Source organism: Schistocerca piceifrons, chromosome 6 (genome assembly GCF_021461385.2).
Source record: "Schistocerca piceifrons isolate TAMUIC-IGC-003096 chromosome 6, iqSchPice1.1, whole genome shotgun sequence".
NCBI lineage: Eukaryota > Metazoa > Arthropoda > Insecta > Orthoptera > Acrididae > Schistocerca > Schistocerca piceifrons.
In genome coordinates this window covers 25,166,531-25,454,888 of record NC_060143.1, presented here as the reverse complement: position 1 = coordinate 25,454,888, position 288,358 = coordinate 25,166,531, and the positions used below count along the sequence as shown (strand labels likewise).

Sequence of the window (288,358 nt, the reverse complement as noted above, 5' to 3'; positions counted from 1 at the left end):
AGTCAACACATGGGGACGTTTGCAAGACAACAACCATCTGCACGAACAGTTCAACGACGTTTACAGCAGCATGGACTATCAGCTCGGAGACCATGGGTGCGCTTACCCTTGAAGCTGCATCACAGACAGGAGCCCCTGCGATGGTGTAGTCATAGACGAACCCGGGTGTACGAATGGCAAAACGTCATTTTTTCGGATGATTCCAGCTTCTGTTTACAGCATCATGATGGTCGCATCCGTGTTTGGCGACATCGCGGTGAACGCACATTGGAAATGTGTATTCGCCATCGCCTGGCGTATCACCCGGCGTGATGGTATGGGTTGCTATTGGTAACACGCCTCGAGGCGTATCAAGGCCGTTATTACGGCCAGAGGTGGTTGTTCTGGGTACTGATTTCTCGGGATCTATGCACCCAAATTGCGTGAAAATGTAATCACATGTCAGTTCTAATATAATATATTTGTCCAATGACTACCCGTTTAACATCTCCATTTCTTCTTGGTGTAGCAATTTTAATGGCCAGTAGTGTATTTGTAACCGAGAAGTCAAATACCAGTGTTCATAGATGTAGTTTTAAAAATACTTTAATAGTTATTTAATAAAGATATACACTCCTGGAAATGGAAAAAAGAACACATTGACATCGGTGTGTCAGACCCACCATACTTGCTCCGGACACTGCGAGAGGGCTGTACAAGCAATGATCACACGCACGGCACAGCGGACACACCAGGAACCGCGGTGTTGGCCGTCGAATGGCGCTAGCTGCGCAGCATTTGTGCACCGCCGCCGTCAGTGTCAGCCAGTTTGCCGTGGCATACGGAGCTCCATCGCAGTCTTTAACACTGGTAGCATGCTGCGACAGCGTGGACGTGAACCGTATGTGCAGTTGACGGACTTTGAGCGAGGGCGTATAGTGGGCATGCGGGAGGCCGGGTGGACGTACCGCCGAATTGCTCAACACGTGGGGCGTGAGGTCTCCACAGTACATCGATGTTGTCGCCAGTGGTCGGCGGAAGGTGCACGTGCCCGTCGACCTGGGACCGGACCGCAGCGACGCACGGATGCACGCCAAGACCGTAGGATCCTACGCAGTGCCGTAGGGGACCGCACCGCCACTTCCCAGCAAATTAGGGACACTGTTGCTCCTGGGGTATCGGCGAGGACCATTCGCAACCGTCTCCATGAAGCTGGGCTACGGTCCCGCACACCGTTAGGCCGTCTTCCGCTCACGCCCCAACATCGTGCAGCCCGCCTCCAGTGGTGTCGCGACAGGCGTGAATGGAGGGACGAATGGAGACGTGTCGTCTTCAGCGATGAGAGTCGCTTCTGCCTTGGTGCCAATGACGGTCGTATGCGTGTTTGGCGCCGTGCAGGTGAGCGCCACAATCAGGATTGCATACGATCGAGGCACACAGGGCCAACACCCGGCATCATGGTGTGGGGAGCGATCTCCTACACTGGCCGTACACCACTGGTGATCGTCGAGGGGACACTGAATAGTGCACGGTACATCCAAACCGTCATCGAACCCATCGTTCTACCATTCCTAGACCGGCAAGGGAACTTGCTGTTCCAACAGGACAATGCACGTCCGCATGTATCCCGTGCCACCCAACGTGCTCTAGAAGGTGTAAGTCAACTACCCTGGCCAGCAAGATCTCCGGATCTGTCCCCCATTGAGCATGTTTGGGACTGGATGAAGCGTCGTCTCACGCGGTCTGCACGTCCAGCACGAACGCTGGTCCAACTGAGGCGCCAGGTGGAAATGGCATAGCAAGCCGTTCCACAGGACTACATCCAGCATCTCTACGATCGTCTCCATGGGAGAATAGCAGCCTGCATTGCTGCGAAAAGTGGATATACACTGTACTAGTGCCGACATTGTGCATGCTCTGTTGACTGTGTCTATGTGCCTGTGGTTCTGTCAGTGTGATCATGTGATGTATCTGACCCCAGGAATGTGTCAATAAAGTTTTCCCTTCCTGGGACAATGAATTCACGGTGTTCTTATTTCAATTTCCAGGAGTGTATTTTCAAAAGAAGCTTTCACCAACGTTTTCACTCCAATAGGGTTAAATTTCCAATATGCTGAAACACGCATTTCTTTATTTCTGAGCGAGAAACCAAATACCAATTTTTGTAGGTCTAGCTTCAAAATTGCCTTTATAGTGACATTTTTCAAAAAACGCTCCATCCCTATTTCACCCTCTTTAGATTGGAATGTCGAAAGATCCCTCCTTAAACGACGCCTACAGTATGAGAAGTACACCTTTACACTAAATTTTAAGTTTCTATACTTAGCGGTCTGAGCTGGGCGATGATCAATAAGTCAGCCAGTCAGGACATCGCCTTTTATCTGTAAATGTAATTTACCTTTCCGATAGTTAAATCTGAAGAAAATTTGCCATTTGTGTCGAACATCTCAGAATTTTCTGTTTCATAAACAGTAAAGAGTTTTCACAATTTAAATAATCTTTACTTTCGTATATTTTGGTGATAGCCACTTTTTTTGCGAACAGTTGACAAAAATGGCCCATTTATGAAGGAATTCTGCCAACGCTGTCTACAGTTTTTTTCTGAATTTCTCAAGTTTTGTAATTGGAATTTATTCGTTTGTTGCCCCAATTCACATTGTCTCTGTGAAAATACCTCCACGACATTGAGAAAGCGTATAATATGTGCTCACCAAAACGTGAAACACAAAAAACAGAGCAATGCAACAAGCATTAGATGAAAAATTACTGTGATGTGGTTGCTATAGTTCCGAGAGAAGTTCCGTGTCGTTGTGTCGCATTTAGTGAACCACATATCGACCAATTCTTCATCAGTAAACCTATCCATATTGCTTGTATCATTGTTAATGTACAACTAACACTACTTGAAAAAGAAACTGACATACATTCACTGGCAATACTTCAATTTCTAAAAAAAATATTTTAATTTGTTATTTTAAATTCCAGTAACTTTTATGGCTCTAATATACTGTTTTATGACAAAGAGTTTCATGAAGATTTTGAAAATTAGGTGCAGTGATAAGGTAATGAATGAGGAGGTTCGCCAGAGAATCGCCGAGGAAAGGAGATGACAAGAAGAAGGGACAAGATGATAGAAGAAGGGACAGGATAATAGGACATCTGTTTAGACGTCACTGAGTAAGTTTCGTGGTACTAGAGGAAACTAAAGAGGGTAAAAACTGTAGAAGAATACAGAGATTGGAATACATCCAGCAAATAATTGATGACGTAGGTCACAAGTGCTGCTCTGACACGATGGGAGGAATTCGTGGCGGGCCGCATCAAAGCAAAGACTGATGACTCAAAAAAAAATGATAAAGATTGTGGTATGTTCCCTTCTACCACTCAACCACGATATTGTTGCGCTTGGCCTCCATCAGCAACACGCGTGACACGCATGGCGGTTATCGCTGAAACAACCGTTTTTCGATTATATCGGTTTTTTTTTCGACGCCAGTTTTACCTGAGTGTTAACACCGCTCAAAATAACCAGTTTCTGGAAAAAACAATTTTCGGTTTTTTATTTCTATTATTTCCTTTAATAAATGTAAAAATCAAACAAACACTGGAAAATTTTGACTCCCTCAGATTCAAGACACATAGAATCAAAATATTAAATTAAAAAGACAAATAATCCGTCAACTATTCGCTGCTTTTCTCAAAAAGTTATAAGTGATTAAATGCTAGAAAAAATTAAAATCGCTATTATGTTCCTACTGGTTCTAATTTATTGAAACTCTGCTCAAAAATCATGTTGTAAGCGAGGATCATGTCACTATTAGGGCGTTACGAACAGTCACTGCTATAGGGTGAAAATTGAGGCTGAAGAACTTTATTTTAATGTTAATTTGTCCGTTTTCAAACGCCGGTAAAGGCATGTTATGTTGACGCAGGGCAACAGATCAGCTTTTCTGTATCTCAATTGCACCATTGGGAATTTGGTTGTAATAATTACACACCTGTTGTTTGAAACTGATAAACAATTTTTTATTCAAAATAATCTCCGTTGCTTTGCTATTTGTACATTTCTCCCACCTCTCCCGTAAGCTATGAATGCAATGCAAAAAAAAAAAGGTTCTTCTTTTGAAGCGAACCATTCAACTATCCATTTTCGTACATTTTCATACGACTTGAAGCGTTCTTCAGCGAAAGCGTGTCTCGGTGATGCAAATACACTCCTGGAAATGGAAAAAAGAACACATTGACACCGGTGTGTCAGACCCACCATACTTGCTCCGGACACTGCGAGAGGGCTGTACAAGCAATGATCACACGCACGGCACAGCGGACACACCACGAACCGCGGTGTTGGCCGTCGGATGGCGCTAGCTGCGCAGCATTTGTGCACCGCCACCGTCAGTGTCAGCCAGTTTGCCGTGGCATACGGAGCTCCATCGCAGTCTTTAACACTGGTAGCATGCCGCGACAGCGTGGACGTCAACCGTATGTGCAGTTGACGGACTTTGAGCGAGGGCGTATAGTGGGCATGCGGGAGGCCGGGTGGACGTACCGCCGAATTGCTCAACACGTGGGGCGTGAGGTCTCCACAGTACATCGATGTTGTCGCCAGTGGTCGGCGGAAGGTGCACGTGCCCGTCGACCTGGGACCGGACCGCAGCGACGCACGGATGCACGCCAAGACCGTAGGATCCTACGCAGTGCCGTAGGGGACCGCACCGCCACTTCCCAGCAAATTAGGGACACTGTTGCTCCTGGGGTATCGGCGAGGACCATTCGCAACCGTCTCCATGAAGCTGGGCTACGGTCCCGCACACCGTTAGGCCGTCTTCCACTCACGCCCCAACATCGTGCAGCCCGCCTCCAGTGGTGTCGCGACAGGCGTGAATGGAGGGACGAATGGAGACGTGTCGTCTTCAGCGATGAGAGTCGCTTCTGCCTTGGTGCCAATGATGGTCTTATGCGTGTTTGGCGCCGTGCAGGTGAGCGCCACAATCAGGACTGCATACGACCGAGGCACACAGGGCCAACACCCGGCATCATGGTGTGGGGAGCGATCTCCTACACTGGCCGTACACCACTGGTGATCGTCGAGGGGACACTGAATAGTGCACGGTACATCCAAACCGTCATCGAACCCATCGTTCTACCATTCCTAGACCGGCAAGGGAACTTGCTGTTCCAACAGGACAATGCACGTCCGCATGTATCCCGTGCCACCCAACGTGCTCTAGAAGGTGTAAGTCAACTACCCTAGCCAGCAAGATCTCCGGATCTGTCCCCCATTGAGCATGTTTGGGACTGGATGAAGCGTCGTCTCACGCGGTCTGCACGTCCAGCACGAACGCTGGTCCAACTGAGGCGCCAGGTGGAAATGGCATGGCAAGCCGTTCCACAGGACTACATGCAGCATCTCTACGATCGTCTCCATGGGAGAATAGCAGCCTGCATTGCTGCGAAAGGTGGATATCCACTGTACTAGTGCCGACATTGTGCATGCTCTGTTGCCTGTGTCTATGTGCCTGCGGTTCTGTCAGTGTGATCATGTGATGTATCTGACCCCAGGAATGTGTCAATAAAGTTTCCCCTTCCTGAGACAATGAATTCACGGTGTTCTTATTTCAATTTCCAGGAGTGTAGATGATAATCGGAAGCAGCAAAGTCTGGAGAATAAGCCGCAGACCCTAGTATTTCCCAGCTAAACGCCTCGAGCGTTTCTCTGATTCGTTTTGGAACAAAACGACATTGTGTTGCCTTTTACCGTATTCCGGTCGTTTTTCACGTTATGCTCAATTTAAATGGATCATCTGCTGTTGGTAGCGACCAGTGTTAACGGTTTCACCAGGCTTTAGCAACCCGTAATAGATGACACCCTTTTGATCCCACCAAACACAGAGCATTGTCTTCTTTCCAAAGCGACTTGGTCTTACACTGGATGTTGATGATTTTCCTGGATTCACCCATCATTACGACGCTTGGGATTCTCAAAGTATATCCATTTTTCATCACCTGTCACTATTTGATGGAGAAACGGCTTTGTTTTGTACCTGGCGACCAGCATTTCGCAAGTGGTCTTTCGAATTCCTTGCTGTCTTTCGTTCCGTTCATGCGGAACCCATTTTCCCACCTTCTGCACCTTTCCCGTAGCTTTCAACAGAAGAGAAACGGTTTTCTGCGTCACGTTCAATTGTTCCGCGATTTCCTATTGAGTCTGTGTACCATCTTCATCCAATAACGCCTGCAATTCGTTGTTTGCGAAGTTTTCGGTGGTTCCCCGCGCTCGTCGTTTCTCACTTCAAAATCACCACTTTTGAATTTTTTGAAGCACTCGAAACACTGAGTTTTCTTCAAATGGTAACAGGAAACCAATGCTGTCGGCAAGTCGTAGTTCGTAGGCACATAACTCGACGTGTTTACGGGTTTGAAACAGATGCCGATGTATGGAACTTGGGTTACTGTGTGCTGACATTCTTCGTCAGCCGTTACAGGAAACATTGCGCTGCAGACTTGGTCTCGCGGGGGCCATACACTGACGGCTAGCACCATTTACGAAAAAATGGTTCAAATGGCTCTGAGCACTATGGGACTCAACTTCTGAGGTCATTAGTCCCCTAGAACTTAGAACTACGTAAACCTAACTAACCTAAGGACATCACAAACATCCATGCCCGAGGCGGGATTCGAACCTGCGACCGTAGCGGCCTTGCGGTTCCAGACTGCAGCGCTTTTAACCGCACGGCCACTTCGGCCGGCGCACCATTTACAGGGAAATTCCGTTTTCATACTTCTACACATGGTACATTATCAACGAATTGCTAAGTTTTAAGTTTTCTCCGTACCCAAAGAGATTCGAGTCGTATTGTAAAGTACACCAGTGGCAAAAAACTGCCAATACCGTCACTGCGCGATAGCGTTGGAAATGTTACCGATGATGGTGTTACTGAAGTGGAATTACTAAATACAGTTTTCATACAGTTTTCCGTAATTCCTTCACGAAAGAATACGAAGTAAATGTTCCAGAATTCGAAACCAGAACAGCTGTTAGCATGAGTGACATAAAAGTAGATATCTTAGGTGTTGTGAAACAACTCAAATCCCTTAAGAAAGGCAAGTCTTCCAATCCAGATGGTATATCAATCAGGTTCCTTTCAGAATACGCAGACACAATAGAACCTTTCTTAGCAATCATATACAACCGCTCACTTGACGAAAGGTCTCTTTCTAAAGACTGGAAAGTAGCACAGGTCACACCAATATTCGAGAAAGGAAATAGGAGTAACCCATTGAATTACAGACCCATATCACTGACCTCAATTTTCAGTAGGATTTTGCAGCATATACTGTACTCGAACATTATGAATCACCTTGAAGAAAATGACTTATTGATACATAACCAACACGGATCCAGAAAATATCGTTCTTGTGCAACACAGCTAGCTCTTTATTCCAATGAAGTAATGAGTGCTGTCGACAAGGGATCTCAGATCGATTCCGTATTCCGAGATTTCCAGAAGGCTTTTGATACCGTTTCTCACAAGCGACTGTTAATCAAATTGCGTGCGTATGGAGTATCGTCTCAGTTGTGTGGCGGGATTCGTGATTTCCTCTTAGAGAGGTCACAGTTCGTAGCGATAGACTGTAAATCATCGAGTAGAACAAAAGTGATATCTGGCGTTCCGCAAGGTAGTGTCATAGGCCCTCTGCTGTTCCAGTTTTACATAAATGATCTAGGTGATAATCTGAGCAGCCTCCTTAGATTGTTTGAAGATGACGCTATATTTTACCGTCTAGTAAAATCATTAGACGATCAATTTCAATTACAAAATGATCTAGAGAGAACTTCTGTATGGTACGAAAAGTGGCAATTGGCACTAAACAAAAAGTGCGAGGTCATCCACATGGGTACTAAAAGAAATCCGATAAATTTTGGGTATACGATAAATCGCACAAATCTACGGGCTGTCAGTTCGACTAAATACCTAGGAATTACAATTACGAGCAACTTAAATTGGAAAGACCACATAGATAATATTGTGGGGAACGCGAAACAAAGACTGTACTTTGTTGGCAGAACACTTAGAAGATGCGAAAAACCCACTTACTTAGAAGATGCGAAAAACCCACTAAAGAGACAGCCTACATTACACTTGTCCGTCCTCTGCTGGAACATTGCTGCGCGGTGTGCGATCCTTATCAGGCAGGATTGACGGAGGACATCGAAAAAGTGCAAAGAAGGGCAGCTCGTTTCGTGTTATCGCGCAATGGGGGTGAGAGTGTCAGTGATATGATACGCGAATTCGGGTGGCAGTCACTGAAACAAAGGCGGTTTCTTTGCGGCGAGATCTATTTACGAAATTTCAATCACCATCATTCTTTTCCGAAGGCGAAAATATTTTGTTGACACCCACCTGCGTAGGGAGAAATGATCATCATAATAAAATAGGGAAATCAGAGATCTAACGGAAAGATTTAGATGTTCCTTTTTCCCACTCGCCATTCGAGAGTGCAATGGTAGAGAAGTAGTATGAAAAATGGTTCGATGAACCCTCTGCCAGGCACTTAAGTGTGAATTAGGCACTTAAGTGATGTGTCGACAGAAGTGCCGACACAGTGTGATTTGAGGGGACCGCAATGCACGCTATAAACACACGAAGGATGGCGTGAGGTCTGAAACAGGATCAGTAATGAATGCTATAAAGAAAAGTACGTAGCTTTTGGAATACTTAACTTTAATCCATCCTTGTTGTATACATCGTTCTTGATGCGACATGCTTTATACGATAAGTATCAATTGCTATGTAAGGTTAATGGCGCCTTGCTAGGTCGTAGCCATGGACTTAGCTGAAGGCTATTCTAACTATCTGCTCGGCAAAGGAGCGAGGCTTCGTCAGTGTAGTCGCTAGCTACGTCGTCCGTACAACTGGGGCGAGTGCTCGTCCGTATCTCGAGACCTGCCTTGTGGTGGCGCTCGGTCTGCAATCACTGACAGTGGCGACACGCGGGTCCGACATGTACTAATGGACCGCGGCCGATTTAAAACTACCACCTAGCAAGTGTGGTGTCTGGCGGTGACACCACATTAAGTGTGAGTTGCAGAGTAACCATGTAGATGTAGATGTAGACATGATGTCAAAAGTTTGTTGTGCCTCCCGCCATTCTTAATCTTTTAAAGCAAATGGGGCATTGCGCTTTACCGATACCGCATTTCATCAAGTACGAGTACTTCCACTACTCTGTATGTTCGACGACACCAGCGAGAAGGTACCATGTAGACCAGATGAGACAAGTCTCGCACACTGCATGTAGGCTCCGAGTAGGATACGGTGCTCGATGAACAGTGACCAATCTTCGTCCAAAGTTCTGGGCGAGTTCGTTCGTTCGTTTAGAAGGGGAGGGTGACAGTATTTGCCACCCTTCGGCCGATGGGCGATGATAAGATCGAGGCACACGCTCTGCAATCTATCTCAAACAATTTTACGGAAACTATTCGGTAAAAAAAATTCATTTTTGCTTTACTTTAGCTCTGTGTGTCAGGTTCATGATGATGCGCCCATCATTTCGTTAACGATCATAGTCGCTATGATTTTGCGTTTTGTGCATATCTCATAATATGCTGCTGCGTATGAAATTTAACTGACAGTCAATTTTTCTTTAGACTTGAGCGCTGGTCTCTGTCTGTCACCAGTGTCGAGATAATTGATTTGACGCAGCATTCTCATTTGCGATCGCGCCGCGCCAGCGATAAAGCCAGAGTGAAACATCCACAAAATCCCTCATATTTCATAAACGGTTTCAGATAATGAAATGAGATTTTGGTAAATGATAGCACACAAAGATAAGAGTATTTTCCCATATGATTATTAGCCTAACTTCATTATCTACCGTGTTATCCACTAACTACAGACTTTTTAGATGAAAAAAGGCAATTTTTAAGAGCCATGGATAGCTGGTGAAACGAGAAATGCTGTGGATTTCGAAACAACGTAAGTGAAGACACTACACGTTTATTTTGTACCGAGGATGTGCTTTTTCATAAGCTACTGACCGTAATTTTCCTCTGTTCCTCACTTAATAAACACTGTTTCAGGATTCTCTCGCAATTGGGGGCTGCACAACATGTTAGTGAGGTGACACTGCCTAAACTCCGCTATATTTTGGCGAAAGAAGCGAATTTTAAGATGGCAACAGGGGAAAAGTGTAAGTTTTGCTCAAAATCCGCTACTCATGTCGCTTGTCTGAAAGTTACAAATGGTTAGCAAGCCAGGCAAAAATAAATCACCGCATTTTCAGCAGATTTTTTTTTTTTTTAGGTACTAGCCAAAGCAGAGGCGACAGATCTTTTTGAATGATCATCGTGCAAGTGTGGCCGTGGAGGGACTCCACTTAATATTTACAAAAAAATGTGCGTGTACGCTTCAGTTTAGAACGGCACTTTCCCTCCAATGTTCGGCATTTCCCTTACAGCTCTCGCCTGTAACCCCCACCACTATTGCTCTCCCCACACATACCCTGCCGACTGCGCGTCTATCGGCCACGTTATTCTGCAAGCGTACCACCCAACAAGCCACACCACATGGTAACATGTACGTTACTGACTCAGCAATCATGTATCAGTTCTTATGCTATTTGTTTGTTGCTCGTTTCTGTCGGTATTGTTATTAAAATAGCACTGGTCGCTTTTCTCATCCCCTATAACAACGTAATTTTTCAAAGCAATTAAAACGTAAAATCTTAAGACGTTTGTTCCATCTGTGGTTTATTATTGCGGGTATCCATACGCCAAAATGTTTGCTCCTCGTTAAAACAGTACAATACAACAACAAAACTACGTGTAATGAGCCTGCACCTAAGCACAGTAAAAGAAGCATCACTACAGTATATGGTCACGAGACTGAGGCTTTCAGCATATTATATAAAATATTTATTTATCGTAAAAGGATAATGGGTCTTGGATCACTGATCGGTACATTGAACGTTGCATTTTTTTTTCCTTTTTGTATTAAGGAAAAACATGTCATAATTACAAAAGGACTTGTTTTGATTTACCAGTGCACTTTCTGACTACGTGTTAAACGTGGAAACCGAAGACATTTTCCTACTGAACCAGTAATGAACCTAACTAAGGTGGTATTCACTAACCACTGTAGGGCACCAAAAAATAGTGAAGGAAAGACGGTTGTCTACACTCCTGGAAATTGAAATAAGAACACCGTGAATTCATTGTCCCAGGAAGGGGAAACTTTATTGACACATTCCTGGGGTCAGATACATCACATGATCACACTGACAGAACCACAGGCACATAGACACAGGCAACAGAGCATGCACAATGTCGGCACTAGTACAGTGTATATCCACCTTTCGCAGCAATGCAGGCTGCTATTCTCCCATGGAGACGATCGTAGAGATGCTGGATGTAGTCCTGTGGAACGGCTTGCCATGCCATTTCCACCTGGCGCCTCAGTTGGACCAGCGTTCGTGCTGGGCGTGCAGACCGCGTGAGACGACGCTTCATCCAGTCCCAAACATGCTCAATGGGGGACAGATCCGGAGATCTTGCTGGCCAGGGTAGTTGACTTACACCTTCTAGAGCACGTTGGGTGGCACGGGATACATGCGGACGTGCATTGTCCTGTTGGAACAGCAAGTTCCCTTGCCGGTCTAGGAATGGTAGAACGATGGGTTCGATGACGGTTTGGATGTACCGTGCACTATTCAGTGCCCCCTTGACGATCACCAGTGGTGTACGGCCAGTGTAGGAGATCGCTCCCCACACCATGGTGCCGGGTGTTGGCCCTGTGTGCCTCGGTCGTATGCAGTCCTGATTGTGGCGCTCACCTGCACGGCGCCAAACACGCATACGACCATCATTGGCACCAAGGCAGAAGCGACTCTCATCGCTGAAGACGACACGTCTCCATTCGTCCCTCCATTCACGCCTGTCGCGACACCACTGGAGGCGGGCTGCACGATGTTGGGGCGTGAGCGGAAGAAGGCCTAACGGTGTGCGGGACCGTAGCCCAGCTTCATGGAGACGGTTGCGAATGGTCCTCGCCGATACCCCAGGAGCAACAGTGTCCCTAATTTGCTGGGAAGTGGCGGTGCGGTCCCCTACGGCACTGCGTAGGATCCTACGGTCTTGGCGTGCATCCGTGCGTCGCTGCGGTCCGGTCCCAGGTCGACGGGCACGTGCACCTTCCGCCGACCACTGGCGACAACATCGATGTACTGTGGAGACCTCACGCCCCACGTGTTGAGCAATTCGGCGGTACGTCCACCCGACCTCCCGCATGCCCACTATACGCCCTCGCTCAAAGTCCGTCAACTGCACATACGGTTCACGTCCACGCTGTCGCGGCATGCTACCAGTATCAAAGACTGCGATGGAGCTCCGTATGCCACGGTAAACTGGCTGACACTGACGGCGGCGGTGCACAAATGCTGCGCAGCTAGCGCCATTCGACGGCCAACACCGCGGTTCCTGGTGTGTCCGCTGTGCCGTGCGTGTGATCATTGCTTGTACAGCCCTCTCGCAGTGTCCGGAGCAAGTATGGTGGGTCTGACACACCGGTGTCAATGTGTTCTTTTTTCCATTTCCAGGAGTGTATATACTCAACTTCAGAAAAGTGCTTACGAAAGGTGTGGTGTCACCGCCAGACACCACACTTGCTAGGTGGTAGCCTTTAAATCGGCCGCGGTCCGTTAGTATACGTCGGACCCGCGTGTCGCCACTATCAGTGATTGCAGACCGAGCGCCGCCACACGGTAGGTCTAGAGACACTTCCTAGCACTCGCCCCAGTTGTACAACCGACTTTGCTAGCGATGGTTCACTGACAAAATACGCTCTCATTTGCCGAGACGATAGTCAGCATAGCCTTCAGCTACGCCATTTGCTACGACCTAGCAAGGCGCCATGTTCAGTTACTATTGACATTGTAAATAATGTACAGACAAGAGCTACGCTCAACATTGATGGATTAAAGTTAAGTACTCCGCCAGTTACATCCTTTTTTTCTAGTCTAACTACCTTGTCCTGTTCCAGACCCCACTCCAGCCTGCGTGAGCTTAAACGCGTGCCTTTCGGCTTCCTCCAAACCCCGTGGGTTGGCTCCGGCCAATCCACAACAAAAGGTCCATAGTTTTTACGTGCCCCTCACAACAAATCACCAAAAAGACTAAAAAACCGCTTCCTGCCACTACTGATTTGCTCGTTGATTAGCAGTTCTGGAGCCACTTAACCGAATGCATGTGTTGCCGTGCTACTTTCTAATTCTGCCAGCGTACGGCTTTTATCTTTTAAATGGAAACCTAATGCGCTACTGTTGCTCGCATACCCACGTTCTTTAAACCTCTTTTGAACTCTCGCCCTGTTTGTCCCACGTAAAGACATTCACATGGTCCTTATATACTACCATCTTACAAAATTTATTTTGCATGCGTTCCAGACTGTGCCTCTACAGGTTCTCCAAATTGTTAACTGTCTAGAATTCTACCTCAACGTTAAACTTTTTGTACAAGTTTGTTTTACTTCTTATTCAGAAGTTTTCTAGCCATCCAAAGTCTCGAAAGTGTTGGAGTGCACTAATATTTCGCCAGTAATCACTTAGATTTTTTCCACAATTCGCACGATCTTGGTGGGTGAAATAAAACAGTTTCGTGCGTATTCATTCGCGTGGTTTTTTTAACAGTCTTCTCCACTCTCCTCCTTTCGCTAGTATCCATGTGGATATTATTTCCAAAAAATTATAACTCTGAAACAAGTAGAGACAGAGAATCGTGGCTTGTTGTAAAACTTTAAGTAGCTCTCAAAGTTTTTTTTTCTTTGTCGTTTGTTGCGGATTTGACTTGGAATGTATTAAAACGGCGGCAGACCAGGAGAAGGCGCAGTGTGTCATCTGGTGTCCGGAACTCAAATCTGTGACAATGATACTGCATAATTATCGAAGCCAGCAAAAACAAGCACAACGTGATGGTTCAAATACTTTAAAGAGTCACGCAGTCTCAAAAACTTTCCTCTAAATGGGGACCCCTCTGTGTCTGAAGCATGTGTTAACAGAGTGCGAGTTGCATTTCAGCACACCCCCAGACGTCAATTTCTCATGTCACATTCCCTGAGAGTTGGATGAGCTGTCATGATTCCACCAAATGGCCCATGCGCTCTCCCATGCCATTACACTTCGTTTTCTGCGGTTAAGTCAATGATCGCGTGCACACAACACCAGTTAATGACATTGGTACCCTTCGTGCATGAAACAGTTGGACTGTCGAGCTGCAATGCTGACTAGTACACGGACGGAACTCGAATATTGCCTTGATGTTCTAAAAGTGACGAATGGGTCAAGCATTGAAATTCTGGCTTAATAGAAAAAAATAAGCTTTTAGCGCTACTAAACGTTTTAGAGCAAACTACAATGTTCTATCTCTAATAGTTTTCGAGCTAGGGTTCTTTGAAATCGTAGTTGGAGTTTATGGATAGCCTGTATTACTCGGCACATTTCGCGGGAAACGTTGTGAGCCTTGCAATGCTATTGCCGCCTAGCACATTGGTTGCAGCAGGGTTGGTAGAGGTATGGAGGGGAGACATGAATGCTGCACACTCCTAGCAGGGTTATTAATACTGCATTCACAATGGGCACTACAGTGCTAGTATAATAATTATTTATACGGCGCACTGTATTGCTTCCTGCTGGTCAAGGTTGGCACCGCTTCCAGAAAAGTGCTAAATTATGATGTGCATATAGTACTTCCTCAGTATTAAGACATAAGAAGGCACTGAAAAACTTACTTTACTGTGCTCACTAAATCGGAATAGGTCATTTACAGATACTATTAGTGTAAAACGACTGATGCTCGGTAGACCAATACACAATGAGTTGAAAAAAGTCATGGGAAACCCCCTAGTATGGTGTCGGACCTCCTGTTGTCCGGCATAGTGCATCATCTCGATGTGGCGTGGACCCACCACGTCGTTGGTAGTCCCCTGCTGAAAACAGTGAGCCCACCTGCCTCTATAGCTGTCCATAATTGCGAAAGTGTTGCCGGTGCAGGTTTTTGTGCACAAAGAGACCTTGAGAGGTGGCATGAGCCCCCTCTCATATTTCTATCTTACGATTATCCTCTCTAATTGCATGCATTGAAAAGTCGCTATTCCTTCACACGCGGACTTCCCACGCAGCGTCTCTCGTCACCCGGGTGGTCCGGTGACAGGCGGGCTCTGCTGATTTTGAAAGGGTAAGCCGACGGGTGTCAGGAAGTCGAGTGAATGCTTTGCAGACGCCGACATTGTCAAAAGACACGCCCGGAGGGGTCTGAAGTAGCGACTCGGCTAGACGTTCCGTTACTTCGCAGAATCTTAGCGAAAACACTTTCTGGCGGGCTACCAGCGAGGCGTGGGAATGACTTGTGTACCCAGGCAGTTGTGGCGGGAAAACTCCCACGCTTTCTGCAAAATAGTAACTGTGATTGGCTGGCTCAGGGCATCGCTCCGTGACGTAGCAAAATCAGCGCAGAAATTGGCGCCAAGAATCTCCATTGGTGGAATTGGTAGTGCTCCGGCAATGGAGTGGAATTTTCCGCCGGTTTTCGAGTTGCTGATTGGAACGTTTAACCACGGCCACTGTCGTGGGGGCGGGAATGTTGTGTGTTCAGCCTGTACGGGTGCTCTAGGTAGTCGGCTCTCGCCTTTCGGTCGAGGACGTCGAAGCAACCAGCCATCGCCTCCGGTACGCCAGATCGTGTTCTAGCAGTTAAGAAGACAGTTTGGTAATGTATGTCCGCAGCACCGGCAGATAGGGATTTTCCTAGGTGATAATCAGAGCTCAGCAGAGTGCGCCTGCTCGTCTTTTTCTAACTTTGTTCTGTCTTGAGTAGCAGCAATTAATGTTGGGTTAGCTGTGTGTCTCTCTTAAGATTTGAGTGGCAAGGAATTGGCTCCACATACCACTTCGTCATAAACCTCACAATCTAGTTTAGGGACAACTTCACCTTCACAGTGTTTGTTTGTGTATCCAATTTGAGCCAATTTGATGTATTATAAATGTTTCATGTGTTTTTGTTTATTATTTTGTGTTTAGTCTTAATAAATCATATTGTTATTTTGGACAGAACTTTCATTCTGTTAATCGGTAGAGCAACCCATCATTTCTCACTACGTTAATGAAACCTTCCTTTATTTAACTTATTTATCAAATTAAATTATTGCAGGTGCCAAACTCTTTTCTACTCCACTTGCAGGGTTGATTACAGTCAGTTCGCGTATATTTTTTAATCCTTGTGCAACAGCAAAAGTCGGAGTTAGAATAGGGGGGGCTTAGATTATCATTTACATGTGTAGATTCTAGAATTTAGTGTTAAATACACTGCTAGCTCCGGCACCTCGCAACCTCTCGATTATGTCCCATAAATGTTCGCAGGGAGTCATGTCGGTCGATCTGGGTGGCCAAATCATTCACTCGAATTGTCCAGAATGTTCTGCAAACCAATTGCTCAGTCGCAGGGTACGTTTTCATCCATAAAAATTTCTTCATTGTTTTTTAATATGAATTCGACGAATGTCTGCAAATGGTCTCCAAGTAGCCGAACATAACCATTTCCCGTCAGCGATCGGTTCAGTTGGACCACTCCATGTAAACGCCGCCCACACCGCTATGGGGCCACCACCAGCTTGCACAGCGCGTTGTTGACAACTTGGGTCCATGGCTTCGTGGATTCAGTGCCACACTCGAACCCTGCCATCAGCTCGTATCAACAGAAATCGACACTCATCTGACCTGGCCACGGTTTTCCAGGCACCCAACTGATATGGTCATGAGCCCAGGAGACGCGCTGCAGCCGATGTGCTGAGAGCAAAGGCACTCGTGTCGGTTGTCTGCTGCCGTGGCCCATTAACGCCAGAATTCGCCACACTGTCCTAAAGGACGCGTCCGTCGTACGTCCCACATTGATTTGTGTGGTTATTTCATGCACTGTTGCCTGTCAGCAATGACAACTCTATTGAAACACAGCTGCTTTCGGTTGTTAAGTGAAAGCCCTCGGCAACTGCGTTGTCCGTGGTGAAAGGTAATGCCTGAAATTATTCTCGGCACACTCTTGACACTGTGGCTCTCGGAATATTTAAGGGGGGTTTACCATCTTTTGGTTCAAAAAATCTATTTTTTTGAATTGCATTTTTGGATCCACAAAAGTGTTAAGAATCCACCCCTGAAACGGTTTTTCCCGATATGGAACGGAAATGTTTGTTATTCGCGGTTGAACAAAAAAATGCACCTGCCTGAAATCGGGCATTTTCACGCACCAGTTTTTTTTCTTTCGGAGGACGGGTTATTGTACTGGTGCTTGGGAGGAAACAAAAGGCAAATTAAAGTTTGAACGCGTGTGTTTGGAAGTTAGCCCCCAAGCATTTGCATTCTGGTGCGAAGACTGGAGATTGCGACTTCCCTGGCAGTGAGCAGCTTCAACTAAGGGTATTCAGCAATTCTGAATGACGATGGACGTCACCCTTGGACTCTATTCGACGGAGTTCGCCAAGCATTCGGACGACCACCGGATTTAAGCGGCCGAAAACAGGTTGTAACCGGCCGTACGAGCGGCTCTGGAGCAGCGCAGGGTGGCCCAGATCGAGCAGAGCGCCCTCTACGAGGAAGAGGAAGGACTAGTTTATGGACCCGGAATGTGAGATTGAGCGTAAGTTGCATAATATTGCATTTGTATGCAGTCGAAACTTCAACGCGTTTTTCTCGAGATGACTTTTTTTTATCGCGCGGTATGATAACTTCAAATCTACTGAATCGATTGGCATAATTATTTGTTTCCGACGAAGCTAACTAAATTATCTGGGAGTTGTCCCACTTTTATTCCGATCCATCAACTACAAATATTTTTACTTGGCCGACGAAGTCGAAAAATCGATGAAAAAAACGATGTTTTCAAATGGCCGCCATTTTGTTTCCTACGGTCCAAATAACTTAAGTGAGGTACAACTCCTAAACAATCTTCTGTACTTCGCTGACGTCAACTCAATTTTGATTTCTATACTTCGCTGACGTCAACTCAATTTTGATTTCAGACGAGCCAGCTGACCTGTGGAGGTCTACATCGAAATTTTGTTTCGTTCCGACTGTACTTCCACCTTTTCTCTTCGACATTTCTGGTCGAAAAAATTCCAGTTTGTAGAGGAAATATCAAATACATTTTGACTAAATTTGACATTGATATCTATAGCACATCCGGAGAAAAGAATTCTCAAAGAACATGCTTTTTTCGGCCCAGAGATAGTAGACCTCCCCTTAATTCCCTAAAGATTTCCGAAAGGAACGTCCCACGCTTCTAGCTCCAACTACCATTCCGAGTTCAGAGTCTGTTAATTCCCGTTTTGCAGCCATAATTACATCGGACACCTTTACACGTGAATTACCTGAGTTCACGTAACAGCTCCGATGATGTACTGAGCTTTTATATCTCGTGTACGCGATACTACCACCATATGTATATGTAAGTATGGCTATCCCATGACTTTAGTCACTTCAGTGTATATTAGGGTAGCTAGATTCATTTTATATTTAGAACCCCATGAAAGAAATATGTCAGCTGTGAATCTTTTCATGGGTGCTTTACCATACTCAACCAAAAAAGTGTTCAAATGTGTTTGAAATCTTATGGGACTTAACTGCTAAAGTCATCAGTCCCTAAGCTTACACACTGCTTAACCTAAATTAGCGTAAGGACAAAGACACACACACCCATGCCCGACGGAGGACTCGAACCTCCGCCGGTACCAGCCACACAGTCCACGACTGTAGCGCCTGAGACCGCTCGGCTAATCCCGCGCGGCTATTCAACTATTCTGGAGTTCGTTCATAGGACCGCTGGAATATATGGAGACCATCAAGGCCGGTCACAACCACGCACTATGTAAGGAAGCGGAGGTGGGGGGGGGGGGGGGTTGGAGATGGACCCCTCCCCCCCACCCCACCCACCTCAAACAAAAGACCTAATATTAGTCGAATACCCACTTTTTAAAACTGTCGCCACAAAATAGTAGACAAGCATCGCGCCTGATTGACATAGCAACAAATCAAACCAATCATGCAAGTATAATGTAATAAACGATAGCTATCCCTTGTATCAACCCCCCATCCGCTTCCTCCTTCTCACTATGTGTGCAATGATCCCACACCAGTCTGATCCGTCGCTTCGCTTTGGGCAGTCAACAATTGTAAGTGAAAGTTCCGAGCGTCGTGTGTCATTTGCTACACAAGAAAATGGCATTGTACCCGTTTGGTGCGGAATCCCATCATGGAGAAGCAGCGGGAGAGAACCTGCCCAGAAAAAAAACTCAGGATGAAGCAAAAAAGTGTATGTCCCTTATTTACCATTGGAAAAAGGGTTATTTGATTTTGAACTGTAATTTTGAGCAAAATATGGCTCTGTAAATGTCACAATATGCACACCAGCAGACGAGCGGCGCACGACTGTTCCTCAGTTTGTGTCCGAGACGACCAACAGGACTGTCTCCATGAAGGATCGCGCGCTTTTACAAGAACGGTGACTGTCTGCCAATGGCCCTGCAGAACTTCTGAACACTTAAGAGTATGGAAAACGGCATTGGTCTGATGTCTGCGCCTGGAGAAAATGATTGCGAAATTCTAAAAGACAGAGTTTGTGAAGTGCAATGTGGCAGAGGGAGGAAAGCAGTTGATCTGACGTCTGCCAAAGATGTGGCCACAGCATTGCAATGGTCGAGCGGTAGCATGCAAACATGCAGTCCATGGGTAATTGCCCGAATACTGGACATGCGTGTGAGCACAGTGTATAAAATCCTACAGAACACACTGTATTGCTATCGATACAAAATCACCCGTGTTCATGAGTTGCTTGCTGCTGAACTTCCAACAAGATAAACGTTCTGTCTGGAATTTCTTGCTTGCATGGAAGTGGACAATGAATGGCTGTAGAACATTTTGTGAACAAACGAAGCCCTTTTCCATCTTCATGGACATATCAAACATACGCTACGGAAAATGCGCACACACATCAGCCGGTACCACTTCATTCTGCAAAGGTGACTGTGTGGTATGGGTTGACGGCATCGTTTATCGTAGGGCCGTATTTTTTCGAAGAGATAAGCTCTGTGGGTCCTGTTACTGTATCATCACTGGTAAACGCTAAGACAGTCTTTCACGCACCAACGTCATTCCAGTTCTTCAACACCGTGGGTGTGTGGGTAGGATCATTTTTTTGCCTGATGGCGCTCCACCACACATTGCACAGCCAGCGAAGCAGCTGCTGCAGAGGCATTTCGGAAATGTTAGAATTATCAGTCAGAATTCCCTACAGCCTGGCCATCCAGACTGTAGTATCCTCATCGCCATAAGGAAGCATTTCTGGAAACGCAGAATCTACTCTGTAGGAATCAACATGGATTCCGGAAACAGCGATCGTGTGAGACCCAACTCGCTTTATTTGTTCATGAGACCCAGAAAATATTAGATACAGGCTCCCAGGTAGATGCCATTTTCCTTTACTTCCGGAAGGCGTTCGATACAGTTTCGCACTGTCGCCTGATAAAGTAAGAGCCTACGGAATATCAGACCAGCTGTGTGGCTGGATTGAAGAGTTTTTAGCAAACAAAACACAGCATGTTGTTCTCAATGAAGAGACGTCTACAGACGTTAAAGTAACCTCTGGCGTGCCACAGGGGAGTGTTATGGGACCATTGCTTTTCACAATATATATAAATGACCTAGTAGATAGTGTCGGAAGTTCCATGCGGCTTTTCGCGGATGATGCTGTAGTATACAGAGAAGTTGCAGCATTAGAAAATTGTAGCGAAATGCAGGAAGATCTGCAGCGGATAGGCACTTGGTGCAGGGAGTGGCAACTGACCCTTAACATAGACAAATGTAATGTATTGCGAATACATAGAAAGAAGGATCCTTTATTGTACGATTATATGACAGCGGAACAAACACTGGTAGCAGTTACTTCTGTAAAATATCTGGGAGTATGTGTACGGAACGATTTGAACTGGAATGATCATATAAAATTCATTGTTGGTAAGGCGGGTACCAGGTTGAGATTCATTGGGAGAGTCCTTAGAAAATGTAGTCCATCAACAAAGGACGTGGCTTACAAAACACTCGTTCGACGTATACTTGAGTATTGCTCATCAGTGTGGGATCCATACCAGGTCGGGTTGACAGAGGAGATAGAGAAGATCCAAAGAAGAGCGGCGCGTTTCGTCACAGGGTTATTTGGTAAGCGTGATGGCGTTACGGAGATGTTTAACAAACTCAAGTGGCAGACTCTGCAAGAGAGGCGCTCTGTATCGCGGTGTAGCTTGCTGTCCAGGTTTCGAGAGGGTGCGTTTCTGGATGAGGTATCGAATATATTGCTTCCCCCTACTTATACCTCCCGAGGAGATCATGAATGTAAAATTAGAGAGATTCAAGCGCGCACGGAGGATTTCCGGCAGTCGTTTTTCCCGCGAACCACATGCGACTAGAACAGGAAAGGGAAATAATGACAGTGGCCAGTGGCACGTAAAGTGCCCTCCGCCACACACCGTTGGGCGGCTTGCGGAGTATAAATGTAGATGTAGAAGGGAGAGGATATTGTTATGGGTGGTTGGTATCCTCTTTCTACAATACAAATGCACACATTGATTATTACAGTTCTCTACTTACATGGACTGGGGATATGTACTTAACTGGAATAGAGTCCATGTTCTACAGTACAAGCTCATCACTAATAGTCCTCTTGCAGACAGTATCGGTAATCTAGCTATTACGAATTTTAGTCTTTCTGCTGGTCCTGCTATAGTCACTAATCTGGTCGCCATGTACTTTCGTGACATGCGACATGAACTGAACCCGCTCTGTGATGAACTGAGAGACGCCAAACCGGAAGTGTGAGTCAGTTCAAGCGACTGACTGAGACTCTACGGTCAGCGGCGGCGGCCTTAATACTTTCTCCCGAGAGGGTGTTGGCGGTCTGTTGCTTGTCGGTGCATCTCTGCCCTCTCTCGTGATAGGCGCACGTGATCTAGCGCCTACTTTAGATCTTTGCGCTACCTCTTTACCGACTTGTGTGCTGGCGACAGCTTACGCCAGCACATAGATCACCTGATCTTAATCTGTGTGACTTCTGGCTGTGGGATTATCTCAAAGATGTGTTCAGGGCTCCAGCTACGAACGTAACTGAATTGAAGGCACCTATTGCGCAACGAATTCTGGATGTGACCCACGAGACACTCCAATCTGTTATGAAACATACTGAATTTCCGGTTGCGACAAGAAACAGTCAACAGGATATTGAACATGTCTTGTGCCAGTCTCACGAAAATTAGAAAATCATGTCATTCTGCTTTGTGTGCGGTTTTTGGCCTGAGGACAATTAAAAACCGATTTTTTTCCATGCAGTGTGGTACAACCTTGCCATGGTGGGTGGACTTATATAACTAACAGTGTCACAACTTCTGACTGCCGAACTTATGCAGTCTTGTACATTTAACAGTACAGATGGTGTAATGTACAACTCAAACCATAGCCGTCGTATTGCGATTCATCTATTTTTTCTCACTGGCAGCATTTACGTTAAGACGCATGTATCGCCATCAGTTGATAAAATTTTCTTTAATGTTTTTGTCCGCAACGTTTTCCCATGCGTCAATGAAATGCTGTTCAAATTTGGCGCCATTCTGAGCAGTGGTTCTCTTTGTACAGAGTTTTGAAACTAGAATTTGCCACTTGTGATAAATAATTTTTAAAAATATTGTGCAGAATCGTAACAGTTTCATTTGTTTCAAGTTTGTACTTTCGCTGCGGAAAGGTGGCAGTTTGCCATCTACGGTCAGATTTTTCTATTAGGCCTACGGGTATGGGCACTCGAACGGTTTCAATTAAAGGCGAAGTAGCGAACCAATAGGCCTATCGCAAAATGAGCAACATCAATATTTTTCTTGTGATCTCTCAGCTTTTATCGGCGCTATTGATTAATAGTGTGGTTCCGGGTCGTCTGTCGAGTTGTTGTTTCCATTTTATGCACAATATTTCCGACGATCGACCCAGGCGTCTGATGGCTGGTTGGAGACTAGGCAGCGGAGTGTTGGCAGCAAAACTAACAGCGCGTGAAGAAGACGGTTCGGTCGGTCGTCGAAAAATTGTGCGCAAAATGCAATCAACAATTAGACAGAACACCCGGAAGCACACTATTGTTATTTTTCTTGTTTATTTCTGCGTTGGACTGTATGAGACAATTTGTTTTTAGTGTTAATAACTATTTTTTATTTATGATTATAGTAAGAATTGTCTGGTTTTCGGGTTTCTAGGAACTGCTCTCTTTAAAACGCTTGAAACGTAATAATCCGATGTTAGTGACATTTTAATAGATTATAAACACATGTATTTTTAGCTTCATCCCAACTTACAAAATTTTTCAGTCACCCAAAAAAAGTCTAAACTTTTTCAGTCTGTATAAATGTATAACACAAAGGGTGGGTTTGTTTTGAAGCTCTCATTCATGATAATTTGACCCTACAACTGCTCAGACTGTACAGTGTGATACTGATTTTATGAAGAGTAGTATTGAAAAGTGTGTGCGAACGATGGCACGGGCGTCCATACGATAGTTTGTAGAGGTAGGAGGACGATATTTGGTATTTTTGATATTTGAGAAGACGAATGGCGACTTGTATCGAGCCAAACAAAAGTTCCAGTTCCGTCAACTGTTAAAAACTCGAGTAATCCCTATGCTGGGTGGAAGGGGGGGGGGGGGGTGACCGCCCTTGCCCCTAAATATGGGCAGCCCTGAGTTGGGCCATTTTTAAGTAGATTCGTTTTTTTTTGACAGAAAGGCGCTGCACCAAAATGCCGACTGTCTATTGGCTAAAAAGTATCTGTGACAAAGAGGTAAGGTAAGCTATTGTTAGTCCAGCATTTCTTGAGTCATGAGCTGCACAGTATGCGGAGAGGGAAGGGGTGAGCAGTTTGAAGTCGTGACTTGGCTAATGTTGTGATGAAGGTGGGAACATCTCCTTCAAGTAACTGGTGATGCATTCTGATCACATGCTATGATCGAAATGATGCACGGAAATAAGAAGCTTTCGTGGCAGTGCATTACGACGACATGCATGTTCACACGCCGTGCTAATTTCAGTGAAAATGAAATATAATTAAATTGAGGCCATAACTTAAGTTCAAACAATAAGCAGTTTCTGCGTAATGGATACTGGAGCGCCACTAATTATAAACTGGCAGCAGTGGAACTAGTCACAAAAACTCTTGAATTCTATCGACGAGTTCCAGGCATGCTAGGGGGATCAGCTTCAAGAACAGTTGGGCAGACTGTATGGTCGGCCATACTGCTTGTAGACAACACCACCGTATTTAACGTAATTTAATCTTAAGCAGTATAGAAAGAAATCTTATCTATTTCAAGTCATTTCTCCAACCACCTCTCTAAAGCGTGTGTGTTGAGGTATAGGACTTACAGCTGTGGTAGAACGTAGCTGCAGAAATTAAAATATATTTTAAACAAACAGTTCGGAAACCTGATTTCGATTCAGTTCAGACTATGTTGTATTGCCCTTTCACATAGTCTTGTTGAAATCCTTATGCGTAAGAAAGAAAGAAGACTTTCTTTATGTTGAACAGAGAATTATAAACAATTCCTAACACTCGTTTAAACAAACTGCTTAAATTCTTTTACAGAAAAATGACTGCAAATTACGTAAAAACAAGTCATGTAATACCTACTTTTATTATAGTACCGCCGTCGCTATTTCTTGAAGAAGAACTATTCATCTGTTTGTATTATCAGTTTTGTGAGGTTGTTTTGGGCGATCTTCTCAGTAAAACAGAAATTGCACTAATGATGGATGTTAATGGAGGACCTGTATGATTGCCACATTTACAGTCTGTCTCAGCTCAGTCACGGCCGTTATTTTTGACACAGGTCACTGCGTAACAGGTATGCACTATCGTGTGCAAATGTCACAGGTATTTCAGAAGTGCTCCACAGGCAACTGGAACAGAAAAATATTTATTATAAAGTAGCAGGCTGTGATTTATCGACCATCCCTGTAGCTAGTTGTACACCAGAGAAAATGGATGCGTGTTGTTGAACTGTTTAGTTTTAATTCTTTCCTTTCTGTTACAGCCAGGGCCGATCTGTCACCGGCTATGTTCGTGGATTGTGATATTTGTGGACATGTAGGTCATCTTCCAACCAATGACAAGGAAAGGCTAAGAGCGTTAAAAATGTCTTGGATATCATCGGATACTTTCAAGTTTCCAGTCACTGACAAGAAGAACCTTTCTTTTCAACATTATTGGATTCCGGGGACTCATGGCCTATGCTCTCAAACGTCACGCATGTAGAATTTTGCAAAGTATGTGTATTACTTAGAAAAACTTGGAACATTTGTTAGTAAGCCATTTACTAATTGGACCATTTACTAATTGGAAGAATGCCTTAGGGAGCTTTGATCACCACACAGATAAGAAATATAAATTCGCTGCCGTGCAGGCAGAAAATTATGTAAAGATTGTGGAAGGCAAAGCGCTTGATGTTAAGGAGCCCATTGATGCAGCAAATAGTGAAATTGCTGAAAAGAAAAGAAAAAAATTAAAAGCTATTGCGGAAACCGTTCTTCTGTGTGGAAGACAGGAAATTGCACCAAGAGGATGCCGCGATTCTCGTAATTTTAGAGCACTACTTCATTTTTATGCTCGACACAGGAATCACTGGCACAAAACATCCACAGTAGAACCATGTATACCTCTTAAGGAATTCAGAAAGAAATTATTCAACGATGAGGTAATGTTATTCAAGTGCATGTACTCAAAAGGTTCAAAGAGGCAGGTTGTTTTACTGTATTCACTTACAAAAAAAGAAGACATGCACAGCAATAACAACTAGCATTATGAAAGTTCCTCATAAATTAAAACTGTTTGCCAGACCGAGACTCATATTCGGGACCTTAGCCTTTCGCAGGCAGTGCTCTACCGGCTGAGCTAACCAAATGCAACTCACAATCTGTCCTCACAGCTTTACTTCCGCCAATATCTCATTCCTACCTTCGTAACCTCGAGAAGTTTCATATCAGCGCATACTCCGCTGCAGAGTGAAGAATTCATTCTGAAAATATTCCCTAGGAACCCTGTCTCTGCAATATCCTTTCTTACAGGAGTGCTGGTTCTCCAAGGTCCACACGAGAGCTTCTGAGAAGTTAGGAAGGTAGGAGATGAGGTATTGGAGGAAGTAAAGCTTTGAGGATGAATCGTAAGTCGCGCTTGGGTTGCTCAGTTGGTAGATCATTTGTGTCAAAAAGGCAAACGTCCCGAATTTGAGACTCTGTGAGGCTCACTGTTTTAATATAGCATGAAGTTTCTTATGAGCGCACACTCTGCTGCAGAGAGAAATGTACATTCTTGAACCAGCGTTATGTTTACGATATGCAGATTGCTCATCTCGAATATCGATTAACAGGGAGAACTTGTTGAATTTAACTATGTAGAAGATGTTTGAGCTCAAGCAACGACACATGTAACACATCTCTTATCTTGTAACCTGCATATGGGTAAACTGATTTGGAAAGGCTTTGATGGCACTGCAGTGATAAGCTGCCCGATACGAGGCGGTGGTTCCTAATTTAGTTCCTGTGCATTCATGTGAGATATCTATGACAGACAGACTGTTTTCATTCTCATCATTCCATTCTACAGCTGATGGTAATCAAAAACCTCCTCAGATCGCACGTGTCGTATACGACACACCGAGATAAATACTGGAAAATTCATCCTTTGCTAAACACCGTCAGAGCAGGCTGTTTACAAAATCCTAGGACACAGAAGGTGTCCACTGATGAACAGATGATTCCTTTCTGGGGCAAGACAATGATGCGGCAATACATTCGTGGAAAGCCTAATCCGTGTGGCATCCAGAATTTCGTTTCCACATCTCCAGATGGATTACCACTTGACTTTTTCATGTATGAAGGGAAAGGTGACAGTATACTGGAAGGCTACCATTACTTGAACATCGGTGGAAAGGTAGTAATGAGATTGGCAACTACACTATCTGAAGGGTCTATAATTTATATGGACCAATACTTTACGTCAGTTGAGCTCCTAGACTGTCTACACTCAGACAGAGGCTGTCAGGCTACAGGGACAATACAGTCTTGTAAAGTTCCAAGTGCGAGCGATCTTCACTCGGATGCAGAAATGAAAAAGGCAGGTCGGGGTGCAGTTGATCAGTCTGTTCGTGGTGATGGACAAGTTGCCATTATTAAATGATATGACAACAAATCTGTAATTGTTGCCTCATCTGTAGAAGGAAAATTGCCTCTAGGACGGTGCAGACGTTGGTCAAAGCAAGACAAACAATATGTAAATATCATCAGGCCTCTTGCTATCGAAAAATATAATGAAAATATGGGTGGGGCCGACATCCTGGATCGTATCATTGCTATTTACAGACAAAGTGCAAGAACAAGAAAATGGACAGTGTGAATGATCCTGCATCTCTTTGATTTTGCTTGTGCTGCAGCATGGATGGAGTACAGGAGAGACAGTAATGCAATGAAGAAAAGAAGGAAAAATACGATGGACTACCTACAATTTAAAATTGAGGTATCAGAGTGGCTTATCCATTCAGGAAATGATACATCTGATATTAACGACGAATCTACAGATGAAGATAAAGAAGTGGATACTGCTTCGAGCTCCTAAAGACTCCTCGTTGTAGACGACCAGGATGTAAAAGTGTAAAAGCACAAGTTTTCTGCACAGAATGAAAAGATTCATTTGTGCCTCGTGAAGGGCAGAAATTGTTTTCGAGATTTTCACACAAACTGAACTCACCGAGAAAAATCAGCATATGTTAAAATAATGCAATTTAAAAATTTAAAAACTTTGATATTGTACAATGGCATTTGTTCCTGTATTAAACTTGCCAAATAAATCGATATTATAACTTATGGAGTCACATACATTCATTCCACAATTGTCTGCCTTCAGTACCAGTGTGTCATATATGACACATCAGATATAAAAAAAAAAACAATCAAAAAATTTTTTATAGAACAATGTTTCCTTACTAATGTTGACCATAACATCAAATGAAACCCAAATTTGTAGTAAAATTAAATTTAGAGGGTAGAGGATCTGCGGAGGTTATTCACAATTGCAAATTCATGTTATGTATTTCATAACGGCTGTGGTCGCCGCAGTGGATTGTCATCACAATAACACAGGCACTGCAATATTGTATTTATCTGCCCACATGAGGCGTATGACTTTCAAGTTCAACGTCTGATCTGTACGGGAATACACATAGGCTAATGGATGTGAGAGTACAGATCGTAGACGTATGGTGTACGACATATGGAAGTTCGGGTCTAGCCATGAGCGCTGCACGGATAGCCAAATGGTAGCTGACTGCTCACGATAAGTGGGAAATACTGGTTCATGCCCTGGTCGGTCACAAATTTTCATTGTCGTCATTCCATTCTACAGCTGATAGTAATCAGTATTCGCAATTGTGACTTCATCTGAAATCATTTTGTGTTTTATTGTGTGCAAGGACTCAGTCTGCTGTTATAGTGCAACACATTTCATATTAAGTTAAATTGTAATCCTCCAAGTGATAATAACATACATAGCAGGTATCATTAGTAGAAGGCACTGGCTGTCTTTGCAAAGCGAAGAGTATGGGACGATAAACAGTGAACGAAGAACGTGTTGAATGAGTGAGAGTTTTTCACACTTAGCCCCAAGAAGTCAGTTCAGAAGGCTAGTTGTGAACTAGATGTTCCATTGACGTTGGTGTGGAGACTTTTAAGATAAAATCTTTACCATTTGCAGTCGTTACAAGCTCTAAAGCCCACAGACTACAGTTTATGTGCCAAATTTTCAAGTGAAGTGTACCTGCATGACAATGAAGACTTTCCAGATCATGTGGTCTTCAGTGATCAATTGACATTTCACCTATGTGGAAATGTGAAATCATGTATCTGGGGGTCAGAAAATCCTCACAAGATGGTACAGTTGCAACGAGACTCCCCGAAACTGAATGTCTTTTGTGCCATAGCTGGAGAGTTTATGGGCCTTCCTTTTTCAGTAAAGCAACTATAACTGGTGTTTCCCATATTAATGGACCAGAATTGTGACACTTACCTTAACGAGAAGAAGCTGAACCACAGGACTTTATTTGGCAGTGGGATGGTGTGCCATCTCAGTTGCATAGCTCACTAGATGGCTGGTTAACCAATGTTGTACCTGACTGGACTGGCCACAAGGTGCCAGATGGCAAATCTTTTTTCACATGATCCTATTCGCCTCACCTGATGCTATGTGATTTTTACCTTAGTGGGTTCATAAAGGTTCACGTGAATTTCCCTCCACTACCAGCTGATCTACCTGACTTAAGAAACAGGACTGAAGCAATTGCAACAATTACTCCAGGCACACTGATCAATGTTTGGGAGGAAATCACCTGTTTACGTGATGTGAGCCATGTGACGAATGGTGCCCACATTAAACACTTGTAAGAAAAATTGTTTGAGATCTTCTTTAATTTGATGTATTTACAATAGTAACTTTAATGTCATAAATGCTACAAAGCCTTAAAAGCCCCAGTATTCGATTTGAAATACCCGGTGCTTTAGCCACATTCCCAGGTCTGCTGCAACCCTTCAAACATGTTTCTTGACTCTAAAGAGGCTATAAACTTACATTATAAATACAATGGGAGATGAAAAACTTTTTGGTCTTGCTCTAATGAGTGTTCATTGTGATCTGGTGCAACTATATTCCTAAGAAATTATAAATAAGTTAACAAAAAGTTGAACGTAATAATACAAATTAAAATCATTACTGATATTCATTAAATTACTTTAACTTATGACATAAAGTTACAACTAAATGCATTGCAAACGTAAATATAAACATAGAATAATATAATAGTACTATAATATTGTATTATACAATATAATTAATTTTATAATTTAGTAATATGTAGTTACCTGCCATTTTATCTTTGTTACTTTCATCATAAATAAACAACTAAAAACCTACATTAGTGTTTCCCTGCAGCTTTACTTCTATATGTTATGGATTCTAACATGTTTGTGAGATTTATAATTTTCAGATTTTACTTGGCTTAACAATAATGTCGTTTATGACATTAATGAAGTTACAGACAAAATCTAGTTTACATTTGTAAAAGGGCAGTGTCAAACACTCCCTATGTAAAAGCTATAGGTAGATCAGTAGTCACAACAAAACATTTACAAATAGTTAGAGCAATGAAATGAGTAACAAACAGTTGAGAAGAAAATGGAAATAGAACTACAAAATGAAATTTATTTAATGGTTTCCTTGTACAACCTGCAAATTGTATTTCGTAAAATTTTAACACACTTATGTATGCTTCTGTTGTTATACACTAGCTGATAAAAAGTATCCAGACACCTATTAGTGGATATTAATGATGTGGTGTGTTCCCCCTTTGACTTTATGATGGCTTTGACTCTGTTGGAGACACTTTCAGTGAGGTGTCTGAAAGCTGTGGAGGAATGACAGCCCATTATTCTTCAAGACCTGAAACCAGAGATGGCAGTGAAAATGAAAACACTTTATATGCTGTGATCATAGTGTAGACACTTTTATTGTTCCAAGATCACCGGTTTCAACAGTCTTATGCTGCCATCATCTAATCTTATGGAACTTGTTATAAAACTGACATGTTACATTACACGAAGTCAAAACATAAAACTGCTTTTAATGCTTTGATTTCATGTAATGTAACATGACAATTTTATAACAAGTTCCATAAGATCAGTTGATGGTAGCAAAAGACTGTTGAAACTGCTCATCTTGGAACAATGTTTTTGCCATACAAAGTGTGTTCATTTTCAACCGTACTGATTGCCCCATAGCACAGCATGTGTACCTTACAAGGTAGTGATGTTGGGCACTGGCTTCTGGAGCAAATTCAATGTTCTAACTCATCCCACAAGTGTTCCGTTGTGTTCAGGTCAGCATTCTGGCCAGGCTCTTCCATTTCAGTGCTGTTATTGTCCATGAACCATGCCCCACAGAGGCATCTTTATGGTAGGCTGCCTTATTATACTGATACAAACAATCATCATCTCCAAACTATTCCTCTTCTGTACAGGATGCTGTAAAATGTGTTCTTGGCCTTCTGCATTTTGTGTCTTCTTAAGCACAATAAGGAGAACACACCCTACCAATGAAACTCCTTCATATCATAACACCACTTCCCCCTTACTTCTCTATTGGCGCTGCACATGATGTTAGGCAATGTTCTCAAAGTATTCATCAAACCCACTCTCTTCCACTGGACTGTCCCTGATTATAGCATGATTCATCACTCCAAACCATTTACTGTCCAGTGGCATTGCTCTTTACAGTGGCTCAAACATCGCTTAGTGTTTGACTTATGAGGGTTTGCTCAGCCATTGTACATCATTATTTTTAACTTCCTATGCACATAGTGCTAACTTCTGGTAGCACTTTATCATTAGTGATTTCTTCCACTGATTTCATGTGATTTCTTACAATCACCCTCCATTTCATGTGGTTTCTTACAACTTTCCTCCACAATGCTTGTTAGTTTCTACTTGTCAGTACATGAGGTCTGTCTTCTCTTGATTTGGATGTTGTGTGTTTATTATACTGGTGAAACAACATTGGTGTTCCCTGGTCATAGAAGTCTATGACCCATGTCCGAAGCCATGAAGTCCTTGCTGTGTGTACCTCAGTATCATTGTGGAAACATTTTCCTGTCAGAAAGTGATGCAGCAGATGTATGAATCACTTGATGTGAGATTGGGGCTGTAGGTACGATGGTCAAGGAACTCCTACCCATACTGAAGCATGTGACTTCACATGGGGGCATGCATTGTTTTGCAAAAGTTTTATGCATCCACTCAGCATTCCATGTCACTCTTTCTGGATCACCACCCTTCACAGATTTCATATTGTCTGACAGTACTGATCAGCACTTATGCTCTAACCTCACAATACTAACTCTACAAGGAGAACACCATGGTCATGCCAGAAGGCACTTATATATATTATTTTACAGTGTGTGTCTACTTCAATTTGGTACTCACAAGCAAACCACTATGCCATCAATCGTAGAAGTAATAGCAGTGGTCTTTTATTTTGTTGCTGATATTGGGAGGAATGGTCAACTTCTAAGGTCTTTGTCTTGACTGTAGGTTTGGCCTTCAGTGAATTGCCTCCTCAGTCATAATATGTATATGCTTGGAAAAATTGGCAGTGAGTTATTGCTGGTGTGCAAAAATCTTATAAGTGTACAAAGCTTGTGGTTCTTAGGATTTGATATTAGTGCTATCATTTTTCCTAACAGTTGAAGTAACAAAAATCAGCCTGATTATACAGTAAAACTATCACTGAGATCTACAAAATTAAATTAACAAAGCTATGTGCATGTAAACAGGAACATAGTACAAGACAACTAAACGAACTCCAGAAAATAGAACTTGTTAATGTATTTATTATTTCGAAGATGATTGATTTAGCACAAATTCTTCAAATCCCTCAAAAAATAGCCGAAAGAAATTGGCTGTGCTATGCACTTTCATAAGTCAAGGTTATATATTTAAAATCATTTTTCCTAACAGTTGAAGTAACAAAAATCAGCCTGATTATACAGTAAAACTATCACTGAGATCTACAAAATTAAATTAACAAAGCTATGTGCATGTAAACAGGAACATAGTACAAGACAACTAAACGAACTCCAGAAAATAGAACTTGTTAACGTATTTATTATTTTGAAGATGATTGATTTAGCACAAATTCTTCAAGTCCCTCAAAAAATAGCCGAAAGAAATTGGCTGTGCTATGCACTTTCATAAGTCGAGGTTATATATTTAAAATCAAGGATGACACACTGACACTTGGAAAATAGTGGACTCAATCTTGTGGATGTCATTAGTAAACCATTATCAGAATCTGCCAGGAAGTTTCAGTAAACCATTATCGTTATATCTGATCATCATGTACAACATTTGAAAGAAACTCGCTGATAGTTTAACGTCATACCCTTTAAATGAAATTGCCCTCATGTGTCTGAAACCAACAATGAACATCCAATGTATCCCCAGTCTACCAACAAGAGCATTTTTATTAGAATATAATTACATTAAAATAAATATACCTGAAAAGGAGATGATGGAAGTGAGAGAGGTATGTCACAAGCTAATGACACAAAAAGACAGAAATATTACTGATCTAAAATACCAAAATAATGACTGGCAAAAGATATGCTTATACATTCACAGCCAATATTTTCCATCAACACAATAAAATATCTTGCAAAGATACCAATACATGTGAAGTGCCATTTAGTAGCTACCAAAGAACACATGTTCGTGTGTGGAAACATTAAGTAAATATTGAAACTTCCTGGCAGATTAAAACTGTGTGCCGGACCGAGACTCGAACTCCCGAGTTCGAGTCTCGGTCCAGCACACAGTATTAATCTGCCAGGAAGTTTCATATCAGCACACACTCCGCTGTAGAGTGAAAATTTTATTCTATTAAGTAAATATTATTTGTTGTATGACAAAAGTTAGCACACATTACTGGAACTTCATCAAATGTGAAAATGCTGGCATACTTCTTACACCCAGACTCCAAAAATTATCCTAAAGTGAAAAGAAAAGCCTTAAACTGGCTAAAATGCTATACAATACATTATATTCAAACAGTAGGAAATAAAAGTAGAGAAGACTTCTGCTTGTACTCACAAATGCACCATGACAAGTTATTGCAGACAAAAAATTACAAGGAAAGCTTCAACAACTTATAAAAAAAACAATTATGTAAAATTTAGTGTGAAAGCGAATGCAGGTTTAAAACAGATACTACCTTCAAAAACACGTCAGATTGCTAGAACAAGCAATGCAAAAGAAAAAGCTGAAGACCTCCGGACAACAATGGCTGACTACATGCAGTGTGGAGCAGGTGCCAGACATAATGTTATCAGAGCCAAGTGCCTCACTGCTGGACATTTTCTTTGCTGAAACTAAGTGTTCTACTACAAATGTGGTAGAAGAAGTGATTATGTGCAGATTCTTTGTTAATTAACAGTTTGCTAACGATTTCTTGATATCGTGAAAAGATTCAGTTCATTGTTAGAGTTTGTTATGAAAGTTCACCCTCATGTACTGAGATACAATCTTGTGTTTGTGTGGTTATGTCAATAAATGTACTGAAGGGAGAAAGAAATTGTTAGCATCACTGCCTTTGGTGCGGAAGTACCTGGGTTCGATTCTCACTTGCTCCTAAGATTTTTTTTCTGAGGAAGAAAGATCTAGAACAGAGTTCATTCAACCTTGTGAGGCCAAGTGAGAAGCTACTTGAATAAAGAAGCAGAGGCAGCATCACGCTCCACCAACTGATAGCAATCCCAGATCGCTCCTTGTATTGTGCAGCAGCCGACCAGTCAGAACAGGCTTAAGGCCTAATCTGTGGGTGGTGTTTATATTATGATTCCAAAAGCATCTTACCTTACATTATCATGTGCATTTTTAAAATTCCACAGAACAAAATGCACTTGTTTATAGCTGGAATTTATATATAGTTAATCCTTTTGTACTCCTTGCCCCATACAGGCAGGAAGTGGGCTGCCACAGAGATTTAAACTGTATGAAAGTGATTTAAAATATTAAAATATTGTTGATTTATATGATGTGTAATAAAAAATAAATGGATTTTTTTTATTTCATGGGTTTTATTCATCAGAGTTCAATTTTTTTTAAAATTTATGTATATATATAAAAACAAAGATGATGTGACTTACCAAATGAAAGTGCTGGCAGGTCGACAGACACACAAACATACACACAAAATTCAAGCTTTCGCAACCAACGGTTACCTCATCAGGAAAGAGGGAAGGAGAGGGAAAGACGAAAGGATTTGGGTTTTAAGGGAGAGGGTAAGGAGTCATTCCAATCCCGGGAGCGGAAAGACTTACCTTAGGGGGAAAAAAGGACAGGTATACACTCGCACACACACACATATCCATCCACACATACACAGACACAAGCAGACATATTCCTACGTGGAATGTTGGTCTGCTTGTGTCTGTGTATGTGTGGTTGGATATGTGTGTGTGTGCGAGTGTATACCTGTCCTTTTTTCCCCCTAAGGTAAGTCTTTCCGCTCCCGGGATTGGAATGACTCCTTACCCTCTCCCTTAAAACCCATATCCTTTTGTCTTTCCTTCTCCTTCCCTCTTTCCTGACGAGGCAACCATTGGTTGCGAAAGCTAGAATTTTGTGTGTATGTTTGTGTTTGTTTGTGTGTCTATCGACCTGCCAGCGCTTTTGTTTGGTAAGTTTCATCATCTTTCTTTTTAGATATATTTTTCCCACGTGGAATGTTTCCCTCTATTATATATATATATATATATATATATATATATATATATATATATATATATATATATATATATATATATATATATATATATATACACAACTCATAAACTCTTGTCTTACTCATAGTAGATTCACCAACAGCCACTGTCAACATTTCAAATCTGGTTCTGAACTTTGTTGCAATTTTCAAGCAAATTCTTTGTTCTATTTTTTTCTAAAGTAAAAAATTGCTGAGCTTTCGAAAACACACATATTGTTATTAACTGTCAAGGACAAACTAAATATTCAACACAGCTGAAATTGTAAATACACATCAGGAATATATATATATATATATATATATATATATATATATATATATATATATATAAAAACAAAGATGATGTGACTTACCAAATGAAAGTGCTGGCAGGTCGACAGACACACAAACAAACACAAACATACACACAAAATTCTAGCTTTCGCAACCAACGGTTGCCTCGTCAGGAAAGAGGGAAGGAGAGGGAAAGATGAAAGGATTTGGGTTTTAAGGGAGAGGGTAAGGAGTCATTCCCATGCCACTTTCCTTGATGTTGACCTCCACCTGTCCAATGGCCAACTTCACACGTCCGTCCACATCAAACCCACCAACAAGCAACAGTACCTCCATTACGACAGCTGCCACCCATTCCACATCAAACGGTCCCTTCCCTACAGCCTAGGTCTTCGTGGCAAACGAATCTGCTCCAGTCCGGAATCCCTGAAGCATTACACCAACAACCTGACAACAGCTTTCGCATCCCGCAACTACCCTCCCGACCTGGTACAGAAGCAAATAACCAGAGCAACTTCCTCATCCTCTCAAACCCAGAACCTCCCACAGAAGAACCACAAAAGTGCCCCACTTGTGACAGGATACTTTCCGGGACTGGATCAGATTCTGAATGTGGCTCTCCAGCAGGGATACGACTTCCTAAAATCCTGCCCAGAAATGAGATCCATCCTTCATGAAATCCTCCCCACTCCACCAAGAGTGTCTTTCCGCCGTCCACCTAACCTTCGTAACCTCTTAGTTCATCCCTATGAAATCCCCAAACCACCTTCCCTACCCTCTGGCTCCTACCCTTGTAACCGCCCCCGGTGTAAAACCTGTCCCATGCACCCTCCCACCACCACCTACTCCAGTCCTGTAACCCGGAAGGTGTACACGATCAAAGGCAGAGCCACGTGTGAAAGCACCCACGTGATCTACCAACTGACCTGCCTACACTGTGACGCATTCTATGTGGGAATGACCAGCAACAAACTGTCCATTCGCATGAATGGACACAGGCAGACATTGTTTGTTGGTAATGAGGATCACCCTGTGGCTAAACATGCCTTGGTGCACGGCCAGCACATCTTGGCACAGTGTTACACCGTCCGGGTTATCTGGATACTTCCCACTAACACCTACCTATCCGAACTCCGGAGATGGGAACTTGCTCTTCAATATATCCTCTCTTCCCGTTATCCACCAGGCCTCAATCTCCGCTAATTTCAAGTTGCCGCCTGTCATTCAACAACATCTTTGCCTCTGCACTTCTGCCTCGACTGACATCATGATGTCTGCTTGTGTCTGTATATGTGTGGATGGATATGTGTGTGTGTGCGAGTGTATACCCGTCCTTTTTTCCCCCTAAGGTAAGTCTTTCCGCTCCCGGGATTGGAATGACTCCTTACCCTCTCCCTTAAAACCCAAATCCTTTCATCTTTCCCTCTCCTTCCCTCTTTCCTGACGAGGCAACCGTTGGTTGCGAAAGCTAGAATTTTGTGTGTATGTTTGTGTTTGTTTGTGTGTCTGTCGACCTGCCAGCACTTTCATTTGGTAAGTCACATCATCTTTGTTTTTAGATATATATTTCCTACGTGGAATGTTTCCCTCTATTATAACTATATATATATATATATAAGATGATGTGACTTACCAAACGAAAGCGCTGGCAGGTCGAAAGACACACAAACAAACGCAAACATACACACAAAATTCAAGCTTTCGCAACAAACTGTTGCCTCATCAGGAAAGAGGGAAGGAGAGGGAAAGACGAAAGGATGTGGGTTTTAAGGGAGAGGGTAAGGAGTCATTCCAATCCCGGGAGCGGAAAGACTTACCTTAGGGGGAAAAAAGGACGGGTATACACTCGCACACACACACATATCCATCCACACATATACAGACACAAGCAGACATATTTAAAGACAAAGAGTTTGGGCAAAGATGTCAGTCGAGGTGGAAGTGCAGAGGCAAAGATGTTGTTGAATTACAGGTGAGGTATGAGTGGCGGCAACTTGAAATTAGCGGAGATTGAGGCCTGGTGGGTGGAATGTGGAATGTTTCCCTCTATTATATATATATATATATATATATATATATATATATATAATAGAGGGAAACATTCCACGTGGGAAAAATTATATATAAAAACAAAGATGAGGTGACTTACCAAACGAAAGCGCTGGCAGGTCGATAGACACACAAGCAAACGAATTACCCGAAACCTTTGACAACGTGTCTGCTGGAATGGCTTCACATGCAGATGAGATGTACTGCTTCAGCTGTTCAATTGTTTCTGGATTCTGGCGGTACACCTGGTCTTTCAAGTGTCCCCACAGAAAGAAGTCACAGGGGTTCATGTCTGGCGAATAGGGAGGCCAATCCACGCCGCCTCCTGTATGTTTCGCATAGCCCAAAGCAATCACACGATCATCGAAATATTCATTCAGGAAATTAAAGACATCGGATGTGCGATGTGGCCGGGCACCATTTTGCATAAACCACAAGGTGTTCGCAGTGTCATCTAAGGCAGTTTGTACCGCCACAAATTCACGAAGAATGTCCAGATAGCGTGATGCAGTAATCGTTTCGGATCTGAAAAATGGGCCAATGATTCCTTTGGAAGAAATGGCGGCCCAGACCAGTACTTTTTGAGGATGCAGGGATGATGGGACTGCAACATGGGGCTTTTCGGTTCCCCATATGCGCCAGTTCTGTTTATTGACAAAGCCGTCTAGGTAAAAATAAACTTCGTCAGTAAACCAAATGCTGCCCACATGCATATCGCCGTCATCAATCCTGTGCACTATATCATTAGCGAATGTCTCTCATGCAGCAATGGTAGTGGCACTGAGGGGTTGCCGCGTTTGAATTTTGTACGGATAGAGGTGTAAACTCTGGCGCATGAGACGATACGTGGACGTTGGTGTCATTTGGACCGCAGCTGCAACACAGCGAACGGAAACCCGAGGCCGCTGTTGGATTACCTGCTGCACTAGCTACGCGTTGCCCTCTGTGGTTGCCGTATGCGGTTGCCCTACCTTTCCAGCACGTTCATCCGTCACATTCCCAGTCCGTTGAAATTTTTCAAACAGATCTTTTATTGTATCGCTTTTCGGTCCTTTGGTTACATTAAACCTCCGTTGAAAACTTTGTCTTGTTGCAAGAACACTGTGTTCTAGGCGGTGGAATTCCAACACCAGAAAGATCCTCTGTTCTAAGGAATAAACCATGTTGTCTACAGCACACTTGCACGTTGTGAACAGCACACGCTTACAGCAGAAAGACGACGTACAGAATGGCGCACCCACAGACTGCGTTGTCTTCTATATCTTTCACATCACTTGCAGCGCCATCTGTTGTTGAAAATTGTAACTACTGTAATTTCGAAAGTTTGTCTGCCTGAAAATGTACTGTTGTCCCAAGCATATTGCAACAAACGGTGTATTTCTGTCGCTGCTCATTTAGTTTTTATTGCCGTTTCAAATATACCGGTCATTTTTGAAACACCCTGTATATTCCTGATGTGTATTTACATTTTCAGCTGTGTTGAATATTTAGTTTGTCCTTGACAGTTAATAACAATATATGTGTTTTCGAAAGCTCAGCAATTTTTTACTTTAGAAAAAAATAGAACAAAGAATTTGCTTTAAATTTTGCTTGAAAATTGCAACAAAGTTCAGAACCAGATTTGAAATGTTGACAGTGGCTGTTGGTGAATCTACTATGAGTAAGACAAGAGTTTATGAGTTGTATAAATGTTTGAAAGAGGGTAGAGATGGTGCTGATGAGGACGACTGCCCTGGATGGCCTAGCACATCAATTACTGATGACAACGTGGAATAATCAAAGAAAATGATTCTAGAAGATTGCCAAATCACCATCAGAGAAAATGCTGATGATGTTGGCATATTGTTTGGCTCATGCCAAGCAATTTTTTTGTGTTTTCGGGATGAAACATGTAGCAGCAGCAAAGTTTGTTCCAAAATTGTTGAATTTTGACCAATAATGACGTCACATAAACGTTGCTCAGGACTTGCTGAATGAAGTCAACAATGATCAAGAACTTCTAAATAAGGTTAAAACAGGTGACAAAACATGGGTATACCGATATGACATTGAAACCAATGCCCAATCATCCCAATTGGGAAAAAAAAAAAAAAAAAAAAAAAAACCTGAAGTTCGATAACATGTGAAGGTTCTTCTCATTGTTTTCTTCAATTCAATTGCAATGGTATAGTGCATCATGAGTTTCTGCCTTTTGGTCATATGGTCAACAAGGAATACTACTTGAAAGTTATGTGGTGTTTCCGTGGAGCAATGTGAAGAAAAGACCAGAATTTTGGCAAAACCATTTGTGGAAATTGCATCACAATAATGCTCACACTCACACTTCAAACCTTGTTAATGATTTTTTGGCAAAAAACAAAACTGTTATGTTGCCTCAGCCACCATATTTGCCAGACATGGCCCCCTGTGACTTCTTTCTATATCTGAGGCTGAAGAGAGTATGAAAGAATGTCATTTTGCCACTATTTATGAGATAAAAATAGAGTCACTGAAGAAGCTGAGCACCATAATGAAAAGTTAGTTCCAGAAGGGCTTCCAAGACTGAAAAAAGTGCTAGAAAAGTGTATTAACTTAAAAGGGGCGTTCAAAAAGCAATGAGCCAGAGTCTGGAATGTGCAAACTGGTAACAGGAGGGTAATATTGTGGCATGTGTAACGAGGTGTGGTTCCGACCAGAGCATGGAAGTTCACAGCCCATCACTAGAGGGCATGCACACACGTAAGTGACTATACAGAGCTAGCAGCAGCATGCATCAATCGTCCATTGCTGCCAGTCGCATTGCAAACAGTGACATGGAGGCAAAAAAAAGAGCAAAGAGGTGTTGTTTGTTTTCTGACAGCAGAAGGAGTAGGAGGAATGGACATTCATCGACAAATGTCACAATTGTACGGCGAACACTGCATGTTCCTTGCTAGCGTCAAGGTGTGTCACAAGCTCTTCAGGGAAGGACGGTTGTCGTTAGCAGATGATGCACGGTCTGGAGCACCAGACTGCATTACCGATGACATCATCCAGCTTGTGGATGCACTCATTACCCGGGACCACTGAGTGACAGTGAAAGCCATAGCCACCTTGGGCAGGTAGATTGTTGGAAATGTTCACACCATCACAAAGGAACTACTGCACATGCACATAAGTGTATACCCAATGGGTGCCCCACAGTCTTCAGCCCCACCAAGAAGGATGTCGAATGGCCCACGGTCTTGCTCATCTGCAGCACTATGCTTGAGAAGGTAATGTGTTCCTGGCACGAGTGGTGGCTAGAGATGAATCACGGTGTCATCGCTTCGCACCAGAATCAAAACGACAAAGTCTCCAGTGGAAGCATCCAGGGTCACCACCACCAAAACAAGCCAAGGTCATACACATTAGTGCAGGAAAGATTATGCTGATGTTCTTGTTTGACCAAGATGGCCCCTTCTGATTCACTTCCTGCTACATGGGACAACAGTGAATACCCAGCATTATTCGCTACCCTTGACCACCCTTTGCCAAGCTATCAAATCAAAACAACCAGGCAATCTCACCCATGGGGTCATTCTGCTCCACAACAATGCAAAGCCTCGTACGGCCAACACAGTCATGGCACTCCTCCAGAAACGCAAATGGGGGGGGGGGGGAGGGGGGGGGGGAGCGGGCGAGTTCTTGGCCACCCTCCATACAGTCTGGGCCTCTCTCCCTGTGATTATGCCATTTTTGGTCCCCTTAAAAAGGCCTTGAGGGGCAAACGATGTCCAGATGCGGAACTGGTTAGCTTTGCAGCCCTGGGAATTTTATGAGACAGCCATTCACAGCCTTGTGTCACAGTGGGACAAATGTCTCAACAGCCAGGGTCAACACTTCTAACATACAGGTACTGGTTTCTGTAATAACGCCTCTGGTTCGTTTCTTTTTGAACACTCCTTATATACATCTGAGGAAGGATTACTTTGAATGGGACAAAGTTGATGTTGATGAATAAATAACGATTTTTTAAAGAAAATCAAGCATTACTTTTTGATCACACCTCACATGTGGTGTACAAAAATTGCAGTACATACTACTTACTATAATTTTAGAAGGCAAAAGGACAATTTCCTTGATGGATAAAAAAGTGACAGCTTCTTCTGATTTTTTGGCATTGCTAGTGATGCTGGTGATGAGTGGTTTTGTTATTATCAGAGAGTAGGAATGGGAAAATGCTAGGATTTTTTGATGATAAGGATGAAGTGCACTTTCTTGCTGTTTTCATCAGTGGCCACAGTTATGGGACAGCATTCAAGTGGATAATCTTCATAAGAAATAGTGCTTTATTTAAATTCAGCTAGCATTTATTACCTATTGAAAATGAACAAATGTCCATCATCTAAGTCCTCAGCAAACTTGTGTGCATTTCTATCAGTGAAAGGTGAAGCAAACTTAAGAATCTTATGGTAGCATAGTATTTCTGTTATCCATTAAATGAAAGGCACAAAACATGACAGTTGTAAAAGCCTTTTGGACCCCATGACAAATGAAATTGTTTCCAAAAGAATAAGCTGAATTCAGATTTGCAACTCTGCAGCAAAAAAATTATCATTAGCATATATGATGAAAAGTGCTGCCTTTACCCAGAAGATACAGGTCACAGGCTGGTGGCTGGTATTAAGCACAACTGAGTTACTCAGAGCTGCCAGACTGAATGCATTGAAGTTACACATTGAAGATGCTGGATTGCACTATGGCATCAAACACAGTCAGCTATCACAACCTTCTCACGTTGCCTTAATAATCATTGAATTAATTTTCAGTTTTATCATTACATATTATTAACTTTTCTTTGATACTTGTACCCGTTTACTTCAACAAAATGAAAACTACAATGATTTTTGCTACGAAAAGAAGTAAGCCAAATTCAGATTTAGTAACTCTGCCCCATAAACATAATTTAAGAAGGTACTCTGCATCACTGCAATTCCAAGGGAATGTTATACCTGAAGGGTAACAAGGCAAACATTCGCTACTTATCATTACACACTTTGATGAAGCAGTGGATTAGAAAGCACTTAACTCAGAGTGAAGGTAGATGCTTGGTGCAAAGCACAGAGGAAATACAGAATTTCAGCAGAGGTGTGGTCTGTTCCCACTGCACTGCTCCACTCTCCATAGTAGTCTACCTACTGGTTAGAGCATGTTTTCATTCTCCGCTCTAATACCACCCCAGAAAAGTTTACTGACTATACACACAATCATCGGCATGAATGTGAGCATTGCTGTATGACAAATTACAAGTAATCTAATAACTATGTAACTACAGTGCAATGCAACTACTGTTGTAACTGCGACCGGGATGGTCGCGGGGTTGAAATGATGGAAAGCGCGGCGGGACCTGCGGAGAGGCCTGCGAACAACAACACGAGAGAGGATGGACATGACCAACAAAGGACAGAACGAACAACAACAAGGTCGAACAACGGAGTCACAAGGAAACCTAACAAACACATCCACTCATACACAGAACAAGTAAGTAAGATGTCTAATGCGAGGCGATGTGTCCACAAACGTACACGAGATTAGGCTGGCTGGCTGAGTGAGAGGCAGGCACTTAAGTTCTCTATCGGGGGCGCTGCTATTGGCCGCTGGAACCATGTGTTCCACTGTGGCGCCCTCACACTAAATGCAGGCCACGAGGCGCGCACCACCACAGCTCACGGCGCGATGGTGCAGAGACCTCAAGAGGTCTTCGACGTCCACGACGTCTGGCACGGATTCAAACACTGCGGCGCGTGGTACCAGAACTACGTAATATAAAAATTGCATTAACAATTTTGATATGAACTGGTCAGTCATAACCAGTGCTTGATTTGTAAAAAAAGAAAAAAAGGGGGTTCCAGTACTGTGACCATCCAGTGAATGTCATGGAAATTTAAACTTCTTAAAATGTTATTTTAATGCTTTTCTGAGCATTTTAAAAATGTGAGTACAACATTTGTGTTACACTGCTTCAACTGCACCAAAAGTGTTATTGTAACATATTTCAAAATCTGCAGTTCTGCTTTTTTCTCATAGATGTACTGGTACGGCATGCTGGTGCATACCATCACAAATCCAGCACTGGTCATAACTATTAATTAAAACATTGACTGATTCATTATCATCTTTTTTGGTAAAGACATTGTCTTCCACCTGTATTTATGTCTACATTAGGTGAATACTGAGCCTCAATATGGTATTGAACTAGCTATATCAGTTCCTCCATACAAATGGTTTCAGTAATTGGCAAAAGGACAATTTCCTTGATGGATAAAAAAGTGACAGCTTCTTCTGATTTTTTGGCATTGTTAGTGATGCTGGTGATGAGTGGTTTTGTTATTATCAGAGAGTAGGAATGGGAAAATGCTAGGATTTTTTGATGATAAGGATGAAGTGCACTTTCTTGCTGTTTTCATCAGTGGCCACAGTTATGGGACAGCATTCAAGTGGATAATCTTCATAAGAAATAGTGCTTTATTTAAATTCAGCTAGCATTTATTACCTATTGAAAATGAACAAATGTCCATCATCTAAGTCCTCAGCAAACTTGTGTGCATTTCTATCAGTGAAAGGTGAAGCAAACTTAAGAATCTTATGGTAGCATAGTATTTCTGTTATCCATTAAATGAAAGGCACAAAACATGACAGTTGTAAAAGCCTTTTGGACCCCATGACAAATGAAATTGTTTCCAAAAGAATAAGCTGAATTCAGATTTGCAACTCTGCAGCAAAAAAATTATCATTAGCATATATGATGAAAAGTGCTGCCTTTACCCAGAAGATACAGGTCACAGGCTGGTGGCTGGTATTAAGCACAACTGAGTTACTCAGAGCTGCCAGACTGAATGCATTGAAGTTACACATTGAAGATGCTGGATTGCACTATGGCATCAAACACAGTCAGCTATCACAACCTTCTCACGTTGCCTTAATAATCATTGAATTAATTTTCAGTTTTATCATTACATATTATTAACTTTTCTTTGATACTTGTACCCGTTTACTTCAACAAAATGAAAACTACAATGATTTTTGCTACGAAAAGAAGTAAGCCAAATTCAGATTTAGTAACTCTGCCCCATAAACATAATTTAAGAAGGTACTCTGCATCACTGCAATTCCAAGGGAATGTTATACCTGAAGGGTAACAAGGCAAACATTCGCTACTTATCATTACACACTTTGATGAAGCAGTGGATTAGAAAGCACTTAACTCAGAGTGAAGGTAGATGCTTGGTGCAAAGCACAGAGGAAATACAGAATTTCAGCAGAGGTGTGGTCTGTTCCCACTGCACTGCTCCACTCTCCATAGTATGCCAGTTTTACTATGCCAGCACAGTCCATTTGTTATATCTATTATTTTTGACAGGTGTCTGTGTACTAATTCATTAAAAGAAAGAAGAAAGCCAGTTCCTGGCAAATTCTCTTCAAGGTTCTATAAAATTTGCGGAAATCTCCAGAGTATAGCATTTGTCCTTTGGGGATGTAAGAGCACACAGGACACACACATCTGTGAATAGAGGAGCTGAATTGATCCATATAACTAGTACCTGTTTCACTCCCCTCTGTAAGTAGCACTATTTCAGATCCTTTACAGGCAGTAGCACTATTCCAGATAGAGGGAACAAAATGACTTTCTCCATGGTAACCAGCATGGATTTCTAATACACAGTCATATTGATTCTAACTTATTGACTCCATACATTATTATCTAAGAGCTATAGATTGTTATAACCAGTAAAATTCAATATTTCATCCATGTAGCTTTTGGTTCAACATATGAATAGAAAATGAGTTGGATACTAAAACAATTTTGTATATATTCTTAACAGTCTGTCTCAGTTTCTGACAACAAGATTGAAATGCAGAAGGGTCAGCTAAGAACATTCAAGGACCAGGATCCACTTCTATGGTCAATGTTTGCTGTTATCCAATCAGAAGAACAAGACTGCAGCCTCTCCCAGCTATGATTTGTTCTTGCTGCAGCCAGTAAAAGGATGACATCATCATGTAATTTATGCAGAAGGATTCATGAAGATGGTATGTATGCAAGGTTACCAGACTTACTTGCAGCACTTACATGAGGCAGCATTTACAGTGTACATGCCAATATTTACATTTGTCTATAGATTAACTGACCAGACAGTTTAAGTTCATCTTGCATGATGAGAGCAGACCTGTTTCGAATTTTTGAGAAACCAGGATCCTTATTATTCATTAGGTGATGGTTGAAGGAATTCCTTTGGGCAAAGCATTTAAATTCAACCCCACCGGACACTGCACAGATAATAACTGAGTGTTTAGAAATGGTTCATAAGCAACAGTTTAAAAGGTAGTTATCTGTAGACATCATATTATCACTGCAATAATAATGTGGAACAATGATCCATGATTAAGTGGGAGCAACTTCAGTGACACACACTTTACTAATTTACCAAAAGATTACACACAATGGAGGATACATGTAGAGCAGAGCTTCTGGACTGAAAGGATATTTACGCAATGTGATTCTGCCAGCGGATGTAAAACTGGAGAAATGGAGTGAGTATCCTGTGAGGATTAGTATAGCAACAGTGTAGCCTTGTTAGTAGTTACATCTGTCAATACAGGCAGCAGATGAATGGACTCGTCTGGCAATGGTATAGACTGGTTGGTCACTATGTAATGCAGGCACTGGGTGACAATATTGGGACCAAAACACAGAATCATCGGCCTGAAACTGAAAGGCTTGCTTGACGTGTTCAATGGAAATGTTGGTAGGTTTGTCGTTAACCAACATTATCACTGTGTGGGCACTGCATCCCAATACCAGATATGGACGTGTATAAGGTATTTGCAAAGGGGCTTACATAGTGTAACATGGGAGCATGTACTGAGATCTTTGTGAATGAATATGGGGATGTCTGCATAGTGGGATACTGTGGATGAGTGGCAACTGGAGATGCAGTTCTTAATTTGCTGTATTAAAAAGGAAGGATCTTGTGTGCTTAGCCCTGCTGTTGGCTGAAGAACTCTGAAGGAAGCCTGATGGTCTTGCTGTAGTCAAACTCTGCTGCTGATGCACAAATATTGGGTTTGAATGCTGCATGAAAACAAAGCAACACTGGAAATATTTTTTTAAGGTCAACAAACCAGAAGAGTCATGATGTGTCAGAGCCAACTTTAAAATTTTGTGCCAACATGTCACCATACCATTACTGGATGTGTAGTAGCTGGTGGTACGATGATGTATACAACCACATGAATCCACCAGTTCACAAAACAAAGTGGTATGAAGTTAATTTTCCTGGTCCATTGTGAAATACATTGGACAACTGAGCTGCGAGTTCCACATGTTGATACAGGTTTATGTGGCTGTTTCTGCCAAAATGTCCAGGATGGGCACTGCTTCCACCAGTGGGTGAAACTACCAGTTGCAGAAAAAATATACTTAAAGCCTTGTACAGTAGTGAGCAGTCCGACCGATAAGAAAATTGGTGTGCAGGGACCTTGAAGAAACCAATTGGTTTGTGGACATAGCATCCCACTTTAGCATATTTACATGCCAAACAAGTGTTTACCCACAACCTGCAGTCATTCTTCATACTTGACCACACAAATCTGTCCATCATCATCCATCCATTGCAGCTGTCTCCAGAATGAGCAAGTCCATGAACGGCATTAAAGATTTGTTTCCTAAAACACAGCAAAATGAAAGGTCATGGAACACCTTGAGAAATATTACACCCCACAAGGAAATTGGCTATTGGTAACTTCTGTAGACACTCTACTGTCAGTGGTTTCTTGATAAATGCCTGCAGCTCCACATCAGTGTGTTGTGCTATAGCCAGTTCATTTAATTAATGCTTGCAGACACCAAGAAATAATCAGCCATAATATTATCTGCACCCCATAAATGATGAATAACAAGAGTAAACTGACTGATCAGTTTCAAATGGTGGAACTGTCTTGGCAAGAAAGTCATGAAGCGTGTGGAAAGTCATGGAAACTGGTTTGTGGTTGGTAAAAACTGTGAAGTGGTGAGCTTCTCTGTTCAGTCTAAAATGCTTAATGGCTTCATAGACTGCTGAAAATTCTCTATTGTAAACTCTCCATCTTGTTTGTGACTCCAACACTGCAGTCAAATAATCTGAGTGGCTGCAACATACCACTTACTTCCTGTTGCTGTTTGGTTAGAACGAACTACAGTAGCTAGGGGACAGACAAATACCATGTGCTAAAAGCACTGCACCCCTCTAGCTGGAATTGACCATGATGAGTGCTGATGACATTTCTGGAGTTTGTGTGATGGGGTATTATTCTCTGGCAAGCTGGGCCTGACAGTACAGCTGTGAGGGGCACTTGTAAGGTCACGGTATAGGGCAGATGGCACCTGTAAAAGTTCACCATATGTTACCAAAAAAGAAAAAACATGGTATAACTGTTGGAATTTTTCTGGATGAGGCACAGACTGAAACAAATTAACCTCATTTTTTTGGAAGTTTATCAAAAATAATCTGTGTTATTTGTCATGGCCCACACCACAATTTGAGAAAACTAACATATAATCCAGAAGACATAGAAGGGTAGGAGGCCACAAAGCACTTCATTGACAAAACACTGCCATGTTGAGATGTGTTCATAAGGCCAAATGGTACTGTGATGTTTTGGTAGAGGCTGAAATGAGCAGTCACTACCATCTTGATATATCTGTGGGTGCCACTGGAGTCTGGTGGTATGCTTTTTGGAAATTAGTAAAGCTGAACAACTGAGCACCTGCTAATATAGCTCTAAAATCCTTGAGGTGTGGAACAGGGTAACAGTCAGGAATTGTCTGCACATTCAAAGTTCAGTGGTCCCTGCAAAGATGTCAGCGACTGTCTTTTTTCTTTACTAAATGGAAGGGCAACACCCATGGGCTGCTTGAACATCAAATAATCCTTGTGACCAATAAGTCTTCAATTTTTTTTTCAGTGCAGGATACTTTTCAGGTGACAACCTCCACACTTTGAATGCAACCAGTGGTCATGTCATAGTAGGAATGTGATGGTTAGTGTTATGCAGTATCCCAGTGAGGTGCATAGGCAGCTGTTTTGCATCATTCGAGGTCATCTGGGGAATGATGTCATCTTGTAATATCCGTAATTTAGTCTGAGACATCCAGAGAGCAGTAGCTCATTTTTTAATTTGAGCATCAAATGCACCATTGTCAGCATTAATGCATGTTTTCTCTTACTTCAAGCTCACTGCTTTACAAAGTAGTCACTAATACTGTTAACTGTGAGGTGAAAAGTTCTTTTAACAATGATGCTTCTGTGTTGATAGGTTGCTTCTGTGTACTCCAGGCACTGCTGTACCTGAAACTGCTGTGTTTATCAGTTCATGAGCAGTATAGGGACATTTAGTATGTCCATAAACTGTCTTAGCATTCATATGGAGTTGGAATTTCTGTATGGAGAAATCAGTATGAAACTGGTGTAGAAAATCCACCACAAGAGTTCTGTGACACCGGCAATCCTGAACATCCACTACAAGCTCTTTATGAAACCCAAACTCACCATCTCGCTGCATTGTCCAGAAATAGGTATTTTTGAGTTATTCACAGTGATGGGCCAGGATGCAATGGAAGATTGGTCTTCCAGTTTCACCGGAACAATACAGAGATCTGATCCTGAGTTGACCAAATAATTCTGAGCACTGTAGTGTCCTGGACATCAAGTGGTGTGACGTAATAAAACCGTTAACAGTGGAATGTTAGCTAGACTTCCCTGGTAGTCATTTGTGATACTAGGGAGAAATCCACATTTTTGTGACAGTGTCTACAGCTGACATCGGCACACATGAAATGGAAATTCCTGTAGTGGTGGGGTATAAGCCCTTTACATCAGAGCAGTTGGTTGTGCCTATTTCCAATTGCTGACCTCATTTGGATAGTTGCACAGAGGGGTGCATTTTCTAGTCATCTGTCCAAAGTGGGAATCATATCAACCACAGCAAGTGGTGCATTGCCTGGCAGGCTGAGGGCTGCTTGGACTCACTTGAGTTTGCTGGAACTGCCATGAGAAAGTGCTGTAATGAGCTAACTAGTTCTGCTAGTGGAAGCTGCTCCCCTCTAGTGGCGTCCATTGTAACTATACTCAGGACACCATTTTCCATTTGTGTTGCATTATCATGTATCTATATCTACATCTACATACTTTCGCTGCAAGCCACTGTACAGTGCATGGCAGAAGGTACCTGTACCACTTCTAGTCATTTCCTTTCCTGCTTCACTTACAAATATAGCAAGGGAAAAACAACTGTCTGTGTGCCTCCATATGAGCCTTAATTTTTTGTACCTTATCTTTGTGGTCCTTATGTGAAATGCATATTGGTAGCAGCAGAAGTGTTCTGCAGTCAACTTCAAATGCCAGTTCTCTAAATTTTCTCAGTAGGTTTCCTTGAAAAGAACATCACTTTCCCTCCAGGGATTCCCATTTCAGCTCCCAAAGCATCCACATTATAATTGCGCGCTGTTTGAACCTACCAGTAAAAAACCTAGCAGCCAGCCTCTGAATTACTTCGATGTCTTCCTTTAGTCTGACCTGGTGTAGATCCCAAATACCCAAGCAGTTCTACGGAATAGGTCACACTAGCATCCTATATGCAGTCTCCTTTACAGACGAGCCATGCTTTCCTAAAATTCTTCCAGTGAACCAAAGTATACCATTAACCTTCGCTATGCAGTACTCACAATGTAATATACACTACTGGCCATTAAAATTGCTACACCAAGAAGTAATGCAGATGATTAATGGGTATTCATTGGACAAATATATTATACTAAAACTGGCATGTGATTACATTTTCACGCAATTTGGCTGCATAGATCCTGAAAAATCAGTACCCATAACAACCACCTCTGGCCGTAATAACAGCCTTGATATGCCTGGGTATTGAGCCAAACAGAGCTTGGATGGCGTGTACAGGTACAGCTGCCCATGCAGCTTCAACACGATACCACAGTTCATCAAGAGTAGTGACTGGCGTATTGTGACGAGCCAGTTGCTCGGCCACCATTGACCAGACGTTTTCAATTGGTGAGAGATCTGGAGAATGTGCTGGCCAGGGCAGCAGTCGAACATTTTCTGTATCCAGAAAGGCCCGTACAGGACCTGCAACATGTGGTCGTGCATTATCCTGCTGAAATGCAGGGTTTCGCAGGGATCGAATGAAGGGTAGAGCCACGGGTCATAACACATCTGAAATGTGACGTCCACTGTTCAAAGTGCCGTCAATGTTAACAAGAGATGACCGAGACGTGTAGCCAATGGCACCCCATACCATCATGCCGGGTGATACACCAGTATGGTGATGCCGAGTACACGCTTCCAATGTGCGTTCACTGCGATATTGCCAAACATGGATGCAACCATCATGATGCTGTAAACAGAATCTGGAGTCATCCGAAAAAATGTTTTGCCGTTCGTACACCCAGGTTCATTGTTGAGTACACCATCTCAGGCACTCCTGTCTGTGATCCAACGTCAAGGGTAACCACAGCCATGGTCTCCGAGCTGACAGTTCATGCTGCTGCAAACGTCATCAAACTGTTTGTGCAGATGGTTGTTGTCTTGCAAATGTCCCCATCTGTTGACTCAGGGATCGAGACGTTGCTACAGGATCCGTTAGAGCCATGCGGATAAGATGCCTGTCATCTCGACTGCTAGTGATACCAGGCTGTTGGGATCCAGCACGGCATTCTGTATTACCCTTGTGAACTCACCGATTCCATATTCTGCTAACAGTCATTGGATCTCAACCAAAACAAGCAGCAATGTCACAATACGATAAACCGCAATCGCGATAGGCTACAATCCGACCTTTATCAAAGTCGGAAACATGATGGTACGCATTTCTCCTCCATACACGAGGCATCACAACAACGTTCCACCAGGCAACGCCAGTCAACTGCTGTTTGTGTATGAGAAATCGGTAGGAAACTTTCCTCATGTCAGCACGTTGTAGGTGTCGCCACCGGCGCCAACCTTGTGTGAATGCTCTGAAAAGCTAATCATTTGCATATCACAACATCTTCTTCCTGTCGGTTAAATTTTGTGTCTGTAGCATGTCATCTTCGTGGTGTAGCAATTTTAATGGCCAGTATTGTATATTTGGTCAGCAATGAGTAACCAAATCTAAATTTGAGGTGTTACTTGAAACCACAGCATTTTTGACTGCAAAAGGCAACTGTCTAACCTCAGTGTTGCCTCAGGCACTTTGGTTTCAGATGCTAGTGACCAGATATGATGCCGGAATGCAGAGATAATTTGTCATCAATAATTTCACTTGTCAAGACTTGTTCAATTTGAAGATCTGTTGGTTTATGCACCCGGCAAAGCACATTGTCCTCAAGGTGTACCTATTTTTCTGCATGTGACATGTTTTGCATGATATCAGATAATAACAACAAGGTTTAAGAACCTAACTAGCAAATTTTGAGAATGAATTGAAGGTTGTCATAAGGGATAATGTAGGTCGCAAATGGAAGTTGTAGGAGCCAGAACTATAGATCCTGTTGTTGTACTGTGTACAGCAGGACAATGCATTTTCCTTGTGGTGCAGAAGACACGACACAGCCTATTAGCGAATTGCCTGCAAGTTGCAATTCTTGAGAAGTGTCCAGTAGTTGTCCAAAATTTATTGCCGCTGATAGAAAGGTGGTTACTTCCTCTGAGGTAAAAAACAACTGTCCTGATGAGGTGGCATCCATAGTAGCCAGCAGTGTGTCCTCACTTTTGATGTGTTTGTTGTCTGCCATGGCACTACTTGGAGTCACCGATTACACAATACAGAACAGGGCAATGAGACAGTGGCAGTAAAAAGAAAGGAAAGTGAGGCTTGAGCAGCCGCTGGCGAAGTATCAGTGCAGCGGTAGTGCAGCAGCAGTGCAGTAGCGAGTTGCAAATTTAGCTTTCATATTTGTTTTGTAGTTTGATTCTTAATTTCTTTCCGAGTGTTTGTGCACTTGTATATTTAATTACATAAAATCCTTGTGTATTCTCATATTTGAGAGGAGTAATATTGCTTATTGATAGCTGTAAAGTATAAATTCGTGGAGTCGTTAGATATTAGCAGTAGGATGGGTAGGGTGTGTGCGTGCTGCGTGCGGGCGCAGGAGGAGCTGGCCATGGTTCCCAAGCAGCTGAGCATGCTGTTGGCCATGGTCAGCCGCCTTCAGGCTACTGCCTTGAGGTGCAGCGACGGCGGAGGGTCTGGCGCGTCGCTTGAGACACCCCAGGTGTCACTTGCTGCGTCCGCTGACTCAGCCGCTGAGACACCTTCTAGTGTACCTGGCACGTTGGGGCCGCCCTCACCTCAGGGTGAGTGGCGGACTGCAACGCATTCGCGTCGCTTGAGGCGGAGGATCAATGTGGAGGCTGGCCGGCTGGCCTCGCCCATTCATCCTGTCAGTGGGCAGGTGGCCGCTCCTTCAGCAGGGCCCGAGCAGGCACACAGGGGCAAAGGCTTGCTGGTTATTGGGAGCTCCGATGTTTGGCAGCTGATGGAGCCCCTTAGGGAAATAGCGTACAGGGCTGGAAATAAATCCAACGTGCACTCGGTTTGTCTGCCGGGGGGCCTCATCCGAGATGTGGAGGAGGCCTTGCCTGCGGCTGTCGAGCATACGGTGTGCAGTCATCTGCAAGTATTTGCTCACGTCGGCACCAATGATGCCTGTCACTTGGGTTCTGAGGTGATCCTCAGTTCATACAGGCGGCTGGCGGATTTGGTGAAGACCGCTGGCCTTGCAAGCGGGGTGCAAGCAGAGCTCTCTATTTGCAGCATTGTTCCCAGAATGGATCAGGGTCCTTTGGTTTGGAGCCAAGTGGAGGGTCTCAACCAGAGGCTTCATCGACTCTGTGATGGTCTTGGCTGCAGATTTCTAGACTTGCGCTATTGGGTGGTGAATTTTCGGACGCCCCTAGATAGGTCAGGGGTGCACTACACAAAGGAAGCGGCTTCTCGGGTAGCAGAGTACTTGTGGCGTGCACATGGGGGTTTTTTAGGCTAGGCAGTAGTGCGAGGTGTCCTGATGAACACTCACCAGTCGACGGGCAGGCAGGGAAATCAGGACACGCTCAGTGTAAAGACTCTTCAGCTATAAAGATATTAGCAGTAAATTTTCAGAGTGTTCGGAATAAAGTTCCTGAATTTACTGCCCTCCAGGAAGCGTGTGGTGCACAAATTATTCTCGGGACTGAGACCTGGCTGAGCCCTGAGATAGGAAGTTCAGAAATATTTAGTGAAGGTTGGAACATGTATCAGAAAGACAGATTAGATACTGTAGGAGGTGGTGTCTTCTTTGCAGTTGACAAAAATATTGTGTCTACTGAGGTCGAAGTAGAGTGTGATTGTGAAGTTATCTGGACACGTTTAACAGGGCTAGGAGAAATAAAGTTAATTGTTGGGTGTTATTACCGGCCACCAGGTTCCACCATGAGAGTTCTAGAATTATTCCATGACAGTTCTAGAATTATTCAAAGGGAGTCTACATTCTGTATCGCAAAAGTACCCGGATCATGCTATATTAGTCGGAGGCGACTTCAGCCTACCTAGTATAGACTGGGATGTCAATTGATTCATTACAGGTGGTACAGACAAGCCGTCGTGTGAATTACTTTTGAACACATTATCCGAAAACTGTCTTGAGCAGCTAAATTGACAGCCAACATGTAATGGAAATATTTTAGATCTGGTAGCCATGAACAGACCAGACCTCATCGACGGTGTCAGTGTTGAGACAGGGATTAGTGATCATGATGTTGTCATTACGACTATGGTTATGAAAGTTAAAAAGTCGGTCAAGAAGGCTAGGAGAGTATTCTTACTAGAAAGAGCAGATAAGCAGTTGTTAGCATCCCACTTAGTAAATGAATTGACTTCAATTACTTCCGGTACGATGGACGTGGAAGAATTATTGGCACATTTTAAACACATTGTAAATCACGAATTGGAGAAGTATGTGCCAAAAAAGTGGGTTACAGGCGGAAAAGACCCACCGTGGCTTAACAGCACAATTTGGAGAATGCTCAGGAAGCAAAGACAGTTGCACTCGCGGTACAAGAAAGATCGGGAGAATGAGGACAGGCAAAAGTTAGTAGAGATTCGTGCTGCTGTGAAAAGAGCAATGTGGGAGGCATACAACCACTACCACCATCATACCTTACCAAAAGATCTTGCTGAAAACCCAAGGAAATTCTGGTCTTACGCAAAATTGGTAAGTGGGTTGAAGGCTTCCAACCAGTCACTCACTGATCAGTCTGGCCTGGCAACGGAAGACAGCAAAACGAAAGTGTTGTTGTTGTGGTCTTCAGTCCTGAGACTGGTTTGATGCAGCTCTCCATGCTACTCTATCCTGTGCAAGCTTCTTCATCTCCCAGTACCTACTGCAGCCTACATCCTTCTGAATCTGCTTAGTGTATTCATGTCTTGGTCTCCCTCTATGATTTTCACCCTCCACGCTGCCCTCCAGCACTAAATTGGTGATCCCTTCATGCCTCAGAACATGTCCTACCAACTGATCCCTTCTTCTAGTCAAGTTGTACCACAAACTCCTCTTCTCCCCAATTCTATTCATTAGTTATGTGATCTACCCATCTAATCTTCAGCATTCTTCTGTAGCACCACATTTTGAAAGCTTCTATTCTCTTCTTGTCTAAACTGTTTATCGTCCATGTTTCACTTCCATACATGTCTACACTCCATACAAATACTTTCAGAAACGACTTCCTGACACTTAAATCAATACTCGATGTTAACAAATTTCTCTTCTTCAGGAACGCTTTCCTTGCCATTGCCAGTCTACATTTTATATCCTCTCTACTTCGACCATCATCAGTTATTTTGCTCCCCAAATAGCAAAACTCCTTTACTACTTTAAGTGTCTCATTTCCTAATCTAATTCCCTCAGCATCACCTGACTTAATTCGACTACATTCCATTATCCTCCTTTTGCTTTTGTTGATGTTCATCTTATACCATCCCTTCAAGACACTGTCCATTCCATTCAACTGCTCTTCCAAGTCCTTTATTGTCCCTGACAGGATTACAATGTCACTGGCGAACCTCAAAGTTTTTATTTCTTCTCCATGGATTTTAATACCTACTCCGAACTGTTCTTTAGTTTCCTTTACTGCTTGCTCAATATACAGATTGAATAACATCGGGGAGAGGCTACAACCCTGTCTCACTCCCTTCCCAACCACTGCTTCCCTTTCATGCCCCTTGACTCTTATAACTGCCATCTGCTTTCTGTACAAATTGTAAATAGCCTTTCACTCCATGTATTTTACCCCTGCCACCTTTAGAATTTGAAAGAGAGTACTCCAGTCAACATTGTCAAAAGCTTTCTCTAAGTCTACAAATGCTAGAAATGTAGGTTTGCCTTGCCTTAATCTTTCTTCTAAGATAAGTCGTAGGGTCAGTATTGCCTCATGTGTTCCAACATTTCTACAGAATCCAAACTGATCTTCCCCGAGGTCGGCTTCTACCAGATTTTCCATTCATCTGTAAAGATTTCGCTTTAGTATTTTGCAGCTGTGACTTATTAAACTGATAGTTCGGTAATTTTCACATCTGTCAACACCTGCTTTCTTTGGGATTGGAATTATTATATTCTTCTTAAAGTCTTAGGGAATTTCACCTGTCTCATACATCTTGCTCACCAGATGGTAGAGTTTTGTCAGGACTGGCTCTCCCAAGGCTGTCAGTAGTTCTAATGGAATGTTGTCTACTTCCGGGGCCTTGTTTCAACTTAGGTCTTTCAGTGCTCTGTCAAACTCTTCATGCAGTATCGTATCTCCCATTTTATCTTCATCTACCTCCTCTTCCATTTCCATAATATTGCCCTCAAGAACATCACTCCTGTATAGACCCTCTATATACTCCCTCCACCTTTCTGCTTTCCCTTCTTTGCTTAGAACTGGGTTTCCATCTGAGCTCTTGATATTCATGCAAGTGGTTCTCTTCTCTCCAAAGGTCTCTTTAATTTTCCTGTAGGCAGTATCTATCTTACCCCTCATGAGATAAGCCTCTACATCCTCACATTTGTCCTCTAGCCATCCCTGCTTAGCCATTTTGCACTTCTTGTCAATCTCATTTTTGAGACATTTTGTCTGCTTCATTTACTGAATGTTTATATTTTCTCCTTTCATCAATTAAATTCAATATTTCTTCTGTTACCCAAGGATTTCTACTAGCCCTCGTCTTTTTACCTACTTGATCCTCTGCTGCCTTCACTACTTCATCCCTCAGAGCTACCCATTCTTCTTCTACTGTATTTCTTTCCCCCATTCCTGTCAATTGTTCCCTTATGCTCTCCCTGAAACTCTGTACAACCTCTGGTTCTTTCAGTTTATCCAGGTCCCATCTCCTTAAATTCCCACGTTTTTACAGTTTCATCAGTTTTAATCTACAGTTCATAACCAATAGATTGTGGTCAGAGTCCATATCTGCCCCTGGAAATGTCTTACAATTTAAAATCTGGTTCCTAAATCTCTGTCTTACCATTATATAATCTATCTGAAACCTTTTAGTTTCTCTAGGGTTTTTCCGTGTATACAACCTTCTTTCATGATTCTTGAACCAAGTATTAGCTATGATTAAGTTGTGCTCTGTGCAAAATTCTACCAGGGGGCTTCCTCTTTCATTTCTTAGCCCCAATCCATATTCACCTATTATGTTTCCTTCTCTTCCTTTTCCTACTTTGAAATTCCAGTCACCCATGACTATTAAATTTTCGTCTCCCTTCACTACCTGAATAATTTCTTTTGTCTCATCATACATTTCATCAATTTCTTCATCAACTGCAGAGCTAGTTGGCATATAAACTTGTACTACTGTAGTAGGTGTGGGCTTCGTGTCTATCTTGGCCACAATAATGCGTTCACTATGCTGTTTGTAGTAGCTTAACCGCACTCCTATTTTTTTTTATTCATTATTAAACCTACTCCTGCATTACCCCTATTTGATATTTTGTTTATAACCCTGTATTCACCTGACCAAAAGTCTTGTTTCTCCTGCCACCGAACTTCACTAATTCCTACTATATCTAACTTTAACCTATCCATTACCCTTTTTAAATTTTCTAACCTACCTGCCTGATTAAGGGATCTGACATTCCACGCTCCGATCCGTAGAATGCCAGTTATCTTTCTCTTGATAATGACGACCTCTTGAGTAGTCCACACCTGGAGATCTGAATGGGGGACTGTTTTACTTCCGGAATATTTTACCCAAGAGGATGCCATCATCATTTAATCATACAGTAAAGCTGCAAGCCATCGGGAAAAATTACGGCTGTAGTTTCCCATTGCTTTCAGCCGAAAGCTGAAATTTTAAATTTAGCATTTGAGAAATCTTTCATGAGGAGGATCGTACAAACATACTGCCATTTGAGTCTCGTGCAGATTCCTGTATGGAGGACATAGTGATAGACATCCCCGGGGTTGTGAAACAGCTGAATGGGTTGAAAACAAATAAATTGCCAGGTCCTGATGGGATTTCAATTCGGCTTTACAGAGAGTACTCTACTGCATTGGCTCCTTACTTTGCTTGCATTTATCGTGAATCTCTCGCCCAATTTAAAGTCCCGAGCGACTGGAAAAAAGTGCAAGTGATGCCTGTATATAAGAAATGTAGAAGGACGGATCTTCAAAATTACAGACTAATATCCTTAAAATCGGTTTGTTGCAGGATTCTTGAACATATTCTCTTGAAACAGAGAAGTTTCTGTCCATGCATCAGCATGGCTTTAGATTGCATCGCTGCTGCGAAATGCAACTCGCCCTTTTTCACATGATATCTTGCAAACCATGGATGAAGGGTATTAGATGGATGCCATATTCCTTGACTTCCGGAAAGAGTTTGACTCGGTGCTCCACTGCAGACTCCTAACTAAGGTACGAGCATCTGGGATTGGTTCCCAAATATGTGAGTGCCTCGAAGACTTCTTAAGTCATAGAACCCAGTATGTTGACCTCGACGGTGAGTGTTCATCGGAGGTGAGGGTATCATCTGGAGTGCCCCAGGAAAGTGTGGTAGGTCCGCTGTTGTTTTCTATCTACATAAATGATCTTTTGGATAGTGTGGATAGCAATGTCCGGCTGTTTGCTGATGTTGCTGTGGTATACGGGAAGGTGTCATCGTCGAGTGACTGTAGGAGGATACAAGATGACTTGGACAGGATTTGTGACTGGTGTAAAGAATGGCAGCTAACTCTAAATATAGATAAATGTAAATTAATGCAGATGAATAGGAAAAAGAATCCCGTAATGTTTGAATACTCCATTAGTAGTGTAGCACTTGACATAGTCATGTCGATTAAATATTTGGGCGAACATTGCAGAGCAATATGAAGTGGGACAAGCATGTAATGGCAGTTGTGGGGAAGGCGAATAGTCATCTTCGGTTCATTGGTAGAATTTTGGGAAGATGTGGTTCATCTGTAAAGCAGACCACTTATAAAACACTAATACGACCTATTCTTGAGTCCTGCTCGAGCATTTGGGATCCCTATCAGGACAGATTGAGGGAAGACATAGAAGCAATTCAGAGGCGGGCTGCTAGATTTGTTACTGGTAGATTTGATCATCACGCAAGTGTTACGGAAATGCTTCAGGAACTCGTGTGGGTGTTTCTGGATGAAAGGAGGCGTTCTTTTCGTGAATCGCTACTGAGGAAATTTAGAGAACCAGCATTTGAGGCTGACTTCCGCCAACTTATATTTCGTGGAAAGACCACAAAGATAAGAGAGATTAGGGCTCATACAGAGGCATATAGGCAGTCATTTTTCCCTCGTGGAACAGGGAGAGAAGAGGCTAGTTGTGGTACGAGGTACCCTCTGCCACGCACCGTATGGTGGATTGTGGAGTATGTATGTAGATGTAGATGTAGAAACCAAAGAACTCATCAGTAAGTAAACCAGAGAAATTCCACACTTCCATATTGCTCCTAATGTTCGACTAATTTCGTCCCCACAGTAATTATTATTATTGTGGTTGTTGTTGTCGTTGTTGTAAAATGGAGAGAACTGTTATGACAGAAGTTATTATTCATTACTAGGGTTAGGATTTTTATCAAAGGGAATAATTTTTTGGTAAGACTGACAGTTTCCTAAGTTCGTATAAATGCTTGTTACAAAAAAACTTAACAAAGTACTGTAATTTGTTAAATCATATTTATGCAGACATGGCCATTTCTCTCTGATACAACATATTTTAGGAAGTAAATGGTCACATTTATTATATTTTCACTCTTTCAAGAAACAAAAAAATTTTCTTGTGTGTGGCATTTCTCAGAACTGTGAATCTCATTTTATTTCTTGGAAAGTGGTAAATATCTACCTTCCTCACCAATTTCACCAAGTGAGGTGGTACAGTGGTTAGCACACTGGACTCGCATTAGGGGGGACAATGGTTCATACCTGCATCTGGCCATACTGATTTAGGTTTTTGGTGATTTCCCTAAATCGCTTCAGGCAAATGCTGGGATGGTTCCTTCGGCAGGGTACGGCAGATTTCCTTTCCCATCCTTCCCTGATCTGATGGGACCAATGATCTCACTGTTTGGTCCCCTCCCCAAATCAACTAACCAACCAACTAAACTCCCCTATTTCGTTTGAATACATGATTATGAACTTCAGCACTCTGCAACAGTGGATTCGTGTAGCCCATTGTTACTCTATGAGCAGGTAATTGCGGAAGCCATTCTGGACCCTGGGATGCAGACAAGTGTCTCACTGTGTTATTCAATCTTGTTGACATCAAAGAAATGTGCAGAATGGTTCAGAAACAAATCCTGAAATGAAGCAAAGTATTCAAATAAAATTAAAACAGTTTTTGTCTCAATTTGAGCAGAAAGTATCTTCAATTGATGGTATTGAAAAGGTGTGACCTAAGAGTAACTGTGGAGAGATCTGCAGTGGACTGAGAATGGAAGAACAAAGCAGCAAATGCTTCTAGGGTGATCCCACCAATTTTATTCAGCATTCTGTGAAGAATTTGCACAGCTTTCCTTTGTGCTGAAATTCCCTTAAGTGAACTGAACCATCCAAAATTTCGTGAATTCTTAGAAAAACTTGCAGGCAAATCTCTTCCTGACACTTTCACATTAAGAAAAGACTATGTCAGCTGGAGCTTTTTTTTTTTTTTTTAAAAAAAAAGGAAGAAGTCTAAATAAATAACAATGCACCAAATCAGACAAAGGGTTACAAATAAAAAAAGATTACGAGTGTCAGCTGGTGAAACCACAGACTTTATGGGAAGATATATTGTAGATGTCATTGTGAGAACTTTGGAAGAAGATGGCCCAGGCAAGAGCTTTCTAGTAACCTGGGAATACACAGAAAAGGAAATTTTTTCACCATTAGTAAAGCGTTCGACAGAACTATGGGTGCCACATGGCTCAAAGACATTAAGTATGGCAACATAGTACTCTTCATAATAGATGCTGCAACTTATATGGTAAAAGCTGTCGATTCACTGAATGTAGAATGATACATGAGATTTGTTTAGCCCACACCCTACGAAGAGTTGCAGAAGACATTCATAGTAAATACAGTGATGTTAACAAATTTACTGAGTTTGATAAAAAGGTATTTTTGAAAGCCCCTTCATGTGTTGCAGCAATTAAGTTGTTAGTTCCAGACATTTCCTTATCACTATCTCCCATTTTGACAAGATGGGGGTCCTGGATTGATGCCTGAAACTACTGCTGCCAGAACTTCAGCTATGAAAAGCATAACTGATTTATTCAATAGCAGTGAACCCGCTTCAATTAGACTAGCCCAAGAATTTATGTCTAATGCTGAAATTCAGCTCAAGAATTAATGTCTAATGCTGGAATTTTGGCAATCCTTCAAAATAAAATAAAATTTTGGATTTATTCCTGCTGCGGAGCAATCAGAATTGCTACTAATGATACATATAGAACAACTGAAAAATTGTGAATAAATTAGAACCTGTTTTTGGTAAAACAGAAAAAGAAGTTGTGCACCACTTCAAAGATTTTGATGAGTGAAAAGTTCTCTCTTAATCATTTAGGTTCAAAAGATGGTCCATATTAAATGTGTACTTTTTCTGTCAGCTGAAGTAGAAAGAAGTTTTTTGAAGTAGAAGGCTTTGTTGGCTAATTTGTACAATTTGTACAAGGTTTCATGGTCTTCAGTCTCAATCCTGGGTTAATGAGCTCTTCATGCTACTCTATCCTGTGCAAGTCTCTTCATCTCCGAATAACTATTGCAACCTACATGCTTCTGAACCTGCTTACTATATTCATCCCTTGGTCTCCCTCTAACAGTAACTTGGTGATCACCAGATGTCTCATAATATGTCCTATCAACCAATCCATTCTTCTAGTCAGATTGCGCCACAAATATTTTTCAGCCCAGTTCTAGTCAGAATCCCCCTCATTAGTTATGGGATCTACACATCTAACCTTCAGCATTCTTCTGTAGCACCACATTTCAAAAGTGTTTATTCTCTTCTTGTCTAAACTGTTTACCATCCATGTCTTATTTCCATACATGGTTAGACTCCATACTAAAACTTTGAAAAACTTCTTAATACTTGAATCTATATTCAGTGTTAACATATTGTCTTCTTCAGAAATTATTTACTTGCCATTGCATCATTCATTGTATGTTACAACTCAGAGCTCTTAAACTGAAGTAGAAAAGAGTATGGAAAAAAACATACATCATAGGTTAACAATGTTCTGTTACTGTTAATAACAAGCATACAACAACATCAAATTCCCTAGTTTAGCTTGCTTCTCATTTGCATTTTATTTTTAAACAAATAGTTCATTATCATGAATTGACTTACTAATTTATTTTACAATAGAAATTTTATCTCATTTTAATACTGTTAAGTCATTTTTTATGTTTTGTGCTTATTTTTGTTTTAACAGCATATATTTGTGATTATGGTGATCTTTAGTTCCTAAAAATCCTAGCTCCATTCATTACCAATCACCAACATCAGCACCATCACAATCAGCTGTTTCGAGTGGATCCAATGTCTTTCTTGTCATTTGCCTCTAATGAAATGGAATTCTCAAGTAGATAGAAGGTGTAAATTTCAAAAAATCAAACACACTCATATTCTTCTGGGGGTCAGTTTGTTGCTATGCAACTGAAACTTCCCCAGCTGAGAACTGCTTTGGCTGTCCCGTCATTGATGGTTTCAAATTAAGTAATCTGAGTGAATGTCATACTTTGGAAAATAAAAAGTTTAGTTTTAGATCACAAACTACAGCTTTCAACACTCAAAGCTCTTCCACTGAGCCTGAAGCCAATTTTGTTTCTCATCCATTTGTATTTCTCTTTCTTCCATTGACAACATGTTTTTATCATGTAAATTAATCCTGCTTTCACAGACTACTGCTGTTTAAACTGTTTAATTGTGTTGTCATGTATGAATGCCTGAAAATGTTGTAAATCATTAACATGGGATAAGAAGAAGACATACAAAGAGTGAGGGATGCTGCTGAAATGTATAATCATGATATAATTAGCATATAATGACTGGAGCAAAAAATCATTTCATTTCTTGTGATATGCCCTGTCTTCCCATATTTACTTGATGAAAGAGTAATATTAATTTATTGTCACCCTCACAGTTATAATGTTTGCTACCAAGAAACGAAATGGTAATAATGCCTAATGCTAGTAGCAGCAATAGGAGGAGATGGGAACCATTTTTGGAAGAACTGATGCTGTGATATGTAAATAGTGAATATTTAATTTTACATTGGCAATGGACATTGTTACAAAATTAGTTAAAAAATAACAGTAAATTACTGCTCTATAACCCAGCTTCTGCAAAGGTTCCTACAGGATGAAAATGGTATGCCTCCAGACACAGATTTCTACTCAGATTATCATCTGCCTGTCAGCTTCTATAGATTCGAGAGATTGTATGGGGAATTCAATGACAGTCTTTATATTTTTCAATTAAAGACATACCTGAGATTTCATTATATGAATACCTGGTGTCTGACAGCAGTGATCCCCTTCCTTTCCTTTCTTCCCCTCTCCACCTTCATTTTACACATCTGACATTTTGTTAGTCACATTTCATTCACAAAATTGTGTTCAGATACAGAAAATTTTTTCTACCAAATTTTTGCCTTTTGTTGCATTTAGTTGATTGTCCATAAGCTGGTACTAGTTGGACATCTTTCATTTTAAAATAACTAATAAAGTCCTCCTTCCTGCATGAATACCATTTCCTCGTTGTTGAAGAAACATGTATTCCAGCAGCTGTGGCACTATAAATAGGTGTTGATATATTTTTTTCTTAAAAATTTAAATGTACACACAAGTGTGTTATAAACAGAAGGGCATAAACTTTATCACCTTTGTTCACGTTATACTCCAGTTTGTTGTACTGTACCTTTTATTTCCTGTGGCTGCCTATGTAATTTAGCCAAAAATCTATACTAATGCAACGTGCCATTTTCTGCTCAGGAATGCTCAACAACATTAGAGTTCCAAGTTAGGTCTAAGTCATAACATAATATATATTTAAATTACACTAAAAAATATTTGTGTAGATTGACATGTTAGTGTCGCCTGCTGTACACCAATTTTCTTCTTCTAAAATTAATTTTTGTTGCTATGACTTAGACCCAAATTCCAAACAGGTGATATTCAAGCATTGCTCTGCTGCAGATGGCATGCTGCATCAGTACATACAAGGAGCGTTTGAAAAGTCTGTGTAAAAATAAAAACTACTTACTTGTTTGGGGTAAACCTTTTTTTATTTTTCGACATAGTCTCCTTTTAGACTTATACACTTCGTCCAATGCTGTTCTAATTTGTTGACCCTTCTGAATAATAGTAATTGTCCAAGTCTGCAAAATAGCTATTAGTTGCTGCAATCACCTCCTTGCTTGAATAAAATCTTTGTCCCGCCAGCCATTTCTTCAAACTGGGGAACAAATAGCAGTTCGAGGGAGCCTACTCTGGAGAATAGGGGGGATGTGAAATGAGTTGGAATCCTATTTCCATTAATTTTGCGACCACAGCTGCTGAGGTGTGTGCTGGTGCATTGTCATTCTGGTGCATTGTCTTGATGGAAAAGGACTTTTTTATGGTCCAATGGCCGGCGTTTTTCTTGCAGCTTGGTTTTCATATGGTCCAATAACGATGAATAATATTCACCTGTAATAGTTTTACCCTTTTCCAGATGGTCAATGAGGATTATCCTTTGCGAGTCCCAAAAGACAGTCGCCAAAACCTTTCCAGTTGAAGGAATGGTCTTCGCCTTTTTTGGTGCAGATTCTCACTTCGTAACCCATTGTTTAGACTGTTGTTTGGTCTCAGGTGTATAGTAATGTATCCATGTTTCATCCACAGTGACGAAATGACGCTTAAAGTCCTGTGGATTCTTCCTGAACAGCTGCAAACCATCCTTGCAACACTTCACACGATTCCATTTTTGGTCAAGCTTGAGCAATTGCGGAACCCATCTTGCAGATAGCTTTCTCATGTCCAAATGTTTATGCAAAATATTATGTACCCATTCATTTGAGATGCTCACAGCACTAGCAATCTCATGCACCTTAACTTTTCTGTAATCCATCACAATACCATGGATTTTATCAATGATTTCTGCAGTCGTAACCTCCACAGGGCATCCAGCATCACTTGTGCCCATATGGCCACTCTGAAAATTTTGAAAACACTTATAAACTATTCTAATCGAAGGTGCATAGTCACCGTAATGTTTATCAAGCATCTCTTTAGTCTCCTGAGGCGTTCTGCCTTTCATGAAGTAATGTTTAATCACCACAAGAAATTCCTTTTTGTCCATTTTTTGACAATCACTCGACTTCCTTGATTCACACGAATGCCAAACACAGAGAAATAGACCAATATGGCTGAAACTTGGTGTGCGTTCTTTCCCAAGATGCTACCAACTAAACATGACCTTGATACGCGCCAGTGATGCCATCTCTTGGGCTTTGCATGGAATTTTCAAATGCCCCTCGTACCTGTGGGTATAATGGATAGGCGCTAACAGGGAACACATAATATAAAATAAGGTATAGCAGATAGAGCATCATTTAAACAACAGCGATAAATTTCATGTTCAAGGGTTCTTATGCACATCTTGTGTATATCAGAATTTCAGAAGAAATAAACAAACAACCACTGACTATGCCACAAATGTGATTATTAATGTCTGCACAAAATCAAACAAAATTTGTGTTCGTGCAAGAAGACAGACTTTGTTAATCATATTTTGGCAAATTTGGAAACAGAGCTTTAAGTCCATGTCTCTTTCTTTTTATATTTTCTTCTATTTGTATGATTAATTCTATTCACCATTGCATCATACCTCCATTCAAGAAGATGAAAACTTACAATGATGAAAAAGTACAAATGCATAATAATGTCTCTCTCTATCAGCCATTGCTTCTTGGTGTTAAGTGTGATTTTCATACTTGGTTACAATACTGTTAGGTGCAGAAGGCACAAGTACAACTCACAAGTTCTGAGTTGTGTGTCCTCAGTCCACACCACTGTTAATTTTCTGAATAAGGAATTTTAGTTCAAGAAGTCAGATATAGTATCATTTCCAGCAACACTTTCATAATTATAACTTTTGTTGTATTTTTGTATGTCATATTCATGAAAAATATTCATCTCATAATAATTAAGTTTGCAAAGAAACAGGTTTTTTAGATTTCTCCTTGCTGTATGGAGACAGAATATAGATTGAAATTACAATGAAATGAACACCCTTAGCTGCTTACAGGCGTTGACATACGTCAACGGGGACAGATGAAAATGTGTGTTCCGATCGGGATCCGAACCCAGGATCTCCTGCTTACATGGCAGACGCTCTATCCATCTGAGCCACTGAGGACTCAGAGGATAGCGCGACTGCAGGGATTTATCTCTGGCACGCCTCCCGCGAAACCCACATTCTCAACGTATTGTCCCGCACTACATTCCTTTCATCTGTCCCCGTTGACGTATGTCAACACCTGTAAGCAGCTAAGGGTGTTCATTTCATTGTAATTTCATTCTAACGAGCTGCATGGTCACCAATGGTATCTGTTCTTTTGGACATCTTAGTATATATAAGGCTCACCGGTCACTTGACCATCTTCTTCTTCTGTGCGAATGCACGAACAGTGCCTGAACTCTTACAGGAATTGGCAAAGCGCCGCGAGTAATGAGTATAATGGGCGGGGGCACTACGAATGTAGTGCGGGACAATACATTGAGTATGTGGGTTTTGTGAGAGGCATGCCGGAGATAAATCCCCGCAGTCGCGCTATCCTCTGTGTCCTCGATGGCTCAGACGTATAGAGCGTCTGCCATGTAAGCAGGAGATCCCGGGTTCGGATCCCGGTTGGGGCACACATTTTCATCGTCCCCGTTGACGTATGTCAACACCTGTAAGCAGCCAAGGGTGTTCATTTCATTGTAATTTCATTCTAACGAGCTGCATGGTCACCGATGGTATCTGTTCTTTCAGACATGTATTAGTGTATAGAATATATATTCATTGGATAGACTGCTCACTGCTCATACATTACTGGGAGCAGGCAGATAACAGAAGAACAAGAAGGAAAAAAATAACTCCAGTCAAAATACAGTGCTTTACCATCTTTAAATCACAAATGAAGTGCACGTTTGATCTGCATAATTATGAGCACATTTAAGAATTCTCTGTCATTCCTTTTTTTTTTTACATTTTGATAAAAACTTGTTTCACAATCTTATAAATACCATCAATAGGCTTACAAGTACTGGAATGAATTTGTCAAGTGAACTTTCTGCTTCATCAAACTGGAGTGTCTTGATTGTATGAGATGTATGTGTTACAAAATATGTAACATAAGTATTGTGGCAAATGATAACTAAATTATCTCATTATTACTGTGGTTTTACTTTCTCTTTTTCATAATTTGAGTTTGGGAACCTCTAACTTAGGATGGATACAACAGGAGCTGGAACTGATCCACCCTATGAGCAGTCCAACATTTTATCACTCCTTGTTTGCTTACATTTATTCAGTACTACTCATCATTCTACTATGAACTCTATTATTACACAACTTGATACTTCGGACAAGGATGAAGTATTACATTAACTTTTTATACATAAATATAACTGAAAGTTAACAACCAAGTTTCTTTATTTATGTTTAAAACACAAAGAGACATAAACAGCAGTTTTGCTTAAACTGTACACAAATACTGTAAAAAACAGCAAGGCACAAAAATCTTGTGTCATGGTAACATTGAAACCATTTATATAAATTTCTTTTTCATCATTTTTACAAATCTGGAAAAAGGATAAATGAACAGACATCCATAAAAAGCTCTTTGAAAATATGCATAAGTTCTGTACTAATATTTCAAAATTCTCAAAATTTCAAGCACCAAAACACAGCATATACAACACAGCTCTCAACAAGAGTTTAAGTGTAACACACTATACTAATACAATAACAGTGACACAAATACTGTCTTGAAAACAACAACAGTATTGTAACTTCGTATCAAATCTGACAGATTGTGTGTGTTATTTGAAACTAAAAACTCAGAGTTGCCATTAACAATGTGCAAGCACATTCATTGGTGAGAATAATGATTTTAGAAAAATTTTATAAAAACATGCAAATAATTGCACACAATGGACGTTCAAGTTTGCCAGTTTGACAGTGACACATCTGACTAGTATTCACTACTTCAAAAAATATGTCTTTTATCAATACACTATATTATCTGTACACAAATGATAGTGTATTCATGGATATATTAACCTATCAACATTTTATAAAGATTTTAATTACTGTACAATAATATTCAAACATCTTATTGCGTAATAAAAGATATATGTAAACTACACTAATATTCTTATATGTAATTTGTACCCTTCTGTAAAAGACAGCAATAAGCTTTCAGTATAAAAAGGATTATTACATGAATCAAAAAACAAGATAGAAAATTATATATATTTTGGTATAGCAATATGCATAGGAATAGAGACCAACAGCACAAAATGCTCTTAGCCCACATAAACAGTACAAATAAATACTTGATGTCTTTTCTTTATCTACAGAAAAATATGCTGTACAACAATAGTATTAATTTAAAACAGAAAATTACAACAGAATCTTAGGTCACAACATTTGGTACATATTTTCCATTTCTTAAAAGTACTACAATGAAGCTTGGCAAAAAACAGCATCTAGTCACTAAAATGACTGCCTCAGTTTGAACAACACTTCTAACACTATGGTGCAGGCTATATACTATTGAGAGAGCTTTGATTCCTTCTATTTAGACTATTATGAAAAATATTTGCTCCCTAAAAATCATAATCTACAACAACAAAGTCAAAGCATCCAAATAATAAGTAATTGCTAATGTGTTAGATTATACCTGCACTACAAGAGGTGTAAAAAGACAAACAGGAAAGGGAAACAGAAATATGTCATTACAGTGACTCATGATATATCACCTTTTCACATTACAAAATATCTCCCTACTTGAGTTTTACATAGAACTCTTTCATGCAATGGTTAATTATCAGTTGCAATATGTGTTTATAACATTATACTTTAATGGAAAAAATAATTTGCTGAACATTATGTGGAAGTTATGACATTGGTGTGATTACTGATTGTCTGCTTAATTCTATTGAAAATAAACATTTATGAAAGTGGTATGGTGATAAGCCAAGAGGGGCCAGATGATCTTCAATCTTTAAACACTAATATACAGTCATTCATCAGACAAGACAAATGTTCTAAAATAAATAATGGTTTACAAATAGTACTTAGTGTAAAGACTCAGATAAAAGAAACAGAGTTGTGGGTGTGTGGTGTTTCTGCTTAGAATCAAAATTCTCCCCAGCACAAAGCAGTCCCAAAAAAAAGAAAATATGAAAACTTTATGATTTCACTAATCCTATGTAAATTAACCTTGATTCACTGTTACACAGACAAGTGACCTATTTATTCCAATAAGATTAATTAAACAGTCACCACAAGTGTCATTTATATATAGATTACCCTGAAACAAGTTACAGTTTGGAAGCAATAAAAATTGAAAATTACACTCCCCATGCTACTTAAACTTGAAAATCAAGAATGTAGTATACATACAAGCATAATACATTATTGCACCCAATGGGATGGAACAAAGAGATATGAAGAGCATAAATACAATTAAAACTGCACCAGGCAACTACAGAACAGAAATTAACATTGAATGCAAAATAAAATGATGATAAAGCAATCAATGTGTGACAGAAGAATACTTCAGAAACTTTAGCATTGGGACAATGTACAACAAAATTTGAAAGTGGAGAAGCTGCCAGATCACAAATAGGTAAACAGTTGACATAAAAAAAAGCAGCCAGTGACATTATGGTGAAGCTACCACTTTCTGAAAGAATATCTATCTTCTGATTATAGAGAAGTTTTTGTTCCAAATGCAGATTGCTTTTTAAAATGAAGAAGAAGAAGAAGAAGGTATTATGAACTGTTATGATCTGTGGTAACTGATGTTGAAATAATGTTTGTATGTTTTGCATCATGTGTGAACTTTTAGAAGCTTTGAAGATCAGTAAGAAAGGTTGCTAACAATTATATTACAGAAGCAATCAGTTAACTTTTATGGTACTCTAATTCTTAAAATTAGTTAGTTAATGAATTATAATTATTCAATTAGTTTTATTCCTACTGGCATGAAGACTGGGGATTAATATGTTCAAAGATCATTCTCTACTTTTCATTTTTGTTTTTTCCCCCTTGCCCTCAATGAGTAAAGTAAACATGTTCTTAACAACTATCTAAACATTTCATTAACTGAAGACTATGTTAGTCATTCTGAAAATCAAGACGAACAATGTTGTATGCAAATGTTAGAAGATCAGAAATAGTAGTATCAATAAATAGTATTCTCCATAGTTTATATATATAATACAAAAAAATGATCCATTGAAGAATGAAAAATTGTAACAGGTAAGAGAGACAACTAGAGACACATTGTAGTCTTCAAAATGTGAAAGATCTGAGATGGGGTAAAATCCACAGAACACAAAAAAAGTTAGGATAAACTGCACAAGACTGATGGCTAAGTGGCGATGAAAACAACCTACTAGCCTCTTGGGACCTGCATATTAATAAGATGGAGGCATTTATAAACCTGTTAGCCGACTGGAAGGATAGCTTCTGAGCAACACTTCATGAGACAATGCACTATAATATCAATGACACAGTCATATTACTACCTATCATCAAAGTTGTGTTGTAGTACACATACTTTAGGAGGGACTGAAGGAAGGAAGATTAGGTTGTAACATCCTGTCTCATAAAAGATGGAGCACATAAGCTCAGATTTCGGAGGGAGTACGAAATGAAACCTGCCATTCCCTTTTCATGGAGTCATCCTGGCATTCATCTAAGGCTATTTAGTGAAATGGCAATAAGCCTAAAGCTGATGGCTGGGCAAAGATTTTAACAATCATCTTACCAAATATAAGACCACTGTCTCATACATCGAAGGATTCCTTCATTTTGTGGCTGCATCTCATTATATTGTCATTATGAAATTTCATTTCTTTGTGTGAAATGTACTGAATTCTTTGTCATTGTTGTTATTATTAATTCATATGTGCCACAGATATTTCTGAAAGAGATTTCTGAAACTCATCTGTTGCAGTCAAATTTCTCACTTTTATCTGACAACGAATCATGCACTGTATTAAAAGGTCTACATATGGTCAAAACTTGACAATGACCGAATGTGTAAAGGCATAATTGCTACAGCCCTCTATCTTCTCTACATTTATAAAATTAATTATGAATATCATTAAGGTACTGACAATTTTATTTTAATAGATAACCTTGTACTGAAACTTTTCTACATCCATCCTAAGTTATCCATAAATAAAAACTGCATCTAAATCCTCAAGGCATACTGTTGAGAAATCAATATATGATAATGCTCCTGAAACTCAAATAATCTTCATAGTCAGAAGAAGACTGATGCCTATCAGTAATTAGTAAATGAATAACAACTTTTATTACCTATAATTACCAACTGAATATTTACTCTTGTGATAAACTGTGTCTACAAAAATTAACACTAACATACTATTAAAGCTTATCACACTTATTTGCATATATAATGAGCAATAAAGCACTTACCCATGAGCAAATATTGTGCTTATAATGCTAAACACGGATAATATGCAAAGGGATATGAGGGATGGTAGTCCCCAATAATGTATATACCAAATAGTTCCTATTTGGAGAACAATCTGCACAAATTCCACACTATTCTACAAAAACTGTGATATGCTTAGGGAATATTTTAAGTGGAAACAGTACAACAATATGCCGAAAATAGTCTTTCCACTAAAGTTTTAAACAGATTTACAATTATTCGCTCTTGTGGGAGCAAATAGTTTTGAAGTGTACATAAAATCCATGACATGGAAGTCATACCGATAGTTTGGACACAATGAATTACACAAATTACATTTTAAAATACAACAGTAACCAAAGTATGGCAAGTATTGCAACATTATTTATGAATTGCGTAGCAGTGTGTGAGGAGCTTAGTAGCTAATATAGGTCTATAAGCAATCTTATGATTCAAATTTCCTCAAGTACACAAGCAGTTCATTAGCTACTAAGATACTGAATTACTTATCTAAAATACACTGCATCATACATAAGTGACAATACAATTATGTGGAAAAACAGAGAATACGGTGTGTTGAAAATTTGCAATGTTTGCATTGTTTGGCAGCTAGAACACACTAATCAAATGTTCTTGCAAGAAGAAAAACTGTCTAATGATAATTCATACAATGTGCTGAATCAGTTTTTTAGTTACTTGAATCAAAATGCACAGTTCAATTGGCTTCTTATTTGTCCTCTAATGCACTAGAAGTCTTTCCTTCTTAACTAATACTCTACAGTACATTCAAACAGCTCTTGGATCTACACTGTGCAAGACAGGGAGCATGTGAAAAACTGAATGTGAGAAGGCAGTACCAATTCACAACAGAAAAACAAGTAACTACACAGAGCTTGAGTCAGTAGTCATCTGTGCTAGTGAATGGCACCGTTGTTCTAGTCGCTGGACGCTCTGATGAAGATATGCATTTTCTACATATAAATCCTTGACAAGAAGGTCAGCCGATGCCAGCCGCCCAGTCTGTAAGGGGAGAGAGAAAAAAGAAAAAGCACACTATAATTTGTCACTGTTTGAAAATAAATAATCACGGAATTAAATTGCTCACGGCCATTGTCAGTTTGGCCAAACATACACTCAAGAATTAGTTAATACCTACTCATTTACCCATTCATTCATCACATTCCACATGTACCATCAAAGAAAGACATCGTAGAAACTTAATCTGTGTGCTGTATTAACAATAAATTATCACTATTTTATTACTATTCACACTTATGCCTTCTAAATTTAACCAAGTAAATTAGTAAGAAAGCCACTACTTTTTCACTGCTGTCCCCTCAGTTTTACTATATAGCTGCTGTTTATCTGCTATTCACAGACTAATATTTAATAGATTTTACTATTGTATTCTTCAAAGAAAATATGTTTACATCCATAAATACTGAATCCTATTTATAGTACATTAGCATTTTCCCCATGGCTTTGCCTATATATGCTGACAAAATTGTTGGCTTGCTGCAGTGGCCAGTCTCTTCAGTTGGTTGACACTTTGAAAAACTCAAATAAGAGAAAAATTGCATTTCACACTTTTAAAGTATTCCAAGTCAACTAAATGCAGTAAAATAATACCAACAGGTCATGTCCAAACTCTTTTACATATCTCCCCTACCATCCCTACAGGTAGTACAGTTATCTTATTCAAACAGAATTTGTATGCAAATAATAAGTCAAGTATACACCAAATTTGGTAGAAATTGCTCCTTGAGTTATGCTCTTACAATTCATCTCAATACTCATCTATAGGGATGCTATGAGGTTCTTACTGTCACAGTAATTCTCCAATGATATTTGTACCAAGTTTGGTGGAAACGCTTCAGTCATTACAGAGAGAGGCAGATATGTTATTGTATTTACGACCCCTGTCCCACACACACATATATTTTTACATATCACAGCTTCTCACCCGCACACCCATCCCCCTACAATAGGTTTGTACAAATAATGAGACATGTATATAAAAAGTTTGCTGAAATTGCCACACATGCTATGTCAGCCCCTTTTCTCCCCCACCCCCTTGGGAGGAAGGTTGTTCTTACAGCCTCAGAAACCTCCACAGCTGTGCACACGCAACAACTCACCAAAGTTTCTTTGTAATTGGATGAATGGTATAGGAGTGCATAGAAGAGAAACATTCACTTTTACATAGATAAGGATTATTACATGTTATGCAACTTTATAACAAACACTGCTATCTTCCATGTGCGTAACAGAAATTTTAAATCCTAAATCTAGATATTCAGACATTTCCCAAAAGAGTGGGTAATGAGGTGCGTTTCTCTTTGCCTTTTGAACTGGCAGGGATATCCAATTTTTTGCTTTATGTTAGACAGAAGCTTGCTGATTATATCATCACCAGAGTATGCAACTACACTCAGAACCTTGGACACAGAAGTAATGTACACATGAAATTTTTCTTGCATCTTGTATTACCACTGAAACTGACTTTTATCAGCAATAAAATCTGCAAAGCAGTAAATATATTGAAAAGTAATGTTATCTTTATAATGACGAAGAAAACCACCACGCCAAAATTTTTCTGCATGAAAATGAAGCTGTGCATTAAATGAAAATTCTCCAACATTCCTTCAAGAAACACTATAATTTAAACTATTGTTAAATATCCGGTGCAAGCAATGTTCAGTCTCAAGCAATTGCATTTCACACAACAGTTAGAGGCCATATATCCTCCACATATGCATTTGCATTTTATTCATTCTCCTACAATTTTTTCGTAAGTAATCATCATCATAGAAGAAGAAAATGAAATAACATATTTAAATTGGGTATTATCTTGTAGGATGACAAATGAAAACATTGGCAAGCCAAAACTGCCAGTCAACTTGTCAAATCTAAAAACTATAGAGTTTAAAATTCATTTTATTTTCACTTCTTCATTTTCCGTCATGTTACAGTAAGAAAAATTCTATTCTGAAAAGCCTACTTGATGTTGCTATAAAGGATAGAATTCAAATTTTCCATTTACCTGATCCTTGCAAACTGAAGTCTGCTGCAACAACCGTTCCTGCGTAGAGTGAAGAAGTGACTGTAGCTCTGCTATCTCTTCCTTATGCTGCTGCCATGTTTCTGTCAGTTGGAAAAAAAGAACACACACACACTTTTGATAACAAACGGACTACAGGTTAGACACTTTTACATAAACATAGATCATTGATCTTAGAAATGGAAGGCCTATAAAATTGATGAAGCTGATATTTGTGGTCAATATTGACAAGTAGAAGGCTGTCTCTCTCTCTCTCTCTCTCTCTCTCTCTCTGTGTGTGTGTGTGTGTGTGTGTGTGTGTGAGAGAGAGAGAGAGAGAGAGAGAGAGAGAGAGAGAGAGAGAGAGAGAGAGAGAGAGGGGGGGGGGGCAACATTAATGAATGCATGCTGACTTAGGATTTTAACTATTAAAAAAGTACTTACGCTGAAGCATGAGATCTGCATGTTGCTGATACTGCCGTATTTTCTGTTGCAACTCATGGCAGTAATGCTCTTGCTGACGCAGACGTTCACTCAATGCTTGAAGCATACATGCATCCGGCTGAGACCTCCAATTGCTCCTCTTGCCTCCTGTCTGATGTACCTGCTACATCAAAACATCAGTTTATTCACTGAATTAATTCTGCAAACAAAATTTCCTGAAATATCTGACAGCTCATTTTTACTGAACAATTCTTCAATAAACAAATACATAACATTTTAGAATAAAAAAACCATATAATTGTCACATCTATGTGACTGTGTCATATTTTATTTTAACTCCTTCATCAAGACACTGTTACTGTTACAGCTCCATACATCTATTCAATTTTACAGCAGTTGTAGAGATGACATATTTTTACTCTTTAGTGAAATCCATGCTGCAGATTACGTTTGTGACAAGTTAAAAGCTGTGTGCACGATCGAAACACAAACCTGTATTTCTGTTGCCGTGGGATGGAGAGGGAGGGAGATAGGGGGAGAGGGAAGAGGGAGGGAGGAAATGGGAGAGGGAGAGTGGAGATGAAGGAGGTGGAAGGGGAAGGGAGAGGGAAATGGAGACGGAGGGATGGAGGGGAGATGGAAAGAGGGAGAGGAAGAGAGGGGAGATTAAAAGAAGTGTTGAAATTGTTAAAAGCAAAATGGAAGAAAAAATAAAGAGAAATTATTGATAGAAGGGCATCTCAGAGTAGCACTTACACTCAAAATTCACAATTATTTATTAATATATTCCAGTCTCCGTCTCCCACAACTGTTTTTTGGCCTCTACATCTCCCTCTAAAGTCATAATACCTGTCCTAACATCCGTCTCCTCCTTCCAGTCACTGTTTTCCACATACACTTTTCCATGCCCATTCTGAAGAGAATCATCTGATTTCTTATGTAAATTTGATTTTTAATATCCTTCTGTAATGTTACATCTCAAACATTGTGATTGTCTTCTTTTCTAACTTTCCCAAGGTTCATGACTCATTTCCATACATGCTGTTTTTCAGACATTCTTAGGAATTTCCTCCTGAAATTAAAGCGAATTGTCGATATTAGAAAACTTATTTTAGTGAGGAATTCCTTCTTTCCCTTTACCATCTTGCTTTTTATATCATCTTTGTTTCGTCAGTCATGCGCTGTTTCTAGCTTTCAAGGTGGCTGAATTCCTTCACTTTGTCTATTTAGTTGCCCCCAATTTTGATTTTAAATTTTACGCTAATCTCATTTCTGCTACTCCTCTTTACTTTCGTCTTTCTTCAGTTTACTCTCGATCTACAGTCTTTCATCATTCATTCAAAGGTCCTATATTTCTTCATCATTATCACTGAGGGCAGAAATGTCATCAGGTAATCTTACCATTGACATATTTCCACCCTGAATTTTAATTCCATTTCTGAATCTTTCTTTTATTTTCTTTTGCTGAACGGATTGAACAATAATGGAGAAAGGCTCCACCCCTGCCTTAGATCTTTCTATCCTGATCTTTTGTTCCTGGTGTTTCATTCCTATTGTTCGCTCTAGATTTTTGTTCATGTTGTCTACTACCATCTTTCCCCGTAGCTTACCCCTACTTTTCTCATATTTTTGAACACCTTGCACTGTACATATGTTAGGTATACAAACGTTACGGAACAATGTTAATTTTCCAGAATGAGATTTTCACTCTGCAGTGGAGTGTGCGCTGATATGAAACTTCCTGGCAGATTAAAACTGTGTGCCCGACCGAGTTCGAGTCTCGGTCGGGCACACAGTTTTAATCTGCCAGGAAGTTTCATATCAGCGCACACTCTGCTGCAGAGCGAAAATCTCATTCTGGAAACATCCCCCAGGCTGTGGCTAAGCCATGTCTCTGCAATATTCTTTCTTTCAGGAGTGCTAGTTCTGCAAGTTTCGCAGGAGAGCTTCTGTAAAGTTTGGAAGGTAGGAGACGAGGTACTGGCAGAAGTAAAGCTGTGAGTGCCGGGCGTGAGTCGTGCTTCGGTAGCTCAGTTGGTAGAGCACTTGCCCGCGAAAGGCAAAGGTCCCGAGTTCGAGTCTCGGTCGGGCACACAGTTTTAATCTGCCAGAAAGTTTCAATGTTAATTTTTCGGAATGATTCTATTATCAAGAGCAACATCAAAACTGCCTCTGGTGCTTTTACCTATTCTGGTATCTAATTGCTCGCCATCTAACACATCTTTAATTTTCTTTTTCATTCTTCCGCTTATTGTACTTATCACCAATAATATACACACACATATATATATATATATATATATAAAATATGTGCATCAAATCAGTGGTCTTTCCGAATGGGATACACCGGTTCCCGCCAAATCTTTGAAGTCAAGCAACATCGGGCATGACCTGTACTTGGATGAGTGAGTGTCCGGGTCCGTCACATGCCTTTGGCAGTTTTCCCTTTACCTTTCCAACAAAAGGAAAGGAGGGATGGTGGCATAAAGTTCCTGATCACCAATCTTTGTGGCAATGTCCTGCATTAAATTCTGAACCACTCCAGTGTCCACTGGAGTGAGGGCATGTGACACTGTTGACGCTGATGCGTCCTTCGGATGGGGCGTTAAGGGGACCACACCCTGCCTACTAACCCATGTTAATTGAGACAAGTATTTGACCCATTTCTGAAAAAACTATTTGATGCAGGACCTTTAATATTTTTACTGTACGTTACATGATGCTAATAGAGTCAACTGTGCTAAAATCTACTTTATCTATTTTATTGAAAGTTTAAGGAACACTTTTTTAAACTTATTAACAAAAAATATTAAGTTTTTTCAGCAGAAAACATTTTTTTGGTGAACATCCTAATGGGGGAATATTAATGAATGTAGTCCCAGAGGTGGCTTTTTATGTTATGCAGAGTCTCTGAAAATTTCATTCATTTATCTATGATAGTTTCTGATAAGGGGCATATGTACTGAAAATTTTAGTTTGCAGGAAACTGACTTTAAAGAAAAAACTTTTGAAATTTGTTACTTACAGTTAATTAAAACTGTCCTGCTGCATATGATGGCCCTTCTTTGGCCTCTGGCAGGTCTTCCAGTTTCTTTTTCACCTTCCTGGATGTTTGTCTTACTTTTTTGGCAATTTCAGATGCAGACCTGTCTGCATCGGCTATCCTCATTTTATTGCAATGTTGCAGCCCAGTGACCATATTTTCACAGGATTAATTCCCAGCTTTTTCAGTACTCAACACTTTCCAATATTACCACAATTGAATGTAATAACAGTATCATGAACTCCTAGTTTCATTGTATGCATGCCTACAAATACAGTTTTAGGAAGGCAGCTCCAAATTATGCTGTTGAAACATTAATTTGGGTTCTGTGTCTGCCCATGCAGACATTTCCTTAGAAGGTCAGGATGATCCAAGTCTCTGAAAATAGGTTTAATTACTGTAATAACAGCAGCAGGAAGAGAACGCTGGAGAGAATAAGATTCTCCAGTTGCCTGAGCCCTATTGTATTTGCACTACGAATTTTCTCCTGATGGACACAATCCATGACATGGCTTATCATCAGTAGAGGATTTATGGAAGAATATGGCCCAAACATCTCTCTTCATTGCCTCCAGATTTTCATTATTTCTCCTAATTGCCTGGCCATAGTATACCTGCAAGTTTCCAATCACACTAGAACAAAACTAACCGTGTGTTTGAAAGCGTGTTGTTTACAAACAGCAGAAACAAAAGAATACCGACCGTTGCATTCCAAGGATAGCCAACACACTCGGGAGTAAAAAAAAAAAGGGTCCCTAACGTGCAATGTAGGGGTTATAAAGATCTAAAATATAAGCAGAAAAGTGGGTGTGGCACATAAACACACGTGGTAGGAAAATGCTCCTTAAATGCTCAAAAACATTTTCAGCGAAATCCGTTTCAGAGTACTTAAATAAAACCTTAAAATATGATGAAAACCGAAACTCGATTTTTTTCGGCCTGAACTATGGTGCAGTCTCCTTAAAAGTAAATAAGAAAGCTACAGTCGACAAAAGTGACATTAGCAATTTACTCTTCATATGCCCCATGTCTGCTAACCATTCTGGTTTACTTACATTTACAAGCAATGCTGTGCAACATTTCCTGAAGTGTGTGTTATTACCAACTAATAAAATGTAGGAACTAGCTAGATAGAGAGAAAGGAGGTGGCAAAACATAAAAATCTACAAGAAAATTATCAAAGCTGAAATATACACTAGGCGCAATATCAATCTGCTCATTAAGCACTTTATCAGGCTGATTTTTCTTACGTTTGCACATCTCCAATGCCTCCAGGAGACTGAGGGTGCACCAACTTGGTGCACCCTCAGTAGACTGTGGAGACTGTTCATACTATACTCTATGGCATCTAACTTACGTCCACCCTCAGATAAATGTAAGTGAATTGTGGACACATTACGTGGTCACAAATGCCCTCTAAATTTCACATCAAAAGACCTGATGGTCTGGCCTACATAGTAATGGTCACATGACCACAATCAATTCTATACACTCCCAACCTTGAAAACTTGCTTTTCTTTCCTATATTATGTTTACTTCTCCATCATAGAATATTATTTACTTAGAATCCACAGCTGATGTTGGACCTTCTGAAGCACTTATCAATTTGTTGTGATGCTTTACCACGAAATGAGACAGATGCAGCTCTACACTAGCAATATTTTTACTTTCATTAGCTAACTGTGACAAAATCCTTCTCTGTTCAATTGAGAAAATACATGACAAACTGAATACCTTAAAAAAATAGGAGTAGCTAACAGGTACAATGAAAAAGATATGATGTGTGCTTGTAACAAAATTAAGAAAGAAGAACAGAGAGGAATTTCATTGCAGTCAGCAAATGATAGGTCAGAAGTGTCCCAATGGCTCTTCATCGTATAGTCTCACAACAAATTGTGAATATATATGTAATAACATGTACTGTATGGAATGCCATACTATATATATGACATATAACTACATGATAATTCTCCCCCAACTAGTGGTCTTGAGGCATATATAGAGTAAACTATTACAGTGACCTTTTTTTTACTACAGATTTCTTATTTAATTTTAACTCTCACAACGTATGCACCTTTTACGGTTATAACATGACTACTGTCTATGTATGCTAGTTCAATATATTCTTATTTTCTCTTTTTGCAACTTGGTGGTCTATACATTTTATGTAAGCATTGAGTTGCCACAGTTTGTATATTTTTATATTTTACTAGGGGTTAATCATCTTTACATATTACTGGAGTGTGTTTTAGATCCATTTATACAGCTGTTCTGATTTACAGAGTACATACTACTGAACTTTTGACTGATCTTTAGTTGGGCACATTTTGTACGCTCATACCAGATATTTTTTGGAGCCATAATCTACAGTTTTAGAGTTATATCTGTAGCTTTTATTAATGGATCATATGTGTGACAACAGTGTTGTTTATGTCCGGTGACAATTGTTTTCCATTTATTTGCGTGAAACTGTGAGCCATTTGGGTGATTGCAATTGTTAAGTGGATGCAGCATGTGCATTCATGTTCTGCTCTACTGTATTTATTAGTGAGCTTCAGTTTTTTTGTTTTGATTACCAATTGCACAGTGCGACAGTACTGTGTAATATTGCAACTTAGTTACACTTACTTTAAATAAAGGTCCCTCCCTCATTACATTTTATTTTTATATATGATATTAAGCACAATTACTTGTGCTTTTATATCTAGTTGCACTAGCCCCCACTGGAAAATTCTTTTACACTTAGTAAAAAACAATAAACTGTACCATTGATATATGTAATGACACAATATGTTTAGTATACTGCATCTGCTCAGGTACGGGAACGTTTCCATGTTGCTTAAATTGATTTCTGATTCTGCATTTATGTAGTTTGGATATATTTGTCTGTCAAGCTCTCCCTCTGTATGTACAATTTTAAGCATGGTGATGATCATTATCAATTGAAATTAATAATCTGATTGGTAACTCTTGTGGTCCATGACTAGCATTATACTAAGATAAATATTTCCTGGATTATTGGGAAACTCTACTGTGAAACTGTCACAAAGAGTGACTCCCTAAACACCCTGTGTAGACGTATCTCTTGGAAAAATTCCTATAGTCCATGATCAAAATAATATCTCATGCCAACCCTAAACGGGCAGATACATAATTTGACTGATGAGAAAAAAAGTTTCAAATCATTTATGGGACACTATTAGCATTTCTTTCTACAGTGTGAAAAGAAAACTTGCTGATAGGAGTGAGAAATGGGCTCTTGTGTTCAGCTCTACTCCAACTGTCCATGCAGTGTGAATTCCTTCAAACTCTGTCTCGGTCTATTGTGATCTTCTTTTCGCTTCAATTAAAATGTCTGGCTCTGTACGTGATGATACACACGTAATTCCTGCTACTTTCTTCAGAGGGTGACCTTTGGTACCCCCTTCTGCCCCTGTATCATATCAGCTTTAAATTTCATGTTACAGACATTGAATGAGACAGGCACTGTACTATGTCACATTTACTTACACCCTGAACACTAGCCAGTACACCATGCCAGTTGCCCTAAACCACCTCATTTGAGACCACTGGCAGCTTCCATTATTAAAACATCAGGGTAGTAATGTTTTATCTGGTGAGCTTATTAACTGCAAGAAATTTTTAAACATAGTTTGCAGATTGCACTCTCTTCTTTTCCTTTTTTATCTGGGAAAATTTTGAGGTGAATTACCACATTCCCATTCTAAAAACTATGTAACTGCTAGAAGTACTTCCTGTTGATTCAGTACGCGTACACAATTTGTAATGGAAAAGATTTGATAGACTGGGAGATTGGAAAAATAAACTGACAGAAGAAGAGAATATGCATTAGCAACAAGACCCATAAGTGAAAACCTATTATCTACAGTCTGCAATAAGTAAATTCTAGAACTAAACACAAAATAAACAGACAGCACAAGTAGATTGGAAAAAGGTCAAGCTTCAAAAAAATGGCGTAATAAACTAAGCATGAAAAAGAAATGAACACACAGTGACACAGAAAAGGTACACTTACAGAACAACAGCAAAAATAGATTTAGAAATATTATGTCTGTGGCTGTGTATATGTGCGGATGGATGTGTGTGTGTGTGTGTGTGTGTGTGTGTGTGTGTGTGTGTGTGTGTGTGTGTGTGTGCGCGAGTGTATACCTGTCCTTTTTTCCCCCCTAAGGTAAGTCTTTCCACTCCCGGAATTGGAATGACTCCTTACCCTCTCCCTTAAAACCCACATCCTTTCGTCTTTCCCTCTCCTTCCCTCTTTTCTGATGAAGCAACCATGGGTTGCAATAGCTTGAATATTTGTGTGTGTGTTTGTGTGTTTTTTATTTTATTGTGTCTATCAACATACCAGCACTTTCTCGTTTGGTAAGTTACAGCATCTTTGTTTTTTACATATATTTTTCCAACGTGGAATGTTACCAAACGAGAAAGTGACATTCCACGTTGGAAAAATATATGTAAAAAACAAAGATGCTGTAACTTACCAAACGAGAAAGTGCTGGTATGTTGATAGGCACAATAAAAAACACAAACACACACACAAATTTCAAGCTTTTGCAACCCAAGGTATTTTTTCCACGTGGAATGTTTCCCTCTATTATATATATTACTGGTAAAAAGGACAATTTTGAAAGGTACAGTGGAGACTGAGACTGTTGTACTGCACATGAGAAAAACCATACAATGGTTACATAGTTTTGATGCATTACAACAAACAGGGAAAAGGCAAAAAAATGAGAGAACAGTATATCATTACACTGCTGAGGGAACTGTTTAATATAATGCATAAAGGAAAGTTGAAATAGTGACAGTTCCACAAATAAAATAAAAATGTTGTAGATGGTTATAATGAAAAGAAACTGCACAAAGGTCCTAGCTGGAGTATGTACCATGTACTGACAGAGCCAATGTGCATAAAGAACATAACAGAGATAACTGGAGACAAGAGGCTGTTAAGGGATAGGTGACTTCAAAAGTTATTTGTGACAATAAGAAATTAGAATGTTCCTATTACACAATGATGAAGAAAACTAGGAAAAAGAATAGAAAAAATGTACAAGAAACTACAAAGAATCAACAATCAGTAAACAGTAGTGCCCAGAGTAAATTTTTCACTCTGTAGCAGAGGTTGTGCTGATATGAAACTTCCTGGCAGATTAAAACTGTGTGCTGGACTGGGAATCGAACCAGGGACCTCTGCCTTTGGCAGGGAAATGCTTGAATGACTGAGCTATTCAAGCACAACTTGTGACCAGCTTTGCTTCTGCCACTATCTCATCTCCACTTTCCAAACTACAGAAGTTTCACAGGAGAACTTTTGAGAAGTTTGGAAGGTAGCACACGAGTTGCTGGCGGAAGCAGAACTGTAAGGATGGGTGGTGAGTCTTGCTTGCGAAGCACAGTCAGTCGAGCACTTGCCCACAAAAGGCAAAGGTCCCAGGTTAGTGTCCCAGTTCGGTACACACTTCCAATCTTCCAGGAAGTTTTTATAATGTACATATCCAATACTCTGAGCATGGTGATCTGGCACAACAGTGAATACTGAAATAACTCTAAAGCCTAGGGAGAAGGTAAATGCTTCACGTTGTCGAGATAACAAACATATCTGGAAAAAAAAAAAAAAAAAAAAAAAATAATTTAAAGAGTAAATTCAAAGTGCTGTAGAAGACCAAGCTAAAAAATAGCAGAAGATATGCAGAAAGAAACTGATGAGTTACAAGAAATTAAAAATATTCTTATATGGAACAGATCGTTCTTAAGATATTGTTGACAGCTAAGGATGTAGAGGCAGATAGTCACATCATAACTACTGTTTATAAATTAATTAAGCAATTCACAGAACACTAACCTCACTGGATGAAGTATCTCTGTGCTGTTGGGAATACTGATGATCACACTCGACTGCACCTTTTAATTTCTGTGTATGACGAGTGGTTGATTCTGCAGAAGATGAACCGGTTTCTGGTGTTGCACAACCATTTATAGTTGGGATCTGTACACAACATAATTTTGTTGAAGCGAATAATATTTTGACTCCTGATATTGAATTGTAACTCACAATGGTGAAACAAAATATATAATACATACAATTCACCAGTTTTTGCACTGGTCATTGTGTAATTTTTACTTGGTCTTCAACAGTTTAAATGTTAGAACTAAATATAGAACAAAAATACAGTCTAACAACACAAGTAAAAAAAATCAGGATGCATTAAACTAAAAAGAAAAAAAATGAAATTAATACAAAGTGTCATAGAAAATGTAATTCCTATGTACCAACAGCAGATGGAGGAAGGTACATCACACTTCACATTTATGGAAATACCAGATTTGGAAAAAAGTAATGATATGTCTTTTTTTTCACTTATTTCTGTCAGTCCTGCTCCAAATGTTCTTATTTCAGTTAACTGATGGTAGGTGTCTTTTCAGATTTTCTTTTCCAGTTTTTTGTTTAACTGGAAGTAGGCATCAGGTTGTATGGTACCTGTAGTGTTTGGGAAGTAGGCAACTTTTACTGAAGTAGAGAAAAAGTGCTATAACATCTGAGTTGTTATTTTCCAGGTGTAAACACACAATGAGCCAAAACGTTATAATCACTGCCCACTCTGAGACTTAATGCCACCTAGTGGGATTGGTGGAATGTGATGTGGCAAGGATAGCAATCAGTGAAGCAGAGACAAATGGAAAATCGTTCTAGTGATGATATGGGTCACAAATGGGGAAATACATTGATGTAAGTGACTTTGGCAAAGGGCAGATTGTTATGACCTGGCACCTGGGGACAAGAATCTCAGAAATGGCCAATGCTGGTTAGCAGTTCATGGGTTGCTGTTGTGAGAATCTATGGGAAGTTGCTGAAGGAAGGTAAACCACGAGATGCTGACAAGGGGTTGAACGTCAAAGCCTCATCATGGAAGGTGGTATGTACGAGGCTTGCCTGCTCTGTAAAGCAGAATAGGCAGATACAATGACAGAGTACAATACTGACTCCAGACACAACTGTTTCATAGAACTACATTTAATGTACATTTTTGAGCATGGAGGCCCACAGCAGACGATCCCTACATGTTCTCATGCCTGACTCAATGACTCATCAAATACTATTGTGGTGTGCATAGAATCATCAAGATTGAATCATGGATCAATGGAAACATGTTTCCTGGTCAGATGAATCATATTTCTTGTTACACCAGGTCGATGGTCATGCTCGGATACATCATCATCTAGGCTACGAGTACCAGGCATGGAGGCCAGTGGGGGTCAGTATCACGCTACAGAGGACATTCACACTGACTTTCATGGGGCCAGCTGGTAGTAATCGAAGGCACCATGACAGCTGTGGACTGTGTGGTTATTATTGCAGACCATCTTCATCCCTTTATGATGGATGCCTTCCGCAAAGCTGACAGTATCTTCCAGCAGGATAAGTGCCTGCGTCACAAAGCCAGTATCATGCTAAAGTGGTTTGAAGAGCATGATAGTGAACTCCCATTGATGTCTTGGCCACCAAATTCACCTGATCTGTACATGATGGAACACATCTGGGATGCTATTGGACTCCAGTTCCGTGTACACAAATCAGCAGCCCATAATTCAGTAGCATGACCTGCATGTAGACACCTAGTGCCGTGTACCTCTGAGAGCCTACCACGGACTTGTCAAATCCACACCATGCAAAATTCTGGATGGACCAACATGGTATTAGGCAGGTAGTCAAATCGATTCAGTCTATCAGTGTATCTGTCTGTAAAATTTGTGGCTGCATTATTATCAGTGAAAATTGTTTCATTCTTAGTTGCATTATTATACAAAAATTTTAATGCAAGATGTATGTAGACATGAACTCTTTCCACTGTCATTCAAAGTGTTCTACATACAATACCTACCTCTTCTCAGAAGCTGTTTCAGAACAATATATCCCTCAGTAGATTAAGAAACCAGTATTCTCATCATCATCATCATATTATTATTATTATTTGAAACAAAAATAATGACTCATATATTAGTCATTTATTGACATAAAATAGGTATTGGCACTAAGATAAATATCTGTTTGTACTGATAGTAATTTTGTGCTAAAGTGCGCGTCATTTATGTTGGCGACCGAGTTTGGGTTCGTTCTGCGCATCTGACGTCACAAAACACAGTCAGCCAATGAACAGAGAACGATGTTGCCAGATCTCGACTGCAGTGCAGAGCACGCACGAGTGTCCTCAGTTTTAGAAATGTTAAGTCATAAATAAAGTAATAGAACAAAAGCAATGTCTTAATAGCAGACTTTCTTTTATAGAATGTTTGGAAAAAACATTCTTTATACCAATTGCTTCATATTCTGTTTAATTAAACCAAACAAGCAATAATACTCCTAATTCAGGCGATAGCAGGGAAAGGTGTTTGTATCAATCTCACAAACCGCTTTTTCGCAATAAAGAACAGCGGTAATCGTTTATTTCCTATTGTACTTCGACGAAGCATGAGTAATTCATAGTCATACCAACAGTGTTTGTCAGTATTTTGCGTGACGTGTTAGAATCCTCATGGAGGTTTGTTGTCAGACGAGTTGCGTTAAGGTGTTAGGCTGCTAAGCGGAAAGTTATGAGTTCAAACCTTGTGCGGTGCTTAATATTTAAAAACATTATTGAAGTGCCTTATTCACGAATTTTATTCGTTTGAATGCAATTTTTTGAAATTTCTAGTGCTTTGTTTCTTCATTAACCCTTTCGCTGCTGCAGACAGGTGCTCCCCGCATTCCGTGATGTGCGCGATTTTGTCATCACTGCACTGCTCGCCTGTGCACACACATGGTGTTCCCACTGCTTTGACACACTTATCATTCAATTTCACAAAAACTATTTGGCCCAAAAATTTGATTTTTACACCTCTTCTTGACTAATACCTTCCCCCCATAAATAACTTAATTTTGTTTAGATGTTCAACGCAGTTATTGTGCAGCATTAAATGTAGTAAACCATTGCACGAAATTTTGAAGAGTTTGCAGGTGAAAGTCCATAGCGTATACTTTCTGTATGATCGATTTTAATTGCCACAATGTTGAGAATGAAATGTGGACAAGATAACCTAAATTTCATATAAAATTTACTGTATAACAATATCTCATTTAATTTAAGTACCACATAGGTGTTGTATGTAATATTGAGAAATATTCCGTCGTTCGCGACTGTAATAAAAGTTTTATTTACACCAGGTGTATTTGGCTTTATTTTAAAGCACTTCAATCAATGAAAGGTATGGCACATACACAATGGTACTCATGTTCTCTTTCTTGTTTTTGTTCCACAGTCGCAGTTTTACCAATGGTATTTAAATATATTCCTCTTCTGCAACTGTAATAAGCGACTTATTTAGACCAGACGCTTTTCTCTCTTTAGAAGCATCATCAGTGGACAGTATTTTGTCTCCTCCATTGCCAAGTCACCTTTCGTAGTTTTGTGCTGCGGTAACACAATATTCAACATTTGTGTTGGCTGATCAGAGTTTCAGCAAATAAATGCTGTTTGTGTGTGCCACACACAAAAATTATATTTGACATAGCTCAGAGCACTTCACTGATAGACGGTATGTTCAAGTCCTAATGTTATTGTAAGTCCACAGTTTTGTTTAATGTATTTTGTTTACTTCCTTTTGATTGACTGAAGTGCTTTAAAATAAAGCTAAATGTGCCCGGTGTAAATAAAACCTTTTTTGCAGTCGCGAAAGATGGAATATTTCTCATTATTACATACGACACCTATGTGGTACTTAAATTAAATGAGATATTGTTATACAGTAAATTTTATATGAAATTTAGGTATCATGTCCACATTTCATTCTCAACATTGTGGCAACTAAAATCGATCATACGGAAAGTATACTCTATGAACTTTTACCTCTGCAAACTCTTCAAAATTTCGTGCAATGGTTTACTATATTTAATGCTGCATAATAACTGCGTTGAACGTCGAAACAAAATTAAGTCATTTATGGGGGGAAGGTATCAGTCAAGAAGATGTGTAAAAATCTAATTTTTGGGCCAAATAGTTTTTATGGAATCGAATGATAAGAGTGTCAAAGCAGTCGGAACACCATGTGTCTGCACAGGCGAGCAGTGCACTAACAAAATCGCGCACAGCGCGGAATGTGGGGAGCACGTCTGTGTAGCAGCGAAAGTGTTAATGCGGCCGTGGTGGCTTTACTTCATAAACTGCACACTCCCCCCTAAACGTAAGCTTGCGGACTATGCTATACTATGGCGCTGCTTCTCTTGGCGCGTGCGTCGTGTGCAACTGGCAACGCAGCAATCTCCTGCGTCTGGGCGGGCATGCGCGAGCCGCCAAGATAAAAGAATTGAACTATAGTGAATACCAATTTTCAAACCAAAATTAGAATTATGAGATTTACCTTCAGTCTTTGACTTGCTCTTCTTCCACCATCAAGCTCAACAACGAATGTCCTATCACTTTCCCAACTGCAATTCTCAAGATCAGCTACTTGCACAGCAACATCTAGTCTTCTTCCTGAATGATAGAATATGTTTGTAATTGAATGTACGGAAAACACAGAAGTTATAGTTGTTGAAATATTGAAAAACTAACTATTAGATGTAATTTGTAACCACTAGCACATACAAAACATACATGAAAAATCTGAGTCTGGTATTTCAATTATTGTAATACTTGCGATATGTATTTTCAACTTCTCCTGAAATTGCTCACAATAAGTGAAATAAAAAAGGGCCAAACATGAGCAGAAAAAAAGCATTCACAAAACATAAGTGGAGAAAAAAACAGTTTTATGTGAAAAGCTGGAAATCTACAGAAGACTACTTAAGAAATAGACAGAAGATGTAGATTGAGCGAAAAAAATTAAATGTATTAGGAAAATAAATCTGATAATAATAGTATATGTCTGCACAGGCATAATGAGCAAATACATTGTATCTCTGAGATATTATTATCTCTTAAGAATTAGCAAGAGCTTGCTGAAATACAATACCTCTGAATTTTTTATGTGAAAACCTTAAAGCTTTTTAAATAAAACAAATGTTATTAACATTCTACATCTTTATTCTTCATGTCTACACATCTGCAGCTCTCTTGGGCTAGAGGGCTCCAAATTGTAGCATGTAACATGGCTGTGTGGAACTAATCTATGTCAGTGCATGAGAAAGTGCGTGCTGTAATCAACTTTCAAATTAAAAGAGTTCGTCCACACATGGAGCACCCTTACTTCAGCATGACAATCCCAGACCATACACAAGTACGACGACATCTGCAACAAGCTGACTGTCATTGATCATTCTCCATAGAGTCCTGACTTGGCACCATCTTATTTTCATTCATTTCCAAACCTTAAAGAACACCTTCAAGAACTTCACTTTGATAGTGATGAAGTGGTGCAAGCAGAGGTGAGGCTGTGGCTCCATCAACAAAGTCAAGCATTCTACAGTGACAGTATCAACAAACTGGTCTCTCGTTAGGAGAAATTTGTTCATTGCTAGGCTTACTATGTTGAGAACTAAATACGTAGACCTGAAAGACGTTAACAACATTTGTTTTATCTAAAAAGCTTTACGGGTTTTCACATGCAAAATATCAGAGGCGTTACTTTTTAGCATGCCCTCATAAATGCAAGTATGTGTGAATGATGAATTCTGGTACTCCATTATGATTATCTAGTAACCTTGTTTATTCTCTATATTGAAAAAAGGGAACATTATATTCACCGAAGAAAAAGAAAGAGAAAATATAGTAACAGCATAATATGTCTAAACAGGCATAATTGGCAAGCACATTGCATCTCTGAAATGTTAAGTTGTGTGGAGTTACATGCAAATATGTGTGAATGATGAATTATGTATCAGCCTTGCTTACTATTCAGTCTAGATAGGAGGAGGAAGAAAAAGTGACATGTTCCACATCATTACAAAATATCATATTCATTATCTGTGGAACAAGTATTAATGTATGTATGTATGAAGACTGTATCTTCTGAACCAAATGAAGAAAACTGTTGATAACAGATAACAGCTTAATAACATTAATTACAATACCCTGCCTCGGTGCACAATGCCAAATACAGGTCATTACGGTCAACGATAAACTTTTAGAAAAAACTAAGTGCTGCAACTAATCTATTTTGGACTGCCTTTAATTAACTGAATCATCAAAATAAACAAATAAATAGATAAATTCTGGTATATATCTTACTCACTTAATGTTGTGAAATTGTCAAATTTTGTTGGTGTGGGTATATCTTACTTAATTCATATTGTGACACAGCAAGCTGGAACGACCCCACTTCAATGACTGCTCCCCTAATGATTGATAATCTTCTCCCCAGTTGTTATGCTAGTTATCATACCCTTATTTATACTGAACATATGTGACATGTAACCTGCCTAAATACTTGAAAAGCTTGGACTTTGCTCCACCTGCAGTAAAAGTAGTATGGCCATTTGTTATAAAAACCGGCATCTCAACTTTTATATTTTATTTTGCATGAATAATTAACTTTTGAAATAATAGACATTGAAAATTGCATACTGTCATAATTTCTACTGCTTATTTTACCTTTTGGCTTGTTAGGTTCTGAACTTTTAACACAGTACTTTTCTGACTCCTTACTCATTAATTAAGCTACTAATTATGATTTTGAATAATTTAGCATATGTAAAATAATTTTTTAATGTGGCGCTGGTACCTGTGAACAGGGCATTCTTAGTGTGGATGCATGAAGTGATTCCATAAACTTTTCTAAATTCTTAGATTACCACATTTTTGTACACCACAATTTAGTCAAAACTTATAGTCCATCCAGAGTATCAATGTTGTACCTAGCTGTTTGTTAAATGATCGTGTAATTTCCAAAATAACGATTTGTTCATACGACTGTTTTTGAATAGTCAGACATCACCAGCCAGCCCTGGTCCAGTTAACAAGCTCCCAGTTTTTGTTCAAGCTACAGCTATGCACAGTTTGTTTACAGAAATACTTGTACCTGTATATGTGAAGAATCATTAATAGCGATGCCAATAAAACTTTCAATTGATTTTTGTAGCTCAAGAAGTTTATGAATATTTTGACGTTTGTGTTATGGTTGGTAGGAGGCACTGACTATCTCTTTCACGTGAATGCAGTATTGTCGAATGATAATATTGCCTGTGAACTGTGACATTTTGTGTTAATATGGGCAGCATTTTGTGCTACACTTAATTCTTTTGTTCAGTGACTTGTTAGGTGTATTACTGCTTATGGGACAGTGCTTCACTATTTCTGCCACTGTATCTTTTAGTTACTTGTGAGTACTGACCTGATAGTAGGTGCTAATAATCTCACAAAGGTAAAAGACTGGTTACCATATAAACACATGGAGTATAGCAATGGGCAGTTTGACAGCATCCAGTTAAGTTAGTGACGTCTGTGGTGTCACCCCAGACACCACACTTGCTAGGTGGTAGCCTATAAATCGACCGCGGTCCGTTAGTATACGTCGGACCCGGGTGTCGTCACTGTCAGTGATTGCAGACTGAGCGCTGCCACACAGCAGGTCTAGTCTAGAGAGACTTCCTAGCACTCGCCCCAGTTGTACAGCTGACTTTGCTAGTGATAATTCACTGACTACATACGCTCTCATTTGCAGAGACGACAGTTTAGCATAGCCTTCAGCTACATCATTTTCTACAACCTAGCAAGGCACCATATTCTTCAAGAATGTATTCTGAACAGATAATATTGTGAATCATGTACCGTCAAGAGCGACATTCATCATTAATGGATTAAAGTTAAGTACCAAACTAATTACGTCCGCTTTCTGAATTCTAATTCCTTGTCATGTTCCAGACCTCACGTCAGTATAGTTCTTCCCTCCTCACGCCAGCCTGAGTGAGCTAAAACGCGTGCATTTCGGCCTCCTCTAGTAACACGGTGTTGGCTCTTCAGCCAACACAACAGCAAGTATGATCAAATCTTACCATCCCGAACTGCTGACTTCTTTAAATGCACATCTTTTTAACTAACTGTCATAAAAACGCCCAACCACCTCTGTGACATGAGATTTATGAAGTTCCCACAGAAAATATACACACGCCCCTGACATACAACATGCATGGGAAGTGAAACTAGTAACAGACAATGGAGTGAATGCAGAAAACTCATGAGCTAAATTACTGTTCAGTGGCTCCTGTTGTTCACAGCAATCATAACCTTATGTTGACTTACCTAACCAGCAGAATTTTGTGACTTTAATAAATATGTCTTATATAAAACAAATTTTAAAATTTTTCCACAACAATCCATTGTGATTGAGAAGGGGTACAAAAAGATAACATATGAGTCTAATGATGTAATGTTCACAATACTTTTTTAGTTTACATCTTATTGGTTATAAATAGAGCACAAAATTTGAACAGAAAATACACTGACAGCAAGGATGTCACAAGTTCTCACCTTAAGTTGATCAAAAGTTTTGAAATTATTTCTATACGTAAATTGTGCAGGTTCATTTTATTCATGCCGCTGCACTTATTATTTTCAAAAATGATTTATTTAGCATCATTTGGTATAAGAGTATTCCAATTGACTTAATGACAAAGAGATGTTATGCGAGTTCGAGCATAAGGGGCCGACTTCTGATCTTATCTGTTAACATTCTTCATAATTAGTCTATTATATTCAACAATAAGCTGTGATTTACTTTTTCTCAAACCATTTGTTGTAAGTTTAAACTCTAGCATGTCTGTATTCACTAAAAATTGCCCAGACCCCCAGCTTCGCTCTCCCTACCACACCATACCCCTTTCCACTGTTGTGTTAGCAGCAGATTGTCCTTCCTCTTAGCTTGGAGAATTCCAGTATCATAAATTTACTTTGACAGAAGCCCCTCTATAAGGCTAACAGGATTGTAAAAATTGCTCATGAAGAGTGCATACCCTGTACCTTTCATTCCTTCAAGCAACTTTGAATGCATCTCCTTAACTGCTAATGCCTGCATATTTTCTTCCACTCTGCTTCTGAATATTAATGACCTTTTATCAGTAACATTCCCAGATATCTAGTTTTTTTTTTTTTTTTACAGATGACATAAACTTTGCAATAATTAGCACTTCAAGTATAGTCTTAGAAAGAATGGTTAATGACATTTTCATGACCATTAATAAATGGTTCCTCACCAGTTCTTTGTCAATAAACTTTGAGAAGACATGTTATATGTAGTTCAGAACTCGTACGAGTTTTCCTCCAGTATATTCCTACAATATGACAAGGAGCAGACAGAAGAGATTGACAGTGTTAAATTCTTGGGATTCCAACTTGATAAGTTGCACTGGGAGAAGCAACACATGTAATTGCTGAAGTGCCTGAAGTAAATCGTTATTTGCAATGTGGATGTTGTCAGACTTAGGAGATATAAAAACTAAATTCTGTCTGTTGTGTGTTACAAGGTAGATCATTTACATATATGAGGAACAATGCTGGACCTAAGACTGAGCCTTGTGGCACTTCGTAAGTCATTTCTCCCCAGTCTGAATTATGTCCCCACTAAATTTGTGGAATTACTATTGCAACTTTCTGCATTATTTTGGTTGGATATGAAAATATCCACTGGTCGGCGGTACCATCAATCCCACAAAACTTCAATTTTTCTATGAATATACTTGGTTAACACAGTCAAATGCCTTAGATAGATTCTAGAAAATACCAACCAATGCTATTTTATTATTTAATGTTTGTAAAATGTGGTTAGGGTACATATAAACAGCATTCCCAGCAGAGCATCTCTTCTGATACCCAAACTGTGATTTGCAAATGAGAATGGGCAGCCACTTGGCCTTTAGATTGGCTGGCTAATGGTCTCACATGAACTGCTGGCTAGAGATGCTGTGCTGCTAACAGTTCACAGTGATAACTGTCAGATGTACGTGCAATGAGGCATACTGATAGTATGGTACCATTCATCAGTATGTCCTGCATGATTACAAGAAAGTGCCTCTTGAGCACATTGTTTGGTTGTACCTTGTAAAACTGAAGTCACACTGAAAGTAGTTTTCGAATACTGGATGACAGAAATTCTCTAAAAAGTCAGACTCAAATTTAAAATCCAAGAAATCATTGTTTGATTAATTTGCAATATCTGTGAGCAGCTGTCTGCTGGAACAGTTTATATTTACTCTGGAATATTTCCAACTGATATTTTCTGTACTCATGTTCAGTCTTTGGTAGATACAGTGAAAACTTGTTTCATCAGTAGGGAGGTATAGTTATAGAAATTTTATCAAATTTTATTCTTTAGATTCTGGTACTTGTAGAAAGTATTGACTGGTACTTTACATCAGACTTCATGCCAATTCAGAGCTTAAACCAACTTATTTCATAGACATACACTTCAAATGTAAGGTTTATTCTTTGTCACAAATATAGCTTTTGGTCAGTAAGGCCTTCATCAAAATTAGATGACAAACGCACACATACACACTCATATAAACACAAATCACAAACGACTGCAGTCTCAGGCAACTGAGGCCTCAGTTGCCTGAGATTGCAGTCATGTCTTTCCTTTTCATAATACTGTTACATTCCATCCTGTATTTTCCATTGTCTGATTTATTATTTGTAATTTTTATGTACAAAACACATGCCACAAACTGATACATATAGCCATACCAGATAAATGATGCAAGCTATACTCATTCACATTATTTTATAATATGGCACATAAAGGCAGCTGTTCTTAGTCAAGCTTTGCTCCACACACCCTACCCCAAAAGATTATTCCAGTTGGTGTGGAAGTCACATTATGCCACATTCAAGAACAAGAAGCAAATTTCTGAGCACACAATACAAAGAACATAAAAATTTCATCAACAGTGTTCTCAGTAATCACATACATCGTATCATTTAGAGAATGTGTGACTTACTGGCCAAAATGTAAAAATGCTACTGATACCCCATATTAATATCCCAAAAAAATGTGGTGTCTGAAGTTATCATTTTCTGTGGAATCTGGCAGCCACTATAAGAAATCCATGAAAAACTTACTGAAAATGTTTGGATATACTCAAAATCTCCAATTAACATAAAATAACTAGTGATACACACAGCCTAGCCATCCAGGGGCATCACTTCTGTAGTGACAAGTAGTCCCTCTTTAAATATACAAGGGGTCTCACTGAGGCTTTCACACACCGAAATTACTCTCCCAACCTTTTACAGAAACAAATCTCCCAAGCCTTAGCTCTCCAGACATCCACCACCTTCCAAAGTCACACCGTCCGGCCACAAGGGAGCATTCCCTCTTGTCTCAGAACCACCAGGACTGGAGCAGCTGAATCACATTCTCCACCAGGGATTCAATTACCTCTCGTCATGCCCTGAAATGAGGATGCCCTATCCCACTATCCTTCCGACCCCTCCCACAGTGGTATTCTACTGCCTACCGAACCTACACAATATCCTCATCCACTCCAATTCTGCTTCCAACCCCTGGCCTCATGGCTGACATCCATATAACAGATCTAGATGCAAGACTGTCCCATACATCTTCCCACCACCACCACCACCACCACCACCACCACCATCACCGCCACCTACTACAGTTCGATCACAAGCACCACCTATTCCATCAACAGCAAGGCAACCTGTGAATGTAATCATGTGATCTACAAGCCAAGCTGCAACTAATTTGCTGCATTCTATGCAGACATAACAACCAATAAGCGATCTATCCGCACGAACGGCAACCGACAAACTGTAGACCCCAGCTGGACCACCCAGCAGCTGAGCACGTTGCCTAACATAACATTCTTCTCTTCAATGATGTACTGTCCCTACAATATGTTCTATGGTCCTGTAACCCCACTTCTTCTTCACCCTCCTATCTCCTTCCCTGTTTCCACTCCAGCAGTACCCATCCTTCTATTCTACCAAAACACCCAAAGCCTTTTTAGTTCTCTCCTTTTCCACTCCCCCCCCCCCCTTTCCACCCTTTCTGTCTACAGACTGCTTCTCCCATCATGCGTTGTCGCTCACAGTCTGACCTTGGCAGCCAGAGACAGTGGTCATGTGTGTGTGTGTGTGTGTGTGTGTGTGTGTGTGTGTGTGTGTGTGTGTGTGTGTGTGTGTATACTGTCTGCTTCAGAAGGAGGCCTTTTAGCTGAAAGCTTACTTATTTAGCAGTCTATTTGTTGTGCCTGTCTGTGACTCAGCATCTCCATTATATGGTGAGTAGCAATCCAGCCTTCCCATAGTACTGTCTACTAGTGACAGAACATGTTTGTAGTTCTATATTTTTATTGTTTTGTTCAGATTTTAACATTTCCCACCATCATCTATGTGAGAATGGCACAAATCTTTGAAATGAGTATATGAAATCATACAGTTTATAGCACTTCTACAATGTGTACACCATTTGTATCATGGCCAGCAGGCACCTAAATTTGAGAGAAAGGGCAATCTTGTGAGAGGCATATATCTGGTTACAAGTTACACTGGCACTACAGAAACAAGTGATGGACATATGCACAACAGTTTTAACCCTCTAAGGCACCCTCAATCCAGTGTCTTAAGATGTTGTCATCAGTTTGGCAGTCACTAAATTGCATGCAGCTCACAAAGAGTGAGTGGAGGTTTATCACAATTCATGATGATACCAATATTCTATAAGGCAGGACACAGTTGTCCAGATCATCGTCTCTTACTAGGAGTACAAGTGATTTTCACATGGGGACGAATTCTGTGATTGTAGTGGATGCATCAGCACATCCATTCTCCAGTAGGCAGAGTAATGTGCTTCTATAATACCTTGGGGGGGGGGGGGACACGATACAGAACAATATTAGTAGTTATGGGTAGAAGTTCTGGAAGTTTTCCAGTCCCCTGATGTGCTAGAGGGAAAATCATAAGTTTCATTCTCTATCATCTTGCTGGAAGAAAGGCTCTTACAGAAGCATAAATGCACTCGTTTTTCCGTCATTCCATTTTTAAATGGACCAGGAAAGGGAATGATGAGCTATGTTCAAAGCAGCCCCTGCTATACAATCTACAGTGGATTTCAGAGTATCAGTGTGCATGCAGAGACAGAGTTTCCAAACTTTGGTTTTCACAGTAAAGTGAAACTTATACTTGCAGCTACATAATAGTTTCTTGCAGATCTTAATACCACTGGTCAAGACAGGCAATGAGCAGGTTTAAGTCTCAATCTTGCGCCCTCAGTTTCAATCTGTTTGGAAGCTTCACCACACTTTTTTTTTTTTTTTTTTTACAAAGTGAAAGATTAATTTAAAAAAGAACTGCAAGGCTACAGATAAGCTGTTCTTCATTATATCCTTTCTCCAACAGTTGCTTGCCTAGCAAGATACACAGGAGAACACTTATTGGGTTCAGAAATAGGGGAATAAGTATTAACAAATTCAAGCTGAGGAACAAGGCAGAATTGTATGTGGACTTCAGTTTGTAAGAATTCTGTCTGTGAAAGGCGAGTTTCCCTACTGGAATTCTAATTCAGCACATGGGATTCATATGGGAGGAAGGTTTACAACAGTACACTCTGTACTTATTCTATAAGCATTTATGAACATTCCAATTATCAAACACAATGCTGATAAAGTGAGCATACACACTAGATACACTGGGTACAAAAATATGCATGTCTTTGCAACAAGCAACAGCCAACCATCATCTTCATTATTCTTGTCTTTCACACCTTGTTGTTCAACACCTAAATTGTGTACAATGTTGTAATGGTACTATAACAGTGTGTTGTGATTATTATGGTTAGGTTCTGGTCAGAAAGACCAGCCTAGGGACAAGATTAAACATAAATGCTACAGTACTCAACAGTGGACATGACTGGCAGAAAAGCACTTCTCTGTCTGCCAACTTACATGATGGACACTCATTCTCTAATGCTGAAAACATTTATTCTCAATATTACAATAAAAAAGTGTAACAACTTATTTCAATGTTACAATAAAAAGTGTAACAATTTATTCTAAAAATGGTCAGGACACTTAATCATTGATTTGTAACCAAAGTGATATGTTCAGTTGGGAAACAAGCTGACAGGTCACTTCTTCAAAGCAAAGAGAAGGTGAAAAAAACCATAAGAACAGGACAGGCATTCACTATGTCTAGTTCTCAAAAGTATATTACAGCATCAATTATTAATATCCACCTTCAAGTTTCAAGCATACACTTTGTTGTTTCCAAGTTTGCAAAGGATCTAATCCATTGAGTCTACTGTCAATGTCAAAATTACTTTCATAGCAGCTTTTGTGATGACCTCTCACTTTCATCTATTTGGATTTTATCGCCTTAATTCCTCAATTTCTTTTTGTGTTTACCACTATGCATTCATAAAGATTACTTTTTCACATGTAACTGTAATAATGCCCCTTCCACCATTTATAACGCCAACAACTTTCAAGGTAAACACACAACAGGATTAAATGAATGGATCAACATACATATTCTGTGATAATTAGGCCAACATTTATTAAAATAAAAATCATATTTCAACAATGGAGCTCTCAATTCAATTGAATACAGCTATTTTATCTGTGTTTCATGTGTACACAACTATTTGTTGTGTAAACAAGTTTTCATGAGTATTTCCAAATGTAGTTAATATTTTAACATTAATAAGGTATTACAATTGCACTCCATTGAAACACACACACACACACACACACACACACACACACACACACACACACACACACACACAAGGAGGGGGGGGGGGGGGGGGGGGGGTGAGGAACTACTGATATCCACTGCACTGTGGTTGGTGTTACAACCTATCATATACTTGCTTACCTCTACTTCGTTTTGCTTCCAAGATCCTAACTCGTTCCTGTAACTGAGTTAGTTGCTGGTCTTTTTCTGCCACCTCTTGCTCATACCGCTGTCGCATTTCTTCACATTCTTCCTCTAAATCAGTCACCTGATGGAATATAAGAACAACACTGAAAATCAAATCAATATGACATGTGGCCTGATACACAGACAAAGTAATAACAAAATCAAAAGTTATGCAAAATAAATAATGAATTACGCATAATGAAACAAAATGCATCAGATAAAAATTTAGTGCTTTCCGAGGTGGACAGAATGGATGATCAGAATTTAACATATTATCAATTGGTAAAAGATGTGGCCATGGTGTTCATGAGAAATTGTGTCAACATTTGCCTGTCATGTTTTGGATTTTTAAAGATGTACTATAGTAAATATTAGAAAATTATCAAGTTACAAATAACTATGGCACGCAATAAAAATATCACATCAAATTATGTGTCCCATGGAAAATATACAGAAGCTAAAGGAATGCATCAGTAGCTTAAGCAAGTATGTGGCCTGTCACCACCACAACTTATTATTTATATGTAAAGACAGATGAGAGACCTTTATGCTAACCAAGTAACATAACTTGGGGAACAGAGTAATAAGTGACGAAATAAGAAAACAGTTGCATGTAGAAGAAATGGTACCCAAGGTCCAAATATACCAACTTACATGGCACCACCACTTTCTTAGGATTCTCGAGAATAAGTTGCAAAGGGTTCCAGTATTGACCTCAAGAAAGGATAAATTAGAAACAATATGTTGGAAATGGACTGAACAGTCTGTGTAAGCACAGAATGGGATCCCATCCAGCAATGCTAAAAGATGGTGATCATGATGATTCTTGTTGTTGTTATTAATATTTGTTTACATAACAGACAACAGTAAATATAGTCAACAAAATCACAGTGCTGTATTTCACATTTAATCACCAGTCGGACACTTGCAATTGACTAGGACTGAGTGATGTATTGGCAGAGAATATGTGCAGCCCCCGAAAAAGTGGTTTTATTTATGCCAATGGTTTTGACTGCCCACTGAGATCTTTTAATACTGCAACACATGCTCCAAGAACTATTGATTTATGCTGCAGCTACTGAAGTTTGATTTTCAGGTCTTCATATCTTGTAAGCTGTCCAACTTTGTCATCAATTCAGCTATCCACTGTTCATTTTTCTCTGAGATTATGACGTGCAGTGTATAGCGTTCCAATGTTTGGTTAGTCTGTAAATGGAAGTCCCACAGCAGTTTATTTCATTTTTGATCACTTTTTCTGGATTATTGTTTCAACAGATCTTTTCCAATGGTAGATGATATTTCTGACAACAGTTCCAGAGTAATATTTGGATTACAATGTTGCGGCTCTGATTTCAAATCTATGTATCCCATCATTTTGTGACAGCTCAGAATGTGCAGAGTGTTTCATCAGTTTTTTTGCAAAGCCTGCAGTTTGCATCTTCTGCTGCCAGAATTAGTTACTTCTTCTGTTCCCTTTTTAAGGGTTCTACTAGTCATCCAAAACCAGGTATTTTCCTTGTCTACATTGCCCTCAATCTTAAATAGTCCACACAGTCCTTTAATGCTTATCTGTTTTTGATGCTGATCTGCTTTTGTAGCATTTCACGCAATTTCTGGTTATTGATCTCCTACAAAGCATTTTCCCCACTTTCAGTCACATGCATTTTCCTCACTTTCAGTCACATGGTCAGCTAATGTATATTTTTATCCTTCACCTGTTTGCCTAACTTCCAGATATCCTCTGCCAGCTAATTTGAGTGCAAATGCAAGATGTGACATGAATATAAAATAATTGAACACTGTAAATCATTAATTAACACATTCCACACCACAGTATTGTGAAACTCACAATTTATTTAAGAAAATGTGTTACAGAAACTTATGTGCGCCTCTCTTTGCGCCTGCTCAGTTTTACATCCACCAGGTGAATACAAAATACATCTGTCTCTGCATTTTTCATCTTTTATTATAACTGAGAATGAGATGGCAGCAGAGATAAAACTGCCCAAATGAGCTCATATTGATAGTATAGGATACTTTATGGGGAAAAAAACCAGAAAAAACTACATAAAACCAGAAAATTAAACAGAAAGAGTTATGTTGCATCCAGAGATGGTATTAGATATTGCAATGGAACAAAGTAGTTGTCACAGAGAAGCAAGAGTTTCAAGAAGACAATACTAAGAATATGATGAGTTAAAAAGTTACTTAAAAGTGACCAGGAAGTATGTGTGAAGGTAAAATGAAAATTTCCAAGAAAAGTTATTGAACACAGTGAGAGTATTAAGAAATGAAACCAAACTATTTTTCATTTATTAAATAGGGGACGGCACAGTAACTAACAACAGATACGTACAGCCATTTGAAGATTTCTAAATCTTCTGAAATGTACAGTCATTTAATCAGAAACACAGACAGTGAATAATGAAAATGAAGTCTATTGTAAGTGTTTCCAGATGAGGTGTATAAAGCTGTTTATTAAGAAAGGAAGAGTGCCTACAGACAATTGGGTTTCAAGAAAAACTGATAAAACTAGAGGCAAAGTAATACAAGAGGAAATTGTGAAGAGCAAGACAAGTCAGTTTCACAAAACTGTAATGATGCTGTTATAGTTCTATTTCATAAGAAATTTTTTTATTAAAATTACCACAAACCACAATAGCATTCAATCAAGCAAAGGAACAAACATGGACCACTAGACCATTTCCAATTAATGGACATTCAATTTGCTTATGACACCTTAGAGTTTGCTTCCAATGCAGACAAATTTCCACTAAAAAGGCTCTGAGCACTATGGGACTTAACTGATTAGGTCATCAGTCCCCTAGAAGTAAGAACTACTTAAACATAACTAACCTAAGGACATCACACACATCCATGCCCGAGGCAGGATTCGAACCTGTGAGCGTAGTGGTCGCGTGGTTCCAGACTGTAGTGCCTAGAACTGCTCGGCCACACCGGCCGGCTTCCACTAAAAATGGAAGACATTCGTATAGTGAATTTTCAAGAAAGCTTAAAAATCGACTATAATGAAGCTAAAACAATGAAATCCATCACACCAAAAAGAAAAATTTTAAGTTAACAATCTGTTTGTGTGGTTTTGCACGTAGGGCAGATGAAGAAAACAATTGGATGAACAGAAGAGTAAAAATGGCCCAGATTGCTTTTTATGAGTGAAGCAGAATTTTTAAATTGTAGATTCCAATGTGTGTGAAGAGGAAAGTTTACACTCACTGTGTATTAGCCGTTTTGTTATGGAATTTGACTGCATAGAATCATTCAAATACTGAGGGTTGTCCAGTGAACAATGGAAAAATGAGTAGTAGGAATTACTAGGACAACAAACAAACCAGTGAACAAATTGAGTGGAAGACCAAATTATGACTGAAATAAAACTGGAATTGAAGCAGGCGGGACATGTAAACAGGCAAATGGATGGTAGGAGGATCAAGAAAATACACTGATGATTTCCAAGATATAAGAAATTAACAGTATAATGATTTAAAGAAAGGTGGATAGGTGACATTAGAAATCATGTAAGAAAAATACAGTTGCATCCTGATGAAGTTTTATTGCATGGAAAAATCTAGAGGTTCCACCCAACAGTTGATGTCAAATGGACGACAACGACCACCACAACTGCTACTACTTCTGTTACTGCAGAAGTTATTGAAATTAAAAATTGGCATCATATCTTCAATAAAAATGGAAAATTACAAATTAAAAATAACTGGTACTCCAGTAAAATGTATTTAAGACTAAAATGCTATGATGGCATGAGTACCATCCAGGAATATCCAAGATGGCCGCCGAGTAAGTGACGCCAGAAAAATTTCCAGAAAGTTAAGTGATTTAGACAGGAATATAATTTAGTTTAACGCCGACAACAAATTAAATACGTGCATTAGTGTATCGTTTAAGTCTTGCCATTAAAGGTTTGACTTTTCTTTGTGTATTTTTTCAGAAAACACGAAAAGATCGTAACTTCTTCGCAAAGTCGCGCTTAGGCTTAAATTTTGTAAACGTGTTTGTTTCTTGTTTCACGGTAATTTAACTAGTTTCTCGGTAACAAATAAGTAAACTACCGTAAATAGCGTATAACTTCATTGTTTTAATACAGATTTCAGAAAAACAGTGTAACTTTATATCAGAAACTTGCTTATATACATTTGTTTATGGGTCTAATTCTCGTAACGTTTTTGGAGAATCAAACTTAAAGTATCTCGTTTAATTGTCCTTTTTTTCATTCCATCAAGTGAAATATATAATAAATAGCATATACCTTCATTGTTTTAATACAGATATCAGAAAAACAGCGGAATTTTAAATCAGAAACTTGCTTATTTACATTGGTGAATAGGCTTAATTCTTGTAACGTCTTTTTTGATTTTCGGTAATTTAATTGATTTATTCTAGCTAAAGTATTATTTTTGCCATGAGTGAGAAGTGCCTGACTTGCCGTAGAATTGTTAGTTCCAGGGTTTGGTGTGATGGATGCAGTAGTTTTTTTCACTGGGGGGACTGCAGTGGCGTGGGTGTTGGGAAAGTGGATCAGGCTCATCAGTGGTTATGTAGGATTTGCAGCAGAGATAGGAAGATAGTGGAACAGGAGGGGAAAATTGCTGCCCTTCAGGCTGAGCTAAATCAGGCAAGGGAAGATCTGGACAGGTTAAGGAGGGAGAAGGGCAAAGAGAGGTGGGAAGTGACAACAGGTAACAGAAGGAACAGGCCTAGAACTAAGCCTGACAGTTTTGTGGTGAATGTCAAAAATAAGTTGGACCTGTTGCTTCAGTTAGAAACTGATGAGCCTCAAGCAGAGGTAGGTGTAGACAGGACACAACAAACTTTCAATAGGAAATTGAAAAAGAATGTAGGAAAGTCATCGAAAAGGAAGAAAGTTTTGTTGTTAGGCAGTTCTCATGCCAGAGGTGTAGGCCAACTTCTGCAGGAGGAATTAGGACCAGAATACAAGGTCACAAATTTTTTCAAACCAAGTGCTAGTCTGGATCAGGTGACACAGGATTTAGGTTCACTCTGTAAAGGATTTACCACAGAAGACATCGTGGTTATTGTGGGAGGGCCAGGGAACAGCATCGACAGAGATCCTGGGTACAGTATAGAGTGTGACCTGGTAAAGATTGCGTCGGCATCGAGACACACCAATGATGAATTTGTATCTGTCCTGAGACACCATGACCGGCCTCATTTGAACTCTTCTGTTGGGAGAGTTAATTTGGAGTTGGAACGGCTGCTTGGGTCGGGTGCGGGGGCTCATATTGGTGTGGTTCCTGTTGATTCTCTCAGTAGGTGGGACTATACCAGGCACGGCCTACATCTCAACAGGAAAGGGAAGGGGAAACTGGCTGGGATAATAGCAGGAAATTTAAGGGGGGGGGGGAGGCACTGCCATGAATGGTAAAATACCAGTGGTTACAGGTGTTGGAGCAGCACCTTTTTTGGGATAGGTAAGACAGAAAGATGTCAAGTTCTACGAGAGGTCAGGATTGAAACAAATCTTCAGTTTAGGAAAGAAATTAAACAGCACAATTCTAGCACATTGGATCACCAATCACAGCTGCCAATTATAAATTTTCACCAATCACCAGGAATTTTATCTCCACCAAGTTGTATCTCAGTGCTAGGTAATTGCATTGATGAATTAAAGTCACCCAACCCAGTTGACATAATCTGCCTCTCTGAACACCATGTGACCACTGGTATAGGAACTAGGCGTAAGCACAATGAGAAACTCAGACAGGAGAGTACTGCAAATGTTAGAATAAGTAAAGGTTCTCATAAAAGTATAATTAAAAATAATGTAAGTATATTTCATCAAAATATTGGGAGTTTAAAGAATAAAATAGATGATCTTCTGGTTTGTTTAGAAGATTTAGAAGCTGAGGATGAAATAGATATACTAAGCCTGTCTGTGCATCACATTGTTACTGATATGGATAAGGTAAATGTAAGTGGATATAAGCTCTCTGCACATGTAATGAGAGAAAATATGGAGAAAGGAGGAGTTGCCATATATGTCAAAAGTTATCATTGTGCAAAAAGTATAGAAACAAAAAAGTTTTGTGTAGAGAAACATATAGAAGCATGTGCCTGTGAGCTTAAATTAAATAAAGGCACATTTGTAATTGTAACTGTATATAGGTCCCCATCAGGAGATTTTCATCTATTTCTGAAAAATTTGGACTCCTTGTTGTGCTATCTGTCAGACAGGGGGAAGCAAATTTTTATTTGTGGGGACTTCAATGTAGATTCTCTGAAAGAGGGTAATAGGAAAAATGACCTTGAAGTATTACTCGGTTCTTTCAATTTGACGCCCGTTATTGATTTTCCTACTCGGGTGGTAAAGGACAGCAGCTCACTGATAGATGACTTCTTTATAGACCAAGATAAGTTTAACCAGATAAATGCTCAGCTTGTTGAGAACGGTCTTTCTGATCATGGTGCACAGCTACTTACAATATATGACAGCTCCATTCAGCAATACCAAACAGTCCTCCAAAGTAGTACGTTCAGTCAACGATTTAACAATTGCAAATTTCAGGGAAAGCCTACAGCAGTTAGACTGGGATGAGGTGTACCGTGAACCTGATGCCAATTTAAAATATAATTTATTTCATGACATTTTTATAAATGCATTTGAAAACTGCTTCCCCAAGAAAATAGTTAAATATACTCGTAAGAAACCTTGTAACAAACCATGGCTTACTAAGGGTATAAAAATATCTTGTAACCGGAAAAGGGAAATTTATCTGACAGCAAGAAAGAGTAGTGACCGAGAAACTATCAAACATTATAAAAACTACTGTGTCATATTAAGAAAAGTTATTAAAAAATCCAGAAGTTTGTGTATCATGTCTGAAATCAGAAACTCTGATAATAAAATTAAAACAATTTGGAATATTATTAAAAGAGAAACAGGTCAACCAAGAGCACAGGAAGACAGTATTACCATCAAATTGAATGAAAACTTTACGAACAAAAAGTCAGAAGTTGAAAACATTTTTAATAATCATTTTCTAAATGTTGTGGATATAGTAGGATCCAGGTGTTCATTAGAAGATGCTAGGCTGTTAATGGAGGAGGCCATACCTATGCAATTTGATACAATTGAAATCTCACCCACTTCTCCCTCTGAAATTAGGAAAATAATAAACTCGCTTAAAAGCAAAAACTCACATGCAATTGATGGCATTTCCAGCAAAATACTAAAAGCTTGTTCTCAACAGATAAGTAAATTCTCAGCCACCTGTGTAATAGCTCTCTGGAACAGGGCATTTTCCCTGATAGACTGAAATATGCTATTGTTATACCTTTACATAAAAAGGGGGATGGATTTGATGTCAACAATTACTGTCCAATCTCCCTTGTAACAGCTTTATCCAAAATTTTTGAGAAAGTAATGCATTCAAGAGTAGCTTCACACATCTGTAAAAATGAAGTACTAACAAAATGTCGGTTTGGTTTCCAGAAAGGTTTTTCAACAGAAAATGCCATATATGCTTTCACCAATCAAATTTTGAATGATCTGAATAACCGAACACCACCCATTGGAATTTTTTGTGATCTCTCAAAGGCTTTTGATTGTGTAAATCATGAAATTCTGCTAGACAAGCTCAAGTATTGTGGCATGAGTGGGACAGTGCACAAATGGTTTAATTCGTACCTAACTGGAAGAGTGCAGAAAGTTGAAATAAGCAGTTCTCATAATATGCAAAGATCAGCACATTCCTCAAACTGGGGAACTATCAAGAATGGGGTTCCACAAGGGTCAGTCTAGGGTCCTTTGTTGTTCTTAATATACATTAATGACTTGCCATTCTGTATTCATGAAGAGGCAAAGTTAGTTCTCTTTGCTGATGATACAAGTATAGTAATCACACCTGACAAACAAGAATTAACTGATGAAATTGTCAATACTGTCTTTCAGAAAATTACTAAGTGGTTCCTTGTAAACGGACTCTCACTGAACTTTGATAAGACACAGTACATACAGTTCCATACAGTGAATGGTATGACACCATTAATAAATATAGACCTTAATCAGAAGCATATAGCTAAGGTAGAATATTCCAAATTTTTAGGTGTGTCCATTGATGAGAGATTAAATTGGAAGAAACACATTGATGATCTGCTGAAACGTTTGAGTTCAGCTACTTATGCAATAAGGGTAATTGCAAATTTTGGTGATAAACATCTTAGTAAATTAGCTTACTACGCCTATTTTCACTCATTGCTTTCATATGGCATCATATTTTGGGGTAATTCATCACTGAGGAATAAAGTATTTATTGCACAAAAGTGTGTAATCAGAATAATAGCTGGAGTCCGCCCAAGATCATCCTGCAGACATTTATTTAAGGATCTAGGGATATTCACAGTAGCTTCTCAGTATATATACTCTCTTATGAAATTTGTTATTAACAACCAAACCCAATTCAAAAGTAATAGCAGTGTGCATAACTACAATACTAGAAGAAAGGATGATCTTCACTATTCAAGATTAAATCTAACTTTGGCACAGAACGGGGTGAATTATACTGCCACTAAAGTCTTTGGTCACTTACCAAATAGTATCAAAAGTCTGACAGATAACCAACAAGTATTTAAGAAGAAATTAAAAGAATTTCTGAATGACAATTTTTACATATAAATTAAGAAAAAAAATAAAAATAAAAAAGTTGTTATATTAACTTAAGTATGTTGTTAAATTAACTCAATTATGTCATGTATTGGAAAATTTGACTCGTTCCACATCATTATGAAATATCGTATTCATGATCCATGGAACTAGTATTACTCTAATCTAATCTAATCTAATCTAACCACACATGGGGTGACAGGTACAACAAAAATGCACCTGACACTTAATTTTTCATTATATTTCCACTAGAGAAATTCATGATAGAATGAGAAGACTGCATTTCAGTATGGATCAGAAGACTCTTGAGAGGATAAGTTGTTGTTGTTGTTGTTGTCTTCAGTCCTGAGACTGGTTTGATGCAGCTCTCCATGCTAATCTATCCTGTGCAAGCTTCTTCTTCTCCCCGTACCTACTGCAACCTACATCCTTCTGAATCTGCTTAGTGTATTCATCTCTTGGTCTCCCTCTACGATTTGTACCCTCCACGTTGCCCTCCAATACTAAATTGGTGATCCCTTGATGCTTCAGAACATGTCCTACCAACCGATCCCTTCTTCTAGTCAAGTTGTGCCACAAACTCCTCTTCTCCCCAATCCTATTCAATACTTCCTCATTAGTTACGTGATCTACCCATCTAATCTTCAGCATTCTTCTGTAGCACCACATTTCGAAAGCTTCTATTCTCTTCTTGTCCAAACTATTTATTGTCCATGTTTCACTTCCATACATGGCTACACTCCATACAAATACCTTCAGAAATGACTTTCTGACACTTGAATCTATACTCGATGTTAACAAATTTCTCTTCTTCAGAAAAGCTTTCCTTGCCATTGCCAGTCTACATTTTATATCCTCTCTACTTTGACCATCATCAGTTATTTTGCTCCCCAAATAGCAAAACTCCTTTACTACTTTAAGTGTCTCATTTCCTTATCTAATTCCCTCAGCATCACCCGACTTAATTCGACTACATTCCATTATCCTCGTTTTGCTTTTGTTGATGTTCATCTTATATCCTCCTTTCAAGACGCTATCCATTCCATTCAACTGCTCTTCCAAGTCCTTTGCTGTCTCTGACACAATTACCATGTCATCGGCGAACCTCAAAGTTTTTATTTCTTCTCCATGGATTTTAATACCTACTCCGAATTTTTCTTTTGTTTCCTTTACTGCTTGCTCAATATACAGATTGAACAACATCGGGGAGAGGCTACAACCCTGTCTTACTCCCTTCCCAACCACTGCTTCCCTTTCATGCCCCTCGACTCTTATAACTGCCATCTGGTTTCTGTACAAATTGTAAATAGCCTTTCACTCCATGTATTTTACCCCTGCCACTTCCAGAATTTGAAAGAGGGTATTCCAGTTAACATTGTCAAAAGCTTTCTCTAAGTCTACAAATGCTAGAAATGTAGGTTTGCCTTTCCTTAATCTATTTTCTAAGATAATTCGTAGGATCAGTATTGCCTCACGAGTTCCAACATTTCTGCGGAATCCAAACTGATCTTCCCTGAGGTCGGCTTCTACCAGTTTTTCCATTCGTTTGTAAAGAATTTGCATTAGTATTTTGCAGCTGTGACTTATTAAACTGATTGTTTGGTAATTTTCACATCTGTCAACACCTGCTTTCTTTGGGATTGGAATTATTATATTCTTCTTGAAGTCTGTGGGTAGTTCGCCTGTCTCATACGTCTTGGTTACCAGATGGTAGAGTTTTGCCAGGACTGGCTCTCCCAAGGCCGTCAGTAGTTCTAATGGAATGTTGTCTACTCCCAGGGCCTTGTTTCAACTCAGGTCTTTCAGTGCTCTGTCAAACTCTTCACGCAGTATTGTATCTCCCATTTCATCTTCATCTACATCCTCTTCCATTTCCATAATATTGTCCTCAAGTACATCGCCCTTGTATAGACCCTCTATATACTCCTTCCACCTTTCTGCTTTCTGCTTTCCCTTCTTTGCTTAGAACTGGGTTTCCATCTGAGCTCTTGATATTCATACAAGTGGCTCTCTTTTCTCCAAAGGTCTCTTTAATTTTGCTGTAGCCAGTATCTATCTTACTCCTAGTGAGGTAAGCCTCTACATCCTTACATTTGTCCTCTAGCCATCCCTGCTTAGCCATTTTGCACTTCCAGTCGATCTCATTTTTGAGATGTTTGTATTGCTTTTTGTCTGCTTCATTTACTGCATTTTTATATTTTCTCCTTTCATCAATGAAATTCAATATTTCTTCTGTTACCCAAGGATTTCTACTAGCCCTCGTCTTTTTACCTACTTGATCCTCTGCTACCTTCACTACTTCATCCCTCAGAGCTACCCATTATTCTTCTACTGTATTTCTTTCCCCCATTCCTGTCAATTGTTCCCTTTTGCTCTCCCTGAAAATCTGTACAACCTCTGGTTCTTTCAGTTTATGCAGGTCCCATCTCCTTAAATTCCCACCTTCCTGCAGTTTCTTCAGTTTTAACCTACAGTTCATAACTAATAGATTGTGGTCAGAATCCGCATCTGCCCCTGGAAATGTCTTACAAATTAAAACCTGGTTCCTAAATCTTTGTCTTACCATTATATAATCTATCCGAAACCTTCTAGTATCTCCAGGGTTCTTCCATGTATACAACCTTATTTCATGATTCTTGAACTAAGTGTTAGCTACGATTAAGTTATGCTCTGTGCAAAATTCTACCAGACGGCTTCCTCTTTCATTTCTTACCCCCAATCCATACTAACATACTATATTCCCTTCTCTCCCTTTTCCTACTCTCGAATTCCGGTCACCCATGACTATTAAATTTTCGTATCCCTTCACTACCTGAATAATTTCTTTTATCTCATCATACATTTCATCAATTTCTTCATCATCTGCAGAGCTAGTTGGCATATAAACTTGTACTACTGTAGTAGGCATGGGCTTCGTGTCTATCTTGGCCACAATAATGCGTTCATTATGCTGTTGGTAGTAGTTTACCCGCACTCCTATTTTTTTATTCATTATTAAACCTACTCCTGCATTACCCCTACTTGATATTGTGTTTATAACCCTGTATTCACCTGACCAAAAGTCTTGTTCCTCCTGCCACCGAACTTCACTAATCCCCACTATATCTAACTTTAACCTATCCATTTCCTTTTTAAATTTTCTAACCTACCTGCCCAATTAAGGGATCTGACATTCCACACTCCGACCTGTAGAATGCTAGTTTTCTTTCTCCTGACAACGACGTCCTCTTGAGTAGTCCCCGCCCGGAGATCCGAATGGGGGACTATTTTACCTCCGGAATATTTTACAGAAGAGGACGCCATCATCATTTAACCATACAGTAAAGCTGCATGCCCTCGGGAAAAATTACGGCTGTAGTTTCCCCTTGCTTTCAGCCGTTCACAGTACCAGCACAGCAACGCCGTTTTGGTTAGTGTTGTAAGGCCAGATCAGTCGATCATCCAGACTGTTGCCCCTGCAACTACTGAAAAGGCTGCTGCCCCTCTTCAGGAACCACACGTTTGTCTGGCCTCTCAACAGATACCCCTCCGTTGTGGTTGCACCTACGGTACGGCCATCTGTATCACTGAGGCATGCAAGCCTCCCCACCAACGGCAAGGTCCATGGTTCATGGGGGTAGGGAGGATAAGTTATCTTGTATATATGGATAGATAGACAGTATCCCAAGTAAAGTTCTCCTACGATGAACCTGGGACGTTGACTGGAATTCTATCTCATATCTATCACTTAAAAAAAAAAGCACGTAAGGAAAGATCTATTCAGAAGTGGAATCATAATCTGAAGAACATTTGGTGTCATAATAAGTCTTTAAAAAAAACTGGGTCTGTCCAGAGACAAAAATGCAGCCAAAAGATGGGGATGACAAAGATAAAAGGGCACCAAGGAAATAATAAAAACAGTTACCCTGCCAAGAAGAAGTGAAAGTGGCTGTTTTATGGAACTAACAGAGTTTATCTCACCCCATTATCTAAATATATGTTCAACATTTTAATAGAATATGCCGAACAGTCAACATGCTCCACGAGCATCGTGCGAAAGGTATGGGAAATAACAGTCTGATATTTACAAAAGATATTTACGTATGAATGGAACTGAAGAATATCTTTACGAAAAATTCAGTCTTCATCATGGTTAGGTATAAGACATACCTGCTTCTCGAGGCTTGCTCTTTCATCAATAGTTGGCAGGCGACCAGATCTGCTGCCAAGACTGCTGCCAGCAGCGTAACCATCACCGTCGTCACTGCTAGTGCTGCTACAGAGCTCCTCGTACTCCCGCACTTTAGCAAGGAGTTCTGAGAACTTCTCATCACTTGCTCGTTGCTCTGCCTCGGACAGGCGGCGTTCTTCATCCAGCTTCGCAGCCCAGTAGTCCTCGCAGCGTTCGTATTCCTGCCTCAGCAGTTCCAGGCTCACCTCCAGCTCAGCACACCGCTCACGCAGCTCCTGGGCTTCATTATTCTGTCCTTCTGCTGATCCACCCTGTAGATCAGACAGATGGCTTTTCAATGTTGTGTTTTCCTGAGAACAGGCCTTTTTCTCAGACAGGATCTTCACAATTTCAATTTTTACTTGGTCCAGCTGGGATTCCAAGTCCCTGCAGTGCCTTTCCAGTTGCTCTACATCTTTCTTCCCACTTGTGCTTTCTGCAGAATCTTCTGATGGTACAGTATCACACTGCACATTACTGACTGCTGATTTGGTAACTTTAAAAATATTATCAGTTTTGTCTTCTTTGCAATTTCTTTGGACGGAAGGTTCACAATTCTGTTTTTGAAGACTAGACAAGAACTCCTCATCCTCCATCAGTTCTTCTGCAGCTTGTTTTCGTAGTGTTTCGAATACCTGGTGATGAAATAGAACACATAATCACATTGTATTATAATTTTTACATCAAGAAATAATAATGTAAGGGGAAAAAACACTAAAATTTTATATTTTGTTACAGACTGTAGCCATTTAAATTAATACACATAATCCGTCTTCAGAGCAGCTAAAATAAGAATTGAGATATGCCTCTACAATTAAATTTTTCTGAACGGTGCACATATTTCCTGCACCGTGGTTACCTGATAATTCAGTGTACACAATAGTTCATTTTAAACTGTACACAAATAGTTAGGCAGCTGGTTCATCAAAAACACAGTTTTAGTAAAGCTATACATGAATGAATTTCACAAATTTTAATGTAATAATGGTTCCCAACATATGAATATTTAAGTTACTTAAAGTTTTTCAAAAATGATGTTCTACCTTATACCGATCATACAGATTATTGTTGTGAATATAATTATTAGTATATTTTTATAATGTTCTTCATGGAGACCTTACATAAGTTTTCTGTTGTGAATGCTTTTCATCCATACTATTGTAACTCATGAAAATTAGACTTCTTATTTACATATCTTGGTATCTAAACATGTAATATTACAAATACTGTAATGGAGCATGTTGAATAAATGAAATGAAAAATGTACACAAAAGGTGAGATATCAGCAAATATGTGAATAATTACTAAAGCAGTTGGTGACATAAGCTACTGAGGAGGTAGAATGTAGAAGAATTTAAATCACATCTAGCTGCTACAAACCAACTGAAATAAAACAGACATATTCTAGATTGAAATGTTTTAAAACATCCAAAAATAAATTTTCCTTACTTTCTTCAAATGACCCCTAACAAGATCTGAACTTCCCAGAGTCTTCGAACTCAGATCACAACATCTGTTCACTTTTTCTTGCAGGCAATCTCTTTCAGCTTCCCATTCCTATGTTAAAAATAAAAACAGCATTATCAAAATTAGTTTTTGTTCAGTAAATAAATACTTGCAAAAATAACTGTATGGAAACTACATTTTGACATGAACATTTCTAAGTGGTTGTACAGTAAAGTACTTTTCAAATTATGAATGTCAGAAAAGAAAATAGTAAACCAGAATCACATCACACAATTGCAATCACTATAATATCTTACATGGACAATTACAGTATTTGTTCTACAAGCACTAAGAATTTCTACAATAAAAGTCATGTTTTTTTAAAGAATGATTGAGTAAAATATTAGTAAATAAATCCCACTGGAATGCTTGCTCATACAGAAACAACCATATGTAAAACATTTTGTCTAGTCTTTGAATGGTTAGTCTGGTTAGCACAATCTCCCAGATACAAATCAATTAGTTCTTTTTTTAAAATTCCTGGTTAGATCCATAAAGTCTATAGTTATTTCTTCTAGTGTGAAAAAACTACTGATGAGATGACTTAATGGAGGCCACAGATACCAAGAGGAGCGCAGCACAAGAGATTCAAGTAAAAAGCAAAAGCAGAAAGTTGTATGTCACATCTACTGACAATACTGTCCATTCAGTGAAATATTTGGATCTGTCAATATCTTGACAAAATACCTGATTGAGGACCTTCTGTCTTCCAACTTTTCTCCTGACTGCAGTAAGTGGGGAAATCCAATAGCATTATCAGCTCTGTCAACCAATGTCCTATTCTTTACAACATTAGATAAAACTGATTAAATGTTTTTTCAGTAAACAGGTTTTTGTAGAGCTCACTACTGGAAGATTTGATTTATAAATGTCCGACTATTCACACATATGGAATAATAATGCAGTGTCTAACATAAAATAAATGCATGAAAACAAAGCTGCTGACAAAACTGCTTTTGCCATTTACTGTTTCTGGTACAATAATTAAAACTTTTTAAATGAGAGATCACAAAAATGTTTGTGTTTTCTCGATTTCTAAAAACATTTCAACAACAAAATATGCACAAAGCATAATATGTTTGTAAACCAGTTAATGTTATCCACCAATCAGCTGCACTGATGCCCAGTAAAAGTGTTAACGGAAAGCTGCAACCAGTTACCAAACACCAACTTTCATTTTTTGTTACCCAATCTTATTTGATGTAACTTATTAGAATTTTACTCCAGCAAAATAAAAATATTTAAAGGTAATCACATAAAAACACATTTCTTTCACTGCACTTGTTGTAATAATAAAATGGCTCATATTGTCTGGAAAATATTAAATTTCAGAGATAAATTGGAGTGCCATTCATTTTGTTTTAGTGCATTGCTATAGTACAGAAGCTATTTCATAACAATATCAGTAAAAATTACTCAAAATAAATGGATAATATACACAGACAACAGAGTGTGTTTATTGGTTATGCAAATGAACAAAAGTTAAATGTCATAATACTGTGATATATAAATTTGTCCTCCTAACACACACTCACACGCACACACACACACACGCACACTCTCTTACTGAACATTCACGGCTAAGAACTATTTGTATAATAAGTACCTCTTTCCTGTTTCAACATATCCCCCTGTATTTCCCACATACTCGCATCTTGAAAAATTGATGTCCTGTATCTTATGTGTTGCTCCCTTTGCAGTGTGTCACAACTTTCTATTCTGTCGGCCTTCTTACATTCTAACTTGTGGATGGAAAGCAAAGATTTAAACTTACAACAGATCCTACATCAGAACACAAATTACTTGCACTATCTCTTTCTGCAGATTCTTTTAACATAACAACTATTTGTTGACAGTAATGAATTTTAATACCGTAATTCCATTCTATTACTATTACAACTTTCCACTCTCTTACTATTATGGCTCTTTTATATGTAATTATAATGCTAGTGCCCTGCTCACCTTTCCCTTCATAATTGTGTTATTGCTGTTGACGATGATAATATTTTGTTTTTATTCTATCTTGTAGTGCTATCCCACAACCCTACGCCATGACAGATTATATCATGTGGACAAAATGAATGCCACACCTACATAGTAGTGGCAGATCATTTCAAATCTTCAGAATGAAATTTTAACTCTGTAGTGGACTGTACGCTGATATGAAACTTCCTGTCAGATCAAAGCTGTGTGCCGGACCAAGACTCAAACTCGGGACTTTTGTCTGTCGCTCCCGAGCTCGAGTCTCGGCCCAGCAAAGAGTTTTAATCTACCAGGAAGTTTCGTTTCAAATATTATTTCCTAGCATTATATCAAAAGCTGTTCTTGGCTGAACACAAATTAAATTACAAAAATTATGGTCATGACTTCCCAAAAATCTGCTCAAAGTAAACAACAGTGAACCTACCTACAAATTTTTCATAATTCCAGAGAACTTTGAGATGGCTGTTATTACCTCCCTATTTTAGGTGACAAATGCCTTGTTGATCACCTATTTATTTAATTTCTGTTGGTTTTGCATAGTCTTTTTTCTTATTCATTTGTTTCAGTCTAGTCTGCTCAAACTGGCATTTACGAATGGAGCCATGCTTCATCTTGACACATTCCATTTTATATTACCATATTTATTGTCCACAGAACAAGGAAAAAATGGACTAAGCTTAGTCACTGGAGTGTGTTTCCTGACAAAACACTGACATTATTTACACTTGATAGTTACAAAAACTGTCAGTCGAATCTTCAAACACAGGAATCCAACATATCTCTCAAGACTTGTATTTGCAACTCTTTGCTCTCTATATTCGCTTTCTTTGGTATGCAGGATTACCCTGAATACCAGCAGTCTCCCATAACACTCGATGAAAGATTGTCCCTGAAATATAATATTAGTCAGTTTTTGTTTCTTAACAAAATTCACATTCCACCATGCAAGGGCATATAAGGTAAAGGGAAATGAATATACAGAATTTTATATACCAAAATAATCAAAGCATGTGATACAAAATTATTTATTTTCAGATATGCTACTAACATGCAGTTAAGGTTTAGAAATGCAATACAATTTCATAAAATCATGTAGCACCAATAAGTTGTATTCAACAGATAACTAAGCAAATAGTTTTGCCCACATACTTTTAGGTTTCACAATCAGCAGATGTGTGTTGCAGCATGTTGCCAACATTCACAGATAATGTGCAAAAGAATTATAAATATCTTTGGGATAAATTAGTTCCTACAGTTCAGTTCAAAATCCAATAGGCCAAGCTTTTTATATAAATTACTTAATGCTTTCTTTTAAATTTTTCTCATTAATGAAACACACATCATCAGTACTATCTAATTTTTATGTATAAGCCTACTCAAAAAATTTATTTAAAGCAATATTTGTAAGCCTACATAAGTTAAACGTCCAGTCTTTGTAACACAGGCTGGAACTTGTATTCCATGTTTACAATTCGGTCCATCTGAAGAGAAGTTGAATAGAAAGTAAATTCAGTTTATTGGAATCAATGGAATGTATAGTCTGCACCATTTGTATGCAACAAATTTCATGTTTTAGAAGTAGAACATGATCTAAAAAGCAAAACTCATTAAAAGACAGCATCAATCCAATAAATGAATTCACTTAATGATTAACAGATTGCTACTGCAAAAATTTGCACGATTTGCACCCTATATTTTCCACATTAGTCTTTTGTGGAACAAAGATTCACACAGTAAGAAAATAGAATAGCTTGTTTGGAAAGAATATGTACGTATATGAGAACCAAACTTTGCCAAAAAGACAATTGTAGTAAACTATGTAGAAGTCTTTTACTTTGTAAAGAAAGTAAATAGCTACCTAATTTAACTCTTCTGCAATTTTTCTTGTGTATCACTTATCTATATTATTAAAAAATAATCCATAATGAAAAGAGCACATTGGTTAAAGTATTATGTTATGCACCCAGTACTGAATAAAGTACTGTATAAAAACATTGGCATTTTACAGTGATCACAAAATTCATGTACTTGTAACAATCTTCATTTGTATTTGCTTTTTGAAACATTTTGCATGAGGTAGATACATTTCCTTCAACTATTTTGTTGACAGGATGTTTTCAGTTATCTGCACAAACAGTAAATAATTTATACATTACAAATTCTCCCAGCTATGGTTTGCTTTCAATGATATGTAACAGTAAATTAAAATTAATGTCAGCATTTAGTTAATAGCAGTTTAAGTAATAAACTGTGACACTTTACTGACTATCTCAGAAACAATTTTGGAGTTTTAAATGCTTCCAGTAATTAACATCATAAAAGTGGATCTGATGAACATCTTACATCTCTGCTATGGAAAGATACACTTTTTTTATGCTGACATAAATACCAAACAGTCCCAAAAATTTTTTAAGAACGTGAACAAAGATCTTAAATCTTATGTCAGAAACTATGTAACCACAGTAAACACAAATCTGAAAGCACACAACAAATTGTTCCATTCTTCCAACGGAGACATGGAAATGAATCCCTTCACTTGGTTATTAATACAGTTTTCCACAGCATAGTATGAGATGTGAAATGTTTTAATTTTGTGTGCCTACTGCTAAATTTGTTTGTATTACAAGTAGTGTAGACCTTAAAATACATGAGAAGTAATTGAGATCTACAAAAAACCTTTTAATAAATAATGTATGACTAAGTTCATCTTTGTAGGTTACTATCAGAATACATCATAGTGAAAAAAAGCATATAATACGAATATTAACACTCAACAATTTACTGTACTTTTCAATTACTGGTTTTCTCACAAATATGAAACTCTAAAATATACTATGCATTCACAAAAGTTTTACAGAGGAAACGTTTTTGCTATGAGCAAGAATGGTTTAAAGCATTTTAATATCAGTAGAGGAAAGATTTCCGTAACCAACAGCTGAGGACTGAAGAAGTAAGTGGTCAAGCGAATGTTTGGGATGTATGCATACTTAATAACACGGTGAAAAACTAATACAAGGTGAGGATGCACTGTTTAGTAACATGACCTTTCTTTCCAATAATTAAAGTGATAAACCCTTAATCCCTGTGAAATGCAGTCTCACACAAGAGTCAATTTCTGTTGAACAGGCAGCAGGTTGTGGAAGTGACATAAGAATAAAAGAGTCTTGTAATGAACCTTTCCTCCACATAAAAACTGTGTGTTGTATCACAGCACATTGTGTGTGATGTCATGCAGAGAGCAAAAAAATCTTCTCTATGTGGAAGTAAACAGGATGGCTGTTCTGTGCTACATTATCAATGTTAAAAAGAAACCATATATAGCAAGCTGTTCCACCTTGACTTCCTACCCATGGGTAGATGTGAGCCTGCAGGCACAGGTAGTCAGGTAGTAGGGCCATAACCTTGAGATCATTTGCCTTCGTCAATGCCCACGGGTAAGGGTTTGTGACTGGCCCATATGTGATCAGTCAATATTGTACACAAAAATCCCAAATAGTGAGTTAACACTGACAATGCAAATATGGCAGTAAGACAATGTGATTAGCAGAAAACTTCAACCTAAATGAAAAATACTAACATTTAATTACATTTTTGGAATATGAGATTTCTTTTTATTCACAAGTAATGAAACATCTGCGGTCAGGCCCCACATTTCTGAAATGACAGAATGGTCTTCAATATTGGGCTGTAGAAGCTGAGGCCTTTCTGCAGTTTAATTTTTTTTATTTTTTTACTCATTTACTTATTTATTTTGTGGCAGAAAAAGATATTCAGAAAAAATGTTGGTCACATTTCTGTGTAGTTTAGGAAATACTTCATTTTTAATCATGGTACCATTATAACAAATTAGTGCTGCTGTACTACCTGTACTTGAGCAGATAGCTATTTTATTAATAACTGCTTCTAATTATATCTCTGAAAGTACAGTAGTTGATGCAACTGAAATTGGATTGCTATGTATGTTCAAATCCTATCCCAAAACTCTGATTAATCTGCCAACGATTTACCAATGAACCATCAGATATATGTGAAGATAATTGTAGATAAGGAAAACAGATGAAAAAATTGCCATTCCCTGTACCAAGGTGTCTCACAAATAGATGTAGTTTGTCCATAAATTTTATCACATATGTTGACAATCAGTAGAGCCTTCCCTTGAAATATAGTATCTAAGTTATTTAAATGTCTCATAATATCAGTGAGAAAGGTTGTGCTGATGTAACAGAATGAGGCACCAATGGCATGTGAGACACAGTTGATGTAGGATAGTTTCATGTAGAGCAAAGGGATACCAATAATAGGATTCAATATGAAAACAGTAATTACCAGGGACTGAAAAATTTGCATTTTACGATAAATGAGAATTCTGCCTCAAAATGCGAAAACATGACATAACCTAATAGACGCTATTTCGTATCAAATTGTATCCAGAGGAACTATTTTATCAGAGATGGTTTGAAATAGCTTTATTTTCAACATTTTAATATCGGAAATGTAACCAATTTTCAGTAAGTGGTACTGGAACTATACATCATCTCGCAAAGTCCAGTTTGGAAAGACAATATGCATCAGAACCTGTTTGAAAAATAAAAAGTGCACAAGTGCAATATGCCAATGCACTTGATGCGCTGGTGCCATGCCTGTTGTGGGCAGTTGAGTGGTTTCTTTAAGATGCACACCACGTAATGCAATGTTGCACTCAGCCATGGGACCTAGCATTTTATAACAAAGAAACACATAGGTACATTTGTTAGCTAAAGCTAAGAAGTTGGTATAACACAAGACACTTTTAATGTGGCAAATTAGGTGGTGGATGTTTTGATTGGTGGTAGCATCAAAAACTGCTAGAGATAGGGCCTGAACAATCTTGTTAACAAAACTCTGCCAACTCCCAAGCAACTGCATGGTAACCATTTTCGAATGCCTTGTGTTGTGCATTGCTAGTTGTTTTCTCATTTTGAAGTGAATGAAGTGACTAATCCTGGTCCATCATGGATTTCGATTACGAACACCAGCGATCCCTGTGACAATGGCATTCCTTGCTTTTAAAGAACACAAGCTTCTGCCCTGCGAGATGGAGTCAGTGCTTGTTTCCCTGCACTGCTCCGCTTTGTGCGATCAACATTCCAGTTTGTTTACGCTCGCAGCTGGCTGTCACTATACGACATCCACACTTTACATTATAGCCATTGAAAAACAAAATCAGTCACATTTTTCAACTGTGCTGAAATTCTTTTCCTCATGTTTGAATAGGGTTACTTTTGGAACTACTTCTACATTAAGTGCCTTATCAATTCTACCTGTAGTATTGTCAACCATGGATCACATGGCTATGAATGCCCATGATGAATTAATATTCTGCAGATTTTGTAATCACCAAATTGGGCGGGAAAGGACAAAGAATGTTAAGAAACACCTGAAACCAAAGATACATGCAGCCCTCTGGTGGGAAAACGCTGCTGCTTTTCAACAGAACCATCATTTGTTGAAAGCTTAAATATAGTCAAACAAAGAATACAAAGGCCATTTGGGGAAAAAAATCTGTTGAAGTTTTTGCAAAAGAAAACATTCCAGTTAAAAAGTTCCCAATCAGTGCATTTTTAAAAGTGAACTTCAAAGAACTAAGGATTTGTCTGTCTTCACTCATGAATCCTGACAACCTTTTAAATTTGAAAAAAAAAAAAAAAATTGCAAATTTTGGCAAAAATATATGCAAATACAGATTTGAATTTCACAAAAATAGATTCTAAATTCACAAAATGGATTCATATTTCGCAAAACATGCAAAAATTTTGCAAAAAAATATATGCATATTTTGCCAAAAATAGATGTCAGTTTTTGAAATTTCACAAAAATATACATGAATTTTGCCAAAAAAAAAAATACATGTGAATTTTGCCAAAAAAGAAATACATGTGAATTTTGCCAAAAAAATACATGTGAATTTTGCCAAAAATACATGTGAATTTTGCCAAAAAATACATGTGAATTTTGCCAAAAGTACATGTGAATTTTGCCAAAAATAGATGTGAATTTTGCCAAAAATAGATGTGAATTTTGCCAAAAATAGATGTGAATTTTGCCAAAAATAGATGTGAATTTTGCCAAAAATAGATGTGAATTCTGCCAAAAATAGATGTGAATTTTGCCAAAAATAGAAGCTACATTTTCTGATCCCTAATAATTGCTGGGTCACTTCTCATGAAAAGATGCATCCTTCAGGAAATCTCTCACACTCAAATTTTTCTTGAGAGCTGGCTGAAACATGAAGTATAAAGGTCTGAGATAGTTAGGAGTCATGTAATGTACATCAGAAAAACAGATTATGTGCCATAGGATGGTGTGTGTTCATTGTTGCTGACAGAAGTACTGTCTCTCTTGAGGTAGCATTTCACTGTGATAGTGAAGTTGTCTGGACACATATAACACGTCTAATGAAATAAAGTTGTTGGGTTTTTTACTGGCCACTTGAATGCACTGTGACAGATTTAGTCATTCGAAGATCACCTACTATCAGTAGCATGGAAATACCCAGTACATTAGTTGGAAGCAACCAACCAACTAAATATAGACTGAGATATCTATGGATTCATTGCAGGGGGTGAAGACAGACAGTCTGGTAAAGTAATTTTGAATACTTTTACAAAAACTCTCTTGAGCAGCTAGTTCGGCAGCCACACATATTGGAAATATTTTAGGCCTTGTAGCTACAAACAGGACTGACCATATTGACATCAATATAGAGACAGAGATTAATTACATTGATGCCATCATAGCAACTAAGGTTATTAAAATACATCAGTCAAGAAGGATAGGAAAGCATTTCTGTTACAAAGAGCAGATAAGAAGTTGTTAGCATCCCACTTAGACAATGAACTGACATCATTCAGTTCCAAAATGATGGACGTAGAGGAATTATGAGCAAATTTTACAAATTGGAAATCGTGCTCTGCAAAAGTATATGCCAAGTAGGTGGATTAAGGAGAAAAAAGATCCACTGTGGTTTAACAATGAAATTCAGAAAATGTGCAAATGATGACTGGCAAAAGTTTAGAGAGATTCAGACCTCTGTAAGAAGATCAATGCGCAAAGCATACAACTGCCACTGTAATACCTTAGCAAAATATCTTGCTGAGAACACAAGCAAATTATAGTTCTACATAAAATCGCTAAGTGGATCTAATGCTTCTATCCTGCTGCTTGTTGACCAGTCTGGTGTGGCAGTTGAAGATTGCAATATTTAGTGCTTCAGAAAATGTTCACTAGGGAGATTCATAAACATTGTTTGACCATCGTACACGCTCCTGTACAGAGGACACAGTAATAGGCACCCCTGGCAGACAGAAACATGTGAAACAGTTGAGAACAAATAAGTCACTAGTTTTACAAAGAGTACTCTATGGCACTGGCCACCTACATGCAGACTGTTAACAAAGGTATGAGCGAGATAAATAGGTTCTCAATTATGCGAGTGGCTCGAAGACTTCTTTATGTAATAGAACCCAGTATGTTGTCATGGAGAATGTTCAGGGGCAAGGGTATCATCAAGAGTGCTCCAGAAATGTGTGACAGGACTGCTGTTACTTTCTATATACATACAAGACTTAGGGTGAACAGCAATCTGTGGCTGTTTCCTGATAATGCTGTAGTGTATGAGAAGGTGTATCACTGAGTGACTGTAGGAGGACACAAAGTGACTTAGACAAAATTTTCAGTTGGTGTGATGAATGGCAGCTGGCTCCAAACGTAGAAAAATGTAAGTCAATGCATATGAGTAGGAAAACAAACCGTAATGTTTGAATACAGCATTAATTGTGTGCTGTTTGACAGAGTCATGATATTTAAATATCTGGATGCAGTGCTGCAAATGGATATGAAATGGAATGAGCATGTAAAGATTGTGGCATGGAAGGCTGACTTTGGTTTACAGAGACAATTTTAGGAAAGTGTGTTTCATCTGTAAAGGAGACTGCATACAGGAAAATAGTGTGACCCATTCTTGAGTACAGCTCGAGTACTTGCAATCCACATGAGGTTGGATTAAAGGAAAGAATTGAAGCAATTCAGAGGCAGGCTGCTAGATTTGTTACCAGTACATTGAACGACATGCAAGTATTACGGATATGCTTCGGGAACTCAAATGGGAAACCCTGGAGGGAAGGTGGTGTTCATTTCAACACTACTGAGAAAATGAAGAGAACTGGCATTTGAAGCTGACTGCAGAATGATTCTGCTGCATAGGATCATGAAGATATGACAAATTAGGTCTCCTATCAGGGCATATAAACATTTTCCCCTCATTCTATTTGCGAAAGGAACAGAGAAGAAAATGACTGATATTGGTACAGGATCCCTTCGTCCCACACCAAACTGTGGCTTGAGGGAGTATGTATGCAGATGCATAAAATATCTCTATGGGTACAACATGCAATTTTGATAAGGAATTGAAATCAACTGTAAACTAAAAATACTTTCATATGACACTGACAACCTCAAAAATTTATCAAATATTGGTAAGGGCTGCAGGAACATACTCAGAACATTATTGTTTCCATAATCAATTATCTACTGCTAAATACACAGACAATAACTGACAAATGATATGAAAATTGTATATTGTGAGATGAATAAATCTCATTTCATGTTTCACACTACAACCACACTATTTGTTTATAGAGCTATTCTGTAGTGTACACTTCCTGTAAAACTTACTGAGTTCATGGAAAGGATAGAATACTACAGTGTAATGTCCTGTCAGTGACATTGTCATCAGAGATAGTGCCAAAATTCAAAATCAAGATATATGTCTGTGTTTCTAGGAACTTCTTAACATATTAAAATATCAAAATCTTGAAAACTATAAGCCACATGTCAGACATCCTCAACTGCTTATGACAAAGTGGAGGAAGGACATTATAGAGAAGGTAAAATAGATGGAAGGATGGAGTGCATAGGTAGGTAAATTAAAATTATTGAGAAGGAAACCAAAATATGCAGTTCTGGAACTGAGTAAGATTGTCTATTACTTACATGTACAAGTGTTGTAAGCTACATGTACCCATTTGTTAATGACTGCTACTGTGAAACAACTGGCAAAGTTTTTCGAAAAGTAAAGGAGATGTAATGCAGCTTTATAATATTACTAATAAAAGAAAGATGAATTTTGAATAATTTGATCGTATCTCCTTAATATTGACATCACAGTTCATAATCAGTTCACTATGTATGCAATGTATATATTTAGGCTGCCAGGAAATAACACAATGCTATGTATAAGTATAAACAAAATACAATAGCTTTTTAAGAACATCACATAAAACTGTTTATATATGACAGACACCCATGTTGCATAAGGTAATTTATCCAAGAGGTTGTTAAGGCAAAGCAGACACTCCATAAAACATCTTTTTTACACATCACTCTTATATAATAGGTAGACATAATAAATTTACATCAACATTTTAATATTTTCATAAATAACACAAAATCATTTGTAGTTTTACTGTCCAGCAAGGATGTATTGTCCAATTAGTATTTTTTAAAAATAGATGACAGAAATGTGCTGCAATGATGATAAACCATTCAACCATTAACTATAGCAGAGGCATGTCTGCTTACCAACATCTGCAACAGGGCTGAGACACATTCAAATCCAACACCATTCCTTTATTTGTGTGTGTGTGTGTGTGTGTGTGTGTGTGTGTGTGAAAAGGGGGGGGGGGTGTAGCATCACTCCTCTCCTACATGGGATCTGAGGGCAATAAGGTCATCCTCTTCTGTCGTATACATAACCAATATAGACCTAGTACAATGACTATAGCTCTGATATTGCAAATTAAATGAAACAACAGCAACAATTCACGAATAAAATAAAAAAATATTGTTAACAACAGATTTTATGGCAGAGGAGAACTGAAAGCAGAAAACATGTGAGTTGATCTCTACAATTCAGTAAACTGAATAATAAAGAATGAGAAATAAAAGGAAAGTGCAAAAAGATTTGGTTACTTGATTCTTCTGTAGCATTGCCTCATTGTACATATTTTCCCAGAAAATTAAAAACTGGAATTCCACATATCACAGTCAGTACTGCGAGTGAAATGGAACAGAGCCAGCAGCAGTATTCTGGAAGGCCTCCATGAAAAGAAATGCCACCATAGGTGATAGTGAGGGTACCACAGCAATTGAATTTTCCTTGCCATTTAAAATAGATTGGTGGCAAATAATGTCTCAGAAGATTACACAAACATCTGGCAGCAGACATTGTTCTATAAATAGCACATGCAGCAAAACTTGGTGGATATGCTAATGAGTTAGCGAGGAACAGATTTTCATTGGAAAAAAATTAGTTCCAATTTTGACCGCCAGATGCAAATCTGGTGCTGTACAGCATCTCACTGACGTCCCCAGGGCTCAAATTGTGTAAGTGGTGGTTAATAATAACACCAACATTATGCCTTCCTCACTTGCTTGACCTAACGTCTCGTTCCTAATCCATTACATAAGGAAACAATTCTATACTTCGTTCTTGCATTCATAGCACCAGATTTGGCACCTGGTGGCCAAAATTGAAACTAACTTCTTCCAGTGTAAATTGATTCTGCGTTAACATATTAGAATATCTATCATGTTTCGATGCCACACAATAATTACAGCCCACACTAGACCACTGTGTGCAGCTGCACTTTGATTATAATCTCATAGTACTAATGAGGAGTTGAATTCTTGAAACAGAGGCCAGTTAAGTTTGATAATATGACATGGTTCAGAACCTGAAGAATTGCATTTGTGTTTTACACAGCATCCATGTGGAACTTAATACAATTGATACAGTTCGTATAATACTGATGGCAAATTTTCTAGGGAGAGCAGAAGCAGCCACCATAGGACACAGGCTGAATGACTGTCATTTAAAGAGCAAATCTCATAGCAGTAGAGAACCAATTTCATAATGATAAAGGAGCAGATACACCTTGTGAGTGCCACAAAACAAGTGTCAGTAATTGTCCTCGATGTTCATGTCTCAAATAAAGTAATATAGTTAGGATATCAGCTCGAAAATAAAAATAAAAAGTTTGAAACTGATGTTAATTATCTTTGGCAAATAGCACGTTAGCTTCTGTCTCAGGCTAATTTTTGTTCATTTCTTTTGTGATTTTTTGCCAGTATGAGTGGACGGCATTGTCAAAGCTTCATTCTTTGTTGATGGTGGCCACCGGCAATCAAGGGTGAAGCTTTGACAGTGCCAGCCACTTGTGCTTGTGTAACATCAGAAAAATATGAAACAAAAGTTGGGCACCAACAACATGAAGGATTGAAAGTGTCAGCCACTTGTGCAGGCAAAATGTCAGAAAAATATCAAACAAGCATCAGCCAAAGAACCTGAGACTGAAGCCAACAGGTAGTTTGTCAATAAGTGGCCACAAAAGCTTCAGAAATTTTGTAAACTATCTTTATTATTGTAGTGGAGTTGAATGGTTCAGTTGCTCATTATATTTCAATCTAGCAGTAGCAGAATCAACAAACATCTTGCAAACACCTCTCTGCCGTCTACATAAATCCTCAATATAAATGTAAGTAAGTCACGCTGTGAATATTAATACTAAAACAGTTATAACTTCTTGGGGCAATTCTTTCCTGAAAATGTAGGTATTGTTTTCCTTAAATACTAATTTATCTGCTTAAGAGAGTTATGGACAGTGGATATTTTACAATTAAGATCTCCATGTCCAAACATTTTGCTCTTTTCCTTCCTGAACAAGGAATTCACACACCTCTCCATTTTGCATCAACATAAGTGTTCTTTTTTTATAATTCTAATCAGTTTCCTGACGATATCTTAACATCTTTCTACAGGTCTATTCAATTTATCTTGTCTCACAAATCCATATGACAGATTGGCTTCAAAATAAAAGAATACCCATGCTTTTTTCTTTGTTTGGACAAATGGGTTCTTTACAACAACTGGACTGAAATTTCTTGTAAGCAGTCTTAATAATATTCACAATATATTAACTATCTTATCTTTACTGCATAGTTCTTTCTCCTTCCACTTTTCACACTAAAAAAATTACCACATGGTTCTGTTCATTGTATTACACCCCTTGCAATGGTTAAAGCACATATAGAGTTCTGATATTTTTACAGCTATTCCAGTAATAGCATTCTTCTAACACTTTCCACTCATTCCAGTGGTAAAATTAACTCACCATAAGCTTGCTGTTCTGTTGTGACAGCCTTTGCTCCAACTCAGCAATACGCATCTGTAAGCGCTCAACTTCAGACCTGTCCTTGGTTATTATTCCAGCTGGATGAGGAAAAGTTCTTACATTATTTCCTGTAGTTTCATCATCCTAAAACAGCAAAGAAGAAGCTAAAATGACAACAACTGTGCAATAACATCTGAAGACAGAAAATGAGAGGGAATTTGTGCTAGAAAAATTTCTCATCAGATAAGAAAAAAATCCTGGAAATAATACACAATTTACATTAACTCTAAATTAAGAAAAATCGTAATGAACCCACTTTCAATTTATAGTATTTTAGTTTTACAATTTATTGCGTGCAATGTAAAAGTAGCAATTTCTTTTAAAATGGCAGAATTAAGTAAACAATATATGCTTCACAAAACACTAATTTACAAAGAGGTGTATTGGGTGGCCAATTCTACATAAAACTTATGGTGCAGTTCTTTTCATGTAATCATTTTTTAAACTTTCAACAGATTGAAGCTACAGGCTGGATTGGGACGCAAACCTGAAACATTATCCAGATTCATTTTGGAGACTTTTTTTGTTTCTTCTATAATATGTGTGAGATATTTGTATGCAACATGAATTTGTTTTCAGTCTTTGAAAATCAAATTGAATAACTGACAAATTTCAGCGCATTCATAGCTAGGGAGCCTGGCAATGCTTCACAATTGCTAAATGTGTATTGGAATTCGATATATGTCCTCATCTCCTTCTCCCTACCCCATTATGTCCATCACCTACTCTTCCCTCCCCTCCCCCCCCCCCCCCCGCCTCCCGCTCTTTGTTTGTTTCCTCCTCCTCCCTCTAGACATGTTGTCCTTCCCCTCCTTTCTCTTTGTCTCCTCCTTCCCTATCTCTATCATCATTTCCATCCTCCTCCCTCCACTTGTCTCTTCCAATCTCCGCTACCCCCCTCTCCCTGATCTTGGGCCTTGTTTACTGTTACAGCAAACAAAAATGGTTCAAATGGCTCTGAGCACTATGCGACTTAGCTTCTGAGGTCATCAGTCGCCTAGAACTTAGAACTACTTAAACCTAACTAACCTAAGGACATCACACACATCCGTGCCCGAGGCAGGATTCGAACCTGCGACCGTAGCGGTCGCTCGGTTCCAGACTGTAGCGCCTACAACCGCACGGCCACTCCGGCCGGCTTACTGCAAACAAAACCTCGATTGGGAACTGAAATCATTTAAAATGAGTGGGTAAATTGGTTGGGTTCATTGGCATATGGTGTACAAGAGGCGTCTCTCCAACTGTTGGGCCTGTGAGGATAGTAGCTCCAATGACAGTGTTTTGTATAATTTTAAACTGTGAACGAGGAGGTTTACAAAGTTTCAGACGATTCAGTTCCCATAGCAGTATTCTTATAAATCAATAAGCCATAAATGCAAGTTATTTGTTTTTTTTTTAATTTTTATTTAAACTAAGGAGAAAGAATATATAAGGGAGAAACAATTTGTCTAATGGTTTAAAAGTCCTGCTATAGTTATTAAAAGTGACAGAGGAAAATAAAACTAAACCACAGATTTTGATGGCACAACACAGCATGGCATTTTCCTTCTGGTAACCAGTTTTAACAGGAAACCTGTACTGCACATTGTTATCTAAAAAAATATATAGTCTATGTTAATCTGAATGTGTATTAAAGTATCGCATAAAAATCTGAAGTAAATCTGTCAAGAACTTTGAGATTTTTGCAACAACATTTCCTCTTTATATATTATACAGGGTGATTCACGAAGATATGCAAATATTTTAATATGTTGTTTAGTTACGGAGTTACGACTAATAAAAGATTTTGTCTGAAATTTAGCAACTTCGCTAATATGAAGCCATCACAAAACACGATCATGATCACTCTGTTCACTGACGATGCAGAGTTGAAATAAATGGAAATCTCCTTTCTTCATCCAATGACGCATAGAGGTCCTGGGAATGTTCATCTCTGCCAACCACTACCTTGTTGATTTGGCTGGTGAACAACGCAATGATGCATTTAAGCTTTCAGTGACTTCATTACTGTTGTCGTATTTATCAGGTCTTCCACTGTGTGGTGTGTCTGTTACAGAACCAGTTGCAAAGGCATTTCTTTCCAGTTTCCGAAGTTTGGTCTCTGTTGGGGCATCTCAACAAAGTTCTTGTGCCAACAGTAAATTGTAGATCTGCTTGGAGGTTCTTTAGCGTATTCAGTGCAAAATTTATGGTTGGTTGGTTGGTTGGTTTGGGGAAGGAGACCAGACAGCGAGGTCATCAGTCTCATCAGATTAGGGAAGGACGGGGAAGGAAGTCGGCCGTGCCCTTTGAAAGGAACCATCCTGGCATTTGCCTGGAGCGATTTAGGGAAATCACGGAAAACCTAAATCAGGATGGCCGGACGCGGGATTGAACCGTCGTCCTCCCGAATGCGAGTCCAGTGTCTAACCACTGCGCCACCTTGCTGGGTGCAAAATTTATGCTGAACAGTTGTTGCAGTGTTCATTTCATGAAACCAAAGCATGCTCCACACCAGTGAAAGTAGCCATTTTACTGGCTGATGCTCCTGGTGGCAGAATGGGGTACTGATGCACTACAGAAATCAAACTTGAGGTTGTTTGCTTCAAAATGACATCTACCGATTCTGCAAGTTACCTCAATAAATTTCTATATCATTTCATAGTTGTAAAGTCCTTTTTGACTTACCCTGTATTTTGAAATGTGTTATATATAATATTAACATAAATTCTGCAAGTACGCATTATCGTCATTATGCTGTATTAAGCAACAAAGGGGAGGTTCATTTTGCAATAAACTATCTAACTTGAGAAGTGAATACTTTGAAGTAGATGGTTATTAAAAGAAAATTCTTATTGAAAATTAAAGTTACTGTAACTATTGGCAACACACTTTATGGTAAACAACATTCAACTGCTTTTAGTCACAGCAGGAAGGTAATCAAATTACAATCACAATATTTGCAAAGCCTTTGCTAACAGTGTGTCATATGCAAAGATTAAGAATGAAATTTATTGCAACTAAATATCATGGGAATATGGATGCAGACTCTTTATATCAGTAATACTATTCGAACAAACTCTGCTGTTTCCTACAGAAAAGATATGACATACAGAAGCATCTATATTCTCACTAAAAAAGAGAACACATGAAAATTTGATGGAGAAAACTTGATGACAACTCGAGCAGCCAACAAATGGGATATGGGTAAGTCCACAAAAAGTTGCTCAGAAGTTCTGGTTGATAAGAGGATCTACACGCTTCATCCAATCTCTCGCAGGTCAGTCTGGGGTTGAAACTAAAGACAGCAGACTGATATCAGAAATATTAAGTTCCACATTTAAAATTTTATTCACATGCATGGGGTGTCTCTTACAAGAGTTATCAGGCATATTTTATCTGGTGTTTTGGGATGTATCTGCAATTTCACTTTTGTGATGTGTAATAAGAGTCATCCAAACAAATACTGCTCATGACTTCTTTCATAAGACGCCCACCATCAATGGAAAGAGTCGGTCTGTTTCCCGTTATGAACAAAATAACTTTTAACGTAGATTTTTATATGTCTATTCAACAAAGTGGTTCCCAATTAGTCTAGTGAAATATTTGTTTTATTGATATGTATTAAGAGGGAAGTAAAACACAAAGAATAACTAGTACTCCAGTAACAATAGCACTGTCCTGGCTCATGCTGACTGCCACTACCGAGCAGCAATCCTACTTAATTACTGCTGTAGTGCTGGCTATTCTTCATGTTTTATTGTCGCAGTACTGCAAGTAGGAATGCCATGATTCCCTCTTACTGGCTTCCAGAAAAACCTTTGACATTGCATCACATTGTCAATTAATAACCAACTTACATCTCGAAACAGTATTTTCAACTGGATTAAATAGAGCCCTACATATAAATGAGAGTAGCATCAGGTGTGTCCCAAGGAACCATTACAACACTGCTAATGTTCTGAAAACATACAGGGTGAACCAAAACTCCACCGAGAGACTTTCCGGTGTTGTTTGAGGATACCTTGTGAATATTCTGGTGCAAGAGACACATGGTCTCTGGCAGCTTATTAAAGTGTAACAATAAAATTATCATTTATTCGGTTGTTACCACAGTCATAGCTTCACAACAGAAAAGAACCGTGTAATAAGCAAATCTCAAAAAGTACAACACACAACACAGACTAATGCAAAACCAAGACGTGGTTGCCGTCATGCTGCTCTTCCACTGCATTCACTGAAAGCATACATGAGGTGCATATCGGACAACCCTTCATCAGCAAACCTACCCACAGTACAACTGTGTACCACTGTTAATGTACGACTAACGCGGTCAGGAAACAAAGCCCTAGACAGATCCGAGAAGCACTGAATGCACGCTTGAGGACAATGGGTTAAAGAGGGCATTACTGTTGTTAACAGCAGCAACCACGAGTGTATGGAAACTAGACAAATAGCACATACTGTCGACATCTGCAATGCTGTGCACTTTTATCAGTGTAATATAGATAACTGTAGCAAAAAACAAAATATTCATTAACTCTCACGTGCTCCTGGAGACCATAGGTCCTTACACCAAAATACTCCGAGGGAATCCCTCAGCAACTTCTGAAAGCTTGTCAGGGGAGTTCTGGTTCACCATGTATATACAATTTATCGGGCAGGATCAGCAGCACTTGCACGTTGTTCACATATGATCCTGTTGTCCACAGGAAAGCATCATTGTTGGACTATCATAATGGAATGCAGTAAAACTTGGAGAAGATTTCCACTTAGCACAATGAATGGCAGATTTATTTAAAAGTGAATAAATGCAAGGTAATGTCAATAACAAAGGAGATGGGTCCAATTGCTCCCCTATATTTAAAGATTTAGTAGTAGTACCAAGAAGCCATATGAAATCTGTAGCATGGAATGCAAACTGGCAGACTTAGATTTGTTGGAAGGGTTCTCGGAAAGCTGTCCTTCTGTCAAGGAAACCACAGGTACGAGATCTGTATGTCCATTTTTACAGCACTGCTCTAGCATTTGGAGTCCTTACCAAGTTGGGCATGACAGTAGCGCTGAACAAATTCAGAGATGCAATGCTAGAACTGCAACATGTTGGTATGGCCCATATTTAACAGCACTTGGAAATCTAATCTTTACTGGTGATTTTTTTTTAAGAACTGTGTCATACTGCTTTAGGAAACTGATGCCTGGACACTCCTATAAGTATGAATAGAACTGGAGAAGGCCAAACCACAAGGTTCCTTTGTTAAATGGAAATATTTGGTAGAGGGACACGAGGTAAATTTAGAGAAGTCTGTCAATAAATAGGGACCATGAGGATAAAACACAAAAGCTTCGGCCACATAAAGTACCTTTTTTATCTTACCTGATACACAAACAGAATACAATAGTCATTGTTAGATTACCTTATAACACAAATATCATAACCAACATTATTCATTAATTTGTGATAATTACTGTTAAAAAGTGTAGAGTAGAAGACTTAGTGCCCTACACTTTGCCTTTCACTGCACAACCAGACTTAAACTTCTGCCATTTCTGTCATAGAAAATGTAACTTAGTTGTTCTATCTAGAAAAGAGCTAAGAAGTAGTGAATAAAATAGTGAATTTCAATGCTAGATCTTTATTGTGCTGATGAAGTTGTAAATATTATAATTACTACATATACAAATTTTGTGCTTCATGTAGCAGATTCAATTGTGTTAGTATCAACACCGGTGTATGATGAATATTAGCAGACAGGTATTCAGAAAATAGGGAAACAGGTAGCTCAAACTTTTGACTCACCCTATACAGTGCAGGATTTGAATCCAAAGACTCTGGTTCATCCACATCAATGTCAGCATCCACAATGCACTGACTCTTAGCAGAAGGATGTATCTGAAGGCCTGAAATTGTCAAGATATACGTGAAGTATATAATTTGTGTACAGAGAGGAAGTTTATTTTGGGGCACATTAATAACCACCAGAAAACTATGTAGGAACAGAATGTTCCACACATTCAATAGTGTGATCTTCATATGGAAGTAGCCTAATAAACATCATACCACACTTACAATTTATTTTTCATTCAGTTTCATCTGCGATTGCATATGCATCTAAAAAGAAAAGTACCTGCCTTATGTCATTGACTGTTACAAGATAGAACATATCTCACTGATGAATGTTACAACAGTATTAATAACTACTACAATTCAATAATAAATGACTGAAGGAAATATCAATTTCTGTGTGAATAAAATTATATGATCTAAAGCAACAAGGACTTATGAAAACTCTTGTCACAAGCAGAAACTATCTACAGTCAAGCACAATATTGACACTGTTAAGGAATACATAGATATTTGAAGCTCAACAGTTTATGTGATATATCCCATACATCTAATTTTTTTAGCAACAAATATACCTTTTTTTAGAATTATTATTAATTACCCATAACAAAATGACAAAAATTTAAACAGCACGCAATCTGTTCACTTTCAATTTAACCTCTATTCGCCTTTGGAAAACAAAAATTTCCCACACCACCGCCTCTGTTTGTCAGCCTCTGGTGCACTGTCACATGCACCAATGAGCTTTCTTTAATTGTCTGAAGAGATGGCAGTCCAATGGGGCCAGATCTTCTGAAGTGTGTGGCTTCTCACCCACATTCTATGATCTAGTCAATGGTATGCTCGCATGCTCACCTTGTTACTGTGTGCCATCATCATATAAAATCACTAGATGTTTTGGTGGGAGAATTTGATGAAAATACACTTCAAGTTTCTTAATGCTGCTGCTGTACTATGCAGAAATGAGTCTTTCCATTCACATTTCATTATCTTTTCCATTTGTGTTCACTTGTTTTCTCACTTGTTTTCACAATGTTCACTAAGAGTTCCTCTCTTATGATATAGAAATGATGCAACTCACTGGTGGCTATTTTCAATTAAAATCTTCTCCACTGTATGTCAGTTACATAACATGTGTAAGAGCACATTTCTGACACAGCAATGACGTCATATGGAAATTTGGGGCTGGCTGTGAGTCATGCGTGGATAGCCAAAGCAGATAAGGCAACTGCTTGTGCAAAGTGAGAAATCCAGGTTGGAGTCCCGGTCCAGCACAAATTTTCATTGTCATCATTTCCTTATAGAGCTGATGGTTGTTCATGTACTTTCCCCATATGTATTTATCCTGATCAGTCAACATTTATGATACGATACCTCCATGAACAATCCTTTCAGTAGATTATTTTGTAAAAAGTCATAATGAAACCCCCTTAGTGGTGGAACACACAGCTACGCACTTTGTCAGTTGTTATGCAGTGGTTGTATGAAAGATGTACTGGATGCCTGGTGCAGTCACTATATCACTGGGTTAGCTATTAAGCTTTAGAGCAGCCAATGGTATTCAGTGTGTAACTTCATTACAGCAATAAACTCAATGTCTATCTGTTTTGACATCCCCTTCAGTATTCTACAAGATACTCTTCAGCCTTTCACAAATTTGGATCAGTATTTGATTTCAGAATTGAATAATCATAGTCTATTAATGTCAGTCATTTTCTCAAATACTATAGTACGACTGCATGAAGTCGAAACATATTGATATTTTCAAAGACTATGTAAGAAGACTGAGCATCAAAACCAAAATCAAATGTGTTCCTTTATTACTGTGTTTTATGAGGTTAAAAATGTGAAATTACTTTCTGATCATCCCTTCAATAATATACTAACACTACCAGGGAGAAAAGATTTATTGCCTGACCACAGTATACATCTGACACGAATTTTGTAACCAGTAACTAACAAAAGCCTTACCCTGCATGTTCATGACATCATCCACAACATCAGTATGGTTGCTTACAACAGGCGTACAGCGCCGTACTTTTCCAAGGCGAGGACTATCATCCTCAGGGTTTTCTTCCTGAGGTATAATCAGAGCACTTTCTCCCCTTCTTTTAACTCCTCCACCCACTGCTGCCGACCCCACCTCATCAGTAACAGTTTCACTGTTGTTCTCTGTGCCAGCCTGGTGCTGTGGTGGTGGTGGTGGTGACCTTAAATTAGTAATCAAGATACATTTTATTTCAATTACAATCACATACTTAAAGAACTCAACATAGTGTATGCAGCAAATATTTTAACGAAATTAAAATCATTTAAATACAAAGTAATTAAAAAGTTTATGATTGTGGTTACTTGCTTTAGAATGTTTACTGTAAAATCTTGAAAACAGTACTGTCCAGCCACATAAATCTGTTTTTCTATTGTGTACTGTATTTGAATTTTATATTCACCACACATAAAGCATTAAAGTAATGATGTTCTTGTCAGTTCAGTACATATTCTGACTTCTCTTAGATGAGCCTGTTATTCATATGTGAAATCTAGATAAAACATTTTGCAATACACAAATTTCATACAAAGTAGGTCTGTTTGTTGACACAAAAAACGCTTTCCTTTTGGGGTCTCTCCCAATCGGGAATACTGTGCACTTTGAGAAGACATCCTGGCTGACAAACTATGTACCATGGCTATAAAAACCAGACAAACTGTTTAATGACAAATATTCACCACATAACACATGTATCTCAAGTAGCAAATATTTTGTAATAAATGTGAATATAGATGCAAATTCTGCCTCAAAATGTGAAAACCTGAAATTACCTAATGGACACTATTTTATAGCGAATTGTATTCAGATGAACTGTTACTGGGCGATGCAGGGATGCTCTCTTTAAGTGAAAGAAGCTGCCTGATCCAGCTTGTGACTGCGGGGCTCCATACCAGACTGTTCACCACATTGTCAGTGAATGCAGGATTTGAGCCTATCACGGTGCCAAAGAGGACTTCCTGCTAGCAACTCCAGATGCAGTGCGCTGGACTGAAGGACTGGATATTCAGTTATAAAGATAAACTTAAGTTTCTTGTGTGTCAATATGTACATATCTATAAGTAATTTAATTTCATTATATGTCTGTATTAGCCATACGCTAAATAAAAAAAAAAAATAAAATAAATATCAGAAATAGTTTGGAATAACTTTACTTTCTGTACAGAAATGTTAAAAAGTAACTAATTTTCAGTTACTGGTATTGCACACCATCTAGCAAAGACCAATCTTCAAAATAAAAAGTGCATGAGCACAACGAAGTATCAGTGTGTTTGATGCTCTGGTGCCGTGCCATGCCAATATGTGGGTGGTTGAATGGTCTGTATAAGATACACACTGTGTAATGCAATGTAGTACTCACCTATGGGCCTAGTATCTGCCTGAAGAAAGAAATGGATATGTCTGCTTGCTCTTTTAAGTTCAAGATTTGGTATAATGGAGACTTTTTAATGTTGTTGGTTTAGGTGGTGGGTCTCTTGAACTTTGGTTGCATGAAATGCCTGTAGATGTTGGGTCTGAACAATTTTTTTTCATATCTCACTTATGATACTGTGAACTTCAGTAAGCTTTGTGTTGTGTGTTGTTCATTGAAATTAGTGAAGAGACTAATCCTGGTCCACCATGGGACTGGATTACGACCCTCATAACACCAGAAGGGATCGGTGATCTTTGTGCCCACATGTTAGATCTGCTTTCACAGAAATACAGAACGCAAAGTAGTCATCTGCCCTTGTTTCCCTATACCGCTCCTCTCCCCTCTAACAGTCATAATTCCAGTTTGTTTACTGTCAGGGTTGACATCTTGTATATAATGTGTACACACGCACGCACACACACACACACACACACACACACACACACACACACACAAACTCTATAGCGACTCAAAAATAAAACCTGCCAATGTATTTTGACTACACCAAAATTCTTCCTCTAATGTACAAACAGAGTTATTTTCAGTTCTACTTGTCTGCTAAGTGACTCATTGGTTCTATCTGTAGTGTTGACAAGTATGAAGTATGGGGTGCATTGTTACAAATGCCCTCAAAGGTTGAAACCAATATTCCGACAACAACCTTTTAAATTTGAACATCTAGTCTCTCTCTCTCTCTCTCTCTCTCTCTCTCTCTCTCTCTCTCTCTCTCTCTCTCACACAACACACACACACACACACACACACACACACACACAAAAACAAACAAATTGAATTTCAGCAAAAACAGATGTGAATTATACCAAAAATAGATGCTAATTTTCAAGCCCCTATATATAGTGTGTATGTGTTTCTTCAGGTATTCTAAAATCATTGTACAATGTTCCCAAAACTTGCTCATTCACCTTCCTCAAGAACTGCTTCTGAGCAAACTATATGAAGTACAGCACCATGTCTAAAAATTTCTTGATTAATAGATCTTGAAGACATCACCAAATTACACCTCTGAGAAAATTTACATCTCTATGCCCCCTCTTTTGAAAGTTATAACTTTTCAATATTATTAAAACAAACAACAGTAATTCACTAGCACTGCCTGTTTTGATTTATGTTGTCATGCATTGTATGTAAGTATGCACTGTTATTTCAAAATAACTACACAGTGTACATTAACAACTAGTATAAAGAATCAAACCAACCTCAGAATAAGCTGAATAATACTGGAACAGCTGAAAATTTACTGCATATATTCATGATGGTTCAACAATTTTATTGGATTGTCGGTGCAGCTAAGTGTTAACTAATAATGTTATCGTGTTCAACCAACTCAACAAAAAGAGCACACAAAATATGAACACTCATGTAGCAGAAATGACAAACTTTTTTAATGTAAACAGAAGACAGAAAAAGATATTCTGGAAGCACTTGAGACTAGTTTTCTGTATTAGATTAGCACTAGTCAAGAGTTGTTCCTGTTTGCAAGCAAGTTCCAGCTCACTGTCACTTTCACGGAACGTCGCAAGGAATATCAGGAACAACTCAACTGCTAATGCCAAAAAACAGCACCTCTGGTGGCTGGTGCATCAGGTCTTTAACAGCTGTGGTGAACACAATACTAGACAATTTACGCTGCAACATCAGCCCCATTGGTGGATGTGGAGAGTCATCTAAAAATCTTGCAGGGAAGTGCACTCAGCATCCAGAGGGTGTTCACTGTTCAGGTAGTGAGTTTGCTTCAGATGGTTGCACTTGTGTTAGGGGCAGAGGCTGGTTTTGCGGTGTGAATGTTGGCAGTACTTCTGGGAACATGTATCCAGGTTTTGTTGGTTGGTTGGGTTGCGGTATAAAGGGACCACACTACAGGGTCATCAGTCCCTTTTTCCTGATACAAACAAGGCTCAAGGTAAAACAACAGCCAAATTAAGTTTTTGAAAGTAAAAGGGGGGAAAGAATGGGGAACCACACCGAAAGAGAAAACAAAAGAAATGAACAAAACAGGAAAAAGGTACACCACAAGGAAGGAAGGTACAGGGTGTTTAAAAAATGACCGGTATATTTGAAACGGCAATAAAAACTAAACGAGCAGCGATAGAAATACACCGTTTGTTGCAATATGCTTGGGACAACAGTACATTTTCAGGCGGACAAACTTTCGAAAATACAGTAGTTACAATTTTCAACAACAGATGGCGCTGCAAGTGATGTGAAAGATATAGAAGACAACGCAGTCTGTGGGTGCGCCATTCTGTACGTCGTCTTTCTGCTGTAAGCGTGTGCTGTTCACAACGTGCAAGTGTGCTGTAGACAACATGGTTTATTCCTTAGAACAGAGGATTTTTCTGGTGTTGGAATTCCACCGCCTAGAACACAGTGTTGTTGCAACAAGACGAAGTATTCAACGGAGGTTTAATGTAACCAAAGGACCGAAAAGCGATACAATAAAGGATCTGTTTGAAAAATTTCAACGGACTGGGAACGTGACGGATGAACGTGCTGGAAAGGTAGGGCGACCGCGTACGGCAACCACAGAGGGCAACGCGCAGCTAGTGCAGCAGGTGATCCAACAGCGGCCTCGGGTTTCCGTTCGCCATGTTGCAGCTGCGGTCCAAATGACGCCAACGTCCACGTATCGTCTCATGCGCCAGAGTTTACACCTCTATCCTTACAAAATTCAAACGCAGCAACCCCTCAGCGCCGCTACCATTGCTGCACGAGACACATTCGCTAACGATATAGTGCACAGGATTGATGACGGCGATATGCATGTGGGCAGCATTTGGTTTACTGACGAAGCTTAGTTTTACCTGGACGGCTTCGTCAATAAACAGAACTGGCGCATATGGGGAACCGAAAAGCCCCATGTTGCAGTCCCATCGTCCCTGCATCCTCAAAAAGTACTGGTCTGGGCCGCCATTTCTTCCAAAGGAATCATTGGCCCATTTTTCAGATCCGAAACGATTACTGCATCACGCTATCTGGACATTCTTCGTGAATTTGTGGCGGTACAAATTGCCTTAGACGATACTGCGAACACCTCGTGGTTTATGCAAGATGGTGCCCGGCCACATCGCACGGCCGACGTCTTTAATTTCCTGAATGAATATTTCGATGATCGTGTGATTGCTTTGGGCTATCCGAAACATACAGGAGGCAGCGTGGATTGGCCTCCCTATTCGCCAGACATGAACCCCTGTGACTTCTTTCTGTGGGGACACTTGAAAGACCAGGTGTACCGCCTGAATCCAGAAACAATTGAACAGCTGAAGCAGTACATCTCATCTGCATGTGAAGCCATTCCGCCAGACACGTTGTCAAAGGTTTCGGGTAATTTCATTCAGAGACTACGCCATATTATTGCTACGCATGGTGGATATGTGGAAAATATCGTACTATAGAGTTTCCCAGACCGCAGCGCCATCTGTTGTTGAAAATTGTAACTACTGTAATTTCGAAAGTTTGTCTGCCTGAAAATGTACTGTTGTCCCAAGCATATTGCAACAAACAGTGTATTTCTATCGCTGTTCGTTTAGTTTTTATTGCCGTTTCAAATATACCGGTCATTTTTGAAACACCCTGTATTAAAACCATAGAGCAGATGGTCTGGGCTGGCCAATCACAAGAATAAAAGAGGATGAGTCAGCCACTCTGAAACACACAAAAATGTCCATCCCAAAAAGACAAGGCGAGATGAACACATGTAGGGAAAAGAGAAAAACCAAGACAAACAAATGCAAAGAAAGAGACAGAGAGCTAAAATGGAGGGAGGGTGGACGCCTCTGAGAGAAGACCAGACGCCCACTCTGGTACGATAAAAAAAGACCCCTCATGAATACAATGTAAAACTAAATCTGCTGTTGAGGCATTGTCACCAAACACTGTAGGTAGCATGCTGGAAAGGTTAAAAATCTGCCACAGAGCGGTTAAAACTGAGCAGTCTGACAAGGTGTGGATGACAGTCATAAGGGAGAGACACAGTGACACTGAGCTGAGTCCTCTTGACGGAGGAGGTGATCATGTGTTTGTCACTTATGGCCGATGTGAAGCTGCCAAAGGATAACAGATTCCCTGCGAGTGGTTTGCATGGAGGACTGCTACACAATTGTTGTCTCCTTGATAACACGGAACTTATTTCATGAACTCAATGTGAGCCATTCAGTATCCCAGATCGCGAAAACTCTGCGGCAGAAGACCGATTGCAAATCTGTCTCCAGCAGACCAATTTCCAGAGATGGTTTACTGGTAGCCTGTTTGGCCAGGCGGTCAGTAAGTTCATTGCCCAGTATCCCGACATGTCCTGGGGTCTAAATGAAGGTCACTGAAAGTCCACTGTCGCAGAGAGCATAAAGAGACTCCTGGATAGTCTCTACCAAAGGCTGTCTACGGAAGCACTGGTTGAGAGCTTGTAGGCTACTTAAGGGGACACGCCCCTCAACGGGCTGCATTTTTAGCATTATCTTCACCCTCATAGTGCAACTGATCTACAAATGAGAGATAGCTCGAAATTATTACACACAATTAGGGTCATTAGTCAAAGCAATTCGCAAAAAACCATTGAGATATTTATTATACTTTGGTACCTACAACAATATTTATAATAGTATAAAAAAGGAACACTATTTCACTGCGGTACCATTTTCTTTGGAACCACTGACTGCACAGCTTGGAAAGAGAGTCAGAGTACAGATTCACATTAGTGTTTTATGCCTCCAGTTTCCTTCCCTGATGCTGATCTGTGAAAAAGACAAGCAATTTATTTTATTACAACAAAAATATTTAAAAATGTAGCTCAATTATCACTGATGTCATCACGTTATAAATTTTTCAGGGAATAGTAGGCAAGGGAGGTAGAGGAGGTCATTCTAAATATCTGTACCAATTTTTGTGAGTTTAACTTCAGTCATTAAGGAGAAAAATGTACCTGAATAACGCAAATTCGAGTTTTCAGTAAATTGCAAAAGAAGATTTAAAGATTTATTAACTTACCACTATACTCGTTTAGAACATTCCAGCTGCATACTCCAGTTGTCCTCCTGTTTCCTTATTGTTCAGACTCGCTCTCTCTCTTCATTCTTTTCTTTATCCTTTACTCCTTGGCAGCAGCTCCTACAGCTGTCTCTGCTTTGGCTACCCACCACTTATCAATAGCAGTTAGAGCTGAAGCCATATTCCTTTCCATCTGGATGTTAAATTTCTTCATGACATTGATTCTTGAAATTGCACCATCACTGAATGTTGTTATTGCACCCAGTACACCAATTTTCAGCGCTGTCTTCCCAACAAATACAGTTTTGGGTATTCTCTCCCATATACAGCTGTTGAAGCTTTCATTTGCATTCTAAGAGAGACCTTGCATACATTCCCTACGTAGAGTTTTAGTTACCAGATCCCTATATATAGGGCTAATTGCATACGTTACAAGTGGTAAGAAATGCTTGTGGGTATATTGTATGCCTGCAGCATTGCTCAACCAGTACTCGCACCACGAATCTTCCCCTTTTGGACACAAACCATGCTGTGGAGTTTCATCTGTTGACACACTATGAAACCATGTTGCCCAAACAGCTTGTCTCGTGTTCTCAAAATCTCCTACATTTCTCCTTATTGCTGGTCCATAATATTGAGTCAAAGAATCAATTTCAATTTTTGTACGGTGACCTGGGTCCACTTGCGTGTTTTATGTCTGACAGTTTTTTTCCACTGAAGTCGTTACATAATTTTCTCAGCTGAGCTCACATTCTTTTTTGTACATGGCCAACACATTCAAGTTTTTCTATCAGAGGGTTCCCATATGGTCTGTCATTAACAACAGTAGTGAGTCCTTTACAGTCTCCATCCCAAAGGTAGCCTACATACCTCACACCACGGCTGACCTCTGATCTTCTAAAAATGTTTAGAACTCCCTTCATTTCCATGTTTCCACTTGGCCCATCACAGTTCTTTTCACAAACATGGGTGCCAATAAATTTACTGGAACAACCCTGGCAGAGCTTTGTTAGACATTCATAATCTAGTATCTTACCAGTTTCAATAAATGTGGCAGTTACAACCCCATTCAGAGAAGTATGACCTTTCTTCTGCCAAGATCCATAAAATGCTGCTACAATGTCTGTATTCTCAGACAAGGCTACTGCTTCTTCTGCTGCTCTTTTCATTGAATGTTCACTTACTCCACAAAAAGCATTGTGTATTAATTTATTGTATCCGTCAAACCTCAGTGGAGGTGGAAGCAAATCCATCACTGCACAAAAAGTTCGGGCAGCTCTCCTTCCCCTTCCAATACAAAGCTGAATATTTACAATGTAATGTCAACTCTCAGTTACTGGCAATGTCATAGTATCACTGTGCCTCTTACACGAGTTACAGGCAATCACTAACCAACTTGAAAGACCCTTCCTTGCTGAAATATCCTCAGAAATGTCAATACTATCTTCACAATTGCAGTACTAACATTTCACAGCACTCTTCAAAAGTCTTGACAGCATATTTAAGTTCACAATAACATTTCCGTTGTTATTGCTGCTCATAATACTACTAGGCTTGTCCTTATTACATTCACTGCCTGCAGACACAGTTTCCGTGGGCCACTTTTGAAGCAACTGATGCGTATTAGTCGGCTGTGTTTGGAACTGGTTGGCGCAAAACTTTCATTTGGGGCTAAATTTCTTTAATCTCGGCATTTGTAACACAGGAAACACACACATACACATACACACACAAACAGAAACAAAAGAGACATGCCTGTAGTTTGGTTTCGGAAGTCAGTGCCTTCTAGAATACAACTGTGTTAACGATCCGTAACTAACGACAGAGAAAACAGAAGAATAAAATAATGCATCATGTATTCTGATGCATTTCAAACTGACAGATGGGCATGGCTCCTGTGCAACACTACATTCAACCTCAATTTTAGGATGAACGGAAAATGATAATCCCCATAAACTATACATTTTTGAAATCAGCATGAAATGCTCTTTTCTATAGACCAAGAATTTTTTTTTCAAATTTTTGGTCATTTTCACGAGCATGTCCCCTTAAGGAGTCACTACAGATGATGCTGGACTCACCAGAGCAGGTGCAGATATGCTCAAGAGCATGACAGATGGCACCAACTCTGCACTGAAAACACTGCAGCCATCTGGCAAGGAGCACTGTTCAGTATGGCCAACGGTGGACGAAAGCAAAGCCAACAAGACCGTCGACCATTGACCCAATTGTGTAGATTATTTCTTAGCCCTCAAACTCACTGAGAAGACAGAGCAATTGCCGGCAGAGGGCCTCAGGTGGAACTGAGCCTTTGGGGATTTGCAATAGGTCCAGCCAAAGCTGTAGCCGAGTTATGGACCATGGAGGTGTACGGAAGTGGACCCCCAGGAAAGGTGCTAAGGGGAAAGCATTGAGTTCACTAGGAAGTGATCGGACACGAACAGCGAAGGGATTTCCAGTTCTGGGCTGCTGTTGCGGGAGATGGATCGCTGTGTTAGCAAAATGGAGACACTAATTTGGATGGTGAAGCAAACTATGATTGTGGGTGGTATAAATTGCAAGCAATAGCTGCCACCACAGCTGCGATTGAGGAATGCCAGTTTCCACACAGAGGCTATTAACAGGGTTCGTTTGAAAGACTCCTGTCGTGAGACGAACTCCACAGTGGTGGATAGGGTCCAGCAGACGCAGTGCAGAGGGCAATGCTGAACCACACACAACGCCCCCATAATCAATATGGGACTGTACGAGGGCTTTGTACAGCTGCAGCAGTCTAGGACAATCCGCATCCCCATCGATATGGCTCAGGCATCAAATAATATTAAGGTGTTGCCATCACTTGTCCTTAAGCTGATGAAGAGGGGAAGCCAAGTTAAGCGGGCATTGAAGACCAGTCCCAAAAAGTGGTAAGTCTCCATTACATCTAGAAGTTGGTCGTTGAGGTAAAGTTCTGGATGGGGCTGGATGGTACGACAATGAGAGAAGTGCATTACACAAATTTTGGCAGCCGAAAACTGAAAGCTGTGACTGAGGGCCCATGACTGCGCCTTCTGTATAGCTCCCTGCAGCCAGTGTTCAGACGCAACAATAGAAGAGGAGCAGAAGGAAATACAAAAATCATCAGCGTATAGGAGGGGAGATATTGATGATCCTACTGCTAATGTGAGACAATTGACAGCAACTGAAAAGAGTGGGACACTCTGCCCTGCGAGACCCCTTTCTCTTGCATATGGGGTGCACTGTGGGAAGCACCGATGCAAACTCTGAAAGTACTGAGTGACAAAAAGTTCCATATAAAAATCGGGAGCAGGCCCCAGAACCCCCACTCATGCAGAATAGTGAGGATGTGGTGTCACCAAGTGGTATCATAGGCCCTTGTCGGGTCGAAAAAGACATCAATAAGGTATTGTCGCTGGGAAAAGGCCAATCGAATGGCAGACTCCAGATGCACCAAGTTGTTGATGGTGGAGCATCTTTGGCGAAAACCACACTGGGATGGAGCCAGAAGGCCCCGAGATTCAAGGAGCCAACACAACGGATGGTTCACCATATATTCAAGCAGCTTGTACAGAATGTTGGTGAGGCTGATAGGACAATAGCTATCAACATCTAGTGGGTTCTTCCTGGACTTTAGCACTGAAATGATGATACTTTCCCACTACTGCGATGGAAATCTGTCATCGTTCCAGATTCGCTTGAAGACGGCAAAGTGGTGGCATTGGGTATCCACTGACAGATGTTTCAGCATTTGCGAATGGATGTGGTCTGGGCCAGGGGTGTGTCAGGAGCACTATAAGGCTCACGACAATGTGGGGCAAAAGATAGGTGTTGTCGTACCACCCTCTGTTTGAGGAGATGAAAGGTGGGATGGTAATTCTCTGATGCAGAGATGCGAGCATAATGCTCAGCAAGACACACTGCAATTACGTCTCGATTGTCAGATACAGCTCCATTTGTGGAAATTTTGGATACACCTGTAGGGGTCTGATAGCTGTAAAGTCGGCGAAGCTTGGTCCACACATAGGAGGGGTAGGTTCATGTTTCAATGGTGGGAACAAAGCGTTCTCAACATTCCTGCTTCCTTCGTTTGATGAGGAGGCAAACCTGGGCACAGAGCCGTATGAAGGCAATAAGGTTCTCCAGGGAGGGGTGGCACTTATGGTGTTGGAGGATCTACCTGTGGTCCCTAATGGCCGCAGTGATTTCCAGTAACCACCAAGGCACTGACTTCTGTCGGGGGCAACTGGAGGAACAAGGGAGTGACGATTCAGCTGTGACAATAATGGTATTAGCAATGGTGTGAATTACCTCACTGATGGTGGCATACAACGGAGATTCAATGGTGGTAGCGGAGGTGAAAGTGTCCCAGTTAGTCTTGGAAAGAGCCCACCTGGGCAAGCTTCTAGATGAAGGATGCTGGAGTAGGGACAAGAAGAGTGGAAAGTGGTCACTACCATACAAGTCATCACGTGCTCTCCAGGGGACAGATGGGAGAAGGCCAGGAATGCAAACCGAGAGATCAATGGCCAAATATGTGCCATGTGCTACACTGAAATGTGTGGGGCACCTGTATTTAGTAGGCAAAGGTTGAGTTGAGTTAGTAGGTCTTCAACATCTTTGCCATGGGCAGTGACCTTGGTTCCACCCCAGAAAGGGTTACGGGCATTAAAATCACCCTTAAGGAGAAAAGGTGGGGGGAATTGCGAAATGGGTGCAGCCAAGAAATGGTGCAGTGTGTCACCATCTGGAGGGAGGTAGATGTTACAGATGGTAATTTCCTGCCTTGTCCACAACCTGACAGCCACAGCTTCTACATGTGTTTGAAGGGGCACAGGTTTGCTACAGACAGAGGGAAGGATGAAGATGCATACTCCACCTGACGGTCTGTCACAGGCAGGACAGTTTTTGTAGTATACCTGATAGCCACAAAGAGTGGGGGTCCGCATTGTGAGAAACCAGGTTTCCTGAAGGGCAATGCAAAAAGCGGGCATACTGGTTAAAAGCTGACATAACTCAGCTAGATGTGAAAAATAACCTCCACAGTTCTACTGGAGAATTGACACTTTGTCATCTGGGGTGGCATGAAGTGACCAAGGAGGTAAATTAGGCCTCAGCATCACCTGTCACCACTGGTTGAATGTTTGCATCCAGTACCATTGCATCCAAGGCATCGGTAACATCTAGGTCCTCAGGAATGCCAGAATTTCCACCTCGTCCTTGGACGCAGAGCCATGGGGGATTTTTGGTGTGAGGGGCACTGGATGCTCCCATTCCTTAATGGACTTCTTCTTTGAAGTTTTGGCCTCTCGCCACTCCTTAGGGGCTTGCAGGGAGGGCTTCTCACAAGTAGCTTCAGGGACAGAGGGAGACCCTCAAGCCCTTTGACCAGCAGCCAGTGGCTCTCAAAGTAGAAGCCTGGGGAGCAACAGAAGAAGATGTGACCGCAGCCAACTGGAGGGGCAGGAAGGTGGGCGGTCCTGAGGGCCCACTGGAGCTACATTAGATAATGGGCATAACGGCGCCATTGAAGGTGACGCCGTCGTGGCGGTAGCTTAGGAAGAGAGCATTCCCGAACAGGGTTTAGCTTTTCATATTTGAGTTTAGCCCCAGGGTAAGGCAGCCTGCCCAGGGTTCTGTACTCCATAATTTTCCGCTCCTTTTGGAGTACCGGGCAGTCCAGCGGGGAGGGGGCGCGGTGCACTCTACAATTCACACAGATGGGAGGAGGCACACATGGAGTATTCGGATGCAGCGAACGTCCAAAATCTCAACATGTGGCACTGGAAGGACATGTGCCCAAATTTCCAGCACTTAAAGCACCACATAGGGTGAGGGACGTAAGGTTTGACGTCACATCAGTACACTATCACCATGGCCTTTTCAGGTAACGAATCACCCTCAAAGGCCAAGACAAAGGCACCGGTAGCAAAAACAATTGTCTCTGGATTCCCCGTAAATGTGCCAGATGTAATGAACACCACACCATTCTAAATTGGCACGTAGCTCTTTGTCGGACAACGACAAGAGGTGGCGATGAAAAATAGTTCTCTGCATCATGTTGAGGCTTTTATGGGGAGTGACCAAACAGGAAAATTACCCAACTTGTCACAGACAAGTAACACCCAGGGCTGGGTTGGGGATGCCATCTGAATAAAAACCGACCCATTGCGCATTTTGGACAGTGTTGTCACTTCCCCAAACTTATCCTCCAGGTGCTCAACGAAAAATAGAGGCTTCGTATCCAGAAAGGAGTACCCATCAATTCTGCTGCACACTAAGTAAGGAGGCGAATATGGATCCTGTTATTCTGAAGCCCTACGTTCCTACCAAGGTGTTGCTAGGGAGGAGAACAATTAAGGGTCATACCTGTCAGCATTGAAATCAACCTTTCCTTTCTTAGAGACTGCTGGGGCCATTCGGTCCCCAGCAAAACATAACTTGGTTCACTTCACTGCGGGTCATCTGCCCTGATGCCACCTACTCCGATCAGGGGTTCTCCCCATGGGCACCACCCAGCCACAGCAAAGGCCACCTGGCACAATGTCCTTTGGCGGGAGTCCTGATGCTCCAACAAGTCAGGCATCTACTTCTTGTCATATGTGAAGAGTTTAAAGCTCAGGCATCAGCAGTGTGATCCCTGTGTTGTCAGGGGGCTACCACCAAATGGGTACATGATGGCTCCACCACAATGGACTGTCTACTGTGCTGGATGTTGGGTGCCGAAAAATCCAATTTTGTCATGGGGGTGCATGAGGACAGGAGACAATGGAAGAAGATGACATGCCCCAGAAGGTATCCTCACCCAAATACTTGAATTGCAGATGGGGATGCAAAGCCATGATAAGAAGAGGTGCACGAGATTGAATCTAATTGCACTATGGATAACTGGTCACCACGAAGGCGTCCTTCTCCAAATGTCCCGCACTTCTCCAGAATTTGGAAAGTGGGAGGTCAAACCATAAAACGAGACCTGAACTTGTAGTGCCAAAAGGTGGGAGACTCCTTTTAGTCACCTCTTATGACAGGCAGGAATAACTCGGGCCTATTGTAAGCCCCGGACTCACAGAGGGATGTATGCAGGTTTCACTCTGTCAGCTGAGAATGCAGGTACTCCTGTTTCGATGACTTGATATGGGCCTTTTCATGGGGGTTGTATTGATGGTTTGACACTGTCTACTTGTAACATGACATGTGTGCCTGTTTGCAAGTCACGATGCATGTAGGTAGGTGTCGTTCCATGCCACGAGGGTGAATGCATGCAAATATGTTCCCTAAGACATCAAACGAAGTCTGAGTGGTTGTGGTCAGGTAGCTGTACAGAACATGGGTCAATGAACTTGCCAGGCAGATGAAGTTCTTCGCCATACACATGCTCTGCTGGTGATGAATCCAAGTTTGGTTTGCACGCAGTGCGAAGCCCAAGCAAGACCATGGGTAAGGCAGCTGTCCAATGAGTATGTAGACACATCAGTGCAGTCTTTAAAGAATAGTGCCAACTTTCGACCATGCCATTTCTCGCTGGGTGATAGCTGGTTGTTCTGTGATGGAATGCGCCACAGAATTTACTAAGTTGAATAAGTAACTCCGACTCGAATTGCCGGCCACAATCTGTGCTTGTGTGCAGCGGACACCTGAAGTGCAAAACCCAATTTGATACAAAGGTAAGGAAATAGCTCATGGCCAATGAGTGAAGCAATCAATTGCATTTAATAAATAGTGCTAACCATTGATGGTGGAGGTGGGCCTACTAAGTCAATGTGCACATGTAAGAAACATGTTATTGTATCTGGATAATCTCCAACAGGCACATGTACATGGAAAACCTTACTGTACTGACATTGAAGATGTGTATCCAATGCAGAGGTGCAGCATTTGCTATGCTTTGCTTTGCTGCCTCAGAAGCAGAGCTCATCACATCTGTCCATTGGACAAGTGAATTCCCCTTAGTATTATGTTCACAAAGAGCTGCAGTCAGTGGTTCTTGCAACTCAGCTCAGCAGGGCAGATGAAGCCGGACAAAATTCAGCATTCCTAAAAAGGGCATAATTCTTTTATGGTTTCTTGCTGTGGAATCTTCATTATAGCTTTTATTTTCTCAGGTGGTTGCACTGTTCCTGCTGACAAAATCCTAAGAAGTTAATATGTGGTTTATCAAAAGCACACTTGTCAGTATTTAACAACACGCCAAACTATTGTAACTGTTTCAAAACGTCCACCAAGTGTTGCTGGTGCTGTTCTGCAATGGTTGAAAAGATGAGGATGTCATCGAGGTATGCCAAACAGCATGCATAAACCACATGTCATGAAGATACTCTTGAATAAGCCAAATGACATGATTATGGTTGTTCTCAGAATATATCTGGCAGCCACAGGGTATCTGTCTGAAATGTCATTACTTTATATGCACAAAAATTACAGCACTGATGTCATGCACCACACTTCTTGGGCACGATCATTGACTGCTAGTAGGGCAAATATTACCTTCCCTGATCATAAACTCAAATTCTGCTTTTGCAATAATAAGATGATCAGGAGCAAAACATCTTGGATGACATGAAACTGGTGGGCCATCATTCGTTTTGGTATAATGTATGGTGTTGTTATGTACCTCCCTTGGAGCCCTGGTGGTTGTGTTATGATGGGAAACTTTTCAAGCAGCTCAACAACTTGCTTTTCATCATTTGCATGAGCTTGGCTCTGCGTGTTGTTGTACTGCTATGGACTCCAGCTGTCGAAAGTCCAACGATGCTATTGACGAGACTTGCATTCGTCACACCTGGTAGTAGACAATAATGCACCACGAAGTCAACCTCAATTATGGGTTCTGTGACTTTGGCAATGGTGAAATTCCAGGCGAAGACACAGTGCAGTCCCAAGTCCAGCTCAATATGCTGTTTATCGTTAAGTTACTATATATTAAGACAGAACAAAGTTGGTGGCCAGCAATTGTAGAGTATAGCACATCAATAAATACACATGTCTGGCCCAACATCCACAAGAAATTATTGGCCCATCTTTAGATCACTAATAAAAAGACACTGAGACTTCAAGCAGCAACTGGATGTGCCTATGTTTGACTGCCATTGTCATTTAGGTAGGTGCAAGGTAGTGCACTTGTGCACCTGGTCTCCAAATATCCACTGACCAGCGTACAATAGGTGGCTGCACTGCGCCACTAAGGCTCAATGAGTTCATCAGGAAATTACTACGTGATCTGCAAAAACATCCTCTGTCACTGTTGGAGCTGCAACAAGACAGCAGTTCACTTATCTGTTTAGCTACAGCACTTACCTTATCTGAGAGGTAATCATAAACTGCATGTGTCACTGCCAATGACAAAACACTGTTGTGCAGCACTGCTACTGCTTTGATTGATGATGGAATTATTGCATCTTGAATTCTGTCAGCCAGATCTGTGACGGAACATCTGATGGCATTTCCATCTGAGACGCTATAGTAGCTTTAGACTGAGCCAGAAGATGGTTATTCCAAAGTGTATGTAACAAGGTGCCAGGTACAGTTCCCATGGCATCCTTATTGCATAGGTGTTCTCAGATAATGGCGGCAGCTTTCTGTCTTTGATATCTTCCTGTGTTATAACTTAACACATGCACTTTTTTTATGAGGCAAAAAGTCTGTGACTCAATTTTGCCTTGAGTTTGTGATAGCCGTGCGGTTCTAGGCGCTGCAGTCTGGAACCGAGCGACCGCTACGGTCGCAGGTTCGAATCCTGCCTCGGGCATGGATGTGTGTGATGTCCTTAGATTAGTTAGGTTCAATTAGTTCTAAGTTCTAGGTGACTGATGACCTCAGAAGTTAAGTTGCATAGTGCTCAGAGCCATTTGAACCATTTGAGTTTGTGATAGGATTCTTGTACAGGAGGAGGAGTAATAATGTTTTTGACTTCAGCTAATTTGATTGAACTGATTGTTACACCTGCACAACAGAGGCATTTTCACAAGTCATGGTACAGATTTCCCTTCGGCAAGCTCTGAGTCTTGTGTTTTCAAAAAAATTCTTTGATCACTCAAGAGTTTGTACTGCTTCTTATGGTCTTTGTAGGCTGTTCATGACAGGTGAAGTCATGTCAGAGTCATCATTGTTGGCATGGCTAAGTGTTAACTGTCAAAACTAATTATGTTTGGCAACTCAACAACAACAACAACAACATATGAAATATGAACATTCATGTACCAGGAATAATAAAATTTTATTAACAAAAACAAAACAGAGGAGAAGATACTCTGTAAGCACTTGAAATGCAGTTTTCTGCATTAGATTAGCATAGTCAAGATCTGCCTCTGCCAGGAAGTTCTAACACTGTGTCACTTTCATGGAATGTTGCAACCTCTGATGCTGAACATCACCACCTCTGGTGACTAGCACGTGATCTCTTTGACAGCTATGATGAACACAGTAGTCGATGATCTTGACCACTTCAGGGTAATACTTCCATACCAACATTGCCAACACTTAAAGAGTCTTCGAGTGTCACAAATATAGCAAGAGATGCTCACAAAATTATGTTAATTCCATTTAAATAACAACTAAAATGCTGTAATTTTGACAGTAATGGTTATTTGTTGTACTTAGCATTCAACTGTAACATTCTGTGACCACAGGTATTGAGAAAATTACTGAATACCAGGGAAATTTGAAACTCAGAATGAGCAACTGACAAGTGAACAAAAGTGAGACAAATTATGGAGTATAATCATAGAAATAAAATGAAAGAAAATGTCAGGTAATGATTTTGGAAACTTAGGGCATGGAATAAAAAGCTGTAACATATCTATAGCATCCGAATCTATTCATTCATTCCCATAGATCCTACAATGAAAGAGAGCCTTCATGGATGTGGCACGAGGTAGCTTATACATTAAAAGGTCGAAGCACCCACCACAGACTACTTCTGTAAATTATACAGGGTGATTATAGTTAAACTTTCACTACTAGAGCCACTGTAGAAGGAAAACTATTTACCATATGGGTAACAAACTTTTTAGGAATGATGTTCAGACTATGCAATGCAGGATTTGTGTCATTAGTAGTGTTAGTGCTATAACCTGCTGTTGGGTACTGGTAGTGGTACGGCGACGTAGTGTTGAAACACAAACATCAGTGCGCATTACAGCTGCAGACAGCTGACATCAATCTAGACAAGGTGAGCAGGGCTTTACTCGTAAAGATGCTGTACCAAAACTACAGCAATGGTGCTGCTGATCTTTGTGAGGATAGACGAATTAAAGGAATATGGAGAGGTCATCCTTCCGCACTCAGGTTGAAGAACATGATTTGGAAGTTCACATTAACTGGCAATTTGGGAACTGCCCCTGGGAGAGGTTGATAGCCAATTGTGCCACAAATGGTTCAAGAAGTTACTATTGCTACAGCTAAGAATGCTAGATGCAATGTATGATCTTCAAGCAGTGCACAAGCTGTGTCATGACAACATTCTGTGATCCACTGTTTGGAAAGTGCCACAAGCAATTGTGAAATTGTATCCCTAGTGCATGTCCAGCCTGTGATGGATAAGATGGTTGTCACATTGAGCAATGTTTGTAACCTGGAACATAAACATGGTATGCAATTAACAAATGCTGCCCTCTCATGTAGAAATTAAAGTGTGTTTCTCTCAATGATTCATTCATTATTTCCTCTTCACCATGTCCTTATGAATGTTTCCACACAGTTTCATCACTCTATGATCACTTGTTTTTCATGGGAGCCCCCTCAAGTAGTGAAGTGTAATTATAACCATCCTATACTGCCAACAAACTGTGACCAGTCATAATCTACTCACAGACTTGCTCAGACAGCCACATGTATTGAAGCACTCACTTCCGGGGAACTGAAAAGTGTGCTGGACCCACACAGAATCCATCTCACTGATTACCACTTTGACCACCAGTGATTTCTGCCTGAAACCACCATTTTATTACCTTTTCTCTAAAGTACTCATACCTTTAGCATGAAACCATCAATGATGTTGCATGACTGACACATTAATGGATGCACTTCTGAGAATGTAGTGCACTGTAGCAATCACTTATAGCATTCCAAGCAACAGTCGTTGCAGAGATTGTCCTACTTGATTTTAGGACATTTTAACATTCAGCTTTATTTTTTTAAAAAATATTGATAATATTGAGGATATCATTGACACTGAAAGTAAGTATATCTAAAGTTAATGTAATGTAACTGAGTTTGTACTGCCACTTTTATGAGTGGTTTTGGAATGAAACCACCGGGGCAGTCTACTGTGTGGTGTTGATACAATGTATTAAACTAGCGGCCCATTTTTGCTATTTAGGATTATAATTTGTTTTAGGCATTAAGAGTTTATGAAAATTTCAAGATGTGGGATTGCGTCTATGAAAAATGCAAATTTACTTTCATATATATCATATGAAACGATACGTCATTGAAAACTGTATGACCTACGGTTCCAAAATGAAACCACTTCCTTAAATTACCAATTTCTTCTTTTACTTGTTGCTTACTATGTTGTTGTTGTTGTTGTTGCGGTCTTCAGTCCTGAGACTGGTTTGATGCAGCTCTCCATGCTACTCTATCCTGCGCAAGCTTCTTCATCTCCCAGTACATACTGCAACCTACATCCTTCTGAATCTGCTTGGTGTACTCATCTCTTGGCCTATTTACTATAGTAAACGTTAATTATGTAAAAAGTTTTAGACTCAAACTTCTTTTGTACTATTGGGACGAATGGAGTTAAGGATGGGGGCCGGTGTGCTCACCAGCCTGACAATGGGGTTTAGTTGGTTTTCCATATCCATTTTGGTAAGTACTAGGCTAGTTTCCAGGTTCCTCCTGAGTTACTGAATGTGCAGACAGCGGACACTTTGAGAAACTGTGTTACATTTGACCTTGCACTATACACTAGATGCAGAGAGAAGGAGAGCATGGATTCCCTTCTGTAAGAGAATGGTGAGGTGAGGTGGGGAGGGGAGGGGAGGGGAGGGGATGGGAGTAGGGGGAAGGGGGATGAGTGAGGAGAAGCCATACCTTTAAAATGTCTTTGAAAGTGGTGACCCCATTGTAGTAATATGCAGGTATGGTTCTCTGTAAAACACAGAGGAAGTACCATACCAGTCCAGACATAGGATTGGCTGGATATAGGGCAACAGAATGGTGATGTGTGCATGGACTCTACTCACACTGACAATTACTGAAATCACTTCTGGATTACCTTACATATGTATATGGCTGTTCGGAGATAAACCACCACTTTGAAACTGGTTAATCTCCTTAACTAATCCACTGCTGTTCTTTTCTTCAATATTTCAAATCAAGCAGTCATGCAGCTGTACACAGCACACTATCAGCTGTCTGTGCACTAGCAAAGTCAAAATCTGTTTCATTCAAATGACAGATTTATGGAAATTTTACATCCCTGGGTTCAGATATATGAATCTGAATATAACCTAAAACCTTTCGCTGCGATAAAGTTAAAAAAGCCACACTAATTAAAACACAAATAAATTGCAGAAGAGTTGGCTAAAGAAGTATTCTTTTACTTTGTTTTTGAATATCTGTGGATTTTCAGTTTTTTGTCTGATGTCTACCAGCAACATGTACAGTTTTTCACCAGAGTGTAAAACTCCATTCTGAGACCTAAATAGTGATGCATAACATATAGGTAACCCAGAAGTCTGTTAACATTTGAGAATTAAATGCTTCACAATTTGTGTAGACAGAGAGGTAAAAATTGACATGTCTTTGAAATGACTTGTGGTTCTACAAACAATCCCCGCCAAGCGATCTTGCACACATGTAACAATATGGGGTGGAGTGCTATCCTGCACAAAAGTCATAACTTCCAGCTGGTGTTTATCAGACAAGCTAGGGAAGAAGCAATTCTGTAATATATCAGCGTACATCACACCCATAACACTGACAGTTTGAAAAACAGCATCCCGCATTTCCTTGAAGAAATGGGTCCGATCACAACTGATGCGGTAAATCCATATCACACTGTGATTTTGTTGTCAAGCATTGGTATTTCCTGTAGCACAGATTCTGCAGTTGAGGGTGTTTACAAACACTCAGAGTGTGAAATGGGCTTCATCGGTCCACAACACATTAGACAACTACCGTATTTACTCGAATCTAAGCAGCACTTTTTTTCCAGTTTTTGTAATCCAAAAAACCGCCTGCGGCTTAGAATCGAATGCAAAGCAAGCAGAAGTTCTGAAAAATGTTGGTGGGTGCCGCCACAACTAACTTCTGCCATCGAATATATGTAGCGCTACATAGGCATGCTTTGTAGGCACAAAGAAATACTGGCACCAAAACCGCTGCGTCATTTAAAAAAAAAAGGGTGGAAGACGAGCTTTTTTCTCCGCCCCGAGTTTCGACCACTGCATTTTCGTACATTATCCAACGAAGTAAATACAAATTCCGTATTGTTCATCTTCGAATGTAGCAGCAGAATTTCACTGTACTACGAAAATCCGACTGGCAAGACTGTTTGGGATGTTTGTCAATATGGCCAACTCTACGTTCTGAATTTTTTCCTACCTGTGACAAGAGATCGTTGCTAATAAGAACTTTTATGAATTGTGAATCGCATGCAGTATTCTTTTCACCATAAGAATAATACCGTACGAATATAAACATTTTGCCATGTATTCTTTCGTGTTTGCTGCTACCACATTTAAATCCTGTCTGCCTAATAAAGTACGAAACTAGAGTGAGACAACAGCAAACGTGGAAGAATATACATATCATGCCATCTTTATATTCGTATAATTCTTATGCCTAATAGTGATACAGTCAGAAATGAAGCATGGCAATTGACTACATTTTTAAATCTAAGATGACTCTAATTTCTGTGCAGAATGTAACGTACTAAAGAGGGACCTGCAAAGATTTTCAAACGGAGAAAAATTTTCGCTAAACTATCGTTCAGAACATCTATCATACGCAGTCTATTATTTGGTTCTTGTTAATCATTAGCAAAGAAAGCAGCAGTGTAAGTAACAACAAATAGCAGTCTCTTGCCATTGTTTCGCTAATGAGACGATTCCTCTCTCTCTCTCTCTTTTTTTTTTTTTTTTTTTTTTTTTTTTTTTTTTTTTTTTTTTTTTTTAAATATTATAAGCGACGATAGCACACACAAAATGAAGCCATGCCGCGAGCGGCGACAGGCCGTAAATACGCACTATCAGAATGCATTTTCAGCTTAGAGTGACGTAAACACCTATAACAAAGAAAACGGCACTTATCAGATCAAAGAAAAATAAGCAATCAATTCAAACCAGACAAAGCACGTGAAAAAGGAATCGTACCCGTATAAATAAGGACGGAGCGCCTGACGCATAGCAATGGCTACCTGGCAAAGCGTAACTGCTAAGCTTACGACTCGAACCAAACTACTGTAGCTGTATCGTCATTCATTCGATCTAAATTGTGTCTCATATTACAATGGACCAACTTTGTTTCGATTTGGAGATGTGGCCTAAAACTTTTGTCTCCCCTTGAATTTCGAGTCTCAAATTTCAGGTGCGGCTTAGATTCGGGAAAATTTTTTTCCTCGATTTCGAGTCTCATTTTTCAGGTGCGGCTTAGATTTGAGTGCGGCGTAGATTTGAGTAAATACGGTAATCATCATCTTCCCCCATTTTTAGAAGTGCCCACACTGTAAATGTTCTCCATGTCACAAAATCAGTGGCTAACAGTTCTTGGTGGTGCTGGATTTTGTATGACTAGCACTGGGGTACACCTAATTATTCTCCAAGCAGTAGTGCATGGAATGCCAGTGCAACGTGTGACTTCATGAGAGCTGATTTCACCATCCATAGATGAACCTGGAACTCGTCATTGGTTCCTGAACTGCCTGAGCAGCAGTAGCAATTGTGATTCATTGCCCATTACAGGGCCGATAATCTAAAGAACAAGTGGTTTCGAACTTCATGATCATTTTCTTCACAGCAACACTTGTCACAGAACTTTTACCTGTTCAGATACCCTTCTAATGCTGATAGGGTTGTAAAGCTGCAGTAGCAGATTGCAGATTCTCCATTCTGGCAGTAAAGCTTCACTAACAGCACATTTTCTGACAAATCAACCTGCCACAATTGCTGGCACATATGGTTCCCTCTCTCACTACAGTTCATTTTTATAATTTTATAATGCAGCATCACTGATGTGTTGCTGCCCAGCATTGTTTGTTGGATGGTTTTTGCTCTTAGTTTAGGTTTCAATAAAACCCCATGTTATTTCGGGCACATGTGTCAAGTTTTCTCTCTCTACCTACATGATTCTGTGAATTAGTGCAATTTCAATTGTTAATAGAGTTTTGGGTCACCTTGCACATATTTTTATTTCAATTATTGTAATGATGAACTGCACTGTTTATCATAAATGAATATAGGTACTGAATGTACAAGTAACAATCCACAGATCCCTGGAGAGACTTCTGTAAGATGTTCAGCTATCAACTTTACACAGTATTCTTACAGTACACTTCCGCAGAATAAATACTTCTTTGACCTTCGCTGCACAGTTATAGAACAGTACTGAATGAAAGTATAGGAAGTATGCTAGCAATTCTATCTGCAAGTTAACATAATGAGAATGATAAATAAATGAAAAGCTGGAAAAGCTGAGCTTTTTGACTAACTTATCCTTGTGCCACTGTTACTATTCAGCATCTCCATTCAGATAATGGAGTAAACATAAAAAGAAATTCAGAAAAATTTGTTACATGTTAACACATTTGCCAGTTGTATGCAACTGAAATTTAAATATATTTTTGAGCTATTTGAGTTTTTCTAATCAGTTTAAGTGGAGACATTCCTGTAGAAGCCTGCACTCGCATTAGTGGCAGTTTTTCTTCTCTTTCATTGAAAGTCTATACTCTGGTAGCATGGTGGAATCGTATCTATACTAAACAACAATTTTCTTCAATTCTAGTACAAAATTTGAATATAACAGAGGGAAACATTCCACGTGGGAAAAATATATCTAAAAACAAAGATGATGTGACTTACCAAACGAAAACAGACATTTTGTGTCTGTGTATGTGTGGATGGATATGTGTGTGTGCGCGCGCGCGAGTGTATACCTGTCCTTTTTTCCCCCTAAGGTAAGTCTTTCCGCTCCCGGGATTGGAATGACACCTTACCCTCTCCCTTAAAACCCACATACTTTCGTCTTTCCCTCTCCTTCCCTCTTTCCTGACAAAGCAACCGTTGGTTGCGAAAGCTTGAATTTTGTGTGTATTTTTGTGCGTCTATCGACATGCCAGCGCTTTCGTTTGGTAAGTCACATCATCTAGTACAAAATTTGTCACACACCTATCTTTTGGGAGACTTTTTCGCAAACAATTTAAACAAAGGAGAGCATAGAATACAAATAAAAAGAATAGATCAATAAACCAAGAAAAGTCATTCCTAGAAAATTAAAAGATTGTAAAACAGAAATTCCACATATAAAATAGCCAGATCATATACCAACAGACTTTTTGAATCATTATGCTTCAGATTGGGTTGATGCAAGCTGCCACAAATTCCTCTCCTGCACTAATCTCTTCATCTCAGAGAAGCACTTGCACTATATATCCTCAATTATTTGTTGGATACATTCAAATCTCTGTCTTCCACTACAGTTTTTATGCTCTAGCACCATAGAGGTTATACCTTGATACCTTAACATATGTTCTATCAGGCTACCCCCTCTTTTTGGCAATGTTTTTCATATGTTTCTTCCTTTGCTGATACTGCAGAGAAACTCTATATTCCTTATCTTACCACATAACCCAATTATGAAAATTCTTCTGTAGCACCATATCTTAAGCACTTTGATTCTCTTCTGTTTCAATTTTCACACTGTCCATGTTTCACTATCATACAATGCTATGCTCCGAACATACATTCACAGAATCTTCTTCCTCAAATTAAGGTCTATGCATCACATTACTAGACTTCTCTTGACCAGGAATGCCCTTTTTGCCAACACTAGTCTGCTTTTTATGTCCTCTCTGCTCTGTCAATCATGTGTAATTTTGCTGCAGCAGTAGCAGAATTCTGTAACTTCATCTACTTGTGATCCCCAATTCTGATGTAAAATTTCTCATTGTTCTCATTTCTGCTGCTTCTCATTACATTTGCCTTTCATTCAATTTACTCTGAATCCATATACGGCACTCATTAGACTACTCATTCCATTCAACAGATCCTGCAATTTTTCTTCACTATCACTGAGGATAGCGATGTCATCAGCGAATCATATCATGGACATCCTTTCATCTTGACTTTCAATTCCACTCCTGAATCTTTCTTCTATTTTAACTACATTCAAACTTCTGACCTTACGTACTCTGGCTTGTAGAATGTTATCCCATCACTGGTTATTCCATTTTTTCCTCATGGTCACCTCCCACTTGGCAGTCTCCTCCTGGAGATCTGAATGGAGGAATAATCTGGGATCTTTTGTCAATGGAGAATCATCACAGTACTTTTTCAATTACAGGCCACAAGTCCTGTGGATCTGTAACCATAGAAAGACCCTTTTTATGACATGATCTTCAAGTCTTCATATTATGTGACTGTACCACCACAGCCTGGATTCTGAGAGTTTTTAGTTTATGAGGACAACTTTAACTACCTCTTATGCATTCACTGTGTACTATCTCTCACTATATCAAAAGAATAAAAAAATAATAATTTCCTGAAAAATTTTAAAGAGGCATATTGGCTGACCAGTACTCATCTCCAGGAGTCAAAATTACAGTACTGGTAAAAAAACATATTAGAAGCAAAAAACAATATACCAGCTTTTGGAAAGATTATCTCTGTCATCATGGAGGAAAGAGGAATATGTTTGGAATGATTGGAAAGAGGGGCAAGATCACTCCAACCCCAAGCTGATACAACAGAGCGAGGCAAAGATGTTTTGTTTCACAGAACATGTCAAGCTGAGATAATGCAACCACATGTGCAACATTTTCAGATGTGCAGTTGGTCCAGATATCCCCTCACAGATGACAGCACCCATATGCATGGAACTACCCTATCTGATTAACTGCTCACACACACAGAGATCCACTGCAAGTATTGGCCATCAACATATCTATATTTGAATCCTGGCATGTCTGGGATGCACATTAAGAGGCCTCACTAATCTTATACTGTTCGGAACCGTTGATTTTCTAAACCAAGTAGAGTACATCTCACAAGCAGTCATTATTTTTGTGACTCTACTTTAAAAAATTAACCCTTTTGGGTATAACCATTATTTATTTTTAATACCCAAGTGATAACAAAATGAAGTAAGATCATGTTGAGAGAAAAAAATTGTAATTGAACCATGGAGAGAAAAAAATTGTAATTGAACCACGACCTACCTAGCAAGCCTTGATAACTGTACAGTGAGTGCTTCAATCTTCATTTTTAATTCATCATTGCGATCTCTCAGCTCAGTATTTTCTGTCTGAAGCTGCCCAACTTGTTCAAGAAGCGGCTCAACCATGTCTCGACTTCCTTCCAGCTCACTAATCTGAAATAAAACATCACCTACCTTTAAGCATTGGTATACATACTTGTTTATCAATCTATTAAATGGAGAAGATAAGACAACTACATAGTGGCAATACCATCAGTTTTAAAAGCTTAACGACTTTTGAAATGCATAGAAAAAAGGGCAGTAAATTGAGTAATTCATTTCAGTCATAGCAAAAACTAAAGGCACAAACTACGGGTTAAAAACTAATTCTGATTGAAAAAAATTAAGCAGAAGCAACAAAATGAACATGAGAAATAATAACAATTAATCTTTTAAAAGAAGGTCCTCAATGTCTGCATGTATGTACCTAAAAGGCAAAAATAATCTGCATGTGTGAGTTACAGATTGAATAAACTCTAATAGGTGTTGCAGTCTGTGGGCATGATGCAATTCGTAATTTTTCTTAAGTCAATTTCTGTTCTTAAGTCTGCACCAAATTCTCAGCATATCATCTATATTCTGTAACACGTAAATTTTCCCTGTGTATCCGACACTGGGTCTAGTTCCTGTTGTCAAAAATCTCTCAGTTATATCTAATGTGTATTACATCCTTCCATGAGCACATCCCAGAAATTCAGACATCCTTTCCATTTTTTTTGCTCTTCTTTGAGCAGAAGGGTGCGAGTCCAATTTCCACAGTTTAACAGGACACAATTCCATCCTTTTGACTGGATGTTATTTCTATTTGTGCATGTTACTCCAAACACAAAAAAGTTTTCAAAACAAGCTTACATCTTTTTGTTCAAATGAAGTTGTCACTATTCCCTGTAGGGGAGCTTTACTATCAAATATTTCCAATACATGGACTTATACCTTTTTGTGTAAAGCAGAGCTATTTATTGGACAGTGAAAAACCAGTTAAATTTTATTTGCTTCAGTCAATTTGCAACAGTCGAGTAATAACACTTTATAGTTGGAGCTTTATTTTATAATATTCTTTTCTTTATAGGTAAATTAAAATTTGGGTGAAAATCCTTTCACAGTAATGTGGCTCTGCCTGGTGAGTAAAATTTCATATCCAATATCTAGATCATCATCAATGAATAACTGTCTCTTAACTACAGCACTATATAAATTAATTTATAGCAGTGTACAAAAAGGATGCTTAAGATATAACAATTACATACCTGTGACAGCACCATCAGTTTTAAAAGCTTAACAACTTTTGAAATGCATGTATGGAGATCAACATTTTGGAAAGTAGCTCCTTGAGCTGATAAGAACTAAGAGAGAAGTAGATTTGGAAGTAGATGTTGAAGAAAGACAAGATGCTGCTCTTGCCATGGATCTAGATTATGAAGATGTTTATCAATGAATCAAAGCCAAACTAAGTTATAAGTGTTGAATGGACCACTGAATTCAAGCAATGTATTACGTTTGCTGTCTGGTGGTGGCAATATATGCTATGTGGGACATACATTAGGCTCTCAGCGGAGATGCAACTCTATACACTACGTCAGCAGTCAGTGGGTGATGTCTGCCCCACCAGCCATGGCATTTTCTAATTGGAGGTCATTGCTAAGCATACAAACCACCTTCACATGATACCAGGAATTATGTAACCTGTGTCCAATTAAACACAAAAACAGCTGCTGAAAGATTTCGACTGTTATGGCCTTTAGAAAGCCAGTCACATTGTTTTGAATGCTCCCCAGAGAGCCGAAATGACGTCCTTTAAAGACTTTTTCAATTGGGGGACAAAAAGCCACAAGGACTCAGGATCAGGTGAAAAGGGGGGCTGTGGAACAACAGGAATGCCATTTGAGGTCAAAGATTCAGTGATCGAAGTGGCTGTGTCACATGGAGCATTGTCATGATGCAGCATCCATTTGTCTGCAATGTCCGGTCTTACTCGATTCATCCTTTTGCCGAGCCTTTCAAGGACATCTTTCTACATCTACATCTACATGGATACTCCACAAATCACATTTAAGTGCCTGGCAGAGGGTTCATCGAACCACCTCCACATTTCTCTATTATTCCAATCTCGTATAGCACGCGGAATGAATGAACTCCTATATCTTTCAGTACGGGCTCTGATTTCCCTTATTTTATTGTGGTGATCATGTCTCCCTATGTAGTTCAGTGTCAAGAAAATATTTTCGCATTCGGAGGAGGAAGTTGGTGATTGGAATTTCGTGAGAAGATTCCGTTGCAACAAAAAAGTCTTTCTTTTTACGATGTCCAGCCCAAATCCTGTATCACTGCTGTGACACTCTCTCCCATATTTTGCAATAATACAAAATGTGCTCCCCTTCTTTGAACTTTCTTGATGTACTCCGTCAGTCTTATCTGGTAAGAATCCCACTCCACGCAGCAGTACTCTAAAAGAGGACGGACAAGTGTAGTGTAGGCAGTCTCCTTAGTAGATCTGTTACATTTTCTAAGTATACTGCCAATAAAACACAGTTTTTGGTTAGGCTTCCCCACAACATTTTCTGTGTGTTCCTTCCAATTTCAGTTGTTCGTAATTGTAATACGTAGGTATTTAATTCATTTTAGCACTCGTGTGGATGACCTTACACTTTTCATTATTTAGGGTCAACTGCTAATTTTCGCACCATTCAGATATCTTTTCTAAACTGTTTTGATCTACTGCTGACTTTATAAGTCAATAAACGACAGCATCATCAGCAGACAACCGAAAAAAGCTGCTCACATTGTCTCCCAAATCGTTTACATAGTTAAGGAACAGCAAAGGGCCTATAACACTACCAGGGGGAATGCCAGAAATCACTTTTGTTTTACTCGAAGACTTTTTGTCAACTGCTATGTACTGTGACCTCTCTAACAGGAAATCACAAATCCAGTCATATAACTGAGATGATATTCCATAAGCATGCAATTTCACTACGGGCCGCTTGTGTGGTACAGTGTCAAAAGCCTTCCGGGAATCCAGAAATACGGAATCAGTCTGAAATCCCTTGTCAATAGCCATCAAAGAGCTAGTTGTGTTTCACAGGAATGATGTTTTCTAAACCCATGTTGACTGTGTGTCAATAGACAGTTTTCTTCGAGGTAATTCATAATGTTTGAAAACAATATATGTTCCAAAATCCGGCAGCATATCGATGTTAACGATATGGGCCTGTAATTTAGTGGATTACTCCTACTACCTTTCTGGAATATTGGTGTGACCTGTGCAACTTTCCAGTCGTTGGGTACAGATCTTTTGTCGAGCGAACTGTTTTATATGATTGTTAAGTATGGAGCTAATGTATCAGCATACTCCAAAAGGAACCTAATTGGTATACAGTGTGGACCAGAAGACTTGCTTTTATTAAGTGATTTAAGATGCTTCATTATTCCTAGGATATTTACTACTACGATACTCCTAGTGTTGGCAGCTGTTCTCGATTTGAACTCTGGAATATTTACTTCATCTTCTTTTGTGAAGGCATTTTGGGAGGCAGTGTTTAGTAACTCTGCTTTGGCAGCACTGTCTTTGATAGTATCTCCATTGCTATCGCGCAGAGAAGTCACTGATTGTTTCTTGCCGCTAACATACTTCACATATGACCAGAATATCTTTGGATTTTCTGCCAGGTTTCAGACAAAGTTTCGTTGTAGAAACTGTTATAAGCATCTTGCATTGAAGTCCGTGCTAAATTTTGAGCTCCTGTAAAAGATCACCAATCTTGGGGATTTTGCGTCTGTTTAAATTTGGCATGTTTGTTTTGTTGTTTCTGCAACAGTGTTCTAACCCGTTTTGTGTACCAAGGAGGATCAGCTCCATTGTTTGTTAATTTATTTGGTATCAATCTCTCAATTGCTACCGATACTATTTCTTTGAATTCAAGCCACATCTGGTCTACACTCATATTATTAATTTGGATTGAGTGGAGATTGTCTCTCAGGAAGGCATCAAGTGAATTTTTATCTGCTTTTTTGAATAGGTATACTTTTCGCCAATTTTTGGAGGATTTGGGGATTACAATATTCAATCTCACTACTGCAACGCTGTGTTCACTAATCCCCGTATCAGTTTTGGTGCTCATTATTAACTCAGGATTATTTGTTGCTACGAGGTCTAGCGTATTTTCACAACCGTTTACTATTCACGTGGGCTCATGAACTAACTGCTCACAATAATTTTCAGAGAATACTTTATAAGTCAATAAACGACAGCATCATCAGCAGGCAACTGAAAAAAGCTGCTCACATTGCACAATTTCGGATGATATTTTATGCGTACCTCTGGGATTAAACATGTATTTTTGCCAATATATCGAGGGTAAATTAAAGTCACCACCAACTATTAAAATATGAGTCAAGTACGTGTTTGAAATCAAACTCAAGTTTTCTTTGAACCTTTCAGCAGCTGTATCGTCTGAATTGGGAGGTCGGTAAAAGGATCCTATTATTATTTTATTCCAGTTGCCAACAATAACCTCTACCCATACTAACTCACAGGAACTATCTACTTCAATTTCATGACAAGGTAAACTACTAACAGCAACAAACACGCCACTGCCAACCGTGTATAGGCTACCCTTTCGGAACACCATTAGGTTCTTCGCAAAAATTTCAGCTGAGATTATACCCGGCTTTAGCCAGCTTTCAGTGCCTATAATGATTTGAGCATCAGTGCTTTCTATTAGTGCTTGGATTGGTTGGTTGTTGGGATGTTTAAGGGGGACTAAACAGCTAAGGTCATCAGCCCCTCATTCCAAAAAACAGGCGAGACAGAAATGCACGACGCAGGTAAAACCCCAAGGGGAAGGAGACTTCCCCCCAGGCCCTAAAAGAACACAAATGCGGTAACGAACACTACAGACACGAAGACACCAGACAAAAGGAAACAGAACAAAAGAAGTTGACCGGAGACTGGTTGACTGACCACGACAACAAAAAAGGGAAAGAGTCAACCAACCAACTACACACTAAAATCTGCAACCAAATATGAGAGACTCGAGGACAAGAGACACACAAAGGGAAAGGTGCAGGACCACTCTAAATGGAACCATAAAAAGGACTAGCACGGATAAAATGTAAAACACTGTCAGCCATGGAGGCATCGTCGCATAAAATCAAAGGCAAGGTGCCCGGGAGATTAAAAGACTGCCGAAGGGTGTGCAGTCGGGGACACTCCAATAAAGCATGGGCGACTGTCAGCCGGGACCCAGACCGACACAGGGGGGGATCCTCCTGACGCAAAAGATGGCCGTGCGTCAGGTATGTATGGCCGATGCAGAGCCGACACAAGATAACAGACTCCCTGCGAGAAGACCGCAGGGAGGAGCACCACACATCGGTCGTCTCCTTGACAGCCCGCAGTTTATTCAGGGCTGTCATGCCACGCCACTCAACAGACCACACCCCAAGCACCTTACGGCGCAACACCAGCTGCAAGTCGCGAGCTGTGAGGCCGATCTCCAAAGCTGGGGCGTCGATCGCCCCTTTGGCCAGCCTGTCAACACGTTCGTTCCCTGGGATGCCAACATGACCTGGCGTCCAAACCAAGACCACTGAACGACCAGAACGGGCAATGGCGGAAACAGACTCCTGAATAGAGGACACCAGAGGAGAAGAGGGATAGCAGTGGTCGATGGCCTGAAGGCTGCTCAGGGAGTCACTGCAGATGATGATGGACCGACCTGAGCAGAAACGCATATGCTCAAGAGCGCGCGAGATGGCCACCAGCTCTGCAGTAAAAATACTGCAGCCAGCCGGCAAGGAGCGTTGCTCAACATGGGCAGCGTGAGCAAAAGCATAGGCAGTGCGACCATCAACCAGGGAACCATCAGTGTAGACAGGCTCACAGCCCGGAAATGATTCGAGGAGTGCAAGAAAACGGCGACGGAGGGCCACAGGCGGAACCGAGTCCTTAGGTCCCTGTGCCAAATCCAGACGGACGGACGGCCGGGACAAACACCAGGGAGGCGTAGGTGTACGGACCCGGAAGGGAGGCAGAAGAGGGAATGACCCCAGTTCTGACAGCAGGGACTGGACACGGACAGCTACGGAAAGCCCAGACCTAGGTCGCCGTTCGGGCAGATGGAGGACCATGGCAGGGAAAAGCAGGCGACGATTGGGATGGCCTGGCGAGCAATGCACATGGACAGCATAGTCGGCGAGCAGACGATGGCGGCGAATCCGCAGCGGGGGAACCCCGGCCTCCACCAGTAGGCTATCCACGGGGCTGGTGCGAAAAGCGCCAGTTGCAAGCCGAACCCCACAGTGGTGTATGGGGTCTAACAACTTCAACACTGAGGGTAACGCAGACTCATAGGCCAGGCTCCCATAATCAAGCCGGGACTGCACAAGGGCTCTGTACAATCGCAGCAGCGTGCAGTGATCTGCACCCCAAGACGTGTGGCTAAGGCAGCGGAGGGCGTTGAGGTGCCGCCAGCATTTTTGCTTCAGCTGAGTAACATGAGGAACCCATGTGAGCCGGGCATCAAACACGAGTCCCAAGAAGCGGCAAGTGTCCACCACTTCAAGCAGGTGGCCGTCGAGGTAAAGTTCAGGATGAGGGTGGACCGTCCGACGCCTGCAGAAGTGCATAACTCGAGTCTTGGGTGCAGAGAACTGAAAACCATGAGTCAGAGCCCATGATGCTGCCTTGCGAACGGCGACTTGCAGCCTGCGGTCGGCGACTCCCGTAGTCGTGGAGCTAAATGAGATGCAGAAGTCGTCGGCATACAAAGAAGGAGACACCGACGACCCCACTGCTGCAGCCAGACCATTAATGGCCACTAGAAAGAAGGAGACGCTCAACACTGAGCCCTGCGGGACCCCATTTTCCTGTATATAAGATGAACTAGAGGTGGCACCGACTTGCACCCGGAAAGAGCGGCGCAATAAAAAGCTTTGAAGAAAAGCCGGGAGCCAACCACGAAGACCCCACTCATGCAACGTGGCGAGGATGTGATGCCTCCATGTGGTGTCATACGCCTTCCGCAGATCGAAAAATACAGCAACGAGATGCTGACGTCGGGCAAAGGCCGTACGGACAGCAGATTCCAGCCGCACCAAATTGTCCACTGCAGACCGGCCCCGACGGAAGCCACCCTGGGATGGAGCGAGGAGACCGCGCGACTCAAGGACCCAACACAAACGCCACCCCACCATACGTTCGAGCAATTTGCACAAAACGTTGGTGAGGGTAATGGGACGATAGCTGTCCACCGCCAGTGGGTCCGCACCGGGCTTCAAGATGGGGACAATAACACCCTCTCGCCATTGCGACGGGAACACGCCTTCGCTCCAAATGCGATTAAATATCGCGAGAATGTGTCTCTGGCAGTCCCTGGAGAGATGCTTCAGCATCTGCGCGTGGATGCAGTCTGGGCCTGGTGCTGTATCAGGGCAATCGGCGAGGGCAGCGAGGAATTCCCTCTCGCTGAAAGGAGCATTGTATGTTTCAGAACGACGCGTGTGGAATGAGAACGGCGTCCGCTCGGCTCGCTCCTTGAGAGAGCGAAAGGCGGGGGGATAAGATGCAGTCGCAGAGCTCTGAGCAAAGTGCGCGGCAAGCCGTTCAGCAACGGCGGCAGCGTCCGTGCAGACAGCGCCGTCCAAGGAGAGCCCAGGGACACCCATAGGGGTCTGGTATCCATAAATCCGCCGGATCCGGGACCACATGAGTGAGGGGGAGACATGGGAGCCCAAGGATGAGACATACCACTCCCAACACTCCTGCTTACGCCGTGCAATAAGACGACGGGCCAAGGCACGGAGCCTCTTAAAGGCGATGAGGGTCTCGAGAGACGGGTGCCGCCTATGACGCTGGAGAGCCCGCCGACGGTCGCGAATAGTCTCAGCAATCTCCGGCGACCACCAGGGTACAGCCTTCCTCCAAGGGAGGCCAGAAGATCGGGGGATGGCAGCCTCGGCCGCTGAAATGATGGACGTGGTTAAAACACGGACCACCTCGCCAATGTCACCCTGTGGGGGAGACTCAATGGCTGCAGCAGAAGTAAAAGCCGGCCAGTCTGCCCTGTGGAGAGCCCAGCGGGGCAGGCGCCCAGAAGAACGACACTGGGGTAGTGACAAAGAGATGGGAAAATGGTCACTACCGCACAGGTCAGGGTGCACACTCCAGTGGAGGGATGGGACAGGTCCGGGGCTGCAAAGAGAGAGATCGATGGCCGAGAACGAGCCATGGGCAACACTGAAATGCGTGGGAGCACCGGTGTTCAAGAGGCTAAGGTCGAGCTGAGCCAACAAATGCTCCCCGGCCCGACCGCGGTCATCAGAGACAGTCCCACCCCATAGAGGGTTGTGGGCATTGAAATCACCCAGAAGCAGCAATGGTGGCGGGAGTTGAGCCAGCAGCGCAGCCAAGACATGTCGGGGGAGCTCCCCATCCAGAGGAATGTAAACAGAGCAAACAGTAATAGCCGGCGAGAGCTCAACCCTGGCAGCAACTGCCTCTAAAGGCGTCTGAAGGGGTACTGGCGAGCTACAGACAGAGTGGTGAACAAAGAGGCAAACCCCACCTGACGCTCGTTGACAGGCAGCACGGTTCTTATAGTATCCCCGATAACCGCGAAGGGCGGGGGTCCGCAGTGCAGGAAACCAAGTTTCCTGCAGAGCAATGCAGAGAACAGGGGAATCACTCAGAAGCATCCGGAGCTCAGGCAGGTGGCGGAAATAACCGCCGCAGTTCCATTGGAGAATGAAAGCAGGAAGGGACTGGGAGGGCGTGAATGCGACTAAGAGGCAGACAGCGCTTCAGAGCCAACTGCCGCCACCGGGGGAGAGTCAGCTGAGTCCGTAGGAGAGGCCCCCAAGGGTTCCGTGAGGGTGAGATCCGCGGCAGAGGCGAGGGTCTCCACCTCATCCCCGGAGCCAGGACTATGTACAGCAGGCGGTGCTGAAACCGCCGGAACGTCCTTCTTCTTGGACACATGCCATTCCTTCTTCTCACGTCGGCCCTTAGGGTGAGAGGGCTGGGGGAGCTTCTCTGAAGGAGCGTCGGAGGCTGACGACGACGCAGAAGCCCTACGACCAGCAGGTGGCGGAACCTTCAGCCACTGGCTGACATCTGGCTGGGAAGGAGAAGAAACGGAGGAAGGGAGAGCCCCGAGGGACCCCTTCCGCGAGAGAGGAACCGGTGGAGCCAACACCGGCGGAGAAGGAGGGGGAGGAATCGAGCCTCCCGGTTGTGGAGCAGATGTCACTCCTGAAGTAGGCGTGGGGGGAGCGACAGAAGAGGGTTTGCCCCCAACTGCTAAGGGGGCAACAGAGGAAGGCCTGCCCCCAGACACGAGGGTGGCAGACAGAGATACACGGCCCCGAGGGCCCACTGAAGGCGGTACAGATGAGGCGACAACCATCGCTCGCGTGGGCGACGATAACGTGGCTGCAGCATAAGATGGTTGAATGGAAGCAGGATACAACCTTTCATATTTCAGTTTTGCCTCTCGATAAGTAAGCCGGTCCAGGGTCTTAAATTCCATGATCTTCAGCTCCTTATGAAGAACGGGGCAATCCGGCGAGCATGGAGAGTGGTGCTCCCCACAGTTGACACATACAGGCGGAGGCGCACATGGAGAATCGGGATGAGAGGGGCGTCCGCAATCTCGACATGTACCGCTGGATGGGCAACGGGAGGACATATGCCCAAACTTCCAGCACTGGAAGCACCGCATTGGGGGAGGGACGTATGGCTTCACGTCGCAACGGTAAACCATCACCTTGACCTTCTCGGGCAAGACATCACCCTCGAAGGCCAAGATAAAGGCACCGGTGGCCACCCTGTTAGCCTTGGGCCCTCTATGTACACGACGGACAAAATGTACACCACGTCGTTCCAAGTCGGCTCTCAGCTCGTCATCGGATTGTAACAAGAGGTCACGATGGTAAATAATCCCCTGGACCATATTTAAGCTACTGTGGGGAGTGACGGTAACAGGGACGTCACCCAGCTTATCGCACAAGAGCAACGCTCGTGACTGGGCTGGGGAGGACGTCTTGAGGAGGATGGACCCATTCCTCATTTTAGACAACCCCGCCACTTCCCCAAACTTATCCTCCAGGTGTTCCACAAAAAACAGAGGCTTCGTCATAAGAAAGGAGTCACCATCAGTCCTGCTGCAGACAAGGTATTGCGGTACGTAAGGCTCCCGCTTGGCACTAGATCGGCGTCCCTCCCATGGCGCAGCCAACGAGGGGAACGACTGAGGGTCATATTGTGCAGCCTCAAAGTCTACTCTACCACGCTTAGAGATGCTGGTGGCCGTGCGACCACCAGCTTGGTGTGATTTATTGTGCTTCATTGCGCCACATCCGCCCAGATGCCACCTACTCCGAACGAGGGCTCTCCCCAAGGGTGCCACCCAGCCAAAGCAACGGGTACCTGGCCGATATCCCGTTGCCTGGAGTCCCCGTGCCCCAGACAAGATGGGCACATACTCCTTGGCATGCATGGGGAGGAAACAGCTCTGGCATCTGTAGTGCGATCCCTGCGTGGTCAGGGGGATACCACCAAGAGGGTACATGACGACCCCACCACAACAGACTGGCTACCGTGCTGGATTTTAGGTGTTGAAAGGGTCCACAGGTGTCGTAGGCGCTAAGAAGAAGAGTGCGCACAAGGCGAGAAGGAGACAACCCAGAAGATGTTGGGCGTAGTCCCCCCCACACGACAATAGGTAACATGCAAGATGGTGGAGCATGATGGACCAATAGAAAAACACCACGTAAGGTGTCCTTCCCCAAATGGTACGCACTGACAACAGAAATTTGGGAAAAAAGGGAGGTCAAACCCAAGAGGGGACCATCACAGAAGGCCGAAACGTTTGAGACTCCTTTTAGTCGCCTCTTACGACAGGCAGGAATACCGTGGGCCTATTCTTACCCCTGAACCCGCAGGGGGGTAGTGCTTGGAGCTCTTGTACTTTCCCAACACAGCTACGACAATTTACAACCAATGGTTCCTGTATCTACGTTCTTCCTGTGTTCAGCCTGAACCCTTTCTGACTGAAGCCCTTCTTTTGTTTCCCAGAGACCCTCTAACCTAAAAGACTGCCCAGTCCACACCACACAGCCCCTGCTACCCATGTAGCCGCCTCCTGTGTATTGTGGACACCTGACCTATTTAGCAGAACCCGAAACCCAACTAGTCTTTGGCGCAAGTCGAGGAATCTGCAGCCTTGATGGATGCACAACCATCTGAGACTCTGATTCACAACCTCCACTCAGCTCTGTACCAGAGGTCCGCAATCGGTCCTGTCAACTATGCTGAAAATGGTCAGCTCTGCTTTCATCTTACAAGCAAGACTGGCACTTCTGTTAGCCACGAGAATCTCTTCTGATCCAAAGTGACACACATCACTGGTACCGACATGCAGTTGGCTGCACCCAGTGCTCTTCATAGAATCTGGGAGGACCCTTTCCACATCTGGAATGACTCCACCCAGTATGCACACGGAGTGCACATTGGTTTTCTTTCCCTTCTTGTCAGCCAAGTCCCTAAGGAGCCCCATAACATACCCAACATTGGAGCTCCCAACTACCAATAATCCCACCCTCTGTGATTGCCCGAATCTTGCAGGCTGAGTGGTTTCCTCTGAAACTGGACATGTGACATCATCTCGTTCAGTGACGGTGTCAGCCACAGACAGCACCTATAACCTGTTTGTCAGACAAACCGGGGAGGCTTTAGATGCGGCCGCCTTTGAAGTCTTTCGCCACTTCCTTTGCCCAGGGGAGACCTCCCACTCGACCACAGGTGAGGGGTCAACCTCAGTGTGAGCAGTAACTGCGCTGGCCACCGGTGAGAACCTATTGGAGGACTTGGACATGCTGGACGTCCGTTGGATCCCCAAGGCCAGCCCACAACAGTGGTGCCCATCCACTGCAGCCTCAATGTGCGTAACCAAAGCCATCACAGCCTGAAGCTGAGAGCGAAGTGTCACCAACTCAGCTCACGTTCGCACACAATAATCACAGTGCCTGTCCATACTAAAGACTGTGGAAAACTGAACTATGCACATAAATGGACTATCAGTACGTGCTGCGCAACTCTACTGTAGACCCTGACAAAAATGCAGGAACTGTGTCTAATAATACACAGATATTCAAAAACCTAACTACCGAAGCACTCAGCTGAAACTAAATAATTCGTCCCTCATTAGGAACTTGTAATATGTTACAAAATCGGTTTACTTTCCGATGCAAACAAAAACATGAGAACTGTGGCTATTAGATACTAAATTTATGAATATAATAGAGGGAAACATTCCACGTGGGAAAAATATATCTAAAAAGAAAGATGATGAAACTTACCAAACAAAAGCGCTGGTAGGTCGATAGACACACAAACAAACACAAACATACACACAAAATTCTAGCTTTCGCAACCAATGGTTGCCTCGTCAGGAAAGAGGGAAGGAGAAGGAAAGACAAAAGGATATGGGTTTTAAGGGAGAGGGTAAGGAGTCATTCCAATCCCGGGAGCGGAAAGACTTACCTTAGGGGGAAAAAAGGACAGGTATACACTCGCACACACACACATATCCATCCACACATACACAGACACAAGCAGACATTTGTAAAGGCAAAGAGTTTGGGCAGAGATGTCAGTCGGGGCGGATGTACAGAGGCAAAGATGAAGTTGAAAGACAGGTGGGGTATGAGCGGCGGCAAATTGAAATTAGAAATTAGCGGAGATTGAGGCCTGGCGGATAGCGAGAAGAAAGGATATGCTGAAGGGCAAGTTCCCATCTCCGGAGTTCTGACAGGTTGGTGTTAGTGGGAAGTATCCAGATAACCCGGACGGTGTAACACTGTGCCAAGATGTGCTGGCCGTGCACCAAGGCATGTTTAGCCACAGGGTGATCCTCATTACCAACAAACACTGTCTGCCTGTGTCCATTCATGCGAATGGACAGTTTGTTGCTGGTCATTCCCACATAGAACGCTTCACAGTGTAGGCAGGTCAGTTGGTAAATCACGTGGGTGCTTTCACACGTGGCTCTGCCTTTGATCGTGTACACCTTCCGGGTTACAGGACTGGAATAGGTGGTGGTGGGAGGGTGCATGGGACAGGTTTTACACCGGGGGCGGTTACAGGGGTAGGAGCCAGAGGGTAGGGAAGGTGGTTTGGGGATTTCATAGGGATGAACTAAGAGGTTGCGAAGGTTAGGTGGACGGCGGAAAGACACTCTTGGTGGAGTGGGGAGGATTTCATGAAGGATGGATCTCATTTCAGGGCAGGATTTGAGGAAGTCGTATCCCTGCTGGAGAGCCACATTCAGAATCTGATCCAGTCCCGGAAAGTATCCTGTCACAAGTGGGGCACTTTTGGGGTTCTTCTGTGGAAGGTTCCGGGTTTGAGGAGATGAGGATGTGGCTCTGGTTATTTGCTTCTGTACCAGGTCGGGAGGGTAGTTACGGGATGCAAAAGCTGTTTTTAGGTTGTTGGTGTAATGGTTCAAGGATTCCGGACTGGAGCAGATTCGTTTGCCACGAAGACCTAGGCTGTAGGGAAGGGACCGTTTGATGTGGAATGGGTGGCAGCTGTCATAATGGAGGTACTGTTGCTTGTTGGTGGGTTTAATGTGGACGGACGTGTGAAGCTGGCCATTGGACAGGTGGAGGTCAACGTCAAGGAAAGTGGCATGGGATTTGGAGTAGGACCAGGTGAATCTGATGGAACCAAAGGAGTTGAGGTTGGAGAGGAAATTCTGGAGTTCTTCTTCACTGTGAGTCCAGATCACGAAAATGTCATCAATAAATCTGTACCAAACTTCGGGTTGGCAGGCCTGGGTAACCAGGAAGGCTTCCTCTAAGCGACCCATGAATAGGTTGGCATACGAGGGGGCCATCCTGGTACCCATGGCTGTTCCCTTTAATTGTTGGTATGTCTGGCCTTCAAAAGTGAAGAAGTTGTGGGTCAGGATGAAGCTGGCTAAGGTAATGAGGAAAGAGGTTTTAGGTAGGGCGGCAGGTGATCGGCGTGAAAGGAAGTGCTCCATCGCAGCGAGGCCCTGGACATGCGGAATATTTGTGTATAAGGAAGTGGCATCAATGGTTACAAGGATGGTTTCCGGGGGTAACAGACTGGGTAGGGATTCCAGGCGTTTGAGAAAGTGGTTGGTGTCTTTGATGAAGGATGGGAGACTGCATGTAATGGGTTGAAGGTGTTGATCTACGTAGGCAGAGATGCGTTCGGTGGGGGCTTGGTAACCAGCTACAATGGGACGGCCGGGATGATTGGGTTTGTGAATTTTGGGAAGAAGGTAGAAGGTAGGGGTGCGGGGTGTTGGTGGGGTCAGGAGGTTGATGGAGTCGGGTGAAAGGTTTTGTAGGGGGCCTAAGGTTCTGAGGATTCCTTGAAGCTCTGCCTGGACATCAGGAATGGGATTGCCTTGGCAAACTTTGTAAGTAGTGTTGTCTGAAAGCTGACACAGTCCCTCAGCCACATACTCCCGGCGATCAAGTACCACAGTTGTGGAACCCTTGTCCGCCGGAAGAATGACGATGGATTGGTCAGCCTTCAGATCACGGATAGCCTGGGCTTCAGCAGTGGTGATGTTGGGAGTAGGATTAAGGTTTTTTAAGAAGGATTGAGAGGCAAGGCTGGAAGTCAGAAATTCCTGGAAGGTTAGGAGAGGGTGATTTTGAGGAAGAGGAGGTGGGTCCCGCTGTGACGGAGGACGGAACTGTTCCAGGCATGGTTCAATTTGGATAGTGTCTTGGGGAGTTGGATCATTAGGAGTAGGATTAGGATCATTTTTCTTCGTGGCAAAGTGATATTTCCAGCAGAGAGTACGGGTGTAGGACAGTAAATCTTTGACGAGGGCTGTTTGGTTAAATCTGGGAGTGGGGCTGAAGGTGAGGCCTTTGGATAGGACAGAGGTTTCGGATTGGGAGAGAGGTTTGGAGGAAAGGTTAACTACTGAATTGGGGTGTTGTGGTTCCAGATTGCGTTGATTGGAATTTTGAGGTTTTGGAGGGAGTGGAGCTGGAAGTGGGAGATTGAGTAGATGGGAGAGACTGGGTTTGTGTGCAATGAGAGGAGGTTGAGGTTTGCTGGAAAGGTTGTGAAGGGTGAGTGAGTTGCCTTTCCGGAGGTGGGAAACCAGGAGATTGGATAGTTTTTTAAGGTGGAGGGTGGCATGCTGCTCTAATTTGCGGTTGGCCTGTAGGAGGATGCTCTGAACAACAGGTGTGGATGTGGGAGAGGAAAGATTGAGGATTTTTTTAAAGGATAGGAGTTGATGGGCGTGTTGATTGGCTGAGTGGATGTGTAGGTGAAGGATTAGGTGGGTGAGGGCAATGGATTGTTTGGTTTGGAACTGGTATAGGGACTGATGGAAAGAAGGGTTGCAGCCAGAGATGGGAACTTTAAGTGTGAGGCCTTTGGGGGTGATGCCAAATGTCAGACAAGCCTGAGAAAATAAAATATGGGAGTGTAATCTGGCTAGGGCGAAGGCATGTTTGCGGAGGGAATGTAAATAAAACTTAATGGGGTCGTAGTGAAGGTGTTGTGAGGGTGACATGGTACTAGAAGGTGGAAAGTGGAACACGAGGCTGAAATGAAAATGAAAATAAATATGAAAAAATATATGGGGAGAGATAAAGGTAAAATTAGAAAGCAAATGGAGATCTGGTGTGAAAAAAGGCGAAAAAGGGTTGGTTAGGGCAGGGCTATGTTGATCCTGTGGTGAACTTGTGTAGGTAGATAATGATGTGCATAAAGGTTAGGTGGTTGTGTTGCCGCCAAAACACGTTAAAGGGTGGAGAAATTCGGGAAAATTTCGAAAAACCTACGTGAGGATGTATTAAAAGGAGTGGTTTGGTGGTGGCAGATTATGGAAATGAAGCTAACAATTGTTTGATGAAGAAATAATGACGTTAAAACCTGTGGGAAGCGGCTAAAAATGATCGGTGATGTGAGAAAAACGGAAATGGAAATAAAGCAAAAGTTATTAAAACTGCCGAAAGGGTTGTTTAATAGCTATAAGGAACTGTTTGTGGACTGGAAACGGTGGATTTTATAGCAGCAAAGCGGAAAAAAAAATAATTTTTTTTGGTTATGGTTTCGAAGTGATTTACGTATTATTACGTATTATTGAGTGTATATCGATGGGATAAAATTGTATACTGGATTACGGTAAAAAAGGAGAAGGTGAATAGAAAGTGAAACTGCTGGCAAAAACAGAAGGAGGAAATAAGACGACAGAAAAGACTTCGAAATGTAACAGTGACAATAACAATAACGATAACAATAACAAACGTGATTGTTGGCTTCAAATTAATGATATGAATATAATAGAGGGAAACATTCCACGTGGGAAAAATATATCTAAAAAGAAAGATGATGAAACTTACCAAACAAAAGCGCTGGTAGGTCGATAGACACACAAACAAACACAAACATACACACAAAATTCTAGCTTTCGCAACCAATGGTTGCCTCGTCAGGAAAGAGGGAAGGAGAAGGAAAGACAAAAGGATATGGGTTTTAAGGGAGAGGGTAAGGAGTCATTCCAATCCCGGGAGCGGAAAGACTTACCTTAGGGGGAAAAAAGGACAGGTATACACTCGCACACACACACATATCCATCCACACATACACAGACACAAGCAGACCGGCAGAGATGTCAGTCGGGGCGGATGTACAGAGGCAAAGATGAAGTTGAAAGACAGGTGGGGTATGAGCGGCGGCAAATTGAAATTAGAAATTAGCGGAGATTGAGGCCTGGCGGATAGCGAGAAGAAAGGATATGCTGAAGGGCAAGTTCCCATCTCCGGAGTTCTGACAGGTTGGTGTTAGTGGGAAGTATCCAGATAACCCGGACGGTGTAACACTGTGCCAAGATGTGCTGGCCATGCACCAAGGCATGTTTAGCCACAGGGTGATCCTCATTACCAACAAACACTGTCTGCCTGTGTCCATTCATGCGAATGGACAGTTTGTTGCTGGTCATTCCCACATAGAACGCTTCACAGTGTAGGCAGGTCAGTTGGTAAATCACGTGGGTGCTTTCACACGTGGCTCTGCCTTTGATCGTGTACACCTTCCGGGTTACAGGACTGGAATAGGTGGTGGTGGGAGGGTGCATGGGACAGGTTTTACACCGGGGGCGGTTACAGGGGTAGGAGCCAGAGGGTAGGGAAGGTGGTTTGGGGATTTCATAGGGATGAACTAAGAGGTTGCGAAGGTTAGGTGGACGGCGGAAAGACACTCTTGGTGGAGTGGGGAGGATTTCATGAAGGATGGATCTCATTTCAGGGCAGGATTTGAGGAAGTCGTATCCCTGCTGGAGAGCCACATTCAGAATCTGATCCAGTCCCGGAAAGTATCCTGTCACAAGTGGGGCACTTTTGGGGTTCTTCTGTGGAAGGTTCCGGGTTTGAGGAGATGAGGATGTGGCTCTGGTTATTTGCTTCTGTACCAGGTCGGGAGGGTAGTTACGGGATGCAAAAGCTGTTTTTAGGTTGTTGGTGTAATGGTTCAAGGATTCCGGACTGGAGCAGATTCGTTTGCCACGAAGACCTAGGCTGTAGGGAAGGGACCGTTTGATGTGGAATGGGTGGCAGCTGTCATAATGGAGGTACTGTTGCTTGTTGGTGGGTTTAATGTGGACGGACGTGTGAAGCTGGCCATTGGACAGGTGGAGGTCAACGTCAAGGAAAGTGGCATGGGATTTGGAGTAGGACCAGGTGAATCTGATGGAACCAAAGGAGTTGAGGTTGGAGAGGAAATTCTGGAGTTCTTCTTCACTGTGAGTCCAGATCACGAAAATGTCATCAATAAATCTGTACCAAACTTCGGGTTGGCAGGCCTGGGTAACCAGGAAGGCTTCCTCTAAGCGACCCATGAATAGGTTGGCATACGAGGGGGCCATCCTGGTACCCATGGCTGTTCCCTTTAATTGTTGGTATGTCTGGCCTTCAAAAGTGAAGAAGTTGTGGGTCAGGATGAAGCTGGCTAAGGTAATGAGGAAAGAGGTTTTAGGTAGGGCGGCAGGTGATCGGCGTGAAAGGAAGTGCTCCATCGCAGCGAGGCCCTGGACATGCGGAATATTTGTGTATAAGGAAGTGGCATCAATGGTTACAAGGATGGTTTCCGGGGGTAACAGACTGGGTAGGGATTCCAGGCGTTTGAGAAAGTGGTTGGTGTCTTTGATGAAGGATGGGAGACTGCATGTAATGGGTTGAAGGTGTTGATCTACGTAGGCAGAGATGCGTTCGGTGGGGGCTTGGTAACCAGCTACAATGGGACGGCCGGGATGATTGGGTTTGTGAATTTTGGGAAGAAGGTAGAAGGTAGGGGTGCGGGGTGTTGGTGGGGTCAGGAGGTTGATGGAGTCGGGTGAAAGGTTTTGTAGGGGGCCTAAGGTTCTGAGGATTCCTTGAAGCTCCGCCTGGACATCAGGAATGGGATTGCCTTGGCAAACTTTGTAAGTAGTGTTGTCTGAAAGCTGACGCAGTCCCTCAGCCACATACTCCCGGCGATCAAGTACCACAGTTGTGGAACCCTTGTCCGCCGGAAGAATGACGATGGATCGGTCAGCCTTCAGATCACGGATAGCCTGGGCTTCAGCAGTGGTGATGTTGGGAGTAGGATTAAGGTTTTTTAAGAAGGATTGAGAGGCAAGGCTGGAAGTCAGAAATTCCTGGAAGGTTAGGAGAGGGTGATTTTGAGGAAGAGGAGGTGGGTCCCGCTGTGACGGAGGACGGAACTGTTCCAGGCATGGTTCAATTTGGATAGTGTCTTGGGGAGTTGGATCATTAGGAGTAGGATTAGGATCATTTTTCTTCGTGGCAAAGTGATATTTCCAGCAGAGAGTACGGGTGTAGGACAGTAAATCTTTGACGAGGGCTGTTTGGTTAAATCTGGGAGTGGGGCTGAAGGTGAGGCCTTTGGATAGGACAGAGGTTTCGGATTGGGAGAGAGGTTTGGAGGAAAGGTTAACTACTGAATTGGGGTGTTGTGGTTCCAGATTGCGTTGATTGGAATTTTGAGGTTTTGGAGGGAGTGGAGCTGGAAGTGGGAGATTGAGTAGATGGGAGAGACTGGGTTTGTGTGCAATGAGAGGAGGTTGAGGTTTGCTGGAAAGGTTGTGAAGGGTGAGTGAGTTGCCTTTCCGGAGGTGGGAAACCAGGAGATTGGATAGTTTTTTAAGGTGGAGGGTGGCATGCTGCTCTAATTTGCGGTTGGCCTGTAGGAGGATGCTCTGAACAACAGGTGTGGATGTGGGAGAGGAAAGATTGAGGATTTTTTTAAAGGATAGGAGTTGATGGGCGTGTTGATTGGCTGAGTGGATGTGTAGGTGAAGGATTAGGTGGGTGAGGGCAATGGATTGTTTGGTTTGGAACTGGTATAGGGACTGATGGAAAGAAGGGTTGCAGCCAGAGATGGGAACTTTAAGTGTGAGGCCTTTGGGGGTGATGCCAAATGTCAGACAAGCCTGAGAAAATAAAATATGGGAGTGTAATCTGGCTAGGGCGAAGGCATGTTTGCGGAGGGAATGTAAATAAAACTTAATGGGGTCGTAGTGAAGGTGTTGTGAGGGTGACATGGTACTAGAAGGTGGAAAGTGGAACACGAGGCTGAAATGAAAATGAAAATAAATATGAAAAAATATATGGGGAGAGATAAAGGTAAAATTAGAAAGCAAATGGAGATCTGGTGTGAAAAAAGGCGAAAAAGGGTTGGTTAGGGCTGGGCTATGTTGATCCTGTGGTGAACTTGTGTAGGTAGATAATGATGTGCATAAAGGTTAGGTGGTTGTGTTGCCGCCAAAACACGTTAAAGGGTGGAGAAATTCGGGAAAATTTCGAAAAAACTACGTGAGGATGTATTAAAAGGAGTGGTTTGGTGGTAGCAGATTATGGAAATGAAGCTAACAATTGTTTGATGAAGAAATAATGACGTTAAAACCTGTGGGAAGCGGCTAAAAATGATCGGTGATGTGAGAAAAACGGAAATGGAAATAAAGCAAAAGTTATTAAAACTGCCGAAAGGGTTGTTTAATAGCTATAAGGAACTGTTTGTGGACTGGAAACGGTGGATTTTATAGCAGCAAAGCGGAAAAAAAAAAAAAAATTTTTTGGTTATGGTTTCGAAGTGATTTACGTATTATTACGTATTATTGAGTGTATATCGATGGGATAAAATTGTATACTGGATTACGGTAAAAAAGGAGAAGGTGAATAGAAAGTGAAACTGCTGGCAAAAACAGAAGGAGGAAATAAGACGACAGAAAAGACTTCGAAATGTAACAGTGACAATAACAATAACGATAACAATAACAAACGTGATTGTTGGCTTCAAATTAATGATATGAATATAATAGAGGGAAACATTCCACGTGGGAAAAATATATCTAAAAAGAAAGATGATGAAACTTACCAAACAAAAGCGCTGGTAGGTCGATAGACACACAAACAAACACAAACATACACACAAAATTCTAGCTTTCGCAACCAATGGTTGCCTCGTCAGGAAAGAGGGAAGGAGAAGGAAAGACAAAAGGATATGGGTTTTAAGGGAGAGGGTAAGGAGTCATTCCAATCCCGGGAGCGGAAAGACTTACCTTAGGGGGAAAAAAGGACAGGTATACACTCGCACACACACACATATCCATCCACACATACACAGACACAAGCAGACCGGCAGAGATGTCAGTCGGGGCGGATGTACAGAGGCAAAGATGAAGTTGAAAGACAGGTGGGGTATGAGCGGCGGCAAATTGAAATTAGAAATTAGCGGAGATTGAGGCCTGGCGGATAGCGAGAAGAAAGGATATGCTGAAGGGCAAGTTCCCATCTCCGGAGTTCTGACAGGTTGGTGTTAGTGGGAAGTATCCAGATAACCCGGACGGTGTAACACTGTGCCAAGATGTGCTGGCCGTGCACCAAGGCATGTTTAGCCACAGGGTGATCCTCATTACCAACAAACACTGTCTGCCTGTGTCCATTCATGCGAATGGACAGTTTGTTGCTGGTCATTCCCACATAGAACGCTTCACAGTGTAGGCAGGTCAGTTGGTAAATCACGTGGGTGCTTTCACACGTGGCTCTGCCTTTGATCGTGTACACCTTCCGGGTTACAGGACTGGAATAGGTGGTGGTGGGAGGGTGCATGGGACAGGTTTTACACCGGGGGCGGTTACAGGGGTAGGAGCCAGAGGGTAGGGAAGGTGGTTTGGGGATTTCATAGGGATGAACTAAGAGGTTGCGAAGGTTAGGTGGACGGCGGAAAGACACTCTTGGTGGAGTGGGGAGGATTTCATGAAGGATGGATCTCATTTCAGGGCAGGATTTGAGGAAGTCGTATCCCTGCTGGAGAGCCACATTCAGAATCTGATCCAGTCCCGGAAAGTATCCTGTCACAAGTGGGGCACTTTTGGGGTTCTTCTGTGGAAGGTTCCGGGTTTGAGGAGATGAGGATGTGGCTCTGGTTATTTGCTTCTGTACCAGGTCGGGAGGGTAGTTACGGGATGCAAAAGCTGTTTTTAGGTTGTTGGTGTAATGGTTCAAGGATTCCGGACTGGAGCAGATTCGTTTGCCACGAAGACCTAGGCTGTAGGGAAGGGACCGTTTGATGTGGAATGGGTGGCAGCTGTCATAATGGAGGTACTGTTGCTTGTTGGTGGGTTTAATGTGGACGGACGTGTGAAGCTGGCCATTGGACAGGTGGAGGTCAACGTCAAGGAAAGTGGCATGGGATTTGGAGTAGGACCAGGTGAATCTGATGGAACCAAAGGAGTTGAGGTTGGAGAGGAAATTCTGGAGTTCTTCTTCACTGTGAGTCCAGATCACGAAAATGTCATCAATAAATCTGTACCAAACTTCGGGTTGGCAGGCCTGGGTAACCAGGAAGGCTTCCTCTAAGCGACCCATGAATAGGTTGGCATACGAGGGGGCCATCCTGGTACCCATGGCTGTTCCCTTTAATTGTTGGTATGTCTGGCCTTCAAAAGTGAAGAAGTTGTGGGTCAGGATGAAGCTGGCTAAGGTAATGAGGAAAGAGGTTTTAGGTAGGGCGGCAGGTGATCGGCGTGAAAGGAAGTGCTCCATCGCAGCGAGGCCCTGGACATGCGGAATATTTGTGTATAAGGAAGTGGCATCAATGGTTACAAGGATGGTTTCCGGGGGTAACAGACTGGGTAGGGATTCCAGGCGTTTGAGAAAGTGGTTGGTGTCTTTGATGAAGGATGGGAGACTGCATGTAATGGGTTGAAGGTGTTGATCTACGTAGGCAGAGATGCGTTCGGTGGGGGCTTGGTAACCAGCTACAATGGGACGGCCGGGATGATTGGGTTTGTGAATTTTGGGAAGAAGGTAGAAGGTAGGGGTGCGGGGTGTTGGTGGGGTCAGGAGGTTGATGGAGTCGGGTGAAAGGTTTTGTAGGGGGCCTAAGGTTCTGAGGATTCCTTGAAGCTCCGCCTGGACATCAGGAATGGGATTGCCTTGGCAAACTTTGTAAGTAGTGTTGTCTGAAAGCTGACGCAGTCCCTCAGCCACATACTCCCGGCGATCAAGTACCACAGTTGTGGAACCCTTGTCCGCCGGAAGAATGACGATGGATCGGTCAGCCTTCAGATCACGGATAGCCTGGGCTTCAGCAGTGGTGATGTTGGGAGTAGGATTAAGGTTTTTTAAGAAGGATTGAGAGGCAAGGCTGGAAGTCAGAAATTCCTGGAAGGTTAGGAGAGGGTGATTTTGAGGAAGAGGAGGTGGGTCCCGCTGTGACGGAGGACGGAACTGTTCCAGGCATGGTTCAATTTGGATAGTGTCTTGGGGAGTTGGATCATTAGGAGTAGGATTAGGATCATTTTTCTTCGTGGCAAAGTGATATTTCCAGCAGAGAGTACGGGTGTAGGACAGTAAATCTTTGACGAGGGCTGTTTGGTTAAATCTGGGAGTGGGGCTGAAGGTGAGGCCTTTGGATAGGACAGAGGTTTCGGATTGGGAGAGAGGTTTGGAGGAAAGGTTAACTACTGAATTGGGGTGTTGTGGTTCCAGATTGCGTTGATTGGAATTTTGAGGTTTTGGAGGGAGTGGAGCTGGAAGTGGGAGATTGAGTAGATGGGAGAGACTGGGTTTGTGTGCAATGAGAGGAGGTTGAGGTTTGCTGGAAAGGTTGTGAAGGGTGAGTGAGTTGCCTTTCCGGAGGTGGGAAACCAGGAGATTGGATAGTTTTTTAAGGTGGAGGGTGGCATGCTGCTCTAATTTGCGGTTGGCCTGTAGGAGGATGCTCTGAACAACAGGTGTGGATGTGGGAGAGGAAAGATTGAGGATTTTTTTAAAGGATAGGAGTTGATGGGCGTGTTGATTGGCTGAGTGGATGTGTAGGTGAAGGATTAGGTGGGTGAGGGCAATGGATTGTTTGGTTTGGAACTGGTATAGGGACTGATGGAAAGAAGGGTTGCAGCCAGAGATGGGAACTTTAAGTGTGAGGCCTTTGGGGGTGATGCCAAATGTCAGACAAGCCTGAGAAAATAAAATATGGGAGTGTAATCTGGCTAGGGCGAAGGCATGTTTGCGGAGGGAATGTAAATAAAACTTAATGGGGTCGTAGTGAAGGTGTTGTGAGGGTGACATGGTACTAGAAGGTGGAAAGTGGAACACGAGGCTGAAATGAAAATGAAAATAAATATGAAAAAATATATGGGGAGAGATAAAGGTAAAATTAGAAAGCAAATGGAGATCTGGTGTGAAAAAAGGCGAAAAAGGGTTGGTTAGGGCTGGGCTATGTTGATCCTGTGGTGAACTTGTGTAGGTAGATAATGATGTGCATAAAGGTTAGGTGGTTGTGTTGCCGCCAAAACACGTTAAAGGGTGGAGAAATTCGGGAAAATTTCGAAAAAACTACGTGAGGATGTATTAAAAGGAGTGGTTTGGTGGTGGCAGATTATGGAAATGAAGCTAACAATTGTTTGATGAAGAAATAATGACGTTAAAACCTGTGGGAAGCGGCTAAAAATGATCGGTGATGTGAGAAAAACGGAAATGGAAATAAAGCAAAAGTTATTAAAACTGCCGAAAGGGTTGTTTAATAGCTATAAGGAACTGTTTGTGGACTGGAAACGGTGGATTTTATAGCAGCAAAGCGGAAAAAAAAAAAAATTTTTTTACATCTCCTCCTAAACAACTGGACCAATTTCATCATCATCACACATATCACTTACTGTGAGACAAGAATAACTGTCGGGGTAAGAACCACTCACCTATCAAAAGTGTGGGGGAGGGGATGGGTTTGAAAAAACAGTGTAGTCCATGACATGCAAATACCCATAGGTTAGTCATCCAGTGTTCCAGAACGAGAGTACTTAAAAGACTACACAGTTTACACATAATTTCAAACGTTTGTGAAACTTTTTCTCACTGACACCCACAAAATGAGGAAAGGAAGAGTTTATCACGTACTACGTATTCACTGTTCACAGAGTAGAACTGCGCATGAAGCATGACATTTTAATTTACTACTGCTTTACTACTCACTCTATTCGCAACACGTATTGCGGACAGTAGCCACATATAATACTGAATGTACCTGAAAAATTATATCATTATACAGCACACAGCTCCAGATATACAATGTTACAAACATTGAGCTGCATGAAAATGAAGCTGCAGGGCAAAATTCACTAGATATACTGATGAAATATGTGTGCAAATAAATGTGAAATATGTTAAGTACATGTGAACTCATCAAATAGCAGAGTCGCAGAAAAGACTGTCACAAAATGAGCTTTCGGCCAACAATACCTTAGTCCAAAAAAAAAAAAAAAAAAAACACACACAGTCTCTGGCAGCTGTAGCGAGACTATGGGCAGCAGTGTAAGGTGGGAGAGGCAACTGGGTGGGAGTAAGGAGGAGCTTGGGTGGGAAGGGGCTGGGATAGGGAAGGGAAGGGATAGGAGAATAGGGATTAATGATGGTGAAGTCTTCTAGTGGGAGCATGCAGGGACAAGGTGGAGTTAGGGTAGGGCAGTTACACGCAGTCAGGAGATGGACAGAGGACAGGAGAGAGAGGGGAGGTAGAGGTAAAGAAGAGAAGTAAAATGATGACAGCAGATGTCCAGGGCATAGGACACATGATGTAGTCAGCCAACGGACACATCACTATTAAGTACCACGAACACACATGTAGGAAAAGTTAACTGTTTAAATAAATATATGTATATACTGCAGCTACAAGAAAAGCTAAGCCTTCACGTATAATATTGATCTTTAAGATTAATAAGCTACTAAAGAAGCTAAGCTTTCACATGTAATATTGGTCTCTCTTGCAGGTGTTAACACCTTAACATACATTACACAAATATGGCAGTAAAATATGAACTAATGACATAAATGTCTGGTCTTCTGAGTTCGAAATTATTCTAAGTGGCTGGTCCTCAAAGTGTTACGTTTTAAATGAGAGTCAAATGCTCTGTGACTTAAGAAACATCGGACACACTCATACGTAACACAATTCAACTTGTGTAAAAGGAAATTTACTTCGAAAGTAATGTTTTTCAGACCACCATTCGCAATATTTTACTGAGACCTGTTAGAAACAGGTTCATTTTAGCATCAGGAAACAGGCGTTATTGAACATGTGCAGTAATGAGGCATAGGAAGCCTGTGTGTCTGTACATATAACGCATTAAAAAATCTTACATTACGTCATAAAAGAAACAGGACATCAGAGGATATTCCCAAGCGCATCAGAATTTTGTAAACCATGCTGAAATGCATAATTTGGCTTGAAGTCCACATTCATATGTCCAGATCCACAATGCAGTAGGCCCCAATCTATATTAAGCTTTTCAGTGTGATTTTCGGGATGTAAATTTTCTTGGAGTACCAGTACTGTGCTATCTCATGCTTGGTTCTTTATTATGGCATAACGCCATGTGTGCCAGAGGATGAAAACACGCACTTGAAATTCAGCGAACAGTTGGAACTAACCTATACTGTGGAATAAAATGCTTCATTTCAAATTAATTGACTGCCTCAGTGGAAAAGATTAATGAAAGCCCACGTTTCTTTAACAAACCAACAAAAACAGCTTCATTGTTCTGTAAGGTGATTAATGCTTGACTACCAAAAAACTGAAAACAAAATAAAATCAGAAAACTGAAACTAATTATATATTACAGCCTTCCGTAATTATGTGAATGTATTTTAATTCACTTGATAGGTCCTGGTCACAGAAATCCATTTTGTTTTTATCTGATGTGGGAGCCGTAAACGAAGAAGAAACAGCACAATCTTCTTCTTCTTCTTCCTCTTCTTCTTCTTCAGTAGCACTACAGCCCTTGGAGAGCCTCGGCTCCTTCAACGATCTTCCTCCACACCTCTCAGTTATTTGCTGCTCTTTTCCAACTCCAGACTCCCATAATGGTGAGATCCATTATTACATTGTCAATTCATCTTCTTCTAGGTCTCCCTTTTCACCTAGCTGAATAGATCACACCTTTCATGATTTTCTTTGGAATTCTATCCTCTGCCATTCTCTCCAAGTGTCTTAGCCATCATATTTGCGGTGATTTCGTATATTTTACTAAGTCCCTACCTTGTATTAACTCTTGTAATTCGGCATTGTAGCATATTCTCCAGCCTTCTTCCTCTCTTATTGGCAAATAGATTTTGCACAGTATTTTCTGCTCAATGGTTCTTAGTGCATTTTTAACATGTTCTGTAAACGTCCATACCTCTGACCCATATGTGATAACTGGGCAGACTAGGGAATTATATGTATGCAGTTTTTTTTTTTTTTTTTGTAACAAGGCTATTTCTGAAAAGTTGCTTATTTACAAAGTAAGCTCTGTTTCCTGGTTGTATCCTTTCTCTTATAGTCTTTCCAATACTATTATAATTTGTTACTAGGGCTCCCAAGTAGTTAAAAGAGGACACTCCTTTGATGCATTTTCCATTGATGTTTAGGTTTTTAGGGGTTCTTCTGGCCTCACATTGTGACATTACCATATCTTTTATTTTGTTTTCATTTACTATGAGCCCAATTTTTAAGGCTTCTGTTTCCATTGCTCAGTATGTTTCTTGGAGTGTATTAATATTTCTTCCTACTATAGGAACGTCAGCAGCATATGCACATATCTGGCTAGTTTTAATAAATTTACTACTCTATGCAGGGCTATATTGAAAAGGACAGTGGAGAGACTATCACCTTGCTTCATACCTTTATTACAGTCAAAGCTTTCACTTTTTCTGCTAAGGATCTTACTTTTGCTCTTGTCTCTGTCATTGTCATTCTGATTAGTGTTATTAGTTTAGTACATATACCAGCTTCTTCCAGTCCTCTGCATAGTTCTTGCTGATTTATGCTGTCAGCAAAATCACTAAACGTAAACAGGGGTCATGTGGAGACTAACCCCCCCCCACAACAACTCAGACTGATCATGCATGCGCGAATCTGGCTGCTTGGACGTGCCAAAAAAAATTTTCTATTTAGCATCTGGCTTCAAGCAGCCAGAAGAGGGAGAGGGGTGCTGCTCATATGTGATTGACAGTGGATGCACCTGAGCCCTCTGGCAAAACACTAATCTGACGTCGCACTCATTGGAAGCAGTTTGTTGTTACTAAGTGTTGCATAGTCCTTGTCCTAAGGCCTTTGACACATTTTGCTGTTGGGAGATGCTTGTGTGTGCACACTGCTTTGTTATTGTAAAAGGTGCATTTCCTTTGCAACTAACGTTTGTTGCTTTTTTTTTTCTCGCTTATGTTTTACTGCTGCAGTATTATTCTGCAGTGGAGGGACACAGTAATATTTTTTGGCAGGGTATCAGTTATTACCAGTTAAAATCCCAAGAATTTAACTGAAAACTAAAACAATTAAAAATTCCCGGAATTTCAAAAAATTCTTGGGTTATTTCCGGTTTTCTCCCCGATTAAAAAATTCCCGGGTTTTTCCCGGATTTCCCGGGTGTATACACCCTGATACTGCTGAATTTCTTTCTGTAATTTATGTATCATTTACTACAGTTGTGTAGAATTTGTGAAACTAAACAGGCTTTTATACATGTGAAATGTTAAAGAAATAAGTGACACAAGTTTTGATGTTTGGATAATCAATCATATATCATCATGGGTTTAGATCATGGATCAAGAGAGCACCACTTGTGCAACATTCAGCTTGCCCTTTCCTCATACTATATCCTGCAAAGCATGGACGCAGAGCAATAGGCAGAGTCCATATTTCTAGATTTCCAGGAAGCATTTGTCATAATACCACAGTGCAGACTTTTAACAAAGGTCTGAGCACAAAGAATATGCCTCAATGAAAATAATCAATTTTGACAATATAATGTAATTTGATAGATAAAAAAAATCTACTCACTAAGTGGCAGCAGAAGAACACACACACACACACACACACACACACACACACACACACACACACACACAAAAAGTTTTACTTATGCAAGCTTTCGGAGACAGTGCCTTCTTCTTGCACCAGAACTGAAGGGGAAGAAAGAGAGCTGAAGGGAAAGAAACTGGAGAGGCTTAGGAAAAGGGTAGAGCTTGAAAATCTATCCAGAAACCTGGGTCATGGGAGACTTACTGGACAGGATGAGAAGGATCCCCTAGCCCGGGGTTCTGGGTGGCTTTTCCGAGCTCAACCCTGTTCCTATACCTCTACAGTTTCTTTCCCTTCTCCTCTCTTCATTCCCCTTCAACCCTTCTGCCAGAAGATTGAACCACTAGCTCTGAAAGCTTCTGTAAGTAAGATCTTCTTTTATATGTGTGTTCTCCTGCTGCCGCTTCGTGAGTAGATTTTTTGTCTATCCAATCACAGCATATTTGAGAGGCTTGAAGACACACTATCAGGGCCAAATACACCATCTTGGACAGCAAGTGTTCATTGAAGACAAACATATTCTCAGGATGCCCCATGGAACTGTGATAGGACCATTCTCGTTCTCTATATACATAAACCATCTGATGGATAGTGTGGCCAGCAATTGGAGACTTGTTTGCTGATGGTGCTGTAGTATACAAGAAACTGTCATCTTTGAGTCATTGTAGGAGGATACAGGACGATGTGATAGAATTTCTATATGGTGTGATGAATGGTAGCTTCCTCTAAATGTGGGGAAATAAGAAGTCAATGAAGATAGCAAGGGAAAACAACACAATAATGTCAAATTCAGTATTAGTGGCGTGCTGCCTGACACAGTCACATAGATTAAATATCTGTGTGTAATGTTGGAAATTAACATGAAATGGAATGAACATTTAAGGTTAGTTGTAGAAAAGGTGAATGTTCACCTTTGATTTATTGGGAGAGTTCTAGGAAAGTTTAGCTCATCCATAAATGAAAGGGCAAACATAGTACTTGTGAGATTCATTCTTCAGTAATGCTAGAGAGTTTGTGACCCCCCCCCCCCCCTCCCCCAAGCTGTATTAAAGGAAGACATGCAAGCAATTCAGAGGTGTAGTGCTAGATTTGTTACCAACAGATTCAATCAACATGAAAGTGTTACAGAAATGCTTCATGAACCCAAATTGGTATATCTGAATGTTCTTTTCACTAAACATTATGAGAAAGTTTAGAGCACCGGCATCTGCAACAAGATGCACAACAATCCTACTGCCACCAGCATACATATTGCATAAGGGCCACAAAGTCTAGATATAAGAAATCAGAGTTAGTGCTGAAGTATAAAGATAGTCATTATTCCCTCATTCGATATGTGAGTGGAATGAGAATGGGTGACAGTGGTAAAAGGCATCCTCCACTATGCACTGTATGGTGACTTCCGGAGTATGTTTGTAGATGTACATGTTCCACTGTTTACAGCCACCTGAAATCATGCACTACATAAAAAACATCACATGCACATATTCATGTGCTGAATAACAATTAAGTTTAATGCCTCCAAATAAGCAAGGAAGATTGTATGAACTTAATTCACTGCAAGTATGCCTAAGAGATATAAATCAAACTTGGGCACTAATTGTAAAAGAACAAGAGCAACCACTTTTTCCATGCCCTACACAAAGAAACATCCACTTATCAGTAACTATAAAAAATTAAAATTTATTACATCTGTCATTAGATCATACCTTTTGCTGAAGTGACGCAAGTGATTCCAACTCGTTCTGAAGGCTAGCTTTGGCTTTTCTGGTTTCCTCTAACTGTTCCAAGAGACTTTGGTTTTCTTTATCCACTGCTTCATTTTCCTGTATCATTGAAAAAGTTTAATTGAAAAGGAAGACATTATGGTATGATAAATTATAAATTAATACAGCAGGACACTAAAGAGAGTTAAGGGGCAACTACGTACAGTGGATTATGGATCTCAATGTCAGAGCAGAACATTTCTTTTCTTCCTTAGATGTGAGAGAAAGATTGTCCAGTCTCTGCTTTGCTACTGTTTCAATGCACACACATTTTAGTTGTGATAAGATCCTTGCAAAGAAGGCTCAATCTACTACATAAAAGAAAACTAACACTAATGTAGAAAGAAAAGTAAAGATAGTGACAGAGTAAAATAAACATTTAAAACTGATGTCGCATATTTATCTTTAGAAATAATTTTGGAATCAGAGAGGTGCAAGGTGGAGGGAAAAACCATAAGACGGTGGGTAATTAAAGAATGAATTACACGCGCTCTGTTGTCAAGAAAGTGAACAAGTATATAAGCAAGTAAAACATGTGATACAAAAATAAAAATAAAATCACAATAAAAGATACATGATGCAAAACTGAACAACTGCTCCCCTTCTATTTCTCAGGAACTGATTTCCATTTATATAAACCTACTACGCTAAAAAATTATAAACAACTTCACCATTTACTCAGTGAGATTAATTGATTCTTACAAGTGTAGCATGTAGTGATGCTATACACATGCTGTAAACTTGAAACATTTACCATTGTTAATTTGTGGCAACATTAAAGGGCCAGAAAACAGGGTTTAGTCCAAAATAAAATTTCTGTTCAGGTGGCCCACTAAATCTGAACCAAACTTTGTAACATGTACAGCTGATAGACAGGATATGTTAGGAGATTTAGACAAACAGCAACTAAAAACAAAATAAGGATTTGTCTTTCTCTGAAGCACTCCTTACAAAATGCACACACATAGACGTGCTTCATTAGACCTAGTGAAAGCAGAAAATAGTATATTTTTTCCTAAGAAGAAGAAAAAAGAAATGGTTATTTCCCACTACAATAATATAGGCACAAAAAAAAAAAAAAAAAAAAAAAAAACCACACACACACACACACATTCATAGGAAGATTTAATCTGTGTTTCCAAGTTACTGCCTTGCAGAATTACATACACACATTTCACTGAACCATGAGGTCTGTTAAAAAAAATCTGGAACTTTGCCCATAAAATTTTTCCAAATTTACCTTTCACTTACTGTGCACGGTCTCCTTCAAAATATTCTCCTCCACAATTGATAAACCATTCCCAATGCCATTTTCACTTCTGGAAGCAGTCTTGGTACACCTCTTGCGGGATCATGCAAAGTGCCCTGTGCGAATTTTCTTATATCTCGTCTATCATTGCAAATCATCGTCCTTTCAACGGGGTTTTCAACTTTGGAAAAAAAAGTCCACAGGGGCCATACATTCACTTAAGGAACATCTTATTCGTGAGATCCAAAAGCTCTTTACAGATTGTGAGGCAAAGGTCTTTCTAATCTTGACTCATGAGGACAAACTTGGCGGCAACATGACGCATTCCAAGATACTGAGCCAAGATTTCATGACATGATCCAACTGAAATGTTACATTCTTGTGCAATTTCTTGGGCATTCAGTCTTCGATTGGTACCACAGTTTTGTTGACTTTCCTGACATGAGGGTCATCAGTAGATGTGGAAAGGCGCCCTGAACGAGGGTCATCTTTAACTTCCGTCCGGCCATTTCTAAACTGTCTGAACCATTCATAACACCGAGTACAGCTTAAGCACTCACCACTGTAGGCTTCCTGCATCATTTGGTGTGTGTCTGTAAAATTTAATGCAGACATGTTGCTCCTCTTAACACTGCCAGTGTTGCTCCTCTTAACTCCGCCATCTCAAAATACACAAACTGTGTGACACAGTGTTCTACTCAGTAGAGCACTGAACAATAACTAACAGACATACAACAATGAAACTTCTGGGAGTTACACATTAAACACGGGCATGTGTAGGGTTGCCAACCGCATTTCACTCCAACACACCATTGGCATGAAATTACGGATGTTCCAGAATTTTTTGAATAAACCTCATATGTGACACATAGAACATGGACATTTTTCAACAAACAAATGCTATCATTTTTGAAAACCTGGGTATCTGATTTAGCTGTTGTTGACTTTATCGACTTTAAGCTGCTGTCAGTATAACCACAAGACTCACCACTTTCAAGGCTGCCAATTCTTGTCTCAGTCGACTATCTTCCTCATGCAATGCTGCCAACCTTTGTTCCAGGTTGTGTACCTGAGCAGCCAGCTGCTCCCGTTCCTGTCCTAACTGTTCTGCAACTTCACGGAGTTGTTCTGCATGACGCTGCTCCAATAATCTGCAATCAGCAATTTCTCTACGATAATCATGGAAAATCTAATAAAAAAAGCTGTCAAAATATTATACACTAGCGAATTAAAATATCACTGCATATCATCGTAGCTGTTAAAAAAATGTGCTATACCAGACTGGACACTTGTAATAATTTTCTTTGTTATTTAACCATTCCAGTACTTCCATCTTCACAAATGGAATCCATAGGCTAATCAAGAATTCAGATCTGCAAGCAACTACATAACAGGCAATTAGAAATCGACTGTTAATGAAAGGTATCTAAGTTTTAATATGAAGTGAAATATTGTCAGACCAATAAATCAGAAGATAAGGACAGAGCAATACTACATGAACAGAAAAGGCTTTTTCAGAAGAGATATGAAACATAAAACTATTCCTGTAGAAGTCTTGAATAGTGGGAGATAACACAGTAACACTTCAAGTATTGTAAATAAATTTGCTTATTTCATCAATTTAAAAGGGCAACAAAGGGGCGTACTATCATGAAAAACAAATTGTTTAAAATGCACAAAGAAAAAGATGGTTTGTTTCATTAGTGAAATCAACAGCTATGTATATTGACAAAAAGACTTTATACATATAATTATGAAAGAAAGTAAAAAAGGAAGCATCTGAAAAAGTGATAAAAATAAAACATGGAAAAAACATTACATTAAGTAAAGGTATGATCAAAAAGTAGAGCACAAGTAATATTTTGCTAAAAATCATAAAGGATTCATGATATGACAATGGGAAAAGCAGCTAGATTTGAAACTACTGCTGCAAATTACTAAAATATGGTTAGCCACCCAAGAAAAAATATGCTGACTTTGGAATTCCTTGATACCAAATAGTCACAGAAACATGGAAAACTGACAAATGTACAATCTACTTTTCTAAATAAAAAAAAAAAAAAAAAAAAAAAAAAAAAAAAAAAAAAAAAAAAAATGAGAGGGGTGTAAAGGTTCACATAGCTACCTATAGAGGCATAAACATTGTAAACACGAGATAAAACTAAATTCAATGACATTAAATAACAGGATAAAGTATATCAGTGAATCAAAACACAGTGAAGAACATCACTGGTACATAATTGCATTGTTATCAATCAGCTAACTGAAAAAATGGTATTATAGACTTTGAAATGGTATTGGATCAACTAATCACATTCTCTTCCATAATTTCTGAGAATGTGAATTCTAAAATGTGGTACAGAGGATATTGGAGCACTGTGGTACAATAACTAAATAATGTTCTTTTATAGTGGTCAGTCTATAAGAATAAACCAATGAATTTGACAGAGATGTTCCCTCTCTCCTACACTACATGACATTACTGTCGACAATGTCCTGTAGAGGTGGATAAAGTTATTTAAACATAAAGGACTAAAGTCAAACTACCTCAAAATTCTCTCCAAACTCAATTTACAGATAACGTAGTTAATATAATGACATTCCAACAAAACACTGATAACAGTCAAATATAATTATCAATAACATACCACTAAAACGACCCTTTTATTTGATTGATCTTTAAACGGGATAGCCAACTTTGAAACTTACCTGAAATTTTGTACAGTTACAGCTGCGAAAGCATTTTTGTGTAAATGGAAAATGGGTAATGGTAAATAGAGATGCAAGCCATACAGAGGCAGCAAAGAGAAAATTCTCACATTTATTTTATGAGACTAAATAGTCAAAATAGCCACTAACATTTTTACCATTATTTACAAGAAGGATAATGTTTTAAAGTTTTTCAAAAAATAACAGAAAATTGATAATGTTACATGCTGCGAACATTTCGGGGATTTTGAACTCTCATGAAGTGAACATACATGCGAAGGTCGGTCATGTCTATAGCTACAATTGTGAGAACTGACATTTTTGCAGAGGTTTTGATGAAGATGTCAAATATTAATATTCGAACCACTTATACCACTGGTAATTGTGTGTGTGTGATGGGAACTTAACACACAGAATGATAACCACAAAATAACGTGCACATTTCCGCATCCACTTGTAATGTAATGCTGTAAGAGACAGTTTTCAGTCATATTGTTGCAGGGGATGCAACCTAATTGGGACATTACAAATCCGGAAGCAAGAAATAGTCCTAATAACAGACACACAAATGTGCTGTGGCAAAAAATCAGGTCTCAGCCTTAATTTGTAAGGTTATTTTTACTCTCTTCTGGGTTATGAAATACTACCAAGAGAAGAGTGAAACAATGAAATGTTAACAGTATAGCACAATTTTGGAGGATGTGTTACTACTAACACCATCAAGTTATTGCAAAGAATCCTTGTCTCTTTTTCTAAAGAATTTAATACCACTCTTAGCAATGCTCACTACCACAACGCAGCTGCAACTTTTGATACAATTTTGAGACATTAATTTCAGAATGTAGAGTACCTACCAAATAAACATACTCTAAGTGTTTAAGTTTATCAAGGGTTTGGGACTGCTGAAGGCACTTTGTGAGAATGTTAATTTAAATAAAGTCAAGATCAAAAGTTTGTGGGCATTCTTAATTGAAAGACATAGTCAACAATTCTTTCTCTGCTGGAATAAAACAGATGATGTAACAATAAGAGAAACTTGCTGAAAAGAAGGGTGATTATGCAAAAACTGTCATACTTTTTGCAACAGCTTCTACAAGTACTATCAAAGGGAAATTCAGCTGAGAAAAATAATAAATTATGACTCAAAATTGTTGGTCAGTGCTTATCTTCAGGAGGTAAAAATTGTAGTACTGTCAACAGACACACTACCTACCTTTTGGAAGTAATAGTTCCTTCCTCGAGGAGGAGGGAGGGATGGGTTAATAATAATGTGATAACAACATTGAAGATCATCAGCACAAGGGCCTTTGAATGTAGATGACTGTCACCTTCCCTTGCTTGTGGTATGCGTATACATGTAACTGGCTACAAATCTTACTCACTTGACCTGCATTTGACTGGACTGTTCAAGCCGAGCATGGCTATCATCAACCTCCTGGGCCAGCAAGGAGGCTCGTTCATTGGCATCTAAAATATCAGCTCGAAGTTTGTCTCTTTCGCCACGGAGGTGTTCCAAAGACAATCTGTAAATATAGCAAACACTTTTTAAGTTTCTTATCGCAGATAAGTGACAATTATATCCATATTAAAAGTTAGTGTTTTGCGTGTAAATGTAGTGACATGGGAGCAATATGAAATGACTGCAGTCAAGAATAGAAAAAAAATGTAATGACTAACAAGGAGGCCAGCAAGATGAAAGTTGCTAAATGCCAACAGGAAGAAAACAGCAAAATTCATTTTTAAAATCACAACAAAACCATAACCTCCAAGAAAATATATAAGTGATTGCAAAATTAATAATATCAAAATGAAAATTTACTTGAGAAAATTAAAATTACAAAGAGCCATAAGCAATTGCTCCAAGAGGTGTAATTCCCTTACTGCCAATAGAGACATTTAAAAGTGAGAAAACTATTCCTGGCTTTTGGAACTATTGGTTCCTTAGTTACTTTCTCAGGCAGGAAAGAGAGATACATTGAGGAAGTTCCAACATACAGCCAATTAATGTCTAGATCAGGGCCAGTGGCAATCACAGTGGTGCTCATCTACTGTTCACAGGCTGGCAACACATCACTTCACTTCACATAGCAAATGGGATGATTTTTTGACATAGCAAATGAGAGGCGAGAAGACAGGCAATGTCTTTCTAGCAATGAAAATGAAGCCATTGTCTTGTTTGCTTTTTTGGTGTATTAGTGAGTTTCAAGAGAAATATTTTGTGATTATGGCAGTAAGTGCTATAAAGTGGACTGATTTAAGTGAACAGAAAAAGGAAAAGATAGATGCTACTTACTATAAATAAGACACGTTAAACTGCAGACAGGCACACTTGAAAGACACTTACACGAAGGTCTCAGTCACAGCCTTCAACAACAAAAAACACACACACACCATTCATACACACAACCAAGCACATTTCATACACAAGATCGAAGGCTGTGGCTGGAAGCTTTGGGTAAGTGTCTTAATTATGCTTGTCTGCAACTTAACATGTCTTATTTACGGTAAGTAGCAATTTATCTTATCCTGGACTGTTTACATTCCGATCTCATGTTTCCTTTGTTTAACTGATTTAACTGATTTAGTTCCGCATGGCAATGTCACCCATTGGCGCATGTCTCATGGATTAATTGCACAGATACAAAAATGTACCAAATGTGGTTGTGAAATGACTATGCAACCGATCTGCAAGAGCACATTCAGTAAGTGGATCAATGTTTTTTAATTAAATCATGGGAGAAGGTATGTGGATCAATGTTTATTATTAACAGTCACACATTTCATATATTAATAAACACTGATCCACCTACCTTCTCCCATGATCTAATTAATCTCCAACAATTTAATTAAAAACATTGATCCACTTACTCAGTGTGCTCATGCAGATCAATTGCGTAGCAACACAGAGCAGAGAAATGTTTCACTGCTTTTTCGTGTATACCATTGATTGCGACAGTAGTACAGTTTAAACATCTGTGACACACACAAGGAACAATTAAATTTATAATCCTAATTTACAGCAATGTTCCACCCTTTCTTCTGAATGTATTACTTCAAAACATGTTGCCTGTCTGCTGCTCTCTCATTCGCTGCGCAACGCTAATTGCCAACAAACCTTCTTTTGTTCCTGTCATACCTCATGGCAAACTCTGACAACATTCCTGCATGAAACACATAAGTATGCCACAGAGTCTTTTACCAATGCAGCCACATCCTCAAGGATGTTACCCAGCTGCATTACCTTAAGTTTCCTGAACATTCACTATGATGGGAAGTTCAAGTTTCACAGGTTGATGAAGATGAGAAAGGAAGGATACGAGGGACCCCACTTCCGCGAGGATGAGGAGAAATACAAATAGTTTTTTCAGTTTAAACGCATCCATCGACAGTACTGGAATTTTACTCCTGAAAAATTAATAAAAAATTCTCATATACTCAGATAATGGGAAATAAAGAGCAATATCAAATCTGCTTTAATAATTAGATACTAGTGTCTGACCTGAGACAACGGACTTCTGCCTGGTAGAGAGCGAGGGCTGCATGAAGTAAGAGCTCAAGAGCACTGTATCCATGTGCCGCGGCATCAGCCTGGGCTGCTGGGAGCTCTGACTCCAATGTAGTGGCCAGATCTGAAAGACGCACTTGACCACCTGTGCCCACTTCCGGAAGCCCCAAATCTCTAGCAAGACGAGCTGCTGTTGCAGGAGACATGCCTGCTGTCTCCCACAACTCTAGTACTGCTTCCACGGGAACCAGCCTGTCATGTGAACAGACAAGAAAAAATTAAATAACAAAAAATTTTGAGGTGACGAATGCTCCACAGTAACTAATTTGGAAATTAGCAGCAGGAAACATCAGTGAAATATATGTCTAGATCTGAGTGAAATACGATGGTACCACAGACCAGGGCGTAAGAACTTCCTACAAATATGCTGCTAAGATATCTGTTGAGCAATCATGATAGGTTAAAACTAAGTACTGAACTATGGACGAAATATGAATCTAAAGAGCAGTACTCTTCCAATGTACTAAAACTGTTTTGCCCCCTAGGCTGAATCAAGGGCAACATTTCAGGACATCTGGCACGATTCATTTTATTTACATCAAAACCAATAACTATCAATGAATATTTCAAAGAAAAATATGTAACTGGTTGCAAACATAAACAGACATTCAATGAGTCAAATAGGGGAAAGGCAACCACTCACCTCAAACTGATGCATGGAGCATAGAGACACATAAAAGGAAACAACATTCACACCAACTATAGAGATCTTGGAGGTGGCGCAGTGGTTAGCACACTGGACTCACATTCGGGAAAACGACGGTTCAATCCCGCGTCCGACCATCCTGATTTAGGTTTTCCGTGATTTCCCTAAATCGCTCCAGGCAAATGCCGGGATGGTTCCTTTGTAAGGGCATGGCCGACTTCCTTTCCCATCCTTCCCTAATCCGATGAGACCTATGACCTCGCTGTTTGGTCTCTTCCCCCCAAACAACCAAACCAACCAATTCCTCTCTCGGACAGCGCTCGGAAAAAACGAACATATAGAGCTCTTGCTCTTTTTCTGGAAGTGTGCACTTAGGTGCCTGTGTGGTTGTGCTCAGAAGCTAGTGTGAATGCTGTTTCATGTTACGTACCTCTGTTCTCCACACACTGGTCTGCTGCAGGTGAATGGTTGCCTTTCTCTTATTTTACATATTGCTTCATCCAGGAATTTCCATTATTGTTATTCAGATATTTAATGAGATATTCACATATACTGGACAATCACAGAGTTCAACTTGTCATGAATTTTATGGTAATTAAAACATTATCATTATAAAACTAACATTTGTTATGAAATATCTGCACTACTGTAATCACAAATTTTCTTATTTTTCTTTCTACCAAAGGGGAACAGAGACTTTCAGCTCAAATTTCTGGTGAAATGGTGTAGATGGAAACAAAACCACTGCTTTCACAGGCAAAGATTTGATTTGACATATTTGGTATGAAATTTAAATCAGCTGAAGATCCTCAACCAAGCAAATGCCAGTGTGTAAAAATGCCATTTAATACAATTTTGTTGCTCATCACTGCTGATGATGAGGTTGCTGGTACTGCTTCAGCACCATCCATTTCATTACTATAGTTCACAGAAGTAGAAACACTTCATTTATTTTCCATGAGGTACATGAAGCAATAGTGTAACAGTACTTGTGAATTTTACCTACAAATATGTTCGAATCTGCAAGTTTACATTATAACCATCATTTTTGAATCACAGTAAACTGAAGAATGAAATGGCAGCACAGAAAGTGAAGAACCTTATCTGGTATGATTAACTTTCTGTGTCAGCTGAAAGTGGGTGAAAATTAAGTATTTAATACAGTAAGTTATTGCAATAATGCTGTGCAAAGCAATTTCAGCAAAACAACACACATACTTGGGGAGGGGGGGTCTACTGCGAGCACAAATTTCAGAAACATTACGAAAATGATAATAGGAAAGATATCTCACAGAAAAGCACTCGCATCAAACTGAAATGTGAATAGACTTAATTGAATTATTAAATCTCACTATCAATTGCAGTGCGTGCTGATCTGTGGCTTCAAATGCTCAGGAGGAATAATCACTCTACATCATTCGAGAATAAATATATGCCTTCGTTAACAAAGTCTATAGCTGTTTGCTGATAAAAGTCAGAAAGTGTCAATGCATGCACACATTCATCCATTCACGGACACACACATCGTGTTCTGTCAGTCCCCACTTGAAGAGGATGTGGAATGAATCAAGTTATGCATTAACTGGCAGAAGCAACCAGGACCAGGTTCTTAACCCAGATAACAATCAACAGAAGAGTCAGTGGCAAAACGAAGTTATCAGGTGCCCATGAAGCAGGCATTGTTAAGAGGTGTAAACTGGACAGAGCCAGTCCAACAGGCAGTTTTACCTTGCAGAATACAATCAACACATTTCTGCAATGTTTCATGAGTCGCAAACATAACTAATGTCACTAAAACAGGGAAAGCTGTCCTCAAACCAAAAGGTTGCTTTGAAACTTGCAGTGCGTTGTTTGCTGTGGTCCTTCCTTTACCGACCTTTTGAATGACTTACTCTGACTGTTATAGGGATCCACCATTTAACAAGCTCTCCGAATCATGTCGCAACTTAACATTTTTCACATGTATGGAGCTTGCCAGAGCTGAAAGAAGCAGCAAGTGTTAAAAAAAAATATCTTGCAACTGACAGAGGATTGCACCTTGAACCCCTGGATTTGTAGTCTGACACTTACCCAGCCAGAAATCAAGTCACTTCACATACACTGCCTGAAAAAACATGAAACACCAAGAAAGGAAGCAGGAAACAAAATGAAAATTCATGAGTTGAGAGAGTATATGATGTTACTTCAGTGATTACAATCACAAGTCAAATTTAGAGAGAGCTTGACATTATGAGTCCACTTAGCAGTAGAATATCGTAATTCTTGTGGTCTGAATGTGTGCACCAATACATTTGGAAGGGTGTCAAAGCCACTGTATCCTTTCCTGAGGCAAGCTGGTCTGCAACTGTTGTAACTGGTCCTCGATACCTTGGATACTGGCACTGGGATGGAGAGCTGATGCCCAATCCGGTTCCACACATGTTCTATCGGGGGAGATCTGGTGATCTTACTGACCGTGGAAGTACCTTACCACCATGCCGGCAGTTCATAAGAACATGTGCCCTGTGTGGACAAGCACTGTCCTGTTGAAAAATGGCACCACAACACTATCACATCAATCACTCCCAGCTGTGACCTGAAGTCATATCCAACAGCTCCTCTCACCATTTCATTAGGAGATCATCACTGTGCCTCTCCAAAACATTGGAAGAATGGGGGGGCCTCTCCACATCTTTACAACACTTTTCAACAATGGTCATCCAGGGTAGTGCTGGACGTGATGCAATACCACTCATCAGCAGTCCATGCTTACTGCTCATGGCACCACTACAAACATGGCCATTTCTGTTGCAGTGTTAATGGCAGTCAACAAATAGGGTGGTAATTCCCTAGTCTGGAAGCTGCTAGTCTCCAACTAAAGGGCAGGATGCCACAGAATGTTCCAGGGAGTCTATCACTTGTTCTCGGATGGCAGATGCTGAGGTGAAAGTGTTACCATGTGCCTGGTGCACAATACAGTGAGCCTCCTTTATGGTAGCCAGATGTGATCAACTGGAAACCAGATGACGAGTATGTCTGCCCTCATATTTCCATGCATTCCCATATCGAGCACTGTTTAATTAAATGCCTCACAACCATGGATGCTCCATGGTTCGCATAGCCATCCAAATGGAGACCCATAATGATGCCCCTCTAATATTCTGTCAGGTGCTGTTACTTCTGTCCCACACAAGTATGTGGCATCTCTGTGTCCTTCACGGCAATCACTTAAAATTTCACACCCTCTTATAAGCCCTACCAGGTCTGGTAACAACACTAAATACAAATAAAATTAATCACTCTGGGGGCAGTTCTACCCACCAGAGAGAAATAAAACTTCAATCATTTACATCTGCTGGTAGTTTGTCTATGTACAAAGTTACACTGACACCTCACCGTGTCTTCTTGGTGCTTCATTTTTTTTTTGGTTAGGTAGGGCATAAATATTGTAAAAAAATTATTGCTACAGAATCATGAAAAAGGAACCCAAATTCTTCCTTAATAATAATAATAATAATAATTACAGGAAAATTAAGCAGCATGCTGCTGCCTAAATGCCCCGCCCCCTCCTCCTCCCAATTCCAGTTGTTTCCTCATCAACTTGTAGTTTCATAAATCTGTACAAACAATGCAGTTTCAGATTCTCACCCTGAGTTGTTTGTATCCAAAGCTAGGAAGTGTAGTTCCTTATTCACATCGCCTGTCTCATCAGGATCTCCAACAACTGGTCCTGAAGTTCTCGATCCAGAATGGCCACACGTTGCATCCTTCTCCACAAGTGACGGTGACACACTTACACCCACAGTTGTTGCCCAACTTCCAGCATTCCGAAACAGTTGTAGAAATTCTTGCAGACTTATGCGACCTTCGTTATCCACAGAAAGCTTCTCAAATACCTGTTGGACAACCTGCACACAACAGCAGTGGATGACTGAACGTAACACAACCAATAACATTTATAATAGCACTAAATTCAGGTATGGGTTACAGCACACACTTCTTGCATACTGGCAGGACAAATAACCATAAAAGCAGATACATGAAATATATTCACAGTTGTGAATCATCTGTGTAATGGAATGACAAAAACAAAACTTTGTTTCAGACGGGGACTCAAACCTGGATTTCCCACTTATTGCGACCAGTCACCTTACCATATGGCTATCCGAGCATGACTCACAGCCAGGCACAAACTTCCATATGTCATCAACCATGTGTCTACAACCCATTCTCATAGATCCATTATGTATATTCCCATACAGGGATGACATTTTACTTGAAAGCCACTTGCCCAGTGTCAGTGGACAAATATGATATTGCAGTGCCTGTGTTATTTTGAATTACAATGCAATGTTTCTTCAGACATGCATACACGTCGAAAGGAATAGACACTGCAGTAACTAAAGCCATCACGAAAAACATGAAATGCATGTTCGAAGGAATAAGCATCCTTATACAGAATAACAAAGGCATTTGAATACTGTATTTATCTGCCAACACCAGGTAAGCAACTTTCAAATAAAATGTCTCCCCCCGTATGGGAATAAACATAATGGACATACAAGTACAGGTTGTAGGCACATGCTTGACAACATACGGAAGTTTGAGTCTGGCTGAGATAGCCAAATGGTAAGGCAACTAATAAAATTTTAAGTAAGATTTTATGTGTAACGATGTATAACCCCTGTGTATGTAATTCGATGTGTAATCCTCATGTTTATCTATGATGGTTTAAGAATAAGTCACATAAGATTTTATAGCAGACTTCATAATTGTGCAACAAGGGCACACCCTTTGCTTCTTAGTACAGATGTTGGACTGCAATGGCACTCCACACATGGCAAAACAATATCTGTGATCCGTTTATGTACGAAAACAGTTATTAGTAGCCGGCAAACAGTAGTCTGCAGCTGTGGTCTAATGCATTTGTGACTAGTGATGGTTTAATGAACATGTGCAATGACAGATATGTTGTTTTACGGTGTCTGAATACGTGTGCTCGCACTGTGCAACAATATCACGAATGTATTTAACAGTATTGACAATGACATACAAATGTGTCAGCTTACATCACGTTGACATGGCTTAAACCCATAATATGTAAGTAACATGGCTACATAATTAAAATGTTGCATATAATTGGACAACGCCGTGATACATAATATACCTGGTTCAAAAAATGGCTCTAAGCTCTATGGGACTTAACATCTGAGGTCATCAGTCCCCCAGACTTAGAACTACTTAAACCTAACTAAATTAAGGCCATCACACACATCCATGCTCAAGGCAGGATTCGAACCTGCGACCATAGCAGCATCACGGTTCCGGACTGAAGCGCCTAGAACCGCTCGGCCACTGCGGCCAGCTAATGGATCTGTAAAATAATTTTTTAAACATTCGGTATTTTTCAGCAGCACTTGATAATGGCCTAAGGCCAAAACTGCAATAGTGTGTAATAAAAGCTTATAACAGTCACTGGCGCGAAGATGATGTCCTTCAAAAAAAAAAAAAGGTAAGACAACGGTTTGCAATAAACGGGAAATCTGGGTATGATTCCCAGTCCGGTAGAAATTTTCATCCTTGTCATTCCATTATACAGCTAGTGGTCGTCCATATTCACAACTGTGAATACATTTCATGTATTTCATGACGCCTATTATCTCAGAGTGCTTGTTCCTTCAGACACATATGCATTCCCCGTTAGGAATAACACAGGCACTACAATATCACACAAATACAAATTGTGAAGAAAAAATGAGAATAGTTTTGTTGGTTCAACAAGCATCTTCAGTTGCTTTCACACATTTCAAGTTTACCTGGATCTGGTGACAGCAATAAGGTAAATTTATGCATAAATTCTTGCTTGCTATGAGTGGCATACAACTACAACAAAAATATACATAAACTATTCTGTTAGGAAGTAGAAATTATTAGAAATTGTTTGAAATCAATACTCAATCAACAGCACAAGCCAACTGCTGAAAGATCAATTACAAGGCAAAATTATCCATTTCAAACGAATTATGGCAGATTAACATTAATACAGCATACAATATCGTTTCAACCCCTCCTTCATTTGTATCCCGCCCTGTGAAAAACAGTGTAGGATGTAGCATTCCATCCACAATTATTTCAACTTTTGGCATACACAATAATCAGTTTAGGTAATGTGCTTAACAGCCACTAAATTTCAATAGTTGCAAATTTATAGCTGGCTTCACTTGAAGACTACAAGACATGGTTTGGAGTTAGATCCCCAGATGATCCTGCAATTTTCTCTGTTACTTATTGCTTCTTTCACCTATGATTTTTAGATGATTAATGTGAAAACTGATACATTTGAACTGCTTGTTCTCACATGTGTATCTCTACATAACTTCTTTTGAAGAAGTGTAGCTTCATCACATCTACAGGGTCTAGCAAAAACACCTCCCATATTTAAAGAGTGTTCTAAGCAAACAAAGAAAGATATATACAATATATTTTTATTGGTGAACAATGAATACTATACCATTTTACATTAGTTGGTTTTAAAAAACACATCCAGCAAATGGCATCCTCTATTACTGACAAAACATTTCCCTGAAGTTTTCCATAGTTCTTGTGTCATTTCATGTGGCTCAGTGGCTTCAGTTGAAGGCTACAAGACTAAGGTTTGATTGCCAATTGATCCTACAATTTTCTCTGCCTGTCTCACTTTGGAATCTTAGCCTTGCTCATAATATTACTTGTAAAATGTGCCAAAATCTTAAAGCCAAATTCCTGTCTTCAATAATAATTACATGCTGTATATCAACCTGACGACCGATTCGAACATCACAGTATTTTACAAAGACTGTTTCTTCAGTGTGAACTTGCACATTCTGTCAGTTATTTGGAGACTTACACTTGAACAAGGAATATGAATCATGGTGCAACTTTTCTTTTTGTTCCCACAGACTAAAATTACTATAAAAGGTGAAAGTCACCATACCTGCCATATTGGAATTCAAAAATTTGGATTTGTTGTCTGACAGTCATCCATGCAGCTACCAAGTAACAGTCTTTATTATTGTCAACAAATATTACAATTTTCTTTAATTTTTCTCATGAGAAACTAACTTTCTTATTCTGTTTATCAGTGTTAGCAGCTACTTTTCTCCATACTTCTACTCCATTTGATACTTCTGTTGTGCTTCCAGTGAGCTGTCCATTACAACCTCTTTTCTCTCAAACAATGGATGCTTATACCTTATTTTCATTCATTAACTGCATTTTTCACATCCAAAATTATCAAATTATTGCAATGTCTTTCTGTGGACCCACCTATATTCTGGCCGCCTGTTAAGGTAGTATGAATATATTTCTCCTATCTGCACTTCCATTTGGACTGGTTTTCAAAATACCAATTCTTTATTAACATAAATGAAATATCAATACAAACTAACCTCATCGGCAACAGAATCCAGTCCAATCCGTTGACAAACAAGTGCCAGCTCTTGCCTGTTGAGGTAACCATTACGACCAACACCGAGAGAATCACATGTTGTCCTTAAGACCTCTTCTTCAGAACTATCCAAGCTTGGTGGAGCACTATCATCACTTACACCTGAAAAGTTATTGCTTCGGTAAAAAAAAAAGAAGACACAAATTATAACAATCTTAAATTCATTAGTGATGAAAAACTGATCCAACAATTTTGCACGATTTCTGAACAAGACAACAATGGTACAAAAAAAGTCTGCAATCTCAGCCAGGTGGTACTGCTACAAAGAGAATGAGCAAAATCCTACAGTAACAGGAATAGTAAATTATTTTGACACACAATGAAGCAAGGTCAATTTGAAGGCATCATGGTTTTACCATTCACAATAGCATTCCTGATAGCAACGTCACAGTGCTGGAAACCTGGTTTCCCTGCTTATTGTAGTAGTATGTGAATTTTGAGACAAATGGACTGGAAATTTGGCTATTATTACCTATACTTTTCATTAAAAGCCATTAACATAACCACGAAGTTACAATACAACGGATACATGACTCATGATGTAGGACACGATTGGCTGTAATACAAGTCCACTTAGAGTAGGGTACACAGTGAGTACTGCAGCTAAATATGACCATACAAACTGTAAAAATTATTCACATATTAGTGATCCTAGGATTCAATGAGAAAGTGAATCAGCCAGAAATGCATGGAACATTTTTGGAAACTCATTAATCGATGTCAATCAGACTCCTCATAATAGTGTGCAAATTAGAGTTCTGTGGACTACATTCTGATATGACGCCACCTGCGATCCAATAGGGTGGCACACCTGAACCGAAGAGTTCGGCACACAAAAGACTTTGGGAACATTTAAATTTTATTTGTTGTCAAATACCAAATGTTATACTTTCATTTTAAATACACACATTAAAAAAAGTTTGCATCACCCCGGTTCCCAGAACTCCTGAAGACAGACATTGACTGTGGATATTGCATCCCTTTGACTGTTCAGAGAGGTCACTAAACCTGCCCAAAGATGTAAGCAACTTCACATGAGTAGCGCCTGTTAGACGGAGGAGGTCCGACAGCTGATCAGTTCCAGTCATTCCATCAGGAAGGAGGTACATGGTGCATGTAGTCTGTAGTTCAACCATGCCTAGACAGTCAGTACTGTGGTTTGATCACATCTACATTGTTACTTTGCGCCAAGAAGGGCTCTCAACAAGGTGTAATGCCGCTTCCTCAGGATACAAAATTGAAAATATAAAATAGTACTCAAAACCCAATAAAAGCCCCCAAATCCAAGATACAAATTCATGTCCCACTGGAACAGCATCGTCTGCATAGTAGCAAGTATATAGAAAAGAAATCCAGTATAAAGTTACGTAATATTTTAAAAAGGGAAAGAAAAGAAATAGAATCCATTAGTTTCAAATTAAAATAATAGTACATCGCAAAGTAGTGTACTGATAGATCACGGAATAGAACGAGTGAACTTAAAGAATACTTCTTGTGAGTAGTCTTTGAGGACACTGCGTAATACAGAAGAAGAAAGTCATACATTGTTAACGTGCTGCTAGCGCTTGCTGGATCAGGTCGTGTCTCAATGTGTGCTCTTGTACATAGGCGTGACAACATTGTTTTGTGCGTTTCTGGAAATTTGCGATTTGCTTGGAATCATTAAACTTGAAATAGGTAGATCACGAGTATATCATTATGTAAAGCCAAGAGAGCAAAAGACCCGAACTTGTCTTACTTGATTATTATACAGGGAAGACTGAACTTTACCCCAAAGTAATAGACTGTTAGTAATTTACTGACATAGGAAGTGAATACTGGTATTGGATTGTGAGAAAGTACTGAAGTTTCGTTAAAGTAGTAAATGAAATCTGGATCTTGTTACAAACTCTTTGACTGAAACTTACGTAATTAATTCCACCCAGCTTAGGGAAACTTCCTTAATACTTCCTTAATACAATAATAGGGCGTGAATAGTACATAATAAAGCAGCATAAAGTGGATTTACCGTGTGACGTTCCTTTCAGTTTGGCAGTTTGCATAAAGTCCGTTAGATGGTAACACTCCTCGGATATGTCAATTCACTCACTATATATTAAAAATTAGATCAGACGTCACTGTTACATTTTTATTACTATTACTGGTATTATTGGCAGTGGCTGCAGTTGTATAAATTTGTTCATAATCATAACTGTTAAACAGCAGTTGCTGTTTCATGCTTTCAACTTAAACTGGGGAGGGGGAAAAAAAAGAAGTAGTTTGTGAACATCCAAGATGTGCACTCATAAGACGCCATTGGAGCAGTCTATTAGCTAAATAATTTAAACTATATTACACTTCTCTAAAAACAGCACCTGCCCTATTTACAAAGGGGAAACCATCAGTCAGGTTTGGTGGAATTAAAAACTTTACAGTACTCCTGTCAGATTCAAATATATTCTTGGTCCACTAAAAAAAAAACACCTGCTTCTTGCTGTCTACATAAGAAAGGAACCATTCATGAGCTATCATCAGATGATATTCCAATTTCTGCAACAGTATGGCCAGGACCTATTATCTCAGCCTAATTTAGTGGCTCTGAGAACTATGGGACTTAACTTCTAAGGTCATCAGTCCCCTAGAACTTAGAACTACTTAAACCTAACTAACCTAAGGACATCACACACATCCAAGCTCGAGGCAGGATAAGAACCTGCGACCGTAGCGATCGCGCGGTGCCAGACTGTAGCACCTAGAACCGCTCGGCCACCCCGGCTGACCCTAATTTAGTGAAGTAACTTCTCAAACACAATTTTAGTAACCAAGTAATACATGAAACTGGTCCAAGTAACAAAACTATGGCTTCATTCATGACAGAAATCCGATTATTGCGGATCCCATATAACAAGACACAGAACACTGATGTGAATGGTAAAACTGGAAGAACATAAAAGAGGGTCAGTTAGCACTGCTCCATACATATACCGTATATGTGTGTGTCACCGGCAGACGGCACGGGAGAGTCCACAATGCACACACATCTCCCACAGCTGGCCTCCAGTGGCCGGCCCACGCTCATAGTTATTCTCACAACTCATTGGTATATTGGAATTATATTGTTGTTAATTCCATTTATTTCTTTGTGGTAACGTTTCCCTAGATTCAGATTTTTAAATGACTTTTGCACCCTAAAGCATGTCCACTTTCTTCCTCGTGTTTTCTAATTTCCCTTTCAGTTCGTGAAGGGATTTTTAAGTCCAACCCATAGAGAGGTGGAGGAAATGGAGCACTGAGTTTATCCACAGACCTGTTAATGGAATCATACTAGCATAAATGTGTAGTAATTTAGTGAATCACAAAAAACCTATCAGAACACGCACACAGAGGATTTATATTCAGCAAAAATGGGCTCGAAATGTCCACCTTCACAACTGCACGACACAAAAAGTAGAGATCAATATGTTTTCCAATTGGAGCATTTGTCTGCCCTGCTACAGGTGTTCATGTGCACACATCTGATCTGCCTTTACATGACTTATTTCCAATCCCGGGAGCGGAAAGACTTACCTTAGGGGGAAAAAAGGACGGGTATACACTCGCGCACACACACGCACATATCCATCCACACATATACAGACACAAGCAGAAATATTTAAAGACAAAGAGTTTGGGCAGAGATGTCAGTCGAGGCGGAAGTGCAGAGGCAAAGATGATGTTGAATGACAGGTGAGGTATGAGTGGCGGCAACTTGAAATTAGCGGAGATTGAGGCCTGGTGGGTAACGGGAAGAGAGGATATATTGAAGAGCAAGTTCCCATCTCCGGAGTTCGGATAGGTTGGTGTTGGTGGGAAGTATCCAGATAACCCGGACGGTGTAACACTGTGCCAAGATGTGCTGGCCGTGCACCAAGGCATGTTTAGCCACAGGGTGATCCTCATTACCAACAAACACTGTCTGCCTGTGTCCATTCATGCAAATGGACAGTTTGTGCTGGTCATTCCCACATAGAATGCATCACAGTGTAGGCAGGTCAGTTGGTAAATCACGTGGGTGCTTTCACATGTGGCTCTGCCTTTGATCGTGTACACCTTCTGGGTTACAGGACTGGAGTAGGTGGTGGTGGGAGGGTGTAGGGGACAGGTTTTACACCGGGGGCGGTTACAAGGATAAGAGCCAGAGGGTAGGGAAGGTGGTTTGGGGATTTCATAGGGATGAACTAAGAGGTTATGAAGGTTAGGTGGACGGCGGAAAGACACTCTTGGTGGAGTGGGGAGGATTTCATGAAGGATGGATCTCATTTCAGGGCAGGATTTGAGGAAGTCGTATCCCTGCTGGAGAGCCACATTCAGAGTCTGGTCCAGTCCCGGAAAGTATCCTGTCACAAGTGGGGCACTTTTGTGGTTCTTCTGTGGGGGATTCTGGGTTTGAGGGGATGAGGAAGTGGCTCTGGTTATTTGCTTCTGTACCAGGTCGGGAGGGTAGTTGTGGGATGCGAAAGCTGTTGTCAGGTTGTTGCTGTAATGGTTCAGGGATTCCGGACTGGAGGAGATTCGTTTGCCACGAAGACCTAGGCTGTAGGGAAGGGACCGTTTGATGTGGAATGGGTGGCAGCTGTCATAATGGAGGTACTGTTGCTTGTTGGTGGGTTTGATGTGGATGGACGTGTGAAGCTGGCCATTGGACAGGTGGAGGACAACGTCATGGAAAGTGGCATGGGATTTGGAGTAGGACCAGGTGAATCTGATGGAACCAAAGGAGTTGAGGTTGGAGAGGAAATTCTGGAGTTCTTCTTCACTGTGAGTCCAGATCATGAAGATGTCATCAATAAATCTGTACCAAACTTTGGGTTGGCAGGCCTGGGTAACCAAGAAGGCTTCCTCTAAGCGACTCATGAATAGGTTGGCGTACGAGGGGGCCATCCTGGTACCCATGGCTGTTCCCTTTAATTGTTGGTATGTCTGGGCTTCAAAAGTGAAGAAGTTGTGGGTCAGGATGAAGCTGGCTAAGGTGGTGAGGAAAGAGGTTTTAGGTAGGGTGGCAGGTGATCGGCGTGAAAGGAAATGCTCCATCGCAGCGAGGCCCTGGACGTGCGGAATATTTGTGTATAAGGAAGTGGTATCTATGGTTACAAGGATGGTTTCCGGGGGTAACACATTGGGTAAGGATTCCAGGCGTTCGAGAAAGTGGTTGGTGTCTTTGATGAAGGATGGGAGACTGCATGTAATGGGTTGAAGGTGTTGATCTACGTAGGCAGAGATACGTTCTGTGGGGGCTTGGTAACCAGCTACAATGGGACGGCCGGGATGATTGGGTTTGTGGATTTTAGGAAGAAGGTAGAAGGTATGGATGCGGGGTGTTGGTGGGGTCAGGAGGTTGATGGAGTCAGGTGAAAGGTTTTGCAGGGGGCCTAAGGTTCTGAGGATTCCTTGAAGCTCCGCCTGGACATCGGGAATGGGGTTACCTTGGCAAACTTTGTATGTGGTGTTGTCTGAAAGCTGACGCAGTCCCTCAGCCACATACTCCCGACGATCAAGTACCACGGTCGTGGAACCCTTGTCCGCCGGAAGAATGGCGATGGATCGGTCAGCCTTCAGATCACGGATAGCCTGGGCTTCAGCAGTGGTGATGTTGGGAGTCAGATCACGGATAGCCTGGGCTTCAGCAGTGGTGATGTTGGGAGTAGGATTGTGACAGGATACTTTCCGGGACTGGACCAGACTCTGAATGTGGCTCTCCAGCAGGGATACGACTTCCTCAAATGCTGCCCTGAAATGAGATCCATCCTTCATGAAATCCTCCCCACTCCACCAAGAGTGTCTTTCCGCCATCCACCTAACCTTCATAACCTGTTAGTTCATCCCTATGAAATCCCCAAACCACCTTCCCTACCCTCTGGCTCCTATCCTTGTAACCGCCCCCGGTGTAAAACCTGTCCCATGCACCCTCCCACCACCACTTACTCCAGTCCTGTAACCCGGAAGGTGTACACGATCAAAGGCAGAGCCACATGTGAAAGCACCCACGTGATTTACCAACTGACCTGCCTACACTGTGATGCATTCTATGTGGGAATGACCAGCAACAAACTGTCCATTCGCATGAATGGACACAGGCAGACAGTGTTTGTTGGTAATGAGGATCACCCTGTGGCTAAACATGCCTTGGTGCACGGCCAGCACATCTTGGCACAGTGTTACACCGTCCGGGTTATCTGGATACTTCCCACCAGCACCAACCTATCCGAACTCCGGAGATGGGAACTTGCTCTTCAATATATCCTCTCTTCCCGTTACCCACCAGGCCTCAATCTCCGCTAATTTCAAGTTGCTGCCACTCATACCTCACCTGTCATTCAACATCATCTTTGCCTCTGCACTTCCGCCTCGACTGACATCTCTGCCCAAACTCTTTGTCTTTAAATATGTCTGCTTGTATCTGTATATGTGTGGATATGTGTGTGTGTGTGCGCGCGAGTGTATACCTATCCTTTTTTCCCCCTAAGGTAAGTCTTTCCACTCCCGGGGTTGGAATGACTCCTTACCCTCTCCCTTAAAACCCACTTCCTTTCGTCTTTCCCTCTCCTTCCCTCTTTCCTGATGAGGCAACAGTTTGTTGCGAAAGCTTGAATTTTGTGTGTATGTATGTCTGTGTCTGTTTGTGTTTCTATCGACCTGCCAGCGCTTTCGTATGGTAAGTCACATCATCTTTGTTTTTAAATATATTTTTCCCGCGTGGAATGTTTCCCTCTATTTTATAGAGAGAAACATTCCACGCGGGAAAAATATATTTAAAAACAAAGATGATGATGATACATATATATAATAGAGGGAAAGATTCCACGTAGGAAATATATATCTAAAAACAAAGATGATGTGACTTACCAAATGAAAGTGCTGGCAGGTCGACAGACACACAAACAAACACAAACATACACACAAAATTCAAGCTTTCGCAACAAACTGTTGCCTCATCAGGAAAGAGGGAAGGAGAGGGAAAGACGAAAGGATGTGAATTTTAAGGGAGAGGGTAAGGAGTCATTCCAATCCCGGGAGCGGAAAGACTTACCTTAGGGGGAAAAGAGGACGGGTATACACTCGCACACACACACACACACACACACACACACACACACACATATCCATCCACATATGTGTGTGTGTGTGCGAGTGTATACCCGTCCTCTTTTCCCCCTAAGGTAAGTCTTTCCGCTCCCGGGATTGGAATGACTCCTTACCCTCTCCCTTAAAATTCACATCCTTTCGTCTTTCCCTCTCCTTCCCTCTTTCCTGATGAGGCAACAGTTTGTTGCGAAAGCTTGAATTTTGTGGTTTGTGTTTGTTTGTGTGTCTGTCGACCTGCCAGCACTTTCATTTGGTAAGTCACATCATCTTTGTTTTTTTAATATATATATATATATATATATACACACACACACACACACACACACACACACACACACACACACACACAAAGATGATGTGACTTACCAAATGAAAGTGCTGGCCGGTCGACAGACAACAAAAATTCTCCATATTAGAAATAGCACGCAGAATTTGGCCAAACTTGTCTTCAAAGTAACTCTTTCTGAATGAAATGCACAATTTAAAACTGCATCCATCATCAAAGCCAACTTTTCTTTTAATAATATACATAAACAGAAAAAAAAATGTTTTACCCGGAGTTTTGCTGTCTGGAAGAGAAATTGATCTTTTAAAGCTCTTGCCATCATCAATGCTAGTCTTTCGTTTTCTTGGAAACTGGCTCTCATCAGCAGCTGGCGTGTCGGGTGAGGATCTCTGTAAACATTGTTTTAGTGTGACAAAGGTCTAAACTATTTATACAAAAATTTCAAAACAAGTATAAGAAAATTATTATAACATTTATGCTTCAACTAGGGACAGGAAGAAATCATTTTATTTTATGGTCAAATTTGATATTTTTTGCCACATCTTACGTAACCTTTTTTTGCCAAATTCAGTGTTACAGTTTTTTGCCAAATTTGATATTAACTTTTCTGCCAAATTCATACTGTTTTTTGGTAAAATTTGTTTTTCTGGCAATTTCGACATTTTTGCCAAATTTGGCTTTTCTTTTTTGCAAAATTTGGTGCTGTTTTTCGCCAGTTTCACTGTTTCTGTCAATTTCGTATTTTTCTCTTTTTGGTTTTATTTTTTCTGAATTCGGAGTCTTTTTTATGAAATTAGGATATTTTTGTCAAAGTTTGACCTTTTTTCCCAAATCCAGAGTTATTTTCAGACAAATTAGGTTTTATTTTTTACTACAATGGAAAATCCAGGACAGAATGTAACAAATTTATGAAAAGGATAGTTGCTACTCACCATTTAGCGGAGATGCTGGGTCACAGATAGGCACAACAACAAAAATTTGGAGTGCGGCTATGGGCACTAGCATTGCACCATCCTATACCAACCTACTTATGAGCCATCTAGCAGAATCCTTCCGGAACACCCAGAATCCCAAATCTCTCACCTGGTTTAGAGTCACTGATGACATCTTCATGATCTGGATTGAGGGTGAGAACATCCTATCCACCATCTCCCCCTTCCACTTCACGTGGTCCTATTCAACCCGATATTAACCTCCACCTCAAAGATGGCTACATCAGTAACCCCGCCCATATCAAACCTACCAACCACCACCAATACCTCCACTTTGACAACTGCCACCCATTCCATATCAAGAAGTCCCTCCCCTGCAGCCTAGCCACCTGTGGCTATCGCATCTGTAGTTATGAACAGTCCCTCTCGCTGAGGCCTTCAAAGACCATAAGTACCCTCCCAACTTTGTACAAAAACAGGACTTCCATGCCTTATCTCTACAGTTACTCACCACCTCCCAGTCCCACCATCGGGCCACAGAGGACCAGTCCCCTCGTGACTCAGTACTACCCAGGAGTAGAGTAACTGAATCACATTCTCCACCAGGGTTTCGACTACTTCTTGTCATGCCCTGGAATGAGGACTGTCCTTCCCACCCCTCCCACGGTGGTATTCCATTGCCCACACAATACGCATGTCCATCCCTACACAATCCCTGCTCCCAATCCCTTGTCTCCTGGCTCGTACCCCAGAAATATACCTAGATGCAAGACCTGTCCCATACATCGTCCCATCACCACCTACTCCAGCCCAGTCACAAGCATCACCTATTCCATCAAAGACAGGGCTACCTGTCCAACAAGTCATTTGGTCTACAAGCTAAACTCCAACCACTGTGCTGCATTCTACGTGAGCATAATAACTAACAAGCTGTCTGTCTGCATGAATGGCCACTGACAAAACTCTGGAGAGGAAAGAGCTGGAGCATCCCATTGCTGAGCACGCCACCCAACACAACATTCTTCATTTCTGTGATTGCTTCACAGGCTGTGCCATCTGGATCCTTCCCAACAACAACAGTTTTTCTGAATTGCGAAGGGTAGAACTCTCCCTGCAACATATCCTACATTCTCCTAACCCTTCTGGTCTCAACCTTCATTGGTCTTTGTTTCCTTAGCCTCTAAAAGCTCCTTCCCTGTTCCCATTCCAGCACTACACAGTCCTCTATATCCACTGAAGCACCTACAGTCTTTTTACCCCTCTCCTTTTCCTCTAACACCCTCCCGCCCCCTCCTCGGACGTCCCATTCGGGTTCGGCTGCCAAGTGAAAGTCTTGTTTCAATCGGCACCACATTGGGTGACTTTCGGCTGATGAGGATGAAATGATGATGATGACAACTCAACACCCAGTCCACGAGGGGAGAAAATCTCCAATCCATCCGGGAATGGAACCTGGCCCAATGCATGGGAGGCAAGCATGTTGCCACCCTGCTAAGTAGGCGGACGCCCTCGGTCTAACCACCTGACTGCACCTAGCTACCCCAACCTCTCTCCACCTCATCCCTGTATGCTCCCACAAGCAGCACTTTACTGTTGCCCAACCTACCCTGTTATCCCTGCCTCTCCCCATCCCAGCCTGTTCCTCACTCCCGCCACACATTTGCATCTCTCATCACATACTGCTGCTCACAGTGTGGCCTCTGCAGCCAGAGACTGCTGTCGAGTGTGAGAGTTGTGTTTGCATGTGCGTGTATGCGTTCTATCTCCGATGAAGTCCTTGTTAGCTGAACACTCATTTTCTGACAGTCTTTTTGCTAATAAACTTCCTGGCACATTAAAACTGTGCGTCAGACTGAGACTTCAACTTGGGATCTTTGCCTTTCGTGTAACCCACAACCCATCTTCACAGCTTCAATCCCGCCACTACCTTGCCTCCTACCTTCCAAACTTCACAGAAGCTCTCCTGCAGACCTTGCAGAACTAGCACTCCTGGAAGAAAGGATATTGTGGAGACATGGCTCAGATACAGCCTTGGGGATGTTTCCAGAGCAAAATTTTCACTCTGCAGCAGAGTGTGCGGTGATATGAAACTTCCTGGCAGATTAGAACTGTGTGCCAGACCGAGACTCGAACTCAGGACCTTTGCCATTCATGGGCAAGTGCTCCACCATCTGAGCTACCCAAGCCTGACTCACAACCTTTCCTCACAGCTTTAATTCCATCAGTACCTCACCTCCTACCTTCCAAACTTCACAAAAGCTCTTCTGCAAACGTTGCAGAACTAGCTTTCCTGGAAGAAAGTTTTACTCAGCCATGAAGTTTCATATCAGCACACACTCTGCTGCAGAGTGAAATTTCATTCTGGAGTATTTTTGTTGTGCCTGTCTGCGACTCAGCATCTCCACTATATGGTGAGTAGCAACTATCCTTTTCATAGCATTGTTTATTTTTTGCTGAATTTGGGGTCATTTTTGCTTTATTTTTTGGGAAATTTGCTGCTATTTTTGGCAAATCACTGCTACTTTTTGCCAAATTTGCTGTTATTTTTGACAAATTTCATTTTACCTTTTTTGGTAAATTCAGTGTTACCTTTGTAGCCAAATTCACAGGTTTTTTGCCAAATTTGGTGTTATTTCTTTTTGTTAAATTTGTTGTTTTCTGAATTTTTGTGTTTTTTTCCCTTTACCAATGTTACTTTCTTCCAAATCCAATACTATTTTTTTGACACTTTTAGTGTTAGTATCACCTATAGTTATGAGGGAAATGTTCATTTATCTTAAGATTACACACCAACCTTAAAAATCATCGATTTTGCAATATTTTATAAAGCTGCCAATTTCATGTTATTTTTCACGTTATCATGTCAGAAAGTTTCCTGTCGCTACTTCTAACCTGTCCTGTATTTCGCCTTTTCAGAGTACAGGATAAACAAAAAAATGAGAAAAGGCAATGAGTCACCTGCAGCTGATTGATGGATGGTGCATAAACAAGCAGAACAGCTCAGAAAATTTCCAAAATCATCATTTTCTGAGCTATTGCTTGTGTTTTTGTGCCATATATCATCCAGCTGCAAATGAGTGGTTCACTTTACTTGTTTCAGTTTCTTGTGTCTATCCTGGAATTTCCAACTTGAAGAATAGTTAATTAGAAAATATGTATTGCAATGGGCTCATTCACAGATGAAAAATTAACTTGCCAAAAAGCTGAAATGTTATGTATCATACCATTACCATTATGATATCTTTGACATCCCCATCCATACTTATAAGAATTTCAGTGTCAGAATCAACAGCAGCATCCTTATTACGAGGATCCTTGTCTTTTATTTCTGGTTTAGAGCGGCGTCCATATTTTTTCTGTCCAAAAACAAATTTTGGGGACACTTCTCGATCTGCAATATAATAAATAAAAAACTGAAAAATACTAATACTGAAATACGAGCAGGCACTATTAATAGAGGAATGAATATGAATAGAACTGGCAATATCACAGAAACTGCTAAGTAAAAAGATGAGAAACAAAGCACCTGCAATATCTGTAATTAACATACAATCAACGTGAACAGCAACTGACAATTTGGTGAAAGGAAAAATTCATCATCACTGGCATATCAACTAACTTCAAAGGTGATTAACATTTAAGGCCTCAACAAATAGAACAGAGCTTGCAGCCTCTGAATATGACAGCTGTGCTGCAGCTCTGAACTGTGAATTATTACATCATACTGGTCAAATGAAGAGCAAGTTTGATGCTATAGCCTGTCCCCACTCAGAATGGTTAGTTGTCTCCAAGTGTAGTTGCACTGCTACAGCCAGTACATGCAAGCACACTTCCACATACAAGAATTTGCAGTGAATCTGAAGAATCTGCAGCAAATTTTTCAGTCACTGGCTACTTTGCATTTGTTGCACTTAGGGGCAGGTGTTGCTGTATATAAAATGTAACTAACATATCAAAATAATTTTCAACTGTGGAATGAGCACTCATAAGCAGATAAAAGCCGCATCTGAAAAGTTAGGTGAGTGGTCTCAAAAACAAAATACCTTTACTGGCCTTTAAAGTAATCACCATTAGCTACAAAACACTTCTGACATTGGTTTTAAAGCTATTGGAAACTGTCAGCAAACGCCTCTTGTGAAATTACTCAAAGCACGATGGCCACACATTGTTGGATATCCGCATCATTACAGGGGATGATACCTGGTGGTAGCAGTCAATCCAGAGACCATGCAACAGGCAATGGTGTTATGTTCATTATGTTCTCCACCCCCCACAAAATGTTTGCTGAGAAAAAATCTCAATCCATCACGAACTTCTACTTGAGGGAGGTGGGGAAGACAATGAAAGGCATGCCACTGACTTGATTGAGCTATGGATTGTATTGGTAGCACCTGGTCTCATCTCCTGTAATGATGCTAATATCCAACAATAAGTGACCGTGGTTCTTCGAGTGATTCCACAAGAAGCATTTGCTGACAGTTTTAATGGCTTTACAACCGATATCAGAAGTGAAGTTTAGTTAATGGAGATTACTCTGAAGATCAGTACAGCTGTTTTGTTTGTAACTCCCGTTTCCTTTATTTTCTGAGACCATTCATTGAACTTCTCAGACACACCTTATATTATGTCGCCAAATCAAACTGTCTACTTGCTACGAGAATTCCACCACATAGTTTTAACCATTTGCACAGTCTGAAAGCTAATGTAGCAATGAAAGCCAGTGCCGCTAGCCACTCTTTCCTCTGTGGTCTCACCTGCAGCTGAACACTGCAGCCATTAACCACAGCTTGAGCTGTGCTGCCTATCAGCACTCTGCTTAACAGTACAGATAAATAATGATGTTAATTTTGTCTTTTGCACTGAAATTAATTCAGGTGGGATGGAAACACCATGGTTAGCTAGAAATTAAGATTGGTCTCTGGACTGGTGGTAGAAAATACATGGAAGAGAGAATTTCATCAGTCTGCAACAACATTCAATAATTATTACATGTTGTGTCCACCCTCAGTCTTTCTGTAGTAAACATTTCAAACAACTTAACAAGTAATAACAGCCTCAGAGGACATAAGAACTTTATGATTAAAAAAGACTGCAGTATATATGTTTAAAAGCAGAGATAAAAAAGGCTTTCATTACTTACAAGACCATTTCGATAGAAAAAAGGGGTGAACAATATGGGTATTCAAATCTCAGTAGTAACTGACAATAAAAATGGTTTCAAAAATAAAATAATTTCCAGCTAAATTTCTACAGCATGCATTCAATAAACCATCATATAGTCTCAAAGACTGAGAAAATGTGTTGTTTTACTGAGCCAACAGATCCAGGAAACATTTACAAATGAAAACTGTGTAGCAAAATAAAATACACATAAAATAAAAAAATGATAATTTGGCCAGTACATACATTTCAAAATATTGTAGGATATGTAAGCAATTATTCAAAATCTAGGCACAGTAACAACACCCTCACAATACTTTTACTTAGTTATGAAATCTGTTGTCACGAAACTGCCACGATCTGAAAGTGATACTAGCATTTACAAATATAATATTAGGAACAAAACTAGCCTCAATTAATTACCACTTCACGTTCCTTTTGCATAGAAGGGAGAGATGCATTCAACAACAAACCTATTTAAATGTTTCCCTGGTAAATTAAAGGTGACAGGAGTCAAGGAAAACAGTAAAAAAGTTAAAGCTTTTTGCTTGGTCTTAATCTAATTATGAATGTCTGAATATAATGTACAATAATATTAACACAAAAGCCAATAATGTCATTTTTTGCAGCTGGAGTTCACAGTTACACAAAATTTTGAAATTACATCATGGTTACTTCCGACTGTACTATTATTTATTTGTAAAACTCACAATCACAATTATGGTTGCTTGGCTATTACCACACGAGAGAGAGGTGTAGAGGGTAAAAAATTAAAATACAAAACACAGCATATAGTACAATAAACCGCTAGAGCTACTTATGCTGTGCTTTATCACATCAAATGCTAAAGAATGTCTGACATGATTACACGTTCTAACCATCTTCATATCTTGGCTGTCGACATGCAAGAATGCATTTACAAAAAAATGAAAGCGAGGCTATTATGAAAATAGCACAAATCATACATTCAGCTAATGCTGGTAATATCTTTTAAATGAATCACATAAAATCACTACTTGTGTATACTGTATCAAAGATAGTTGACATAAGTGTTGAGGAAAATATACTGACATGTCATATTTACATTAAAATAAAATAAAAACATGGGAATCTATTTCCTGGCACTTACTCGGTTGTCATGTAGGCTATACAACATACTACAAAAGTAGTCATTCGATTTGATTTGTGTGAAAGATGTGAACAATGGTAACAGTATGCATAATTTATGTGATTTCCATGAAGTACATAGTCTTACTGTTGCTTAATGTAGGTGCATACTTACAGTTTAAATACGCAACATATGAATATGTTGGCAATGTGTAATGTGCTAAAGCATAGCATAAATAACAGATCGTATTTAATTTTTTATTTCATTATATAACTGGTATATACATGGGATGATGCGAGTTCCATTACATGCACACAATTTTTGCACTTCGCAGTATACCATTTGATAATGGCCATTCAGATGAAGTTGTAAAGAGACTGTTGCATAAATAAATAATTTCACAGCAAAGGTGACCAATGATGTAAATGTTGAGCACATAACTAAATACTCACTGTGAAAAAACATATTTTAAACCAGATGATGTGTTCTATAATAGGTGAGGTACAGGAAACTAGTCAAATAATAAATATTATGTGCTGAAGCTTATGGACAACGGAGAATACTCATCACGATATATGTGTGAAATACTGACATTTACCTGGCCACCTACATCAGATCTTTTACATTCCCCAACCAAAAATCCCTTCCATCCTCCCTCACTCCAGGAAATTACTGTTTACATACAGAGATGAGAAATAACTTTCATCTGAAATGTCTCAAGAAATCCACTCACTGTCAGTGATCTAGTTCCTCATAAGGAAATACATCACGGTTTTGAGGATCACACAAAACCAATAATCATTACCTTTCTCCCCATACACATTTATTTCCAGAAAAGCATGCCTATTTTACTTTACAAGAAATTATATGTAAATAAGAGAGAGAGAAGCCGATATACGAAGTGGCTGTTTTTACATAGGACTCCATTTGATGGCTAGACAGAACATGGTTCACAAATCTAGGGGGTAGGGGTTGCATATGAGTCTTCCACGGGCATAGGGCCCGTCAGCATTTGGTGGAAAAAGAGGAGAGGCGGGAAGGGGGGCGGGAGGAGGAGGACTAAATTAGTTAGTTTTGTGGACAGCGGAATACTACCTTGGAAGCACTGAAAAGTACTGTAGAGAGGATATGCCTCATTTAAGAACATGAGGAAGTTGCACAAGTGGGAATGCTCCTTGCAAAATATTATTGATTTCCCTAACATCCATTGCCTACATTCCCTCTACAACTGCCACTACCTGTACCCATTTTATTCACATCCACCTGCTCTCACTCTAATGCCCAATTACTTTTCTGTTCCATCCATGTACACTACTTTGACACTTTCCTCGTCTCTATTCTTTCTCTTACCCTGGATATTCTATTTCCTATCTGCCCTTTTTTCATTCTGTTTTCTCTCTGGATTTTTCCTAACATTCTCTTAACCTGCCCCTGGAAACTCTTAAGTTACTCTAACTCAATATTATCAGCCACCCACTTCCTCCCAACCCTTCCCATTCCTTTCATTCCTCACTCCACACCCAGTCTGTTTCCCCACCACACTTTCCCATCCAAGATCACCAAGCACCTCAGTACAGTGGCAGTGTCGGAACGCAACATTGCCTTTGTAAGTATGAACTGTACGTGTTTGCTAATATGAATTAAGCAATTTCATGTAGTTTCTACATGCCTGGTCACTGCTCCAATTGGTAAATAATGAACAACATATATAATAATGCTAATATGAATAACAATAACAACAATAGTAATTTGTGGGCTCTGATCATAACCTTACAGCAATACATAGGCCTAGCTTAATTTTGTATGGATGTATTAAGAAAGAGCTGCAATATTTGGAAACAGAAACTGGAAAATTCAGAAAATATGAGAAATACTGTAAATTCTTTGAGGCAGTAATCAACCGCTAAGTTGGGAAGTGCAGAGAACAGTTCAGAGAAGAGACATAGAAGATAAAAAAAGAATAAATTAAAATTTGGGCTAATATAATCCTCCATCAGTGTTTGGCAGAATGAAATAAGAACCACAAAACAAACTGAACAGTTTCTTAATGTTTTTATTTACTCGCTAACTAGCTTCAGGCCATTATCAGGTGTGAACTATCACAACAACAGATGAAGTACATTTGAACAGAGATGAAATAAAAATTGGTGGACACTGAAAATTCTGAGAATGGTAGGTCATTCCATGCCAAGTGGTCTAGAGGTTTCCACATAATCAACACACATTTTGATGAAATTTTGTTTGAATGATCACATATATTCCCAATGAACATTGGTAATGTTTCATGGTAATTAATTCAATACTTCTGGAGAAATAGCCATTTATTTGACCCCCATGACACAAACCAACAGTGGGCCTGTGAGTTTTCGACACATTTGAGGCATAACATTGATTTAATTAACAGTAAAATCTGTTTTTAAAAGATAACCATGTAATTTAATAATATTAAGGCCATATGGACAAGCAATGTGACATTCAGGTTTAGAATAATATTTAGAAAGATAATTCGGCTTCAGAAAAGTTAAAGAAAAAGATCTGGGAAGCAGGTCTGATTTTGGATAAAACTGATGGGGGAAGAAATTAAGAAAGAATACCATAAAATGCTTTCTCAAAGTTTTGAATTTAACAAAAACCTTTAACAGGTGGAATAAGGTGGTTGAAAGTGTGATGAGAGTGCAGATAAAATAGGGACAGATAAGTTATTACTCCAAGACCAAGCTAAACTTTATATATCATACTCAGTATTGTGCATAAATGGAAAACAATGAATGATAAGATAGTGCTAAAATGGTGTGAGGCAGGACTGACACCATTAGCCGACTGAATGACATTGCCTTGAATAGCTTTATCACCAGAATGTCTATGCTCTTTCCTCCAAGCTCCACACTCTCCAATTGTTCAAAAGCTTCTTACTATTTGTAGTGTGACTTGAACCATTTAATTAAAAACATTTGGATATAGTTAGCAATGTTTTCTTAGGCCCTGCTTGATTCTTACTTTAAGTCACTTTAGCTGCTTATGACAAATAATAGGAGGAGAAGCAACAACTGATATATTATGACATGCAAAGCAATGGATAAAGAGAAAAACCATGCATTTCAGTTTAAGATGAGTTAATGGACAATTTATTAAGAACCTAGACAACTTTATCATATATTAGTTTTTCGTAGCCAAATAAAGCTATGAATATACTCAGCAGAAAAAATAAATCTCATTTTCCATATTCATAGCCATGATATTTCATAGGGTAAAAGGGAGGCTGACAGATACAGGAGGCATTTGTTAATTACTCTTGTTAAAAGAAATCTTACATTCTAGTACACAAATTCTCTACGATCTTCTGAAACATGCACATTAGTAAAAAGAAAGGAGTGTTAATAATTACCGGGGGATCCTCTACCCCCAGAGTCCCATTTCTTTTGTCCTTCTCTTAACATTGTTAAGAGACCGTCTTTAAACTCAGTGAACGTCACTCTCCTGGAGGACTTATCATTTCCCAAAAGGTAATCCATCAGTTCCAGACCTTGTTCCTCAAGCTGCAACTTGGAGCAGAGTTGTTCAAGGCTTTTTCTGTCAAGGCTCCCTGTGTTTTGTTCATCACAGCTTTCAAACACTGCAAGTAATTGCTGTTCGTATGGATCGAGCGATCGGCCCTCCATGGCATGGCACAGACTGTTATATTCACAACGAAGGCATCACACATGAAAAAAGGATTAAGCCCGTATATTGTCTTAACCTAAAAGTCACGTATCTCCTGCGACATTTTTCTCGGAAAGTCGGAAGTCTGAAAATGTAACGAACCAAACTTTTAGCGAGAGCAGTTTAAAACTTTATGCTGGTCACAAAAGAAATAGATCCAAAAATATATGAATTCATAAACATTTAACAACTTTAATCAACTCTTCCTGTCAAACACCCATTCCCGTTATTTGAAGTACGCAACACAGATTGCGCTGCTTGCGAAGTGAACAAAAGACAAACGACGTGCGATGTTTGTTTATAACAATATGAGGAGCAGGTGATAGTGAACAATTGCAGGTAGAAATATGGAATAACTGTCGGCAGAAAAATTACAAAGCCATGTCAGATCCAGAAGATGAGTTTAAACAGGTAAAAACCAGCAAATATAATCAACCGTGGTACTATTCGCAAAAATGTTAAATTACGTTATTTAGTTCATCGTAATTTCCTAAAGCCGAAAGCGCGTACCCATCGTAACGAAAAGTAGCACAGAGTTTTGTTAGACCAAATAACGAACACTGCCCGTCCCAAAGACAAATTCAATTCAGTTCAATGTTTATTTCTTTACTGCATTAAGCAAGATTGTTGTTCCTTGGATTTTAACGTATACTTATCATGTGGTAGTGCTTGCTGTTGAAATGAAATGAGTGTGAGGTCTGAATTCTCACTTAGCTCTCCTTTGTAAGGCATTTATACAAAAGCCTCACAAGACACTGCTTCATATAACTAGGAGTCCATTGTCCAATTGCTTCAAAGCTGGACATGTTCCATTTCATCCGGTCGCCAAAAAGTATTTAAATGAAGCTGAGAGATGACAGGCCCATATTGAAGTTTGGAGTTTACGTTGTTCACTATATCGTGTAAAACATAATAAGATTGGTAGCTATACCTGGATGTTTTTCACTGAGAAGTGGGATAGCTCATTTACTGAATTACGTCTATACAGATTTTCTGCAAACCTCTGTGAAGTGCGTGGCACAGAATGATTCACATTTTTTTCTCATTCCATTTCCACATCGAGTGCAGGAAGAGTGGTTTCTTAAATGTGCCTGTGCATGCATTAATTATTCTCATCTTGTCTTCACTGTCCTTACAGGTGTAATATATAGAGGACTAGTATATCTTAGGTTCCTCACATAATTTTTATTTTTGAAGCTTTATAAGTGGGTAAACTTTCAGAGGATGATTGATGGCTGTCTGCAAGCATCTCCCATTTCAGATTAATTAGCATTTCTGCAATGATTTCCTGTGAGTCAAACATAACTGTAACCGCTTGTGCTTTCATTTTTTCTACCTGTTTAATATAACCTGCTATTCTATTGTGATGCAATTGAAAAATATTCTTCAGTCGGTTGCAATCTCCTTTGTAGACTGATTTCACTTTCCCAGTATCTTATCAATGAGTGTGGTATTCAGCAGAAGGACTCAATCGTAAATTAAATGCCCACCCTCTATAGTGAGTCTTGGCCAGATTATCTCACATGCAGCTTCAATTTCTATTTCAGTGGATATGAGTTGCTTCTCTGTTGTGACAAATACACCACCTGCATTTCCCATTAGCTTAACTTTTTGATATGTACTTAGGTTTATCCCAAAAATCTCATTGCTGTCAATTTGGATTTTAGCCAATTTTCAGTGGCTAGCATTATGTGATGTCTGTTGCTTTTCAAGGGCGCTTTGGCAGTTGATCACCACAATTTTCATAGTCTCATCTGTGGGAAGTACCGGTTTAGACCCAACAATGTAAATAGTTACGTAGTTACTCTGTTTATGCCAGGGTGGCTGCTGGCTTCTCTCCTCCCTCTCCATCCCCCCTTCCCAGGCAGGGGCTGAGAGATGGTTCACACCAAATACCACTAGCTATAATTTGACATGGATCCCAAATGGTGATATTGCTTGTAAATTATTTGTGAATAATATTTCCATATGTGGGTGCTCACACAGATTGAATGCTCGGCACTGTGCATAAACAAAGAACCTATGAGCTTGTCACACCATGAGGAGCTGCAGCCAGATGAGACAGCAGCAGCTCACAAGTGTGGTGCAAAAACTGGTTATGGGACTGTGTAGGTATCTGGAACCAAGCTGATCTCCTAATGATAGCATCTGTAATGATCAAACAAAGTTCTTGCTCAATCATGTATGTGGTACATATAACCCAGCTGGAACCGCACAAAAGCTCAAAAACTGAACCGCACATATTCTGCTTGCTTCGAGGGACCCATGGCTAAGACCTTTCTCCGGAAACGCCAAATAGTAGCAATATTTTTTGATCTGGAGACAGCATACGATACCTGTTGGAGGACAAGCATCCTCCGCACACTGTTCTCTTGGGGCTTTCGAGGTCGGCTGCCCATTTTTCTTCGCGAATTTATGGCAGAGTGCACATTTCGAGTGCGGGTGAACACTACTCTCTCCCGTACTTTCTCCCAAGAAAACGGGGTACCCCAGGGCTCCGTGCTAAGTGTTGTACTGTTTGCTATTGCCATAAATCCAATTATGGATTGTCTCCTTCCTGATGTCTCGGGCTCCCTCTTTGTGGACGATTTTGCGATCTACTACAGCTCTCAACGGACCAGCCTTCTTGAACGACGTCTTCAAGGATGTCTCGATCGCCTCTACTCTTGGAGCACCGAAACCGGCTTCCGTTTTTCTCCCAGTATGACCGTTTGTGTTAATTTTTGGCGACGTAAGGAGTTTCTTCCACCCTCCTTACATCTAGGACCTGTCAATCTTCCGTTTTCGGACATCGCTAAATTCTTGGGTCTTATGTTTGACAGAAAACTGTGCTGGTCCTCTCACGTTTCCTATCTTTCGGCTCGTTGTCTGCGATCGCTCAACGCCCTCCGTGTCCTGAATGGTACCTCCTGGGGAGCGGACCGAGTGGTCCTTCTCCGGCTCTATCGCACCTTAGTGCGCTCGAAATTGGACTATGGAAGCATAGTTTACTCGTCTGCTCGGCCGTCTATTCTTCGTCGTCTCGACTCTATCCACCACCGTGGATTACGTTTAGTGTCTGGAGCTTTTTACACCAGCCCTGTGGAAAGCCTTTATGCTGAATTGCTGAACCTCCGCTGTCCAATTGGCGAGCAGTCCTTCTGAGTCGTTATGCTAGCCATCTGTCTTCCATGCCTGCTAATCCAGCCCATGACATTTTTTTCGACGCCTCCTTTGATGTAGGGTATGCAGGCCGCCCCTCCTCCCTACTACCACCGGGAGTCCGCTTCCATCAACTGCTCCATTCTCTTTCCTTCCACTTTCCTAAAACCTTCTTGACAACTTGGGGTACAGCACCGCCTTGGCTCCGTCCCTGGATCTGCCTACTCCCTGACCTTTGTCAATTTCCCAAGGATGGTACCCCTTCACTTGTTTATCGTCGTGCATTTGCTGCTCTACATGCACAAATGAAGGAAGCCACATTTATTTACACTGATGGCTCGAAAACATCGTTAGGTGTAGGGAGTGCCTATATTGTTGGCGACACCCCAAATCAATTTCGGCTTCCCGACCAGTGTTTGGTTTATACTGCGGAGCTTTACGCTGTTCTCCAGGCTGTCCATTACATCCGCCGCCATCAGCGGCTACAGTATGTTATCTGCTCAGATTCTCTCAGCTCTCTTGTCAGTCTCCAAGCTCTTTACCCTGTGCACCCTCTGGTCCACCGGATTCAGGACTGTCTGCGCTTGCTCCACCTGGGGGGCGTCTCGGTGGCATTCCTCTGGCTCCCGGGACATGTTGGTATCTGTGGAAACGAGGCGGCCAATATTGCGGCCAAGGCTGCAGTCTCTCTTCTTTGGCCAGCTATTCTATCGATTCCCTTCGCCGATCTACGGAGCGTTTTATGTCGTTGTGTTGTTCTTTTATGGCATGCACATTGGTCGACACTTCCCCATAATAAATTGCGGGACGTGAAAGCTCTTCCTTGTGCTTGGACCTCTTCCTCCCGAACACGTCATCGGGAGGAGGTAATTTTAACTAGACTCCGGATAGGGCACTGTCTTTTTAGCTATCGACATCTTTTAAGCGGCGATCCTCCCCCACTCTGTCCCCACTGCTCTCAGCTGTAGACGGTAAGACACCTTTTAATTGAGTGCCCCTATTTTACTCCGTTACGCGCCCGTCTACAGCTGTCGCCTGATATATCGTCAATTTTAGCAGATGACACGCGCTCGGCCGATCGCATTCTCGAGTTCATTAGTGCCAGTGAAATGACGTCAGTCATTTGAAGCTTTTTTTGGGGACAACCAACCCCTTTCTGTAATGGATTTTTAAGCCTTCCTTCTGCTTTTAGTTTCTCCAATTTTTTGAGTTTCGTTCCCATTGCTGCTGGTTTCGATTTTCGGTTTTTACTGTTTCCTAAGTCACAGACCGGGCGCTAATGACCGTAGCAGTTTTGTGCCCTAAAACAAAAAAAAAAAAAAGAAGGAGGCAGGGAGAGGTATTGGGTATGGGTGGCTGTCAGCTCGGAGGGAGGTGGCTAGTTTGCTGGCTAGGAATGCCAGAGAGATGGGTGGCAGGTGCATGGTCTGGCACGATTGTAGTGGCCGATGGGAAGTGGCACATGCCGAAGGCACTGTAGGGATATGAATTGGCAGAGGGTGACAGGACAAAGGAGGGGAAACTGTTGGGCGGATGGTGTGGAGACAGTGGGTTATGTGAGATTGAGGCCAGGACAACTATGGGAGTGGAGGATGTGTTGTAACAACAACTCCCGTCTGCGTAGTTCAGAGAATCAGATGGTGGTGGAAAGAATCCAAATGGCTCAGATTGTGAAGCAGCCATTGAAGCTGAGCATGTTCTCCTCAACTGCATGTTGTGCAACCATGTGGTCAAATGTGTACTTAACAGCACTTTGGCAGTGGCCATTCATCCTGCTGGACAGCTAGTTGGTAGTTGTACCAGCACAAAATGCTGTGGAGTGTTTGCAGCATTGTTGCTATATGACATGAATGCTTTCGCAGATTCCCTGGCTTCTGACAGGGCAGGGTAAGCCTGTGATAGGATGACAGGTCTTGAACCATAATCTGCTACAAGGATATGATACATGTGGCAAGGGGTTAGGGGTGGGAGTGATTAGGCTGTTTTGTAGATTGGGTAGGTGACAACACACTACTTTAGGAGGGATGGGAAGGATCTTGGATAGAATGACCCTCATTTCAGGGCAGGATTGGAGATAATCAAAGGAAGGATATGGTTCAGTTGTCCCAGTTCTGTGTGATATTTGGTGATGGGGGCACTCCTTTGTAGCCAGTTCTTGGGAGCGTTGGGAGAACTGGGGTTTTGTGAAGATGTGGCATGGGAAATCTGTTTCTGGAGTTGGCTTGGGGAGTATTGCCTGCCTGTGAAGGCCTTTGTGAGGTGTACTGGTCAAGGAAGTTTTCTTCACTGCAAATACATTGTGATTAGGCTGTATAGGAGGGATGTTTTGGTGTGGAAGGGATGGCAGCTATTGAAATGCAAGTACTTTTGGTGGTTAGTAGGTATAATGTGGACAGAGATGTGGATGGAACCATTGGAGAGATGGAGGTCAATGCCAAGTAAGGTTGTGTGTTGGGTTGAGGAGGACCAAATGGAGCGGATGGGAGAAAAAGTGTTGAGGTTGTGAAGAACAAAGCTGTCAGAAACACATCAGTAGCTGCATCACAAACTGAGCCTCGTGGGTCCTTCACTCCACCACCAGCTTCTCTAAACTGTGCAGATGGGAGTCATCCTACAACTCTCATAATTGTCCTGTCCTCAATCTCAGGTAACCCACCATCCCCACATGCTCTACCCAACAGTTTCCCCTTCCTCCGTCTTGACGCCCCCTCCCAGTTCATGTTGCCATGTCATCTTCAGTGTGTACCATTTCCCACCTGCCATTGCAGCCATGCCAGCCCAAATACCTGTCACCCATCCCTCCCTCCCTCCCGCATTCCTAGCTGGTAAACTGACTGTCTCCCTCTGAGCCATTAGGGATCCACTCCAGTCCCTCTCTCTAGCTCCCACCTCCCTCTCCCTCTGCCTACCCCACCTCACAATACCCCCACCACAACCAGGCCACCTGCCAAAAAATAGCATTGGCACTGTCAGTCTAGCTGGCGCCTCATGTAGGGGCATAGGTGTGTGTGTGTGTGTGTGTGTGTGTGTGTGTGTGTGTGTGTGTGTGTGTGTGTGATATTTTGTACCTGTTGTTGTTGTTGTAGTGGTCTTCAGTCCTGAGATTGGTTTGATGCAGCTCTCCATGCTACTCTATCCTGTGCAAGCTTCTTCATCTCCCAGTACGTACTGCAGCCTACATCCTTCTGAATCTGCTTAGTGTATTCATCTCTTGGTCTCCCTCTATGATTTTTACCCGGCACGCTGCCCTCCAATACTAAATTGATGATCCCTTGATGCCTCGGAATGTGTCCTACCAACTGATCCCTTCTTCTAGTCAAGTTGTACCACAGACTCCTCTTCTCCCCTGTCCTATTCAGTACCTCCTCATTAGTTATGTGATCTACCCAACTAATCTTCGGCATCCTTCTGTAGCACCACATTTCAAAAGCTTCTATTCTCTTCTTGTCCAAACTGTTTATCGTCCATGTTTCACTTCCATACATGGCTACACTCCATACGAATACTTTCAGAAATGTCTTCCTGACACTTAAATCTGTACTCGATGTTAACAAATTTCTCTTCTTGAGAAACACTTTCCTTGCCATTGCCAGTCTACATTTTATATCTTCCCTACTCCGACCATCATCAGTTATTTTGCTCCCCAAATAGCAAAACTCCTTTACTACTTTAAGTATCTCATTTCGTAATCTAATTCCCTCAGCATCACCAGACTTAATTTGACTACATTCCATTATCCTTGTTTTGCTTTTGTTGATGCTCATCTTATATCCTCCCTTCAAGACACTGTCCATTCCGTTCAACTGCTCTTCCAAGTCCTTTGCTGTCTCTGACAGAATTACAATGTCATCGGCGAACCTCAAAGTTTTTATTTCTTCTCCATGAATTTTAATACCTACTCCCAATTTTTCTTTTGTTTCCTTTACTGCTTGCTCAATATACAGATTGAACAACATTGGGGAGAGGCAACAACCCTGTCTCACTCCCTTCCCAACCACTGCTTCCATTTCATATCCCTCGACTCTTATAACTGCCATCTGGTTTCTGTGCAAATTGTAAATAGCCATTTGCTCCCTGTATTTTACGCCTGCCACCTTCAGAATTTGAAAGAGAGTATTCCAGTCAACATTGTCAAAAACTTTCTCCAAGTCTACAAATGCTAGAAACATAGGGTTGCCTTTTCTTAGTCTAGCTTCTATGATAAGTCGTAGGGTCAGTATTGCCTCATATGTACCTATATTTCTACGGAATCCAAACTGATCTTCCCCAAGGTCAACTTCTACCAGTTTTTCCATTCGTCTGTCAAGAATTCGCGTTAGTATTTTGCAGCCGTGACTTATTAAACTGATAATTCGGTAATTTTCACATCTGTCAACGCCTGCTTTCTTTGGGATTGGAATTATTATATTCTTCTTGAAGTCTGAGGGTATTTCGCCTGCCTCATACATTTTGCTCACCAGATGGTAGAGTTTTGTTAGGACTGGCTCTCCCATTACAAGGAAGGCAACCGTGAAGAAGTGGGTAATGGAAGAAATACTTCACTGGATTAACGAAACAAGAAAAATCAAAAACCTCCAGGAAAAGACAGGAATACAGCAGTATAAATTACTTATGAATGAAATAAATAGAAAATGTAGGGAAGCAAACACAAAATGGCTCAGGAAAAATGTAAAGAAATCAAAAAGAAGTGATCATCAGAGGACTGGTTCAGCATATAGAAAAGTCAAAAGAATCTTTGCTAAAATTAAGAGCAAAAGATGTCAACATTAGGAGTGCAAGAGGAATTCCACTGTTAAATGCAAAGGAGATAGTGGACAGGTAGAAAGAGTACACTGGAGGTAACTGTGAGGGAGAGGAAATGTCTGATGACATTATAGAAAAATAAATTGGAGTCAGTGTGGAAGACATATGGGAGATCCATCTTTTTTTATCTAAACCGTTGATGGTCCATGTTTCACTTCCATACATGGCTACACTCTAGACATATACCTTTAGAAAAGATTTCCTAGCACTTCAATCTATATTCAGCGTTAACAGATTTCTCTTCTTCATAAATGCTTTTCTTGCCATTGCCAGTCTACATTTTATATCCTCTCTACTTCGGCCATCATGTTATTTTTCTGCCCAAATAGCAAAGCTCATATACTACTTTAAGTGTCTCGTTTCCTAATCTGAATCCCTTAGCATCACTTAATTTAATTAGGCTACGTTCCATTATCCTTGTTTTGCTTTTGTTGATGTTCATCTTATATCCTCCTTTCAAAACATTGTCCATTCCATTCAGCTGCTCTTCCAAGTCGTTTGCTGTCTTTGACAGAATTACAATGTCATCCGCAAACTTCAGAGTTTTTATTTTTTATTTCTTCTCCCTGAACTTTAATTTCTACTCCAAATTTTTCTTTGGTTTCCTCTACTGCTTGTTCAATGTACAGATTGAATAACATCAGGTATAGGCTAATACTCTGACTCACTCCCTTCTCAACCACTGCTTCCCTTTCAAGCCCCAAAACTCTTGTTTCTGCCATCTGGTTTCTGTACAAGTTGTGAATAGCCTTTGCTGCTACCTTCAGAATTTCAAAGGGAGTTTTCCAGTCAACATTGTCAAAAGCTTTCTCTAAGTCTACAAACACTATAAATGTAGGTTTGTCTTTTTTAAACTATCTTCTAAGACAAGTCACAGGGTCAGTATTGCCTCGTGTGTTCCTACATTTCTCTGGAATCCAAACTGATCTTCCCCGAGATCCGCTTCCACCAGTTTTCTTCTGTAAAAAAATTGTGTTAGTATCTTGCAACCATGACTTTTTGAACTAATAGTTGGGTAATTTTCACACTGGTCAGCAACTGCTTTCTTTGGAGTTGGAATTACGAAGGGCGTTTGAAAAGTCCATGCAAAAATAAAAACTACTTACATGTTTGGGGTAAACCTTTTTTACTTTTCAACATATTTGTCCAATGCTGTTCTAATTTGTTGATCCCTTCCGAATAATAGGAATTGTCCAAGTCTGCAAAATAGCTATTAGTTGCTGCAATCATCTCCTCGTTTGGATAAAGTCTTCGTCCTGCCAGCCATTTCTTCAAGTTGGGGAACAAATAGCAGTTTTAGGGAGCCAAGTCTTTAGAATAGGGGGGGGGGGGGGGGATGTGAAACGAGTTGGAAACCTATTTCCATTAATTTTGCGACCACAGCTGCTGAGGTGTGTGCTGGTGCATTGCCGTGATGGAAAAGGACTTTTCTGCGGTCCAATCACCGGCGTTTTTCTTGCAGCTCAGTTTTCAAATGGTAATGACATGTAATAACTTTACCCTTTTCCAGATAGTCGATGAGGATTATCCCTTGCAAATCCCAAAAGACAGTCACCATAACCTTTCCAGCTGAAGGAATGGTCTTCGTCTTTTTTGGTGCAGATTCTCTCTTGGTAACCCATTGTTTAGATTGTTATTTGGTCTCAGGAGTATAGTAATGTATCCATGTTTCATCCACAGTGACGAAACAATGCTTAAAGACCTGCGGATTCTTCCTGAACAGCTGCAAACAATCCTTGCAACACTTCACACGATTCTGTTTTTGGTCAAGCGTGAGCTATTGTGGAACCCATCTTGCAGATAGCTGTCTCACATCCAAATGTTTATTCAAAATATTATGTACCCATTCATTCGAGATGCTCACAGCACTAGCAGTCTCACGCACCTTAACTCTTCTGTCATCCATCACCATATCATGGATTTTATCAATGGTTTCTGGAGTTGTAACCTCCACAGGGCTCCAGAACGTTCAGCAACACTTGTGCCCATGTGGCCACTTTGAAAATTTTGAAACCACTTATAAACTGTTCTAATCGAAGGTGCAGTCACCGTAATGTTTATCAAGCTTCTCTGTAGTCCACTGAGGCGTTTTGCCTTTCATAAAGTAATGTTTAATCACCACACGAAATTTTTTTTGTGCATTTTTTGACAATCACTTGACTTCCTTGATTCACATGAATGTCAAACACAAAGAAATAGACCAATATGGCTGAAACGTGGTGTGCGTTCTTTCCAAAGATGCTAATAACTAAACATGACCTCGATACATGTCGGTGGTGCCGTCTCTCGGACTTTGCACAGACTTTTCAAACACCCCTCATACCACATTGTTCTTGAAGTCTGAGGGTATTTCACCTGTCTAATAAATCTTGCCCACCAGATGTAATGGTTTTGTCATGTTTGGCTCTCCCAAGGCTATCAGCAGTTTTGCTGGAATGTTGTGTACTCCCAGGCCTTGTTTCAATTTAGGTCTTCCAGGGCTTTGTCAAATTCTTCTAACAATATCATATCTCCCATCTCATCTTCATCTTCAGCCACTGTCCTTTCTATAATATTGCTTTCAACTTCATCTTCCTTGTGTAGTCCTTCTGTATACTCCTTCCACCTTTCAGCTTTCCCTTCTTTGCTTAGGACTGGTGTACCGTCTGAGCTGTTGATATTCATACAACTGCATGTCTTTCCCCCAAAGACATCTTTAATTTTTCTGTAGGGAGTATCTATCTTTCCCCTAGTGAAATATGCTTCTAAATTGTAACATTTGTCCTCTAGCCCTTCCCACTTGGCAATTTTGCACTTCCTGTCTATCTCAGTTTTTAGAAGCTGATATCCCCTTTCACCTGTGTCATTTGCTGCATTTTTAAATTTTCTCCTCTCACGATTAAATTCAATATCTCTTGTGTCATCCAAGGATTCCTACTAGGCCTTGTCGTACTTGATCCTCTGCTGCCTTGACTATTTCATCTTTTAAAGCTGCCCATTCATCTTCTGCAGTATTCCTTTTCCCTGTTCTACTGAACTGTTGCCCGATACTCCCTCTGAAGCTCTCAGCAACCTCTGGTTCTTCAAATTATCCAGATCTTATATCCTTTACTTCCTACCTTTTTCCAATTTCTCCCATTTTAAACTACAGTTCATAATGAATAAACTGTGGTCAGAGTCCACATCTGCCTCTGGGAATGTCTTACAATTTAAAATCTGGTTCCTAAATCTCAGTCTAATCATTATATAACCAATCTGAAACCTTCCAGTGTCTCCAGGTCTCTTCCACATATACAACCTTCTTTTATGATTATTAAACCAAGTGTTAGCAATGATTAAGTTATGCTCTGTGCAAAACTCTACTGGGCAGCTTCCTCTTTTATTGCTTTTCCCCAGTCCATATTTACTTACTATTTTTCCTTCTCTTTCTTTTCCAACTATCGAATTCCAGTCCCCCATCACAACTAAATTTTCATCTCATTTAACTATCTGAATAATTTCCTTTATCTCAGCACACATTTCTTTAATCTCTTCATCATCTGCGGAGCTAGTTGGCATGTAAACACTACTGTGCCAGGTGTGGGCTTCGTGTGTACATGGCTACAATAATGCGCTCACTATGCTTTTCAGAGTAGCATACCTGTATTCCTGTTTTTGTATTCATTATTAAAGCCACTCCTGCATCACTCCTATTTGACTTTGTATTTGTAACCCTGTAGTCACCTGAGCAGAAGTCATGTTCCTCCTGCCACTGAACTTCACTAATTCCCACTATATCTAACTTCAACCTATCCATTTCCATATCATTTCCCTATTTAAATTTTCTAATCTACCTGCTTAATTAAGGGATCTAATATTCCACACTCTAATCATTTGTTTCTGATGATGATAATATCTTGAGTAGTTCCTGCCCGGAGATTCCAATTGGGGACTATTCTACCTCCGGACTATTTTGCCCAAGAGGAAGCCATCATCATTTAATCATACATTAGAGCTGCGTTAGATGGGTTGATCACGTAACTAATGAGGAGGTACTGAACAGAATTGGGAAGACAAGGAATTTGTGGCAGAACTTGATCAAAAGAAGGGGTCGGTTGACAGGACACTATTTGAGACATCAAGGGATCACCAATTTAGATGTGGTATTTGAGGGAAGTGTGGGGGGTAAAAATTATAGAGGGGAACCACAGGATGAATACAGGAAGTAGGTCTAGAAAGATGTAGGTTGCAGTAGTTGTTTGGAGATGCAGAGGCTCACAGGATACAGTAGTGTGGAGAGCTACATCATACTGAACACCATAACAGCAGCAACATGGAGGATCCATAGGTGATCAGAGTTGAACAGAACTTTGGAAGTTGTGCAGTCAAATAAGGTGGAAGGCATAGGTAACATTCCTTCAGAATTTCTAAAATCAATGGGGGAAGTGGCAACTGAATTACTGTTCTAGCTGCTTTGTAGAATCTTTGAGTTTGGAGGTGTATCGTGAGACTTTTGGTGAAACACCAAACACACGATTCTGAAGGTAGCAAGGGTAGAGAAGTGTGAAAAATATCCTATGATTATCTTAACATCTAATGCATCCAAATTTGTGACAAGAGTAATACACACAGTAATGGGAAAAAAATTTAGGAGCTGTTAGATAATGAACAATTTGATTTTAGGAAAGGTAAAAGCACCAGAGAGGCAATCTTGGCATTTTGCTTGGTAATGGAGGCAAGGCTTAAGAAAAGTCAATTTTTTTATCTAGACAGCTTTTGATAAAGTAAAATGGTGCAAGATGTTCGAATTCCCAGGGAAATAGATGTAAGCTATAGGAAAAGAAGGATAATATACAAGACATAATCCAGAACAAAGGAGGAAAATAAGAATGGAAGGCCAAGAATGAAGTGTGCGTATTAGAAGGGGTATAAGACAGGAATGTTGTATTTTGGCCCTACTGCACAATCTGGACATCAAAGAAGCAGTGACAGAATAAAAGCAATTTCAGGAGTATGGATTGAAGTCCAGGTGGAAAGGACATCAGACAAGATTGACTGATGTCACTGCTGTCCTCAGTGAGAAAGAAGAGCAACTTCTTGAGTGGAATGAACAGTCTAATGATCATACAATGTGGAAAATCCAGGATGGAATGTAACAATACCAGAGAAGGAAAGTTGAAACTCTCCATACGCACGCGCGTGCACGCAAATGCAACTTGCACACACGTCTGCCGTCTCAGAGATCTCAAACCATACTGCGAGCAGCAGCACCAGTGCATGATGGGAGTGGCGACTGGGTGGGGTTAAGGAGGAGGCTGAGGCGGGGAGGGGGAGGGGTAGTATGGTGGGAGTGGCGATCAGTGAAGTGTTGCAGTTTAGACGGAGGGCAGGAGAGAAGGTTCGGAGGGGGGGGGGGGGGGGGTTAAGCAGTGGAAAGGAGAGAAATAAAAAGAAATTAAAAGACTGGGTGTGGCAGTGAAATGACGGCTGTGTAGTGTTGGAATGGGAACAGCGAGGGGGCTGGATGGGTGAGGACAGTGACTAACGAAGGTTGAGGCCAGGAGGGTTACGGGAACGTAGGATGTATTGCAAGGAATGTTCCCACCTGTGCAATTCCGAAAAGCTGGTGTTGGTGGGAAGGACCCATATGGCACAGGCTGTGAAGTAGTCATTGAGATGAGGGATATCTTGTGTGGCAGGTGTTCAGCAACAGGGTGGTCCACTTTTTTTCTTTTTTTTTTTTTTTTTTTGCCACAGTTTGTCAGTAGCTGTTCGTGCGGACAGACTGCTTGTTGGTTGTCATGCCTATGTAGAATACAGCACAGTGGTTGCAGCTTAGCTTGTAACTCACATGACTGGTTTCACAGGTAGCCCTGCCTTTGATGGGATAGGTGATGTTTGTGGCCGGGCTGGAGTGGGTGGTGGTTGGAGGATGTATGGGACAGGTCTTGCATCTAGGTCTATTACAGGGGTATGAGCCATGAGGTAAGGGATTGGGAGCAGGGGTTGTGTAAGGATGGACGAGTATATTGTGTACGTCCGGTGGATGGCGGAATACCACAGTAGGAGGGGTGGGAAGGACAGTGGGCAGGACATTTCTCATTTCAGAGCACGACGAGAGGTAATCAAAACCCTGGCAGAGAATGTAATTCAGTTGCTCCAGTCCCTGATGGTACTGAGTTACGAGGGGAATGCTCCTCTGTGGCCGGACTGTGGGACTTTGGGAGATGGTGGGAGACTGGAAAGATAGGGCACGGGAGATTTGTTTTTGTACAAGGATTGGGGGATAATTACGGCCAGTGAAGGCTTCAGTGAGACTCTCGGTATATTTTGAGAGGGATTGCTCGTCACTGTAGATGCGACGACCATGGGTGGCTAGGGACTTCTTGGTATGGAATGGGTGGCAGCTGTCGAAGTCGAGGTATTGCTGGTGGTTAGTAGGTCTGATATGGATGGAGGTACTTATGTACCCTCTCCGCATCTCCTCTCCTGCCCTCCGTCTAAACTGCAACACTTCACTGTCTGCCACTCCCACCATACTATCCCTCTCGCTCCCCGCCCCCGCCTTCTACTTACCCCCACCCAGTCGTCACTCCCATCATTAACTGATGCTGCTGCTCACAATGTGGTTTCAGCTCTTTGAGACTGCAGACATGTGTGCAAGTTGCATACATCCTTAATGGCCGAAATCTATAATTGTGTGTCCAAGGGGATACACGAGAGGTATCACAATCTACAACCTGAAAGTTTTTAAAGAGCTCTTATATCCAAATATGGTGCTTTGGCATCAATGTTGATATGGATGGACCTTCGCTTCTGCAGCTCATCTGTTCCTCAAAAATACTTTCGAGAATGATTTCATATATAACTCGTGCCCATAAGATGGACTAAATACAAAATGCCTTTTTCCAGAAAGCTTTTCATCAAAAAGCATGTGCATACCTAAAAGTGTTTGAATTTGATGATAATATTTCAAAAACTAGTGCTTTAACATAGAACTGATAACCCCATTCAACCAAATTTTCATAGATAAGTTTTTCCTACATTTTTACGTACTGGTAGTAAGTTGTTGTTGTTGTGGTCTTCAGTCCTGAGACTGGTTTAAGCAGCTCTCCATGCTACTCTATCCTGTGCAAGCTTCTTTATCTCCCAGTAACTAGTGCAACCTACATCCTTCTGAATCTGCTTAGTGTACTCATCTCTTGGTCTCCCTCTATGATTTTTACCCTCCACGCTGCCCTCCAATACTAAATTGGTGATCACTTGATGCCTCAGAACATGTCCTACCAACCGATCCCTTCTTCTGGTCAAGTTGTGCCACAAACACCTCTTCTCCCCAATCCTATTCAATACCTCCTCATTAGTTATGTGATCTACCCATCTAATCTTCAGCATTCTTCTGTAGCACCACATTTCAAAAGCTTCTATTCTCTTCTTGTCCAAACTATTTATCATCCATGTTTCACTTCCATACATGGCTACACTCCATGCAAATACTTTCAGAAATGACTTCCTGACACTTAAATCTATACTCGATGTTAACAAATTTCTCTTCTTGAGAAACGCTTTCCTTGCCATTGCCAGTCTACATTTTATATCCTCTCTACTTTGACCATCATCATTTATTTTGCTCCCCAAATAGCAAAACTCCTTTACTACTTTAAGTGTCTCATTTCCTAATCTAATTCCCTCAGCATTACCCGACTTAATTCGACTACATTCCATTATCCTCGTTTTGCTTTTGTTGATGTTCATCTTATATGCTCCTTTCAAGACACTATCCATTCCGTTCAACTGCTCTTCCAAGTCCTTTGCTGTCTCTAACAGAATTACTATGTCATCGGCGAACCTCAAAGTTTTTATTTCTTCTCCATGGATTTTAATACCTACTCTGAATTTTTCTTTTGTTTCCTTTACTGCTTGCTCAATATACATATTGAATAACGTCAGGGATAGGCTACAACCCTGTCTCACTCCCTTCCCAACCACTGCTTCCCTTTCATGCCCCTTGACTCTTATAACTGCCATCTGGTTTCTGTACAAATTGTAAATAGCCTTTCGCTCCCTGTATTTGACCCCTGCAACCTTCAGAATTTGAAAGAGAGTATTCCAGTCAACATTGTCAAAAGCTTTCTCTAAGTCTACAAATGCTAGAAACGTAGGTTTGCGTTTCCTTAATCTAGCTTCTAAGATAAGCCATTGGGTCAGTATTGCCTCACGTGTTCCAATATTCGTACGGAATCCAAACTGATCTTCCCTGAGGTCGGCTTCTACTAGTTTTTCCACTCGTCTGTAAAGAATTCGTGTTGGTATTTTGCAGCCGTGACTTATTAAACTGATAGTCTGGTAATTTTCGCATCTGTCAACACCTGCTTTCTTTGGGATTGGAATTATTATATTCTTCTTGAAGTCTTAGGGTATTTCGCCTGTCTCATATATCTTGCTCACCAGATGGTAGAATTTTGTCAAGACTGGCTCTCCCAAGGCTGTCAGTAGTTCTAATGGAATGTTGTCTACTCCCGGGGCCTTGTTTCGACTCAGGTCTTTCAGTATCTATCTTACACCTGGTGAGATAAGCCTCTACATCCTTACATTCTCTAGCCATCCCTGCTTAGCCATTTTGCACTTCCTGTCAAACTCTTCACACAGTATCATATCTCCCATTTCATCTACATCCTCTTCCATTTCCATAATATTGTCCTCAAGTACGTCGCCCTTGTATAGACACTCTATATACTCCTTCCACCTTTCTGCTTTCCCTTCTTTGCTTGGAACTGGGTTTCAATCTGAGCTCTTGCTATTCATACAAGAGCTTCTCTTTTCTCCAAAGGTCTCTTTAATTTTCCTGTAGGCAGTATCTATCTTACCCCTGGTGAGATAAGCCTCTACATCCTTACATTCTCTAGCCATCCCTGCTTAGCCATTTTGCACTTCCTGTCGATCTCATTTTTGAGACGTTTGTATTCTTTTTGCCTGCTTCATTTACTGCATTTTTATATTTTATCCTTTCATCAATTAATTTCAATATTTCTTCTGTTACCCATGGATTTCCACTAGCCCTCATCCAAACAACAACCAAAAAAGGCATGAAATTATGAGCATTGAGTGAGAGTCAACTTTTATTTTCAAATACACATGTATTTAAAATTATTCTTAGCCTCCCGAACTCCTGCTCTGGTTTAGGTTCATTGATATCATCTTCATGGTCTTGACTCAGGCCCAAGATGCTTTTCCTCATTGCTTCACAACCTCAATACTCTCCCATCCCCTTAATCTGGTCCTCCTCAACCAGTGTGCGACCTTCCAAGACGTTGACCTCCTCCTCTCTGATGGTTTTGTTCACACCTCTGTCCACATTAAACCTGATAACCACCAACAGTGCCTGTATTTTGACAGCTGCCATCCCTTCCATACCAAAAAACCCCTTCCATACAGCCTTGCCAACTGGGGACAGTGTATCTGCAGTGACAAGAACACCCTTTCCCAGTCTGCTGAAGGCCTCACCAAGGCTTTCACAGACAGGCACTATGCCCTTGACCTAGTCCACAAACAAATTTCCTGCACCATTTCCCCACACACCCCCAATCCTCCCACCACCCTCGAAGAGCCAGCTACAAAAGAGTGCACCATTTGTCACCCAATACTACCCTGGAATGGAACAGCTGAACCATATCCTTCATCAGGGCTTTGATTATCTATCTTCATGCCCTGAAATGAGGGACATCTAACCCAAGATCCTTCCCACCCCTCCTGAAATGGTGTTTCATCGTCCACCTAACCTCCACAACATTCTAGTCCATCCCTATGCCACTCCCAATCCCAGCACCTTGCCACAGGGGTCATATTCCTGTGGAAGACTCAGATGCAATACCTGCCCAATCCACCTACATAGCATTCCCTGTTTCATTGCTGTCACAGGTTTATCTTAGACGATCAAAGGCCAGGCAGTCTGTGAAAGCAGCCATGCTGCGACTATTGCACAGATTTTTATATTGGTATGACTTCCAATCGGCTGTTGACCGGGATGAATGGCCACTGTCAAACTGTGGCCAAGAGCAAAGTAGACCATCCAGTGGCACAACGTGCAGTTGAATGTAACGTGCCTAATTTCAGTGGCTGCATCCTGGTCGCAACCTATGGTAACCTACTGTCCCGCCACCTTCCATCCAATAATTTTGGCCCCCTTGCCCTATCATCTCCTATCTTTTCCCATTCGCCCATCCTCATTGTGTACCACCCTGCCAATGTAACTGCACATCCTTTCCCCCTCCCTGCTCCTCTCCTTTTCCGATCCTGGTCCTTCCTTTGCCCCCACTACAGATTGCTATTCCCGTGACATTTGCATTTCAGTCGAAAGTGCTGGTGGTAGCGATCTTGTGTTTTTTCTTTACTGAAGATGGCTTTGGCCAAAAGCCATTATGTGTAACAGTCTTTTTGTTGTACCTCTACAACTCAACAGATCATATGTACGGTGAGTAGCAATTATCCTTTTCCTAATGTTGTTAAAATTAATAATTAAAGTATGTGAATACATAACTCACTGAAATGCTGAATTTCATATTGATTTAGCTCTCACCTCTTCACTACTGTCTCAGTTCCCTCAGAAGCTTTTCTTTATTTGTCAGATAATGGGTTATTATTTCAATGTGTGAATTTAGGTCTTCCTTATAACCATTGATTGACTATAATGATCAGGGAATTAGCTTGTGCCAGGTCATCAGGTTTTTGAAAAAATCTATGTCTTCACTTATGAAACTCTGTTTGAAATTACCTCCATTGTTGTTACAAAGCTTCTAGTTTTTATTTGCAGTTCCTCAAATTTTGCGTTGGAATTTATAATTTTACACAATAAATCATCATTTCCCACACACCTTGTGCAGCACTTCGAAGCATAATAGATTTATCAACTTGATAATTAAAACCATTAATATTTAGTGGCAGATTGCATTTTGCTTCCAGTGGTTTTGGGGTACTAATGCCCTAGCAAATAAATTGTATCCCATAAACAAATTGAAGAAAAAGCTATTTTATATCCTACGACTGCTGTCTTCCCTCAGAAGTGAAAACTGAATAAAGTGGTTTGAGTTGGACCGTTAAAAGGGACTGCTCGGCCCATTCTGCCCTAAATTTATTTGGCTCAGGGTCACTGAGTGGCTGCATCACATGACCAAAGTGGTGAGTGAAATGAAAATGCATTCAGTCTCGTAGGCAGAAGTAAAGAACCTGCCTACATTAGGTAATGAGTGGATATGTCGTACAGATATAACATTTTATGAAGTTGATAATTTCTTGAATATTCATATTTTGATGTTCCAGTAGCATCCCTTCCTCTCATCTTACTGAGCCCAAATTTCACAAATCTCATTTTCACATGGAGTTTTAAAATTAAAAAAAAAAGTACTTTATAATAGCCACCACAAGCTACAATTTGGGAGCTTCATGTGCACTTATTGGAACCTACCTATACCTTTTTGGAATGAGCCATGAAGAATGTGTAGCTCCATTGAAATACCATGGAAGCCAAAATCATAATAAGAAGAAGTATTATTTGGGTCCCAATTTGGCTATCCTACTGCAGGTTTGTTTCTGAAACAAAGCAAGTAAATACATCACACACTAGTTGAAATTATACACACAGACTCAACAATGTAGGGGGATGAAAAAAAATACAATAAATTAATACTTAGACGAGAGCATACTTAATGTGAATCTGCAAATTTTAAAAATAAAGTTGCACAGATTCTGTAGGAGGAATAAACTGTATTATAATTGCAGCACTGTTATTAACACCACTTGCTTTATATTCATGATGAAGTACTAGTACAATGTTTATGATGTGCCTCCTGTACCTTAATCAAATGATTTACGTTATTTATGCTTTGAGACTAATAACTCACAATCCCTCAATGGTTTCTTACAAATACCAGTTATTTCATCTGTCAACAGTATCTATGTAAGAACTGCTCGGTCTCTGTTGATCTTGCTCTTAATAGAACTTTATTCCCTTAAAAAAGAGAAGAAGACTATCCACTACAGATGTGCAGGTAGGTAACATATTTCGTCATTTGATTCCAGTCTCTTGCTCCAAAACAGCCAGGCTCTGATCTTTTGTGTTTGTTCCCAGAATGCTTCCATACTCTGTTCATGCAGATCTATTTAATTAACAGGCAGTAACAGGAAATGCTTGTCTTTTTGGACTGCTATTAAAATGAACCACATTAAAGATCTCTTTGTCAGCTTGACAATAAATTCCGCACAGGAAAACAGAGGGAAAGTATTCTAAGGATTATGCATCTACCCAAGCTAATGCCCACTAAATTAAGCAAAATAATTTTTATATAAACATAGGCTTCCATGGCTATCGTCACATTCAGTAAAATTTTTCTGGGTTTGTGACCACATCATCAGTGTGTAAAACTAACGATGTTTCGGACCCTGTTGCAAGTGACCTACTTCAGGGTGTTTTTGTTTAACACTGAATGAGAAAACTTCATTTCTTATATATGTACAGACGTGGCTGTTATCTAATTCTGATGGGCTGTTAAGAACGAAGGGGAGGGATGTTAGAAGTATTTCTTGGTGTTTTTATTATTTCTTTTCATTGGCGGAAACCCAAGGTTTTGATTGGTATTAGCATTACTGCTTTTGATTGGTGGAAATCGGCAAATGGAAAACCAGGCAGCAGTTGTGACATGCGGCCACTGCAGTCTCTCGCGCGCCTATGTGTGTTGCTTCATGTGAGCTGTCATCCTGTAATGCTGTTATTGCTGGCAGCCAAGACGTTGGAAATTGGAACCTATCTTCTCTGTTCATGTTGGTGGGTCACTTGATTATTTCTATTGCCTCTCTAATCTTCCTCCTGAAAGTAAGAGGCTGTTTTGCCAGTACACGAGCTTCAACAAAATCAAGTCGGTTTGCCGCACTCATCCTGGTGTTCTGCCACAGCTGACTTGGTGTATTATCTTAGTCGGATATATCTTTCGTGTTCAGATATCTGTGTGCTGATGGGTCGCCCCATCTCACCTACATAAACTAATCCACATTCGCACCTGATTTCGTAAACTCCAACAGTGTGTAGTTTGTCAATTGCTTCTTTTGTTGTGCAAAGAACATTTTTTATTCTGTTGGTGCTTTGGAAAATTGGCTTGATTCCTGCTCAACTTTGCCCACCCGCTCAGTGAAAGCTTTGAACATATGGTAATAGAGCGATGTTTTGTGCTTCCTTCTGCTCTCCTCTATTCCCTTCATTCTTTTTTGCCGTAGTTTTATCTATTAGTTTCATTCCAGAACCATTGTCACCAAAAATAGACTTGAGATTTTGTAATTCATCCTTTAGTTGTTCTTTATCGCTGATCCTGTGTGCAGTCTTGGTTAAAGTGTGCAGGATGGATTTCTTCTGCGTAGGGTGATGGTGAGAGGTTCACTCAACAGGTGGGCACAATTCTCCATCAAGCAGGCATCAAGTCGACAGAATAAAAGATGTTCTTCACACAACAAAAGGTGCAATTGACAGACTACATACTGTTGGAGTTTACGAAATCGGGTGCAAATGTGAATTAGTTCATGTAGGCGAGATGGGGCGACCCATCAGCACACGGATATCTGAACATGAAAGATATATCTGACTAAAGACAACACACCAAGTCAGCGGTGGGAGAATACCAGGATGAGTGCTGCAAACAGACTGATTTTGGGTAAGCTCGCGTACTGGAAAAAACAGGCTCTTACTTTCAGGAGGAAGATTAGAGAGGCAATAGAAATAACCAAGTGACCTGCCAACATGAATAGAGAAGATGGGTATTGATTTCCAACATCTTGGATGCCAGCAATAACAGCATTATGGAACGACAGCTCACGTGAAGCAATGCACACAGTCATGCGCTAGACTGCGGCCACTGGTACATACAGTACTTGCATCCCTTGACCAGTGCTAGAAAGGAGGAAAACAACACCATGTCACAACTGCTGCCTGGTTTTCCATTCGCCGATTTCCACTAATCAAAAGTAGTAATGTAACACCAATCAAAACCTTGGGTTTTCGGCAATGAACAGAAATAATAAAAACACCAAGAAAGACTTCTAACATTCCTCCCCTTCATCCTTAACAGCCTATCAGAATTAGATAACAGCCATGTCTGCACATATATAAGAATCAAAGCTTTTCTCATTCAGTAGTAAACATAAACACCCCGAAGAAGGCCACTTGCAACAGGGACCAAAACGTCGGTAGTTCTATGTATTGACAATGCAGTCACAAACCCAAAAAATGTTATCGGAAAATAAATTTTGCTTGTGGTGGCAATGCATTGGAGCAAAACACTTCTGTTTTTCCAGTTTGCCTCACTTGAGTAGATTTAGTTATTACATTTGAGCAATGCAATACGAACAACATCCTTTACGTAATGTAAAGAGAATTTTACTGTAGGATTCTTATTACTTGGTTTATTTTCTTCTAAAGGGGCCTTTCCTGTTTGGCCGGGACGTATCTAAAATACCATGTTTTCGAAATACTTTCCTGTATGGAATCACCAGTGGTTTTGGTGCTGGACTTACGTACTTTCTCTTCACAAGCCGGACAACAACATCATCACATGTTGCTGCAGGAACATTTGTTGGAGTTTCCTTGTCGTATTGGTAAGTAAAAATGTTATGATACTGCAATACTGCATTCAGTATTGAAATGTAGAGTGTAACAAGACTCAGTGAAGCTGTTTTCTTCTGACACTTTCAGTATTATTTGTTGTGGATGGGAATAAACTGTGATTTCAATTCTCATTGTCAGGAGTACTTTAGAATGCAGTGTAAAAAAAAAAAAAAAAAAAAAAAAAAAAAAAAAAAAAAAAAAAAAAAAAAAAAAAACCCCTCATTTTTAAACTCAAGTATAGTCACAGTTGTCTTCCCAATGATTCCACCTATATTCATAAATTAGCATTTCGAATTTTAATTTTGTATTTCTTGTGAACATTCATAGAGTTTCCATGTTTATGTTTATCGTAAATTGAAGCCACTTTTTCTCTGCCATCAGTTCTAAACTTGTTCGACCGTATCATCATCCGGAGTAACGTAACCTAACATTTACTCTTTGGTTGAGAGATTATACTGGAAATTTCTATCTACAGGACCATGTGGGTTTTGTATTTTGAGGGACTACAAATTACTGATTCAGGCCTTTCAGATTAAATTACAGATGAACATAGATGAACTACTGAAAAGTATCTATGGAATCAAATGATCACTGCATAGATCTCAATGGCAAAATTCTTGATACTGAAAATTTTCTCATTCATAGATGCTTTGATTCCACTGAAGATGTGTTCAGATTTCACTATACCATCTTTACAATAAATTTTCGTGCATATTTGGGATGTGCTAGTAATTTGTTGACCGCCGGCTGCGGTGGTCTAGCGGTTCTAGGCGCTCAGTCTGGAACCGCGCGACTGCTACGGTCGCAGGTTCGAATCCTGCCTCGGGCATGGGTGTGTGTGATGTCCTTAGGTTAGTTAGGTTTAAGTAGTTCTAAGTTCTAGGGGACTGATGTTCACAGATGTTAAGTCCCATAGTGCTCAGAGCCATTTGAACCAGCCATTTGTTGACTGCTTCTAGTAGTAGTTAGTGTACTTCATCTATGATTATCTCTTTACCCCTCACAACTTTCTCTTTTAAACAACATGTCAATATTTGAAAGTGTGCTATTCTCATGATTTGTACAGAATACTGTAAAACACTTGTTGGTCATGTATTCTGCCTTTAGGATAATGATTATGAATTGTTTCCACAGTAGCTGAAGACTACATTCTTTACCTGATGTTAATGTGTTTCTCCGCATCATCACTTGTATTTGTATTTTTTATTTGGTCCACTAAATCTTACACTGCACATTAGGTATTGGGCAGATGAAGGTAAATACATCTTTATGTTTACATGATGTTTTCTATGTGTCAACGAATACAAATTTTTTCATCAAAACTGCTTTACCTAGAAAATTACAACTGAAAATATGAATAAAATATATTAATGATTACAGTCTTTACATGCTACAAGTAGATAGTTATATTTAGACAATTAAAAACATATTAATGATAAATAGTCCAACAGTCCTCGTCAGTGTGGTAATCACAATTCATTTAACCAGTAATTCTTGTGAAACATCCTTAAATAGTGCTGTACAAGTTAACTAGACATAAATACATTCCCATGGGAGACTCCAAAGGAACATTACTTGAATTAAACTATTTAAGTTCTTTATGTATGCCTTAAAATAACTTCTATACCATAGAAGAGTTCTTCAGTAGAAATAATTAGTCAGTTATAAACCTTAAATAGTCAGCATTAGCCATATAAATATAAATGCTAACTGTCTCTGGAATATGTTCAAATGACATGTTTCACATTATAAAGTTCACCATGACTGTAATGTACAGAGCATGGAACTAACTAAATAACTATCACTTGAGTAATATTTTTTTATTGTGGATCTAGTAATTGAAATTGAAATAGGTACAAAATAGTAATTAAATTTACTTAAATATTATTTAACATGATTATCTTGAAATTCCTTCTTCCTTTGTTCTTCCCTGCTGCCTCCTCATCCTCCCTTCCTAACTTTCACATCTCCTACCCACTCCCTCTTCCCAATTTCCCTACCTCCTTGTAACTATATACCACATCCTATTAATACTACCTGCTACCTTGCATTCATATCTGTTCTCCTGCTTCCATCATATATAGGTTGGCAGCCCTGCAGCCAGGCTTACGCGCGTGTACGAAGTTCTCACTAAGTTAAGCAGTTAATATTGAAATAAGAGCTAATTTAGTTAATATTACATTTTAGACTAGTGCATTTACTTTTTATCTAATCTATCTATTGAAGGTTTCACTTTACTAACGTAATTACATTGAAAAGGAAGTATTTCGTAAAGGCCAGCAGTCACGAGTTTGTTTACATACTTAGGCGTAAATTTTGTACGAACGTAGATATTTGTTTTTGACTAGACTTAGCACTTCAAAGTTAAATTAATTCGTGTGTCTCATCCAGAATTTGTGTGGTTAATTAAAAGTTTCTGAAGTAAGTTTATAAGTTTGTTTACATTAGTGTTTAGTTACGTATTAGTACAGGTTACGAAACTATTGTGTTGTTGAAGTTATTTTCTGCTTTTGTGTTACGTTTTACTATCAAACCATGTGTGATAAGTGTGGTGGTTGCCGCAGAAATTTGAAAGAGGGGGTGTTCTGTATAGATTGTAGGTTGTGGTTTCAGTGGGGTGAGTGCAGAGGAGAGGAAACGAGGGTAGAAAATGAGGCTCTTACATGGCAGTGTAGGTTATGTAGAAAGGACAGAAAAATCGCGGAACAGGAGGCAAAGATTTGTGCCCTTAAGGCTGAATTAGAAATCGCGAGTTTGGAATTATGTAAGCTAAGGGAGGAAAAGGACTCTGGGCGCTGGGAAAAGATAGCAAGCAAAGGGCGAAAAAGGGAAATAATTGATAAAACTTCTGAAATTCAGTTAGCATATCAGTTTGGCTTGCTATCTAAAGTAGTGGAGGGAGGGCCTCATTCAGATGCAGCTGAATGTAGGCTGAAGCAGAATACTAGCTTAAAGAAAAAAGACAGGTCGGGATGAAACCAGAATAGGAAAAGAAAAATTCTGCTTAGGTAGCAGTCATGGGAGGGTTGTGGGCCAACAGCTTCAGGAGAAATTAGGGACAGAGTATGAGGTCACAAATTTTGTGAAACCAAGTGCTAGCCTTAGCCTGGTGGCAGAAAACTTAGGTCAGCTATGCAAGCTAGTTTGAGAAGGAAGATCAGGTAATTATAGTTGGGGGAGCAGGAAACAGCGTGGCTGTGAATCCAAGATAAAGTATTAGGAGTGACCTGGATAAAATAGGAGCAGAAACTGAGCACACGAATGTGGGGTTTATGGAGGTCTTTCAGCGCCATGATCAGCCCTGGGTAAACACTGCTGTAAGGCGTGTTAACACTGAGCCGAATGGGTTGCTCCAGACACCGGCAGTCTCACATGAGTGCTGTTTCATTGGTAGGTGGGGTTACGCTACTCATGGCCTGCACCTTAATAGGAAGGGGAAGGATAAGTTAGCTTCTCTATTAGCAGATACTGTAAGGGGGTCCACAGTCACACAAGGGGTGATCCCTGTGGTTATTGGGACCAGGCAGAAGGTTTTTTTTTAGGTTAAAGCCAAATTCCAGACAGACAACAACCAAGGAAAGTAGAAGGAAAGAAACTTCATGCACAGCAAATAGGGACAAAGCTAAGGGCAGTATCAGCTTACTTCACCAAACTATCAGAGGAATAAACAATAAAGTAGATGGGCTGATAATGTGTTTAGATGATCTCAAAAATAAGAATGAGATTGATACACTTTGTCTGTCTGAGCACCATGTAACTGTGGGGATGGAAAATGTCAGTATAAATGGGTATAATTTAGCATCTTACACTTGTAGATCTAGTATGGATAAAGGAGGAGTTGCCATTTTCATAAAACAAGGGTATAAATACAGATCTGTTGAAGTAAGCAAATTTTGTGTTGATCAGCACTTTGAGGTTTGTGCATGTGAACTTCAGCTAGATAATGTTGTGTTGATATTAGCAACAGTGTACAGGTCTCCACTAGGAGATTGGGAGCTATTCATGAAAAAGTTTATGACTCCCTGTTATGCTGTCTGTCAGACAAAAAGAAGAAGTTATTAATCTGTTTTGATTTCAGTGTTAAGTTTCTAAGCAATTCGATAGAAAAAGTGAACTAGAAGTGTTGTTAACAACATATAACTTAGAATCAGTGATCAATTTCCCTACACGTATAGCACAGGACAGTAGTACTCTAATAGATAATGTATTTGTACAGCAAGAGGGTGTAGAACAAACACATGCTTTCCCTGCGGTAAATGGATTATCTGACCATGATGCACAACTGATTAACTTACAAAACCTAACAGGGCGTACACTTCAGAAACCATTAAGTAAAAGTGTGAGGGTGCTCAACTCGGTATCTATAGATCACTTCAGAGAAAGTTTAGGAAATGTAAACTGGGAAGATGCATATAGTGAGCCAATGCTAATGATAAATGCAGCATATTTCTTGATTTTTTTGAACATTGTTTTCCAAAGAAAATTACTAAATGTAACACCACAAACTTTTCAAAGAAACCTTGGATTACTACAGGTATTAAAGTGCCTTCAGAAAGAAAAAGAAAACTGTATGAGACAGCAAGAACTAGTAAAGATCCAGAAGTAGCTTTACGCTATAAAAATTATTGTAACATACTGAGAAAAATTGTAAGGAAATCAAGAAATTTGTATGTTAGAGAAGAAATTAACAACTCCAGCAATAAAATCAAATCAATATGGAATGTTGTTAGAAGTGAGACAGGAAAAGTAACCACTGGAGTAGGTAGTATTACTGTTGAAGAGAATGAGACCATCGTAACCAACAGTACACAGGTAGCCAATGTATTTAACAATCACGTCTTAAGTGTAGGAGAAAAAATTGGTGACAATAGTTCAAAAGAAAAAGCCAGGCAGTACATGGAAGAGTCAGTTTTGAAAAATTTTAGTCAGATTAAGTTTCATCTAACAACAACCTCTTGTGAAATAAGGAAAATTATCAAATCTTTGAAAAATAAATGTTCTGTTGGAGTAGATGACATCTCTAACAAGTTATTAAAACAATGTGGAGCAATTACAGCTGATGTTTTGAGTCACATATGTAATGCATCACTGACTCAAGGTATTTTTCCAGACAGGTTAAAGTATGCCATTGTCAGGCCTCTCTACAAAAAGGGGGAAACCACAGATGTCAATAATTACCAGCCAGTATCCTTGCTTACAGCATTTTCAAAAATCTTTGAGAAAGTAATGTACTCAAGAGTGGTTAGCCATCTCAACAGTAATGGGATACTTAGTAAATCACAGTTCAGATTTCAGAAATGCTGTTCCACTGAGACAGCAATATACACTTTCACTATCCACATAATAGAGTCTTTAAACAGTAGAATGTCACCAGTAGAAATATTCTGTGACTTATCCAAAGCATTTGATTGTGTGAACCATGACATTATGTCAGAGAAATTACAATTCTGTGGTATAAATGGAACAGCATATGAGTAGTTTAAGTCATATCTACAGAACAGGAAGCAGAAAGTCTCTTTATATGCTTCAAGTGATTCAAAGGAGTTTTCCATTTCATCTAACTGGGGTGAAATTACATTAGGTGTTCCACAAGGTTTGATCATGGGTCCCCTCCTGTTCTTGATATATGTGAATGACCTCCCTTCTTATGTGAAACAAGATGCTGAACTGACACTGTTTGCTGATGGTACAAGCATAATTATTAATCCAGTAAAAGAAAGTCCAATAGAAAATGATACAAATAAGGTTTTTGGAAAAGTTATTAATTGGTTTTCTGCGAATGGACTTGCTCTGAACTTTGAAAAAACACAGTACATCCAATTTTCTGCTGCAAAAAGTATAATTCCTTCAATAACCATAACACATCAAAAGAAGTCAGTAGCCAGGGTAGAGCATACTAAATTTTTGGGTATACATATAGATGAGAATCTTAATTGGAAAAGTCATAGTTTGGCTCTCCTAAAGCAACTAGGTTCAGCAACTTTTGCCATCAGAATAATTGCCAATTTTGAGGATGTAGAAATTAGTAAGCTAACATTGTATTGTATTGTATTGTATTGTATGTTAACCGGGGACCTAGAAACGACGGAGAGGCTCCGTCCCCGCCGCAGCTGCAGTGGTCCACAACCCCATGATGACTATCGCAGTCCACTTCACCCCTCCGCCGCCCCACGCTGAACCCAGGGTTATTGTTCGGTTCGGCCCCCGGTGGACCCCCAAGGGAATGTCTCACACCAGACGAGTGTAACCCCTATGTTTGCATGGTAGAGTAATGGTGGTGTACATGTACGTGGAGAACTTGTTTGCGTAGCAATCGCCGACATAGTGTAACTGAGGTGGAATAAAGGGAACCAGCCCGCATTCGCCGAAGCAGATGGAAAACCACCTAAAAACCATCCACAGACTGGGCAGTTCACCGGACGTCGACACAAATCCGCTGGGCAGATTCGTGCCAGGGACCAGGCACTCCTTTCCGCCCGGAAAGCCATACGTTAGACCGCATGGCCAACTGGGTGGGCTAAGTTAACGTACTTTGCATACTTCCACTCTCTGGCGTCATACGGAATAATATTCTGGGGCAGCTCAACACTTAGGCCAAAGGTATTCACTGCTCAAAAGAAAGTAGTTAGAATTATGTGTGGGGTTCATAGTCACACGTCTTGTAGGCATCTGTTTAAAAGGTTATCAATATAATGGAAGGAAACATTCCACGTGGGAAAAATTATATATAAAAACAAAGATGAGGTGACTTACCGAACAAAAGCGCTGGCAGGTCGATAGACACACAAACAAACACAAACATACACACAAAATTCAAGCTTTCGCAACAAACTGTTGCCTCATCAGGAAAGAGGTTAAGGAGAGGGGAAGACGAAAGGAAGTGGGTTTTAAAGGAGAGGGTAAGGAGTCATTCCAATCCCGGGAGCAGAAAGACTTACCTTAGGGGGAAAAAAGGACAGGTATACACTCGCACACACGCACATATCCATCTTACAACTGCTTCACAGTACATTTACTCAGTAATGAATTTTTTTCTCAATAACATGGACCAGTTTATAATCAACAGCGACATTCATGATTACAATACCAGAAAAAAGAAAGACCTACACTATCCTTTACTTAATCTATCTTTGGCACAGAATGGGGTAAAATATTCTGCTATAAAACTTTTTGATGAAATAAAATGTCTGACAGACAGCAGTAATAGTGTGATGTTTAAAGCTTTCCCGGTGTACTGATTGTTCCATAAAAACACGGGAGAACTGCCGGATATCAGTAACGTCCTGCCACGATATTTCGGCGCAGAGTCTTCTGGCCATCTTCAGGTGAGTGCCACTGTAGTAGTACTACAGTCCTTGACAACTCCTTGTATACCATAGATGAATTCTTGAATATGAGTAAATAAATCTGGAGATATGATACATGCATTTTGTGTAGTAGTACTACTACAGTGGCACTCACCTGAAGATGGCCAGAAGACTCTGTGCCGAAATAGCAGCAGTAATAGTTTCAAAAACAAATTGAAATCATACCTCCTTGACAACTCCTTGTATACCATAGATGAATTCTTGAATATGAGTAAATAAATGTGGAGATATGATACATGCACTTTGTGCCATTTAAGGGAATGGGATAGATAATATAAATATTTAGTATTTAGTTATAACACTATAAAACGGTTTTTCTGTGCTATTGATCAATGGAACACGTAACTAACTAACTAACCCGTCTCTCATGGACACCAGCCATCTCTTCCTCTTGCACATTTCAAGGTCCCATCTCCTGCTACACCCAGTACAACGTCTAAGTAGTGGCAGTATTGGGAAAATGTAGTTCAAGTTCTTCTTTGCATATCGGTCCTCCATTCAGCATCTCCTCAATATGATAATGAGCTGTTGTCTTTCCTCAAGCCATTAACTGTATTTTATTTCTTGTTGTTTGACATCTTAAGTACCGTGTTTAAGTCCTCACAGTTCAGTTTCTGTAGCCAGTCTGCTACACCCAACCTACACACTCCAAATATGCTGATACTATCACTAAATGGAACATTGACATGCAGCATATCAGTTTGGTCCTTAAAACTCAAATCAGTCCCTTCACCTCAACGTCACCAGACGCCTTTATTTTAATGATGTTTCAGTGTTTCTGAGGGTATTTTCAATTTTGCATTGGTGACTTGTGAATAAGTAAAGCCCTATTCGAGGATCACCATTTCCTTCCCCCAACTTTCAAACTGATTTATTTAGCCATTACAATGGAACCTGTAGTTTAATATAGACTCCAAATAATGGTACAACTGAGTATGTTTCACATTAGCAAACATTACCACAGATGAATGAAATGATAAGTGACAGAAAAAAACCCTAGAACTGATCAAAAATTGAACCTGAGACGTGTGGATCCATGGTGTGGCACATTACCACTGAGCCTGGCATTTTACCAGTGATACCAAGAGATAATCAGACCAAGAAGACTGCTCATAGGATGTCTCATGCAGTGTTCAGTGTCTGTGGAAAACAGCGTTCTGTTTCTCATTACAAACAAAATTTTGTCTAGATTGTAATTTTATCTCCCCAGTCATTAGAGTGATCATAAATAATCATGGAGCAACATTCAGTTCAAGGATATTCGTTGATGGTGACAGCAAACCATAAGTAATATTCATCAAACCCAGCAGCAAACAGGTATGGCTCAAGGCAGCACAACACAGCACAGTGCAGTGTTGCAAAACATGTCTCAGTTTGATCATTAATGCTAATGAAACTGGTGTATCATTATGACTCCAACAGCAATGTATCTAGAAAAGAAGAGGCAGGAAGTAGTAAGGATAAATCAATACCTTTGTAATGTTTTTCGGAACAAAAGACAGTGTGGTATTGGGCTGCAAGGATCACAAGTCAGTTAGCTTACACATTGTGTGTAGCCAATCCTCTTCTCTGGGTAATCAGCTATGTCGATCTCCCAAAAGCTGCTTCTCCGAAGACTATAGCTGGTTTAAGGAATTTATTAAACTAGTTCTCTATCCTTGAAATAATTTGGGTACTCGTAGAATACTTTTCAGTTCAATCACTTTATATTTTCAACTTCCACAGACAACAACTTCTGCAAGCCACTTAGTCCATAAACATTAGACTCATTTACACATATTCAGATATCACTGGTTTGATAATCAAATAATTTATCAACATCATACATGTGTCTTGCTTCGCTCACAGCCAAGATATGAAATAAGTTAAAAGTCTCTAGTCTCAAGCGAGTCCAATATGTGAATGTACATAGAAATCTATATTCAATTGTTCATGATCAACACAGACACTGAAGAGCACAGAATATTACATGACCTTTCTTGTTCTTCTCTACCCGTGCACGGAAACTCTGTGGTCCATGCAGGAGGTACTTGTCTGCCGCTGTTCGGCCACCTGCCGAGTCCATCTGTTTCTCGTCACTGGGTTTTGAACTGCACATACAAATAGGAGATGCGCAGTAGGGCATATTCATTTCTCCCACTCACCTCTAAAATATCGGGTGTTCGAAATGGTGGAAGGCCGATTGGTTCTAGAATGTACTCCGAAATTCTCAAAGCACTACATCTTGTCAGCATTGTAGTCAATGCACGTGGTACACAAATTTTGATTGGCCAAGGAGAGGATCATATCCATGTTTAAGAAACCCTCTCAGTATTCACCTAAAGTGACTTGGGGAAACTCCATTGATCACAAACCTTGGTGGCTTGACAATAATTGAACCATTTCCTCATGAATATAAGTCTAGTGTTTAAACATATACCCAACTTGTGTCATGGTCTGAATGTCTTGTTCCATTGATGCTAAAGAGAATTAAGTTGTTGAGTCTCCAGGGAAGATAATGCAGGGCGTACAGTTGTTATTGAGGTATATTCTGTATCAGTTTTAAAAATCCTCATTGGAAAACCTGCTGAGCTTATCTATCTCCTTGACTGTACCATCTGCCCAAAAAGTAGACTGAATGTGTGCAAGACCCATCATACAACATGTATCTAATGTAGGGCCAACTGCACCAATGCCGATTAAAAAGCGAGATAACCGAGGGTCCCATGATCACAGTTAAAGTTTAATTGCTAATACGTTGTCTCTGCTGTGCAGCACAAAATGCTGGTTAGCAAAACACTTTCAGCTAACCAGGACTTTGACTGCAGTTAACTTCATGTCTTACAATGGAAGGTGCCCATTATAAATGCAAAAATAATGATAAACACTGGCTATGGTACTTACCTCTAACCTTGGTACTTATGCACGCTTTACAGTTTGTTATCATAATGTGGGTATTGTTACTGCACTATGGAGGGCAAGAAGAGGACATTGAATTTATCAAAAATTGAAATTAGTATCCTATGAGAGGTGGTTGGCTGTTGTGAAAGTTTTGGATGCAAAAAAATGGATCGGCGAAGCGTTAGGTAGAAACTGAAAGCATGGTCATAAATATAGCAACAGAGTTTAATTCCACTCCAGGCCACCGAGCAACAGTGTCCCATATTATTAATATTATTGTACTCATTGATAGTTTGGCAGTTAAATGAAAAATATGATTCCTTTGCATTACCGATAAACCCCCAGGAGATTGAATCCTTATGTTAATATAATCCACTGTACCAATGATGTATGTATTGTGGAGTCATTGCTACTATGATACCCAATACATCACTGATAATTCTTTGCACTGTTGTACTATATACATTAGCACTGTCATAAATAATTATATTAAATGCACCAGTTGCATATGCCCTTAATGTCATCAGAAGTCTGTTCATGATCGAGATAGGGTTATTCTGATAAGTAGGAAATTCCAACCTTTCATCGAGTTCAGAAATAAACACCACACTGTTTCTTTTGAAATGCAAGACATTTCTTCAAATTTCTTGTCTCTGAAATCTTTGAAAGGCTTTCCCCTTTCTACAAGTACACCAATACAACTGCTGCATTATTTAGATAGTTATATCTTCTGCACCATCTGAAACATCAAAACCACTGTGCTATCTTAATACAGCACTTGTTTACTTCAGTATAAGTGTGATCAATTCAAGATAAATGAGCCTCTGATCTCAGTCAACTTTAACCGTGATTAACTCCCTCATCTAACTTTAACCAAGGTTGGTGCAATCGAATTTTGTGTTGAGTATGTTTAAATGGTGACATAACTTTTTTAGCAATTTATTGACATTGATGTAGTCAGCCCCTCGTGTGACAGTTGCCCCCTCACCCCTCTCCACCATCACCCGACATGAAAACTAGAATGAAATTAGAACTATGAGGCAGTTACCAGAAACAACAGAAATCATTGTAAATAAGTGGGAGATGCTGCTGAAACCAATGTTAGGACAGGGGTTGTAACTGAATTTTCAGAACTCATAATTACCCATGGCCATTTGCATGGGACTTTGAAGGGACCACTGAGAGAAAAATTCTTCGATCATTCTTTTTTGAGGAAAGAAGTTAAAAGTATTCATACCCACTCTTACTGGCTTGCCCTTCTGCAACAGTGTGCAGGAACATTGGTTCATACTCTTTCTATCTCACCTGCCAGGGAGTGCTTCAAATTTCAGTACCAAGGGAGAGCAAGACTACTATGGCTTAACCCATTACTTGTAGTGGTCTAATAACATTAATTTATATGAAAGAAAGTTATAGCCGGTGACCTATGTTTCATGCTGCAACATATAGTGGACCATATCCTCATCTGCTGTGTCTTGTATGAAGCTACATTCTGGTCTGCAGATGGAAAGGAAAGTTACCAGCCTATTGACATTGACATCATCAGACATTAAGCTATTGTTGATGTGAACATGGATTGTGGAGGTAATCAGTTGTGGCCCCATTGCAGCAATAATTTAAAATTATCTAGGGAAAAACAATGAGCAGCGTGACTGGAGAAAGATTTTAAGGCATCTGCTCTCTAGTTTGAAGTCATTTTCTTATCCACTGCAGCACCTCACTTGTCATACACTGATGAAAATGCAAAGTGCTACACCATGAAACAACAGTCCATCACATACTAGGTATTGAATAGTTAAACTTTCATTTGATTTGGAATTGATGTCCATAATCAACAACAGTATGAGTTGTGAGCTCCATGGCCACAAATACTTTCGTGTATTCACTGCATCGTGGAGACAGCCTCTGAACATCTATGAACTACATCATATGTCACAAGAAACACTCCCTGTGTGTGTCAGAGTGGCATCACTGCTGCCACAGTCTTCCAGCCAGCAGTCATGTTTCCCTCCACCCCTCACTTACCTTCTTCCCAATCTCCTTTCTCCTCTCACTGATACCACCCACCACATCCCCTCCCTCCAATCAGGCTGCAGCACAGGCCAAGGTAGTTGGAAATACACTAACTGAATTGCCTGGGTATGTATTTATTCAACTTCCACTAGTCCAACTCCTCCTGTCAGAAAGTATATGAGATGTGTAACAAGTTTGGTTGAAATCGGTCAAACAAACACAAACATACACACGAAATTCAAGCTTGAATGTATGTTTGTGTTTGTTTGTGTGTCTATCGACCTGCCAACACTTTCGTTCGGTAAGTCACATCATCTGTGTTTTTAGATATATTTTTCCCACGTGGAATGTTTCCCTCTATATATGTGTGTGGATGGATATGTGTGTGTGTGTGTGTGTGTGTGTGCGAGTGTATACCCGTCCTTTTTTCCCCCCTAAGGTAAGTCCTTCCGCTCCTGGGATTGGAATGACTCCTTACCCTCTCCCTTAAAACCCACATCCTTTCGTCTTTCCCTCTCCTTCCCTCTTTCCTGATGAGGCAACAGTTTGTTGCGAAAGCTTGAATTTTGTGTGTATGTTTGTGTTTGTTTGTGTGGCTGTCGACCTGCCAGCACTTTCATTTGGTAAGTCACATCATCTTTGTTTTTAGATATATATACATACATACATCAATTGTTATATAATCTATCATCTCTCTCTCTCTCTCTCTCTCTGTGTGTGTGTGTGTGTGTGTGTGTGTGTGTGTGTGTGTGTGTGTGTGTGAGAGAGAGAGAGAGAGAGAGAGAGAGAGAGAGAGAGAGAGCTCAGAAGGAAGACACTGAGTAGAAGCTCAGCAACATTTTCAATTTATTCATAATAATTCACCATCTTTACATCAATGAATATAACCAGACAAAGCTTCACACACACACACACTACAAATCTTTTTCATTCTTTGCAATAAATGTTCTTGAATTGAATGTAAACAAGTATACAATTTATGCAATGTCACCACAATCTTAATTTATTGATAAATCTATCTGTCGTTATCATTTCAGTTTTAGAGGAGACAAGGCAATCCCTTTGTACTTTAAGCTTTTGTGGCTAATATTAAAGGAATGTTTTTTTTTTTTTTTTTTTTCAGGATTTACTGCCGGTTAAATTGGTCAAAACAGAAATTTGAATATCAGAAACTTAAATACGCTATGAAGCAACAAATGCTCTATGAAGGTACTGAATTAGAGGAGAAACTGAAAGATTATGCTAAGAAACTGGAAGAAAGTGAGAAGTTAAAATAATTTTCAGGGATTTTGCCATCAAGTTATTTATTTTATATTTTTACTGTACACTAGTTATGCAAAGTGAAACATTTTCTTTGTTACCAAGTGAATTTTTCATTCTTTGTTAACAAGTGAATTTTTCAGATCAATATTTTTGTAAATGATTGTAAGTTGTAATCATTTGTTTCTGTTTTAATGTGCTTTCTCTGAAGGCTCTCCTGTCAAGTAATATTTGTGACATATTTGTATAGGACATGTTTCATTAGAGAAATGTTTTGGAATACGAGGTCTTTTCACACTTGCTGTTTAAGATGTATAGCCTATGTTCCATTGTTATAAATACAAACAAACAATTTTAAACTTATTTCCTCAATGACAGTTGTCTTTGACATCAGTTTATCACATATTTATGAACAAATATCTATTAATTTTCTCTAAGCTTCGTGGATTTATTTATATGTTCTGAGGATTGTGCAGGTACCAAATGCCAAGTGAAATGTTTCTTGCTTGCCTAAATCCTAGAGTGTCACTGTAATTAATATTCTTTTATAAAGTTCAACAACAATATGGAAAGGAAAGATTGCTGTGCTTTTGTGAATGTGGAAGTGGTTTTTACTTCAGAAGATGGTCTTTGTCCGAAAGCTTTAATATTTTAGCAGTTGTATTCATTGTCTCTGTCTGTGCTCAATGCCTCCTCTATATAGTGAGCACACTCTTATCTTTTCCATATTGTTGTTATTCCATAATGGACTTCCCATTGTTTAATATCAAATTCATGCTGAAAGTAGTAATCAACAATAGTGAGAGTGTAACAAGAAATTGTTACAATCCAGTTTCCTAAAATTACTATTCTGTAAAGAACATTTTCCATGAAAAAAATTGAACTTGGCTAAGGCTAAGGAGGGAACAATGAACAGGTGATGTAACCAGACAAAAAGTAAGACTGGTTTGCTGCAGCATTAGACATACTTGCAAAATATTACAGAATGCTTAAGACAAATATTTTAATTTTCTTCTGAGCATTATCGTGCAGTAAGATTTGACATCTTTCAAGAAAAGATGTGTTGGGTCAGAAGACATTCTGTGTGGAATGTTACACGAAGAGAGGATGATATGATAAGAAGAAAACTAGTAAAGCATCTAGTACAATATGATGTTTATGTTTACAATGAGAGTGTAAGTAAAGTGTTTCTTATTGGGCTAAACTAATTAAGTATAGTATAAGAGCCAAAGTGATGAACATGGGCATCCTTTCTATTATATGTAGTGTGGCATAACAAAGCCAGGAAATGATTACAGGACTACATCCTGTATCATTGCCAGAGAGTGATGTGGAGTCTCCACTTCGAGGATGTCACAGATAACTAACTCCAGTCTCTGCAGCTGGCACTGGTAGCAAGACCTTTGGCTTTAACTCTGAAATAGTGAAGATTGCACAGGCTGACTTCAAAAAGTGCTGTGACTCCCAACAAATTTTCATGTTTAATTCATATTTAATTACTTCTCACAGAATCCATATATAGCTGGACTGCTCTTTGGCTTCATAGTGCTTCACTGGTGTTGGATTATTTGCTATGAGCACAGCTTCTCTAGTTGTGCCTTTTGCACCAATTTATAGCAACGACAAACATGCAGTGATTCTGCTTTTATTATATGCAACTGTACTTAATCACCATGGCCTGTTTTCAGCTTAGACAATAAAGAAGAATTTGGCACAACTAGTGAATAAGCCAAAAGCAGATGATGTGGTACTTCTATTAGATAATATAGGGCCTTTATGTTGGTTAAGCTTCAGTTTAAGGACAATGCAATATGTATGAAAAATGAAATCCATTCATAACAAGTCATTTTCTTATGGTAACTTAAAGTTGTTGTCCTATGTATATTTACCTAATGGCATAATTTATAAATATTCCTTTAATTAAAAATAACCCACTTTGCATGGTTATGCTGTACGTGATAAGCCCTATGAATCAGTTATAAGTGTATCAACAATGCAGGAAAACATAGATTGCCACCTACTGTAAAGAAGACACGTCAAGTTGCAAACAGGCACAATTAAAAGACACTGACATAAAGCTCTTGCCCGCAGCCTTCATCACTAAAAGAGACACACCATTCACACACAAGCAAGCACACATACATGACTGCCAACTCCAGTGTCTCCGGCTGAGATGCTGGAGTTGGCAGTCATGTGGCAATGAGGTGTGCTTGCTTGTGTGTGTGAATGGTGTGTGTCTCTCCTTTACTGATGAAGGCTGCAGCCAAAAGTTTTATGTAAGTGTCTTTTAATTGTGCCTGTCTGCAACTTGATGTGTCTTCTTTATAGTAAGTAGAAATCTGTTTTTTTCTACATTGTTGATATTCCTACCTGGAGTTTCCATTGTTTGATTCAGTTATAAGTATATGATTCTTAGTCTATAATGACATGAATTTTGTTGTTGGAAAAGCAGATGTCAGGCCGGGATGGATACAGTGGTTCTGTCAGATCACCAAAGTTAAGCTCTGTCCAGTGTGGCTATTCCATATGACAGTGCCATGTTAGGCTGAGAAGAATTTTCTTAAGAAAGGTAACTCTTAGTTAGAGGAGGACACTTAACAAATCTACTTACACCCCACTCTTGAGTATGGATCTTCTCTTTGAGATCCGCTCCAAACTGTGTGGAAAAGAAAAAGAAGGTTGAAAGAGAAGCTTTGAGATATATTTATTATTTAGTCAGATCCAGAGTGTCAAATACATGCTAAAAAACCCACAGTTGTACATCCCAAAACGAAGGTGACCAGATTGTGGGAGCATTGCTCATAAAACAAAAGCTGCCACTTTTTGAGAAAACTCAGCAAATTTATAAAAGTAAGTCATTAAATAACAGGAATTTTATTATATCTTTGCTTTACCCTGCATTTGATCCACCTGAAGAGTGAAAAAATCTGTTTCACATGTCATCATCTGCAGACTTTCAACACTCACAAATGATCTTTCGAAGGTTCAAACAAGACACACTTCCATAATATAATTTAAGGTGGCTCAGTGGCCTAGTGCACATCTTTCATTGGATGCCAGTTTAACAACTTGCACTTTCCTCTTTCTTAGTGTGAAGTCTGGAATGTTTGATGGATGTTTTAATACGTCAAATTTTAGATCATTTAGCATAATGTTAATATACACTGTCAAATGAGGATGTATTCTCATGAAGTAGCAATACTCCCTGTCAGAGAAATATGCAGCACATTGATTATACAGCAGCCTTCAGTTGTCTTGGCAACATCTCACTGTAGTGGCTCTAGTTGCTGCTTGGTTCTTCTCCAACAAGTGCACTGGTCTAGAGCCCCTGACATTTCAAGAGACTGTGACATTGACTTTCCTAGTTGGTTCCTGTGTGAGTATTTTCTTGACAGGAAAATCCATTCCATTGATTGACTCTTACACTCTAATTCTGAACAGTGCATCCATAACTCATGTCTTGTTCAATCCAGTCGAGGAAAGTATCTTCTTCACAAGCATAATTTTCCAGGCATTCATCAGACATTGTCAGCTGCACTTCCTTGTGGTCATGGGTAGCTTTCTTGATGCCCATTGGTTGCATATGTTCTTGCAGCCAAGATCATCGTGGTTGTTATTGTTTACAAAACATTGATTCATGTTAGAATTCTGTGATAATATTCTCAAAAGTGACACATCATTTGGGGATGATCCACTTACTGATCTGCTGTCTCAATGTCTCATTTGGAATGCACACTAGTCTTTGACTCTGCCGTTCATTGGTGGCATGAGTCTTCCACTCTCACATAATTTCAGAAATGAGAATTCCAACAACAGACTTATAGCTATATGTAATGTAGTGAAACAAGAGACAAGACAACCAGCCACAAAACAAGATAACACCACTACTGAACTGAATGGAAGGGCCAGAAATGATGAGTCACAGGTAGTAAATGTATTTAATAATCATTTCTTACATATATTAGAAAGCATACATGCAAGCAGTTTAAGAGAGAAATCACAGCAGTATGTTGAAAAATTATCTCTCATAAAATTCAATCATATGAATGTATCACAACTTCTCCTTCTGAAATTAAGAGAATTACACATTCTCTCAGAAGTAGCTTCTCATCTGGTTTTGATGATGTTTCCAATAGAGTGCTAAAACTCTGTTTCCATATAATAATCCCAGTCTTATCTGAAATATGTGATGCACCACTGACTCAGGGCACTTTTCCAGAGAGAATGAAATATTCTGATGTTAAACCTCTCTTTAAGAAAGGTGATAAGAGAGATGTTAATAACTACTGACCTATTTCACTTCCAATATCATTTTCCAAAAATTTTTGTGAAGATGATGCATTTTAGAATAGTATCTCACCTTGGAAACAATAATATCCTCAGCAAATCACAGTTTGGGTTTCAGAAGGGTTGGTCTACTGAAAATTTACATGATCATGCTCCAGATTTTACAAGCATTAAACAATAAAATAGCACCAGCTGGTATATTCTGCAACCTATCTAATGCATTTGACTGTGTGAATGATAGTATTCTCCTACATAAATTGAAGTTTAATGGGATTGATGATTTAGCCAGGTAATGTATAATGTCATATCTAACCAAAATAATACAGAAATTGTACTTAGTAATTCAAAATATATAGTCCAGGGACATAATTCTGACTGGGGAGCAATCACTATTGGTTACCCAAGGCTCAGTCTAAGGTCCACTATTGTTCCTCATACAGTATATGTAAATGATATTCCGTCTAATATACAACAGACAGCATTCCTTCTTTCTTCAGATGACAGTAATATTGAAATCAGTCCAAACATATAAAGAAACAGAAGAAATGGTAAACAGGTCTCTTTAAAGTATCATTGACGGGTTTTCTGTAAATGGTCTCACCCTTAATTTTAAAGAGAGACAACATATTCAGTTTTGCACATCTAGGGATACTACACCAATAACAAGTGCAACACATGGTGAGGGCATAATAAATAGGCTGGAAACTACAAAATTTTTAGTTGTCTGTACTGTTGAGAATTTAAATTGGAAAAAGCACATTGTGGAATGCCTAAAACAACTTAGTTCATTCACAGTTGCACTTAGAATCATTGCAATCTTGGGGAGAGACAGTTCAATAAGTTGACATATTTTGTGCATTTTTATTCAATAATGTCATATGGAATAATTTTATGGAGGAACTCATCATTAAGAAAGAAAGTCTTCACTGTGCAAAGACATGCTACAAGAATAACGTGTGGTCTCACCCATGATCATCTTGTAGACATCTGCTAACAACTCCTATTCTGTAGAAGAATTTCTATTACTGTAATGTGTAAAAGTTGGTGGGTAGGAATTACTAGTTCACATCTCTCTATCTTTTTTCTTTTTGTAAAAAAATGAAAGATCTTAGAATTGTTCAGATTGTAATCATATGTACAAATTAATTTCTAGAGTGAATGTGAAATGACTTGTTCTACATCATCATTACAATTGATCATGCAAAATGAGCCATGGAACATGATTACGTCAGCTGCTAAAAAAGGAATAATGGCACGTAGGACATTTAACACTTCAGGTGCAGAGACTAACTTTCAAAGGTATATAAATATAAATTAAAAATGCAAAGGGTTTCCATTCACATCCTTCAATAGCAGTTTCAATCCTTTTATGCTTTGACAAGTGATGTCTCCTCTAGTCTCTCTGTTTGTATGGATAAACGCATGTGTTACACTCTTAGACCCTTCCAGTCCCTCCTGATTTTTAATAAACTCCACAAACTACCAGTTCTCCAGTCTTTGACTGATTAGAATCATTTGCTCCCTCCCATAAATGAAACTACCAAAAGTTTACTGTGGTGCTTTACTTTTGACAGTGAGTGCTGCAACTCTCCGTTTTCCAACAGTCCTCGCTTAGCTGCCCTCTTGTCCTGTGGGCTGCTTTCAACTTGTCATGCTTCTGTCACCATTTCTCTATTCCACTACGAGTCCTGAACCCGGACAAACACTCACTGTGTCCACTACTCTTTTTACTTCCGTACTCCAGTACACCATTCTCAGCGTCTGCCCTCTTATGACTGGCTGTCCCTTAAACAACCTCAGTGATGAGCTGTCATTTGTCACTCTGCCTCTCTCACTTCTTCCAGATGAATTTCCTGGTATACAGGTGGTCTGGGAACCATAACTATTACTGTCCATGGGAAAGCAACACTTGGTAGCTGCCAAAGCACCTCCATTTTCAGTTTCCAAAACAGCCTTGGAGTACCCAGAGCCACCACTGGTCCACAATGAGTCCAGGTGTTGCAAGACAAATGAGTCCAGGTGTTGCAAGACAACTGACAAACACTTTCAGGAATGGTCCAATCTGACAATGTCTGGCATTTGTTAGCTTCACGCAGACCTCCATTCTATGTTTACGAATCAGCTTCAGAGTTCCCAGAGCTCTCCTGGTTCTACAGGAACTCCAGGGGTCACTAGGTGCCTTGACAAACATTTCCAAGAACAGGACAAATTCTCTGTATCCAGTGTTCCCACTTTTCTCATGACCAAGTTAGCAACCAATCATTGTTGCCATCCAGCCATCCACTCCCCTCATAGCCAAAGCAGCAGGCTTCTCACCTGCTCCTTTTGATTAAAGCATGACCACTATTGAGCTTAACCTTATATGCAGACTATAGTTCTACTAAATGAGCTGTCACAGTCTGACACTGAAATGCAGCGTCTTGTTTACTTTGCTTATCTTCACTCCGTTATCTTGTGCTTGTGAACTTTGTGTAGGCTGCTGATCACGTGTGTCTGACTTCTCGATCACCCATCCTCGCATGTATATTCCATCATGGGTTTGACGAGTATTGACTCATTTAGAAGAAAATGTAATATTTGTACAGTGAATGCTATACGGAAAACAGATTTGTACTTGGATAACATTTCCTTACACATTGTACAGAAAGGTGTGCACTATTCAAAAGTTTTTATGTCCCAAGGAGCTTAAAATAGAACAAAGAAAGAAAAGTTATAAAACACATCTTCAAATCCAAGTTGAAATGTTTCGTTGGGGCACTCTCCTCCTACTCTGTACAGGAGTTCCTCACAGTAGTTCAAACTTTTCTGTGTAACGTGTTATTTATTTGTGTACCATACTCTCCCCCATTTTTTTCATGTTTTATTAATTCTTTAGTTTCCTTTGTTCATAAGTTTTGTAATCAAGATTCCACAAATATGTAATATGCATGGCATGTATGAAACGATTCATTCCATGACCAAATAGCTTTGGCTAATGCTGTCCCATGGACCCTAGTAAATAAAACTACTGAATTCATGTCACAGGATATATTATTGCCAGGCTGTTTGAAATTTACAGTAGACTGGAAATATAACCATCTTTATACTGTAATTGAACTTATTGACGAAGCCCATTGTATGAGAAAATACTGAACGGCTAATAAAGATTCTTATTCTTATTAAGGAATCACTTATTTAGATAATGAGTAAATATTTCCTTGATTTTTTAGTAACATATCCTAGTAATCCTGAGTAGTTATTGTAGTATGCAACTACTGCAGGGTCCCTACTAGTTCTTGCCAAAAGAACATTTCCCTTTTCCTTTCGCAAGATACTTTAATCTTTCTAGTAGTCCACAGGGTTTTATGTAGCTGTTTAGTGTCTCTAGTTGCTGATGAATTATATTGTGTGGTCCACCCCTCTTTTGTCCTGATGTTCCTGTGTTACAAAGACATTGCACCAACTCAGTCCTGAACTGTTTCTTATCTAGGGCATGCTCAGGAGGTTTCTTCTTCAGTAGTATTCAAGAATTTCTGATTGGAAGATCAAGTGAATGGTAAACCAACCTGAAATCCTCTTGATAGTTTGATTCGCCATTCTAGTGTGACTGCTTGTCAGCTCAGTTATGGTGATCATTTAGTTGCATAACATATTGAGAAATACGTTCATTCTGAACTCCTTGTGAGGTACTTGCAGAAAAATGTAATAGCTCTACAGTTTGTTTTATCCTCTGATAGAAAATCATTTTCAGAACTAATGTTATCATGTAATTCATCTGGATTTACTACAAGATTGTCATCACTGTGCCCACCAAAGTCACTGAGCTCATCACCAACCACATCAGGTAAATCTCATAGCTGCCTTACATCCTCTGCAGCAGTGCCTTTATTCAAAAAATCACTGTGATTGAATAATCAAACCATTATCTAAAACTGAATATTAAATAATAATTATTAATTACCATAGTAGCTATACCATATTAAAAAAATAATAACCAATACAAAAGATTGACCTGTAAATGAGAATATTTATGCAGTAATCATGACAAGGGAAAATAAACTGATCAGTGCTCTGTTTTTCAGTATTCATGCAATGTTACACATGCTCAACATAAAAATAAGTATTCCAAAATCTGGAGTTGACTGATTTGCATAGCTTGTCTTATTGATTAGGGTTCTACCTATTTCATTAGCTTGTCGATGTTTTCATTCTTCCTGAACTGGCACTTAATAAGGCAACATTGTCCCAGAAAAACCGAAGTTTTATGGGATTGATGGTATAGCCAAACAAAGGATGATGCAATATCTAACCAACAGAATGCCAGAAGTTGTACTTAGTAATCCAACCAATCTAGTCTGGGGACTTTACTCTGGGGAGAAATCATGTCTGGTGTTCCCCAAGGCTCAATCTTAGGACCACTGTTGTACAATCTTCTGTCTGGTATACAACAAGCAGAATCAACTGTTTTTGCAAATGATTCTAGTACTGTAATCAGTCCAGGCATACATACAACAGAAGAAATGGTACACAGGGTTCTTAAAAGTATCATTGACTGGTTTTCTGCATATAGTCTCCACCTCAATTTTAAAAAGACACAACATACTCAGTTCTGCACATCTAAGGGTACATCTACATCCATACTCCGCAAGCCACCTGACGGTATGTGGCGGTAAGTGTATATGGCAAGGAAATAATAAATAGACTGGAAACTTCAGAATTGTTAAGTGTCTATACTAAAGAGAATTTAAACTGGAAAAAGCACATTTTTGGAACTCCTAAAACAAACTAGTGCTGCCACATTTACACTTATAATCACCGAGCGAGGTGGCGCAGTGGTTAGATACTGGACTCGCATTCGGGAGGACGATGGTTCAATCCCGCGTCCGGCCATCCTAATTTAGGTTTTCCGTGATTTCCCTAAATCGCTCCAGGCAAATGCCGGGATGGTTCCTTTCAAAGGGCACGGCCGACTTCCGTTCCCCGTCCTTCCCTAATCCGATGAGACCGATGACCTCGATGTCTGGTCTCCTTCCCCAAGACAACCAACCAACTTATAATCACTGCAAATCTTGGGAAGAGGCAAGTCAGTAAGTTGACATATTTTCATTCAATAATTCATTCATGGACCTTGCCGTTGGTGGGGAGGCTTATGCGCCTCAGTGATACAGATAGCCATACCGTAGGTGCAACCCCAACTGTGGGATATCTGTTGAGAAGCCAGACAAACGTGTGGTTCCTTAAGAGGGGCAGCAGCCTTTTCAGTAGTTACAGGGGCAGCAGTCTGGATGATTGACTGATCTGGATTTGTAACACTAACCAAAACGGCCTTTCTGTGCTGGTACTGCGAACGGCTGAAAGCAAGGGGAAACTACAGCCGTAATTTTTACCAAAGGCATGCGGCTTTACTGTATGGTTAAATGACGGTGGCGTCCTCTTGGGTAAAACAGTCCCCCATTTGGATCTCTGGGCGGGGACTACTCAGGAGGACATTGTTATCAGGAGAAAGAAAACTGGCGTTCTACGGATCGGAGCGTGGAATGTCAGATCCCTCAATCGGGCAGGTAGGTTAGAAAATTTAAAAAAGGAAATGGATAGGTTAAATTCAGATATAGTGGGAATTAGTGTAGTTCAGTGCCAGGGGGCACAAGACTTCTGGTCAGGTGAATACAGGGTTATAAATACAAAATCAAATAGGAGTAATGCAGGAGTAGGTATAGTAATGAATAAAAAAATAGGAGTACGGCTAAGCTACTACAAACAGCATAGTGAACGCATTATTGTGGCCAAGATAGACACGAAGCCCACGCCTACCACAGTAGTACAAGTTTACATTATTCAGATAGTGAAGGGAGACGAAAATTTAATTGTCATGGGTGACTGGAACTCAATAGTAGGAAAAGGTAGAGAAGGAAACATAGTAGGTGAATATGGAACAGGATTAAGGAATGAAAGAGGATGCCGCCTGGTAGAATTTTGCGCAAAGCATAACTTAATCATAGATAACACTTGGGTCAAGAATCATAAAAGAAGGTTGTATACATGGAAGAAGCCTGGAGGTACTGGAAGGTCTCAGATAGATTATATAATGGTAAGACAGAGATTTAGGAACCAGGTTTTAAATTGTAAGACATTTCCAGGGGCAGATGTGGATTCTGACCACAATCTATTAGTTATGAACTGCAAAAAGGTGGGAATTTCAGGAGATGGGACCTGGATAAACTGATAGAACCAGAGGTTGTAGAGAGTCTCAGGGAGAACGTTAGGGAACAATTGACAGGAATGGGGGAAAGAAATACAGCAGAAGAATGGGTAGCTTTAAGGGATGAAGTAGTGAAGGCAGCAGAGGATCAAGTAGGTAAAAAGATGAGGGCTAGTACAAATTCTTGGGTAACAGAACATATATTGAATTTAATTGATGAAAGAAGAAAATATAAAAATGCAGTAAACAAAGCAGGCAAAAAGGAATACAAATGTCTCAAAAATGAGATTAACAGGAAGTGCAAAATGGCTGAGCAGGGATGGCTACAGGACAGATGTAAGGATGTAGAGGCATATCTCATTAGGGTTAAGATAGATACTGCCTACAGGAAAATTAAAGAGACTTTTGGAGAAAAGACAACCTCTTGTATCACTATCAAGAGCTCAGATGGAAACCCAGTTCTAATCAAAGAAGAGAAAGCAGAAAGGTAGAAGGAGTATATAGAGGGTCTGTAGAAGGATGATGTACTTGAGGGCAATATTAGGGAAATGGAAGAGGATGTAGATGAAGATGAAATGGAAGATATGATACTGCGTGAAGAGTTTGACAAAGCACTGAAAGACCTAAGTTGAAACAAGGCCCCGGGAGTAGCCAATATTCCATTAGAACTACTGATACCTTGGGAGAGCCAGCCCTGACAAAACTCTACCATCTGGTGAGCAAGATGTATGAGACAGGCGAAATACCTTCAGACTTCAAGAAGAATATAATTCCAATCCCAACGAAAGCAGGCGTTGACAGATGTGAAAATTACTGAACTATCAGTTTAGTAAGCTGCAGCTGCAAAATACTAACACGTATTCTTTACAGAGAAATGAAAAAACTGGTAGAGCCCAACCTCGGGGAAGATCAGTTTGGATTCCGTAGAAATGTTGGAACACGTGAGGCAATACTGACCCCACGACTTATCTTAGAAAATAGATTAAGGAAAGGCAAACCTACGTTTCTAGCATTTGTAGACTTAGAGAAAGCTTTTGACAATGTTGACTGGAATGTTCTCTTTCAAATTCAGGGTAAAATACAGTGAGTGAAAGGCTATTTACAATTTGTACAGAAACCAGATGGCAGTTACATGAGTCGAGGGGCATGGAAGGGAAGCAGTGGTTGGGAAAGGAGTGAGACAGGGTTGTAGCCTCTCCCCGATGTTATTCAATCTGTATATTGAGCAAGCAGTATAGGGAACATAAGCAAAATTTGGAGTAGGAATTAAAATCCATGGAGAAGAAATAAAAACTTTTGAGGTTCGCCGATGACATTGTAATTCTGTCAGAGACAGCAAAGGACTTGGAAGAGCAGCTGAACGGAATGGACAGTGTCTTGAAAGGAGGATATAAGATGAACATCAGCAGAAGCAAAATGAGGATAATGGAATGTAGTCCAATTAAATCAGGTAATGCTCAGCATATTAGATTTGGAAATGAGATGCTTAAAGTAGTAAATGAGCTTTGTTATTTGGGGAGCAAAATAACTGATGATTGTCAAAGTAGAGAGGATATAAAATGTAGACTGGTAATGCCAAGGAAAGCATTTCTGAGGAAGAGAAATTTGTTAACATCGAATATAGATTTAAGTGTCAGGAAGTCGTTCCTGAAAGTATTTTTATGGAGTGTGGCCATGTATGGAAGTGAGACGTGGACGATAAATAGTTTAGACAAGAAGAGAATAGAAGCTTTTGATATATAGTGCCACAGAAGAATGCTAAAGATTAGATGGGTAGATCACATAACTAATGAGGAGGTATTGAATAGAATTGGGGAGAAGAGGAGTTTGTGGCACAACTTGACTAGAAGAAGGGATCGGTTGGTAGAAAATGTTCTGAGGCATCAAGGGATCACCAATTTAGTATTAGAGGGCAGCATGGAGGGTAAAAATCGTAGAGGGAGACCAAGAGATGAATACACTAAACAGATTCAGAAGGATGTAGGTTGCAGTAGGTACTGGGAGATGAAGATAGCTTGCACAGGATAGAGTAGCATGGAGAGCTGCATCAAACCAGTCTCTGGATTGAAGACCATAACAACAAAATTCATTCATGCGGAATAATGTTCGGGGGTTACTCAGCTTAAAGAGAGTCTTCATTGCTCAAAGGCGCTCTGCAAGAATAACATGTCATACTCGTCCATGATCATCTTGTAGACACCTGTTTGAGGAGTTGGGCATTCTGACTACCACTTCACAGTATATTTATTCCCTCAAGAAGTTTGTTGAAAATAATCCACTGCAGTTCAAAAGGAACAATAATGTACTGTAAATACAATATCAGAAGCAAACATAATGTTCATTACTCCACATTAAGGTTGTCTTCAGCACAAAAAGTGGTGCACAATGCTGAAACTAAAATTTTTGATAATTACCCAGCGATGTAAAATGCGTGACAGACAGAAAAATAAAATTTTTAAAACTTGCTAACTGCTTCTATTCCATAGAAGAACTTCTATTATTGTAATGTGTAAAAGGTGATGGGCAAGAATTACTAACTCACATCTGTCTATTTAATAATAATAATAATGACATACAAATATTTGGCATTAGCCATATTTACAAATTAATTTGTGGTGTGAATGTAAAATGATTCATTCCACACCATAACAATTTATCATGCTGATGATCCATGGAACGTGAAACTAAGTAACACAGTCTGAAACTACAGCAAATTCACACGCAACAACTTTCTCTGTACTCGTACAGAGGGATTACCAGAAGTCTGTAGCACAGCCAACTACTAAATGCCTAGCATCTGAGGTTCTTTATATGAGCTTAGTTTCATCTGTGAATCTAGGGTTGGTTCAGTAAATTACCATTAGAGGTGCACAAAACAATTTTCCAGTCTATGTGTGACACTGTGTAAGGGGTTAAGGAATTACATTTATAGATTTGGAGAAAATTTCTGGTAATGATGACAGGAACACACTTTTAAATTTCTGAAAGCAGAAGGGCTAAAATACAGGGAGCAAAATGTTATTTATAACCTACACAGAAGCAGATGATAGTTATAAGAGGTGAGGGGCATGAAACGCAAACAGCAGTTGAGAAACGAGTGAGATGGAGCTGTAGCCCTATCCTGATGTTGTTCAGTCTGTGCATTGAGCAACCAGTAAAGAAAGCCGAAGAAAAATTTGGAGAAGGAATTGAAGTTCAGAGAGAAGATACAAAAACTTAGAAGTATGACGACAACATTGTCATTCTGTCAAGAGATAGCAAAGGAATTTTGAAGTGTAATTGAATGGAATAGACAGTGTCTTGAAAGGAGGCTATGCAGTGAATATTAACAAAATTAAAATAAGGGTAATGGAATGGAACTGAATCACATCAGGCAACGCTGAGGGAATTAAATTAGGGAATGAGACACTAAAAGTAGTAGATGAAGTTTGCTATTTCAGCAGTAAGATAATTGGTGATGGCCAAAGTAAAAAACATATCAAACGTAGTTTGGCAATGCCAGCCAAGAAACAGAAGAGGAATTTACTTACATCCATATGCATTATACAAATGGATGTACATACATACGCATATACGTATGTACCCAGTTTTCCGAGTGCTGCAGTGTGGGCTGCATACATCGCAGGATGCTGAAACATCGTAAGTATTTTCATTAATTGGTGTGCTCGCAGAGTATGCTGAAAAAAATAATAGTTCTACTTTCTGCCACCAGGTAAAAATATGGTGCTGTAAGCAGTCAGAATATGACATCTTTCCTGTTTTGACATCAGTGTGCTGCTTGTTGGTTGGTGAAGTGACTATTGGTGTAAAAGGTCAAGAAGGTTGAAGTTTCCTATATGAAATGCAATGGCTATTGAGAAGAAGGGCTGTGCATGGCTGGTTATTTTATTTATTTATTGTTTATTTTGCGTATGGCAATACAGTGACAATATTTTATATAAGTACAACAATATGTAAACAAAAGGTATAGAACAAAACAATGTGTAAATAGTACATGTGTAAAAAAAACAAGCAATAGCACAAAAGGATAAAGTACAAACACTCAAGACAAAATAACTAAACGTTAAAAGCTTGGCAAGCCTGACTAGAAACTCATTCATATATTTAAAGCTCAATATCTAGATTGCACAGCCAATCCAAAACAGAGGGTTCCACATATATAACCTCAGAGACAGGTCCGGCATATCTTCTTAAGGGGCACTCCTCAATAATAAGGCCGATGTTCTGTTCTGGTGCTCCACAGTCAAAGGCTGGTGAGTTGCATAGACTCCACTTGTACTTAATATGCATTGCATCTTGCATGGCCCGTTCTGATACGGTTTAATTTAGTCCAGGTACATCTCTTCAGGTCAAAGCCTGGTAATTCCAGAGTAGGATCTTGGATACCTTGTTTATTAATTCCAGAATCATTCCGAAAGTGCCACCATTGCTCCTTGATGTCAGGTTGATGTTCTTGTATATTAACCCATATAGGTTTCCGTGACTTCAAGAGGGTCGATGGTATTTTGTTCAAAACATCATGGATTGGTAGATTCTGTGGGTAATCTGAGTCATGAATTTTTGACCACTCTCTTGCTGCTGCTTCTTGCCTTCTCAGTTATGGCTGGTAAAATTGTTTTATTAGAATGGCAACAATAGCAGCACTGCATTGTGGAAATGTTGCTGACAGAAACAGCTGTGAAGAGGCCTCTTCGCAATAAACAGGCTGAAGAATACGATCAAAAAATTTGATGGAACAAGTGAATTAGGCGTGCAGCATGGAGAGAGAGGCAGCCCATTTCCATGGCAGTTGTTGTTGAACTCGATGTAGCTGTAGCTGACCATACAGCAGACGCCTCAAATTCTGTTGCCAGTGCTTGAGCTGTGTCAGGGGAATTCTCTCTGCCCTGGTCAACAGTTAAGATTTTGCGGTGCATTTTACTCTGGTATCCGTACAAGATTCAGAATGTGCACCAAATGAAGCCCAAAGATAGGCTACAATGCCTCAACTTTGCCCTTCATTTTTTGGCACACATGAAAATGGATGAGATGGTGGCTAGAGAATATTCTTTGGATAGACAAGGCACATTTTACTTGGCACTGTGCCATGAATGTACAGAACTGTTGCATATGGGGTTCTACTCTGCCACATGTTGTACAGGAAAATCGACTGAACTCTGTTTATGTGACTCTGTGATGTGATTTCACAAGCTCCTTCATTCTCAGCTCACTTTTCTTTGAGAGTATGAGGCCTCACAGGCTCTTAGGTGTACAGCTACATCTGCACATTATAAGGACCTTCTTGTGCAACATATGATTCCAGCTTTGCAGGAACGCAACTGTGTCCCCACTGTTATTCTTTTGCTAGATGGGGCAGCATTGCATGTTGCTTGACAGGTGAAACATTTGCTTTGAGGGACATTGGGAAATGAGTACATACTCAATTTCAAGATGTATGGCCTTCCAGATCCCCTGAAATAAATCCATGTGACTTCAGTTGTGGGTATATCTGAAAGATCGTGTCTATCAGGGATGTATCTGGATTCCCTGATCTGAAGGATAGCAAATGACGACATATCACTCTGATTATACCGGATATGCTGCAAGCAACTGTTGACCATGCCATGTTACAGATGCAGCATGTTTCTGAGTCAGGAGACCACCCTGAAAACATGTTGTGACGATGTAATAATAGATGTGTCAGAACCACCATTATCGTGTGTTTCATCATTCCTCTCCTCTTCTGCACCAACACCACATTCTGACTGCTTACAGCACTATATTTTCAGCTTGTGGCAGAAAGTGGAAGTATTACTTGGTACACATATCTCTTAGCATCTGGAAAGAATTGCTGTGAAGTTAAAATGCACCTACACAGTATGAAAGGGGGGGAGAGCAGTGTAGCCCACAACACTTGAATAACCATACTTTACTCTTCCAGTATTTGAGAAGCAGAGCATTTAGTGACTTGCAACAAACTTCAACACATCATTTCAAACCTTTAAGAAACTTTGATGGGTGAAAGGAAAAAAGTTTATCTCTTATTACATGTTCCTGTTCATGCAGCAAAACTGCCGCATCATGCATGATATTTAAATTTATTACTTTTTTACTACTAATGCTGTTCACAAAACCTTTCAGAGACAGTATCCACATTGCCATGCTGAATGTACTTACAAAAATATATCATTGTGAATACAATGTTCCCAAAACTACCACAACATTCATGACATTTCAATTTATTACTTCTTTAACACTAACCCTATTTGAGACACATTTCACAAACAATGGCCTCATATGCCACAGAATTTATCTAGAAAAATATATCTTTGTACAACACACAATTCAGGAGATATGATATCATAAACATTGAGCTGCATGAAAATGAAACTGTTAGGTGAAATATGTGAACAGATATGTTAAATATATTTAAAATGTGTGTAAACAGGCACAGCCACAGGTAAAAAGCTCATTCTAAACCCCTAGAATAATTTCAACCAGATTTTGTATACAGACTAATTACAACCAGAAAAGGTATACTGTGAGTGTAAGAGACATCAGCCTCCTATTGAGATGGGGACGATTACATGGGGAGGGGAGGAGGAGGTGGACAAAGAGGGGGGAGGGGAAATGGACAGAGAAAGGGAAAGGAAGAGGAGGAAGGAGCAGATGGATATAGAGGTAAAGGAGATGGATACTGGTGGTGGAACAGGTAGACATAGGAGATGGATGGAGGAGAGGAGGAGATCGATAGGGAGGAGAGATGGGCAAAGAGAGTGGTAGAAGGAGATGGTATTAGATGGGATGGAGGAGATGGACAGAGGAGGAAGCAACAGATAGACATAGGGGAAGGAGCAGATGGACAGAGAGGGGGGGGGGGGCAGGAAGCAGATGGATATAGAGAGGAGTAAGAGGAGATGCATAAAGAAAGGGGGAGATGGAATTAGATGGGTGTAGGAAAAACTGGACACAGGGAGGTGAAGCAAATGGACAGAGGGGGGGGGGGGGGGACAGAGAAGATGGACAAAGGGCAGGGGAGAAGGAGATGGAATTGGATGGGGGGAGGATGAGATGGACAGAGGGGGGGGAGCAGCAGATGTACATAGGGGGAGGAGGAGATGGGTCACAGGGTGGGTGATGGAAGAAGTAGACAGGGAGGAAATGGAGTTAGAGGGGAGGGGGGGGAGGAGGAGAGGGACGAATACTGGGTGATCAAAAAGTCAGTATAAATTTGAAAACTTACTAAACCATGGAATAATGTAGATAGTGAGGTAAAAATTGACACACATGCTTGGAATGACATGGGGTTTTATTAGAACCACCCCATATTGCTAGACACATGAAAGATCTATTGCGCGCGTCGTTTGGTGATGATCGTGTGCTCAGCCACCACTTTCATCATGCTTGGCCTCCCAGGTCCCAGACCTCAGTCTGTGCGATTATTGCCTTTGAGGTTACCTGGAGTCACAAGTGTATCGTGATCGACCGACATCTCTAGGGATGCTGAAAGACAACATCCGATGCCTCCGACGCCAATGCCTCGCCATAACCCTGGATATGCTTTACAGTGCTGTTCACAACATTATTCCTCGACTACAGCTATTGTTGAGGAGTGATGGTGGACATATTGAGCATTTCCTATAAAGAACATCATCTTTGCTTTGTCTTACTTTGTTATGCTAATTATTGCTATTCTGATCAGATGAAGTGGCATCTGTCGGACATTTTTTGAACTTTTGTATTTTTTTGGTTCTAATTAAACCCCATGTCATTCCAAGCATGTGTGTCAATTTGTACCTCTCTATCTACATTATTCCGTGATTTATTCAGTTTTCAAATTTATACTGACTTTTTGATCACCCGGTACATACCAGGGTGGAGCTGGTTACCCAGCTAGTCGAATATAAATTGAAAGTATTTGTCTAAAATGTAGCCCTGTACAGAAATGAAACATGGATGATACACAATTCAAACACGAAGAATAGAAGCTATTGAAATGTTGTGCTACGTTGGTAGATCTAGAATAGGAGGTACTGAACAGGATTAGGGAAAAAAATTGCATTGTTATTGGCTAAATGAAGTGACTGGTTTGGTAAGACACATTCTGAGACATCAAAGAATTCTCAATTTAGTATTGGAGGGAAGTGTGTGCGTGTGTGGGGGGGGGGGGGGGGGGGTAGGGGGGGGGCTGGTAAAAATTGCAGAGACTCAAATGGAAGTGTGTTGTAGTAGTTATCTGGGATGAAGAGACTTGCACAGGGCTGAGCAGCACAGAGAATTGTATCAAATCGGTCAACAACAACTTGCAATGAAATTTATTCCCTTAGAAATGGAAAGAACGAACACTGTTAATGCATGCAGTAAATTTATAGAAATATACTGTCACTCACTATGATTAAACGAACCTGCAATTGAATGAAAATATTCATTCTTCATTCTAAACTGGGGAGACTGAAATGGCTCGCACTCTGGTGAGTATGCTATGACTAGGCCTCGGATTTTAGGTAAAAACCTATTTTTTTCCTCATCAAATAAAGGCAATAAATGTTATACATACACGAAATACGCCAATGTATGATCGAAAACGCTAGTTTTATAGCTCCTAAAACTAGTTTTATAGCTCCTAAAAATACCATATTTCAGGTTAGTACCTGATTGTACCTAAATTAAAAAAAAAAAAAAAAAAAAAAAAACAATTAAATAAAATGTTTTATGACTAACATTCTCTCGTGGTCTTCCCAGCTAAGAATTACGCAAGTATTTTATCGAAAATTGTAATTTTGTAGTACCTCAAGTATCTAACTTCATGTTAGAACCTGACTATCTAATTTTTAAAAATCCTGTCAAATAGAATTTGTATGACTAAAATTACTCTTCTGGTCTTCCCGGCTGCTTAGAAAACAGTAACTGAACGATAACAGTTTTATTTGCACGCGTGAACGCCAATCGCGAGCCAGACGACGACAACATACGCCAGGCTGTTGCAGCCCGCCCTGCTCCGCAGAGCTTTGTCGGCCGGTAGGACCAACACCGACTCAAAGGAAGGCCTCGGCGCTTGTTCGTGACGTCACGTCAGCTAGGCACGGAGAACGCCAGGTCTGTTGCAGGCAGATATAATGGTGGTGTCTCCCTCTCTGACACAGGAAAATGTGAAACTATTGGCGGTAGTTGACCAACACACATTGTTCTGAGAGATTTCTGCAGTCTATTAATTGTGCAATTAATTACACTTCTTAACAAATAGTGGAGTCCTGAACTTAAATTTCCACCTGTTTTGAGGATTGACATACAAAATCAACTTCATGGTCCATGTTTCTCCATGGTACTGCTTTACTTTATATGTAAATCTGAGGAAGTTACGTTTGTACTGGGTTGCTTTTACAAGAAACTGTGAACATATTGGTGCTCTTCTTTAGGTATCTTGGTTGACTATGGGGTGAGGAGCACTGAATGTTAATGAAATATCTTTCGATTGTACACGTTGGGGGAGGGGGTGGGGGACAGAAGAAGAGGCAAAAGAGAGGTACTTGTTTTATCAAATAAAACTTTTTTATCTTATAAAGTTTCTCCTTTCAGTTGCAAGAGGGGAGTATTTATCTTTTCTAATGTGCATGTTTAAAAAATTTTAAGCTCAGCAGTATTTTCGATGTATGAAGCTATTTTGTTTCCTGTTTAGAATTCCTTTCGTTGAAAGCGACTGTAATCTAATGACTGACAACAGTTGGACATTTACACATGTAAATTAGTTCACATTTCCAGTGACGATGTCAAACGAAAATAAATAAACAAATAAAAGAAACGAGTTCATTGTAAGGGGGTTGGGGTAAGTTTCGATAACAAAATGCATCGAGTAAATATAGTTACTTGAATGTAAAATTTCCGAAGCTTGCAATGGGGCAAAGGATCTTCTCATATTGACCTACGTTTGTTTCGACAGGATTCAGTAATACAGAACTATGATCTTCATTTGTAGTTTTACCATAGTAAGAAAATCTTTCTTCTAAATAAAACTGCAGAATCCAAAACAATACCAAACATTTCGTCCAAAAATAAGAGATTTATAGCGATAAGCACGCCCAGGCGTTTCTGCCTGCAACAGACCTGGCGTTCGATGTGCCTAGCTGACGTGACGTCACCAACAAGCGCCGAGGCCTTCCTTTGAGTCGGTGTTGGTAGGACACGGTAGAGCTTTGTGATCTGCCTCTGGCTGGCACCTTCCTGCCCAGACGGAACAGCCTATTTAAAACACCTGCACTGTCTTCGTTCAGTCTGTCAGCATGCTACTTGGATGTGGTGAAATATTTCACAGCGACAGTGTATTTGTGGAAGGTCAAGCATGTCGAAAGTAGCCAGTTCCAAATAATCTCTGATTTGTCAGTGGTTACAAGAATTTCCCGATTTCTCTGCACACGGAAGAGTTATTCACTGCAATGTGTGCAACAAAGACGTAAGTAAAATGTTAACCTTTTATCTGCTACGCCCACTCAGAGAACAGTAATGCCACTGCTTTTCCCGAGTTAACTTGACACATGCGAATGCAAAAATATTGTTTCTAACCCCTTAATATAGGTTAATTTTGCTAAGTAGTCCGCCTCTGTAGCGTAGCGGCAGCGTTACCGCCTACCACGCTGGGGGCCCGGGTTTGATTCCCGGCAGGGGACTGGGTGTTGTGGGTTCATCATCAGTTCATTATCATTGACTCGCAAGTCGCCGAAGTGGCGTCAATTAAAAAGGACTTGCAATACGGCGGCCGGACTCCCCCGAATGGGGCCTCCCGGCCAACAATGCCATACGATCATTTCATGTTTTGCTAAGTAGATCTCGTGCGTAAATTCTTCAAGTCAGCATGTTGCAGGGATTAAACACCAGGCAAATTAAAAAATTAATCAAACTTGAAACAAACGTTTGTAACTAAACCAAATGCAACAAAGAAAAACGAATTTCAACTTGACCTGTGTCGAGCCTTTGCTACAGCAAACACACCATTCAACGTAGTTGAAAATAGCCAGTTCAAAAGTTTTCTAGAGAAATACTGTCACTGCGGCATTCCATCAGAATCCACACTGAGAAAGAACTGTTTAGATACTTCATATGAAAATACATTGAGCAGGAAAGGGAAGATATAGGCGATTCCTATCTCTGTCGATAGGACAACTGACAGACAAGGTTAATATGTGGCTAATTTAATTGTTGGAATGTTAGATAGATTCTGAACTCGCTCTGTGTACCTCATCTAATCTGCAGCAAGGAGCTAAAAAACAGTAACCAGGAAACAATTACTCACTTTGTTAATAAAACCCTCAAATTACGTTTCTCCAACAGCCTAGACGAAACTAAAGTACTTTTAATCTACACTGATGCAGCCGCATAAATGACTGCTACTGTTTAATTGTTGTTGCCTTGCTCCATAACACATGTCTTGCACATGTCATGAATGGTGTAGCTGAGACGATACGTCTCGAATTTCCACATGTAAATAAGCTAGTTTCATCCACCAAAAAAGTTTTTTTTTCATTAAAGCACCTACAAGAATCCAGTTATTTCGAGAGGATCTTCCCAACGTACCACTCCCACCAGAACCCATACTTACTGGGGAACGTGGCTAGAGGATGTGGAATATTACAGATAGTATTTGGAAGACATTAAGAACATTGTTCTTTGAGCATTACTTCAGCTAAAGATCTTCTAAAGGACGCAACAATTTCCAACGACATTGCACACATAAAATTTCATTATGCGTTTTTGGTCCCTATTATTAAAGCTCTAGAGCGATCAGGGAAACCAGTCTACACGCAACTGCGATTGATAGAAGAGGTGACAGAAAAAATCATCTTGGTCCCAGGTTCTATTGGTATGAAAGTTAAGTGAGAAACTAAAGACAGTGTTAAAAAAGAAAAAAAAAACAGTATTGACCACCCTGTGCACAGTGGCAGACATCTTATCAGGTAAATCAACAGAACATGAGAGTGCGGTCAAATTGCGCCTCATACCGTCATTTAAATATGCTCCGGTGACATCTGTTCTCGTGGAACGCTCATTATCGGCATATAAGATGCTATTAACAGATAAGAGATGCAGTTTCTCAATGGAAAATATGGAGAAAGTGTTAATTATTTACTGTGACTGTAATTATGGACATGGACAATAATATAATGTGGATTTTTGTCAATCTATTTATCTTTCTAGACGATAAAATGTCAGATATTGGTCACCTATTTTCCAGTTTTTGTAATCTATTTTTGTAAGTGATAAAACCTATTTTAGGTACTCAATTAAAAATTTTTAGAACCTAAAAGTCCGAGGTCTATATATGACATTGAAACTTAGGATTAGTGCTCGAAATGGAGCAACAGTTGCAAATGTTTGGAAACAAATCATTGTATTTGATGCAACATATAACTATCTTTGGTATCAGTTTTTCGCTTAGTAAAGAATAAAATTTAGTATTTACGAATCAGTCGTAACATCAAAAGAAAACCATCAAAAAACTTTAGTATTTGCCGCAGTTATGATGCTGCAACTTTCAATCTAACAGGTATTTAGACCAAGAAAGTTAGAGCACTGCTTTCAGAAAATCAGTGGAATTCTAGAAACTGTTTTAACCATTAAAGTACTGTAAGTCTCTGATATGAATAATCAGTTTGCCCCAATATCAGAGTGCAACTTCAGTTGTAATGAAAAGAAAACACCTTAATTTCGGACTACCTTTTCTTGGTTTTTCCTCCCAAATTCCTCTCAAACTAAGTGTTTAACTCGATTAAAGCCGTGGTTACAAAAATGTAGAGTACCAAAACCTTGCTGATTGATTAAACTTTTCTACAGAAAAGCTACAGCAGAAAATGGCAATTTTTCACACTTTACGAAAAACACTCGTTTCCTCGCTATAAAACGTGCAGCATCTGAGAATCGGTCAATTTAACGCAAAAATTTATAGAATAAATGTTGCAGAGCATCAAGAAGTGTTTTCTAAGAGTCAAAGAATGCGATAAAAATCGTAGCTAGTAAGTCCTTTACTACGTAGGTACACGGGAAACGGAAAAAAACTGTGCTTTAAAAATTGTTTGATGCCTTTAAACATCCTATTGACTTCGAAAAGGCAGAGTTCATTGTCCGTTGTCTAGTGAGGCATGGGAGACAAAATAATGATTTTCTTCCATAATTAAAAATTATATACACTCCTGGAAATTGAAATAAGAACACTGTGAATTCATTGTCCCAGGAAGGGGAAACTTGATTGACACATTCCTGGGGTCAGATACATCACATGATCACACTGACAGAACCACAGGCACATAGAAACAGGCAACAGAGCATGCACAATGTCGGCACTAGTATAGTGTATATCCACCTTTCGCAGCAATGCAGGCTGCTATTCTCCCATGGAGACGATCGTAGAGATGCTGGATGTAGTCCTGTGGAACGGCTTGCCATTCCATTTCCACCTGGCGCCTCAGTTGGACCAGCGTTCGTGCTGGACGTGCAGACCGCGTGAGACGACGCTTCATCCAGTCCCAAACATGCTCAATGGGGGACAGATCCGGAGATCTTGCTGGCCAGGGTAGTTGACGTATTCCTTCTAGAGCACGTTGGGTGGCTCGGGATACATGCGGACGTGCATTGTCCTGTTGGAACAGCAAGTTCCCTTGCCGGTCTAGGAATGGTAGAACGATGGGTTCGATGACGGTTTGGATGTACCGTGCACTATTCAGTGTACACCAGTGGTGTACGGCCAGTGTAGGAGATCGCTCCCCACACCATGATGCCGGGTGTTGGCCCTGTGTGCCTCGGTCGTATGCAGTCCTGATTGTGGCGCTCACCTGCATGGCGCCAAACACGCATACGACCATCATTGGCACCAAGGCAGAAGCGACTCTCATCGCTGAAGACGACACGTCTCCATTCGTCCCTCCATTCACGCCTGTCGCGACACCACTGGAGGCGGGCTGCACGATGTTGGGGCGTGAGCGGAAGACGCCCTAACGGTGTGCGGGACCGTAGCCCAGCTTCATGGAGACGGTTGCGAATGGTCCTCGCCGATACCCCAGGAGCAACAGTGTCCCTAATTTGCTGGGAAGTGGCGGTGCGGTCCCCTACGGCACTGCGTAGGATCCTACGGTCTTGGCGTGCATCCGTGCGTCGCTGCGGTCCGGTCCCAGGTCGACGGGCACGTGCACCTTCCGCCGACCACTGGCGACAACATCGATGTACTGTGGAGACCTCACGCCCCACGTGTTGAGCAATTCGGCGGTACGTCCACCCGGCCTCCCGCATGCCCACTATACGCCCTCGCTCAAAGTCCGTCAACTGCACATACGGTTCACGTCCACGCTGTCGCGGCATGCTACCAGTGTTAAAGACTGCGATGGAGCTCCGTATGCCACGGCAAACTGGCTGACACTGACGGCGGCGGTGCACAAATGCTGCGCAGCTAGCGCCATTCGACGGCCAACACCGCGGTTCCTGGTGTGTCCGCTGTGCCGTGCGTGTGATCATTGCTTGTACAGCCCTCTCGCAGTGTCCGGAGCAAGTATGGTGGGTCTGACACACCGGTGTCAATGTGTTCTTTTTTCCATTTCCAGGAGTGTAGATTACATCAAACGTTGGCATGTGAAACGTAACAGCTCATTTTTCTTACGATTTCGAAGCTAATTTGGATTGCATGATTAACTGTTAAGTCATTAGGTACGACCCACATTAGTAATTTCGCCTTTTGAGCTCTGTAACGTAATTTCCAACAACTTTAAGTCAAAGTACTCAGTAATATTACTACTATCCATTCATAGGAACATGTACTGTCAATTCGTTTAATTGCAGTTTTGGCTTTTCATTTACATACAATCGAGTAACAAAAGAGATATCAAACATACTGCAATTATAATGTTTGAGACCTACAACGTCTCTGTTTATCATGTCAGCTTACGATTTGATGACATGTTTCCGGTAAGACCAGTGAAGAATCCTCTGGACAAATCACAAGGCAGGCAGAAAGTTATCAATGTGAAACAATGGTACACCGCCGAGCTCAATAAATTGAAGTGTATTGTAACAATGTGCAAGGACCGAATGAAATCAGCTTTAGACATTCCAGCTAAAGAATTACATCACCGCAACTACCTAAAAGCCAGAAAAGCTTATAGGAAGGCAGTAGAGGAAGCAAAAAAGAAATATAATGATACATACATTAAAGAGGCCCAAAATCCTTGTAAAGCTGCCTGGAATCTTGTAAATGAGAACAGAAAGAAGACTACCTCCTGCTTAAATTCGTGTAGCCCTGATGACTTCAATGAATATTTGGCAGAATGGTGGAAAAGACAGTGAGTGAAATTCCACACTCTGACCTAGATCCAACTGCAAACATAAGAAATGCAGACAGTTGCAGTATTCAAAACTGGAAGGAAGTACACCCTGAAGACATGATAAAAATTGTGAACTCCTACAAACACTCAAAAGTGTAGACATCTATTGCATGTCCTGCACACTGCTAAAGAAAATTATTGCAGAATTAGCTCAGCCACTAGCCACAGCAATAAACAAATGTCTATCTTCTGGTGTCTTCCCAGACTTCCTTAAACTGGCGCGCACAGTACCAATATATAAGAAGGGGGATCCTTGTGAGGTGTCCAGCTTCAGACCAATCTCAGTGGTACCAGTACTAGCCAAAGTTACTGCGTCTGTGATGCACCGCCAGGTACTGAATTACTTTGAGGAAAACAACTTATTCCAAAACACACAGCACGGATTCCACAAAGGGAGATCAACAGTGACAGCCACACTGGACTTATTAAAAACAATTCGACAGAGTTTTGAAGAGAGAGAGAGTGTGGCACTGACACTCTGTGACCTCAGCAAAACCTCTGACTGCATCTCACACACAACACTAATAGCCAAGTTAAGATGGTATGGTGTAGGAGGTGTTGTTCTATCAACACTCCAATCTTATTTGGAAAACCGAAAGCAGGTAGTATGAGTGCATGGAGCAACTTGTCTTGAACAAAAACTGGAACATGGAGTGCCCCAAGGATCAGTCTTAGGACCTCTCCTATTCCTCATATATGTCAATGATATGAGCTGTAATAGTC

The 288,358-nt window shown here is 40.4% G+C and overlaps 2 protein-coding genes across 2 annotated transcripts; one reads left to right on the top strand and one right to left on the bottom strand.

Moving 5' to 3' along the window:
* Positions 1-67,928: 67,928 nt before the first annotated feature.
* LOC124803125 (ninein-like protein) lies at positions 67,929-225,998 on the bottom strand. Its single transcript, XM_047264301.1, has 21 exons — positions 225,456-225,998; positions 219,033-219,193; positions 215,139-215,259; positions 207,425-207,585; positions 203,646-203,905; positions 199,307-199,564; positions 197,190-197,330; positions 194,087-194,249; positions 191,793-191,909; positions 161,647-161,798; positions 135,787-136,025; positions 133,771-133,871; positions 127,932-128,075; positions 113,683-113,790; positions 112,173-112,868; positions 99,323-99,449; positions 88,917-89,032; positions 84,367-84,510; positions 75,455-75,614; positions 75,014-75,114; positions 67,929-72,990 (listed from the first exon to the last, which is right to left on the bottom strand). Exons 1-21 carry the CDS (start codon positions 225,727-225,729, stop codon positions 72,853-72,855), a joined length of 3,882 nt encoding a protein of 1,293 aa, XP_047120257.1. The 5' UTR covers positions 225,730-225,998; the 3' UTR covers positions 67,929-72,852.
* A 31-nt stretch (positions 225,999-226,029) lies between these two features.
* On the top strand, positions 226,030-262,137 carry LOC124803126 (cytochrome c oxidase assembly protein COX20, mitochondrial). Its single transcript, XM_047264302.1, has 3 exons — positions 226,030-226,180; positions 248,130-248,305; positions 261,699-262,137. The coding sequence occupies exons 1-3, from the start codon at positions 226,151-226,153 to the stop codon at positions 261,850-261,852; spliced, it is 360 nt and encodes a 119-aa protein (XP_047120258.1). The 5' UTR covers positions 226,030-226,150; the 3' UTR covers positions 261,853-262,137.
* Positions 262,138-288,358: the final 26,221 nt, after the last annotated feature.

Coding starts and splice junctions, on each gene's coding strand:
- LOC124803125 (XM_047264301.1), bottom strand. CDS start 225,729: ATGGAGGGCCGATCGCTCGATCCATACGAACAGCAATTACTTGCAGTG. Junction 133,872..135,786: donor TGATGTCATGAACATGCAGG/GTAAGGCTTTTG, acceptor TGACAATTTCAG/GCCTTCAGATACATCCTTCT. Junction 113,791..127,931: donor AACAGAACAGCAAGCTTATG/GTGAGTTAATTT, acceptor TTTTTAACATAG/GAATGGGAAGCTGAAAGAGA.
- LOC124803126 (XM_047264302.1), top strand. CDS start 226,151: ATGTCAGATCCAGAAGATGAGTTTAAACAG. Junction 226,181..248,129: donor CAGAAGATGAGTTTAAACAG/GTAAAAACCAGC, acceptor TTTCTTCTAAAG/GGGCCTTTCCTGTTTGGCCG. Junction 248,306..261,698: donor GGAGTTTCCTTGTCGTATTG/GTAAGTAAAAAT, acceptor TTTTTTTTTCAG/GATTTACTGCCGGTTAAATT.